Source organism: Marmota flaviventris, chromosome 16 (assembly GCF_047511675.1).
Source record: "Marmota flaviventris isolate mMarFla1 chromosome 16, mMarFla1.hap1, whole genome shotgun sequence".
Taxonomy (NCBI): domain Eukaryota; kingdom Metazoa; phylum Chordata; class Mammalia; order Rodentia; family Sciuridae; genus Marmota; species Marmota flaviventris.
In genome coordinates, this window is record NC_092513.1 from 71,152,896 (window position 1) to 71,413,557 (window position 260,662).

At 45.2% G+C, this 260,662-nt stretch overlaps 4 protein-coding genes and 2 non-coding genes across 16 annotated transcripts; 3 read left to right on the plus strand and 3 right to left on the minus strand.

The window, feature by feature from the left end:
- Positions 1 to 32,625: 32,625 nt before the first annotated feature.
- Positions 32,626 to 62,097, plus strand: Habp4 (hyaluronan binding protein 4). The gene is made up of 8 exons (XM_027955839.2): positions 32,626 to 33,049; positions 37,720 to 37,882; positions 44,635 to 44,796; positions 45,016 to 45,084; positions 48,833 to 48,916; positions 56,530 to 56,701; positions 59,551 to 59,733; positions 60,997 to 62,097. Exons 1-8 carry the CDS (start codon positions 32,707 to 32,709, stop codon positions 61,051 to 61,053), a joined length of 1,233 nt encoding a protein of 410 aa, XP_027811640.2. The 5' UTR covers positions 32,626 to 32,706; the 3' UTR covers positions 61,054 to 62,097.
- Positions 62,098 to 64,678: 2,581 nt separating this feature from the next.
- On the minus strand, positions 64,679 to 166,758 carry Cdc14b (cell division cycle 14B). Of its 10 annotated transcripts, none has more exons than XM_071602526.1 (15): positions 166,599 to 166,758; positions 118,870 to 118,960; positions 118,097 to 118,172; positions 115,446 to 115,538; positions 103,459 to 103,535; positions 99,046 to 99,112; positions 95,937 to 95,999; positions 93,141 to 93,228; positions 92,603 to 92,833; positions 86,836 to 86,974; positions 86,521 to 86,686; positions 85,744 to 85,841; positions 76,265 to 76,381; positions 66,138 to 66,197; positions 64,679 to 65,300 (listed from the first exon to the last, which is right to left on the minus strand). In XM_071602526.1, the coding sequence occupies exons 1-15, from the start codon at positions 166,756 to 166,758 to the stop codon at positions 65,228 to 65,230; spliced, it is 1,599 nt and encodes a 532-aa protein (XP_071458627.1). In that variant the 3' UTR covers positions 64,679 to 65,227. The 10 variants fall into 10 exon arrangements, with proteins under 10 accessions (XP_071458627.1, XP_071458629.1, XP_071458628.1 ...); XM_071602528.1 differs by lacking the exon at positions 166,599 to 166,758 and adding an exon at positions 120,282 to 120,433 and having other exon boundaries at positions 118,870 to 118,932; XM_071602527.1 differs by lacking the exon at positions 166,599 to 166,758 and adding an exon at positions 120,282 to 120,416.
- Trnaa-cgc (transfer RNA alanine (anticodon CGC)) lies at positions 140,674 to 140,746 on the plus strand. The gene has a single exon. It is a non-coding gene; the product is annotated as a tRNA-Ala (tRNA).
- Trnav-cac (transfer RNA valine (anticodon CAC)) lies at positions 147,072 to 147,144 on the plus strand. Its single transcript has one exon. It is a non-coding gene; the product is annotated as a tRNA-Val (tRNA).
- Positions 166,759 to 190,125: 23,367 nt separating the features above from the next.
- Prxl2c (peroxiredoxin like 2C) lies at positions 190,126 to 203,031 on the minus strand. Of its 2 annotated transcripts, XM_027955845.2 has the most exons (6): positions 202,723 to 203,031; positions 202,428 to 202,496; positions 200,472 to 200,525; positions 199,999 to 200,104; positions 194,088 to 194,219; positions 190,126 to 192,478 (listed from the first exon to the last, which is right to left on the minus strand). In XM_027955845.2, the coding sequence occupies exons 1-6, from the start codon at positions 202,912 to 202,914 to the stop codon at positions 192,351 to 192,353; spliced, it is 681 nt and encodes a 226-aa protein (XP_027811646.1). In that variant the 5' UTR covers positions 202,915 to 203,031; the 3' UTR covers positions 190,126 to 192,350. The 2 variants fall into 2 exon arrangements, with proteins under 2 accessions (XP_027811646.1, XP_027811645.1); XM_027955844.3 differs by lacking the exon at positions 194,088 to 194,219 and having other exon boundaries at positions 202,723 to 203,016.
- Positions 203,032 to 223,391: 20,360 nt separating this feature from the next.
- Znf510 (zinc finger protein 510) lies at positions 223,392 to 244,995 on the minus strand. The gene is made up of 6 exons (XM_071602611.1): positions 244,945 to 244,995; positions 239,881 to 240,007; positions 239,496 to 239,591; positions 235,293 to 236,945; positions 233,089 to 233,165; positions 223,392 to 223,541 (listed from the first exon to the last, which is right to left on the minus strand). The coding sequence occupies exons 1-6, from the start codon at positions 244,957 to 244,959 to the stop codon at positions 223,392 to 223,394; spliced, it is 2,118 nt and encodes a 705-aa protein (XP_071458712.1). The 5' UTR covers positions 244,960 to 244,995.
- Between the last annotated feature and the right edge of the window lie 15,667 nt (positions 244,996 to 260,662).

Consider the following 260,662-nt stretch of genomic DNA (forward strand, 5'->3'; position numbering starts at 1 on the left):
TGATGAGATTATAATGAGTAAAGTTTATTCTAAGTCACCTACAAAGAGGGGCTGGGAGGCCTTGACTGGTTTTAACTGGTTCCTTGTGGTTTTCTCTGGAGGGTCTTATCTGAAACAGAACAACTTGAGAGATTATCCATCATTTAAAGGGACAGCAGCTTTTCCCTGTTAATTATAGGAGCTTACCCCTAAAAGTACCTCTCTGGCAGCTAATACTGCCACAAACGCCAGAATAATATCTCCTAATGAGCAAGGATTGTATTGCTACTTTTCATAGAAATAGCTCTTTGGGTTTCAAATGGGAGCTCTAACTTGGGTCAGATCAAGGAAGTGTGAACCTGCTAGGCCAGGTTAGAGACAAAGGTGGGATTATTAAAAGGAAATAGGTTTCTCATGGATTCTAAAATCAAGTTTAGAACTGGGCACCACATTGTCATGGATGGTTTCTGGCTTTCGACTGTCTATGTTGGTGTTCTTCATTCTTTTTTCTTTGTAAGCACATTTCTTTGATTCTCCATATACATAGCTAAGCAGTACACAACCATCTGCTCAATCCCTTAATTATGTCACCAACAACAGACTGGTCTTTGCAAATCTCAATTTCAAATTACTAAAACACAGAATTTGACTGGTCCATCTTAAGTAGGATGGTTCAATCAGCAGACATTATCCAGTAATAAAAAGGTGGACTGAAATCTTCTTATATCCAAAGAATAGTTCTCAGAAAAGAGTAGATGGCTTGTAGACAGCACTGAGAATGCCAAAAGCCATGTATTTTCTACTTAACGACAAATGATGAACATGATTCACATGTCATTACTATTCTTTCTTGGTAGTTTAGGTGATCTGACTGTATTTGGTTGCATAAGAAAACAGTAACTTCTTGAATAAATCCTGTTTGAAATTTTAAAATACTGCTATTTGTTTTAGTTTGCTCTAATGAACACCCAAAGAGTTAAATCTTTTCATGAACCCTTGATAATTTTCTCAGATTGTATTTTTCTATGTAGAATTGATAGGTCAAAAAGTTTGCCGTCCTTAAGCTTTTCATGTGTATTAGAATATCATTTGACTTTATTTGTCCAATTTGATGGTCCCTGAACTCAATGGACTTAGGTCTTGTGTCTCTTCTTCATCCTCTCCAGCAGCTTTCAAATAGCAAAGAACCACATACAGGCTAAATTAACATGCGCTAGTTCACCGACTGACTTCATAAATGAATAGATGAGATGCAACTGGGAAAACATTAGACGGAAGCATGTGAAACTTGCCAAACACATAAACAGGGATGACAACTGGTGATCATTTAGACTGTTAGAAATTGGAAAAAGAAGCCAGGCGCAGTGGCGCACACCTGTAATCCCAGCAACTCAGGAAACTGTGGCAGTAGGATCTTTGAGTCCAAAGCCAGCCTCAGCAAAGGTGAGGCACTAAGCAACTCAGTGAGACCCTGTCTCTAAATAAAATACAAAAGCAGGCTGGGGAGGTGGCTCAGTGTTCCGGTACTCTTTGAGTTCAATCCCTGTTTGCCCCCCAAAAAAAAGAAATTGGAAAAAGAACGGACCCTAAAATTTTTGTAGTCTATTCATTTATGTAATCAATATGACTAATCAGAGGGAATAAATGTGCCATATCAAACCTTTACCACCTTGAAATGTGGTAGGAAGCAGTAGATTCCCCCTTTCCACACTCAGAGCGACCCTGTGGCCCTGTAGACTCCCCAAACATCCATTCGCCCCTTCTCTCCCCATGATAAAATTGTTCTGCTGTTGGTACGGCATTGCATCCAGCTAAAATTGTACTTCTACACTCCTCGCTTGACACTAGATGTGGTCACAATCAAGGAGTACCAGGTGACATGTTTAGGTGGAATTTCAGGGAAACTTTTCAAAAGAAAGCCCATTCATTAATCTTTTCTTCCCCCTTCTAGCCTGTAAGGTGAACATGGCTACAGATCTAGCAGTCATTTTGAAAGACAAAAGGAATCTAAGTCTTTGATAGCTTGATCTAACAGCACAACCTGCCCAACCACTCAGTTCTGGATAACGTTTATGTGAGAAATAAACTTTGATCTTGTTCAAGACACTCTTATTTCTGGAATACATTATTAAGAGTCAGCTTTCAACTGGATGGCTGTAATGATAGGGAGGTCTGATGTGGCACACACCCAGATGTCCATCAAGCTTCGTGCTTCCTTTCCACATGCGATGCTTTGCCACAAAGGGACCTCCCAGGTAGAGCCCCCTGCCTGTGTACTCTGCACATCTGGATATGGCCACGGGACTGGTTCTTAACAAGGAAATGTGAGCTTGCCCACTCCTCCCCTCCTTACTCCATACCTTAACATGACTTTTCCACTTGACGGTCTTGGTTACTTTTCTGGGATTTTCTTCATTACTTTATTGGGATGAGAGCAAAGATTGGAGAGTTCACCACAGGAACTTCCCAAAGACCCATTCCCACTTCGAAGGAAGGAAGACATCCATGGCTTGTGCCCGAGAGTCACTGAACCCAGGCCTCAATGCCCTCCCGTGTTTCCACCGTCCTGAACTGACCTGCCTGATGCTTACCCAATTCTCGTAGTGAGCCTGGACCCCCAGAGAATAAGCAGTGTGCTCCATCAACTCCCATGGAGAAACTTCAACAGAACCAAGTTTTGAGGACCTACAGCTGCTCTAAATTGCTTCTTGAAACTTGGAGCACCCAAGCCTGAGCCCATTCCCACCTCCAACTCTGCTGTGGAAGGGGAAAACCACACCAGAGCCCCTGTCCCTGGGGTCTCATGTTTCTGGCAGCCAGCACCCTGCCAGAGGAGTTTCCTGCTCAGAAGGTGTGACCACCTGAGAAAAAGAAAGTCTGAAATAACTAGTAAAGAATACGAGATAAGGGCTGGGGTCGAGTGCTCGCCTCACACGTGCAAGGCCCTGGGTTCCATCCTCAGCACCACATAAAAATAAATAAAATTATTTTTTAAAAAAGGATAAGAGATAGAGCCAGATCTTAGATCAAAGAGGAGCATCTGACAGATTGTCCAGTCCTGTTGGGAGCTAGAACTGAACAACCAGAAAACGGTTCGGTCCTTTAATTAAGGGGTAGTACATCAAAAGTAGGGACAAGGTTTCAGCGGGAGGAGTCTTGTTTCTGGGTGTGGCAGGGGAGCTGCTGTCCACAGGTTGATTGGCATCTTGGCAGACCACCATCTCTGAGCCGTGTGGCTGTGTGGCTCCCGTGGGTCACCCCATCTGCGGTGCTGCTGGACCTGTGACAGAGCTGGGTACCGGGGAGTCCCAAACCAGCAGGTTGCTGCTGGGAGTTCCCAGATACCAGATTTTCCTACCCAATGGCCTCCGTGTGGATCTGGTTCCTGCAGAGTTCACGGATGGCCCCAGCTGTCTTAGTCTAATGGGGACTGGTGAACTCAGACCTGAGGATTTACAGGAGAAGCACAGATCCTGGACAAACCCAATCCCCTTGTGTAGGGATCTTGGTCATGTGAGACACAGGACCCGTGAGATACTTCCACGGCGGGGTTTAGAAGGTGGGGCTTCCACAGGGATGAAAACATTGTGGGGCCTCCACAACAGAAAAAAAATGTATAAAATCACACTTTCACAAGTCTAGCAGTCATTTTTAAAGAAAAGGAATCTAAGTCTTTGACAGCTTGATCTAACAGTACAACCTGCCAGATCACTCAATTCTGGATTAATTGGAAAAAGAACAGACCCTAAAATTTTTGTAGTCTTTTCATTTATGCAATCAACATGACTAATCATAGGGAAAAATGTGCCACATCAAATCATTATCACCTTGAAATGTGGTAGGAAGCAGTAGATTCCTCCTTTCCACACTCAGAGCGACCCTGAGCGACCCTTTCCTATAGAGAGGAAAACAAATGAGTGGCCGCCTTGGGCTACAGGTCGAAAGAACACTGAACTATGATTGGGCAGAGGTATCTTTTGGGGGTGAAGGAAAAGCTCAAAACCTGCATTGAGTGGTGGTATACAATTGTGTAAGTTTATTAAACTGAATTTTATACTTGAAACAGAAGTCTGTGTGATATACATCATGCCTCAATAAAGCTGTTCTTAATAAAACCCCAAATTACCCTTTTTCGTTTAAAAAAAAATTTTAAATGCACATATCATTGATGGAACCCTCATATGAACAAGCATCCCAAGGTACTGCCTCTGCCCCTGTGTTAGTCAGTTTTCTGTTACTAAAACCAAATACCTGAGGCCATCAATTTATAGAACAGTTTTGGAAGTTCCAGTCCATGATTAGTTGAGCCTGTTGCTTTGGGCCTGTGGTGAGGCAGCACTCGTGGTGGAGAGCATGTGGTGGAGCAAACTGTTTACCTCATTACCAGATATGAAAGAGAAGGAAAGAGACCCAGGTCCCCCAGTCCCCTTCAAAGGCACACACCAATGACCTAAGCTCTCCTGCTAGACCCCACCCCTTAAAGGTTCTACCATCTCCCAGTAGCACCGAGGACTGGGGACCAAGCCCTCAACACATGGGACTCAGGGGGACCCCTATGCAAACCACAGCAGCTTCTTTTAGAGAAGAAACAGAAAAAAAAAATCATTCTAGAGCATTTCATTTGAAGTGCCAAATAGGTGACTGAATTGAGGACATGATCATATGGTACAGTTGGGATGCTGAATGTCCCCGAAGGCCCACGTATTAAAAGACTTGAGCCTTATGGGCTTTCTCATCTTTTAATATTATAGTTGATTCCTTCCTTTCCTCTCCTTACTCTTTGGTTTCATTTGTTTTTGTTTGGTTTGGATTTTTGGTTTTTTATGTAGTTTTTTACGTAATCCTGGACCTGAGGTTATACAGGTCCAGGACCCAAATATAGAATTTTAAAACCTAGTATTTGATAATCAGACGAGTTCTCTTGTTAACAACATGGTGTGTGTGCACATGTGTGTGTGTCTGTGTGGGGGTGGGCATGTGCCAAGTGATCACACCCCTTGCTCACCTCCCTTCTTTTCATTTATGCAATCAACATGACTAATCATAGGGAATAATGTGCCACGTCAAATTATTATCACCTTGAAATGGAGGTATTTTGGAAAGCGGAGTAATGTGCTTCCCTGCCAGTCTGCCTCTGTGACACGAGGTCTTGATAGGAGATTCATGCTGACTCTCCGTCACACGGCAGGCATTTGGGTAGTTTCTTCTTTGGGGCTGCCATCAACACTCACATCCGAGTGTTTGTGTGAGCATATGTCTCCAGCTCTCTTGGATGTGTGCCTCGGGGAAGAATCATGGGTTATGTGGTAGCCCCATGTTTCAGTTTCTGAGGTCCTGCCAAGCTGCTTTCCACAGAGGCTACACCCCCTTACATCCCCACCAGCAGCGTGTGAACATTCTAGTTTATCTGTTCTCACCAACACATGTCAAGTTCCTTTTTTAAAATGACAGCCGTCCCAGTGGGGGTGATGTGCTATCTCACTATGGTTTCGGTTTGCCTTTCCGGGAGTCTCCTGCTGATGGACATCTTTCCCTGTGTTCATCGGCCACGGCTGGATCCTCTGGGTGTGCCACAGTCATCCGGAAGACTGGGTCTCACCCTTGGAATGCCTCAAGTAAGAAACATCTAGGGATGAAAAGACCCTTACCATGACCTCAGATCCCCCCAAAAATATTTTTGCTGAGCTGGAAGTAAGAAGAAGCTGCATGGTAAACATCTTAGTTGGCATACAGACCCGTTACAAAGTGAAAAATGATCATATCAGAGTCGGAAGCTTCTTGCAAATCAATTCCGTCTGGTTCCAGCAAGAGTCTCCAGAGGGCAAAGGTGAGCACACAGGTGAGAGGAGCTCACTGGGAGGCCTGGGCCCTACAGGGACCCCAGTGAACTTGCTCGAGCCGAGCAGATCAGCTCAGCAGAGGAGGGCCCGCTGTGGGGCAGGAGTGAGAGCGCAGCGGGCTGCACCAGGCCAGCTACTCCTCGGAGGGGAACTAGCTGCAGATCTAGGATGCCCTTGTCACCTGCGTGTGCACCGACTTGTTTATTCATCCCTCACCAAAAGGAGTCATCTCACGTTGGCTACCAAAGTCGGTGGGTAAGGACACAAGCTTCCTAAACCAGACGCCATCACAGGGGCTTGTAACTATTTTATTCCTTCCAAATCTGGGGACTCAGGTGGGTGACATTTGCCATGGAGACTCCCCGGCTTTCTCCTGGGCATTCACCCTAACAGTAGAAGACGGAGTCAGCCCCGGACCCCCACTCCAGCCCCTCTGCCAGCAGCACAGCCGACTTCAGAGCCAAAGGCGCTTCCGACCTCACCCCGAATCCTGACGCGGACCCCATTCAGGATTCCCTTTATCTCACATGTCACCGAGGGCTCTGCTCACCATGCCACGAGCCCTCCCGCTCGGCCTCGTGTCCCTTGCACATTTCTGTTCCCTTTTGAGACGTGGCATCTGGGTCTTTCTTCCCCTCCTGTGTCACTCGTTCATTTCCTCAGTTTTACTTGAGTCCCACACACTCATGAGATCCCCTCCTCAGACTCAACACTGATGTTCCAACAGCAAAAACCAATGGCTTCTTTTAAATCCATTTCCCATAGCCCTCCCCAGACATGGCCTTAGAAGGTCTAGCAGGGTCTTTCAGGCCTTTCTAAATGCTCTTTAGGCCTTTCTAAATGAGTGTACACAAACGCATGACATATACTGTGGCTTTTTTCTGTTTCACCTTTAAATTTTTTTATTTTGTGGCTTTAAAATACACATCATAAATAACATCAAACTAATTCTCTTGCTCCGTAACTTGCTTTTTTATTTAGGGAAAAAAAAAATGTCCTGGGGCTCTTTCCATGTTGTGTGCTGAACTTTACCTCGTCCTTTTTATTCGCTGCCTAGTATTCTATAGTGTGTACTGAACAGCATGGTCCACTTAACAATATTATTCCCATGTTGTTTTGGTGGACATTTATATTGCCTAGATTTTTCTATATTTTAAACAACAATTCAATGAATAGTCTTAGTTATTCCACCTCTTATACATGTGGAAAATCTTTCTAGATTGAGGGTTGGGGATTTAGCTCCGTGGTAGAGTGCTTGTCTACAGCACAAGGTCCTGGGTGCCATGCCCAGCACAAAACAAATTGCTAGGTTGAAAAATTACCGTGTGGAAAGCTACAGAAAAAAATTTAACTGACAGAGTCAAATTGCCCTGCTAAAGTGCTGTGACGACTTACATTCCTACCAGGATAATAAAAAGAGTGCCTATTTCCTTACTTTCACTTTAATACTGAACATTAAAAATATTTTCTATTATTGCCAAATGGATAGGCAAAAAATATTGAAGTTTCTTTTATTGTTCAGATATTTTGAAATTATACGTAGTTAAATCTGTCAGTCTTTTCTAGTTCCTGGGTTCTGTGACATTTTTAGTCTTTCTAAACCCAAAATTTTTTTAAAAATGTTTTATTTTTGATCTAATGCTTTATGATGAAGTTTGGTGTTAGCTTACTAATTTATTATTATTATTATTATTATTATTTTAGTTGTAGTCAGACACAATACATTTATTTATTTACTTTTATGTGGTGCTGAGGATCAAACCCAGGGCCTTGCACATGCTCGGCAAGCGCACTACTGCTGAACCACACCCCAGCCCTAGCTTACTAGTTTATATTAAATTTTTATATAATTTGTCATTATGAATTTAATATGAAGTTCAATTCTAGCTTTTTTTCCCCCAGTCCGAATGGATAGCTATGGCAGAAAATGCTAAATACCCACAAAACCATTTCTTCTTCTCTCCCCCACCCGTACCCCTGGAGCTGGGATTGAACCCAGGCCTTGCAAACGCTAGGCAAGCGCTCTACCTCCGAGGACCTTCCCAGCCTGGAGCCATTTCTTCCTCCCCGGCCACCACGGCCCCAAAACTCAGGTATTCGCACTCTCAGCCTCCTTTGTGTGTGACCGTGTGAGTCAGTTCATGCCAATGAAATGTGGACACAAACGTTAGCCCTGATCTAGAACCGGTGCACCCCAACTTCCCACCCTCATCCCCCTGCTCTCTTCCCTCCTGCCCGGTGCAGATGAACTTATATTCTGAGAAGTTTGGAAACGGAAGTGTCCTAAGGCAGAAGTCTCCATGCCTCACTCACTGCTGCCAGGAGGTCGCCTGACAACCAGGAATGCACATTTTACAATCTGGAGGAGAGAGAAGCGGTCTTTTATGGTGTTGAACTCCCGCAGCTAGTGTAGCTAGCAACTGCCAGCACTGTTTATGGAAAGGTTCATTCCTTCCCCTCTGACTTGAAGGCTGTTCCCTCTATCAGAGAGCAGCACAGCATTCTGTGTGAGCTTTGGCACGGGGCTCACACTCCCTGAATCTTAGTTTCCCTGTAAGTAAAACAGAGTCCATGAGAACGTATTGGTCAGCTTTTCGTCCCTGTGACAAAATGCCCAAAGATAATCAATTTAAAGAGGAAAGATTTATTTGACTCGCAGTTTCAGGAGTTTCAGCAGATGGTAGCTTGGTCCTGCTGCCTTTGAGCCTGTGGCAAGACCGAACATTGTGGCAGAAAAATAGGCAAGAGAAGCTCTTCAAGAATCAAAGAAAGCCAGGTGCCCGCCTGTAATCCCAGCAACTTGGGAGACTGAGCCTGGAGGACTGAAAGTTCAAAGCTCAGCAAAAGTGAGGCTCTAAGCAACTCAGTGAGACTCTGTCTCAAACACAAAATCGGGCTGGGGATCTCCCTCAGTGGTTGAGTACACCTGAGTTCAATCCCTAGTACCTCCCCCCCCCAAAAAAAAGAACCATAGAGAGAGGACCAGGGTCCCAATATTTCCTTCAACCGCGTACTTGACCTTATTTCCTCCCATTCAGTCCCACCCCCTAGAGATTCCACCACCTCCCAGAAGCACCACAGGCTGGTGATCAAGCCCTAGACACCTGGACCCTTGGGAATACCATGTAAGACCCTGGAGCAGGGAACATGGTGCAAAGTTAGTCTTCAGCAAATGTGAGCTTTGTCGATGTCATTCTAATTATTACATGCTGAAGCCCATGAGCACCAGTCCACTCTATTCCACAGTACATCTCTCTATTCCTGGTTGGTTTATTTTAGCCTATGACTTCTTTGGGATTCAATTCCCGTTTGTTGGACTTAGTGTTGCCCCTACCCCTGGGCAGATGGGTCTCTGCTGTGGGCCCCTTCTACTCTTGAAGCCAAGCGCCTCCCCGGAGAGTGGAAGTTACCAGAGGCCTACCCAGGCCCATGACCCTGCCTTCCAGCACACACTCTGAGAACCTGGAATTCCAGATCCCCTTTCCATGTGTCCCAAGGCCACTTCCAGGGTGTCTGCAGCCCTCTTCTCTCGGCCTTACCTCTCAAGAGCGGACCATACTTCCCGCTAGACCTGAGGCCCGCTGGTGAGAGGCTGCTCCAGGTGGGGGTGGGGGTCTTGGACTTCTGGGATTCCTGTCCGCATGATGAGCTGGGAGATGGAGCCCAGGGTAGGAGGGAAGGTGGGAAAGAGTCACCATTCAGAAATCTTCATTTGTATTCACATCTGAGCTCTATGAAGGTCGAGGAAGCCCCTGGTTGGACTATAACCTCTGGGGTTATTTTTTCAGTGAGGATTGTGTCAGGAGGTACCAGGGTGACTTGAGAGAACTCGCACTCAACAAGACTTGATTTTGTCATCGAATCTGAGAGCAAGCTGAGCTGGGACTAGAGTTTTATTTTCAATGTAGCTTTGCACTAGTGATTTCCAGCATGTGGCTTTTCTGATGAGAGGTATGAAGCCACCTAATTCTTATCCCTCCTGCTCCCGAGGCCTTTAGGATTCCTTCCGAGGCCTTTAGGATTCCTTCCAAATCCTTGGTGTTTTGAAATTTCACGATAATAAACCCGAACATACCTTTTTTCATTTATCTTGTTAGGCACTTGTGGACGTGCTTTTTTGTTTGTTTTTAGTTGTTGAGAGCCACAGCCGAAGGGGCCCCAGCAAACTTCCAGCTGCCAGTTGATGATTGGCTCACAGCGGCCCAGCAAACTTCTAGCTGCCAACTGATTGGCTCCTCTGCGGTGATGCTCATTGGGCTGTTTCCCCACCCTTACAGACCACGGAGCTGCTCATTGGGGGACTTTTTTGGCTCCGCCCATGCAACCCAGCCAATCAGCCTCAAGAGCAGGAGGAGTGGGGGAGGTAGAGAGGCTTGTGGGAAGCCGGTGGTGGCAGTTGGGCTCTGAAGGTTTTCCTGAGGAGCTGTGTGGTTTGGTGTGTGTGTTCTAAAAATAAAGTTCGTTTCTTTTGACAAGTGGCTCCTGAATTGTGCCCAGCCAGACTGCGGCATTTAGTGATGCTGGGGACTGGACCAGGGCCTTGTGCATTCCAGGTAAGCACGGTACCAACTGAGCTACATCCCAGCCCCTTGTGGACGTGTTTAATCTGCAGACTCCTACCTGGATTCAAGGATAGAAGTGTTCAAATTTTGCTCCAGATCCTGAAGTTCTGTCTCTGGCATGCCAGTTGCTACAGGTTCAATGTGGAATGTCCCCCAAAGGTGCTGAAGGCTTGGTCCCCAGCTTGAGCACCATTGGAAGGGGTGGAGCCTCTAGGAGGTGGGGCCTAGTGGGAGGAAGTGAGGTCCTTGGGGGTGTGTCCTTGAAGCAGATACTGGCAGCCCTGCCCCTTCCTGTCTCCCTCTTCCCTGCTCCACAGGCTCATTACCTGGTGTGCAGCCTTGCCACAGGTCCAACGGGCTCATTGCATGGACTGAAACCTCTGAAACTTTTCTTAAGTTGATAAACGTGGGTATTTTGTCACAGTAATGTAACCACACACCAGTTTTAAGAATTTGGACCTTCTAGACAGTTCTTCCAGCCATTCCCCTTCTCTCTGTTGTTGGTGAGTGCCCTGAAGGGTGAGTGTCCTGGCCAGTGTCCACTACGAAGTTCTTATACATTCTTGCAGTTACTTGGTATGTGTATCAATTAGCTAGTATCAAATAGCAGTGTCATAACCCCCAAACCTCAGGACGTTAAACAACAGTAAGCTTAAAACCTACTGCCTCTGCAGCTGCCTGGGAGCTCTTCTCTAACCGGGCTTTGCTGGGGCAATTCGGTTCCACCAACTTCTCATCCCCTGGGAGGAGCGCTCTCCCGGGGTTAGGGAGACCCAGGAATGCACAGGCCTGATGGTGCTCACCCCACATCTGCTGACGACCCATCAGCCAGAGCAGGACATGTGACTGGACCCCAGGTGGGAGAATCACACCTGACGTGGGAGGGCACGGCAGAATAACATGGCTGAGGACGGGGACAGGGATGGGGACAAACAGGCTCTGACGTCAGCACAGGCTGGCTGTGGGGCCTTCCTGTGGTACCTGGTGTCAACTCCAGCTCCACAGTGGAAACAGCATTGAAGTAATGCCTCCCCTGGTGCAGTGGCCCACGCCTGGAATCCCAGTGGCTCATGAGGCTGAGGCAGGAGGATCCTGAGTTCAAGGACAGCCTCAACTTAGTAAGACCCTGAGCAATTTTGTGAGATCCTGTCTCAAAATAAGATTAAAAAATGTGGTTTGGTGGTTGGTCCCTGGGTTCAATCTTGGTACCAAATAAATAAAATAAATAAGAAGTGTTCTCCAACTGCTGAGGCTGACCTTGAATCTGCCATCCTCCTGCCTCAGCCTCCAGTGGCTGGGACTCCAGGTCAGCACCAGGCGCAACTATGACAGATAAGTTCAAGGGCTTATCCTCGCAGTCAAGGGGCCCTGCGTGGAAACTCCGTGGACTCAGCCACATTCAGAGTAAGTGGGGCGGAGCGTGAGCTGCACGTTGATCTAAACTAGGAAGGAAGTTCACACGATGATCACCAGGTTGACAAAGTCTCAGTTACTCCTGCAAATGAATTCCCCAGACGTCTAGAGGGCTCCCTGAGACGCAGGGGGCCACTCGGGACGTCCACTGTCAGAGAGACTCAGCTGTCCCTCTAAACGTGCTAATCTGATTAGAATAAAATCCAAAATAGATTTAGATGAAGTAGTCTAATTAGGGTGGCTGATGAGCAGAACTTTCAAGAATCACCTAAATCCTGTAAGAGGTCACTGAACTGACTCTTGGGACAGTTTCCCTTTTTATCATACCTAGGCTCTACGGGTACCCTGAGTGCCCTAGTTGTAAGCATGCGCGAGGTAGTGAGTACACTTTGCATCTTTGGAGACTTTCCAGTGTGACACCCATCATGATTGTGGTCATTTAATGAAGGTAAGTAAGAATGGACAGATTTTTAATTTTGAATTCTATTTCTCTTCCTGTGTCAGAGAATAACTTTATGATTTGGGGTTGACAGAAAAATTGCAAAGGTAGTTCAGTTTCATTTATATCCTTCACTCGTCTTCCCCTAATTCCATTTTAATATTACCATAGCCAACTACCCAAACCAAGAAATTATCTGAGCATGGTGGTGCATGCCTGTGATCCCAGCAGCTCTGGAGGCTGAGAGGGGAGGATTGTGAGTTCCAAGCCAGCCTCAGCAATTTAGCAAGAAGCCCTAAGCAATAATCGAGACTCTTTCTCTAAATAAATATAAAAAGGGCTGGGGATGTGGCTCAGTAGTGTACTATATTATTTGCCAAGCTACCATGCTTATTGTAATTCCACTAAGTTTTTCACACATGTCCTTTCAGTGTTCTGAAACCCTACACAGAATGTCACATAGCATTCTGTTACTATTTGTCCTTTGTTGCTTTCAGTGAGCACCAGTGTTTCTCTATTTTTCATAATTCTGACAGGTTTTTTTGGGGGGGTAATCAGGGATTAAACTCAGGGTCACTCAACCACTGAGCCACCTCAGTGGGTCTCACTGAGTTGCTTTTTTGCTAAGGCTGGCTTTGAACTCTCAATCCTCCTGCCTCAGCCTACAAGCTGCAGGGATTACAGGCAAGTGCCACTGTGCCCGGCAATTCTGACATTCTGAGGACAATCTATCAGTTACCTTGTGGAAATGTCCTAAGCTTGAATTTGTGACTGACTTTCCTTTCCCTTAGCACGTTTTCTGGGTTTCCCTGTGTCATTGTGTAATCCAAGATTCCATTCCTTTTTATGAATGATATTCCATTGTGTACCATGTTTGTTTGTCCCTTCACCTGTTGATGAATGTTTAAGCCTCCACTTTGGGGCTGTGTTGACAGCAGGTGCTATGAGCATCCACATGAGCTCTTACGTGGCCATCTTTTCTATTTTCCTTCAGTTATGTGTAGGAGTAGAATTCCAGCTGTGTTCACCATTTTCAGGATCTGCCTGTTTTCCCGGGAAGCTGTGCTATTTTGAATTCCCACCAGCACTGTCCCAATTTCTTCATATTCCTGCCAACGCCTGTCCCCTCTCTGGTTGTGGTCATGGTCATCTGGTGATTGTGATGTCCCTTAACTTGTAAGCTCTTTATATCTTGGAATCTTGACTTTTTGTCTGTGGTGAACCTGCTGATGTCTCCCCTCCAGCTGTTGATGGAACTGTCGTCAAAATTTATTAATTATGCCATCTTTACGCTTGTGATTTGAGGGGCCACCCTGTCGTGTACTGTATTCACATGGATTTGGGTCTAATTCTTTATAACTTTATATTCTCTTCCACTGATCTGTTTGCCTGTTGGTTCACCAGCACCACACAGCTCTAACCGGAGTGAGAAATGGTTCAATTATAGTGGCTCACAGGTATTAATATCTCAGAGAGCCAGTGGTCTCACACAGTTTCCCTTTTTTGGTATTTCTTTGTCATCTCTGCAGGATTTGTTTTTCTGTGTGACCTCAGTACCCATTTAGTTAACTCTACAAAGTCCCTTGTTGGAATTTGGGGATGCATTTACAAATGATCAGGGAGCTCACATCTTTATAGAATTCAGTCATCCTCTCAAAGAACAGGGCGTGTCTTCCCATTTGTCCTCTTCCTGTCTTACAGTATTTTAACATTTCCCTCATACAGCTCTTGCACTGTTCAAAAATCTTATTTACTTCTTTATTTAGGTAGGGGGCTGAACCTGGGCTGCTTAACCACTAAGCCACACCCCCAGCCCCCCTTGGAGACAGGGTGCCACTGAGCTGCTCCGGGGAGGCCGTTACTTCACGGAGGCTGTTCCCACTGTGGAGCTGGAGTTGACACCAGGTACCACAGGAAGGCCCCACAGCCAGCCTGCGCTGATGTCAGAGCCTGTTTGTCCCCATCCCTGTCCCCGTCCTCAGCTGTGTCATTCTGCCGTGCCCTCCCACTTCAGGTGTGATTCTCCCACCTGGGGCCCAGGCACGTGTCCTGCTCTGGCTGAAGGGTCGTCAGCAGATGTGGGGTGAGCACCATCAGGCCTGTGCACTCCTGGGTCTCCCTAACCCCGGGAGAGAGCGCTCCTCCCAGGGGATGAGAAGTTGGTGGGACCGAATTGCCCCAGCCAAGGCCACATTGTGTCACATTGTACATATACCACACACACGCATTTCTTCTTGTTGTTGATCTTAGTCCTAAATACTTAATTTTGTTTGCTATTAGAGCAAATGGGATTGTCAGTAACAGCACGCCTTCTGGGTTTGCTTGTCTGTGGAAGGGCTATTGATTTTTGTTTGTTAATTTCATATCCTGTTACTGTCCTTAATTTTTTAAAATATTTTTTTGTAGTTGTACACAATGACTTTTATTTATTTTTTATGTGTGTGCTGAGGATCAAACCCAGGACCTTGCATGTGCGAGGCAAGTGCTCTACCGCTAAGCCGTAACCCCAGCCCCTGTCCTTAATTTTTTATTGTTTAAATTAACTTTATTTTTGACTTTCTGGGGGTTCCTAGGTGCACTATCATGTCATCTGCAATCTTTAATTGTTCTGTATCCTCTTCATCCATTGTTAACCCTATACGTGATTTCCCCCATCTGACTGTACTGGCTGACACCTTAATATTATGCTCAACAGTAGCCCCATGCTTGTACTCCTAGATACCTAGGAGGCTGAGGCAGGAGGATGACAAGTTCAAGTCCAGCCTGGGCTATGTAGTGAGCACCTTACCTCAAAATAAAAATAAAAGTGGGGGGGGGGGGGCTGGGATATAGCTCAGTTGATAAAGAGTGTTGGCTTCACATGCACAAGGCCCTGGGTTCAATCCCCAGCACCAATTAAAAAAAAAAATGAGTGTACTTTAAGAGATGCTTAATATGAGGAATAAAGACAAGGAAAGGACTTTCTTCATTTTGGGTTTTTTTTTTTTTCTTTTTTGTATTTTGGGGTTTTTTGTTTTGGTGGTATTTTTTTTTGCTATGTTTTCATATTATTTGAATATTGTAAGATGGAAATATTCATTACGACAGGGATTGAACCCAGAGGTCTTTAACCACTGAGCCACATCCCCAGCCCTTTTTTATATTTCATTTAGAGACAGGTCTCACTGAGTTGCTTAGCATCTCACTAAGTAAATGAGGCTGGCTTTGAACTTGTGATCCTCCTGCCTCAGCCTCCTGAGCTGCTGGGATCACAGCTTGCATCACCACCTCTGGTGATAGACTTTTTCAAAAAGCAATATGAGCAAAAGAATAAGGCCCCCAAAGGGACACAGACACAGGCAGGGTGCTTCCTAACCTCCAGGTGGCAATTCTGTGGAGTTGGTGGCCCATCAGCCTGTCAAGATGCAACTGGAGCCAGCGATTTTTTTTCGAAGCTTCCATGGGCATCTGAGGTACAGTGTAGAGACGTGCATCCCCGGGTGAGCAGTGTCTTCATGCACCCGCTGTCCCCTACCCCTGGACTGCCGAGGTCGCTCTAGCAGCTCAGATGTAGGCTTCGAAGGTCGCACCAGGTCTCCAGAGCAGACGGGCAACGACTGCTTCACGTGCTCCCAACTCCTAACACTTTCACGAGGCTCTTTAGGCGTTTAAGCACTTCTATTTTCTATCCAGCCTCTCACCATCCCTGACAAGCAGACTTGGTGCTGTGTTTGCACTTTATAACTAAAGAAAAAGATTTTTTCAAAGAGATGAAACGGCTTCGCTGCAGCTGTGTGGCCCGTATGAGGTGAGTCTAGCACTGGATCCAAGTTCCTTCCTCTTCGTTTTGTGCCACAGAACTGGCCCGAGCCTGAACCTTCCCTGTGAGAGGTTTTGGCAGCATGCCTCATCGGAGTGTGCGATGTTGGACACAGACGTTATGCGAGTGAAAACAATCCAGTGTTGGGTTTGTTTGTACTGGAGACTTAACCCCAAGGCACTGGACCACTGAGCTCCATCCTCGAACTTTTTTATTTACTTTGAGATGGGGTCTCACTAAGTTGCTGAATACATCCCTAATTTGCTGAGGCTGGTGTCTACTTGTAATCCTCCTGGCCCAGCCTCCAGAGTCACCAGGATAACAGGCATGCACCACCACACCCAGCAAACCTAGCCACTTTTAAAGACTTAGCCCTAACAACAGAAATGATCTGTGATGCTGAGGACACTGTATTACTTAACATTTCCATTTCATAAAGATTTCCACCCACGCCTCCACTCATCCAACAAATATTGATTAAGCACCAAGTATGGACCAGTCTGCTGTCAGCCCTGAGAATGTAGCAGTGAACCAAGTGGCCTCTGCTCTCAGAGAGCTCCCTCTAGTGGAGGGGAAGAGACAACAAGCACAAATACGCACAGTGGACAATGGACATAGAGGAAGAATGGGACATGGGGGGTCTTTAAATAGGATGGACAGGGTAAGTCTCTCTGATAAGGAGATGTCTGAGAAGAATCTAGAAGAATCTAAGAGAATTTAGAGATTGAGCCATATTATGGAAGCTTTGGCTCCAAGTAGAGCAAAGAGTAAGTAGAAAGGCCCTGGGGCAGGAAAGAGAATCCTTTGTCATTCTTGAAAGTGTAGAAGAGAAAACAAATCCCCTCATCCTCAAATGATCCACAGGATGGCTGATAGATCTCAGCATTTCCCCCAGATCTGGTAGCTAGTAAAAAGGGTGTTTTGTATTTCTAAAACTAATTTTAATTAAATTTAATTAAAATTAACTAACAAATAGTTAAGTCTGCTATGTCTCCCTTGCCTAACCAAGGTCAAATATTGTTTAAAAATAAAATATTATTTTATTTATTCATCCTATTACATATTCCTCACATAGATGCTTTCATTTTTGTTATTTAATAAATTGGATTTTTACCTCTAGGGCTTATTAAACTACACATCATGAGAGCCTTGAGAATTTTAATTGGCAAGAGAACAACAATCAGCAGAGATGTCTTTTCAGCTGAACATTTGTTTTAGTCAGCTTATTTGCTAATGGGACCCAAAGACCTGACTAGAACAGTGGAGGAAAAGTTCATTTTAGGGCTCACGGTTTCAGAGGTCTCAGTCCACAGATGGCCGACTCCATTCCTCGGGGCCTGAGATGAGGCAGAACATCATGGCGGAAGGGTGTGATAAAACAGCTGGAGACATGGCCCCAGGAAGCAGAGGGAGAAATAACTCTGTCACCCCAAAAGCACAGCCCCAGGGACCACCTCCCCCAGCCATACCCCACCTGCCTCCAGTTACCAACCAGCTCACCCTATCAGGGGATTCATGCACTGATTAGGTTAGGGCTCTCCTAACCCAATCATTTCACCCCTGAACTTCCTTGCGTGGTCTCACACCTGAGCTTTTGGAAGACAACTCATAGCAAAACCATAACAGCATTTGTTGAGCTGAGATGCCATTTGTGATAAGGAGAGCATATTTCTTGTTCACAATGTTCATCTACTTTCCTCTTGTATTATTGTCTGTGCTATGGGAATAGAATAGCCAAGCAATGAGGATCTTTGTGTGGGTGGGTGGGGGGTATTGTGGATTGAATCCAGGGGTGCTCTACTGCTGGGCCACATTCCAACCCCCTTTTATTTTTTGATACAAGGTCTCACTAAGTTGCTAAGGCTGGTCTGGAACTTGTGATACTCCTGCCTCAGCTTCCTGAGTCACTGGGTTTACAAGTGTGTGCCACCATACCCAGAAATACCGACTATTTTTATGTGGATGACTTACCCACCTAATGGGCTCCAAACCCATACCTCAGTGGCTTAAAACAACAACCATGTCATTATCCTGTGATCCTCAGGGTTGATTTGCTGGTCTTGTGTGTCACAGGCAGTTGCAGACAGATGGCAGGAGGGGCTGACATCATCTGGAAGCTTTCCAGTGAGGCAGGAAGGAACCTCTAAACCTTTCTCCCTCCCAGAGAGCCTGGGCTCTCTCTCTCCACATGGTCTCTCCACATGGCTGCCTGGGCTTCCTTACAGCATGGCAGCTGGGTGCCAAGGACAAGTCCAAGAAAATGAAGCAGAGGCTGGCATCCCTCTTAATTGGTGGCCCTAGAATTGGCACATTATTTCCACTATGTTCTATTGGTTAACACAAGTCATGGCAGTCCCTCAGTGACGGTGGGGACTGCACATACACAGATGGCCCCCGTCTTATGATGGTCTGAGAGGATTGTTTGACTTCATGGTGATGCAGAGCATATCCATACAACCATTCTGCTTTTCTCTCTCAGTACAATATTCAACAAATTGCATGAACTATTCAATACTTTCTTGTAAAATGGGCTTTGTGTTACATGATTCTGTCCAACTGTAGGCTGTTGTAAGCATTCTGAGCACATTTGATGTAGGCTTGGCTATGGTTGTAGAAGGCTGGGTGTATTCAATGCATTTGTATTTTTCAACTTACAATGACTTTATTGGGGCATAAAGACATTACAAGTCAAGGAGCACCTGTTCATGGGTTCAGTGGGACATGGTCATTGTGAGCCACCTTTACGATCCCTTGAACACCTTCTCACTCTGCATTGATAGGGAGTATTTGCTCCTGTTAGATAAATGCTCTAGTCAGGTTTTCATCACTGTGACCAAAATCTCTGTCAAGAACAACTTAGAGGAAGAAGATTTCTTTTGGCTCATGATTTCAGAGGATACAATCCATGGTTGCCAGCTCTGTGTCTGGTCAGAACATCATGGCAGAAAACTCTCAACTCATGGCAGTCAGGAATCAGAGGAGGAGATAGAAAGGGCAGATATGGTCCCCAAGGCCACATGCCCCCCATGTCCCACTTCCTGCCATGTCCCACCTGCCTATCCTTTTTACCACCACCATTCAAAATTGCTAAACCATCAGGTGGATTAATCCACTGCTGAGGCTGAGCCCTCGTGACCTAATCCTCTCATCTCTGAACAGGGCTGCACTGCCTAACACGTGGGCTGTAGGGGATACTCCAGATCCAAACAGTAACAGTAACCAAACAGAAAGGCCACAACACAAGCTGGTACAAAGCACTACGCAGTCGCAGGTGGAAGGGAGGAACTAAGGAACGCCGAGCGAGCGGTGGAGGAAAGAGCAACCTTGGGTGAAGGAAACTTCCGAGATAATCAGGAATGATGAGTAGTCACCTTGAGCAGCCCAGGAAAACCAAGTTACACAAAAGAAATGGCATGTGTGAGGTCGCTGAGCCGTGAAGGAGCCAGGGGCGTCCAAGAGACACAGTACTTTAGGGAGCATCTGATGGGGGTAAGAGTGAGCGGGAAAAACCAGAGAGTAAAGCTGGAGACCCCGCAGGAAATGTGAGTTGGGCCAGCTCAAGGTTAAGGGCACAGTCCCCCAGACAGCCTGGCGTACCAAGACTTCTGACACCAAGCACAATGAGTTTGCAAGATTTCAAGGTCAAAGGTACCAAGACCATCTTTATTTCAGATATCAGCCATATTGCGGGGATTTTCAGGGGCCCCTTCAATACCAGTGACTACAGACCGGGGGTTCCTGACAACCGCCCTCAGGTTTGACTATTCACTAGAGTGACTCCCAGGAAGGTGTTGTGCGCATAATGATTGTTTTCTTATAGTGGCAGGACACCAGTGAGCACCAGGTAGGGGAAGAGATGCATAAAGAAGAATCTAGAATGAGCATCGGTGTGAACCTCACCTACCCACGTCCCTCCTCTGCCCTGTGTGGTGCCATGTGCTGTTCACGATGGCATGTCCCAGTCCTCTTCCTCTGGGTAGATGGCAGGCTGTGCTTCAACATGCCTTCATGAGACGTGGGGCCTTATGACCTGCGGTCATGGGGGTGACTAAGTGGAGTGATGGGCAGGCCAATGCGAGGTCCTCCGCCTGGGGACATGGAAGCTGTTGGTGTGGCGCTCCCTCAGCCTGCGCCGGAGGGACTCTGAAGAACACATGCCCTAGCCCAGCCCGCTGCACTGCGAGGACCAGAACTGTGACTTAGTCTCTCCTGCTGTGATAGCATGGGAGACCTTGGGACGTTCTCTAGTCTCTCGTGCCTGGCTCCTCCCTGGTAACAGGGACCAGAGTTCCTACCTGTTGAAGCTGAGCTGAGAACACGGGTTACACATTTATATTCATCTTCTGGAGACTCCAGAGCCAAGTCAAGACTGGGAGGTTTGAACATCAGAACTGATTTCCTCCCAGTTTGGAGGCTGGCGGTCTCCATGGGGGTGGGCAGGGATGTTTCTCCTGAGGTGGTGGCTTGCACAGTCACCTTCTCCCGGTCTTCACATGACCTTTGCTCTGTGTATGTCTCTGTCCTACGCTCCCGTCCTCTCACGAGAACGCCGGTCACATTGATTACCGGTCACCATACTGACATCATCACCTCTTCAAGGCTCCCTCTCCCCCTGCACTCTGAAACCCTGGGGGTTAGGGCCTCAGCATATGAAGTTTAGGGGGACCCAGCTCAGCCCACATCACACATGGAGAACACTTACAGCAGAAAGTACAAGGCACATAGTACATGTTCAATGGTTAGCTGTTACTGCTATTACCATTATTATCTCTTATATACACTGACAAGAAAACACCAAGATTTACACAGCGTCAGCTTAAGAAAACTACTGAACAGTCTGGGTATGGTGAGGCACGCCTGTAATCCCAGCAACTCAGCAGGAAGTTCAAGGCTAACTGGGCAGCTTAAAGGCCCTGTCTCAAATTAAACAACAAAAAGGGCTGGGGATGTGGCTCAGTGGTTGAGCACTCCTGAGCACCCCAGCACACCAAAATGAACAAGCCTGCTAAACAATATGTTTGCTATTTTCCTTATCTAATTAATTAATACTCATCAAATAACAGTGTGTACTTAGGGACAAAAACTTCTAAGAATGATAAAAATAATGTCAATCTGAAAAGGCTGCATTGTGTATGAGCTCAACTGTATGACAAACTGGGAAAGGTCACACTACAGTGACAGTGAGAAGGCGGTTGCCGGGGCAGACAGGGATGCACAGGGCAGCACAGAGGGTTTTTAGGGCAGCGAAGCTCCTGTGCGTGACATTGTGATGGTGGATGGGTGTTACCACACATCTGTCCAAACCCAAACACCAAGTGCGAGTACTAAAGGAGACCACGGCCATGTGTGAGTGTAGGTGCCCCCGGGACAACACGCACCACCCTGGGGGTGCGGAGCTGTTGGTGGTGTGGAGGCTCCTGTCTGGGTGGGAGTGCATGGGAACTCCACTTTCTGCTTACTTTTGCTGTGAATTAGAAACTGCTCTAAAAAAAAAAGTCCATTAGTTATTTTTGTTTGTTTTTGGTACCGGGGATTGAACCCAGGGGCGCTAAACCACTGAGCCACATCCTCAGGACTTTTTTTTATATTTTATGTTGAGACAAGGTCTTGCTAAGTTGCTTAGGGCCTTGCTAACTTGCTGACCCTGGATTGGAGCTAGCTGTCCTCGCACCTCGGCCTCCTAAGCCACTGGGATTACAGGCATGTGCCACTGCACCCAGCACCATTAGTTTTGTTTTAATAACAAAATAATATGTCAGGGGCTGGGGCTGAGGCTCAGTGGTAAAGCACTTGCCTTGCATGCGTGAGGCCCTGGGTTCAATTCTCAGCAGCACATAAAAATAAAATAAAGGTATTGTGTCCACCTACAGCTAAAAAAAAAATACAAAAAAAGGAGTAAAATGATATAACAGAAAACGCATTATTCTCTGCCCTCTGTCTGAAGAGTTGAATTGTAAATAAAATAAATAAAAATAAACATATTGGGTCCATCTACAACTAAAATAAATAAATAAAGTGTCCAACTGTTAGTGATCATTGGGGGTGCATTCTATGAGGATTTTCTTGTTACATATTTTGATGATGTTTGAGGTTCTTCATAAGTATGTACACACACGTGTGTGTGTCTTTCTGTAAATCTGTAATAATAATAATAAAAAACATGTAAGCAAGCAAAAGTGTAGGCAGCTCCTGCTGGGGACCCATAGTCAGAGGGAAGGTGGGCCGTCCACATCCTGCGCCTCTATGTCACATCTGCAGCTGGTGCCCGGGAAGGTGGAATCTCCTGTCTTGAGAGATGCTCTGGGAAGAGCGGCTCCATCCCTTCAGAGCACCCGCTGCCCTGCCCTGGTTACCTCCAACAGGGGAGCAATGCCTTCAGGAGACAGGGCTTAGGAGGGAGCCTCGGGTGAGGGAGAGAGGAGTCAGGTGTCCAGGACAAGGGCCCCAGCAAGGCCAGCCAGCAGGGCCTGAACACACAGGGACTTCCACAGGGGCCTTCGGAGATGACGGGGCATGTTGAGGCCCTCTCAGCCAACACAGATCAGCAAGCCTACTGGGCCCTTCTCCTCTTAAGTTATATATTTTTCTATAACATGGTGGTTCCTGCAGATTGGATTTGAGGAACCTGGTCTCAAATTCCAGTGTACTACTTGTTACCTCTGTGACCTCAGACAAAGCTGGCAGGCTTTTAGCCATAGATTCCTTGTATATAAATGGTCATAAGGTTATCCTTTAGAATTCTTGTGAGGTTTGCATGGCATAATGTTCGTGCCCAGTTAATTAATGGATTGAGGTATATCTTCAATATACTTCAGGGTACAGGGCGAATGTGAAAGATTCCTAGATCAGAACTAGGAATGGGGAAGGGGAAGACAAACTTTCTGTGCAGAAAACAGGGCCCCCTAGAGGTTTTTGTTGTTGTTGTTTATAAACATTTACCTATACTGGGTCATTTTTTTGATACCAGGGATTGAATCCAGGGGTGCTTAACCACTGAGCCACATCTCTAGCCCTTCTTGTATTTTATTTTGAGACAAGGTCTCACTGAGTTGCTTAGGGCCTCACTGAGTTGCTGAGTCTAGCCTCAGCCTCCTGAGCCACTGTGATTACAGGTGTGCGCCACCACACCTGGCTGAATACTGGGTCTTATCTAGCAATACAAATTTTAAAATATTCCCAAGGGAAATAAGTTAATCTCCCAAGGAGAAAGACAGGATCCTCAGGTGCCAAATAAAGAAGTTCAAAAAGCAAGGATGGTCCCCCGGGTGAGAGGGGAGGGGAGGTTACACTGGCGGAGGCCTGAATGGCAGGAGTTTGGGCTTCAATGACATTCACATGGGAGATGAAGCTTCAGGCCTCTGAAGACTTCTTAAACAGAAGTTGTCCTTGTTCTGCAGATTATTAAGGAAGCAGCAGAGTCCACGTAAAAATAAAGCCCTTGGCCCTCTCCGAGTAATCCAGGCAGCCACTAACGTCCACATTTTCCCCAGACGACTTCAGCCCAAGATTTACTTTGATTAACCCAAGAATGGAATACAGATCTCTTCATGTTTTTTTCCTCAACTGAAAATTCTCTTGAGATAATCCTTCAAGTGTGACAATAATGTGCTTAGGGCTGTTCTAAGAAGTTTTGTTGAGAAAGGTGAAAAATGGGACATGCCATGATGTCCATTACTAGGAAACTGGTAAAATACACTGTGATGTGCCCTTATTGAGATATCAGTGGCACACTCCTGTGATTCCAGCCACTCAGAGGCTGAGGCAGGAGGACCACAAGTTCAAAGACCAGCCTGCGCAACTTAGCAAGACCCTGTCTCAAATAAAATTCACAAACAGGAGGCACTGGGATGTAGCTCAGTAGTAGAGCACTTAACCATGCTTAAGACCCTAGGATCAATCCGTAGCCCATCCCCAAAGTTCCAAAAGAGAAAAAGATATCCCCTGACAATCCACCCTTCATTGCCTGCTCTGTGAAAAGGATCTGAACCTTTTAAATAGTTTCCTTTGCCAGTAGAGGGAGGTGAAGCCCTGCCAGTAGAGGGAGCTAGGGAAAGAGCTGCTCCCTCCTGGTTCTGGGGAGGCTTGCTTTTCCCTCCACTGTCTTAGCTCCAGGTCTTCTTTCTGTTTTGTTTACCTTACTGGCTGCTAGGCTTTGGCTTTCTCTAGCTCTCAACTTGAGAAGTGGCAGCATAGTCAGGAGCCCCAGAACACATGGGCCTGTGCTCCAGCCAAAGACTCTCTGTCCCTCTTGGTTGGCTGGACTCTTTTTAGTCATGTGCTACTCCCCTGGCTGAACACCTCAAATGTTCCAGGTACCAGATAAGGTAACCTGCCTCAGCCATGGATGAGCAAGCTTCCGTCGCATGGCACCCACAGACGCAATGGCTGACTCTGTTTTCACATTAGTTCAGAGTTTCTCAACTTTTCCTCTGCACAGGCATCTCCTAGGAATGTTGTAAGGTGCAAATGTTGATCGTGTAGCTCTAACATGGGCCTGAAATTCTGCATTTCTAACAAGCTCTGGGTGGGAGGGACCTGCTGGCCCACAGAACTTACTTAGGGGAAAAAAATGTTAGCTTACTTTGGAACACATTTCTGAAATATAAGTAGAAGAACAGCCTTATTTTGACATCTGAGTCCAGTCTTAGCATGGACGCAATTTAGTTTTCACCCTGCAGAACGGTATTTTGGGACATCTAAGTATACCGCCTGCCCCAACTAGGGCCTAAGTGATCCCTCATGTGATTTTGATTAGTGATATAATTATGGATCCTCACATAACCCCCACCCCTTAGGGCTTTTCTGTGAACTAATGTCAAAAGTGCACAAAATTGTTTGTCCCTGGCTTATATTGGTCTTTAAGGAGAGTGATTATTGCCTATGCAAATCCCAGTGCTTAGCACAGTGAATATTAGCAGCGAAGCATTATGAGAGCTGACTCAAGGCAGGACGCCTACGTCCCTGAGCCCGCTCTCCCACTTAAAGAGATACTCATCCCCCTATGTCATCAGGTTGGTGTGAGGACTAAACAGAGAGCAAATGTGTGGGAGGCCATCCTCGCATGTGATTTGAGTTACCTCCCTGGCTGGGTGAGAGGCGCTTAGATACAGCTGTGTCAGAGCTTTCCCCACCCTTCTCCAGGTCTGAGGGCTTGTCCCTGCAGAGGCGTGTCTGGCCACTGCCACAAAGACCCAATCATCGCCCCTGACCTTGGGATGGTGCCCCCTTTAACCTTCATTGGATGGGATTTTCCCCAGCATTTTTTGTTTCCCAATAAAAGCCCACTCCGTGGAGTGTTCTCTCTCACTAGCCTCTTCAGTAAACCTCTCGATACCACTTTTGGTGGCTTGAGGCTGGAGCTGGGAGGAGCCGTCCTGGAGCTGGTTTTAAAGGTAATTAGAGTCTTGTCTCTTTAATTTAAAACTCCCTAGCGTTTTCTCACAATTCAAACCTTCTTTCATGAAGCCAGCGCTGGTCATGGGCTAGACAAATGCTTAGAATGACGGCTGGCACCTAGTAAATGATAATATTCCGCTGTGATTACTAGCAAATGTAATCAGAAAAATTAAATAGTATCACATCCATTTGATCCGGTGACTTGTATTTCTCATCAATTCATCTGTTGCACTTTGACTTCATTTTTTAAAATGTTTTTTTAGTTGTTGAAACAGCTTTATTTATTTATTTATATGTGGTGCTGAGAATCAAACCCAGTGCCTCACACATGCCAGGCCAGCATGCTACAGCTGAGCCCCAGCCCCAGCCCTTGACTTCATTTTTAACACACGCAAAATTATTTACTGTGAATACACGTATACAAACAAGAAACTCGTTCATCCAAGCAACAGATAGTTACTGAATGAAAGGTGTCTGTCCTAGAACTGCAGATGAAGCTAGGAAGAAGGGAAGCAAGGGATTCAGAAATGAGCTAGTGATTTCTGACCTTAGGGAAGAGAAAGGAGGAGGAAGAATTATAACAGGGTCATGCCGTCCAAGGCCGCAAGGGGCACACCAGCGACATGTCTGTGCAGATCACGGCCTGTGGGGAGTTCTGGTCACCTGCCCAGCATCTCTTCCTACCTGTTGTTATTAGAAAGCTTATTTTCCCCAGGGAAACTCCACCGGCCCCCACATCAGCTACCAGTCGCAGTGGATCATGGGAGGCTGATTCCAATCAGATTCCTGCCTGGATGGGACCTGGGCCTGCCTGACCAAGGAATCAGATGCCCTTTGCTACCGCGATGGCTCCATGGTGAACCTGTCACCCAAGATAGGTCAGAGTCAGCAAGCTTTGAAAGGAAAGCCCTCTCTCTTTTCCTACTGGGGTTCAGACTAAGGCTTCCTCATGGCACAACAGGGCTTATCAGAGGAGAGAAACTGGTAAAAGTGAAGCAAACACCTATGAAAATAAAGCAGAGTAACGAGGAGGCAGAGAGATGGGTCAGGTCTCCCTGTGATTCATCCCTGATCTACTCGCACCAATTTCACCCTTGGACTTTCTTCTTGAGCCAACGGTCTTTGCTTTCCCTCTTCCAGATGGGTCTTCTGTTCTTCATTCAGAAAGATATCCAGGATAAATGAGAAAATAAGAAGTGCTTGTCATGGTTTTGACCTGGAATGTTCCCAAAGGCTCATGTGTTGAAGATCTGGTCCCCAATGCAGCCATGTCCAGAAGTGGGGCTTTGGGGAAGTGGTGGAGTCGGGAGGGCTCTGGCCTCGTCCATGGATTAATTCACTGACAGCTGAAAGGACTCTTGGGAATTGGTGGAAACTGTCCACAGTGAGAAATGGTTGGTGCAAGTAGGTCACTGGGGGTGTGCCTGGAGAGGGTATTTTCCTTTCTTTCTTTTTTTTGGCACTTGGGGTTGAACTGGGGTTGGGGTAGGTACCACTGAGTGACATCCCCAGTCCATTTTATCTATAATTTTAATACAGGGCCTCACTAAGTTGCTTAGGACCTTGCTAAGTTACTGAGGCTAACCTTGAACTTGAGATCCTCCTGCCTCAGCCTCTTGAGTGGCTGAGATCACAGGCGTGTACCACCATGCCTGGCAGGGAAGGGCATTTCTTAACCTGACCCCTTCTCCTCTCTTTCACTTTGTTTCTTGCTGCCATGAGTTAAATACTTTTCCTCAGCCAGGCCCTCTGCCATGATATGCTGCCTCACCTGGGCCCAGAGCAATGGAGCTGGTCAACCGGGGAAACCCAGAGCCAAAATAAATCTTTCCTCCTCTAAGTTGTTTTTTTTGTTACTTGTCAAAATAATGAATAGTTGACTAACATGTTCTAAATCCCAAATTATTTTATTTAGTCTCAATTGAAGTTACAACTGAAGATCAACCTTTTAATAGAAGGAATTTGAAAGAATAAAAACTTCTAATGTTGTCATTGCTTTGAGCACTTTGCTAGTACAAAGCACTATGCTAGACAGTGACACTCTGTCATAAGAAAGTTTGAGAGAACCTCAACCACACAGGAGGGAGGCAGTGCCAGGTGGGGGTAGAGGCCCTTTCCTGATTCTGACCTTCTGTGTCTGGTCATGATAAATGGATTCCAGCTTGCTGGGAGTTCGCCTGCAGCATCCCAATTGTGAACTAATGGTTCATGGTCCCCAGTGCCTGCCCTTGGGACTATGTACTTGCTTTATTCACCTGTTGTGACAAACTGAACTTGAATTCATTGATCAACCTTGGAATAGCTAAACTGGGACCTATAACTTCATCGATCTTGTCCTCATCAACTCAATTGGCATAAAAGACAGACCAGGCAAGGTATGCTGCTGGGCACCTGAAGTCTTATCTACTTGGGACACTGAGGCAAGAATATTATTTAAATTCGAAAGTGTGAGGTCAGTCTGGGCAACAGAGCCAGACGCCTTAAGAGTTAGGAAAAATATTTTTGTTCTTGCATATATCATATAATTAGAAACAATTATTCAATAAAACATTTTTTGAACTTTTTCAATTCACTTCTTTGTTTTCGTCTTCTCTTCAACCACATAAGATGAACTATAATCATCCTGATTTGGAGGATTGGGGAGGGGTACCAGGAATTGAACCCAGGGACACTCGACTCCTGAGCCACATCCCCATCCTTATTTTGTATTTTATTTAGAGACAGGGTCTCACTGAGTTGCTTAGCACCTCACCATGGCTAAGGCTGGCTTTGAACCCATGATCCTCCTGCCCCAGCCTCCCAAGTCACTGTGATAATAGGCATGCACCACCACGCCCAGACTAATCAGTCTAATTTTATAGAGGAAAAAGGATCAACAGCAGTAATTTAGTGGCAAAACAGAATAGGTGGTGTGCAGTTCTTTGGCAATTAACAAAAAACTTGCATTCAGTGCAGTCTGGCCCAGCCACTCCTGCTTGGCCTTTACCTAGGTGTTGCTCCCTGCATGCTATTGAAAGCAATCAAACTTTGGAACTCTAAATTGATTTGTTCTGTGAATTTTAAGAGAGTGTGGAAGACTTTAGTGCATTTTAAATTATTTCTAATGTAATTACTCTATTGAGTAACTCAGATTAATTTACAGTTGGTATGTGGTTAAGCTTCACTGCATTTCCTCTGGTGGTAATAAATAACCACTGTTGTACACACAAAGACATCCCATAAGCACACAAGGGCTGCTAGTATTGTGCAGCATCCACCTTTCATTGCTTTTCTTGGTGTGCTTCATTTTTCTTCACTAAATACTATTTTCTTACCTTGGATTTTTAGAAAGTGGTGTTGTGAACAACTCGTGCTAGTATGGTAGAGTTGTATTTCAGAAATGCACTGAAGGATGCAATCTTTCAGTAGGAAAATGGTTGATGAAAAATGTGAGGGTGCTTAATACATTACCCTAGATGTGCTGTAAAAAGCTCCTTCAGAAATCTATGGACAGGCCTGGGGTTGTAGCTCGGTTTTACGGTGCTTGTCTAACACATGTGAAGTACTGGGTTTGATCCTCAGCATGACATAAAAATAAATAAAGAAGCCAGGCATGGTGGTGCATGCCTATAATCCCAGCAGCTCTGGAGGCTGAGTCAGGAGGATCAAGAATTCAAAGGCAGCCTTAACAAAGGCAAGGCGCTTAGCAACTCAGTGAAACTCTGACTCTAAAAAAAAGTACAAAATAGGGCTGGAGATGTGGCCCAGTGGTTGAGTGACCCTGAGTTCAATCCCTGGTATCAAAAAACAAACCAAAAAAGTATACTATATCCATCTACAACTAACATAAAAAATCTTTAAAAATAAAGAAAAAAATACCTTTGGCCAGCTAATACCAGCTAGCAACCACTCATCTGTATGTTAGTGGCTCTAAGCACTTTAAAGTGTTTGGGACATCCATGATTTGGAAATCAGGATGGAGGGTCATAGGACACATCTTGAAAACTACAGTGGTTGGCTCTGCTGGAAAGAAAGCTGAAAGTCAGGAGTGGGCTGGTCCAGAGGCCCAGCGGGAAGACGTATGCCCTCCTCTCAAGTGGAATGGTTTCATGGTGCTTGTCATTTGGTGACAGACTGCTTATAGATGTCAGAGACAACACTGGCTTGAAGCAATGTTTTTCAAACTGTGATCTTGCATACATGCAATGATGCTGGTGCACTAAGAATATTTGGAAATTTCTAGAGATGGCTCTACTTGCTATTGAACCTGATACAAGATGATGACGACGATGATGATGATACTAATAATGATGATGATAACAATGACTGACTGAGGACTTGGTCTGTTCTAGGCACTGTGCTGAATGACATGCATTATCCCACTCAGTCTTTACAACAACCTGCAGAGGTAGAGACCATGATGTCTCCATTTTACAGATGAGAAAACTGAGGCACAGAAATGAGCATGTCCAAGGTCACAGAGTTAATTAATGGTACAATTGGGACTGATCTAATTCCAAAGTACACACTTTTTGTTTTCATTTTTCTTAAATTGGGGTAAACAGATAAAATCCATTATTTTTACAATTTTAAAGTATATAATTCAGTGGCATATAGTACAGTCACAATTTTGTTAACTATTACCACTATTTTCAGAACACTTTCATTGCCCTAAAAGAAACCCTGTATTTAACCCTGTGTTATTCTCCAACATCTCCTAGACGGTATCTCGCCCCTGGTATATGCCCATTCCGGACAGTTCTTACAAATGAAACCATATGCAGCCGTTTGCTTCTGGCTTCTTTCACTTACTGTTTTCAAGGTCTGCTTCTCTTGTAGCATGTTATGTTGTAGCATCAATGCTTCATTCCTTTTGATGGCCAAATAATCATCTGCTGTACCATATTTTATATATCCATTCGTCGGCTGATGTACTTTTGAGTTGTTTCCATTCACTGCCTATTGTGAACACTGTCTTTGTATACTAGTACAAGTTTTTGTTTGAATAACTGCTTTCAATTCTTTTGGGTAGAAATCTGTTGATTCAAAGAAAGAAATGACTACATATCTTGAAATCTTCAGTCATTCATCATATATTACTGAGAACCCACTGTATAGGTGCCAGAGTGCCAAGCCCTGAGAATACAAATTGCAACAAATGAGACAAGAAATCATCCTTGACCTCCTCAAGAATGACAGTTGAATAAGTGAATAAAACATAGAGTTTTGCAATATTTAGGATTAAAAATTCATTTGCTGTTGAAGGTATGTCAAAAGTGGTCAAGAAGCACCTAAGCAAGATGCTCTAACAGGCTGTTTTTGGATACAAGAAAAAAAAAACCACAACTCAGAATAGCTTCAACAATTCATGCACTGATCATCTTATATAGTGATGTCTGAGGCAGAGGGGTTCCTAAATGAGCCAAGTCAGTGGCTTAACAATGTCAAGGACCTAGGGCTTATCCATCCTATTGTCACAACAAGAAGCAGCAACTAACTCCAAGCACTTGTCCTCCCTATTCAGTAAGGACCAAAGTGCAAAAGTGGGGAAGCTGTGGGAAAGATTTTGTTTTGTTTTGTTGGTACTTGGGATTGAACCAGAGCCACTTTACCACTGAGCTACATCCCTAGTCCTTTTTATTTTATTTTTTTATTGTTTTGCAACAGGGTCTCAGTAAATTACTTAGAGACTTGCTAAACTGCTGGGGCTGGCCTCGAACTTGTCATCCTCCTGCCTCTGCCTCTTGCACTGCTGGGATTACAGGTGTGCACCACCTAGGGATTCTTTCTTAATTCCTGTTTAGGTGCAAGACAAAGTTTACCAGAATACTTCCCCTCTACTATGTTCTGCCAGATCTGTGACACAGACTATTCCTCAGCAATCACTGGCAAGGGAATGAAATTACAATAAATGATTTAAGGTTAATCAAGATTGAAGCTGGAAGGAGCCCCACTTCCCCTGGGGCCTACAGCCACCTGATACCCGAACAGATTAGAAAATGTAAGAGGGAGAGAATGACTATAGCATGGGCAGCCAAGAGTACCTGTGCCTGGGCAAGATTTCCTGGAGGAAATCCAATTCAGCATTCTGAGCTCCAGGACTTAACTGAATATTTCAAAACACACACACACACACACACACACACACACACAAACCTCAACATGGCCAGGACTGAACTCACGATTTTCTCTTCCAGTGTTCGCTTTCTTTGTGACTAGTACTCCTATTCCAAGGCCCAAGTCAGAAAAATAGCCCTCCTTCCCGGTTCCTTCTTCTCCATCGCCCATACACGTAGGCGCGACGCCAGGGCCGGCTGATAGAACCTCCCGGACAGCTCTTGAGTCCACTCACTCTCTTCACTTACGCTGCCATCACCCTAGTCCGAGTTGTTATCGTCACTTCTTCCCCGGACTTCAGCAACCATCTTCTGCTGGCCTCCCTGCATCCATTTGACCCCTTCCTCCAGTGGGATTCCTTCACATTAGAGGCCTTTTCAAACGCAAATGGGCTCCTGCTTCCCACTAGCTTCCCACGCTCCGACAAGGGAGCAGGTAAGGCCCTGTCCAAACACTGGGCCAGCGCGGCCGCGCTCCGCCGCCGTCCGCACTGGCCTCCCTCCGGCCCCTAACTGTCACTCTCAGCTTAACCGTCACTTCCTAGGGGAAGGCCTCCTGCAGGCCAGGTCCTTGCGCCGTGAAGAACCGTGCCTCCTCTCCAGCGCACCTTCTTTCCCTCTCCAGCCTGAGGTCCGGGAAAACACGGAGTGGGATCCCCCCCGACACAATACCTGGCGCACAGTACGAGTTCAATACCTAGCCCCCAAACGGCTAAAGGAATAGCCACCTTCAACGACGTGTGGCTGGTAATGAGCGCGGAGCCAGTCCCGGAGGCAACGCGTAGCGGTGACCGCTCGACGTCCGAACCGCCGGCACCGCGGCCCCGGGTCTCCCTAGTAGCTCCGCCCCTGGCCCCGCCCCCTTCCGAGTCTGAGGGGGCGGGACATAGAGGTCGCGTGACGCGACAGCCGCCGGCCGGTGATTGGGCGTCAGGGCTCACTGGATAGGGAAGGGGGCGTGTCTTCGCGCGCTGATTGGTTGTCGGAGGGCGGTGGGGCGGGGCGGGCCGCGGCAACGCCGGGCGGGGGCCCGGAGGGCCGGGCCGGGCCGGGCCGGGTAGGTTAGGGCAGGGCAGGGCAGGGCAGGGAGGGCGGTGGCAGCAGCGGGATGGGTCCTCGCCGCAAGCTTCGCTGAGACTCGCGCGCGTGGGCTGCCCGCGGCGGGCCGCAGTGCCGCGGCGGCATGAAGGGCGCCCTGGGGAGTCCTGTGGCTGCGGCCGCCGGCTGCGCCGCGATGCAAGAGAGCTTCGGCTGCGTAGTAGCCAACCGCTTCCATCAGCTGCTGGACGACGAGTCGGACCCGTTCGACATCCTGCGCGAGGCCGAGCGCCGGCGCCAGCAGCAGCTGCAGCGCAGGAAGCGCGACGAGGCGGCGGCGGCGGCCGCCGGTGGCCGCGGGGGAAAGAGCCCGGCTGGGGCCTCGGGTCACAGGCCCGGCGCGGGCGGTCGCAGGGAGTCGCAGAAGGAGCGCAAGAGCCTCGCTGGAGCGCCGCCGGACAGTCCCGGAGGTGGCCCGCAGCAGCCCGGTAGGCGTCCGCCCGGCCCGGCGCTCGAGGGAGGAAGGAGAGTGAGGGGTCATCGCCTCGCTGTGAGACGGGTTCCCTGGGGAAGGGGCTCGGGCGGAGCTGGGCAGGAGTGAGGGTCGCGGGGCCGGCAGGCTGGGCGAGGGGTCGGGCTCACGTCCCTCCTGCGCTCTCCGGACCCTGAGCGGAGAGGGTCTGCGGATCCTGCAGCTGGGCCTGCGCAACTCCGGCCAAGTTGCTGGGGCGCGTTGGGCGAGCACCGGGCGCTCCGCGGGCTGGAGCCGACAGGACCTCCGCCGCCCTCCGCCCAGCCGCTGCGGGTTGCGGGTCGGGAGCGGCGGAGAAGCCTGATGGGAAGGAGGGGGCGCCGCCGGCCTCGCGGATGGAACGGGAGCCGCGCGGTGGCGGGGCTCGGCTCTGTGACGGAGGGGGCCCGGCCTCCGCGCGCTCTGCGCCTCTGCCGGTGCTCTTGTGGTGGTCCAGGTGCCGCCGGTGCCGTCTTCCAGTGCCGCCTGGAGTGTTGGTGGGATGTGTAACTCGTGGTGGACGCGAGGCTGCTCTAAGGAAAGCGCATTTAACCTTCGGATCAGAAGGAGCAAGTGCGCTCCCTGGGCGACCGGAGCGGCCACGCGCGGCTTGCGTGGTGCTGTCCGCAGCCCGAGGTCTCACCTGGACTGCGTCAGGGCCTGGGTTGGCGGGCCTCCACCTGTGTCCTCCGTGCTCCTGAAATAAGGTAGTGGGCCTGCGGAAAGAGTGTTTGGAAGTGAGTTAGAGTCAGCTTTATTGGCATATTCCTGATAACAATTGTGCATCCAGCCCAGGAGAACGCTCCTGGTCTAATTACTGGCTTTGAGCTTGCAACTAGGTGATGTTTACCTTTGTGAGAAGTTAAGTTCAGAAACGTGCTTGAGCATCATCAAGTCAGTACAATAAAGATGTTGAAAGTTGTAAAAAAAAAAAAAATGCTGTTGGATACCGCAGTGTCTGACCGTATCAAAACAGTGAAACCAAATATACTGCACGTTTTGTATTATGCTCTGTGTTTTTCTCAAATTCATTTAGATTCATAGGAGTAACAGAATTGAGGAAGATCATGCTTTTTAAATGTATTTTTTAACAAATGAAAATATGCTAAAAGAAGTGTGAAACTGCAGTTAGTGCTTTTAATATATTGATTTTTAGCCCTTTTAAAGTTCAAAATGTATTTTTATTATGAAAAATTCAAAGTCTCAAAATGTATGAGGTTAAGTGAAACCCCAATTTTTCCTACTGTTAGCGCTGTGCATTTATATGCATAAATTTATATGCAAAAAATGTACCGTGTTTTCTATATTTTTCTAAACTTAAATGATAGAAACTGGGTTGCAACCTACTTCTTTCGCTTGACATTGTAATCTAGTACACACGCTTATAGCTCTTTTTCCTGTCAGTTGTTCACAGTCTAGGCAGTCTGGCTTTTGAGCTCTTTATTAAAGATCTTTGTGGTTAGAATGGAATTTTATCATTGTAGGTATTTTTCAAGAATATGTAATTTCAGGAGCAGACATCTCATTAATTTCATTTATGTAGTTACTGTACTAAATTTGTAGTGGGTGTTAGCCACTCTCAAGTGTTGGTTATTAATAGGAACTGAGCTTTTCTACCCTCAACATTTTAATTTTGTTTGAATGTTACAGGTGGAATGCTTAGTGTAAATATCAAACAGGTTTGACATGTAATAGAAACATTTATTAATCTCAAAAAATTGTGAAAGTTGTAAGATTTGTCCTAGAGAAACATTGGGTTTTTGTATCCTGGACTGTCTAGTGATGTGCATAACCCCTTGGGCTATACCTTGCCCAGTAGATTTGTTCTTGAATTGCAAGAGGCTGTTTAAGCTTTGCTTTTTCCTAGCCTTTCAAAATGGTCTTTGAGCCAAAGCTCAACTTTATTTTATAGTAAATCTTAATGTAAATTTCACTGTGGTCTGTTTCTCCTGTGGGCTTGGGTTTACATAAGTAATCAAAGTGCATGTGCCAGCCTTTTATTGGAAAGGGCTGGTGAATTGCAGTGTTTGCAGTACCTACTTGAAGCTGCTGATCCAGCACAGAAAGACAAGCGAGGTGCAGTTGCACTCTTGATCCCTTAGAACGAAGTGGTAGGGAAAAAATGTTTGCTGGTTATCTTTTCCTCTTTGCATTTTGGAGGGAGAATGGAATGTTTTCAGGGTATTGGTAAATTATCCTATCTTATTAAGTAACCAATTGTATTGAACAGTTTCAATTTATATCCAGAAATGTTGGAAGAGACTATCATAAAATGTGTAATAAATGTAATATTTTAAGTTTTAGATGGTGGAGTCCAAATTTTATTGATATAGTTAAAAAATAACTTAGAGAAAGTGGAAAGTAGGTGGAATAAACACCCACATGCTTCTGTAGTTGGATGGGAGATGTTTTTCTTCCTTTCTTTCTTTTATAAAATTTATTTCAGCTGTAAATGGACCATTATTTTATATTTATGGGGTGCTGAGACTTGAACCCAGGGCCTCACATACACCAGGCAAGTGCTCTACCACTGAGCCACAACCCCAGCCCCTTTTTTTATTTTAAACTACAGGTTACAAATAGGGAATCTGAAGCTGAACTAAAACAAATTAGGGGAAAGTATTGCTGTTGACAAATGTGCTGAGGTCTGTCAGGTCCTGGGTAGACCTTTTACATTTCGATTTGTTAGTTGATATTCATAATGACAATTTCTCCCTTAAATTTCAAAAGGTTGTTCTAATTTTGATCTCTTGATAATGTATGTTCCTGCAATAAAAGCTTAATGCTCTGTTTATGATAGCGTCTTTCCCATATCCTAACCATGTCACAAGCTTAGATTGTGACCTCACTACAGAATGCAAATTGGATTCATTATTTCTAGTAATAGGATATTGAAACCATAGCTGATTAGACTTAGATCTGTCATGCAACTTTTTACACTTAAGAAAAATAAAGTAGTAAGATGTGCTGGGTGTGGTGGCACTTCTGGGAGGCTGAGACAGGAGGATCATGAGTTCAAAGCCAGCCCCAGCAACTTAGCGAGGCCCTAAGCAACTCAGCAAGACCCTGTCTCTAAATAAAATACCAAAAGTTGGGGGGGGGGCGGTGGCTAGATGTGGCTCATTGGTTAAATGCTCCTGGGTTCAATCCTTGGTACCAAAAAAGTAGTAAGTGGCACAGTTTTGTGTTACTGATGTCACAGACATGATTTTTGCTTTAAATAAGATCTGATAATATTTACTTGTGTCTAGACCATAAAATTTAGGTAGGGAATGTTAGTGGAAAATGCAATATGTGTATGCATATATTTCTCAAGAATTATAGTGTGTATCTAAGTGGGATGAGAATTCAGTTAAAATACACCCATTAATTTGAATAATATTTAATGGCTATAGAATCAATGTGAAGAGTAATTTCTACCAAGAAAAATCGAAGTCACCATAATACAAATTGTACATCGTGTTTGAGAGAAGACCTTTTGTTTTTTTTTTGTTTTTTAAGTGTTTTTTTTTTTTCCCCCCTGTGGTGGTGCTGGGGATCGAACCCAGGGCCTTGTATATGCAAGGCAAGCACTCTACCAACTGAGCTACATCCCCAGCCCGAGAGAAGATCTTTTGAATGCATGCCACAGCAGATAATCATTCTGGAAAGTGGTCTACGATGTGACAAAGTTCTCCACAACGTGTTTACCAAGTATTAGGTGGCTTCAAATACAGACTTTGGTTAAAAATTTTAAAGTATCAAAACCAGAGGAGGGTAAGAAAGGGAGAGGAAAGAGAGGAAAAGATAAGAGCTGCCCCAGTATCCTGTCCCTGCCCCAGGGCCAGCTGGACTTTGAGTGCACAGAAGGGATGCCCTCTGAGAACTCTCTGGCTCCTGAGTGATAAAATACCAGATGGGCTCATACTTGAGAGCTGTGGTGGCAACTGTATAAATCCTGTCAGCAGAAAAATCTGTTTTCATTTTGAAAACACTCCAAAGTATGCAAAAATGAAAATCTTAGTAGCCTGTGATTAACCGTAGTTGCCCTTGGCTATGTGCAGTTGGAAATCTGAAAGTACAATCTGGAATGTAGTATATTTCCCCTATAATATTTTGGATGGGGCTTATGATCATGTTTTGGTAAAGCTGATTTTATGAAATATAGTTTATTTAGTGAAGCAAAGCAGTAGCTGTGTCAGAGTTGCTGTGAGATGCCTATTATTATAAGGAGGCTTGTGTGGTTTATTTATCTAATACTTTCTAGAATACAAGGGGAAGCATGATTCATAGCAGTAGTAAAGTTTTATCAAACAGTAGTAGCGTCTCCAGGTGCAGAGGTGCTCATCTGTAATCCCACCCCCTTGGGAGGCTGAGGCAGGAGAATCACCAGCATAACGTGGGCAACTTAGCAAGAACCTATCTCCAAATAAAGAACCAAAGGGCTGGTGGTGTGGCTCAGTGGTGAAGTTGCCCTGGGTTCAACCCCTAATGGGCTCCACTCTAGGCGGTGGTTATCAGCACCTTTTGTTCATAGAAATTTCCCAGGCTTGCAGGACTTTGGGGTGACTTTGATTTCTAGGAAAATGAGAAGTACCTGTTGCACTTCCCGCGCAGGCGCTGTGGTGGGCGCTGTGTTCAACTGTGCACCTTGATTTTCTGCTGCAGGCCAGAAGCGAGCTCCGAGGAGAGGGGAGCAGCAAGGATGGAACGACAGCCGGGGGACAGAGGTGACACTTGATAGAGCAGAGCGGAGGCCCTACAGAGAATATCGACCCTATGAGACCGAGAGGCAGGCGGACTTCACAGCCGAGAAGTTTACAGATGAAAAGTACGTACTGCAGCCCTCCCAGAGTGGGGACTGGAAGGGCCTTCAGGAAACGTCCAGCCTTGGCCTTTCTGTGGTGGCGATCCTGGGGTTATTTTGTCAATGCAACTGAATCCGATCAGGTGACACGTGGGGGATCTCCCATGGGTCTCACAGATGACCTTATATCATTGTTCAGGAAATGATGGGCCAGTTACTGGAAAGGGAATGGCTGGCTGGGGAGGTGGCTCAGTGGTAGAATAATGGCCTAGCATGAACGACGTCCTGGGGTCAATCCCAGCATAACCCCCACCCCCAGAAACTGGTTTTGGTAACTATGAAAAACACTCTTATGAAATTACATGGGAGTGTGTTGAACTGGTTAAAATTTCTTTTACAGTTCTAGGCTCGGGAGCTGATTTGGAGCTAGGGGTATAATTACGATTTTGATTTATCATTGCTAAACAGATTTAAGCAAATTCCTAGCTCCCTGGGCAGTCAACAGGCTTTCGTGATGAAGTTTGAAGGAAAACCTGATATGACATGTAATACTGATCTCTGACCCCGTATCTTCTCTTGGGAGCACTCTGAGGTAGAAGGTGGTCACAGGCTGGTGCACTCTTGGGTCATTCCTGAGGATGGCAGCACACAGGCGTCCGAGCCCCACCTGTACAGAGTGGCAGTTATGTAAGTCTTGCTCTTGGTCCTGGTAAGGTGGATGCTTGCTGCCTAAAGTGCCTAACAGAGTTTAGGTTAAAACAGAGAAAACCAGTGAATCACATTTAAAGGGAAATATACTCATCTGTCAGTATCTCCCAGAGATTGGCTCCTGGATCCCCAAGGACACCAAAATCTCTAGACAGTAAGGTTGCTTTTATTAAAGTATATGCAGAGAATCTACACACATCCCCTTGTATACTTTAAATCAGCTCTAGATTACCCATAATGTCCAATAAAATGTAAATAGTTATGCTGTATTTTTTAGAGAATAATGTCAAGGAAAAAAGCCCGTATCTATTCAGTTCAGATGCAGTCTTTTTCCCTAAATTTTTAATTATTTTTTGTACTGAGGTTTGAACCCAAGAGTGTTTTACTACTGACCACATCCCCAACCCTTTTTATTTTTTATATAGAGATAGGGTCTTGCTGAGTTGCTTAAGGCCTTGCTAAGTTGCTGAGGCTGGCTCTGAATTCAAGATCCTCCTGCCTCAGCCTTCCCAACCGCTGGGATTACAGGTGTGGCCACTGCGAGACAGTGGAGGCCACCAGGCTGGAGAGAGTGACAGAAAGGCTTGATTTGAGACCTTTTTTATTTTTGCTGATAACTCAAATTTGCTGTGTAATGGCCACAGTCTTCTTGTCTATGAAAAACCTCTTGGGCTACTTAATTTTTGAAACATTTATTGTTTTCCCCCTCACGTCAGAGATTTATTCTGTGGAAATAAGGAAATTATAGTTCAAATGCACAAACCTGTTTGCTGCCTCCTTTTCGGTGGTAAGAGCATGCAGCCTTTAAAAAGGATAAAGTAAATCTCTATGTATGACCTGAAAAGATGCCTAAGTGAGCTAGTAAAGTGGGACATGGGAGCGTGGATTCTTTCTTTTAAAATATTTTCAGATTTACAGAAAAGTTGCAAGAATTATACGAACAGTTCCCATATGCCCTTCATCTAGATTTCCAAATATTAACTTTTTACCACATTCATTCTTTCTCTGCCCATTGATATGCGCACGCATACACACAGACACACACACTTTTTTCCTTTGTCATTTGAGAGAAAGGCATATTATTGACCCTTTGTCCCTAAATTATGTATATTTCCTAAAAAATGTCATAGAGGCTGAAGATGTGGCTCAGTGGTAGAGCACTTGCCTAGCATGCATGGGACCCTGGGCTCTAGACTCAGCACTGCAAAAACAAACCAAAACACATGGTACAGTTATCAAACTCATTAGCATTGATACATGAGTACTGTTATCTAATGCCCTAAATCATGTAATCTACAGACTTTGCTCAAATTTCCCCAATTCTCCTAGCAAGGTACTTTTAGCCAAAGAGAACATATTTCTGGTTCAGGGTCTAGTCCAGGAGTGTACATTGTGTGTCATTGACTTTAATCTGGAATAGTTCCTAGTCTTCCTTTATCTTTTATGAACTTTGTATTTTCAAAGATTGTGGGCCAGTTCTTCGTGTAGCACATCCCCAAACTTCAGTTGTCTGATGCTTCTCAGGGAACAAGGTTGTGCACTTTTGGCAGGAACTTGGAAATAGCGTGTTCTTCTTCTCGTGTGTCCTATTAGGAATATGTAGGGCATTTTACTTTCAAGGAAATTTGAATTTTTTCATAAGTCCTGTGATATCAGAAAAGATGTTCCCTGGTTTCTTAAAATATACTCTTCTGCTTAATAAAAGTCCATAAGATCTTTAACAAAAATAGTCACTTTAGACAATTCAGGAAAAAAAAAAAAGAAAATTATAAAGAGAATTAAAACCACCTATTTTGCCACCTAATATGATTACTCCTAGCACTTTAGCCCATTTTCCTGCCACCGTGGTGCTGGGGGTCGAATCCAGGGCCTGGCACATGCCAGGCGAGTGCTTTACCACTGAGCCACATCCCCAGCTCACTTCCTCTCTTATGTACTGATCTACTTTGATGTTACGATGATAATCATGTACGTTGAGTATTCCATATTTTTTCTTTTCCTCTTGACACATCGGCCTTCTCTTCTTGGTCAGTACTTTTCCCTGCTCTGTGCTTGCTGTGTAATATAACCCTTCCATAGCCTTAGACCTTTGCTCAGTGTCCGGGCCTCTGCCTTATAATCCATCGACCCAGCGAGCAGCTGAGGGTCTACGTCAGGAGGTCCCTAGATGGAGTCCTGGAGGTCGGGCCCCGTGGGGACTGTAGCAGAGGCTGTCAGGTCGCGTCATGTGTCCAGGTCAGGACCCACCTCATGCTTCAGTGCAAGGTGGACAAGGTGGGACAGTTGTGTCATGTGACGGCAAATAAAATGTGTGTGCGGTGGAAGAGCTGTTGAAAGTGACAAATCACCATCCTCTAGCCTGTCAGTGTATTTCGTCACCAGTCATGTGAGAGCATTCACAGCATTTTCTCCAAACATGAACGTAATAAAGTTGGATTTCTTAATTTAATATCGAAAGCTAGTATTACCTGGAATTTCTATGATACATGTTTATTGGACAGAATTATGGAACCTTGGGACTGGAGTTGTGGCTCAGTGGCACAGTGTTTGCCTAGCACGTGTGAGGCACTGGGTTCAATTCTCAGCACCACATATAAATAAACAAAATAAAGGTCCATCAACAACGAAAAAATATTAAAACAAAACAAACAAACAAAAAAAGAATTTTTGAAAGTCTATCTAAAGTCAGCCCTCTCGATTTGTAGATGAGGAAACAGGACCCAGATTTTCAGCAGTGCGTGTGCCGGAGGCAGGTGGCACGGGTTTTATTCTGCCGAGACAGCGCATTTCCCCTGGGGAGTCACACCCTGAGCAGTTCTGGGACTGACTCCCAGTGTGTCTGAGCGCCTGAGCTGAGCTCCATCACATGGCACACGAAATATCTGGGAGTACAACTGTGGTTTCAGTGCAGTAGGAATTCTTCCTTAGGCTCCAAATAAACTTAATTGAACTCTTGGAATATAGACTATTAAGAAATGTGTCTGCCACTGTCTGGATATATTTTCACTTTTCCTTTACTGCTAGTCATTTGAAGTCAGTTCCAATTGTGAAAGAGCCACTACTCAGATGTTTAACTACCTTTCCTCCCCTAAATAAGCTTAAGAAAAAAAGATGTGGTACAGTATACCCATAAAATTCACCCCGACGTCCCATTCTGTTGCATTAAGTACATTCCAGACCTTTTCCACCTTCCATACTGAACCCCTGTGCCCATTAAACACTAACTGATCATTCACCCTCCATGAACTTCAGTCTCTTTATCTGTAAAACTGGTACTCATGTCTCATTAGGTGTGTTAGCCAGCCTTCCCTTACTGTAACAAAATAACTGAGATAATCCAGGTTTTTTTTTTAACATATTCCCCAGCCCTTTTCCATATTTTTATTTAGAGATGTGATCTCGCTAAATTGCTTAGTCTGCTTTGAACTTGTGATTCTCCTGCCTTAGCCTCCCGAGCAGTTTGGATTATAGGCGTGCGCACTGCACCTGGCTCGATCACTCTTATTTTAAAGGGTTTGGGGTGCTGGTATGGTATGTGGATGTCTGTGAGTCAGACCCGATTCCACCATATGCTCTCCATATATGCTTTTGCTCTTCGTCTCCTCTTAATTTGGGGGTAGACTTTTTTCTTTTTATTGGCTTGTTGAACTTCCTGGCTAAGGATTCACTTTTACTTTCTTTTGTTACTGTTTTAGAACCCTTCTTGAGACACTGACTGTAGTTTAGAATCAGGTTTTATAAAGATTTCTATTTAAGATTCGGCTTGGGGTGAGGGAGGTGCAGATCCAAAAGCCAACGTAGAGAGTTAGATGCAGGATCCTGTTTCTTGTGAGAGATTGGCATAAAAGTAACAGTTGATACTTCTGTGTTTCTTCTTCTTTTTGAGTAAGGAAAATTGTGAGTTTTGTTTATTTTACCCACTACCATATAGTGACTTTTATTTTATTTTTTTTGGTATGGGGATTGAACCCAGGGTTGCTTAACCACTGAGCCACATCCCCAGCTCTTTTTATTTATTTGTTTTTTATTCTAGTTGTTTTTTTGAGACAGGATCTTGCTAAGTTGCTGTGGCTGGCTTTGAACTTGCGATCCTACCGCTTCAGCTTCCTGAGGTGTGGGCCACTGCACCTGGCTCTAATGGCTTTTTTTATTTTAATTTTTTAGTTATAGATGAACACAATATCTTTATTTTGTTTATTCATTTTTATGTGGTGCTGAGGATGGAACCCAGGGCCGAGGTAAGCTCTCTACCACTGAGCTTCAGCCTTTCTAGTGGCTTTTTAATGTAATATTTTATCCATGAAAGTAGGCTGCTAGTGCAGGTATTTAGGTTACTAACACCAACAGGTTGCTTAATGCCAGGACAAGTAGTTCGTTGTTGCTTTAAATGTTTTAAAAATTCTAATTAAAAATTTAAAACTTGGGGGGATGGGAACCGGAAAGACAGGGGAATGAATCGGACACCACTCTCCTGTGTTCATCTGTGCGTACAGGACATGAAACTCTACTCATGTCCAACCACAAGAATGGTGAGTCTGGGCTGGGCTGGGGCTCAGTGGCAGAGAGCTTGCCTCACACGTTTGAGGTTCTGGGTTCCATCCTCAGCACCATATAAAAATAAGTAAATAAATAAAGATATTGTGTCCATCTATAACTAAAAGAATATTTTAAAAAAAGAATGGGAAGTTGTACTCCATGCAAGTATGATATGTCAAAACATACTCTACTGTCACGTGTAACTAAAAAGAACAGATAAAAAAATTGTATAAAAATGTTAAAAATAGGGGCTGGGGTTATAGCTCAGCAGTAGAGCGCTTTCCTCGCACATGTGAGGCACTGGGTGTGTGAGGCACTGGGTTCAATCCTCAGCATCACATAAAAATAAATAAATATATTTAAAAATTAAAAATAAAGACACCACATTTAATAATAAAAAACAAAATTAAAAAAAACATATTAATCTTTATAACAACAAAAAAGATGTGGTCCTTTCCTGCGGGAGCCTCAGGTCTGGCAGAGGAGGGCGGGTGTTGGCGGGTGGCAGGAGGGAGTGGAGGAGTGGCATGGGTTCTCTTACCTGTGCGTTAGGGACCGTGGCAGGAGCCAGGGTCAGCACAGGTCATGTCTCTGCCGGGCGGGAGATGTCCAGCTGGAGATATCCAGGAGGCAGCTGGCCTTGTGGCCTGGAATCGGGGAGGCCCACGTGAGACAGGCCGGTGGCATCGGTGAAGTCACGGAGGCTGTGAGCGGGAAGGGAGTGGCACGCGGTGGCTAAGCCAAAGAGTGCCGGGGGCGAGGAGGTGGCTCTCTGGAGCTTCTATGCTCACAGTGGGGTGTGACCTGGAAGTGGCTGCACTGAGAAGTGGAGGGGGACCAAGAAACGCAGGACTTGGTGCCACATTTGGGTGACTAATGTTAAAGAAACAATGTTTTCAAGGACAGGTTGGGAGAGGGAATCCAGAAAGGTCAGAGGGAAATGACACAGGGAGGTTAAACCAGACCGAGACGATCGGGTTTAACACACAGGTCTCCGCTGACCTTGGAAGTTCAAGAAGCATGAAGGGTTATGGCAGGTCAGTGTTCTCAATGCCAAGTGTCACCCACTGGCTGTGGGCGAGGGAGATCTGGGAGGGCATGATGTAAAGTCGGCCATTTGTCTTACTGGATGAAATCAGTAAGCAGAGATCGGCACTGGGACGGGACGGAGCCTTAGAGTCTCCTTAGGGATCAGGACGCCCTGCGCAGGTGAGTTCAAGACCTGTCTGGGGTCTGGACTGACCCCCCACTCAGCAGCTCTGCGTGACCTTGACCTTGAGCCAGTCACCTGCCTGCTTGGCGTCACCCTCTTCAGGTGTATATCTTAGATTTGCTTGTGAAATTCCACATGTGAGGTCTTCAGAAGGACCCCAGGTGTGGTGGGCACACAGTGAAGACAGGGTGACATTTTATGCCAGCCACCGACCTTTCCAGCGTACTAGAGCCAGGATGTCCTTCTGGGATTGTTTTCTCAAACAGGTTTTAGACCTTCAGTCCAGTTCTCCAGGTTTTATTGAACCCATGTCTTCCAGACCAGTTGACAGGTTTGACCGAGACAGACCTCTGAGAGGACGCGGCGGCCCAAGAGGGGGCATGCGGAGCAGGGGCAGAGGTGGTTCTGGGAACCGAGCTGTCGACACCCTTGACCAGAGAGGGAAACGGGATTTTGAAAGATATGCTGGGAGTGACAAAACGTGAGTCTCCCTAAATGCCCTGTCCCCTGCACGTCGCTGGCAGCATAGAGCATGAGTGTGTGCGCTGTGTGGTAGCACTCAATTGGCTTCTGTTCGTGTTCTGTGAGCTCTCTCTTGTGGGAAACTGACTCTGGAACATCTTTTACAATCAGCTTTCTATGACTTAGGCCTTGACTGGAGACCAGCTTCCAGCTTAGGGGATATTCTTTCTTCCTCCAGGGCTCTCAGAACTGAAGACAGCACAGGTGGGTGTGGAGTTCGCACCTGGGGATCCGGTAGAGACACCAGGTAAGTTGCAGCCGTGTGCCCTCAGGGAGCCTCCATTTAGATGGGGATTTATGGATCTTTATTTGCTTTTTAAATTTTTCTTTGAGAATGAAGTCCTCTTGTGCTTCATACTACATGTCTTTAAGTAGAGATTGATTCTAGGCTTTGTTTTAGTGAGACAGCTTGTGTGTGTGTGTGCGCGCACGTGCACCAAATCCTGAAATTAAACCAAGGTAACTTTTTTTTTGGAACTGGGGATTGAATCCAGGGGAACTTAACCACTGAGCCACATCCCCAGCCCTTTTTAAAATATTTTATTTAGAGACAGGGTCTCGCTGAGTTCTTAGGGCCTTATTAAGTTGCTGAGGCTGGCTTTGAACTAGTGATCCTCCTGCCTCAGCCCCCTGAGCTGCTGGGATTATAAGTGAGCACCATTAAGCCCACAGGAGATAACTTTTAAAACATGTTTGCCAGGGCTGGGGATGTGGCTCAAGTGGTAGTGCGATCGCCTGGCATGCGCGGGGCGCTGGGTTCGATCCTCAGCAGCACATACAAATAAAATAAAGATGTTGTGTCTACTGAAAACTAAAAAATAAATATTAAAAAAAACATGTTTGCTGTTTCGTATTTAGGTGTGAAATTGCTCTTAAAGATCTGTTATTTTATCATAGTTTAGCCAGACAACTTCATGACAGATGACCCTGTGTTTGCTGGTGCACATGTAGCGGTACATGTGCATGTCTCACCAGCTTTTGAAATTCCTGCATATTCTGTGTTTTTCTGTGACCTTCCAGAGTCCCTGTAGATCCTTGATATCGTATTTTCATTTGTAAAATCATTTGCAGGTTGAAGCTCAATCACAGGTTTCTCCTGAGGCTCATATTGCCTTGGATCTGTGCCAGTTTTACTGGGTAGGGTGGGTGCTTGGTTTTGCCATCCTGGTGCCAGCAGAGGAGGAAAAGGAGGGAGGTGCTGTGTCGCAGGATAGTGTTGTTGGCTAGCTTTCCAGATGCCTGCAGGCTCGGGGGCACCTGTTCTGCTTTTCTTCCTTTTGCCTGAACTCATTTTTCTTGAATCACTGTCCTGTGTTTTTAAAAATGTGTTTTAAAGCTAAATAAACCAAAATTAAAAGATTTGTCACTGAGGTTCTATGGAACCCAAGCACCTTCCAAGTCATCTAATTTACCTACCACCTTAATTCATCTGGGTCCCCAAGTAGTTACTTACGCTGGCCAGTGGTAGCCTTGTCAGCAGCAGTGAGTAAAATTAAAGACAAGATGCTTTCAAACTGCAGTAACTGAGCCATTTCCAATGTTACTGGTTCTCTTTGATAGTTTAATAGGGTGAAAATGGATTTGCTGAAAATGTTTTTTTTTTCCATATGTAGCAATTAAAAAGTATAACAATTGTTAATTGTCTATAATGCTGCCTTCCAACTTTTTTTTTTTTGAGGGGGGGATACCAGGGATTGAACTCAGGGGCACTGAGCCACATCCCCAGCCCTATTTTGTATTTTATTTAGAGACAGGGTCTCACTGAGTTGCTTAGGGCCTCACTTTTGGCTGAGGCTGGCTTTGAACTCGCCATCCTCCTGCCTCAGCCTCTTGAGCTGCTGGGATTACAGGAGTGCACTAACGAACCTGGCTGCTTTACAAAGACTGCATTACATGGCTGTCAAGTAACATTTGTCTAAGTGTGGAGTCGGACTGAATTTGAGCTAGGTCGGTTCCGTCCTTCTGTGAAACACTATGCACAAACAGGCATTCCTGCCTAGTGTAACGAAGTTCCAGTGCAGGTGTGGGCCCTGGGCTGTATCTTTCTTGTACTGAATTCAACATTGGTGATTTTTTGGTTTTGTTTTGGTACCAGGGATCGAATCCTGGGGCACTTAACCACTAGTCCACATCCCTAGTCCTTTTTATGTTTTACTTTGAGACAGGGTCTTGGTAAATTGCTGAGGCTGGCTTTGAACTTGTGACCCTCCTGCCTCCGTTTCCTGAGTCACTGGGATTACAGGCATGTGCCACCACACCCAGCTTGGCAATTTACTTTTTAAGAAAAAAATATTATTTGTCAAAATAAATTATAGCTGATTTTGAAACCTGTTTTGTAGTTTTGGTAAGATGGTTCCATAAGAGCTATAGGCACATTAGGTTTGTTTATTCATAAAATAATTTAGGTCAACACAAGGGGGAGACCTGTGATTTTTCTTTTCCACAAAATTATAATTGCTTAAGTTGAAGAAATACTGATTTTTACAGAGTCTGGTTTTGGTATTATTTCTACTTTTTCTTCCCTTTATCTTTGTAACCTTTTTATGATCTTTAATTTTATAAACTGCCAGTAAACCTGTTTTTTTTTATCCCCTTGGTTTGTTCTGTGGCCAAGGGAATAAAGAGAAAGTTGTCCTTGATCCCTGCAGCTGCTGGTGGGCCTTAGGGCTACTGGATGCTTAAGTCAGGGGACCCCCGGGTTGTGATATGCAGCTATGGGTTCCTGAAGCAGCCTCTACGAGCAGACCACTGCTGTGCCCCTCCCCAGCATTTCATTTAGGATCCTTTTTTGTTTTTTAAAAGTAAAAGATAATCAAATTTTAAAAAACAGGTTTTAAAACTTGATCATAATTGCTTGGAGCTTAGAATTTAAAAATTATTTAAATTGAAGTGATCTATTATTACAATTCAACTTATGTAACTTATTTATTTTTATACTTATTTGATTGGTATATATTTAGTTGTAAATGGACAATACTTCTATTTATTCATTTATTCATATGTGGTGCTGAGGATGGAACCCACTGCCTCACACATGCCAGACAAGCGCTCCACCACTGACCTGCAGCCCCAGCCCCTTAACTTAAACTTTTAAAGCCTCCATGAAACTTTTTTACCTGAGGTAGGATTAAAAAAAAAAAAAAGAAACCTGGGTTCTGTCTGTAGACTGTAAAATACTTCTAATGGACATGTAGTTATAGCAGTTTACTGAAAGCGAAATTTCTTTTGCTGGGACTTTTAAAAATAATGCTCAGATAGGATTAATAAAAATTTCAGATAAAAATAAAAACCAAGATGTGAATTGAAACCCAAGCTATTTTCCCTCACGGGTGCGTCTGGAGGGGACGGTGTAGAAAGCCAGGTTGCACAGTGCTGTGTTTCCGGAGCAGTTGTCACGGTCTGTCTGTAGTCACACCTGCTCAGTTTGTGGGATCTGTCTCACCTTGTTAGCATTTTCAAATAGTTTGGTATGGAATAATCTTATGTTTAATAAATCATTTAATACTTACAGTTTCAGAATTCTTATGGCTCCATTTAATAAATGGAAAATAAGAGTTTTGTGTGGGTGTAGTGGTGCAGCAGCCGAGGATTGCGAGTTCCAAGCCAGCCTCAGCAACTTAGGGAGGCCCTGCCTCTAAATAAAGAATAAAAAGGTCTGGGGAGGTGGCTCAGTGGTTAAGCAAACCTAGGTTCAATCCCCGGTTCAAGAAAAAAAGAGTTCTGAATATTTTTTCCTAATAATTTATGTTTTTTAAATTTTAGATCATTCATAGAATCATTTTTGCCAAAGAACTTTAACCATTTTGCAAGTCATTTATGTGAATAAGCAATTCAGACCGTTCCTTCTTTGGTTTGGACGTGGAGACCTGTGTGTGTAGCTTCTTGAAGAGTGCGCCCTCGAGTAAAAGGACATGAGCATGTGTGTCTCTGTCTCAGATGCAGAGAGTGATGTGTGCCTGTACCCTGTGAACAGAGGGGCTCTTGCTGTTTTTCAGTGACGCGGAGCTGGCTGCCCCGATGGAGGAGACGGCGGCGATGCAGGAGTCCCAGGGCCTCCCAGAAGAGGAGTCTCCAGCCAAGTAGGGGCTTCTTCCCCCTCCCTTTGGGCCACAGGCTGATTTCCTCGAGAGTCTGGCCTCGTCCCATCACAGAGGGCTGGCCTTGTTCATTTACTGAAGGGAACGCGTGTCACAGAATGTCGTCACACGTATTTTAGGGCACAAGGCTGAGTGTCCTTGGTGACCTTGCCGTACATGGCATGGCTTGTGGACCTGCAAGTCATCAGGAGAAGGTGCCAAGAACACCTACCGCTGTGTCCTCCAGTGCGGGCCTGGCTGGTTCTCTGTAGAGGGCGTCACCTGGCACAGGCTCTGAGTCCCACCTGCTTTGCTTGAGGTGCCTGGGTCACTTCAAGGTTGCATTTATGTGCCTTGTACTGCTTGGATCCAGTTCTTTAGATATGAACTAAATCTCAAACAAAAATCTGTTAATACTAAGTGTTTCCTGTGTTGTCTCAATACAAAATCTGTTCTTACTGAACCTTCTGGAATTTATTAACTTTTATTAGGTTTTCTTAGTTATGAAAGAATCCCCAAATTTATAACATCCAGTTCTGATTTCTTAGGTCTGTCACAAGCTGCCTAATGAAGATTTATGACCCTTAATATTTCTTTACTTTTAGCTCTGCATAAAAAATGATGGGAAAATTTATATAAAGCAAGTAAGGAAGGTCCCTGTAATTTGTTCTGCTTAAAGCCTTGTTAGATCACAGCCATTCCAGGGCGTGCCTACCTCCTCCCCCTGCTGAGAGCCACGGCTGAGTCTGTATGGCCCATGGCATTTTGCCAACAGTATTGATTGACAGGCGAGGCATTACTATCCGCCTCTGCCGCAACTTTTTTCCTGATAATCCTTCCTCCTCTGATAATCTTTCTTCTTCTGAACTTTCTGTTTCTTTCTGACTAGAGTTCCTGGGCTTCTATCAACACATGCCCTAACTATTCTTGGTTCCACTGGGGTGCCTTCTTCCCTTAGTAATTTACTTCTCACCCCTTCCATATTTTCATCATAAAGACAATACAATACACTGAGACAAAACAAGACACAAACATACTGTATCAATCTTCTCCATTTTCTCGAAATGGCCATTTTTCCTCTCGCCCTATCTGCCTAGGGACGAGCAGATTTGCTCCCGTCCTATCTAGGGACGGGCAGCTTTTTTTCGTCACTTACCCCCGAGTGTCCCGGGGGCTTCCCGGACGGGCCACCATCTGCCACAGTCCGGCTGCAGCAAACTAACGGGGGGTGACGAATAACTTGTGTATGTTGATACAGCAGGAGTGGAAGCCGTTTATTGCAGGACAGGAGCAGTATTTATACATTCCACACAGCTTATCTAATTAACATAAACTAGATACATCAGTCAACCAATCAGGAATCTCCACACTTAATGGCTTGCTTTTGTTACTTCTCAAACCACGCCCTCTGGCATTTTGCCAGGCACCATCCAGACTTGTTTACGAACTCTAACATTCCCCTGGCAAAATGCCAGGTGTTATTTTGACTTGTTTACAGACTCCAACATCCCCCTCCACTCAGACCCCCAAGATGCCACTTGTCATTCATGACTGCTCGGGACGTGATGTCGGGGGAGGGGGGGGGGCCCTCACACCATCCAGAAGTTCCGATGCTTCCTTAACACCGTTAATAGCAGGGCAGCGCATCAGTCTCCCTGATTATCTCAAAACTTTTTTAAAACTACTTGGTTGAATCAACACCAAAGTATACATCCTCCCGGAGTGTCCTGTGTTCCCGTCACTTCTCTCCCGCCCTCCACTCTCTGTCGCTATGTATTAGTTTGCAGTTGTCATGATTCTGCTTCAGTGCGTCTGGACAGCTTGGACTCTGAGACTTGTCTGCGCTGCTGCACTCTCAGTGTCTCTCCCTGTGGCCAGCCTGTGCCTCAGTGTCCCCGTGGCCGAGCCTGTGCTGTCACTCAGACACACCTGTCCCTGTGTGATCAGATGGTGGTGGTTTGTGTTGCTTCCAGTCTTTGTTATAAAAGCTACTGCAGACATTGGTGTAGACAAGTCCCTTGTGACGTCTGCCTTCATTCCTTTTTTTGTTTTTATTGTTTAGCTGTAGATGGACACGATACCTTTGTTGTCTTTATTTATTTTTATGTGGTGCTGAGGATGGAACCCAGGGCCTCTCAGTGCCAGGCAGGGGCTCCACCCTGAGCCCAGCCCCAGCCCCGCCTTAGTTTCTTCTGGATGAATACCTGGGGATGCAGCGGGGGACTCTAGGTGGCAGGTGGATGTTGACTTTTGTAGGAAACTGCCAAACTCTTCCCAGCATGGTTGCATCTTTATTATTTTCCCACCGACAGTAAATGAGAGTTTAGTTCTTTTGTGTCCTTGCCAATACGTGGCAGGGTCAGCTTTTATAACTTTTGACCATTGTGGTTTTAATTTGCCTGTCCCTGATGACTGACCATGTTGAGCATCCTTTCAGTGGTCATTTGCCATCAGTGTGTCATTTTTAGGAAGGCAGCCTTAATTAGGAGCCACTCCTAGGCTTTTGATGATCCTTAGGGCACTCAATGGACAGAGCTGGAATAGACAGATACATAAACATCGTGAGATGAAACAAGTTCCTTCAGTACTTGCTGATTAGATCGAGTATGGAGGGTCTTTACCTGACCTTTCTTACGTGCTTCTCCTTTCTTTGAATACTGGGGATCTTGGCGCTCTGTGGTGTCACCCCATCAGGCATCCGCTCCATACATAGCAGTCACTGTATATAATTCAATGTTCCAGCCCAAACTGCCTTCAGTAACACAGCTGCTAAAAAGTCACTCAGGACAAGACAGCCATCAAATTTGTATTTAAAGCCATTTGAAATAGCCTGTCAATGGCTGTATCACCAGCTTGACAAACATTTAGGTTAATTTTGATTCATTTTGCTTTCAAATTATAGAGATTGATTTTCATTTGGTAATCATGTAAAAGATTTACATATTTCCAAAATTCAGTCTGAAAAACGTGGTATTTTCAATCCCTATTCTTTCCTAGCTTATATTCCAATTTCGAGTGTGTGTGAGTGTGCATGTGTCGCACACGCTCTTGCCTGCCTTTGCACTTCCGCAGTGGTCACACACTGTCCCCCCCTCCTTCCTTGCCGGGTCTGGGAGATGCTCCAGTGTATAGACAGCCCTGTGTCCTTGTTGGCTGGTTAGTGTCTGCACGTGATTAACCATAATTTTTCCATCAAGTTCCTCTCTAAGTGGGCTGAGCTATTCCCATAGAGTCTTTTCTTAAGAGCTTTTCATATTGTTGACAATATATGTTTGAGGTCTATTTTAATCCGTACTTTCCTGCATTTTGTTAGGAAACTTCTCGAACAGCACACTTTAAGGCATTTTACAGGAACCGTCTATTCCTACGACCCAAGCTTTGCAGCTTGGCTCTCTCGTTCCTCTCATCTGTCATCATCAGTATGTTGTGTGGGGCACACTTCACCGTGAACCGAAGGTGTCCGTCCACCTCCCCGTAGCTCAAGGTGCACATCATTGACGTGTGGAAGTCAGTATGTTTGGTCTATTTGGATGTAAGGTCTTCACACCATGAAATGTGCAGAGCCCAAGTGCACGTCCCCTGTTGGACAAGGGCGTGTGCTTGTGGGGCCTGGACATCTGTGAATGCAGAAGCCTGCCAGGCACCGGACAGTTCCTCCTGTCACCCTTACAGGCAGCCGCGGCCGCAGAGGTTTTCCACCGCCACTGAAGGCCCTGCAGATGCGCGTCTGGGGCCTGTGGTCAGGGTCCTTCCTGATGACAGCTGCATGTCTCATGTCGTCACCCAGTAGTGGCTGTAGGACCCTGAGCATGCCAGCCCTTTGGTGAAGGTGCAGATGGACCCTCCCCCACTCCCTGTCTTCTTTTTTTACTTTTAAACAATTTTAATGAGAGAGAATTATCCGACTGTACAACTCAGTCACTGTATATAATTCAATGTTCCAGTATTTTTTAAACTGCGATAAAATATAATTAACATGAATGGCCATTTTGCATACCTGATTTAGTGCTTCCTCACAGCTGTGAGTGTGCAGCCGTCCCCGCCATCTCCAGAACTTTCTCCTCATCCTGGGCATCCACCCAGCCAGCTCTGGTCACCCCTGGCCCCGGGCATCCTGTGTCTCACCGTTTGGGAGTTCGCTGGTTCTGTGCCTCTTGAGATCGGAGTCGCCTGTAGCCTGAGTGACCCCCACGTGGCATGGCGCTGTCAGGCTCTGCATGTCATAGGGCATCACGCCTCGCTCCTTCCACTTCTGCGTATTATCTTTAAAAAAATGGTTTTTGTTGTTCTTGGTGCTAAAATACATACAAAATTTACTATTTTAACCTTTTGAAGTGCATAGTCCCCATGACATGTACTGCCACAGTATGACACACCTGTTACCCCATCTCGTTCCAAAACATTTCACTGTCCCAGGAGGAAACCCCCATACCCACTGAGAGTCGGCCCGACGTGCTTGGTGTCCTTGTTTGTCCCCTGTGGACATTTCAGGTCACTGTGATCCTGCCCAGAAGACACACCTGCCTGTCCAGCCTGACTCCTTTGATCCCCCTAATTCCTTGAGGGCATCAGGCTCCCTTGCCCTGGTGACATGTGTTAGTATTTTGTTTCTTTTACTTGCCAAATAATACCTTTACAAATGTACTGTATTTTGTTTATCTGTTCCTCACTTGTTAGACGTCGAGGTCTTCTCTGTCTTTTGGCTATAATGACCAATGCTGCTGTCCACACTCAGGATGTCTTGACGTGGACATGTTTTGATTTTTCTTGGTATACATTCAAGAGTAAAATTTCTGGCTCAGCTGCTTCACTCTACGTTTCAATTTCTGTTTCCCAAAGTGACCACGTCATTCCTCAGCCCCTGCCATGCGCCTGAGCTCCGATCTTTGCATGTTCCCACCAGCACTTGGGTGTCTCTGATTCTGGCCATCCTAGTGGGTCGCCCTGGTCTGACTCATTGGCATTTCTCTGATGGCTAATGATGTGGCACATCTTATTGGCTATTTGTGTATCTTCTTTGTAAAAATATCTATTCAGATCCTCGCCTGGTTTTTAGTTGGGTCTTATGTTAGAATTCATAATCCTTTGTCAGATAATCTTAGATCAAATCCCTTATCAGATAAACGATCTGTAAACTTCCTCCCCCATTCCATGGGTTTTCTTTTCACTTTCTGATGGTGTCCTTTGCAGCACAAAATTTTAAAATGTTAATGATGATGTCTTAATTGTTTCTTTGCCTGTGCTTTTGGTGACACAGGAAGAAGCCACTGCTCACTCCAGGTCAGGAAGGCCCGGGCCTGGACTGCGGAGTTTCACATGCTCTCTCTACGGCGTGCGGCAGGGCTCCAGCTCCCTCTCTTGCGTGTGGCGTCCAGTTGTCCTGGCACCGCTGTTGGACAGATTTTTCCTCCTTTGAATTGTCTTTGGCACCTTGGTCTTAAAAATATAAAAGATCAGTTGACCAAAATATGAGGCTTTTTCCTGAACTCTGAATTGTTTTCTGTTGACCTATATGTCTTTTATTTAGTTTTTGCTAGCACGTTTTTAAAAATGATTTTTGCATACCAACTTTGTATCCTACAGGCTTAACTCCTTATTAATTCTCTCCACTAATCTGCAGCTTCTTCTGGATTTTCTGTGTAGATGATTGTATTGTCTGCACACACCGTGTTAATATTCTTTCTGATTTTATGCCTTTTGCTTCCTCCTCTTGTCTTATTGACTCCCACTGGAATGTTGAGAGGAGACATCTTTGCCTGTGAGTGAGCTTAGGAGAAAAGCATTCATTATCGCTACTATTAAAAAATTACATTTTAGCTGGGCACGGTGGTGCACGCCTGCAATCCTAATGTCTCAGGAGCCTGAGACAGGAGGATCGTGAGTTCAAAGCCAGCCTCAGCATCAGTGAGGTGCTAAGCAACTTTTATTTAGAGACTCTGTCTCTAAGTAAAATACAAAATAGGGCTGGGGATGTGGCTCAGTGGTCGAGTGACCCTGAGTTCAATCCCTGGTACCAAAAAACAAACAAAGATTAAGAAGATTTCATAGTACTTAGTTTACTGGAAGTTTTTGTTAGGAATAAATGTTGAATTTTTAAAGTGTTTTTTTTTCTGTATCTGTTGAGATTATTAAATGGTTTTCTTTTTCAACTTGCTAATTTGAGGGGCTGGGGCTATAGCTCAGTTGGTAGAGTGCTTGCCTTACATGCATAATACCCTGAGTTCAATCCCCAGCACCACAAAAAACAAAAACAAAAAAGAAAAAAACTTGCTGATTTGATCCATTAGTGGGGCTTTTTTTTTTTTTTTTTGAGACGGTCTCGCTGTGTTGCCCAGGCCGGCCTTGAACTCCTGGCTCAAGTGGTTCTCCCACCTCAGCTCCCTAGTTGCTGGACTCCTAGGCGGGCACTGCCACACCCGACCTGTGATGTCAGAGTGTCACATCAGCCCTGCATTCCTGAGTGAGCCCTGTCGTTCTCTTTCCCATGTTTCCTTGGGTTTGGTTACCTAAAATTTGGCTGAAACGTTGTGAAGCACACTGTCTATATAGAGTTTTTCTTTCTAATAGTGTGTTTTCCTGATTTTGGTATCTAGTTAATGCTAGCTTCTTACAGTGAGTTGAAGAGTGCCCAGAAGTTTCTGTTCTTCTGGGTTTCTATGGAATTTGCATTTCTTAGTGTTTATTGGAATTCACAAGTGAAGCCATCTGAAGTTTTTTATTTGTTTGTTTGTTTTTTGACCACTGAGCTATATCTCCAGTTCTTTTTTATTTAATTTTTTAAAATTTTGAGTCAGGTCTCACTAAGTTGCTTAGAGCCTCCTAGGCTGGTCTTGAACTTGTGATTCTCCTGTTTCCGCCTTCTAAACTGCTGGGATTACAGGTGTGCACCAACATGCCCAGCTGAAGTTTTCTTTATGGGAAGGTTTTGTCTGTGTTTTTTGCTGTAGATTGAAATTTCTCCAGTAGATATGGGGCTGATGAGCTTGGATGCTGAATAGGCTTTGGTATGTCGTGCCTACTTCATCTCACTGGTTTGACTTACTGGCACAACGCTGTTTACATATGCAGCCATTTACCTTTTGACACCTGCCGAGTCTCTATAATGATGTCACCTTTCCTATTTCCTGATAGTGGCAATTTGTGTAGAAAAAACTGGAAGGAGGGTTGCACTTCTCTGTCCTCTCCCAGGACAGACTACTAGATATGCGTACTAGAGACGCGACCAGAATGAGGAGTAGACTGGAAGGCCTGTGTTTGTGGAGAACATTCTCAGATGTGTGCATTCGCGGCTTCCCGTTGCTCTTCCCGTTGCTCTTCCCGGGCTTCTTGCATTTTCTTCCCTGTGGTCTCATTTTGTCTGTCCGCCATCGGGAGGGAAAGTGTGGGTGGTGAGGTGCGATGATCGTAGTATCGGGACGCTACCGTCCCCACATCCCGAGATGCTCTGCAGCCACACGTGAAAAGATGGGACTGAAACAGGGAAGCCCGCGATGCAGAGGTGTTTCTTAATTACACCTGAGATCCACAAAAGTGCACTAAACCGAGCTATTTCTTTGCTAGAATAGACATTTCAGTCCCAGCGGCAGTGATTTTTCCACGATTGTCCCTCTTCACAGAGTTCCTGAGTTGGAGGTGGAGGAAGAAACTCAAGTTCAGGAGATGACCTTAGACGAGTGGAAAAACCTGCAGGAGCAGACCAGGCCGAAGCCCGAGTTCAACATTCGGAAGCCAGAATCGTCGGTTCCTTCCAAGGCCGTGGTCATCCACAAGTCACGGTACCGAGATGACGTAAGCAGGCGCTGGGCTTCCTCCTGCTGTGACGGGCGTTATGGCCAGGCGTCATCAGGTGGTGGTGGGAACTCAACCTGGTGGCCTGGGGTACCCGGCAGTCAGGTGGCGGCGCAGGCTCTGCTCACCTGGAAGTGTTGGCACTCACCTCTGACGACTGACCTTTCCTCTCCCAGGCGGTGCAGCTCCTGGACACGCCACTGCAAAGCGTGGCCGCCTGTGTTGTCTTAGACCACGCTGGCCCCACCCTCCCCATGAGCATTGTGCGTCACTGCCATTGGGACCCACATGGGGAGCCTGGGGTCTTGGTGTCAGCAGCTCTGTTCCCACCACCACACTGCAGGAGTTTTCCTGGGTGGCAGTGGCCACCGTGGCCTGGAGGGTGGCCAGGGAGGCTCTGGGTTCCGAGCCCCAGTTTGCATGGTTGACACTGAGCTGTTTGTCAGACGCTGGAAGTTGTACGGGTGTTTAGGGATGTTTACAGATGTTGATCGAGAGATAAGCTGGTCATCGCGTCACTAATTACATTCTCTTTAAGTTACTGACCTTCAGGGTACACTGAAGCATTCCAGTGGTAGAATTTAGAATCTGTCACCTGGTCCCTGTGTGGATGACGGCGAGGAGCAGACTCTTCCTCTGCTGGATAGCATTCACCGATTTTCGGTAGAAGCTCCAGATGCTGTGGGTCTGTCTGTTCGTGTTAGCTTGCCGTCGCTGTGACCGGAGCTGACAAGCTTGGCCCAGGTTCCAGAGTTCCAGTCCGTGGTTGCTTGGCCTGGTTCAGCCCATCCCTCTGGTCTCTGGTGAAACAGAACATCATGGTAGAAACAGAGGGCCAGGGGACAGAGACAGGAAGGGCCAGGATCCCAGGGTCCCCTCCCACCGGGCCCCACCCCTTGGGTCCCACCCCCTCCCAGCAGCACCACAGGTGGGTTTCCGAGCCTGTGCGGGTCATTTGAGATCTGGACCATCACAGTTCCCGTTTCCTTGGGTTGTGTTCTTGGAGGGACCACTTTCTGTAGAGGCCCTTCATGATGCAGTGTCCCCACTGCCCGCGTTGGTCAGCCCCAGGTCTTCCACCAGAAATGGCTTTTCCAGCAGGAGGCCAGAGCAGCTTCTCTCCTGGAGACCTCTGGACACGTCCAGGGGGTGCCGTGCAGGCCCCGAGCTGGCCAGATGCCTTTTCGCCTGCTTTCGTGGTCCTTTTTGTCCTGAGCATGTAAATAAAACTTGGAACAAGGATGCCATGGGGCTGGGAGACAGGCAGCTGCCGGGTCAGGTGACCAGAGACCTCCTCCGCCGACCCCCGATCTGCCTGGCTCCGGAGGCCGCTGGGGTATCGGGGCAGTGGGTCGGCTTGGCCTCAGTGAAGCCCTCGACCCTCTGGTCCTTGCTCATCGTGTGGCCTTGTAGATTCCAGCCAGATACTGTTCTCGAAGCAGCCCAAGCCCAGCCATGGGCCGCTAGTTTACCTCGCTCTGGGTGCCCTGAGAGGTAGGAAGCCTGGGACAAGACCTCGTGTGTGTGTGTGTGTGTGTGTGTGTGTGTGTGTGTAACTCTGTGGTCTGTGAAGGAAGCCCCTGGAGGAGGCTCGGCCAGGGCCAGACAGCTGGGAGCCGGCCCGGGCCCTAGGCGGAGCTGGCCTCGCTCCGTGGCGAGGACCCTCACACCAGCCAGCCCCTGAGTGGCCGTGGCGCTGATGGGGAATGTCTTCCAGGAGGGCAGGACTTGACTCTTTCGTTTGACTCCTTCCCGGTGTGCAGAACGCCCACCCAGTTGTTCCTGCCTTCTCCTTTTTAAAAGGTGTCCATTCACCCAAAGCCTCTACACTGTTTTAATCTGAAACCTTGAAGGAGATACCGTTTCAAAACCTGAAGTCTGTCATGCACATGTGGCCCAAAGGAACCAGAGCTCTTGCGGAAACCCCAGTGCATTCTGGGGCAAGCTGCAGGAACACCGGGCATCGGGGGCTCTGGAGAGTCCCTCCAGGTCCAGGGCACGTTCTTCTTCCTGGAGGGTTAGACTTATGAATTGAGGCCAAGTCAGATTTGGAGGAGATTTACTGTAGTTTCTTTTAACAAAAGACAGAAACGTAGAGCGTGTTAACAAAGCAGTTCCTAAACGCAGGTTTTGTGCAGCACCAGTAGCGATGCTCGGGTAACCATACTTGGTTGTTTACAAAATTCCCACACATCTGGAGTCAGAATTTCTCAATGTAAGTTGTGTGGTTCTTAACTGTGTCCAGTCAGTGCCCATGTTGAAGGGACTTTGTTTTTTTTTTTTTTAATATTTCTTTTTTAGTTGTAGTTGGACACAATACCTTTGTTTTATTTATTTTTATGTGGTGCTGAGGATGGAACCCAGGGCCTTGCATGTGCTAGGGGAGCACTCTACCACTGAGCCCCAACCCCAGCCCCTGAAGGGACTTTCTTTATCAAGTTCTATTCGTGGAATAGATATTTTCCTTATTTATCAAAGTAATATTTGTGAACAAATAAAACAAACAGTAGGCAGAAATTAAAACCTTGACCTCAGCCAAGTACACTTAAACCACTCCTACTGATTGCTGTTGGTCACGTCAGACCTCACATCTTCACCACACTCAGAGGTTCAAAGACTGAGACTCCTGAGACTGTGGCGCGCACAGGACTCACCAAGCAGGAGCCGGAGCAGTGCCACTTTTGTCCAGTTCTGCAGCCCAGGGACAGGGACACACTGCAGGGATGGCTCTTCCCAGCCACAGTGGCACCTTAGCTCCCAGGGCACACTCGGGAGGTGCGCTGTCCCTTGGACACCAGCCAGGGGACCCCGGGGACGCTGTGCATGTGAGATGCTGGCGTGTGTTTCAGATGGTGAAGGCCGACGAGGACGAGGCCCACGTGTTCCGGAAAGCCGCCAATGACATCACGTCCCAGCTGGAGATCAACTTTGGGAACCTGCCTCGTCCTGGGCGCGGAGCCAGAGGTAGCACCCGGGGAGGCCGGGGAAGGATCAGAAGGGTGGAGAACTATGGACCCAGAGCAGAGATGGTGGTGAGTGTCTGGCTGTGTTGCAGCCCTGGGTGGCCTTCTGAGGGAGGCGAGGGGACCGGGACGCGCTGAGCCCGCAGTGGTGACTTTGGAGGGTGTCAGTTCTGCAGCTGCCTCTCCTCTAGGCAGCATGGCTGGCGTGAGGGCGTCTGGGAGGGTGATGGAGCCTTCCAGAGGTCAGTCAGGAGCAGAGCCTCTGTAGCCCTGGCCCTGGCTACTGCAGGGAACTCCAGTGTCCTCTGTGACCCGTAGGAACCTTCCCTCCAGCGAGTGTAGGCCGAGATCTCCGGGCCTGACTCCAGACCACTGGACAGTGCTGTCCGGCCGGGCAGAAGCCCCCGGAAGCTCCAGGGCCCTCTGGGGGGGGGGGGCTCTGTCCCCACTTCCTCCCCGCTTGCTCGGAGAGCCTCCCTCTGCATGTCCTCACCGGGCCTGAGCGTGCTGATCCGCCTGCTGACCTCAGGGAGGTCCAGCCTCCCTTCCCCCAGTTTACGCCACATCTCCTCTTGGACCAGCCAGGGCCTGGGACCAAGGAGCTTCTTCCTTTGGGCGTTTTGTCCATTTGCAGTTGTGGCTCACTGGTGGCCACGGATCGGCATCGCCGATGGACAGAAACCACATCTGCTCATGATGGTTCCCCAGCACCACGCACACGCTCAGCATGTCCTAAATGTATTCTGAACACACACGGACACTCAGGGTTGGGGCTTGTGGCCGTCCTGGGCCATCCTGGGCCCCGCTGGTCTGGAGCGGTCCTTGGGCCCCCTGAATACCCTGCGGCTGCCAGGGGATCCGCCCTACAGAAGTGCCTGTGGTTTTGTTTTTTTCCTCTAAATGCAAAAACATGCCTTTTGTTTTGGGTGCACTTGAGGCCAGGTGCACCTTAAGGTCCATTCTTCGTTCCTGTCCAGTGGCAGAGTCTAGCCTCCACCCTGAGGCTTACCACAGGGAAACTTGCCCCACTGCTTTGTACTGGAGGTCCCTGATGGGGACATCTGACTGAAGGTCTCAGCCTTCTCAGTGTCTGTCCCTAAGGCTATGAGCTCCTGGGAACAGACGCTGCCCTCGCCCATCCTGTGTGGGCCAGCGGGTAGCAAATGTTTATTGGATGAAGTTCATACCAGATCCTCACTTGGCAGGAAATGGGAGGCACCCCCCACCCTGTGCAGGGGTGTCCAAGGGGAGCTCCTGTCACATGGGGCTCCTGGTGACAGCCACAGGGGATGGTAGGAGGGCACGCAGCCTGACCTTTCTTTTCTGCTCTAGACCCGAGATGTTGCCCCCAACCCCGACGACCCTGAAGACTTCCCTGCTCTGGCTTGAAGGAGCCGTCCCCTGGCAACCTGGGGCAGCACTGGAGGACCTATGAAGAGACTTTTGCTGTGGGAAGAGTCAGACTCTAAGAACAATAGATGTTGCTTTCCCGTGTCGTGTGACTGGCACTTTTCTGGTCTGGGGTGCGGGCCGAGGAGTCTCCCCGCACTTGAGCGCAAGTCCCCGCTCGAGTTGGGTTAGGCAGGCACTTTCCCAAGGTGAAGAAGGCTTTTTTTTATTTAAGGACTCCAAGTGAATTCGGGAATAATGTGTAAACCGTGTACATACTGTGTCCAGCTCCCCAGGGGTGCAGGGAGCAGACATGCTATAAACACCACCTGTCGCGTTCCTTAATGACCCCCGAGTCCCAGGGACACCCAGAACTTGAGCTACGGAAGAGTCCCAGCCTCCGCGTGGACTGTCCACTTGTAAATGTTCTACTCTCCTCAAACTCCTGAGTTCTGGTTTTCATTTGACCAGTGACTTAAACAGCTATTATGCAGCCAGTGGTCACCATCTGTGACAAATAGCGGTATTGGTTTTTTAATGGTCATTTAACTACCTCGTGGTTTCCGTGTGTCGCACACACAGTTAGTGTACCGGTACGTGGACCTTTAGCGTCTGGGCGGTTTTCAGGATGAACGTTGAGTATGCCACTTAAGTCCCGTTATTTAACCCACCAACGAAGTGACTTCCTGGCAAGAGAAGAGCGCAGCCTCCCCTCATAACCAGTGTCAGAAGCCCACAGCTGTGCGCCCAGCGCCCCCGGGCAGCCCTGAAACACTCCTGACCCCGTGCTGGCCTGTCACTCGGGTGAAGTTCGGAGCCTCTCAGAGGTTCGGCACTCGCTGGAGTCCCACCTGAATGTGGCCGAGACCCAAGGCCCGCCAGGCACCAGCGGGGCAGTGGTGACAGTGGCTGGAGTGGGGCGAGCCACTCCACAGAGGGGACGGCGTCCAGCCTTCTGTGCTTGGGATGAACTGGAGCGCTGGCCCCGGGTCTGGTGGCTCTGAACTGGACCAGGTGTGAATAAAGGTTGGTGTTGCCTCTGAAGCGTGTGCAGAAACAGTCCTTTGGTCGTTCCTGAGCCACAGAGGGGTCGTCCGCCCTGGGCACCGCCTGCTGTCTCTTACTGAGGTATCTTTTGACTGATCTTTCTCTGGGGAAGACGCTGCAGGCCTGACCTACATTAGGTCTGAGTGGACGTCAGGCCAGAATCCCCAGCTGGCGCCATGCGAGGGCGGTGTCATTACTCAGCAGGTCTGAGGTGGTCACGTTGTCACTTTAAAGATCCCTTCTGAGAAAATTCCCTTTGGTGCAGTGAATGACCTTGACAGGCCACAGCACTGGAGCTGACATTGGCGGCTGCATCCTCAAACCCTGGAGATTCCTATGCCTCAGTGCTGCCCTGTGGTCAGGGCCAGTGGACGCCTGGCCACTTCTGCACCTGTAATGGGCTTCTGCTTGCTCCCCAGGGCTGCCTTGCTGACCGGGTGGGACACAGGGACATGGCTTTGTGTGTGGCCTTTCTAGCTTGTGCTGGGTGTCCAGAGGACAGAAGCCAAGGGCAGAAGAGGTCACTGGCTGACAGTCCAGTGTGGACCCTGTGGCTGGAAGTCCCCAGCCAGGCTCCTTAGAGAGGCAGGTGTAGGGGTGTTGGCATGAGGCAGGGCACCCGGAGCAGTTTTCTAGCTGGTGACTTAAGCCTAGCGGGTCGACCCCACCGAGGAAAACCAGTCTGCCAGGCCCAAGGCGCTCTGGGAAAGTGGGTGTCGGGCAACTCTGAATTCTGTCCAGCCCCTGGACAATCTGATCCCTCTGAAGCCCCAGCCGCAGCAGGTGTGGGAGGGGAGTAGGGTGAGGTCCCAGGGCTGCCCCTAGTGACTGAGCTGGGGCCAGGCCCTGAGACACTCCTAACAGGAGTGTCTGGTCCCCCCACCCCCAGGAGGGTGTTCCACTAGACTGGCTGTGACTCTGACCCATTGGCTGGGAAGAGGTGGCCTTCACCTGGAGGCTGCTGCTGGCCAGGAGTGCCTCCAGGGAGATGCACACCCACCCCAGCTGCTCTGTCACCTTGGTGTCCCCCCTGCACCCAAGCCAGGCCCTCAGGCACTCTGGGCCCCTCCAGCATGGGTCTTCCACAGACCTGGGCATCTTTCCTGGAATCCATCCCTGTGGCACCGGCAAGGCCCGCTGAGGAGCTGGCCGTGGCTCAGACAGGGAAAGAACAGAGGTGTCCTCCGAGAGGAGCAGCCCACCCCACAGTGCTTCCCGTGCTCACCGCCTCTGCAGGGGCCCATCTGCCCTATTCCTCACCCACTGCGGAGTCCCCTGGGTCTTCTGCAAGGACCACACCTTCCAGGGCCTGCTCTGTCCCAAGTCCTCCCCAGCATGGCTGGAAGTGACCCGCTAGTGCTGTGGCTCGGGGACAGGGGTTGGTGTGGAAGAGGGAGTGGGAGAGAACCAGGACTGGGATTTTGGGGTTTGGGGGTTTTGTACCAGGGATTGAACCCGGGGTGCTTGGCCCGAGCCCCATGCCCGTCGGCCCCTCTTCTCAACACTATTTGGAGACGGGGTCTCACTGAGTGGCTTAGGGCCTTGCTAAGTTTCTGAGGCTGGACTTGAACCTGTGATCCTCCAAGCAGGAGTATTTGAATAATAAAATTAAATAAAACCCTGGTGAAAGTGGGGAGCTTCCTGGTGACCTCAACTTCATTCAGACACTTCCTTGGCGCCTGACCCCTAGGCTCCCACAGACCCTCTGTCCTGACCCAGCCGTGGTGGGGGCGCCCCCGGCACATAGCTGCGCCTGGAGCTCACGCCAGGTCTCAGGGCCACCGCCACCCGCCTGCTGCCCTGCATCCGTGGCAGTGGGACCGCTGGGGGACAAGCCTGTTAGGTAGCCAGGGAGGACACCATCTCCCCCACCCCTGCTGGGACCCGGGCTGGGGGGGGGGGCTGGAAAGGAGGCTGCCCCCGCCCAGTGACACACAGCAGGCACCAGGTGCAGCAGGGGCATTTGGCAGGCCCACCCTTGGGTTCTCCCTGCAGCCAGGGTGGCACCAGGCATGACCAGGAGTGGCACAGGACACTCCCTGGACTCCTGCACAGGTGACATGCGAGGCACCTGGGAGTCGGCTCAGACGCTCTGCCCTTCCAGGGCTTCAGGGAGGTGACTGCCTGTGCCATAGGCTCCCCGTGACTCTAGGTGTCAGGCACGTCCCTGATGAACACGAGTCCTGTGGGCACAGCAGGCCCCTGCGGGATGAGCGGGTCCAGTCAGTGAAGCAGATGGCAGCCTCCTCAGTATCGTTTCTTTGCAAACATGTCCCCAGTTCAGAAGGATGACTCCAGAGTTGTGACACACAAAGCCATTTGAGAATTGGGGGACGTCTGTCATGTGACAATGTGGTGACATCAACTTTACATAACCCCACCGAGTGCTCACATCCTGAGGCAGGGACAAATCTTTCCTCAAGAGCAGTCACCCTGCACACTGTCATGTCACGTCAACCTTGGTGTGCATGACACTCCCTGGACTTGTGTGATGAATAACCTATGCAACTGTGCTGGGCCCTCTCGGACACTGGCTGATGCCTGTGCAGCAGAGCACCAGGGAGGAGGTTGTGGAAGGCTCTGTGGTGAGGCCGGAACCCTCAGGATGCAAACTGGGCAGAACCTGTCGTCCTGGTGGTTCTGGGGAGTGGAAGTGAATGGGACACCAGAGAACCCGCCAGTAAGAGGGAAAGGTGGACAGAAGGCCTCAGAGGGGGAACACCCTGTGGTAAGGGGAAGGGGACTCTGTGACCGTTAGGACACACCCAGCTCTGAGTTGACAGAGGTTCCCCGGGAGGCACAGGCACCTCATGAACAGTGTCCCCAGGGCCGGCAGTGCCCAGCCAGGGACGCCACAGTGGGCCTGTGGAATGCGTCCTTCAGAGACTGGCACAGTGCTAAGGAGGCAGAGGGGCACCTCAAGTCAGCAGGTTCGAGAAGCGCAGCCGCTGGACAGGGGCCTCCCCACCCAGTCGTGCCACAGGCTACCTCCAGCAGGCGGGGCTGCGGTCCGACCCAGAGAAGGAGGAGGCAGAGACGTGGTGGAGGCTGAGGCTCAGGCCTGGGGCCCAGGCTTCAATTGCAGTGGGAACCGCAGCACGGGGTCCGGGAGACGGTCTCTAGAGGTCTAGTCCCTGCGGATACCCAGACACATTAAAAGCCGGTCCAGGAAGGTGATAGCCCGAGACAGCCAACTGTTGCTGGGAGGAGAGGGAGGGGACAATTAGAGCTGAAGGTCCATCGGAGCCCCGTCTCAGGGAGCGGCAGGTGGGGACGGGTCTAAGGCTGGCCACACTCCTGGCCACAGCAGAAGGCTCCAAGGGAAAGAGGGCCCGGGCGGCCACCAGTCAGCTCCCCTCCTGTCCTGCCCCACAATGCCAGGGGACACCGAATGGCTCCTGAGGACACGCAGCCACCCAGCCAGCACAGGGGTCCCGTGTGGGCTCCAGCTGGGTGACAGCAGACACCTCCCTCCGGGGATGAGACACACATGGGCTGCCCCACCCCGGGTGCAGGCTGTGGCAGGACAGGAAGGCAGGTGTCCCAGGGGCCCGGGGACCCTCAGTCTCCTCTGCCCTTCCTCTGCCCACCGGGCTTGGGCTGGACCAGAACGGGGCAGGAAAGTCCCTCCGGCAGGGCCCGAGCACGTCTGCTGTGGCCATCACGGCCTTGCACCGTGAATTCTCCACTTGAAGCCAACTGGCAGGTCCCAGGTGGGGACAGCGCAGCCCGTGAAGTTGGCTGGGAAGGGGTGGGGGTGTCACTCTCCACTGGCTGGGGATGTGCGGCGCCAGGTAGGCAGGGGTCCACGACTGCCACATTTTCCAGAGTCCCACGCAGGGAACCGTCCTGCGTGGGAAGTGGCCTGTTTCAGAGCCACTCGCCCAGGGTGGGACGGTGTTTTCAACACCATGCCACCTCCCTCTTTCCCACCCCAAACCTCTATTTTAAAAGATGGCATGTGGCCATTCTGAGACTCCGAGGGCCACAGCCAGCACCTTGGTGGCAGGCAGCCTGTCCCTACGGGGCCTCCTCACCTGGGGTTTCCACCGTGGTCAGAGCACTCGTCACCCAGGAACTCGTCACAGTCATGCAGACTTGCTGGCAAAGAGATGAGGCACAGTTACAGGGGTGGGGGCGAGGTGGCCGGTGAGCCGCAGGGTAGACCTCCTCCATGTCCACCCGGGCCAGTGTCCCCAGGGAGGGCGCTGGGGGAGGAGCTGGGAAGGGTTCACCCGTGAGGATCCACTTCCTCTAATAAGCTGGTGGAGATACCGAGAGGACGCCAGGGCCCTACCATGCCCGCCTCTTAGGTCACAAAGTGTCCCAAACCAGATCATGAAACAGCTGAGGGTCAGGACAGCGGCCCACCACCCTTCGGCTCTGGGGCCCATGTCCTGCTCTCTCCACATACAGCCTGGCAGAGTGACAATGTCACCCCACTTCAGACAAGAGGAAGCAAGGTCAGGGAGGGGAGTGACAGGGCCCAGCCACAAGGCTACCAAGTGGGCGGAGTGGGGCTTGGCCACGCCCCATGTTGACCACTGTGTCAAACTGCGCTCTGATGCCCGGCCTGTGACCCAGAAACCTCTCCTGTCACAATTCACCCCAGGAAAGAACCAGCCTGGCCCAGGAAACACGGACACAGGACAGATCCACACAGGGCTATCCCCAGGAAGGCGGGCAGCCACCACATGGCCAAAAGGCAGACAATGCTGTCGTAGGACACTATGGAAAAGGGTGAGAACTCCTTCCCATGACCCGCGAGTGCCCACAGGCGCCTGGGGAGGGGAAGACAGAGCCGAGGCCAGTCGCCCTGGGCAGGCCCTTCCTGTAATCCAAACCGGACACTCACTGGCCAGTTCCACAGGTGAGCAAGGTGAGGCTCAGAGGCAGACTACAGGTCCCCAAGGTGGCAGAATAGGTGGCACACCCAGGACTTGCCATCTCAATAACAGAGCCTCACCAAGGGGCGCGTCCACCTGCTGACAACCCCCGGCCTGGTCTGTGCACAAACCACTCACAAGAGACTTACCTCTGCTGAATGGACGTCCCCCTTCCAGTCAAAATATTTTGTTTCTTTTAAAATAACAGCATTATGGACACACAAGGGAAAAACAGATCCGGAGCCGCCACACCTGCTACAAAATCCATCTTTACCTGACGTCTAGAGACAATTCCCTAAAATTCACGGCAAATTTATTTGAAGCTATGTGCCACACAGTCAGTAGGACAGCCTGTCACCCGACACGCCCCAGGGGACACTGTAGGGGGACAAGCAGATGAGGAGCTCTGCACAGAGGACAGAGCCACTTGCTGCCCCACCCTGGAGAGCAAAGTGCGGGAGTCTGGGGGGGCAGGGAGACAGGTTTGCGTGATTTTCACTTTGAAAATCTGTGTCCCAGTGTGAAGCAAAGCCCAGGTCCTTGGGGAGCAGAACAGGACTCAGGAGTGTCCCACGTTCTGGACACAACCTCTATGAGGTGGGGGCTTTGGGTCTTAGGATCCTGCCCAGCGAGGGACCATGAGGAGGGAAGTGGGGAAATGGCATGGAGGCTGGCATCTCGGGTGACAGGTCAGGCGTAGGGGGCTCGGGACCACTCCTGCCCAGCCCTAGAAGCTCCTATGAGGGGGGCCTCCGCCTGTGACCCACACCCCTAATGTCCTGGTCTCCTGGAAGGGGAGGGTGTGTGCAGTGACTCTGTACGGGAGTCCCCACTTGTCTTACTCCCGTGTCCCCGGAAGTCTAAGTCCCCTCAAGCCCACCCCTCGGCACCTTAAGGTCTGATTGTGTCTGGGGCTAAGGAAACGGAGGCCACTGGGTAGGACCGAGTCCAGCCTGGCGAGGGCTTTTACAGATGAGGACAGAGAGGCACCAGGGACAGGGAGGCAGAGGAGGGCCGTGGGAGGGCCCAGCTAGGTGGTGGCCTCGGGACAGACCCAGCCTTACCACACCCTGATCTTGGGAGAGAGGACATTCTGGACTCCATCTCGGCTGTGGAGCTGTTTTGGTGGCCCTGACAAACCAACAAAGAAGGGTACACATGCATGCTTTATATTCCAACACCGGCTACCCTGACAGAATGCTCAGTAAGTGAAGAAACCGGAAGCCTCTTTGGTTAATACTTTTAATTACACGATTGTAATTGTACAATTTCCACTATTCAGTGTTTCGTATAAAACCATTTCCAATACACAAGATTTTCAAATGCAACAGTATGTATCAAACCACATATATATGCAAAGTCTGCAGGCCATTATGAAGCTGTATCTTAAAAATACCGTCAGGAAAATAAACATTCAACCAGTTCTCTCAGCTTTAAAAAATATGATTAGAAATATACATTTTAATAAAAAAATCAAAACAATGATTGCTCAAATACTGATTAATCAGTTATATTTTAAAACTTTTAATAATCTGTACATGAGTGCACATTAGGTAAAAGTCTGCAAATAATTAATATAAAACTGCAGTACTCTCTACGGGTGATAAGGAGGTAATGTCCTACACAGTATGGGCGAACTGTCCAGTCTTTTAGACACGTCCCTAGTATTTCCACTTAGAGGCGGGGGAAATGGAGGAGCAGCAGGGGCCTCACCAGGACATCTCAGTTGCTAAGAACTATTTGGAAAATTCCATGTTTTTAAGGTGGAAGTTTGATGAGCATTGCTTTTTAAATGCACTAAGGGAAGATAACAGGGAGAGAGAGCAGCAGCTGGGTCCTTCTAGAACATCAGGTAAGCACACTGCTCACCTGTCACAGACGGCCACTCTACAGAGGGGAGAAGGCTCCAGAACTCCTGGCACAGGGCACCCGCAGCCCCCGTGGCCTGCAGGCCCACACTGTGCCCCGCAGGCCCACACTGTGCCCCAGAGCAGGCACGAGGGCCTCAGGGGGACACTGGGAAGACCTCGGAGACAAGTCTGGGCCTGAACCAAGAGGTAGAAAACACCCCGGGACAGGGGCAGCGGGTGGGTGGGGCAGATGGGGGGAGGTGAAAGGCTCAAGCTCGTAACCAGAAAAGTCTAGAGACAAGTAAAGCTGCCACGCTGGGCAAGTAAGGCCACCTTTGAATGAGGCATGGCTCACCGTGACTCTGTCCCCTGTAGGGAGCAGGGTTCGAGTCTGTCTTGGTATTCCATGGGTCTGTCCACACTTCCAGGAGCCCAGTTTTGTAGACACTCCACCCCGGGTCTCTCCCTGACTCTTGATGATCTGAGTCAAGGGCACCTATCAATACTTGTTTCTGATTTCACTTTCCCTGGAAGCGGGATTGGTGTGCTCTCAAAGCTATCTAAGGCTCGCTCGTTGCTCAGCCTGATGAGCACTGCCTCATCTTCCACAGCAACAGGGTCTTCAGCAGGACCCCCAAGTTGGAGGCCCAGAAGATGTGGGTGTTTTGTGGTTTCAGGTGGGACGGGGTTTGCTCTTATTCACAGCAGGTCAGACCCAGAGCCTTCTGGATCCTACACATGTCCCCATAAGCTTAGTAATGTTGCTATGAGCTCCTTCTTGGGCCCTGGCCCTGCTTACCTGGCACCCCAAGGAATGTGTCTTCCAAAGCAGCCTCAGACTCATTTCAGTGAGCTAGTGACACAGGGATGTTTGGCAAGAGCCACAGTGATAGCGATTTTAGCTGGAGAGCTGAGAGGCCGACACAAAAAGGCGACTTAGAGGAAAGCGCTGTGGTCACCAAAGGCTTTGGCCCAAACCCAGCTGGCTTGCCCACACGAGGGGCCAGCTTGGTAGGAGCATGTGGGTAGATGCATGCTCATTCTGCTGCAGGAGAGAGCCTGATTCAGATGGGCATGTGGCTAGTTGGGGAGGAGGTGGCCCTGGCAAGGTGTCCCTGAGACACTGCAGCCCACTCCTGGCGTGCTCAGCCTGGCCTCAGCCCACGAGTGCTCCTCCTCCCAGCCAGCTCCTGGGCCTGTCTGCCTCCAGGCACAGAAAACCACTGCTTTCCTGTGACCTAGTCCCTAAGGTTTAGAAGCTGGCCTGACAGGACTGGGTGTGGAAATACTGGCACCCTACCTTTGCCCTCAGTGCCTGTACATGCCACGCTTCTCTCCAAGGCAGAAACCCTGCAACAGGCGCAGCCACCTCTCGATGACTTCATCCTGTCCCACGTCCCACTCATGGGCAAGGCTGCTCTGTGCGTGGGATCCCGCCTCCATACATTCATCTGGTCTTTGGAGGAAGATGGTGCTCGGAGCCGCCTTCCGATAGCGCCCTTTCTAGACTAGCCAGGAAAGTGTGGTCACCACAGAGGAAAAGCGCTCGCTCCTCAGGGAAGGTGCTTGCAAAATGTTCTTCATGGGCCCCGTTTTTTTAAGCAGCAGATAAACTGTGTGACTGCTGCGGTCACAGCCCCCGTGGTGGTGCTCCAGGAGGTGAGGGGACAAGGCACAGTTACTGTTGGACTCCCTGACCAAAGGCAGCGGTAGGGGCTCACTGCCAACTACTGAAGCCCCAAACAACATCGGCCTCGGCCCGATGGCTCAGGAGGAAAACCCACGGCGGTTCAGAAAGACTCTGAAAACCTGTTGATAGTTTTCTTTTTAAAGCCACCACGATGTGAGATGGCGGTTTCCTGGGGCAAAGCCCCACTATGTGTGTGTGCATGTGTGTGTGTGTGCGTGTGCATGCGTGCGTGTGTGTGCAAGTGTGCGTGTGCGTGCGTGTGTGCATGCGGGCTTGTTTCTTCATGTCTAGAGGAAAACACTACTTTACTCTGCCTGGCTGGGCCACGCAGGAGCGCAGAGCCTTCCACTTCTTCAGTCCCTAAATGACATCGGAAAGGAAGGACCCGCCATCGCCTTCCAACTCGGACACCAGCTTCTCCTCCTGAGTCGTCTAAAGCTTCCATTCAAATTCTCTGGCAAGTCTGAGGTGGCCCAAGTACCTCGGGGTGGGACAGCGTGCGACAGTGTGCAGGTGTGGCTTTCACAGGTTCTGGTAATAAAGCACTCTTTGGTGGAAGACAAGCAGCTTGGGTACTTCACAGAGGGAATGTCACAACAGTATGTCAAAAAGAAAAGGGAGGACGGGGAACTGAACAGTATCCCGTGTGGAAAGGACCACGAAGGCGTCTGCGGGGCCGCGGGGCAGGAGAAGACCAAGGCATCAAGGTGCACCCTCAGATGCTCCGCTCTCCTGAAGGCCAGCAGCCAAGGGGACTGCGGTCATGGGGACACAGGCCACACACACCGGGCAGCTCTCTGGACGGCAGAGGCGGCGACTGACACCTGAGCTGGGGTTACAAGAGTGTTCTGTGGTTTAACTCGAGACAATGCTAGAGAAAGGAGAGCCAAGCCGTTCGCGCCACCGCCGCACCCCGGGCTCAGTGGCACCAGACGCCGGTGGGTCTTTCCTTCTCCGAATGAGCTTCTTAGGTGGAAAGCGGCTAAGGCGTCTGCAGTTTGTTTTGTTCTCAAAGAAATTGTGCTACATCTTGTCGGAGTTTTGTGTTCCCAGAGTCTCCGGCACTTCTGGTCACAGGTTTTTAACTTAACGCAAGACTGTTTTAGTCCTTGACAGAGAGGGACTGGGGAGAAAGAAGAAAAAGAAGAAGAAAAGGGTTTTACCGTGAGGTTTTAAGTGTCCCAGAGGCAGTTACCAAGGATGAGGGAGGCAACGCGATGAAAGGATCGACATGCGGAGGAGAGCAGGCTTCAGGTGCATTTGAATGACAGATGCTTTGGAAGAGACAGCACCCCACAATGACAAAGTACAGACAGAGAGGAGGAGGGACGAGCAGAAAAGGGCTCAATTCTGGAAAAAAAAAATTTAGAAATAAAAACAATAAATAAAAATGAACGGAGATGGGAGGGCAGGGGTGGCAGAGCGAGGTGAGTACCATACTGCCACCAAGGGCACTGGCTGCAGAGCTCTCCTTGTCCTTCCTTCCCTCTGGGGAACCCGGCTGCGAGGAAGGCGGAAAGAAGGAAAGACGAGGAGGTTACTGCAGAGGCTCCGCAGGGCCCATTGGGCACATCTGTGATGGGACGGCCCAGCAGGGCAGTGGACACACCCAAGGACCCTGTCCTGCTTGATGATGACCTGGATCCTCACCCCCCTCTCTCCCAGCCCCACCCATGTGCGCTCGTCACTCTTCCAACTCGGTCACAACTTGCAGAGAAAAGCAAAAGCGAGAGTCACAAGAAGGCTCCCTGTCTGGAGGAGGCCTCACTCGGATGCCCCTGCTGTGTCCCCTTCCGACAGCCCAGAGTAAAAAGGTCCTGGTCACCTGGTGGAGGCAAGTGGGAAAGAGCTGGAATTTTAAAGGGTCGTGAATTGACGTTTGGAAAGATCGGAAGAAAACCAGCATTTAAAACATGCAAAGAGAGAACTTCCTGGGACCCTGCAGGGATGGGTCAACCCCAGTGGCCACAGGCAATCAGACAGGCACCCCCATCGGCGACTTCTGAATCCAGATCAGCCACAGGCAGGACAGAGGGGACTTTGCAAAAGGACTCAGGAAGTCGAAGAAGCCAAGGTCACAGCCTCCAGCCGTGGGCTGGGGGCTAGAGAAGGATCCCCAGCATCCCTCCCCCCACCATGGGAACCACAGGGGAACAAAGCAGCCCAAGGCCACGGGCAGCAAAAAGGGGGTTCCCAAAGACGCCACTCGCAATGAGAGTCACTTGTACAAGAGATTCCTTAGAACATGGGATGGAGAGTTAAGAAATAAGACTGCCCAAAAGAACCGGCAGGGGCTTCCAGAAACGGGCGCTCAGTGGGAGAGCTGGGTGAAGACAGGACCGGAGCACAGGCCAGCAGGCCCCAGAGGGACACGGTACACGACAGGTCTCCAGACAGCGCGTGGGGGACCCAAGAACGGGAGGAGCAGGCCGATTTTCCACTGCACTTTCTAGTTCTTAAGAGAGAAGTGTCAGATGGTCCCCTGGCTCAGCCGGAAGTGGGAGGAGAGCCCACGGATTCGGCTTTTGAACTTGAGAAAGGGAATGAGGCGTCACAGAGTCTCACTGGCACTGAGGGCCGCTGCTCTCAGTCACCAGGCCACACGCCCTCTGTGTCTGCTGTGCCTGGGCCACTGCACTGCACGTGGCTCAGGTTTAGCATGGTGTGTCCAAAGGGACACGTGACAGAATGATCATCTGCCAGGACAAACATGGTGGCATCTCTTTCCCAATAACACTTAGCACAACATTCCCGTCCCCACCCGCTACCCAGTAAGCTCGCTGAACAGGTTTGGAAAAAAGTTCTCCAAGGCTGAAGACCCCCTCAGCCAACCGCCCAAATGAGGAGAGCCAATTCAGCGAGAAATGACATCTGACAGGCCCCCCCCCGTCCTGAAGCCTGGAGGAACAGATGTGTAAAGGATCCCCGGAGCTCCTGCGCCCCAAGATAGGGCAGAGGGAGGAGGCAGGACCTGCAAGACAGAGGACCTGCACACAGGAGGGATAGCACGGCAGCCTGCCTGTGCCCGGAGGGGACAAGGGACGCATGTGGAAAGGGTCCTGATTTTAAGCTACTCTGCTGAAAGAAAAGACTTCAGCCCCATCCCAGGACGACTTGCCAGTCTCGCCCACACTTCTCCTCCCCGAGTCAGGCCACACAGCAGGGCCATCGTTCCCGCTCTGTCCCTGTGCCACCCTCTAACCAAAAACAAGGATGACCCTGGCCGGCAGCCCTGGATCCCAGTGCCCCCAGAAGCAGTGTGGACTCTGCACATGGTCTCTTTGTCTTTCTTCTGAAAACAGGTGAGGTGAACAGAGGTGAAACCGCCCCCCCCCCCCCAGAGGAGGTGGCTGAACAGAACCTGAAAACCCAACTCACTCGCTGTCTTACTCCTTTGCTTCTCTAAACCGCCCCCTCTGAAAGTGCATCTCAAAATTTAAAAGAAGTCTTTCTTGGTTTTTGGCACTGCCCCAAATTCCCGGAGCCTGCTCTGGGCCAGTTCACCGCTGAGCCTGGATTACTGGGTCTGAACTCGCCACGAGGACCCCCAAGCACCCTCTGCGGAGGCTCCCTGCATCAGAAGCCCTCCCTCCTGAGCAACATGAGCACAGGCCACCCAAGTGACATCAAAAAATCTTGACACTGGTGCACGGCCCACCCTCCTTAAAGGAACACGGCAGCGCTTGGGCACGTGCAGCTCTGTGACTGGACTCTGTTCCTCCACAACCTAAAAAGGCACAACCCAGAAAAAGCAGAATTAAGTACCCAAGAAACGCAACACAGTGATGGAAGCCCGGTGCTTACACCTAAGGAGGATGGTGTCCATTCAGAGCATGTTGAGATTTACCATTTTAACTTCTGACGGTTTGCCTCACCTAAAAAGTGTCAGAATCAAAATACTCCCATTTCCCACCATTTAGCATAGAAAAGTTGGAAAATAAGAAAATGAGCCGGCCTGGTGGCACACGTCCGTGATCCTGGTGGCTCTGGAGGCTGAGGCAGGAGGATCATGAGTTCAAAGCCAGCCTCAGCAGGCCCCTGATTCTAAACAAGATATTAAGAAGGGCTGGAGATGTGGTTCAGTGGCTGAGTGCACCTGGTTCAATCTCTGGTACCAAAAAAAAGATAAAGAAGAAAAACACAGTCCCCAGCTGTTGTGTCAATCATACGTAAGAACGTTAGTGTCATGACAGATCTTTCCTCTGGTCTTATTTCTCTAGACACAGAAATCGTTACATCTGCCAGTGTGGCTGTAGCTGTGCACCTCTCTTCCTACAGTATAACGTGCATACACAAAATCAGGGCAATATCTCAGGTTTTTTGTGTGTGGCCCTTTTCTTTTGCTTCTGGATCATTTACTCAGGTCACTGGATTTTCTTCAAAAACATGTCCGAAGCTTTGCCCAGCATGGATCAGGCCCTAGGTTGATCCCCAGCATCACCAAAACCAAAAATAAGTAAAAACACTACTCTCAACTCCTTTGACCTGATGGGACAGCTTGGGTCATCTCCTCTTCCCTGCTGTTATAAATGACACTCTGACATCATGCTAAGGATGGAGTACCCAAATATGACCTTCTGTCAGCAATTCTCTAAGCCTCCTGTCAAGTGGAATTGGTCAGTGAAAACAGTGTGAATATTTGATACATTTCTCATGAAAAATTAAAAGCCCCAAAAATCATGAGTCAGTGCCTGACAATTCTCAAACACTCAAGCAGGGGCACTGTCACCTTCCCGTGTACATCGAGTAAGGAGTGGACATTTATAAAGGAGTCGGCTATGAGGAAAGGCGTCAGAACTGAGCCACTTCTTAGGTCACTAGCGCACACAAGTCCCAGACCAGGTCTGCTGCTCCTGGCACACACCAGGGACCGACCAGCGCCACCAGGGAGCAGCGAAGAGATGCAGGGAGACCGTGCGGACGCGTGACCTGGACACGTGAGTGCCTGGTTCTGCTTCTCCACAGGCCACCAATGGTTTCCGGTAAGAGACCTGTGTGACCACAGCACAAAACCAGAGCCGCGCAAGCTGCAGCTCCGGACAGTGGCAAAGGGGCCCCACCTCGCATGCCCGAGACAGCTGTGACCACATTACTGACGCGTCCCTCAAAGAGAAGGTGTTTTCAGAATCCTTTCAGAATTCAACGTCCGCCTTTGGTCCATGATAAGTAAACAGGGACAGTGGCAAGTGGCTGGTGTGGTCCTAGGACAGGTCCATGTCCCAGTCAGGGCCTATATTTAAAGGAAGAGGTGATGAAAACTGGATCACAAATGGAGGACGCAGGAGCAGCACTGGATGTGGACCGTGGCCACGAGGACCCGCGGGCCTCGGGTCAGGAAGGGCCTCTGCACGGGCAGACACTGGCCACCAGCTGAACTGCAGCCAGTGCTCCAACAGACATGCTAGCAGACAGAAAGATGGTCAGTGTTCTGGCAGACGGACAGCAAGACGCCTCGGAGCTGTGACAGCACTTTGGAAACTCCATTTAAAAACTCTTCAGAACAACCACATTCTCAACTCTCCGCAGCCCACATTCCAGGGGTAAGAATTTCCTGAGCCACAAAAGGAAACAAAAGCCTGCATTCAACCGCCCAGAATCTCACACGCCCCCGGGTGAGTCCTCTCCCACTGCAGGGACCCTGCCCTCTGTGGTCTTCTGCCCAACGAGAGCTAGGGCCTAAAAGAGCAATCTGGAAAACCTTGCTGGAGCTGTTCCCAAGAACAAGATTCTTTTCTCACCTTTTAAAACTGCCTTTCCTCGCAGCAGATCGGGTGGTTCTTTTAGTAATGCCTGCACTGCCAGAAATGTCAGGTTCAGGTGTTCTACAGCTCTGAACACTGGACTGGAGAATTACTCTGAAAACAGTTGGAAAAAAATGAGATTATATTCACCGCAACAACTTTCAGACACTTTGACAGAGGAAGGCATTCGCGCCTTTAATGCAAATTATTTTCTAGAGAATGATGAGATTGTCTATCAATATGCTTGCCAAAAAATACCCCAAAACACATTTTAACACCAAGCCTTTTTGAGAAGAAGCACCTCATTTCCCTTTGAAGGTTAAACAAAGATAACCAGAGTGCTCTGCTTTTGGAGAACAAATGCCGGGCATGATAACCGATTCCCACACCAAAGAACCCATCAAACGAATCTGTGAAGACAGACTCAGATTTCTAGTCATGGAAACAAGTCATAAACCCCAAATTCTGAAATATTTGAATATGAATTTAGGAATAGCTACACAATACTCACTGATAACAGCTCAAAGTATATGTGATGAACACAAATCAATAATTTCCTGTAACATTTCAAAGTTTTAAGACACTTTCAAGAAAAATTTGAGTTTTGTCTGGATTGCAACTGCTTACTAAATTTTTAAGTACCATAAAATGAGAGTGAAATCATTTAAATGTCGTGAAACTTGCCTTAACTCTAAAAGACAAAACCTTCCCGCCATAGCAGACTGCCCAGGAGGCAAAGGCAAGAATCGGAAAGAAGAGCCGAGGTGACAGCCACCCAGAGCCCTGCTCACAGGGTGTTTTCATCTCCCTGAACTGTCACTGTGAAGATGCCCAAGACTGCATAGGCACGTCCTCACTTCTGAGTTAACCACTGGAAAACTAAACAGCACACACGCACTGATGCGTATCAACGTTTACTCCTCTGAAAGAGAAAACACTGACTTGGAAAAGCTTTCTCCTCTCACGTTTGAGCCTCAGGGTGAGAACTGGTCAGGACCCAGCTTGCAAAGCGAAACAGCCACTAGGACCCACCGGAGCCTCCTGGGCCTCTGCCACCACCTCAGTAGCTAACACCCAAAGCCAGGGCCTGACTGTGGCAGGATCAGCCAAACCAAAGCACAAGCGACGTTCAGTAAGATGGGAACACCTCGTCGCTCAAAACAGCAGGTCTTCCTGAACACGGGCACAGTCTGGGACTGGTCTCTGCCAGTGGCCCCAAGCCCCCAGGGAAGAGGAGGTGGTCCTCCTGTGGCGGCTGCTGCCCTCGTCCACGCAAGATGTCTCAGTCCCCTGAAGCAAGCCCTCCACCTCACAGAGAAATCAAACCCTGGATAAATCAGCCAACGCTTGGTCCAGCTTCTCCTAAGGTCTCGTCACTGGGAATACAGAATGATCTGACAAGACAGAAATGCCGCATGCAGGATCACATGTGGTCAAGTTCATGATGCACGGACTGCCTGGATTCTGAGCTCCGCTCCCGAGGACAGGGACAAGCTCATGACATTTATGGGGTACACCGTGACACTTTGACACACGTTTGTGACACGTTGCAATCGGGTCAGGGCCGTGGCCTCACCCTTGCCTCGCACACATGTCAAAACCCTTGCTCCAAGCTATTCTGAAACAATTACCAACCACTGTTACCACACACTGGGCTACGAACGCTACTCCTCCTGGCCAACTGCTAAAACTTCTCTCTGGTGATATAAAGTGAGGAAGAGACTCTTACTCGTCTCTGTGAAGGATCTGACTCGGGATTCTGCATAAGGAAAAACAGCACAAGCCAGATGCAGTTCTGCACACCTGCGATCCCAGCTATTTGGGCAGCTGAGGCAGGAGGATTGCAAGTTTGAGGCCAAAACTGAAAAAGAAAAAACGAAATTCAACTGCCACCTCCTAACTCCTTCTGAGGTCCAGGCCCAGCGGGGTGGCCGCTCACCAGTCCCCCAAGCCACTTGTTAGGTGAAGAAAATGGGGGTCCTGCTGGCTTCTCTGAAATACCACACCTCATTGTTCCCAAATCTCAGGGATACTGATAATCAAAGGCCTAGACAATTTCCATACTGCATACTGTACATTGCCTGCTGAGGAAACCTGAGCTGACTCCTTCATCTTCACTGAAATGTTAAAATACTACTGAAAACAAAGCTCGGGCTTCGCTGGGAATATTTCTTAGGATTAGAAAATGCCTTTAAAAAGTACTTATTTCCCTGTAAAATGTGCATAAATTGATGTGAAATACTAGTAGATAATGATTTCTGTGGAATTCTGAAACTAAGAAGAGCAGGGCAGACACTCAGGGTGCAGTCGCTGCACCGGGGAGACCCACCATCTGTGCTCGTACCGCGTGCTCAGCGCACCTGCAGGCAGGCACCAAAGAGGGAAAGCCCCCACCGCGCGCTGAAGTCTTCCAGAGGTGGCCCAGAGGTGACACCCAGGCCAGCCGAAGGCTTTGGAGCAACATTCAGCACAGATCTTCCACCTTCCCATCCTCCCTGAGGAGTTCCTCAGCCTCACTCCCCTCTGCCTCAGGCCACGTCCACTCTTCACTTGGCAGCATTTCTGGGCCCGCAGGACCCTCAGATGTGGACACAGGGACACCCGCACCACAAGGCACAGAGCAAAGCAAAATGCCGAAAAGCTGCGCGTCTTGCCTGTCAGGCCAGCGAGGGCCTGGACCTCCACGGCCAGGGAAGGCCATTGAGGGCGCCACGCACCTGTCCCTGGGCAGCCCTGAGGTGGGGGTCTGGAACGAGGACACCTTTCCCAGGACCCGAGGCTGCCACAGGAACGGGACATGCTGCTCCGGACAGTGCTTCTCAGCTTGGCCAACCCCAGGCCAGGCTCCTTCACCTGCCCACAGATGATGACCATAATGGGCCTGGAGTGGTCGCCTTCCAGAGCAAAGACCCTCTGAAACAAGCAAGGGGGAGGCAGTGACCACGTGGGTAAGACCTGCTCAGTCCACTGGCACTATGGACAGCTCCTGGCTTCTGTGCACTCCCAGTTAAAAGGCCAACCTGGACACTGAGCTTGGGTGTGGGGCGCAATGGGCAGACGTCAACGACGACCACGGGGTCAGGTGTCTCAGAGCCAGCTGGGAAAAGCCAACAGCAATGGACCCTGGGAGTGAAGTGCCCAAGCACCAACTCCCCCATTGGAACACCGTGGCCACCTGGACAGTCTGAAGTCAGTAAGTCAAGGAAGCACCCAGGCTCCTGAATACGTGGAACTGAGAGCTCACTGAAAGAAGGTGAAGAGAAGCACCTAAAAGACCAGGGATGTCAGAAACCGCCAGGGAGAAGAGACGCCAGGAGCTAAGGACACTCAAGAAAGTGCCTAAGAAAGGACACGCAGAGGGGTTTCCTTCTCATGATGCAAAGAGCATAATCTGCTTCATTTTTAAATCTTTCTGTCCATGTGAAAACACTCACTGAAACCACAAAGCACCCGAGTTGGCGGCCATGGAATTTGACTTTGGAAGAGATCCTAGAAGGAACTCTTTGTAATTTCCAACTCCAAGTTGGGACCAGAAAGACATTTCTGAAAGATGAGGGAACAAAAAAATTTTAGAAAATAAAGAATGTAGGGTGACCAGCCTCAGAGTCACAGGACTTGATTCAGTGGGGGGGTCTTCACTGTGGCGTCCCACCGACACACTCCTGCAGAGAGCAAGTGTCTCCACTCATTTCAAGGATGAAAGGTCTCAGGAGAATGAAGACATTCTGGTTATTTTTGAGAAAGGAGAAGAACGGAGCCCAGAGACGGGAGGGGATGCAGACACAAGCACCCAGCCCCTTGCCTTCTATGTCCTTTAAGTCAAGGTCAACAGCTCTGCCCACTGCGCTCCCTACAGACGAGAAGGAAGGAGATGGAAGACTCTGGAGAGCCACTGTGTGATGGCAGGGGCCAGGTCACAGGCTCCACAAGCCCACAAAACCACTCTGCTGCTGGAAGCAGACCAGAGGGAGAGAATTCTTTTTTGCCACGTCAGTGAGGACATGCTCTAGGTACAGAGAACGAGAGGGGGGCAGCAGAGGCGACCGACTGGAACCCCCGTTATGCTCAGCGAGACGCTCCTGACAGGAAGCAGGAACAGGTGAAAATGCCTGCGTTAACAAGTGGCCATTCAGAATATCAGGTGAGAGTTAAGTGCGACTTAGAAACAGGGCGTGTTATTTTTCAGATCCTGCGTGAAAGGAGCAGCGAAGCCCTCCCTCCTTGCCAGCAGCCCCGGCACTGGGAAGAACCTGTGAATGGGGCAGCCCCGCCAAGCAGCAGAGCCGGCATGGAGGACAGCATGCATGGCAGAACCACGCCGCAGGCCAGCAGAGAGCCAGAGAAGGGGCGGGACTTACAGCAGCCACCTGTCAAAGGGTCCCGCTGGCTACTGGGCTCTGAGACCCTCGAGACAGAAGAGGAGGACGGGAAGAATGTAGTCACACACAATCCACCAGACGGCCACACCACACAGTGCCGAGGTCAGCACAGCTAGGGGGCATCTGGAAAGGGGCGAAGGGAAAGACAGGTGTTCACTTGGGGATGCCACAGTCGTCACGTAGTAAATAAACAAATTAATCCATCGAGCCTCGTGGGAACCGCAGACACCCTGACCGGGCAGGAGCAGCAAATGGGATGAAAAGGGCCAAACGGATTTTAACCTTCTGCATGGAGGAAGACACACCATCTTCAGCAAAACAGGTTCGACACCTGGAAACTGTTGGAGAAAACGAGGGGCTGCGGGGAACCCGGCTCTGCGGGCAGGGCATGCTCCCCAACCGGCTGGTGAGCTCAGGGCGGGCGCCCTGCCCGCTGTCCACCTGATGCAGAGCTGCCCTCGGCCCTGACCGGAGGACTCGGGCAAATCTACGCTCATTTTAGAATCAGGGTGGGTAAAAGGGACTGGCTACTGCAACTGGATCCAGTGAAGGCTGAATACTGCGTTTTGAAAATGGATCACCAGACTTTCTACCTCTCACAGAACGAAAGGTCAAACTCAGTCTCTAGTTAAGTAACTGCCCACACTGACGTAACTTCATGATCCTAGACCGCTCACAGTTAAAGGCACAATAAAGCGGACCACAGCGGTGGAGCTGGGCCTAGACTACCTGACCAGCTCACAGGAGACACAGCTGCCGATGGACACAGCTCTGACACCCACTCAGGAGTTCAGGCAAACTGCACAGGGGCGGCTGGGCTCTGAGCCACACCCCACCCCACCCAGGGCAGCAGACAGCACACTGTATGCTCTGGCTGTCTCCCCATGCAGGCCAGGCTGGCTTGCACTGGCTGCTTCCTCGTCCACAGGTCCTGGGAACCTCCTCACACCTAGAAGGGCAGTAGCTCCCTCCAATACAGCACTTGCAAAGGGTCCCCTGGACACACATGTGACCAGACACAAAGGGTTCTATGGAGTATGTGCTGTGTGCAGAGAACTGGGCTGAGCGAGTCAGAAGTGCCTGGCTGGCCTCACTGGCCACCTCTTCTCTTGACCTTGTCATCGTGGTCATTAAAAGCTCTGTGCCAAGGAAGGGGACCATAGTAAATGGAGAACCTAAAATAAAACCTAACTTGTCCCAAGTCATACTTACGTCATCTTGTTGGCGCTTCCTGCAAAACAGTGAATCTAATAATCAAGGGTTAAGATGACATAAGACCACATTAGCATACAGACAGAACACCTGGGAACACTGGAGACCCCACCCATCCCCACCTGCACCTGCAGCTGTTACCCTGAAACCCTGGCAAACCCCGCGGCACACGGAAAGCCAAGCAGCCTGGCTGAGTTTTAAAAGCCAACCCCCTCAATCACCACAGAGAACCTACTGGCCAGCAGATCAATGTCCTGCTGCGTGATTTCTATCTCCAAAGAAGTCATGTCTGAGACAGGCTCTGAGGCAGGGGCCCGTTTACCATTTCTAGTAACCTCGCTGCTCCCCAGATATGGACCACTCTTAAGGAAACATCAGAGGAATAGTATTTGACATGCTTTCTCCTAGAGTCCCTAGGACTCGTCTATTTCTCACCAAGCATTCCTTCCTGCAGGTATTTCCACATGACTAAGGACCAGTACCCAGGCAAAGGGACTCATTGGCAGGAATAGTTGAGTCAAGCCCAAACCGGTGGACAGAGTTTGAATTTAGATTTTTCTACCCAGGCTTCAACTCAACACTGGGGTGGGGTGGGGCATTTCTAAAATACCAACAAAGACCCGGCAGGGAAAAAAGGTAAGAAAGGTAACCTCTCCCAGGGCCGGAAGGGTCACAAACATAGCAAAAGATGTTGACGAGAAATGCAAAAGGGTCTGAGAAGTGGAGGAGGGCAAACCAAAAGGCAGTAAAGGGCCAGGAAGGTGATTCGCTGTGTCATTTAAAAGCCCCCAGGGACTTTAGACTTTAGACTAATTAAGAGATTAAAAGGAAAAAGCAAAATGCTTGTGGACTACAAATTTGTGAACTCCTAAGCTGGGAGGGGAGGAGTGAGTCTGGTCTGGTCTGCAGGTCCCAGTTACAAGGCAGACCCCCAGCAGCACCAGCTCTGCTCGGGTTGGTTTGCTCTTACCATTGCACCAGTGAAGGCCGGCCGAGCCACACATCCTGAGGGTGCGGAGCAGGGGAGAAGGCGGACCGCCATCCAGGCCTGCTCTCAGTGGCTAACGTGGCTCTGCTGCCCTGGCCCGACCCTGCAGCCTCTCCTGTGAGAGCTTCCCTGGCTCTCAGAGCCTCCAGAGATGCAGGAAGTTTCTTCCTTCAAGTGGGCTTTGAATAGAACCTATTTTCCTACCACCTTCACTCTGGATATCCGCAGCCAGCAAGTGGGGAGTCCAGGTAACATACGATCATTCGCCAAAACATTCCAGCTGACTTTCCATCCCGTTCCTCGAAGGTCGGGTGAAAAGAATGACATCCAGGGTCACCTGCAGGTTCCCCGGGTAGTTAAAATTTGAACACCAGTTACAGCTGGGCACAGTGGTCCACGCCTGCAATCCCAGCAGCTCGGGAAGCTGAGGCAGGAGGACCTCAAGTCCACAACCAGCCTCTGCAACTTAGCGGGCCCTGTCTCAAAATTAAAGAATAAAAAGGGCTGGGGACGTGGCTCAGTGGTAACGCACCCTGGGTTCCATCTCCAGTACTGAAGGGGGAAAAAAAAAAAAACTACCATTTACAAATTTTACAATCTCAACTTTCCTAGAACTGAGCACCAAGTGATTGGAACTCTAGAAAACATACCCTGAAGGTCGTGGAGAGGGCGACCAAAGGACATCTCCTACAGGGCCCTACTTAATGGAAACTTTACCAAGAATCTAAGCCGGGTGCAGTGGTGTATACTTGTAATCCCAGCGGCTCGGGAGGTCGAGACAGGAGGATCATGAGTTCAAAGCCAGTCTCAGCAAAAACTAGGCCCTAAGCAACTCAGGGAGACCCTAACTTTAAATAAAATACAAAATAGGATGTGGCTCAGTGGTCCACTGCCCCTGAGTTCAATCCCTGGTATCCAATCAAACTAATCAATAAAAATTAAACCATGTTAAAAAAGAAAAAGAAGAATCTAAATTCCAATCCTAACCCTGAATAGAGGACAGTGACCTATTAAGAAATAAAGGGCTAGTGCAAATTCTTTGTTTTGTTTTGTTACCAAGGATTAAACCCAGGGGTGCTTAACCACTGAGCCACAAGTTGCTTAGGGCCTCACTATGTTGCTGAGCCTGTGATCCTATTGCCTCAGCCTCCAGAGTCAAGGCTCGCCACTGAGATTACAGGCATGTGCCACCACACCTGGCATGATGCAGATTCTCAAAGAACAAAACAGAAACTTTGGACACAGCCAAAAGCATCAGTTTTCTAGAGCCTGCAATTCACAGGACAGTCAGCAGCCGAAGCAGCATCTGCCACAGGGGAGCCTGCTGGGTGGGCAGATTCTCTAAAGCTACATACAGCCCGCCGCTCCCCCTTAAATACAGTCGCATTATGAGGAGCTCCCCAGGAACTCAAGGGCACTGAAGAGTCTCAGAGGCTGCTCGGGCCTCCTCCCTACCCTCCCCCATCACGTCTAGTTCCAGGACGATGATTTTCTAAATAAAAACAAGTACTAAGGCCTCAGATAAAAAAAGTTTATGAATCCCAGCAGCTTGGGAGGTTGAGGTAGGAGGATCATGAGTCAAAGCCAGTCTCAGCAATGGCAAGGCGCTAAGCAACTCAGTAAGACCCTGTCTCTAAATAAAATAGAAAAAAGGCTGGGGACGTGGCTCAGTGGTCGAGTGCCCCTGAGTTCAATCCCCGGTACCCCTCCCCCCCCAAAAAAAAGTTTAATGAGTTGGGCATGTGGAGGCATGTAGGAGGACGGCTTGAGACCAGGAGTTCAAGGCCCACCTCACCACACAGCAAAACCCCGTTCCAAAAAAATAAAGAAAATAAAATTAATAAAATCAAAACAAAGGCCTTGACTCTGAAGTGTATCACACAGTGCACTCCACGTATCTACTCACACGACACGCACCCCATGAAAGGCACGGCTGTGCAGGGGCCTACCTGACCGAAGAGACCACTCTGCGGGGAGGGTCGTTAATCAACGCCTGACGTCAGCACCACTCATAAGGCACTTTGGATGGAAGACCTGATTCTCCGCTTTGGGTTGTGTAAGACCTTCCTGGGGAGCCTGGTGTGTAATGTGACCTCAGAACCTGAAACTACGGGGTGGCACCACTGAGAACCACTTTTAATTAAAAAGAAGCCTGTCCCGGCTCACGTCAATGATTTGTCAGCTCCTCGCCACGTTACAGGATGTTTCCTAAATAAATGACTCGCTCCTCATGACAAAAGCCAGAAACCTGTTGGCCCACAGTGAAGGGAGGTCACCAGGAGGAAGGGACCCAAGTCAGGGGGACACTCTCGGAGAAAACCTAGGAAAAGCACGATGGCCATGGAATCTGACCCTCCACACCATCCAACAGCCCAGGATGGCCGTGAGCTTGACTCCAAGCCAGCGACGTGCGGAGAAGACACCCGGGGACACACCCTCCACGGTGGCACCTCCTAGTCTCATGTGCTGTATCTGCAGCAATCTGAAAATAACTCCCCAACAGGAAATCTACCCAAGTATCATCTAGACCAGTTCACTGCAGTCCCCACACCACGTGATGACTCTACGGTTCCACTGGAGCAGAACAGGGAACCTGTGGTGGGTAGTGGACATCAAGAGTCGTCATCACAACTCTGCGGCGACCCCCGAGGGCAGCACCGTGGTCCACCAAGCACAGGCTGGCCTGGCCAAGCACAGCTCCCAGGGTTATGACAAAGACGTGGGCGGGCAGGCGGCTGAGGGCTTCCCAGGCGAGCAGCCCTGGATGTTGACCACCATCAGCACCCACGACAGAGGGCAGCCAGGGGCACGCGGCTGGAAGGGAGTGCAGGGGACTCTGCCGCGTCGACCCACCCACACTAAGCAGGACCAACCACAGCAAAGGAAACCAGACTCACGTGAGCGGGATAGTGTTAGTTTTTGATTGTCTTCTGCTTTTCAGGGCCCGGAGTCTGTCACCTTGTGTCACTCCACTGACTTCCTCGTCATCGCTGTACTGTGTAAGTACAAAGACACCAAGCTAATGATGCAGGTCACATTTATTAATTCAGAAAAGCATAGCGGCCTCTCTCTCTCACACACACACACACACACACACACACACACACACACACGAGTTTCTGCTCAACTTTAAAACATTTTTCTCTTTCCAAAATCAAACGAGTCACATATCAAGTTCACAGGCACCAACCCCGATGGCCCTCTGGTGACAGAGCTTACGGACAGTGGAGCAGCAACATGGGTTTTCAGTTTGGGAATCATTCTTTATAGAATGTCACCATGCCACTTACGACAGGTGGTACCGCGGCCCAGAGACACTGTTCTCTATGAGTCCTCTCCCAGTTCCCGAATCAGCAGGCGGGAGAGGAGGGAGCGGGTGGGCCAGGTCAGGGAACAACCAGATCATCTAGAGAGCTAAAACCAATTTTTAATTCTGGGTACGACACACAAATTTGTTTTAGCTCTTGTGTGGACCATGTTCCTAGGGAGGGTTATACGTATAAAGAACTATGTGACCATGGCCCCTCGATTGAGAATATGTAATAATAATATGTGCTTTCTTATTTCTGACTAGTTTTCTCCATCGCCCTACAAGGTGCTCAACAGCACATAAAGCACCGACAATAGCACGCTGAGGATGGTGCTGGGGACAGTGCTGGGCACCACTCAATTACCGGTTCAGGTTCCTGCTTGTCCTGATTCTCCACACCATTTATTGAAATGTCATCAACACCCGAGAGGAGTCTGGAGAAGGCAGCCGCTGTCCGATGTGCTCCATTCTTCTGCCCCCTTAACTTTTGCCGAAAGTAGTCCCCTTCTATCCAGAGGCTGGCTTGTTTCCTAGAGCATGCAAGCAACGATAAAACACAGCTTTCCAGAAGGATCCATGAGTGACACTTTCCGACCAGACTTCCCCTACTAGAAACTAACTCCCCAGTCTCCAGACGTGTGTGTCCCCGAGCAATGACAAGAGCTTCCCATCTACTTACATGACCAAGAACTGCTGCTGGGGCCCGATCACAGAGCCGGGTCTACAGATGCGGACCCACGCGATGGTCTCGGCGGCTGTCATCCTGTAGTGCTTCATGATGTAGCAGGCTATCAGAGTGCCTGTGCGACCGAGGCCGGCTAGGAAAACAAACCAGTGGATGAAACCTCGTCTTGCAAACTCTAAAATTTTCTGGGCAGGTGAAAAATAAAATTTTAAGACTTCCCATGATCCTGCTTATCTCAACACTGGGTCTCAGGGCTGGTTATACACTGGAACCTCGGGAGGCTTTAAACCGACTTTCTAAAATCCCCCCCATAACTTGAGGTGTAGCTGAGACTGAGAGTCGCTGGATTCTCAAGCAGAGCCCTGAATCTTGCCCAAGTCTTGCCCTTACAATCGCATCCAATTAGGACCTGCAAGCACTCTCCCCAGCCCCAGCCCCAGCCCCAGCCCCACTACAGCTGCCCTCCTTTCCTCGTGTCCAGACAATTGACATTACACCCTGAGATGGCTAATGTCGTGTGCCGTGTCTGCTGGGAAGGAGTGCTTGGGTGAATTTAACATCTAAATGCAGAATTTTCAGGGAGCACACTTCGCTGCGTAATGCGGGTGGGCTTCATCCAATCAGCTGAAGGAATGAACGGAACAAAAAGACCCGCATCCCAGAGAAGTCTCCTGCCAGCTGCATCTGCACTTCACCCAAGGGCCCCATCACAGTGGCTGCCAGTCCACGCTGCAGATTTGGGATTCACCAGACTCCATGTTCACGTGAGCCAATTCCTTCTCACACACATACACACACCCCTATTGCTTCTGTTCCCTAGAAGATCCTAATACTTATGTGGATCAGAAAAGGTATGCTGCTGTAACAAATACACTAGCATGCAGAAGTGGCTTTAAGGTCAGAATTACAGGGGCCTTTAGAGTTCTGAGGCATGTTAGAAAAAGCTGTGGACTGGGGTATGGCTGTGCGGAAGATGCTTCCCTAGTACGGGCAAGGCCTTTAGCTCATTTGCCAATACTGCTAAGAGGAGGGGGAAACAAAAGCAGCCCAGGTGGCCCTGAAAGGACTGTTGCTAGGAACAGGGATGCTGAGGGTGATGCCGGATTGCCTCAGGTGGAACGCCGGATGCACTACTGGAAACTGGAGGGAAGTCGTAATTAAGTGGCAAACCATCAGCACACAACCCCGTGTTTTGCGGAAGGCAGTGTTTGTTGAATGAGAACCCTGGAGATTTAGTAGAAATCTGTGAAAGAAGTGAGAAGGTGCAGCCTGGCTTCTCCTTGATGGCTAGTTAAGTGCAAAAAGATGGGTGAAGAGGACTTGGTAAGCAACAAGGAACTAGAAACTAAAGGTTCAGAAATTCTCAGGCTAGCCACATTGAGGGGAGAGGAAAAAAAGAGAAAAACCACCCTAATAAGTTCTAGAGAGAGCATGGTGGGGCTGGGGCTGGGCCTGGGGCTGGGCCTGGGGCTGAGTGGTAGAGCACTTGCCTAGCATGTGTGAGGCACTGGGTTCGATTCTCAGCACCACATGTAAATAAATGAATGAAAAAAAGGTTCATCAACATCTAAAAAATATTAATAAAAAAAAAATCCAGGGGCTGGGGAGGTGGCTCAAGCAGTAGCGCGCTCGCCTGGCATGCGTGCGGCCCGGGTTCGATCCTCAGCACCACATACAAACAAAGATACTGTGTCCGCCGAGAACTAAAAATAAATAAATAAATATTTAAAAAATTCTCTCTCTCTCTCACTCTTTCTTTAAAAAAAAAAAATCCAATGGTGTTTGCTTTGCTAGTTTTGGACTTGCTTGGGGGCCTCTCCTGACCTCTCCCTTCTGCAAGAGGAATGTCCACCCTACACTTCCTCGGCCACTGTGTCGTGGAAGCACACGGCTTGCCTGATTTCACAGGCTCACAGCTGGAGAGGAGACCTGCCACAGGGAGGATCTCATCTCCAGGGTCTCTTGAACCTAATTTAGATGATGGGCTAAGCGGTGGCTCTACGACCAAGCTCCCTCCCAGCCCCAGATGACATTGTGGACTTGGAGTGGGTGTTCAAATGGACGAAGACATCGGGCTGCTGTGACTCAGTGAGTGAAGGCCACAAAGACATGGATTTTGAGGGGCTAGAAAGCAGAATCACAGGACCTGAACTCACCACTACCTCAGTGTACGTGGCCTTAACTGCTCAAGTGATTATATTTGGAGAGAAATAAGGTTCAGCGAGGTTGGAAGGGAGGGGCCTTTCCTTGCAAGAAAAGGAAGAGACCCAAGAAGCCCTGAGAAAGCTCAGGGAAGACAGTGCTCGGCAAGTCAAGGACAGAAACTGTGCCAGAGCCCAATCCTTGAGCACCACCACCTGAGGCTGCCTGGGGTCACCCGCCTCCAACACTGGGGGGGGGGGGGGGGATAAGGTCTGTTACTTAAGACACCCAGGGTGTGGCGCTCTGTCCCGGCAGCCCACAAGACAGACATGCTTCTTAATGCATCTCTGCTTCCCGCCTCATAGGGTCTTCATCCAGCGCTCCTGCGTCAAATCCTCTTGGGGTTCTAACTAGACCTCAGCCAGGGCCCTCCACCGTGTCAGGAATGGCCCTGTGGGGTGGCTGATCCTGTGCCTTGTGGGAAGTCTAGCAACTCCCTGATGTCTACCCACGAGATAGAACAAGCACCTCTTGCCAACTTGTGAACACTAAGAAACAGATGTCTCTGTACCATTGCCAAATGTTCCCTGGGGGAAGCAAAAGTGCCCTGGCTGAGAATAAGCTCGACTGCACAGTATAATTTAAAAATGAAATGACCAGTGTTGGATTGTGTCTGCTTGAGTGGCTTTTTAAGGTACAGCTAAAACACTTACCATAAAATTTACCAATCTTTTTTTCCATGTATCATTTTCCTGATTTCATTTAATTATCTATATTCTCCTTGAATTTATTGACCATTTTTAAGACGATTGCTTGAGTCTGACAGGTAATTCACCAATATTTCCTTAGAATTTTTTTTTTTCTTTTTTATACCAGGGATTGGACTGAGGAGCACTTACCTACTGAGCCACACCCCGGCTCTTTTTGTATTTTATTTAGAAACAAGGTCTCACTAAATTGCTTAGGGCCTTGCTAAGTTGCTGAAGCTTGCTTTGAACTCATGATCCTCGTCCCTCAGCCTCGTGAGCTACTGGGATGACAGGCACGCACCACCCATGCCCAGCCCAAGATGTCGTTTCTGCACTGATGGACATTCATGTGGGCCTGTCCTTCCTTGTGTTAACGTGGAGTACTGCGCTGGTCTTTGTACGCTGGCCTACCTTTGTAACCCTGGGATAAACACCACTTCATGGTGGATGATCCCCTCAGTACACTGCTGACTCAGTTTGCTGGCACTTCATTCTGAATTTCTCCATCAATGTTTGCAAGGGCTACTGGTCCAGTCAACTTTCCTCACGTCGGCTCTGTCTGCTCTGGTCTTAGGGCGACTCTGGCCTCACATGAAGACTTACCAAGCGCTGCCCTGTGGGCCAATTGGCTCGCTGACTCTATCTCATGATCTAGTGGCGGTGTTCAGATTTTCTTTCTCATTATGATTCAAGGTTGGTAGGTTCTGTTTCTAGGAACGGGTCCATTTCATTTAGATTACCCAGCTTGTCCTAGAATTGTTCAGGGGACTCTCTTATTGTCCTGTTATTCCTGTAGAGACCGCAGTAGTGTCTCCACTTCCATTCCTGACGTTCGTGATCTCTGTCCATCAAGCAGCTTAGCAACGTAGCTAAGTTTTAAAGAACCACTCCTGAGTTTGGTTGCATTTTATTTTGTTTTTCCACTGCTTATTTTGCAAACTCTAATGTTTATATTACAATAATTATAGTAATAAGCTGGGCACGGTGGCGCACACCTGTAATCCCAGTGACTCAAGAGGCTAAGGCAGGAGGATTGCAAGTTCAAGGTCAGCCTGTGCAACCTAGCAAAACCCTGTATCAACGTAAAAAATAAAAAGGGCTGGGGATAAGGTAGAGCACTTCTGGGTTCAATCCCAGGTACAACCCCCTCCCCCCCCAAAAAAAAACAGATGCAGTAAAAGCAATTTTACAAGTTATCATACGTTGCAGTGAGACTAGGCTTTATAACTGTTCGTTATTTACCTTAACCAAAGACATTTATTTTTCCCGTGCCTTCAGGTTACTGCCTAGTGTCCTTTCATTTCTGCTTTCTGAAGGATGCTCTCGGGCACTTCTCATAGTACAAGTCTAGCAGTAACGACTCCCCCCAGCACTTGATTACCTGGGGATGTCTCAGTGTCTCCCTCATTTTTTAGGGACTTTTGCAGACTACAGGGAAGCTCTAGGGTGCTGGGCTGACTGGATCTATCAACCCCCTGCCTCTGGCTTCCACGGTTCTGTTGAGATGGTGAATAACCTGCTGACTCTCTGGCTGCTTTCAAGATACTTTGTCTCCAGCTTTAGGCAAATTGATTACAGTGTGTCTTCACGTGAGCAGCTGAGTCTGTCCTCTCGGAGTGGCTGAGCTCCTTGGATGTCCATATTCATACAGCGGGCAGCCGGACTGTGTCCCAAGGTCCGCAGACTCTGCTCAGGGCTCTTCCCTGTTTCCTTTCTCTTCCTCGGAACTGATTCTCTCTTTACAGTTCTATTTTCTTCCCACATTTTTAAATTCCTGTGTCACAGCTGTATGTGCTGCTGGGACTTGCTGCTCCACGTTCACACACGCACACAACACAGACACAACAAATCACTCCTCGGCAGTCCCTTCCCTCCCCTCGGTCCCTTTCCTCTATCGATCTCCTTGGATTCTGGTGAGATACCCCCCACCGTTCTTTTCCTTTTCCTCTTTAGCTTCCGCATGACAGAAAACACACTACCCTTGACCTCCTGAGCCCGTCCATCATGCTTCTGTTTTTATAATCACTAACTCTTTACCTGCTTCCCCAAATCTGCTCTGGAATCCCTCCAATAACATTTTCATACATTTCATTTCCAGAATTTCTTCCTGGTTTCCTCCTGCTTTCTATATTTTTTTAAGTTGATATGTCCATTTTGTTCATGCATCATTTTATTGACATGTTCCACGTTCTCTTTTTACTCTTTGGCATCATCTAAAAAAGTGGTTTTAAAATATCTGTCTAGCAGGCCCACGGCTTGTCTTTCTCGGGGTCAGTTTCGGTTCACTCATTTTTCCTTTTGAATTGATTACCCTTTTCTGCTTTCTTTGAATGCATGAGAATTCTTCACCGGAAATTGAACATCTGGATATTATCACATTATGGCTATAGTTGTAACTATAAATACAGTGGTTAACTCTGGAGTTCAGAGTTTGCTGGGTTTTTCCCTAATGTTGGATTTTTCTTAACAATAATATATCCCTTGTCTTATTAATAACTAATATGAGAAGACTTCAGTACATCCTAGCATATTTATATGATTCATTATCCCACAGCCATTCATTTGGAAAACATTATGTACCAGGCACTGTTGTAAGTGCGGAAAACACAGAGGCCTGCGTAGTCTCCATGAAGACCACCTCTCCTGAGAATCTGCCGTACTCACTGGCGTTCCCAGAACTGGCCATACCACAGGCACACAATGGGTATCTGACAAATAGATGAATGCCTTTCATTGTAAACTCACTTATAAAAATACTTTACTAGACTTTTCACATGGATCCAGGGTTTTGAAAGCCTTGCTTTAAAAATATAGGCCGCTCCATGTATCCTGGCATGGAACCGAGCATTCAACCACCCCCAGGAACCTACCTTTACAGTGCACGGCAATGGCACCCTCGGCATTCTCACAAATATCCAGAAACTCTTTGACAATGGCATCGGTTGGGGTGCTGCCGTCCGCAAAGAAAAGATCGTGGTGATCAAACCCAGCATCCGTGAAGCGCTTGGCGTCATACATCCTTTTATTCAGACGGATAATGGTAGTGACATTGTGAGTCTTAAAATATGGAATGTAATTCTCAGGAGAATGTTGATGGTAACCTACATAAAGAAATTCACCAGATCTTGTGAAAGGCAGGAAGAAAACCATGAACAGTAGTTTCACCTGTAACATTCACACACGCACACTGGGAACAGTACCTAGACTGGGGAGTGAATACCAACTGGATTCTAACTGTAAAAAACAGAATAAATTAACGAGTTAAAATCCAGGTGGAATGATGAATTCAAATGACCAAGTGTGTTTAGATAATAAAAACTCAGTCAAGCTGAGTTTAACTCTCTGGTCTTCTTCAAAGGAAAACACAGAAAGGACATTTATATCCACTGGCCCCACAGGACGGCATACCACTTTCAAGTCTGGATCTTGCGTGAGGTCCACAGAAGGCAACGAAGCGGTCTGGTATTATCCAGTTTAAATCTCCATTTTCTGCTCTCTGCAAAGGGAAGAGCAGCACAGTTCACTTGTGGGCTCTCTCTCCTCCCACCTCCCTTCTCACTAGGGTGACATCCAGGGAGGACACCAGCTGGTGTTCCAGCGTTTGGCTTACCTAGATAGAGAAAACATGTTTTATTGTAAATGTTCGATTTTATATGGACAGGCACAGAAAGGAAGTGCATGACTCCAATACACTCTACAGAGTCTCAGGTGAGTTATTGTTATAGAGACGTAAAGATAAGTTAAACTAGGTGAGTCCTAAAATGTGCTTTTTACATCTTTGGTACACCACTGCAAGAACTATCATTATTAACCTAATTCATCAATTGCAAATCTCTTATTCTTAAGGATTCCATATGACCGCATGAAATGCTGCCAGAGGAACCACCTCTCCATTATCTGAGGGTTTGAGGCTCAAAATAACCATGGTAGGAGTAACCCCAGCAGCTGGGGAGGCTGAGACAGGAGGAGCGAGAGTCCAAAGCCAGCCTCAGCAACCTAGTGAGGCCCTAAGCAACTCTGTGAGACCACATCTCTAAATATAAGGTATGAAAAGGGCTGGGGTGTGGGTCGGGGTTAGACACCCCTGGGTTCCACCGGGTACCAAAAACATGAACCAGAATCTCTAAGTGCTTCCACCTGAAGGAGGCCTCAGCACACACCTTTCCCATTACCCACAAGGAGAAAGGAGCCTTAAAAACCAAACTACTTATTTATTCCCTCCCCGCCCCAGTACTAGGGATTGAACCTAGGGATGCTTACCACTGAGCCATGTCCTGTTTAGAGCCACAGCCAAGGGGCCCCAGCAAACTTCCAGCTGATTGTCTCACAGCTGCCCCTGCAAACTTCCAGCTGATTGGCTCCTCTGCGGTGATGCTCATTGGGCTGTTTCCCCACCCTTTCAGACCACGGAGCTGCTCATTGGGGGACTCTTTTGGCTCCGCCCACACAACCCAACCAATGGAACTCAAGAGCGGAAGGAGTGGTGCGTTGAGAGGCTCACCGGAAGCCGGTGGTGGCAGTTGGGCTCTGAGGGAATTCCTGGAGAGATCGTGTGGTGCAGAGGTGTGTGTTCAAGGCTCGTGAATTGTGCCCAGCCAGACTGCGGCATTTTGCTGGGGCCGCTGTGAGCCAATCAGCTGGAAGTTTGCTGGAGCCCCTTGGGCTGTGGCTCTCAACAATGTCCCTAGCCCTTATGTTTTGAGACAGGGTCTCACTAAGTTGCTGAGGCTGGCCTCAAACTCGTGGTCCTCCTGCCTTAGTCTCCCGAGTCACTGGAATTGTAGGCGTGTGCCAATACACGAGGCTCAACATTTTTAAATGTTTTAGAAATAAAAATACTATTTTTAAAAATGTAGATGGTACCTGTGGGGTTTCTGCCTACCTGACACACACCCCCCCAACTTTCTTCATTTTTGTTTGGACTGTCTGATAAGGCTGACCCCAGTACCCCAGCTTCTGGGCAGGCCAGAGAATTAAATCTGGCCAGAAGATTCCACACCCGTCTGCGGAGCACAGGCTGGTGCTGGGCCAGGCCGACGGGGGCATTCCCGGGTCTGTGCTGGAGCTCAGCACTCTTCTCTCCTGAGCGTGCTGACCTGGGGGTGGAGGCTGCTGCAGTCACCCTGACGGCTCTCAAGGGCTGGTCTGGGAACAGCGCCTGCTTTAGTCCAGCTTCTCTAAGTGTCTGAGCACTACACAGGTTCATGCTTGAGCATCAGGAATTTCTGCTCCTGGATTTTTTTTTTTTTTTTTGGGGGGGGGGTTGTACCAGTGATTGAACTCAGAAGCGCTCAACCATTGAGTCACACCCCCAGCCCTATTTTGTATTTTATTTAGAGATAGAGTCTCACTAAGTTGCTTAGCACCTCACTAAGTTGCTGAGGCTGGCTTTGAACTTGCAGTCCTCTTGCCTCAGCCTCCTGAGCTGCTGGAATTACAGGAAAGTACCACAGCGCCCGGCCTTACTCCTGTGTTTTTAATTGATGGGATCCAGTAAAATATCTCTGCTCTCTTAAGCCACTTCTGTTTGCTTCCTATGATTTCAAGACAAGTGTCCTGACTTAATACAAACAAAAGTGACATTTCTCAGAGGTCATTAGATGGGAAGTGACCACTCACCTCCTCACACCCTATGCCAAGGGCTTCATGAACTTTGTCTCGCTCTATCAAGTCTATGGGAGTAGACAATGCCAACATTTTTTTAACTTAATATTACAAAAAAAGCACAGGCGCACTCTCCTCCACGCTGCAACCACTAACCCCCGCCCGCCATACCCCTGTGAACTAGGGCTGGAGAGACGGGTAAGGGGGAAGGCATGAAGGGCTAGTCTACACAACATACAAACCATTCTGAATTTTTTTTCAAAATGTAAGATTTTTACTTACTTCTACAAATACCACAGGTGAATAGAGTTGAAAACAGTGGGGGAAATGGGGTTTTTCGTCAGAGCATGGGCTTTGGGTAGTGAGACGAGTAAGTTCTGCAGATCTGGCGAAGCAGGTACTATATGATGGGAGAATGTGCCAAGCACAGCCCGGAGTGTTCTCACCAACACACAAGAAGCCAACTGGGAGTGATGGCTGTGCTGATTACCTTGTGGTAATCATCTGCTGTGCAAACATTATGCACCTTAAATATCTACGTTTGTCATTTATAGCACCCTAGAGCGAAGGGGGCTGAAAACATTATTCTTGAAAACTTACTTCATAGTGTTCGTACTCCTCAAGGTCAAATGTGTTGAAATTTAAGAAGCCATACTGCATTGCCTAAAATCCAAAATAAAGCTTTTAAGAACAAAGATACAAATAAGGAAACAATTTCCTAATAACAAAGAGGTATCCCAGAAAAGCATTATTACATTTGGATTACTGTCCACTGAACAGTTTTCAAACAAAGTGGGGACATGCCTTTCAAATGCTTCCACTATCTGGAAATGACTCATGACAACGTTTAAGGAAATTTTGTGTCTATATTTCCATTCACCAAAGATCCTATCCATACATAGTGAAATAATCATACCTGTAAAGTAATCCTAACCAACTTATTAGCTCAACCCCACCATGGTGGAAGATTAGGACGTTGAGAGCAAAAACACAATGCTCGACTTAAAGGTCTCTAAGTAGCTACTAAAGAGGAAAGAAACCATGGGCCACTCCACCCCAAACAGAGCCCACACATTCCATCAACACCTTCACTTGCAAATTCTTAAAGTCTTATTAGAGACCAATGTTCCTTATACTTAAAACAGCCCAGAAGTAACACGAAAATTCAAAGTTTTAAGGAAAAAAAAAGTATTATTTTCATAAGAAAATTTTCTGTCCTATCCTGTGACCCTGCTGAGTCACAGCAGGAGAGGACATTAAGCAAGATACGCAGAGCATGTTCGCCCAGCTCATTGATGGCTGAGCCACACAGGACAGGAGCTAGAATTCTTGAACACCACGGCAACCGGTTCAAAAGGGATGACTCCTGTAAACCCCGTCTTCAGAAATATCAATGTAAAATAAGGAGGCTAGAATAACAACCAAAAAGTCCTTGTTTTATAAAACAGAGTTATAGTACTCCCTCCTCGTAATCTGCAGGAACTATGTCCCCCCAAGACTCCCAGTGGGTGCTTAAAATCAATGAGCCCTAAGTATGCTGTGCTTTTTCTTATACAAACGTACCTATGATGAAGTTTCATTTATAAATCAGGCACAATAAAAGTTTAGCAATAACCCAGAATAAAATAGAGCAATTATAATATACTGTACTAAAATTATTTGAAATTTAGGCATTATTTATTTCTGGAATTTTCCATTTAATATTTTCAGATTGCTACTGATCATGGAAAATGAAATCAAGGGTAAGTGGTACAAGACCAAATCCATGATGAATTTTCCTTCCTTGAATTTAAGACATTTATATATTTAATGTACTTCATGATATTTGGAGATTTTCCTACAGAATGACACAGTCAAATGTGGTTTACGGGCTGGGGGGGGGGGGAAGCTCAGTGGTTGGTACATACAAGGCCCTGGTTCGACCCCCAGCACAGCCCTCTCCTAATGTAGTTTACTTGCAATTCTTATTTGTCTTTGAATTTTTCTTTTTTGGTGCTGCTAGGGATCAAACCCAGGGTTCCACATGGGCTAGGCAGGCACTCTACCACGAGGCCCTTCCCCAGTCCCTTCCTTTAAATTTTATAAGTTCATCCTACAAGAAGCTGCACTAAAATCAAAGCACAATCACAATGATATTTCATATATACAGTAACCCTCAAAACCAGTCACACACAAAAAATGTTTAAATTGAAACTCAGACCTGTGAGCCCTCGAATAAAACCAAATATTGTGTAAAAAGGGAATCTTCGACCTAGCACAGAGCTAACTGGGCTCAGGTGTAACACAGACCAAACAAGGAACACAACCCCCAAGTCAGTAAACAACAATGAACTGCGACGGTGTCGGTGTCAGAGTGGACGTGTCCCAGGCCCTCGACCGTTCCCTTCCTTCCTCTTGAAGGTGATGTGGCTGCTACGTTAGCCATTTCTGGGCCCAGCTGGCAGGGACCACACCAGAGCGAGAAGTTGTCATCTGCAGCTGTCGTCCCTCAACCTCCATGTCCCCTTCCCCTGGGCCAACACCTGCCTAGGCTGAGGTCCTGGGTCCCGTGAGCTGTCTCAGGGCTGGTGGCACCTACACAAAGAACTTCACCTGCCCAGTCACTGGACTGAAATCCAAGATCACACCCACGTGTCACTGCCCAGTCCAGGAAAAGGAGCCCCCGGTCAGGCTCTGGGTTTTAGGCCAGTTAGCCTCCTTTAAAGACACAATTTCTGCCCAGATTCCCAGAAAGTCTGTTTCACTACACCAGGAAGCAAACCCTGGCTCCTCCAGCCTCGGAAAAGCTGCCACAGAACTTGAACTTCTGGTGGAAGCTTCTTCTGTCTGCAGCTACTGATCCAGTGCCTGTGCTGCCCCAGCCAATAAGCAGGCCTGAGGCGTTGTGTGACGGCCCTGCTGATCTGCACTGTGATCTGACCTTGTCCCCTGGACAGACACCCAGGGCCTAATACACAAGTTATCTGAAACAGTTTGGGCGAGCGGTTGTCTTTTGTTTGGGCTTTGGGGTGCTGAGGACTGAACCCAGGGCCTCCCACACGCTGAGTGCATGCTCTTCCACTGAACTCCCTATCCCCGCCTTGAAAACCATTTTGATGAAGTAACACTGACCCACTTAGTTTCACATAGTCTTTAACTAGTTGAGTAACCAAATTCCTATGCTGAACTGAAAATTGAACACCTGGAAAAATAAAATCTGTGTTTCAGTTACTGTATTATAGACGTACATTTATAAAGTAGTATTAGAATCAGACACATAAAACACATAAATAAAAGAGAATTTGGAACTGGTCATCTATTTACTTAATGTTTCTTTCAAATTACAAAATGCTCAAAATGAATTCTGTATCTAGGACCTAATTCTTAAACTGTCTCTTTATATCCTTTCCACCCCCTGCCGCCCCCCCCGTGCTCTGTTGTTCTGGGGCTGCTGGGGATCAAACCCAGGGCCTACATTGTACCTGCCTGGCAAATGCTCTAATGCTGAGCTACACCCCTGCCCTTGAACCTAAATCGTGCATAGCAGCACTCAGAACAAACTCTCCTGGTTTGGTGTCATTCTGATGTGAGCTGGAAAATGGAATGCCTCTGACCTGGTACACATCCTGCAAAAAATTCCAGCAGATGGATCTTTGGGGAAGAAAGCTGGGTGACCCTTGAGCTGTCCTCACTTCTAGCACAGCCCTGGGAGCACTTCCGAGTCACTTACCTTCTTCACTGCATGAAAACAGTCGAGAAGAGTAATGTAGAAATTGCAGCTTCCGTAGGCAGCATCTCTGAAATTCCGAAAGTATGGAAATATATTAACTCAGTGGACTTTCCGCAGCAAACTTACCCAAAACAAAGCTGACCAGGATTTAAAATCAAATACGTTTGACTGTTCTAGTGAGCTCTCTGGGTGGTTTTTGTTTTAAGACCTGGGTTCATTCTTGAATTTAGACAAGAAACATCTACTCCTCCTCACAAAAGGGCAGGGCATCTAAATATTTTTTCTTAGAACTGGAAAATACCTTATCAAATTATTATCAGAAAAGATCGCCTTTGAATGCCAAATCATATGTGTATGTGTGTCCAAATACGCACCTGTGTCTGTGCATGTGTCTCCAAGTAGAAAGACACACTGAGAAGTCAAGGTATTATCTGAAAAATCAGTGGAAACTCGCAAGCACTTTGTTGCCATCATTGTGTTCAGACTTTTAACGACTTAACTGGAAAGCTTCTTCTGACTCTGAAGGGACAATAAGACCACAGGGACAAAGGCACCCACTCCCTTGGGTGGAAACACTCCACTCTTGGAAAAGTGCTCACAACAGCTGACAAGACAACTCCATCCGATCACCACACAGACACACGGCTGTGATCTGACCACAAATCTCTTCACATAAGCTAAGATTTTACCCAAGAAAATAAGCTACCCTCCTATTTGCTTGCTTTTTAGTTACCCTGAGCTGCTGAAGGATAAAATCTTTTGAAATTAGGCAAGGTAAGGATTTAATTGTGATCATTCTAGGTATGCCAAACACCAGGCCTACTGGAATAGCTCTAACCTGGGCCCCAGGTGGAACCAGGCTGCCCACAGGGCATCATTAATTGCTCACCTTGGCTGAGTTTTCATACAAATACCTGAAAAATTAAACTGAATCCTTCCCACCCCCCACAATATTGGGGATTGAACCCAGGCTCTCTTTAGCACGGAGCTACATTCCAAGCCCTTTTTCTATTGAGACAGGATCTTGCTAAGTTGCTGAGGCTGGCCTCAAACTTGTGATCTCCTGTCTCAGCCTCTAGAGTAGCTGGAATTACAGAGGGTGTAATTCACCCAGCCTACACATTAACTCTTAGTTCTTATCCAAACCTTAAGGGACTGTTGATTGAAGCAATATTAAACTAACAGTGAGGGAAAGAAAGCACATCTTTTTCAGTTAAAATATTCTATTATTGAACTGGTTATTATTGAACTGGCGCCTCCCTCGTCTCCTCCCACCCAAGCAAGCGGCCTTCTTCAAACAGGCAGAAGAGCAGCTCTGAACCTGGACTTGAGCCTGGCGGGCAGCTCTTGTCAACATCATCTATCAAACTCGGGAAAACAGATGCGATCCACAAAGGGGGACTGCTCAGAAATGGCAAAGCAACACCAAATACTAGCTTAAAAAAATACCAGCTTTCAAATCAGGACTAAAAACGGCAAATGACCCCCAAACCATCCAAGAATAACAGGAGACAGGGCTGGGGGTGCAGGGCTGTGGTAGAGCACTTGCCTCGGCCCTGGGTCGATCCCCACAACCACACACACAAGAAGGAACAAAAGACAAACCACGGCACACGAGGCTATGGCAGCCCCCTCCATAGCCTCGCGGGGACAGACCTGTGACACCTCTGACAGGATGCCTTTGAAAGGCCAGCCTCCAGCTTCCCAGGAGACAGACCAAGGATTCCAGATACTGAAGTTCAAGGGAAGCAAAGCTGGTGGTGACAGAAGGAACAGCCAAGGCTATTTGGGAGGTGACAGGGGCAGCAGGAGGGCATCTTGGGGAGGGTGGCGGCCTTCTGCACCCTGTGGTTGTTCAAGACCACACAGAACTGGGCTGTGCTGAGCACTCAGGATGAGTGTTTTTAAAAGCTGTACATAGACCAAGTAGCAGCAGAGCAGAGCCCAAGCCCATCTGCCTGATGTCCCCAGGAGAGCTCCCGACAGACAGCCTCCTACACATCTCTCCAGAAAAGAAGGCGGAGCCCAAGAAGAGAAAGGAAACCCTGGCCCGTGGCTCAGTGGTAGAGCACTTGCCCAGGGGGCACAGGCCCTGGGTGCCAGCCCCACCACACACACACCAGCTCAGGAGCCCAGAGGGGTACCGAGGACACCAAGGAACAGGAGCACCTGAGGGAACCAGAAAACACAATGGTGCCCACTATTTTCTTACTTAGATAAATATTTAATGCAATAGAAATCACATAAGGAAGCACACTTTAAACTCAGTGCTTAAAGAGACAGGTTCAATTAAATTTAAATATTGCTTCTGAACATTAAATTTATTTGCTGTAAAAGAATGCTACTCTTGCAAAAGCTGTTGTTATCCATACTTTGTTACACTGATTCTTTACCCTACAAGTGGCAAAGATAAAAATGATCTAATCTCTTTCAAAGTATTGTCAGGCTTAATCCAAAATGGCCTACTTTCTAATTAGAAAGTCCTACAGAACAGTAAAATGGGGTGAAGCACCACATTTTAATATTTTAAGTCCATTATGGGCTGCTCCTTTTGCAAAGTACAATAAATGTAAAATATAAATAACCTATTGCATACCCACAATGATGCAGTGATCTTAGTTTATCAAAATGAATTACTAGGGTTGTGGCTCAGTGGTAGAGCACTTGCCTAGCATGTGTGAGGCACTGGGTTTGATTCCCAGCACCACATAGAAAATAAAATAAAGGTCCATCAACAACTAAACATATATACATGTATATGTATAAACACAAATTATTAGAAAAATGGAAGGGTTAAAAAAAACCTAATTTATATGTATGTATAAACTTCCATTACTTATTTTCACAAATCTAAAATTACTGGATTACTACAAATGTCTCTAAAATCTAACTCTCAATTTATTTATCTCAGCACAGGGTGGTGACAGAAAGTTCACATACTGGGGTCACTACTCAGACCACACTTTGAGAAAGTGCATCAAGTTTCTGGCTATCTTTGTCTAAAGAGATTCCAACTTCACAAAGCTGAATGGCTTCCAGCTAAGTCTGGTTGTTTAGAGAATTTCTGGCTGGTGATCCTACACCAGAAACGACTGATTTCATTTCTCAGTGCCAAATTTCAATGATTTTACACACAGAAATAGCAGTGGACAACATTTATTGTTCTCAGGGGTTGTATGAACACAGACCCTTCCTCACATCAACAGTGTGTCACAAATCCTTGCTTAAGATTATGTAAACCTGTGTTTATTCAAATACATGCCCTCATGATGTAAACTGGGAAAAAGTATCAACAGGGTGACCCAAGGCCCTGTGACTCAGGAACCACAAATAGAGCATTTCTTTCTTTCTTTTCTTTTTTTTTGAAACACATGGCTGCTGATTTATTATGGGCTGAGAAGATGAATGGCACACTCTGGGGACAGAGGGTTCAAACCATGTCTTCTAACTTGCTCAATTACTAATACAGTCTTCCATCCAATGCACTACTGGATTCTGAAGACTGTCCCTAAAGTCTCCCTCACGGAGTCAAGTCCATGGGCCATCCACAGAGTTCCTGGAGGAAACTGCCTGTGGCTAGAGAGACCCAATCCAAGGCTCAGCCACAAGAACACCAGATTCATAACCTTAGATTTTTTTTAAAGGCCTTCAAGGCTGCATCATAACCCACAACAACCGACTAATCTGTGGATGGAAGAACAAGGCGACCATGGGCCCAATCAAGTGTGCAACAAGCAAAGTTATTTCACACATTTACTACTCATTAAGAACCATACAGGGCTTTAGATTATCTAGCTAAATCAAGCAACTTGATAAATGAGTAGAGAAACATACAATTCAATTTTATTTATTTAAAGAAAAAGAACAACTTTTCTTTAAAATACCTTTAGGACAAGCTCATGGTAAGTTTGAGGTGAGGATGTCACTGCTTTATGAAAAGACCCTGCCATCATCCGCCTGAGCCCCACAGAGTCGACTCCTGGTCACGCGGGAGTCTCATCGCCTTGCTCAACTCCTCAGGAGCCACCTGCCAGTGTTAATGCTGAGCACTGTCACCTCAGGGCCTCAGCTGATCACAAAGCCTCCTTCCATCAAGGCAAGAGGAGACCTGGCTCCTCCTCCACCCAAGCACTTCCAGGCACACCCAGCAGTGACTGGAAACCTTGAAACCTTTGGGTTTTGATCACTGGGTGGGGATGTCACTGAGATCTCCTGAGCAGAAGGCAAGGACACTGCTCAATACCCTACAATGTATAAAATGTCAACAGTGTCACTGCAGAGACCCTGGGTGGGCTGTGTCTCCTGCACCCACCCTACGATGCTACCCACCAGGTCTTCTGCTTTCAGAAACAACCACCCAGAGATTCCTGAAGGGTCTGAGTGACCAAATCCACCCATCATTCTTATATTTACCTGAAAGGGATATAGGATGTATCGCCAAAGATTAATATTCTATAGGCATCTTCAGGAGTTCTCCCCAAATATATAACCTACATTTGAAAAGAGAAGAAAAAGGCAATTTACTTCTCAGCAAAGACACACGGCGGCAAAGCTGTGCACAAGTCCTGGCCACAGGCTGAGCTGGGTTCTCAGACTTCCCGGGGAACCTGAGCCACCAGCTCGTCTGGGAATTCCTCATCTGTTTCAATCTGCGCCCTAGAGGGCTTGGAACTTTGAGAACTCTTCATATGGACCTTGGGTGCCAGTGAGTGTGCCATTTTAATAACAGAATGAGGGTTTCACTGCACCCCCATCCACAGAAGGGACCCATGGAGAGAGGGGAGGGGCAGGTGCCAAAGGAGGAGCCACCAAAGCAGGCCACGCCTTTACTTATTTTTGCAGGGCTGGGGACTGAGCAGGCAAGGCTCTACCACTGAACCTCCGCCCAGGACAAAGATTTTTGATGGGCCCTTTCCATTTAGATGCTGATCCAGTATTATACAAACTCCCATTTGCCTCTTTTGTCTTTGGAACTATGTCACGGGTCGGTTTTCATGTGACAGAGCACTCCAGTGTATGCCTTAGCATTTGACCTTTGTGGTGTTCCTTGCATTTCCTACAGTCCCAATTTTTCGGCTTTGACATTTATTGCTGGACCATGTACAGGATTTCTGGTCTGTAGTGCTTTTCTCTCAGTATTTTACATTGTTCCAATGTCTTTTTGTTTCTAGTGTTGCTAAAGGATTTTACTATTCTAATTCTCTCCTACTGCTCCCTCTTACAAGTTATATATTTGTTCTAGAAACCCCGCCATCTGAATGTCATCTCCAGGACCCCACTGAGCCTTCCTGGGACATCACAACCTTACTGAAGGGCATTTTCAAGTCACATGTGGGGGACAAAGACACATATGCATTAGATTTGGCACTATATCATTATCAAAATTAGATTAAATTCCAGATGACTTGGAAGATGCGGTTTACATTTCACTAATCAAAAAAAAAAAAAGGTCACGAGGTTGGGGCTGTGACTCACAGAGCTTGTGCTTGGCATTCCCAGGCCCTGGTGTTCATCACCAGCACCAAAAAAAAAAAGTAAAAAAGAAACCACTAAAAAAGCCAATTTAAACCTTTTTTATCTCTCCTGCTTACCCTACACATGTCAACTGTTTCTACAAACAAATTATAAGCATTCCATATCTGCTGGTTTCTTTTTAGCTTCCAATTTAGACATTATATACAACCTCTGAGGTACTGTTCACGTAGGTGAACTGAAATTCACTTATAATAGGTAGAAAGTCTAAACTATTTCATAAAATGTTGAAATAAAATACGAAAATACTGTTTGATTAGAAGAATTATTATTTTAGAAATCTAAGAGCTGGCAAGATCTAGGGAAATCATATCTTAAAACCACTCACAGGAGTTGACAGATTACAGAGGGCATTTCATCAGTGGGGCTGTGGCTACAGACTCGGTGGAGCACTGGCCCACATGCACGAGGCCCTGGGTTTGCCACCCTAATGCCTGACACACACTCACACACTCACACACACACACACACACACACACACACACTCATAAAAGAAACGTTTTCCCAATCATTAGAGAATGGACAGGATATTCTAATATCTATCTAGAGCAGCACACGAACCCACAAAATGACTAACAGAAGATCGATTCCAAGAATAAAGGAGTGCTTTATTCAATCTTATGTAATATCAAACAAATTTCCAAGTTACAACACTGACTCAGCAGATTGTCATTTATCATGAACCAACCTCAAGGACATCACCGATGATCCCGTGAACCTATCTGTACATCCATTACTTACTCTCCACTTTTCAGCAATCCATTGACTGACTATTTTATCATTATTCATTCAGAAAAATGGCTTACAATTATTTCTTGAAAACGATCTAAATTAAATCTCCTCCAAAAACACACCCCAAAAAAGCCAGTGGCAGCTGGACAGAGGAAAGTCACTAAAGCAGGTCTCCAGAGACAGAGAGCTTTGGCTAATGACAGAGGGTTCTAAACACACAGCGCCAAACTGCACTGCAAGGCAAACTCACTGTCCACTCAACACCAAAGGACAGAACCTGGGACATGCCCTCCTCAGTGAACTTGCACAAAAAAGGACTTTACATTAAAGTCTGGTTATCATCAAGCTGCCGCCAAACACAGCTGTTGTCACTGCCCTGGTACCTGCCCTCGAGGTGGCGATACTGAAGGAGATGAGAGCTGGCACGTTAGTATTAGTGCTGGGTTTTACGTGAATGTCACCGATGATCCTCAGGAAACTACAGAATGTGCTCTCCTGTGATGGAGGGGCTCTTCACAAATGCCAACTTCCTGTGGACCCCCCAGGGATGTCTATTTTGGGCCATCGCAGGAGAGGCCATGGAGCTCTCATTTGTTCCTGGAAAATAGATCTGTCAGCGTTTGTTCCAACTGCAACTGTGCTAGTCAGCTTTCTATCACTGTGAGAAAACGCAGGAGCTAATCAACTTATAAATCAGAAAGGTTTTCTTTGGCTCAGAGTCCTAGAGGTTTCAGTCCATGGTTGCTTGTCCCTGTTGCTCTAGCCTGTAGCAGGCAGATGTCAAGGGGGAAGCAACTGGTACAAGAAGCCTGTTCACCTCATGGTGGCCAGGAAGCAAAATGAGAGGAAAGGGAAGGAAGGACTGGTCCCATCAGGCACCACAGGGATTTCAAGGATGTGCCCCCTGTGACTTAACTTTCTCCTAGTATACCCTGCCTCCTAACAGCACCACAGGCTGGGACCAAGACTTCAACACATGGCCTCTTGGGGACACTCCAGGTCCAAACTATAGTAGCGACCCAGCATTCTTGTCCTTGGTGCAAAATGACCCTCACTGGATACGTGGGAGCAGATCTGAGTGATGGGGAGGCTTCTGATGCCAGCAGCATCTTGGGAAGCCCCGTCCAGGCTCTCAGCTGGACAATTAATCAAGGATGGAGAGTCATTCCCTGATAACTTCACAGCTGCCTGGACAGAAAAGAAACCCCCCCTGTTTCTAGACACAGGAGAGTGCTGTTCACAGCTACTCATCACCACGATCACACCAACATGCAAATGCCTGAATGGAGGACCTCGAGAGGGTCTTAAAACTGGTGATAAACAATCACAGAAAAAAAATCAAAACACTGGATTTCATCGTGCTAAAAACGCTTTTCATTCTACAGTGGAATTACCTGAACAAATACATAAAACTCTAGAAAACACACACATACCTTGAAGCCCATCACGGTGAAAACAGGGTTAGGTACATGATGTATACATACCTAAATATACCCAATGGGATCCAGAGAAACCCTTCAGAATTTTCCTATGTTTCTAAGACCTTCTCTCAAATTATGTAAGTTTACATTAAGCACCAATTTAACATAATCCTTCCTACTCAAAACTGTGGTTCTTGGCTTTAATTACCAAAACTGCAATGGGATACAATCTCCTTGTAACTTTCAAAACAAAAATCATCTCTAATATATTAACTAACTGTGAGCTAGTCTTAGAACACAAATTCAAAGAACACAAGGACAATGTAATATTTTTTCCCGTGATGGGAACCTAAATTCTCACTGATGAACTTTGAAAAACTATAATTTTCAAATCCACTTGGGGTCGGGCATGGTGGTGCATGTCTGTAATCCCAACCATTGGGAGGCAGAGGCAAGAGAATCACAAGTCTTCAAGGCCACTCTTAAGCAACTTAGCAAGATTCCATCTCAAAATAAAATAAAAAGGGTCAGGGATGTAGCTCAGCAGGTAGGCAAAGCACACCTGAGTCAAACACCAGTAAACACCTCCCCCCAAAATAAAACCCATGTTGGGGAATGACACACATAAGGTACAATGAGATAAACTAAAAGAAACCTGCAGATTTAGACTAAATCCACTTACAGAACTAGCAAAGGAGTATTTGTTAACAAAATTTCTGCTTTTCTGCTTGCCTACTCATCTTCCTGATTCAAAAGGCTTTCCCAAGCGAAATTATTCTAAATGCATATGTTAAAAGAACCCTACTAAACGCTTCCTAGAGTAACACAAAACCTCAGATTAGGAAACTGTCCTAGCAGTTTGGACACCAGGCCTTTTTCTAATTCTTTTGGCGTGTCTCATCAGAAGCTATGTATGCAGAGTGCACACCCCAATCCCACAGCACTGCTGGGCACCAGGGAGCAACAAAGGGTGACCAAGAGAGTGACAGCTGTGGCAGTGGCTTCCAGGACAGCCAGGAAGACCCCAGTGCTTCTACCTCGTGCAGTCCCCTCCCCCAGTGGGCCCTGGGTGGACGGGGGCAATACGCAGCCTCCTGCAGAACCACAGCCTGACGTATGCCTTTCGCTCACTTGGATCCCTCACTGGGCAGGAGTGTCACTCTGGGAGGACACTCCTGTGCCCAACACTTGGCACTACCTTGCCTGGCTTGTGAATGAGCCACCTTAGAAGTGGACCCTCCAGGTAACTGCAGCCCGGGAGAGATCCAGAATCAGATCCAGGCAGGCGAAGCCATTCCTGGGAACCTTGACCAGAGGAAGCGCAAGGGAACTGTACTGCTGTCTGACACTGCTGTGTGCGCTGTGTGCGGGGAGTCGGCTGGCGGCAGGTGACAGAGCAGCTCACCCCTGTCAGCCTGCAGGGGTGACAGGCACAGAGACGCGGCTACATGGGCCTATAACGAGGAGCTCTGTGAGGTGCAAACAGCAATCCTACAGGAAGAACCAAATGCTGTGCAGAAAGTACTTTAGAAGCCAGCAGTGTTCTTCCAAGTCATGGAACAAGGTTCCTTTTTGCTGAATAAAACCACAGCTGGATGTGGTGGCGCACGCCTAGAGCCCCAGCTGCTGAGAGGCTGAGCCCAGGAGTTTAAGGCCAGCCTGGGCCACAGAGTGAGACCCTAACTCTTCACCAAAAAAGTGGGGGAAGCATTTCTAGAACTTTCTATCACCTCCATTTTTAAAACCATGGTCTGCATGCCCCAGAGCTCCTGAGAGAACCTCTGGCCAGTGTTTCAAAGCCCTGCTCACTTGACATTGGACAGACGCAATCACTGGCTTGAGGAGAAGGACCACAACTCCATCCTTCATCAGTTCACCTTGGACGAGCAAGGCCTCAAGTAATAAAAACCCAGTCGGGCCTGGGCTTCTTATCTCTATTCCTGTAGATGACATTTAAAGCTCTATCTACATTCCGGGAGTTCCTCTGGTACAGTTTAAAACCAAAACATCACACAGCTCACACCCAGAATTAAAGACAAAAGACATGAAACCCCAACACCAAACGCAGCCTGAGAAGCCAGTGAGCTACTTCCAAATATCTCTGTGGATAAATGTCACAATGTTTGCAGCATTTAAAATCCTTAAAACTGTTTTCACGTCAGCCAAATGACACAGTCTTTCCTATGCCAAGAATTTGATTGATCTTAAAAAAAAAAAAAAAGACACTTTCCATGTCATCACAGAATGTTGGTGAGTCAGTGGAAGTCCACACTGAATGGCTGGAAGAAAAAAAGTGAGTGGGGAAAGAGCACTTGAGAAACCATAGCTCCTGCACAAATACGGGCAAGGGAAACACCCTAAACCACAGTTTAAAGTAATCAGATAGAGGGGCTGGGGTTGCATCTCAGTGGAGGGCGTTTGCCTCACACATTGAGGCACTGGTTTCAATCCTCAGAGGGAGGGAGGGAGGGAGGGAGGGAGGGAGGGAGGAAGGAAGGAAGGAATTGTGTCCATCTACATTTAAAAAATATATTGTAAAAAATCAGATGGAGCTGGGCATGGTGAGGCACGTCTGTAATCCTAAGGAGGCAGGAGGCTAGAAAGTTCAAGGCTAGCCTCAGCAACTTAGTAAGACCCTGTCCCAAAATAAAAAGGGCTGGGGATGTGACTCAGTGGTTAAGCGTCCCTAGGTTCAAGAATTTCTAGCCACACCCCCAAAGTTAATCAGATGACCTTACCTTTCAAATTTTTTTAACTTTTCAAATTACTTTTTAAAAATTTTTTATTAGTTGTTGCTGGATCTTTATTTTATTTGTTTATTTATATACGGTGCTGAGAATCAAACCTAGTGCCTCCCACACGCTAGGCAAGCGCTCTACCACCAAGCCCCAGCCCCAGCCCTCAAACTACTTTTATTTATACAGGCATACGATGGGTTGGTGGGTTGGTGTAATGATCCTCAAAGTACGAAAAAGGAAACTGCAAGTCTGAAGTGGCAGGCGCAGGTCCACAGAGGCAGGACACAGCTAATAAAGTAAGTGCACTGCCCCTGGGTACAAGAGCACATGGGATACACTGTTTTGAGGAATGGGGACATTTTTTTAAAACAAAGTAAAAATCTTGATTTTCTTTTTTATGAGCTCTCCTGATTTTCAAACTTGGGCGGGTGGGAATCCCCATGAGTCAGGCGCAGAGGGCAGGCTGTGGCCTTCCTGTCAAGGGCTGCTCAGGGCTGTTCCTCATGGGCATTTTGCCGCTGCCTTATTACAGACAAGAAACCCCACTGAAACAAGCAGGAATCCTGAAGTCCAGAGCCTTGTCACACCTGCAGCCAAGGATCAAAATGCCTAGAGCCACCTCTCAGAGCTGCCCAGCACGCACAGGGCAGCTGGAGGTGAGAAGGGACAGTAAGGTAACAGTGCGGCTGCCGCTGCCTACACCCGGGGCCTCTTCCGGGGCAGCCTCTGCCTCTCAGTGGCAGCTGTGTCCAGTGGCCCGGTGGAGACCTTCCCTGCCTGCCTTTCACCATCACCAGGAAGGACGTCTGCAGAGATGACATCTGCCAAGCCCTGGGTGCCCCACCCAATCAACCCTCTGGTCTCAGCTGCCCAGATGGGTGTGGGGGACCTATTTGCTGAACTGAATTTTGACCCCAGGCTTCCTGAGCTCCCCTCCTCCCCCTGGGCTCCCCACGCCCCCTGCAGCCACCTTAACCCCAGCACCCACAATTTTAAGTCCAAAGTAATTAAATCACTTAAAAATCGGACCATAGGTTCAAACAATGATCAATGAATAATGATGAGGTCCCTGAGCGCCTGTCTGCTGAGGTGATCTCAAAGTCAATGCAATCTGGGATTCCACCTGCAGACTGCGGAGTTAACATCCTCTTAGAATTTAATTAGTATCATCATTATCCCTATAAATGTTTACACGGCAAGTCATTCCAAAGCTATAAAAACTACTGGAAACTTAAAAAATACATATAGTGATAAAGCTTGACCAGGGAAACATACACATTGCTACCATGATTACCTCTGCCAAAGTTATCTCTCAAATACGAGACAACAGCAAATTTGCAAGCTATATGCCCATAGTTTGCTTATGTCGTATATTTTTTACTCAGAATGTTTTGCATTTACTTTACACACAGAAAAATGTTAGAAATGCTGGTTAATTTTCCAGACTAGCCCTCAAATGTACATTTAATCTGTAGAAGAGCTCAGTAATGTTGTACAGCAGGAAAACATGAATTCTCTGAAGTCAGTTCAGTCTGAACCTAAATCACTAAACGCCATCTACCAATCCTCGGTCTCTTTCAAATCATTCAACCCCTCTCCCCCCCCTCCATACACACACACACACACACACTCTTTCTTCCCAGTGCTGGGGACTGAACCGAGGGCCCTGGACATGGTAGGTAGCACATGCTCTACCACTGAGCTACACCACCAGCCCCTCAAATGTTTTTTTGCAACTAGAAATCGTTGTTTCTACATACTACTAGACCCAGCACACCACCTCCATTAAAAAGTACACATCTAAAACGTTGTGATAAAGTAACAATTATCTATAATGCACCAATTTAAAAAAAGAAAAAAATTAACAATTTAAAGTTAATGTAACTGATATATGCTTCGTTTTTTAAAAAATAGTTCTTGAATGGCTGCCGAAACAACAACAACAAAATTTTGATTCCTAAATACACGTGTTAAGTATATCATTAGCTTAGCCAACCAAAAGATCATGCAGCTCTCCCTTGATCCTTAGGACTGGTCCTAGAACTTCCCTCAACTAACAAAATAAAATAAATAACCTTATATCAAAAGGCATGGTATTTGCATACAGCCCATGCACATCCTCTGGTGTGGTTTAAATTTTCTTTCAGCACCTAAAACAACACAAATGCTACCTAAATAGTTACTGCAGTCTATGATCCAGGGAATAGGGAAAAGAAGAGCTTCTGTGTGCTCCGCACACCTCTCGATGGGCTGGAACCCAGGGCCTCCTTCTGGCCAGGCAAGCACTCTCCCACTTAGCCACATCCTCAGCCCTTTCAGATGCAATTTTAAAATAGGTATTTTCTGATGTGCAGTTGGCTGAACTCATGGACATGAAACTCACTGTTTAATCCCACCCAGCAAAGATGCACATTCATTTAGAAAATTCCCAACTCCCCAAAAGCTAATGAGATGTTTTCTTGCACATCTTTTTAAAATATATATAAGTTGTTGATCGACCTTTATTTATTTATTTGTTTATTTATTTATATGCGGTGCTGAGACTCAAACCCAGTGCCTCATGCATGCCAGGCAAGTGCGCTACAGCTGAGCCACAGCCCCAGCCCCTTCTTGTGCATTTTAAAAAATGTTTAGCAGATGTGTTCAAAACCCATCGAGCCTTTGTTTAGATTATTTTAAAACAGGTCATAAAATTCTTGTTCTGCAGCAATCAAAATACCTTCCTTTGAAAACTGGCAATTAGAGGGGAATGACCGTTCACTCGGCCTGTTCATTTGGACACTTGGTAGGGGGACCAACAGTCCAACTGGAGGAAGGAAAGCTTGACTCCCTTAAAAGAAAGCCAGGGAGTCAACAAAGGACGAGAGGAACACACACCGAGCCCCGGGGGAGCCTGGTGTGGGCAAGCGCAGGGGGCACAGCTCACCCCCGGGATGAGGTCTGAGGATCACCTTCAGGTGATTGCACCACTGTACAAACATCACAGGGTGTGCTGACACACTCGTCCAAGACATCACTGAGCCCTGCAACCTGTGGCCACGGCCCGTCGCTGGCCAAAGCATCACTGTTTTATAAACTGCTGCTTAAAACACTAGACTGAGAGCTGATATGACGATGCCCAAACCCACCTGTAGGGGTCTGTGAGTCACAGGAGAAAGGCACACACTGAGGGGCTGGATGGTTACCCACAACGCAGTGGTCATTTTCAGCGTTGTTAATAGTGATGCAAGTATTTCATGTTTTCTGATGTTGTGCAACTTTTACTATTAATGGATAAGCCTCTGTTTTAACTTCCAGTACACAAGAAATACACAGAATGGAGTAGCTTTGTGGAGTTAAAAGAAACCACAAGGAAAAAAACAGTGAAACTCAAAAAGCAAAGAGACCATTCTACCAGATGCCAGGGCTGGCCCCGTCGATAAGTCAGTGCCATCAAGAAGTGATTGTGCCAGGCGTGGTGGCACACGTCTGTAACAGCAGCAGCTCAGGAGGCTGAGGCAGGAGGATCTCAAATTCAAGGTGAGCCTCAGCAACTTAGCAGGACTCTAAGGAACCTAGCAAGACCCTGTCTCAACATAAAAAAATAAAGGGGGCAGGGCTGGGTTGTAGCTCAGTGGTGGAGTGCTTGACTGGCACGGGTGAGGCACTGGGTTCCATCCTCAGCACCACATAAAAACAAATGAAGAAAAAGTAAAGTTTAAATTCTTTTAAAAATTAAAATGAAAGGGGCTTGGAATGTGGCTTAAATGCCCCTGGATTCAATCCCTGGTATTTAAAAAAGAAAAAAAAAAAAAAGGATCCTATCAAGAAGAGGCGGCAAAGGCACTGAGCCTCATGCTTGTGGTTGCAGATTAGATCATTTGGACGTTTGAGGCCAATATGGAAAACACCAATACAATCTGGGCATAAAGATGATAAAATATGAACTAATACAAAAGAACAGATCACTGACTAAAAAAGAAGCAGGCAATAAAACTGCTTATAAACACAAAACCTATAACATGCATGTACATGACTGCATACATATGTCCTGCTTCTATAAAATATAAAGGCTCTTCCTAAAATTCTCAAGGGTGCAAATATAGGTTTCTGTGCATGATATTACTTTTTACAAAAATAGAATTTCAAAATTTACAAACTGTTTTAATCATGAATTTGCTTTACAAAGCATTTCCATTTCCACTTACAATCTCACCTTTAGTTTGGCATGAGAAGGCTAAGCACTGGGACCCCAAAATCTAGCTAGGAAGCAGTCAGTGGCATATCCATAGAATAGAAGCAAGTTCCCCATTTCACGAAACAATAGGGCACACTTATTCTTTTGCAGAGGAAAAAACCTCTCTGAGTTCCTACTCTTTTCACAGAGGTGCAGAAGAATTTTGGCTTCATTCTGCTTTCAATTACCAAAGATTCCCCCACCAGATGGGTGAACTGGGAAAGCCACTTAGCAGGCCACGAAAAGGGCAGAACATTGAAATGCACTTAAGACAAAGGAATCTAATACACAGCGCACCCGACCGTCCAAGCGACAGAAGGGCTAACGGAGGCCGGGCATGACTGTCCGTATTTAAAGCTTCGTGAAGCCCAACCTCTTTTGTTTTAAGATAAATAATAAAGTATGAATGCTTTATGCCCAAAAGGAGTGGGACATCCTCTCGCCACTCCTTGTCAAGTCTTTTTACATATAAAATGATGAACAAACCATGATCCCTACAGAAGCCCGGAGTTTAGAGGAAGGATGAAGTGGACAGTCCATTTGGAGTATTATCTTCCTAATGATTCTTCCTCTGGGTTTTTGGTCTTAACATCACCAGACAAGCTGACTGTGAAAAATCTTTACCATCTGTAAAATTCCTCCACGACTCCAGCAAAGGCTATCAGAGCTGCAGGTGAATTTATAGGGATCGTCACTCGTCTCTACCAGGCTTCAATAGAGAACTCACTGGACTTTGACCAGTCAAAGCTTCATTGATGGCTTGGGTGCTTTACCTTCTGGGCCAGCCACCTCATACCTGACACTCCTCCTCCACTACAATAAATCTCCTTTTCTCGGGAGCTTCTCTCCTGCTCCTAGGAGATCATCATGGCTGCTCCAACCTCCTCCTTTCTTTCTCCAGCCGGGGAGGGCTTCAGAGGCTTGTCACAGCCAAACCGTAATCCTCTGGCTGGGATCTGAGCAGAGCCGGGGCGAACAAACTAGAGTGCATGTCCTAATCAGCTTACCTGGCGCTGTCCTAACCAATCACCCCAGAACCAACCAAAAGTGCAGAATCCTGAAGGACTTCTAAACACGAACACATTAATCATTAAAAAAAAAAAAAAGCTTCTGTGTGCCAAGACACAACCATGAACAGTCAAAGTCACACCAAGCTGGGAACAAACATGACAAGAAATTGTCCATAACTATGCCAAGAGGTTATTTTTTTCCCCACTAGTAGTTTAAAAAAAGCAACAGCAGAGGGCTGGAAGCGCAGTTGAGTGGTGGATGGATTGGTGGGTGCCTGCTTGGGATGCCTGGGGCCTGGGCTCAGTCCCTAGCACCCCGGAGGCAGGGAGAAGAGCAGTAAGATTCGAAAAGCAGTTACTCATTTCCAACATTTATCCAGTGTTCTGTTTTATTTTTAAGAAAACTCTCCATAGGCTCCCCACCCCCACCTAAGCACTGTCTCCTTCAGCTGGTCAGGTTTTTTGTTTTTTTTTTTTTACCTTTGTTTTGTTTATTTAGGGTTTTTTTGTTTGTTTTTAATGTGATGCTGGTGATTGAACAGTGCCTCACACGTGCCAGGCAAGCGCTCTACCACTGAGCCACAACCCTGGCCCAGCTGGTTGGTTTATAAAAAGCAAAATATGTTCCCTTTAGAAACAAACCAAGACAGAACCTTAGAAAAAGTGACTTCGAAATTCCACCCCCAAGATTTAAAGAACCACTCAAGTATACGTTTCTACAAATAGGTCAGGAAACTAGTGAAGTACTTACCATATAACATCCAACAAGGAAAGCAGCATTAGCTTGTTTTCTCTGATCAGAGCCAGTAAAATGAATAATTTTCTTCCTTATCATTGTAATGGACTGCGTGAAAATAAATAGTTGTTAGCATTTCCTTTTTGAGTTTTCTAAAACTTCACTTCGTGATAACACAAATTCACAATCTCACCAGAGAAGCACACACGTTAGCAAGGCTGTGGGAAAGACCAACACTGGTACCCAAAGATACCAGGTACCTTCCCACAAAGGGCATGTTCTGAAGCATGGATGAACATGAGGCTAAAGGGACAGAGACGCGTCCTGATCCAGGCTGACAGACCACCGCTGGCTCATTTCCAAGGGGACCTGCAGGGCCGTAAAACCAAGGACCCTCAGGACCGTGCTCAATGCTGAATGCCACAGCCACTCACAGTGCTGGGCGTTCCCAAGCTGTAATGTTCAGCCACTGGTCTCCACATTGTCCACAACTGGTCATGTGTGTGAGTGTGTAAGCAAACCTCTCAAAGTCTAAAAAGCAACAACAAAGGAGACGGCACCTCTGCAACACAACTTCTCTTTCCTGTTCGCTTTTTCAAGTAATCCAAGCACCACTATGTTAAAACACAAGGGTAGAGGCTGGGGCTGTAGCTCAGTTGGCAGAGTGCTTGCCTCCCATGCACAAGGTCCTGGGTTCAATCCCCAGCACCACACACAAAAAAAAATACAAGAGTTTACAGAACAATGCAAAAATACTCTACGCCGCCTAGAACCCGGAGAGTGGAATCCTGGGAGGGGCCGTGGAGGAGGCTCCGGTGGGCTCTTCTGGGGCTTCTGGGGCTCTCCTGGATCTACTGCTCAAGATACTTGCCCAAAGAATTCAGTCCGCAAATGTGCAGAGCTGCACACCCACGGTCTGCATGCACTGCACCCCAACATGCACGTCATACTCTAACACAGAGTCTAATACAGACAGAAACAGAAGTCAGAGGTGAAAGGAGCACTTCCTAGCTGTACCTCACTGCTGCGAGGAAAATAAACTGGGGGAAGGAGGGAAAGGGACACATTCAGCTGAGTGTATCTGGCCTGGCTTCTCTAAGTCCATTTTCCAGTGTTTCAATATTCTGTGCTTTCTTGATGAATGCATACACAGTTTCCTTTACTGGTTTACATAGAGTAAGAGACACAAGTTGATTTAAAAAAATTATATATATATATATATATATATATATATATATATATATATATATATATATATAAAATTATATTATATATTATATATATATAAAATTAAAAAAAACAAAGCCCTGGCAGTGGCACATGCCTGCAATCCCAACCACTTGGGAGGCAAAGACAAGAGGATCAAAAGTTCAAGACCAGCCTCAGCAACATAGAAAGACTCTGTCTCAAAATTTAAAATAAGAGCTGGGAAGGTAGCTCAGTAGCAGAGCAGCCCAGGGTTCAATCCCCAGTGCCAAACCAACCAACCCAACCAACCATCAGCCATCTAGTAGCAAAACAGGACAATCTTCACATTATAAGCTGTTCTAGTAAATTATTTTTAAAAAGAATTGAGATTGGATTTGGTTGACTCAAACCAAAGGATAAGAGTCCAGAGACAGCTAAGCATAGTAGTAACTCTTTCAAAATTAAAGCAAAGAAATACAAGAAGGGGCAAATAAAAGGAATTATTTTTAGCTTCCCAGCCCTATGGGAAACAAAATATCTGCCACTGGCAAGTGAAAAGAGGGGAGGGGACACGTGCACACAAAGCCATTCATGTTCACATTCCTATTTAAGGGAGCCCAGGAGGAATACAAGGTGATGCTTGGGGGGAGGGGGTTCCTTACTCAAAAATTTTTAATTAAGGCAAATTAAAATTTGAAAGTGAAAAAATTTGCAAAGTTGCCTGGTAGACAATCCACTGTACAACCCTTTAAAAAGGACCTGCTTCCCAAATGCAGAATTTTCTATTTGACAATATACAGTAAACTAATGCGTTACTGCTTGCAAGTGGTACCATAGACCTTTCCAATTGTGCCTGACCAATAATTCAAAGTTTCTAAAAGAATGAGGTCAAAGTTTAAGCCAATCTTAATCTTCAGTGATATGCCATTTGTCTTTGCCCTCCTCAATCATGAAGTATACAAGGTCAAAGAGTCACAACTAGTACTATATAATGGGGATTCTAAGACAGGAGAGATAGCAGAGCCCGTTTTTCCTGTTAGTTTGCTAGCAATCCCTCATCACAATAAAGAAAAAACAATGACCAAAGCTCGGAAAGAATTTCTCATGCCATTAAGTCAGACAGTAGAGTCTTACTGAATTAACCAACCTCCACTTTGACTTTTCAAGTATTTGAGCATCAGCAACCCAAGTCAGAATCAGCTGGCCCAAATTTTAACTGTTGCAACAAAACTCTAGAAAATAAATATAAGCACTATGACTTTACAAGACAAACAAATGTTTGTCCTAAACACCACTACAGTGACATCCTAAAAAAAGTCATTTCAGTAAGAAATGGTATTCTTAAAGGGAAAGAATGCTTTCAAACCCTCTATGAATTTTTTTAAAACCTTAAAAAAAAAAAAGTTGTCCTTAATTTCTTCCCAAGACTAAATTAACAATGATTACTCAGGTCAAATCTTAAACAAAAAAGACTTTACCTTGAGTTTCTTATTTATCTTGCAACAATATCTGTAAACCATTGCCAGATTGAGTGGTCCGAAATCTGCGTAGAAGCTTTAAAAATAAAAAATAAAAGCATGTATGTATATTCTAAATACTCTGAATACAAATGTCTTTTTTTTTTTTGTGTGTGTGTGTGTGTGTGTGTATAAGATCAAATTAAGGACCAGAGCACATCCACCAAACCAACCAATCAGGTCACACAATTCAAAGCACCCCTACTAGTGGTAGGAAAGTTCCGATAAGCGATGCCTTCTGAAAATAAGCAACCAGGGGGCTGGGGGGGTAACTCAGTGCTGGAGCACCTGCCTGGCACACTTGAGGCCCTGATGCTCCATCCCCAACAAAGTAACACAACACACACACACACACACACACACACACACACACAACAGGTGTCACAGCCTCCATGAAACCTCAATTAACATGAAAATGCCTTCCAAAATAAGCAAGTTGTTCTTCTATTCGAATTTTCTACTGGAGAAATCCGTGTTTAACTTAGTATACACTATTGTCTCATTGCAGTGCAAACTATTAAATACTGAATCTACAGATTTAAATATAGGAGAGGCCTTTCATTTTCATTTCCCTCCTTATAGGTCTACTACTAGTTTTTTGTTTTTTTAAAAAGCATCTTGCAATGAGCAACCAACAGTTTTGTGAGTTTCCAGGGCTCTGCTCTTAATAAACATACCTTTATATTGTTCAAAAAAAAAAAAAAAGTTACAATCTTTTTAAAAGCAATACTTACTTCTCATATTCAAGTTCATTATCTATGCTGAAATAATGTTCATTTGATGCACTCTTTGGTCTGCTGTAGAGAATGGCAAAACAAAGGCGATCTGAAATGGAAAAATTGCAATGTTCCTTCCTTCAAGTTATTTAAAATAAAATTTTAAAAGTTTCCTATAGCATGGTGCAACTGTTCCTCAGATGAAGTCAAGAGTCTTATTTTTTTCCATGCATGTTTCAGATGGTAGTGGTGGCAAAAGATAATTTCAAAATATTCTGACTGTGGATGGATAAGAATAAGCACAATTTTTAAAGGAAAATTGCCTTTAAACCTAAGTTTCATCAGTAGGGACATCACATCTAGTGATAAGGTCTGACTTCTGAAGGAACCTCTCACACTAAAACTTTAGTTCCCCTGGACTAAGACATTTCAACAAAGACCACACAGCATACATTTGGTGCCTTACTACTAGCTTCAGCTCAAGCTTCCAGCCATCTGGAAAGTCATTTCGGTAAGAAACTATTTTGTAAGAATGCTTTCAAAATTACTGTTCGCAGCTAGCAGAAAACAACCAAACCAACCATATGTTTACCCAACTGTTGGCAGGGATTGCTTTTTTTTTTTTTTTTTTTAAATTTGGAATCACTACTTTGTGTTTTTTAAACAATAAGACAAATTAATATTAATTAAAACACAAGAAATGAGAGGTTTCTGCATAATGAGACAGATGAACTTGTGCTTCTTAACTGCAGACAAGCTGGTATGGGGCACGAATGTTCATGTTCAGAAGCTTCACCCTTCTCCCCCCACCCAAAAAAAAGGTGGCCTAAGTCCTCAAAGTCCTCTGCACACGGTAGTAACTCCAGTCGTGCTAGGGGATACTTACACTCAAAACGTGGCAAAAATGAAGGCAGCCTTCAAAGCGTGTGTTACTTTCAGACAAGAAACAGGGCGCCAGCTGGCATCCTTTCCCCCAGTGGTAAACTTTTTTTTTTTCTGGTCTGCGATTCAACTCACGCCAACTGCTACATTTATTTCCTCATAAACTCAACTCCACATTCCTGGCAGCCGCGGACACTGCAGCGGGTGACAGGCTCACTCCTTTCCAACCACCAGCGACCTCTGATCCCGCACAGCACCCAAGACTGCGCTCAGGACATGGGGGTGGCTGCGGGGCAGGGAGGACACGGGCCTGTCCACCCGGGCGGCTTTGCCAAGCGGGACCCTGGGGTCTGCCCTGGACGCCCACCTCTCCAAGCCTAAGGGTGCCCGCAAGTGCAGGGCTCGTGGGCACCGCCCGTGCCTCCCATGTAGGGGCGCCCTCCCGCCGGCCCTCTGTCACCTCGGCCACCAGCGAGCCCTGCGCCCAGATGCCTACCCTAGTGTCACTTCAGTCCCAGAGCGCACCCCCCCCCCCCCCCCCGCCTCACCTTGGATCACCTCGGCCACCAGAGTGGACCCTGCGCCCGGGCGGCTCATAACGCTGGGGCATCTGGAGGGCGGGGACAGAGGGACCCGAGGGTCGGGACAGCCAGCAGAGAGGAGAGGTGGAGCCGCGACCACACCCCCAAGTTTAAAAACAGAAAGTTTAAAGGGCCGCGCCCAGCACAGCACTGCGCCGCCCCAGGATGACAGACAGGCGCGGGCCAACCCGGAAGTGCAGAACTGGGTCCCCGAGGTCCCGGAGGGCGGGCGGCGAGGCGCGGGACAGACAGGGCAGCGACGAGGTGCGGGTGCCTGCTGTGCGCAGCAGAGTCAGAGGCCGCGGGCCAGAGCGCCACCGGGCAGGCCCAGGAGGACTCCCAGGGCACCAGGGCGCGGCGCGGGGACGGCCGACACCCTCGGCCGCCCGCCCCACAGCCAGGGGGCGCTGCAGCCGCAGGCGCTCGGGCAGGGAGGGCCCCGGGCGTGCACCAGGGTCGCAGCTACACGCTCCTGCGCACCTACGACCCCAAGCGCAGCCGCAAGGCCCCATGGCGCAGCCACAAGGAACCCCTGCGTGGCTACGATACCCCCTGACAGGGCCAAGGTCCCCCTGCAGGGCCACGAGGCCGCCTGAGTGGCCAAGGCCCTCCTGCACGGCCACGATGCCTCCTGCGCGCCCCAGGTCCCCTTGCGTGGCCACGACGCCTCCCCCTGCGCGGGCCAAGGTCCCCCTGCACGGCCACGACGACACCCCCTGTGCGGCCAAGGTCCCCCTGCACGGCCACGACTGCGCCCCCTGTGCGACCAAGGTCCCCCTGCACGGCCAGGACTGCGCTCCCTGCGCCACCAAGTCCACACTGCGCGGTCGCGACTGCGCCCCCTCTGCGACTAAGCCTACACTGAGCGGTCGCGACTGCGCCCCCTGTGCGACCAAGTGGTGCACCCAAGGCTCCACTGCGCACCCTGGACAACGCCCACTGCGCACCCTGGACAACGCCCGCTGCGCAGCCAGGATGACCCTCTCTGAACCGCCAGCACGCCCCCTGCGACGGCCAAGGCCCCACTGAAAGACCACGAGGCCCCCAGTGCGGCCACCACGACGCCCCCTTCGCTGGCCAAGTCCCCACTGCACGGCTATGACGATGCCCCCTGTGCGGCCAAGCCCCCACTGGGTGGCCAAGGACCCGCTGCGCAGCCATGAAGATGCCCCTGCAGCAGCCAAGGCCCCACTGCGCAGCCACAACGCCCCGGGCCCCTGAGAAACGCCCCCTGCTCAGGCCAAGGCCCCACTGCGCAGTTACCACAGCCCCGCCCCCGGGGTCCAGCAGGACGGAGGCACTGCCTCAAAATTGTGCAAGATCTAAAGATAAGCCTTACAGAGCAATAGTAACAAAAACAGCATGGTACTGGTACCAAAACAGACGGGTGGACCAATGGTACAGAATAGAGGACACAGAAACCAATCCACAAAACTACAACTTTCTTATATTTGATAAAGGGGCTAAAAACATGCAATGGAGGAAGGATAGCATCTTCAACAAATGGTGCTGGGAAAACTGGAAATCCATATGCAACAAAATGAAACTGAATCCCTTTCTCTCGCCATGCACAAAAGTGAATTCAAAATGGATCAAGGAGCTTGATATCAAATCAGAGACGCGCCGTCTGATAGAAGAAAAAGTTGGCTACGATCTACATTCGGTGGGGTCGGGCTCCAAATTCCTCAATAGGACACCTATAGCACAAAAGTTAATAACTAGAATCAACAAATGGGACTTAATCAAACTAAAAAGTTTTTTCTCAGCAAAAGATACAATAAGAGAGGTAAATAGGGAGCCTACACCCTGGGAACAAATCTTTACTCCTCACACTTCAGATAGAGCCCTAATATCCAGAGTATACAAAGAACTCAAAAAATTAGACAATAAGAGAACAAACAACCCAATCAACAAATGGGCCAAGGACCTGAACAGACACTTCTCAGAGGAGGACATACAGTCAATCAACAAGTACATGAAAAAATGCTCACCATCTCTAGCTGTCAGAGAAATGCAAATCAAAACCACCCTAAGATACCATCTCACTCCAGTAAGATTGGCAGCCATTAAGAAGTCAAACAACAACAAGTGCTGGCGAGGATGTGGGGAAAAGGGTACACTTGTACATTGCTGGTGGGACTGCAGATCGGTGCAGCCAATTTGGAAAGCAGTATGGAGATTTCTTGGAAAGTTGGGAATGGAGCCACCATTTGACCCAGCTATTCCCCTTCTTGGTCTATTCCCTAAAGACCTAAAAAGGGCATGCTACAGGGACACTGCTACATCGATGTTCATAGCAGCACCGTTCACAATAGCAAGACTGTGGAACCAACCTAGATGCCCTTCAATAGACGAATGGATTAAAAAAATGTGGCATTTATACACAATGGAGTATTACTCTGCATTAAAAAATGACAAAATCATAGAATTTACAGGGAAATGGATGGCATTAGAGCAGATTATGCTAAGTGAAGCTAGCCAGTCCCTAAAAAACAAATGCCAAATGTCTTCTTTGATATAAGGAGAGTAACTAAGAACAGAGTAGGGATGAAGAGCAGGAGAAGAAGATTAACATTTAACAGGGATGAGAGGTGGGAGGGAAAGGGAGAGAGAAGGGAAATTGCATGGAAATGGAAGGAGACCCTCAGGGTTATACAGTGGAGGGGGTAGAGAGAGAGGAGGGGAGGGGAGGGGAGAGGTGGGGAGGGGGTAGGGTGGAGGATGGGAAAGGCAGCGGAGCACAACAGACACTAGTATGGCAATATGTAAATCAATGGATGTGTAACTGATGTGATTCTGCAATCTGGGTATGGGGTGAAGGTGGGAGTTCATAACCCACTTGAATCAAAGTGTGGAATATGATATGTCAAGAAATTTGTAATGTTTTGAACAACCCACAGTAAAAAATTAAAAAAATAAAAATAAAAATAAATAAATATCAGATATTACAAATGGAAAAAAATAATAATAAAGATAAGCCTGCCCTTAGGAATTACCTGTTACCAAGATTTAAAAACAAAACCTCTGATATCCTTCCCAGCAGCCATTCAAGATACTCTCTAAACCTATGTCCACATTTTAATCTTAAGTGGAGGAAAAAAACCACACAGTATGCGTGTGATCCTGGCTGTTCTAAGACTTTTCTAAGTAATAGAATACCTACAAGCCACAGGAGATCAACTGCTAAATTAATGCACACTTTGACACACAATCTTAAATGGTATTCACGGCATTCAATACATAAACCTTAAGAGAAGAACTGGAAAGAATTTTTAAATTCACCTCAAAGATGCCCAATTTTATGTGATTGCAAATATGACAGAAGTGCACATTTAAACTATGAAGTACTATATTTTCCCTCAAAAAATCAAAGGCACTTGGACAGTGTTCTGTGCTAGGAAGGTTGTGGGTAAACAGGCATCCACACACACTGCCTGTGGGCAGGAACAGAAATCTGGCCAGCCTCTGTGAAGGACCACAAAAGGGCAGTTTAGCAGAAATGTTTATGAAAACTGGAAAGATTGCCAAAATAGACTGTTAATTACCATTTACACACGTTTCAGCATGTAGAGAACTGTATGTGAAACCTTTCCAGGAGACACAAGAAACTGGTACTCAAGGATGCCTTGTTGACAGGAAGCTGGTGTCTGAAATAGCATCCTTTTTACAGCTTCTGAATTCTGTGACATATGTTATTACCTAATGAAAATGACCACATTCTGAAAAGTTAAACATGCAAGCCAACGTTTTTCCGAAGCTGACTCTTCATCAGGATAAACACATTGGCCGGGTGTGGTGGCACAGCCTGTAATTCAGCAACTCCGGAGGCTGAGGCAGGAGGATGGCAAATTCAAAGCCAGCCTCAGCCACTTAAGGGAAGTCCTAAGCAACTCAGAGAGAACCTGTCTCTAAATAAGATACAAAATAGGGCTGGGGACGTGGGTCAGTGGTTGAGTACCCCTGAGTTCAATCCCCAGTACCCAATTAAAAAAAAAAAAAAGATACAAAGCATGGCATGAAGGAACCCAGAAAACATTCTTGGTGAGGTTGAGGTTTTCCCTGAGAGTCCAGTACTGGAGTTTGTACTTTGGTTCCTTCATCTCTACCTCATGCCAGTGTTCTCTGGTTACCAGCACTGCACTAACCCACCCCAGAGACTAGTGACTAGCGACTAGCGTGCTGGTGAAGGGGCAATTGTTAGGAACCTGGAGCTAAGACACAGGGCTCTGTACAAAGCTGTGCTTAAAGGTCCACAGCTGACACTATTATCCTGGTGTAAACCCTGTGTCCCCCTTAAATGGTGGGACACAGTGGATATAGGACTCAGTACCACTGCTGTTTCAGGCATCCATGGGGCGGGTGTGGGGTCCAAAAATATACCACACAGATCAGGGGGGACTACTTTATTTGCGTGTGAACGGAAAGAACTCTGCCTGGATCAAGAGACACTGGCTTGCCACACTCCATAGTCCCCCTGGATCTGGGCTGACTGCTCAGGCCCTGCTGAGCACCTGGGGGAGAGCAGGGCTTCCCTAGACGGTGGGACAGCTGGCTTGGTAGGCAGGCAAGGCAGGCGCAAAGGCGATTCCACACTGCAGGCAAAGAAAAACGAGGCCCAACATGCAGGGCAGTACTGTATGCCTGTAATCCCAGCAGCTTGGGAGGCTGAGGCAGGAGGACCTCGAGTTCAAAGCCAGCCTCAGCAAGAGCAACTCAGTGAGACCTTGTCTCTAAATAAAATACAGAATAGGGCTGGGGAAGTGGCTCAGTGGTCAAGTACCCCTGGGCTCAATACCCAGTACCAAAAACAGAGGCCCAACTGCAGGAGGCATCTGAACACTCAGGAGCAGGCACTGGGCATGGCTCTGGCTGTCCTTGAGAAGTGGCCAGGGGGCAGAAAGGAAGAAATGGCACAAAGGTACTGACTAAATAAAGAGGTTACCCATTAAAACAATAACAGCAGGTAACTACTCAGAGTGTGGAGCCAGGTGCTGTAGAGACCACCGACATTTTCCCAAGGCAAGTGTCAGCCTGTACCAGGTCGCGCAGCTTGCTGGGAAGTGGCTGGACGAGTCTGCACACAGGCTACTGACTGGAGTCCGCAGTGTCTGGTGTTCAGGTCTCAGCTACACAGACATGCCCTCATGCGAAGAGTAATCCAAACAACTTCATGAGACCTGGCTCCTGCCGGGCACGGTGGTGCACACCTATAATCCCAGTGGTTCAGGAGGCTGATGCAGGAGGATCACAAGTTCAAAGCCAGCCTCAGCAACTTAGCAAGATCCTGTCTCTAAATAAAATACAAAACAGGGCTGGGGATGTGGCTCAGTGGCTAAGCATACCTGGGTTCAATCCTCAGGGCCACAGGAATGCTCAGCATGTGAGAGAGCTGGTATTTCAGCCCTGTGACAAAGGCGGTCTTCTCTCATAAGGGGCAAGTGGCTAATTATCACAACCGATAAAAATGCCTACAATACAGCAACCCATTGGGGAAAAAACTCCATAAAGCTATTAACCATCAACTCAGAAAAGATAGACAAATGACCAACAGCATTTGAAAAGAAAATGAATCTCACCAGTGGCTTGTCATAAAAAGCAAAAAGTCTATCCACACGGACAGATTACAGGAGAAAGTCACATGATTATCACTGAGTACACACAAAAAAGGGAGTGCCTAAAGTCAGCACCTGGACGGGGGACATGGCTCAGTGGTAGAGTGTTGGTCCAGCACAGGAGAGACGCTGTTCACCCCCCAGGACTGCCAAGAGGAGAAAACCACTGCTCACTCACAATCCAGTGTGTCAGTGTGAAATTCAGCACCAACAGGGCAAAAAGACAACTCCTTCACCTGGTAAAGACCATGTTCCAACCACAGCAAGCACCACACCTCCCACCTAACTGGAGAAGCCACAAGAAGAAACAACAAGACAAAAATCCCTCTCATGACTTCTAGTTAATAACATGATTTCTGGAAGTGCTTTCTGATGCCAGCATAAGCAAAAGGGATAATTAGAAAGGAAGAAACGAACCTTGTTTTCAGACAGTGATTATGTACCTAGAAAATGCAAGAGATTCTGTAGGCAAACTTTTAAGGACAAATAAACTAAAAGTTTTACAAAGCTTCTAGATAACAATGAGTAACTCAGAAAACCAGGAGCTTTTCTACATCCCTGTATTAAACCAATCATGAAATGCAAAAAAAAATAAAAGATGTGCCTATTCTTCATGGCTAAGTGGAGAAAAAAATAAAGCAAGTATATCAATGGGAAGATTCAACAGCTCAAAGCTAAGGATCTTTCTCAAACTGATTCTGATCAAAATCAGGATCTGATCCGGGAACAAGTTCAATCTTCCACAGGCCTCTCCATGCAACCTGGCAAACATCTCCTAAAATTGTTCTAGAAGAAAAACAACATAAGCAGGACCTTGTCCTGCTGAAATATTAAAATGTAGAACCACTGGGGCAGTTCTGGCAGTGCTGCCGTGGTACAGGAGCTCAGAACCAGAGCCACACACCTGGAATCGCCCAGGGGGCTGACGCGTCCCCCCACCACTGGGTAAGAGTACTGGACATCTGGCGTGGACAGTCCCCTGCCCATACTGCAGGGTGGGGGAGGGAGGACCAGATCCAGGTCTCGTGCCATACCCTCCTGCCCCTCAGGAAGGGAAAAAAAAAATCTCAGGTTAAAAACCTGCATACAAGAAGACAGCTTTAAAGTTTTTAGAAGAAAAAATAGGTTTTAAAAGGCAACTCCCAGACTAAAAAGAAGATAGCAACATTTGTGTCTAAACCAACCAAGGATCGGTATTTAGAAATAACAGAGAATAGGAAGGGAGAGAGAAATGGCCGGCAGCACCCCAGGAACGGGCAGAGGACGGGGTAAGAAACACACAGGAGAAGCAGCCTCGTCCAACCGTCCTGGCTCCTCGCTGGACCTGCGGCTTTGCGGCTTGTGCTGGTGAGCGTGGTTCTGCCTGCTCTGCGCCCCAAGATGAAATAAGGTTATGAGTCAAAATAAAGAGTGCAGGGCTGGGCTGGGCTGGGCTGGGGCTCACGGCAGAGCGCTGGCCTGGCATGTGTGGGGCACTCGGTTCAGTCCTCAGCACAACAAAACATTAAACAAATAAAATAAAGCATGCTGTCCATCTGCAGCTACAAAACATTTTTGTTGTTGTTTTAATTGAAAAATAAATACGGGGCTGGGATTGTGGCTCAGCGATATAGTGCTTGTCTTGTATGTGTGAGGCACTGGGTTCCATCCTCAGCACCGCATAAAAATAAATCAATGAAATAAAGGTTTAAAAAAAGACATGGTCTTTTTAAAAATAAATAAGTAAGTATGTAAAGAGTGCAAGAAGCGACCCTCCGATCTTGGTGGTTTGGCTAGCAATACAGGCCGCTGCTGGCTGGTGCCACGTGTCCACTACGAACAAGAAGGCAGAGGGATCCGAGGAGGGTGGTTCTACTGTTTGCAGATGCACCATCTGGAACGTGTCCTGCGCTCCTCCAATATGCCAGGGACGGTTTGCATAAGTAATTCCAGGTGCCTGCAGATCTGAATGCACAGATACAAACCATGTCCACATTTACCTGTGCTCCTCAATCCATTGGCCTAGAACTAAGGGAAGGAAAAGGGGAATCGAGACATCCTCACAAGACGTTGGTCTACTTAGCCACACTTCTGAAATACTCTAGAAATGATTTTTAAACAGGAGATTGAACATTTTTTTACCAGTATGATTTTTTATACTACAAGAACTATAAGTTCTCATACTGTCCAAATTGTTAGAGTAAGATTAAAAAAAAAAAAAAAAAATGAAACTAAAAAAAATGTGACCAAGCCACTTAAAAGTAAGAAGAAATATCCTGACAAACAGAGTAAGACGGTGGGAATAAATTCAAACAGGTTACTCATAACAAAAAATGCAAAACATATCAACTCAACTGCTAAGACAAGATTTTCAAACTGAGGTTTAAAAACTCAAGCTGTATGTTGTTTAATAAAGTCACTGAAACAAAACCATACTGGGAAAATTTAAATGCAAGAATACAAAACAGTATGCTAATCAGTTGTCAGAAAAGAGGAAAGCAAGTGTGATAGTAACTTCAGCTCAAATAGAATTCTAAGCAGAAAGTAACATTCAACAAAAGACCAAGATGATGCACAATTAAAGATACAAGCTACCAAAAGATAATGATCACATCTTTTTATTGAATGTTTTCTTTTTTTAGTTACAGTTGAACACAATTTGCTTATTTATTTTATGTGGTGCTGAGGATAGAACCTAGTGTCTCACACATCCAAGCAAGTGCTCTACCGCGGAGCCCCAGCCCCAGCTCTACTGTATATTTTATTTAGAGACAGGGTCTCACTGATCCTCCTGCCTCGGCCTCCGGAGCCCGCTGAGATCACAGGTATGCGCTGCGCTGGCTGACTACATCTTTTAACAACAGATTTTAAATCTACAAAACAAAATTTAGTGAAAATAGGAGAAATTAATAAGTCTATCATCCTGAAAGGCAAAAACATCCCGAATAATTAAAAAAAAAAGAAAAAAAAAAAAAAACTATTAGAAGCCTATCTGGTGGATATAAACTGTCTTCAACAGAAAACACACAAACTTCTCAAACACCAGGACATTCACTGAGGCCATCATGGGTCAAGTCACGAAGAAACCAGAACAGATTCCAGGAAGCAGAAATCGTACACGCAGACCACGTTCAATGACCACGAGACAGTACCACCTGATGCAGAGATAATGAAATCCAACAACCTGAAATGTTAACAAAGGGATATTAAAAGAAAATTCAATACAAACTACTTTAAAAATTAACATCAATAAGAATTCTTCTTTAAATCTGTAGAATACACTTAAACAAAAATCTGAAGAAAAGCCAGGTGCGGTGGCACATGCCGTAATCCCAGCAGCTTGAGAGGCTGAGGCAGGGAGATCCCAAGTTCAAAGCCAGTCTCAGCTGCCGCAGTCCGGCTGCAGCAGAATAATCAGGGGGGTGACGAATAACTTCTGTAGCTTGATACAGCAGGAGTAGGAGCCGTTTATTGCAGGACAGGAGCAGTATTTATACATTCCACATAGCTTATCTAATTAGCATAAACTCGATACAGCACTGAACCAATAAGAAATCTCCACACTTAATGGCTCGCTTTTGTTACTTCTCAAACCACTCCCTCTGGCATTTTGCCAGGCACCATCCAGACTTGTTTACGAACTCTAACATTCCCCTGGCTAAATGCCAGGTGTTATTTTGACTTGTTTACAGACTCTAACACTCAGCAACTTAACAAGGCCCTAAGCAACTCACTGAGACCCTGTCTCTAAATAAATTACCAAAAGGGCTGGGGATATGGCTCAGTGGTCAAGTGTTCCTGGGTTTAATCTCTGGTCCCAAAAAAATCTGAAGAAAGCGATTTGCCTAAAAATCATGATTTGCCATCTCTGTCACACTACTCAAAAAGAGTAAATTCCACCTGGATTAAAAAGCTGAACACAAGTACCAGCTCCAGCTCTCCACATTCCAGCCCTAGGACACAAGCCCTGGCTCCTGCGGGGGCACACAGCAGCAAGAGGGGCCATCATTAATTGATGGTGCAAAACCCAAAACTCTTCCCCTGCCCAGCCAGCAGCAACCAAGATTATAGCCGAGTGCCTCATTTTAGAAAACAGACAATATTTGTTAAAAGAAAGAGTACAGACAATAGAAAATTATACACATTTTCACCAAGAAAGGTATAAACAAGTTCACAGAATCATTATTTCTAGCAGCCAAAAACTAAAAACAATCCACATTTCCAGAAACAGAGTGAAAACATGCTTTCTCACAGTGGAATATTATTCAACAATGACAATGGAAGAACTGTGACTCATACATGGTGGGTGAATTCACAAAGGAAGCCCAAAACAAGAAGATGCTCAGATGCCTCCATTCACACAGTTTCTGAAACTGGAAAGAACAAGTCTATGGCAATAAAAACCAGAGTGATGTTTATCCTTGGGGGGGTGGTGATCAGGAAAAGGCACCAAGGATGGCTTCTGGGGGTTATATTAGTCCATTTTCTGTTGCTATGATAAAATGCTTGAGGCAGAGTGCTTAACAAAAAAAAAAAAAAAGTTTATCTAGTTCAAAGTTTCAGAGGCTTAAGTCTAAGATGCGGGGTGGGGGAATCTATTCTGCCTCTGGTGTGGGACTCCCTGGCTGTATCACATTATTATAGAGAAAGAAAGGAAATTGGCTGCATGCACAAAGGGCCAAATGCATGGGGAAGCCTTGTTTCCTGACAACTGAGTCCCACAAGAACCAGCCAGCAGAACTGCACTAATCCCTTCCATGGGTGGCACTGCAATGACCTCATCACCTTCCATTGGGCCCCACTGTTTGAAGGTTCCACTGCTTCTGAGCACTGCCGCACCAGGACCAAATCTCTAGGCTTTGAACCTTCAGGGACACCCTCGAGCCCTGGCCAACCACAGCAGGTGAGCAGGGTGCCAGCTCAAGTTCCAAAAGTAACCGTTTCTACCTAGCCAGTGATGGACAGGTGTCAGAAGCAAAAAATAAACCTCTGCTTATTCCATTCCACCAAGATTTTTCTGAGGTGGCATCAGAGCATAACCTGCCTGTCCTGACAGACACCAAGTTGAAGACCTGGACAGCAGGGCTGGAGCTGCTGCTATGGCATGTGCGTGCTTCAGCATGCCTGAGGCCCGGGACTCATATCCAATGTGTGTGAGCTTACACGCGCGCATGTGCGCACACACATACACACACACACACAGACAAAAAGACTTGGACTCACAAACCCAGGAACAGAAGGGACTAACGAAGCAGGTGTGGCCTGTACCTGCAGCCCAATGACGTGGGAGGCTGAGGCGGGAGGATCACTTGAGCCCAGCTTGGTGAACATCTCAAAAACAAAAAAGATAAATTTACAAAAACCACCATAAAACTTCTTTTAGAAAAAGAGGGGAGCGGTAGGATAGACGGACCAGCCTGGAAAAACTGCCAGATGGCTCAAACTAGGACAGTTTGAACAACGAAGTGCTGCAATCCAAGGGCACGGCCCAGGACACCCTCCACCCTGAGGGCAGATGGGCAGAGACCGGCTGCCAAAGAACACACCAAGGAGCTCCGACCGCGGGGTGGCCACGGGCCAGAGAGGCCGCCGGGTCCTGCACCCCACAGCCATGTGGTGGGACGCGCTCACCCCGCGGCGCTCACGCCCCACGAGGGAAATCACAGGCAGCCCCAGTGCAAAGGGCCTTCTCCAGGACACCTGGCCACGCTCTCAGAACTGTCCACGTAGGGGAGAAGGAGAGGCCCACAGTGACAAAGGTGATGACAACCACACGCCATGGGACATCCTGGACCGAATCTGGAAATGGAGAAAGGAGGTCTGAGAAACGGGGTCTGGAGTCACTTCAGAGTGAGGGGCAACACGGTGACACAGGGCAGAGCACACACTGCCGCGGGCTCCACGCGGGATGTCAGGAGTCGGGCCTTCCAGGAGGGGACTAGGGTTAAATGAGGTCACAGGGTAGGGCGCTAATCCCAGGGGACTGCTGGCCCTAAAAGAAGAGAAAGAGACACCAGGGAGCTCCTCCTCGCAGGCCCTGGGGAAAGGTCACGTGGGGACCGTGAGAGGGCCGCGTCTGCCAGCCAAGGTGAGCGGCCCAGGAGAGGCCGGCCCTGCTGCCCCTTGACCGTGGACTTCCAGTGTCCACAACCACGAGCAACCAACCACCCAGTCCTGGATCATGGAGTCATGGCGTGGACCAAGGGGACATCACTAGAGAAAACTGAAACAGGGTGAGGAACACACAGGACTCTATGCAGTCTTTGCAACTTTCTGGAAATCAAACTTTTTTTTTTTTTTTTTTTAAAGCAACCAAGCCTGGCACGCTGGCACACACCTGTAATCCCAGTGACTCAGGAGGCTGAGGCAGGAGGATCACAAGTTTGAGGTCAGCCTCAGCAACTTAGTGAGGCCCTCAACAACTTAGCAAGACCCTGTCTTCTCAAAATAAACAAAAATTAAATGAGCTGGGGATGTAGCCGGTGGTAAAGCATTCCTGGGTTCTATCCCAGCACCAAAAACATAAAAAAATGAACAAAAAGCTTAAAAAGCAATTGGGAGAACATATCTGTAGCTTAACAAAGCATAAGCATGAATAAAAATACTATAAAATATCTCAAAATTACAAACAGAGAAAAAAGAAAAATACAAATGACCCCCAAACAAGATGTTTGACCAAATAATTAGAAAATCATAAAGCAATGAAATTTTATTTCATAGTATCAAACTGGAAAAATTATAACACTGGTAGCAGGGGTGGGAGGTATAGTTCAAGGGCAGAAGTAGGCTCAGCATGCAGGAGGTCCTGCATCCAACCTTCAGCATTAAAAATGAATAAATTGCATGCTGATATCAACAGTCCCTGCGCTTCTCTTCCATACAGAAGGTGAGGCTGTAAGTTGCTGGGCGCTCTGGAGGGCAGTCCCAGGGTCGTGCCTGGGACCTCTGACCTGGTCAGGGCCCTCTTGACATCCACCTGGAGACATGCCTGGGTGCAGGGCCTGGAAGCAGGGCCAAGCAGCTGTGTTCACGACGGCCGTCTGCGACACAGCTACACAGCACAGCTGTCGACCAGGGCTTACAATGAACACAGTGAATCGGGGTGCAGTGGTGCACACCTATGATCCCAGCTTCTGGGGACAGGCGGAGGGGCCGGAGGACCACTTGAGCCCAGGAGTTCAAGGCCAGCCTGGGCAGTCCAACAGAGCCCACTCTGTAGGGAGACGGAGGGGCCTCTCCCCCCAGCCTCCCCCCCAGCCTGTGTGCCCGCTCCTCCTCCGGGTGGTGCAACTGCAGCTATTTCCAGCCAGGACAGGATCTACTGTCCCAGCGCAGGCCTGGGGTGAAGTCCGGCTTGGAAGCTCACACTCCAGTGGCGCCTTTTCTCTCTCCTGGGCTCACCCTCCCTTCAGCCAGGGCTGGAGATGCTCGGCGGTGACTCCAGTGGCCCTCAGGCCCAGCCACTGAGGGACACTCTATCTGCTCTGGCTTCTCCTCCTTTAAAAGCAAACCAAGGGCTGGGGAGGTGGCTCAAGCGGTAGTGCGCTCGCCTGGCATGCGCGGGGCGCTGGGTTCGATCCTCAGCACCACACACAAATAAAATAAGGATGTTGTGTCCACCGAAAACTGAAAAATAAATAAAAAATTCTCTCTCTCTCAAAAATAAAATAAAAAAAGGTCTTAAAAAAAAAAGCAAACCAAGGGTCCCTGACACATCAAGGACTGGGGGAGGGGACACCACTGCTTTTATCTGGAGCCTTTAAGGCATCTGCTAACTGACAGGAGGCTGACTGGCCTCTCCACATGCCTCCACTCCTCCACCATCTCAGGTGACGGCCAGGTTACGGGGACTTACTTCCAACTGCAGAGACAGAGACCAAGTGCGCAGCTGGTCTGAGCCACATCCTGGATCCGGTTGTGCATCTGGGGGCAGCTGCTCCCATGAGAAGCTCCCGCTCCAGGGACCACAGCCATTACTTAGGCAGGAAGCCACCAGGGGCGGAGCAGCAGCTTTTCTGTCACTCAGACCTCTAGAGAATTTATAACTGAAACCCTGAACGCCCAGCCTTATTGCTTCCTTGGTAAAACAGCGGCCTGTTAGTGCACACAATGGCTGTCAGAAAGGGGCTCCGGCTGGGTGCAGCCCGGAGTCCCAGCTGCTTGGGAGGCTGAGGCAGGAGCATGTCTCCGGCAAGATTGAGTCCAGCCTGGGCAGTGCAGTGCGCGCTCATGGCAGGGCGCTTGCCCAGGATGCCCGGGTCCTGTGCTGTCCCTAGCAGTGCTCCGTCCCCAGCAGCACACGGGAGTGCACACACATCTGCTGAGACTCACTCACGGGTGTACCTGAGACCTCAGTCTAGTTGTCCCCCTCCAGCAACTGGCTGAGAGCTCTGTGACTGCTCCACCCTCTGCAGTCCCAGGACCTGGACCTGAAATACAGGGTCAGCTTTCTCAAGAGGAGTGGCCACAAGGCCAGGAAAAGAGGCGAGCTAAGCTAGACAATTAGCTGTTTTGTACCTGCTTGCTGATGAACATTTAGTAAGTGACAGCCGTGTGACCTGAGACTGGCTTTGCAGGTTACTGTTACCCATCAAACAAATCCGCTGCGTGTGGTGGCGCACGCCTGTGATCCCATCCACTCAGGAAACTGAGGCGGGAGGATTGCAAGCTCAAGGCCAGCCTCAGCAACTTAGCAAGACTGTGCCTCAAAATAAAAATAAAAAGGGCTGGGGATGGGGCTGAGTGGTAGGGCACCCTGGGTTCAATCCCTGTTACCAAAAACAAAGTCCTTAGGAGCAGAGCGTGACCGAGGGACTGCAGTAAGAGGTGTGCGTTCACCTAAGGGGAACAGTGAGATCAGACCCGGCCGACTTCACTCACTCAACCAGGAGCATCGGGTGGCCACCATCACGGTGGTGCAGTCAGACTCCTGACTCGGCAGTCACGTGAGAAATGAAGCAGCCACTTCAGCAAGATGCTCTTCCCACACTGTCAGCCCAGAACTTTGATAGATTCCAGTTTTTCTATGAAAGCGTTGCCAAGGTGGATGGCGCTGCCCGCGGCCTCAGCCTTCTTGGCAGTGAAGACAGCGAGACGGGCCTTCAGGTAACTCACCTGCAGCGGGATCTGCAGCCTCTCCTAAGGTACTCAGGACTCGTCCCAATTCTAGGCCACTAGTCGATTAATAAATGATTTTTCTTGGAAAAAACTAAAGGAAACTTAAAAAGCATGATCGTGACTTTTTTTTTTAAATGGCAAAGAGTGGATCAACATGTTTATACTAAATACTCTTAACAGGAAACCAGGGCAAAGGATGTGAAGGTGTTTCACAAAAGATGATGCAGAACAGCCTAGGAGCTCATCAGGAAAAGGCAAACTAAAAACAATGAAAGGGCCCTCCCCACCCACCAGAACGGCTAGAATCAGAACACACACCAATCGCTGGGGAGGACGCAGAGCAATGAGAATGTCCCTGCACTGCTAAGGGGGGACCTAAAACAGTACTGAGATGGGAGGGGGGTCCTCCTGTACCACTGTCGGGTGTCAACTAGCAAACCCATGACAGAAAACAGTAGGGAAGTGCCTAAAAAAAAAAACGGGAAACAGAACTACTGTGTGATCCAGCAGCCAAGATACAGAAGCAACCTAGGTGTCCACTGAAGAAAAGGTGGTACCTGCACACCACGGAGTATTACTCAGCCATAAAAAAAAGAGGGAGATTTTGTCCCCTACAGCAACATGGATGGAACTGGTGAAAACGTGAGAAGTGAAAAGGCACAGAAAGGAAAGGTGCTGGACAGGGGATCGTGGAGGTGCAGGTGCAGCTCCACAGAAAGAGCAGCTAGGCCGCCCAGCAGCGCAGGGGTGGGCATGGTGGACAGCAACCCATCGAAACTGCAGAGGAGCTAGTGGAAGCTGACACGCAAAGATGATGTCTGCCATGACACATGCTATCGCAGTGACCCCATCCACTCATGACACGATACCCATCTGAACTGAATTGTCACACTGTGCACACAAATATGTACACTGTGTGGATTACAGACAGAAATGGAGCCTGGGTTGTGGCTTAGCTGGTAGAGCGCTCACCTCGTACGTGTGAGGCCCTGGGTTGATCCTTAGCATCACGTAAAAATAACATATATATAAAAATAAAGATTGTGTGTTGGGAGGGGCCACGAAGGAGCTTAGTGCCCTGAGCTGTGAGCGAGGGGACCATGGAGATGTGGGCCATGGGCCACAAGGGACATGTGAGCACCTTGAGTGCAGAGTGGACTGACGCAGTTGTCTGGGCTGTGCACAGGTGTCCCTTTGGCTGGCTCGGCCTTCGATCATCTCACAGCGTGGCCTCTCTAGGTGTCAATCAATCTGCTGACAGCAGACATCAGGAGCTGGACTCAACCCCTGACACCAGGACCTCTTGCCTGTTTGAGGTGCTCCTGGCTCTCTCTCTTGCCTGCCTTGACCCCCCTGTGGGAGCTGGGTCAGGGAAGCCATCTCAGGACCCCAAGAAAAAGGTATTCTCTGTCTCTGTGTGGTTACTTCAAGCAGCCAGTTCACCTGGAGAGACCCTGGGTTCCATCCATTTACAACTAAAAAGATGTTTTTAAAAAACCAGAAATGGAGTCTGGCGGGGTGGCAGGTGCCTGCAGTCCCAGCTCCGGGGAAGGGGGGAGAATCACTGGGTCCACGGCTTCAAGACCACCCTGGGAGCAGAGCGAGAGCCCTGTGTGTGCGGAACTAGAAATGCAACTTTAAAAGACAGGAGGGCTGGGGCTCAGCTGGTAGAGCTCTGGCCTCACTGCACAGGCCTGAGGTCAACCCCAGCATCATGAATAAACAAACAAACAGAAAACCACAGACAGAGGAGCCTTCGGTGGTCTCTTACATACGCGTTCCTGTGACCCAGCCACCGTGCCTCCCAGGTAGACCCAAGGGAAATCAAAACATGTCTGTGAAACGACTGGTACACAAACATCTGTAGCCCCAAACTGGACTCGACTCCAAAGACCACCTGGAAGAGAAGGGGACACCACCCAGCAGTACCAAGAGGACAAGGGGCTGAGGCACAGGAGGCTGGCCTTTAGGGATGGACATGAATCACTGCTGGGGGGAGGGGGGCCTCGGAAAGGGACACAGCAGGGACTCTGAGCCCTACTTCACAGTGCACACACCTGCTACAACGTGAACTGGGATCCCATACATAACTACACCACAAGTGATTCACGCTTGAGAATCTTAAATCCCCAGGCAGGAGCTGGTGACTAAAGAGAACAGAACATTCCCACAGAATGGGACTGCCACACCTGGGGCCCTGGTGCAGGAGGCCGGGGCAGAAGGACTGCATGTGAGGCCAGCCTCAGCAACTGAGTGAGACCCTGCCTCCAAATAAAAAATAGGAAGGGCTGGGGATGCAGCTCTGTGGGTTTGGCACCCCAGGGCTCAGTGTCTGGTACCAAAAGAAGAAAGAATTACCTACAATAGACCATGAATAATAAATAACATTGAAGCTTGGGGGGCGGGGGGGGGGGGAGGCCTACCAGAAAAGGTGGTAGGGCTGGGAGAAAAATAAACAATTCTTGGAATTAACATTTTTTATCCTTCCTTAGTCTATAAAACTGTATTCAGAAATAAGAAAAATTCACAGCAATGGTGTCTAAGTGACTTTTTTTAAGGAATTTTGAAAAATTTTTTGTATTGTGGGTGGACAGCTTGCCTTTATTTTATTATTTTTTATGTGGTGCTGAGGATCGAACCCCGTGCCTCACACGTGCTAGGCCAGCACTCTGCCACAGAGCCCCAGCCCAGCCCTAAGTGACCTTTTAATTGGATGACATACCTTCCTTCTATCTGTAAACCACCATTCAAAAAGTAAACTGGATTAATAAGGAGAACACAGCTACTCGGCCACAACCACACCACGTGGCCCCCGAGGGCTGGTGTCCTTCCACCCCCAGACATGGCCGGCCAGCAGCACCTCCTGCAGGGGTGGCCTGTCAGCAAGGAGCCCAGCCACACGTGCTCAGTGTGCTCGAGGGGACACCACAGGCGTGGAGAACACAGGTCCCAAGTTCCTCATCCACAGCTGAGACCCCAGGGACAGTGGTCACTCATCTTGTACCAGTGTGTCAGAAGGAAGCTGAGTGTCCATAACGGATGTGAATTCTTAGTTAGGAGCCTGGGTACCAGTAAAGGCCCAGGGCATTCCAACCATCAGCAGCTCCCACCGAGTCACCCGTCACCGAGTCCCTTCAAGGAAGACCCATGGAACAGTAAGGAGCCGCTCAGGATGTGACCTCCTGCACCACCTATTTCCCCTGGGACAGCCTGCAAGGTCCCCCCCTCCCAGGACAGAGCAACCCTCCAAACCCTCCCCACACACGCACGCTTTCTGTGAGCTTTGCCCAGAGCTGTGCCTCCTGTGGGGCTGTGGGGGACACTCCTGGGGGACCCTGGAGTGGAGCCAGGGAGCAGAGATCAGGCAGGGAGCAGAATGGGGAGGTGCACAGGAAGCCCCCCGTCCCCGCCCAGGGGCGCTGGGCAGAGGCCGTGGCCTGTGCGTGGCCTGTACTCAGGCCATTTTTGAGCACAACAGGTTTCCACAGTGGACCTCGGGGCTGCGGCCAGCAGCCAAGGTCGCCAAAAGTGACGTGTGCGCTTGCACCGGAGGGGGAAAGCCCTTGCTCAGTTTCCCAAGTCGAGATAAAAATTCTGATTTAGTCTTTAGAATGGGAAATGTACTCAAAAATGTACTTAAAAGTTGAAGGTTTTTAAATATTGCTTTTCTTACATGAAAAGGGCAGTTTTCAGAGAAGTCATTGAAAACCCAGGAACATTAATGTCAAGTCTGAATTATATTTAGTATCTATTTCACAACAGTGAAATCTAGCTCCTGACTATGGAGGAGTTTTACACTGTCAGTATTATTTGGAGAATTATAACAGAAAAACAATGCCTGGAAGCAGGGTTCATCTTTCTGTTGAAAAAAAATCATTCAAGTACTAAAAACTCCCAGTAAAGTTTACGCCTGGCTAAGCACATTTTCTCTCCGTTGAACCTGAACCTGCAGGCATCCCGTCCACGCGGACCCACACATCCTCGACCTTCCAAAGTAATTCGGATTCCAAATGTTCTGTTTGAGGCTGGGGCCGGGGCTCCAGGGCACAGCACTGGCCAACAAGCCCAGGTTCTGGGTTCCAACCCCAGCCCCGCAAAGAAAAGAATCAGTCTGCAAAGAGAGATGCCTGTGAAACCGGACTTTCTTAACCCACGCCTCACACGATGCCCGTGGCTGCACAGCTCATCTCCACGTGTCCATCTCACTAAGCCAAACGACAGTCTCCATCAGGAAGCCCCCACTTCTCCTTCAACCCCAGGCTACCTTCCCTTTCTCTTCCTGAGGCTTCATGCAAACAGGATCATGAAGTTATTGTCTCAGCTTTTTTAAAAAATATATTTAGTCATACATGGACACAACGTCTTTATTTTGTTTATTCATTTTTATGTGGTGCTGGGGATGGAACCCAGTGCCTCCCATGGGAGGGGCAAGCGCTCTGCCGCTGAGCCCCAGCCCCAGCCCCACTGTCTCATCCTAACTGGGTTTTTCCTTTAACCTGTCCTCAAGGTTCAACCGTGTTCTACAATAGGACAGGATTTCCTTTTTTTGAGGGAACGGGGACTAAACCCAGGGGAGCTGAACCACTGAGCAACAGCCCCAGCCCTTTTTATTGAGAGACAGTATTTCAATAAGCTGCCTAGGGCCTCACTAAATTACTGAGGCTGGCCTCAAACTTGTGATCCTCCTGCCCCAGGCTTCCAAGTTCCTGGGATGACAGGCCTACACCACAGTGCTTGGCAGATTTCCTTCTTTAAGGCTGAATAATATTCCATTTATACACACATCCTTTTTTATATATTTTTAATCCATTCATCTCTTGATGGACACTTATATTTGCTCCCACCTCTTAGCTATTGTGCAAGGAATGTTGTAGAGGATGTGGGTATGAGAATCTTTGAGATCCTGTTTCAATATACATTCAGACGTATAATTGCTGGCGCATGTACTAATCAGACTTTTAAATTTTCTGAGACTCCTCCACACTGTTTTCCGTAGTAACCGCACCACTTTACACTCTCACCCACAGTGTGCCAGGGTCCTTACCGACACTTAGCTCCTGAGGTTTTGGAGAGTGGCCATCCCAGTGGGTGGGGGTATGATTTGCATCTCCCACATTCCCAGTGATGTGATATTGATCATCTCCTCATGGGCTTGTTGGCCCTTTGTATTCCTTCTTTGGAAAAAACGCCTATTCACATGCTCATAAGGTAAGGCTCTGACTTCATCTTGTATGGGGCTATCTCCGGTTCTTCCAGCCCTGTTGGCTGAAGAAGCTCTTCCCCCCACTCTACAGACTTGGCATCCTCCTCAAAGATGGCTGGGCCAGGGCTGGGGCTGGGGCTCAGTGGCAGAGCCTGGCATGTGTGAGGCACGGGGTTGGATTCTCAGCACCACATATAAATAAACAAAATAAGGTCCATGACAACTGAAAGATGGCTGGGCCATTGTCATGAGGGTCTGTTTCTGAGCTTTGCTCTCTGCCCTTGGTCTGTATGTCTGCCTCATACTGAGGTCACACTGATCTGAGGACTGCAGCTCTGTCATATGTTTTGAAATTAGGAAATGAAGCCTCCAGCTTATTTATTTATTTATTTTTGCTTTCATAATATTTTTGTCTGTTTAGTGTCCTTTAAGATTTTATATCGGGGCTGGGGCTATAGCTCAGCTGGTAGAGCGTTTGCCCCGCATGCAGAAGGCCCTGGGTTCAATCCCCAGCACCACCGCCAAAAAAAAAAAGAGTCTATATCAATTGAGTATCTTTATTAACACACACTAATCATACATACTGACAGGTAACAGCACACACTGACCAGATCTGGCTTTGGTTCCCCCTCCCCCACACACCCTTGCTAATCTCTAGTCATCATTTCTCCACATTCAATTCCACTTTTTTTTTTTTTTTACTTCCACAGAGGAGGGAGAACACACAGTGCTTGTCCTTCTGTGTCTGGCTTATTGCACTTAACATAACGTCCTCTGGTTCGATCCACTTTGCTGCAAATGACAGGGTTTCCTTCTTCTTTATGGTTGAATAATACTCCACTGTGTATATCTACCATATTTTCTTTACCTAGCCATCTGTTCAGCATCTGGGCTGATTCCATACCTTGGCTATTGTGAACAGTGCCACATAAATATGAAATTTAAGTGGATTTTTCTGTTTCAGCAAAATACGTCATTAGGATTTTGACAAGGACCGCATTCAATCTGTAGGTCACTCTGGGTAGTAGAGACATTTTGACAATATTAAATTTCCAATCCATTTATTTGTCTTTAATTTCTTTCAGCAACATAAAACTAAGATTTTAAAAGGTTGTTTTGCTTCCCAAGCAACTTCCTATTCACTTTTCAAAGGAAGAAGTCTATTCACTGAAATATGACCTCCATTAGTCCTGCTAGCTTTACACACTTCAAAAACACAGCTATGTTAAATAAGATTAAGGACTCTACATTAGGCCTGTCTTAAGAGAAAATACCTAAAATCACCAAAACAACAATCCCTAAACTTTAACAAACAAAACACGAAGCCCCGGGTGATCATCTAAGATCTGTAGGTGTGGCATGGAGGGGGGCCTGTCAGTCACTCACTTCTCCACACTGAACAGACCCTGCGGGGGAGCGCTGGTGCGGGGAGCTGAAGATGAACGAGATTAAAACGCTTTCCTAAAGAGTCCAGCTCACTGTCCAGAAAATGCTTAATCTGTGAAGTAAAATGGGGGGGGGGGTGATCCCACCGAAAACAGTGCTGACCAAGACCAAGTTGCTAGGACAGAGGGAGTTCAACAGGCAATGTGACCAGACAAGAAGAGACCTCGCTTGTGTGTAGCGGATTTGGTGTCACCGGATTCAGTGTCACCGTTAAGATGTTTTCCTCCCTGAGTTCACATGATCATGCAAGTAACTACCAGGCTCTTGTTTGTGCATTATGGAACGGGCACGTTGATCCCCAAGTTTGTCTAGAAACATAAGCAAGAATAAAACAACAAGAACCCCTGGGGACCTGGGGGAGCTCAGTGGTCAAGCGCTTCCTTACATCGGACCCTGGTTCCCTGAAAAAGCAGCAGCAGCTGAGAAAAAAGCTCCCACCAGCCACACACCAGGTGACACGAAGAGGCTGGGGGGGGGGGGGGCGGGCAGAGCCCTGCCTGGCACTCAGGAGCCCCTGCTGCAGCCCAAGAAAGTCATAAACTGCAGTGTCACTGGTACCTGGTACCACACACAGCAGGAGAGGTACCCACAGCAGACCAGACACTCAGAAATGCAAATGTGACCAGGATGATAGACTGAGCCAGCCAGTAAGTACATGCCATTAGGTCGCCGTCTGAAGGCGCGGATCAAAGTGGCCCCATGACTCATAAGGGAGTAAATCTCAGACAGAAGACACAAACAAAACAGGAGAGCCATCGCAAGCCAGTGGGATTCATGTCAAACTAAATGGCCACGACTCTGAAGAACGATTCTTTAAAAATACATTTAAAGGGGCTGGGGCTGGGGCTCAGTGGTAGAGTGCTCGCCTAGCACATGCAAGGCACTGGGTTCGATCCTCAGCACCACATAAAAAATAAATGAATAAATAAAATAAAGATGTCGTGTCCAAATACAACTAAAAAATATTTTTGGGGGAGTATATAATTTTTATTTTTTTTATTAGTTGTTCAAAACATTACAAAGCTCTTGACATATCATATTTCATACATTTGATTCAAGTGGGTTATGAACTCCCATTTTTCCCCCACATACAGATTGCAGAATCACATCGGTTACACATCCATTGATTTACATGTTGCCATACTAGTGTCTGTTGTATTCTGCTGCCTTTCCTATCCTCCACTATCCCCCCTCCCCTCCCCTCTTCTCTCTCTACCCCATCTACTGTACTTCAATTCTCTCCCTTTTTTTTTTTTTTTTTAAATACACTTAAAATGTTTTCCACCGGCTCAGTTAGCAGAGTGCTTGCCTTGCATGCACAAGGCCCTGGGTTCAATCCCCAGCACCACCAAAAAAAAAAACAATATATATATATATATACACATACACACATGCAAATATATACATATATATTTTTTTTTTTTCCAGCTAAGCAACTCAGCAAGACCCTTTCTCTAAATAAAATATAAAATAGGGGCTGGGGATGTGGCTCTGTGGTTAAGTGCCCCTGGGCTCAATCCCTAGTACCAAAAAAAAAAAAAAAAAAAAAACCTGCCAGGCATGTGAAGCAAAAAAGCATGACTCATGAAGAGTTTGATCCACTAAACTAGACCCAGAACTAACACATGTGTTAGAATTAGCAGAGAAAAGACATTAATATTATTGTAATTACACTCCCACGCTCAGTAGCTCAGTACGACAGGTGGATGAGAATCTGTGTCCACCTAAAGACCTGTATGTAGGTCCACAGCGGCATTATTCATAACAAGCTAAAAGTGGCAATGTCAGTCACCCGGCAGGTACTGCTGGGGACAGCCACAGTGGACAGCAGGCCGTGCCCTGCTCTGGGTCACTCCACCAAATACAGAACAGCAGCTCTCAGGCTGCTACCCCTAGTTACTGCATTTTGGTTTTTTGGTTTTTAGGGTAACTGCAGGTTGAACCTGGGGTGCTTAACACTGGGCCAATCCCCAACACTCTATTTTGAAACAGGGTCTTGCCAAGTTGCTGAGGCTGGCTTTGAACCTGTGATCCTCCTGCCTTGGCCTCCCCAGCTGCTGGCAGGCTACGCAGCGCCACAGCGCCCTGTGAGCGAGTCCAGTTGGGCACGAGTGACTCATGTCAAGTGCAGGTGCCAAGGCAGAATGCCTCCACCCCTTGGCTGGACAAGTAAACAGCCACCTCGACTGGACAAGGAAACGGCACAACCTAAGGGCACAACCTCATGAATGACTTATTTGTCCCAATTATTAAACTAAACAGCAGTGCCTGGCCAGGGGTCACCCCTCTCCACACAGAGCCTACCCTCTTAAGTTGTAACCCCGCCTCTACGACCACAGGAGGAGCCCCCAAGACTGAGCAGCACCTCCACTTCCCCTGGATGAACCCCCCATTGTGCCCCAGCGCAGGGGCTTTCCGCTGCCCATGGCGATGACACTCTGACCACCTACAGGACCCTGCCCTTCACCTGCTCCTGCCTGTGCTCCAGGCACAGCATCCTGTCACCTGAGGCCTGACCCCTCCCTCAGTCTTTCTGTGACCTATGGGGACAAACACACCTGTCACTGTGTGCGGTAGCCGTGTGACTGAGTGGTGGATGTGGAAATGCAGACTGCACTGGAATAAAGGAACACAGGATGGCCCGGCGCACGCTCTGAGGTGACCACGGCTCCGAGGTGACCATGGGCACTCAGTGAACTGCAACTGATGACAGTAGGCGAGCCCGAGAATTTCTTGTCTTTCAGTGAATCGTGACACTGGGGACAGGCAGAGATGGATCCTGTGCATGTTCATAGTGTGGATGGCTGAGACAGTCACCTAAGCTTGCAGGAAAGCTGCCACCCCTTTGGACGACAGAAAGTGCCGGGAGTTGTGTTCTGTCTCAAGGGCCTTGAGGGGAAGCTTGGGGAGAGGCCAGCAGTGCAGCCATTCTGACCCGCCCCGCGTCAGGCCGGGAGCCTTCCTAGCCACTGTCATTAAGAGGTGGCCTGTGAAGGCCATGACCTGCCCCATGCAGCTCAGATGTGCCCGCCCTGCACGTGATGCGTCCCCTCAGGGGTCCCCACTTGGGGAATCATCCCCCCTGTGCTCCTGACTGGCTGCAGCTGTCCTCACTGCTCTGCTCTCCAGGAGGTAGACCCACGGCTTTGGGTCACAGGAAGAATCCAAGTGCCCAGCAGCTGATGGAGAAACCGACTGAGACAGAGCCAGGCCGTGGAATACTATTTAGCCATAAAAAGCACCAGCCACATGCTGGGATATGGTTAAACCCCATAAATATCACACTGCATGAAAGGAACCGCTCACAAAAAAGTCACAAACATCAAGAATCAACAAATGGGACGTATTCAAACTAAAAAGTTTTTTCTCAGCAAGAGAAATAATATGTGAGGTGAATAGAGAGCCTACATCCTGGGAACAAACATTTACCCTCACACTTCAGATAAAGCTCTAATCTCCAGAGTATACAAAGAACTCAAAAAATTAAACAACAAGAAAACAAATAACCCAATCAACAAATGGGCCAAGCACCTGACAGACACTTCTCAGAGAAGGATATACAATTAATCAACAAATACAAGAAAAAATGCTCACCATCTCTAGCAGTCAGAGAAATGCAAATTAAAACCACACTAAGATACCATTTCACTCCAGTAAGATTGGCAGCCATTATGAAGTCAAACAACAACAAGTGCTGGCGAGGATGTGGGGAAAAGGGTACACTTGTACATTGCTGGTGGGACTGCAAATTGGTGCAGCCAATTTGGAAAGCAGTATGGAGATTCCTGGGAAAGCTGGGAATGGAACCACCATTTGACCCAGCTATTCCCCATCTTGGACTATACCCAAAAGACCTTAAAAGAGCATACAACAGGGACACAGCGACATCAATGTTCATAGCAGCACAATTCACAATAGGTAGACTGTGGAACCAACCCAGATGCCCTTCAATAGATGAATGGATAAAAAAAAACGTGGAATTTATACAAAATGGAATATTACTCAGCACTAAAAAATTAAAAAAACATGGCATTTGCAGGGAACTGGATGGCATTAGAGCAGATTATGCTAAGTGAAGCTAGCCATCCCTAAAAAACAAATACAGAATGTTTTCTTTGATATAAGAGGGGCGACTCAAAACAGAGCGGGGAGGAAGAGCATGAGAAGAAGATTACCATTAAACAGGGACGAGAAGTGAGAGGGAATGGGAGAGAGAAAGGGAATTGCAGGAAGATGGTAGGAGACCCTCATTGTTATGCAAAATCACATATAAGATGTGAGCCAGGGAGAAAAAAGAGAGAGAAATGTGTCACAGTAGATTGGGTAGAAAGAGGTGATGGGAGGGGAGGGGAGGGGGGATAGGAAGGGGATAGGAAGGGCAGCAGGATACAACAGACACTAGTGTGGCCCTATGCATAAATGTGGCTGTATAACCAACGTGATCCTGCAATCTGTTCACGTGGGAAAAACAAGATTACGTACCCCTTTTGAATCAAATGTATGATATGTCAAGATCATTGTAATGTTTTGAGCAACTAATAAAAAATTTAAAAAAAAAGAGCAAAGGAATAACAACATGTCAGGTCAAAAGAGAGAGACACAAAAATAAAGTTTATATTTTATTATTCTTAAAAAAAAAAAAAGTCACAAACAGTATGCTCCCACTTGGAGCATACTGTTGGTCAACTACCCAAGATACGAGACCCCTGGGGACAGGGAGGCGGGTTGTTGCCTAAGGCTGCGATAGAGCCAGGGAAACTTAGAATTCCTGCTGTGGGTTCAAAGTGCTGGTGCTGGTGGTGTTTGAATCTAAAATTACATTGTGGTGACAGGCACATAGTTCTGTAAAAACTGTCAAAAATATTTAACATTTAATATAAAATATGCTACTAAAAAAAATCAACCATCAAAACACACACTTTGATTTGTATAGTATGTGAATTGCACTTCGACACAAAAATAACAGCAAGAGACACCGGAGGTTTAAAAAGGCCCCAAACTCTGCTTCTATGAAGATGGAAACCCGCAAGCTAGAGGGAAAACTCAGCGGAAGGGCGGACGATGGGCAGGACATGGCATGGGAAAAGACCAGGGAAACCGCGGGCACAGCAAGAGACCCCCAACAAAGAGGAGAGACACGGAGAAGAACGCAGAGAATCCCAGGGCAGCTTCACATGGCCCAGGAAACAGGGCAGACTCTGCGTCAAGGAAGGCAGCACAGATTAGGGAAATGACCAAAGAAGTCCCCAAACTCTGAATCACAGATCCAAGGAAACCCGAGAACAGGAATAAGAAAACGACGCCCCAGCACCCGGGAATCTAGCTGCTCAAACCCAGTGATAAAAAGGTTAAAATCAGCCAAAGAAAAAGTACACGTTACCTAGCAAGAAAACGGGGGCTGGGGATGTGGCTCAGTGGGCAGAGTGCTGGCCTCACATGCTCAAGGCCCTGGGTTCAACCCCCAGCACCCCCAAAAACCAAAAACAAACAAAAAACACAGCAAGAAAACAAAGAGAAGGGGGTCAGATTTCTCATGGGGACCCATGCGAGTGTGACAGTACAGCCACATCTCTAAAGTACTGAAAGAAACAGGAAAATGAACTGGAATTCCACACCACGCGAAACCTTTCTAAAGGGGGAGGCATGCCGGGTGCGGGTTGTGCACCCCAGGGGAAGGAGGATCGTGAGTTCAGAGCCAGCCTCAGCAACATAGCGAGGGCCTGTCTAAATAAAATATAAAAAGGGGCTGGAGTTATGGCTGAGTGGTTAAGTACCCCTTGGTTTAATCCCTGGTAACCAAAAAAAGGGGGGGGGGGGGCTGGGGAGGCATGATAAAGGCATTTTAGACACTGGAAAGATGAAAACATCTGGGAGATCCCAGGTGGACATCTGGACCCACACAAAGAACAAGGAGTGAGGAGCGATAGAGAGGTCCACTGGGTGGAGACTGTAGGATTTACTGTTCTTACTTAAGTCTTTAAAAGATGATTGTTTTAAATACGTTGGGAGTGGACAAGGAAAACTTAGGAAAATAACAACAGAAAGGCTGGGACAGGAAAAATGGAAGAAAATGACAATTCCTTAATAATTTTGTTGAGTTCAACGATGACTTAAAATCCAGCAGCCATTAATATAAAAAAAAAAAAAAAAAAACCCAAAAAACTGATTCCTGTTTTTGAAAAATAGGGCTAGGTTTGTGGCTCAGCCGCAGAGCGCCTGCCTAGCATGTGTGAGGCACTGGGTTGGATTCTCAGCATCACATATCAATAAAGAAAAAAAAAATAAAGGTCCACTAACAATTAAAAAAATATTTAAAAAAAAAAAAAGATTGATTACTGTTAAAAAAAAAAAAAAATCCAGAAGCCATAGGATAAAGGATTACTGAGCATAGTTGTCAACTTTGTGGCAACAGGACAGAGTACCACCACCACAAGTATGAGCAAATCAGAAAGCCAGCAATGAATGGGAAAAAATGCCTTTGTCATTCAAACGGGAGGCCCAGGGTTCAATCCCAAGCACAGAAAAGAAAAAGAAAGTTTGGAAATGGCCAATAGTCCATTAGAAAAAGGATGTTCATAGCCAACTTCAGCATGATTTTCTATCTATGGACTGTTAAAAACCTCAGTTTGGCAGCCCACACTGTTGGTACAGATAGAGAGAAATAGTGCTGTTATGCATTGCTAGTGGGATTGTAAACTGGCATACCCTCCATCAAAATTACAAATGTACACTTTGCATACCTCCTATTCAGTGACTGCCTTTTGAAAAAGCATCCTCCCTACACATCCATACACACTGGAATGACACAGACGGATTAGTAGACATAATGCTGTAAAATAATGCTCCAACTAAAAACCAAAGACAATCCAAATGAGAATCTGCAAAGGCTTGATGAAGATCTCATATATACTATAAAATGAAATTCTATGTAGCTGTAAAAAAAGAACAAGGAAACTCTCAACGAAATCAAGTAGAAAGCTCTCTAAGATATATTCCATCAATTCCAAAATGTACATTTTTTCCACATTTAAACATATCTGAAACTATGCCATATCTCATAAATCAGTGACTTGTAATTATAACTGGCAGTGTATTTCTTTCTTAGAAGTCCTTAAAATAATAGTGACATATTCTATTGCATTTTAGAATCAATGAAATCCGGGCCGGGGGCGTAGCTCAATGGTAAAACCCTTGCCCAGCACACAAAAGGCCCTGGGTTCAACCCCCAGCACTGAATATAAATAGCAATTAAAAAGTAATTTTAAAATAAAATAACAGGAGGGGTAACTACGTCAGTTCTTTTCTGTATTATTAGTGCACCTTTTCTGTAAAATCTATAATTATTCCAAAATAAAAAAAAATTGTTAAAAGAACAGTTTCAAAAGAATCTGTTTTTGCAGATGAACTCTTTGGAGACCTCTGGAGGGACGCTTGAGGAACTAAAGTCCGTGGGGTGGGGGAGTGGACAAGACCAGGAAGGGCCAGTGGGAGGCTGTTCACTTAATACTTGTTGTTCTCAGAACCACGGGACTGAACTATCTAAAATGTCAAGTGTAAAAAATCATGAAAAGGAACCTTATGCGGGACACAAAGGGGTTCCATAAGCAGGAGGCTCTCTAAACAGACCTCCTGTTGACAGCCCAGAGGCCCTATTAGGGGAGGTGTCCAGGACCACTGAACTTCTCTGCCCAGTTTGATGCAAATGAATTTATAGATATTTTTCTCAGAAAAAATCCCCAGGAGACGTTTTATCCATCTGGACAAGACAGAACCCTGCATCCACTGACAGAAACATCTGTGTTTACACTACACATTTATGGCCACGAAAGATCTCACTGCCATGTATGAAGGAGACAGGGAATCACGTGTTTTCCCCTGTACAGCCGACCTCTCCAGGGCAGGGTCTGTGTGTCCAAGCCTGCGCTGGGTCATCTGAAAGGCTAATGGGCTGCCATCAGCGCTGCTCACCAACTACTGCTGGCTCCTTGCCCGACAGGCACATTCCAGCCCCTGCACTGCTGGGTGGACCTCTGACTGATCCTGGCCAGGGAGTAAGAAGTGGGGAAAGCACTGAGCTGGTGATCCAACCCCTCCACAGCATTCTCCTCTGGCTAGGAGAACAACATTAAGAGGCTGCTCATCACCCCAGGCCCCCGGCATCCCAACAGGCAGAACCCCGTGCTGACCACAGCACCTGTGAAGGGAATTCCGCTGCTCAGATATGGGGGGATTCATTTATTGGGGGGGGGGATACCGGGGATTGAACTCACGGCCACTCAACAACTGAGCCACGTCCCCAGCCCTATTTTGTCTTTTATTTAGAGACAGGGTCTCCCTGAGTTGCTCAGCACCTCACTATTGCTGAGGCTGGCTTTGAACTCTCTATTCCCCTGCCTCAGCCTCCATGGCCACTGGGATTAGCATCACCACCCTGGCTGGGGGGATTCTTATTACTATAGATTAGCCAAATCTAAACCAAACTGATAGGGTTGACAACCTAGCTAGTAGGATCACTGATCAACCTCCTGTGGTTCTGTTTGTTTATTTTAATAATGAGCACCTCTCCAGGTCAGGTGCTTTAATCCCAAACAGCTGGGGGGCAGAGACAGGAGGACCACACAAGCTGGAGGTCAGCCTGGGCAGTTTAGCTGGACCCTGTCTCAAAAGATTAAAAAAAAAAAAAAAAACCTGGGCACAGTGGCACATACCTGTCATCCCAGCAGCTAGGGAGGCTAAGGCAGGAGGATTACAAATTCAAAGCCAGCCTCAGCCACTTAGTGAGGCTCTAAGCAACTTAGTGAGACCCTATCTCTTAAAAAGAAAAAGGACTGGGGTATGGATGCACTCAGAGGTGGGGATACAGTCAGTGTACAGTGCTTACCTAGCATGGGGAACATCAACTCCCCATACTACAGTCACCACCACCACCACCTCCATCACAGAAACTGTACACAACTTGACACTGGCCTTAGGGTCCATCTCCCTTTGTTCCAGTTCTGTGCTCACTGAGCCCCCAGAGTAAAGCAGGCGCAGAACTGTGGGAATAACGTGCTTTAATTTGTAAGAGGGCCCTGGACACATGCACTCCTGTTACTATGGAGTGGACGTGTCCCAACATTCATATGCTGGAAGCTTCACCTCCAAATTTGTAGGCTCATGGTTTGGAGGTGGGCCTTTGGGAGGTAATTGGGATTAGATATGTTCTCACAGCTCAAGGGTAGGGTCCCCACAATGGCACTAATGACATCATAAGAGCAAAAAAAGAGATCTGAGACAGCGCTTGCTGTCCTGAGTGTGGCCCCCTCCGCCAGGGTGTGAGGCAAGAAGGCACCCACCCCCTAGCCCCACCCAGTGGCTGTGGCCGACAATCCCAGCAACCAAGGAGGTGGAGGCAGGAGGACGGAGTTACACACCCACCCCCCCACCCCCCCCCCACACACACACCTATTTCTAAAGCTTCCAAAGTCAAGGCTTCCATGACAGAACCTCGCAGGTGACAGCATCGCTGCTGAAGTCCCCCTTTCACCTGGTCAGCAAGACAACATGTTCATCCCCTGCGCTCAGAACAGCAGACTAAATTACTCTTTCCAAAGGAAAACTGCATCCGGGCCATCGAGGCCTGAGGGATGTGGGGAATGACCACAGGTCTAAGGGCGCAGACTGGCCACGCTGCAGCTGGGGACAACGGGCAGTGTCACACGGGCACAGCACATGGGGGATAAACCCCTGCGCAGCTACACCAGAGGGTGGAAGTACCCTGAAACTGCTCCAAGGGTGCCTATGGCTTGTCACTGAGCCTTGTCAGAAATTAAACACTTGAAGGTGATCACACAGGCGGGGTTCCTGGAAGTGCCGCATGCACAGGTCCCAAGGGCTTCCTGGAGGCCCACTGTGGGCACTTTGCACCTGCTACTACCCACCCCCCTTCCAGCACTTCACATCTACCCCAAGTCAGAGTGGCACAGTTCTTGGGGGTGCTAATCACACGACTGCTCATCAAACCCCCCAGCTACGGTGATGTTCACAAAGCCTTTCATAGAAACTAACCTCCAAGCTGCTGGGGCTGTGGCTCAGTGCTGGAGCGCTCACCTAGCAAGTGTGAGGCACGGGGTTCGATCCTCAGCACCACACAGAAATAAAGGCATAGCCAGGCACGGTCGTGCACGTCTGTAACCCCAGCAGCTCAGGAGGCTGAGGCAGGAGGATCAGAGTTCAAAGCCAGCCTCAGCAACAGTGAGGCCCTAAGCAACTCAGTGAGACCCTGTCTCTAAATAAAACACAAATTAGAGCTGGGTATGGGGCTCAGTGGTCGAGTGCCCCTGAGGTCAATCCCTGGCACCAAAAGAAAGAAAAAGGGAAGGTATAGAAAAATGGAGGTGATTTTTAAAAAATCAACTGCCAAACTCTTAACTGCACACTGGTCTTCACCTCTTCTCCTAGAGGAGCCTCACTGAGCCTGAACTCTCCCTTCCCACCCAGTGTTCCAGCACAGGCTCTAACAAATGGCCCTGCAACTGCCTTTGCTCAGCACCAGCTATCAGAACTGTCATCGCCCCCAAGGCTGGGGTATAGCTCAGTGGCACAGTGTCATTGCCCCCAAGGCTGGGGTATAGTTCAGTGGCACAGTGCCTGTGCAGCACACTCCAGGCCTTAGGTTCAATCCCCGGCCTGAGTGTGAGTGTGTGTGTGTGTGTGTGTGTGCGCGTGCGTGCACACATACAGTCCTACCAGGACACAACACAGAGACAATGACCCACTTAACTGAGGGTAACGCTTGAGAACTAGCTAAGAACTCACAATGTCAACACTCTGCACCAGAAAAGAAATGGCAGAGACAGAATTAGCTGCAGCAGGCCCTGTAAAAAGCCCACCCACAGCCCCTCCCCACTTGAGCAAAATTTCAAATTGCTCCACAACTTTTTTCAGACTTCCCCTGGCCTACAGAGACCATTTCCCTCCAGTCCTCATAAAGGTCCTCACTTACCCTCCCCAGCAGGCCTGGAGCAATGACCCAGCCGCCGGGGGTAAAAGACTCAAGCGTGAGTTCTGCATGGACTACCAGGTTTTCCCCATGGGATCCAATTCCAGGTACCAGAGCAGCACCTGCTAGATAGGACCGTGGCTGCAGTTTACATAAGCCTGTTTATTTTTAGTAGGATAGTTCAAAGACAATGTAACCCTAACACAGCAGCACTACCTAGGTTATGTTAAAGGGTGTACACAGAAAACTCACATTATTAAAAAAATTATGGACAAAACATACTACGTGCCCGCTTCCCAGCACATATGCCAAAGTTGGAATGACAGAGACTTCCCATAGCCACTATGCAAAAATGATGGATCAGGGCAGAAGGCACTCCACTCAAAAAGAAAAAAAAAATCCAAAAGTAAATCCCTATGCTAAATAATACTTGTTTCTCTGAAATCTTTTGTTTTTTTGGTGCTGAGGATTGAACCCAGAGTCGCACACATGCTAGACAAGCGCTCTACCACTAAGTTACACCTCCAGCCCCTGAAATCATTTTTATTCCAAAGCTTAGATTAAAAAAAAAAAAAACTGTATTGGTTAGCTTTCAGAATATCTCATGTTTATTTTGGAAGTGATCAAACCTGTTTCATTAAGAACAAAATTCCTGGGCTGGATGTAGCTCAGCGGCAAAGCACTTGCCTTGAATATGCAAAGCCATGGGTTTGTTCCCCATTTCCAAAAAAAGAAAAGAACAAAATTCCTCAAGGGTTGTAAGACAGCTCAGTGGTAGAGCACACGTTTATGAGTGTGCAAGAGGCCCTGGGCTCAGTCCCCAACAGAAGGAAAGACACAGAGACAGACAGAAAAGACATTCCAGCAGCACCGTGGCTGGAAATGGTTGTCAGTTTAAACTCTAAAAGTTTATTTGATAAAACAACCAGATTATGCCCAAGTAAATAAAAGATACTTTGAGGAATATCTTCATTTTCTTCACCTCTTTGGTGAGAGAGATTTCATTGATTTTTTTTTTTTTTTCGTTTTGAGGCAAAGTTGTTTTTTAATTCAGTTTAAATGTCACATTGCAATTCTTGCTCATGACAGAATAGGAGCACCGAGGAGCTGGTCTGGAGAAGCACAAGGAGGCTCTCAAGAGAGGCCATCCCCAATCCAGCAGCCACCAACCACCTGCCAGCTGCCACCACACAGGGGCAAGGGCGCTGCAGAGAGGAGAAGCAGAGGCCCAAGGGCACGCAGGGGGCCCTGGGTCTGATGCCAGCACAATGTGGGCGGGGGGACGGTGTCCCTCAAAGCCAGTCTCAGCAACTTAGGGGGGCCCTGAGTAATTTCGCAAGATCCTGACAGCTGGGGATGTGGCTCAGTGGTTCGGCACCCCTGGGTTCAGTCCCAGTGTGCACGCGCACATACAAGTTCAAACTCCTTCCTGGAGACCCACACAGACATCACTCTTTGAGGATCTGTGACACAAGTGAGCTCCTCCGTGCGATCCTGCCAGCACCAGAGCACCCTCGAGTCACCCACCCCTGCACTGGTGCCACTAAGAGATGGGCCCTGTGTCTGCCACCTCCTCTGCAGCTTGTACAGCAGCCACTGCTTGCAGGAGACTATAACATGCACGCAGATGTGCCTTCATTGAATCTGTGCTTTAAGCCCTTTCAGTCACAATAGTTTAAAATTAGAACCTATTAACAGTGGAGTCAAAATCCCAGCCGCCTTGTGTTTTGGTAGCTAAACTCAAAGCTTTTTTGACACTTCACTGTCAAAAGGGAAAGACATGAATGCTAAGATGCTTCGGCTTCACATACAGGCTGCTTTCAACGAGCTACCTAATGACAGTATTATAATAATGAATTCCAAGAGCAATTTGCGAACAGCTCCCAAAAAGTCAAGACCATAATTTGAATCCTGTTATACACTCATGTCAAAGCAGTTCTTTCTCGGCACCCACAAAAGAAGGTGAAAACCAGAAAGCATTCACTTCAAGTCACACATACCACATCTAGTCCCTGAAATACTGAGCAATCTTAATCTACACTGCCTTCAATTTAAGAAGCAATATTCTGTTTAAAAGAATATTGCTTTTAAATAATCTTTTAAAAATTGCTTTTCTTTTTTAGAAAAGAAAAGAAAAAGCACTGTAATTACTTCTTACCAAGAATAAACAAGAAATGTTATTTTAAATTATATCCTTTGGGATCATTTAAGATTCAGATTCAAGTCAGAGATACAGAATTAATTGAAATGGAGACCTTTCACTTTGATTCTGTCTCAGTAGACATAGCGTTTTCGGTAAATTCTTAGCTATGTTGACATGCCCGCTTGTTAATAAAAACTTAGCTTTTCCCTCATTTTTTTAAAGGTTAAAATGTGCACACATATGGGATCCTAATTAGAATAAGATATACTCCGTGTTTCTACAAATATGCCAAAACATACTCTACTGTCAGGTATTAAAGAACAAATAAAATTTTTTAAAAATGTTCGCACGCAAACACACACAAGACAGATCATTTTCACCAGACACTGGCAAAAATAATTCACTTTGTCTAGAATGATAAATGACATTTCCAACACAAGGTTCTCTCAAACTGATGCCTGGAAGAAGAGAGCAAAACTACCAACCACATCTCTCTTCATTACCTGTCTCCATTGGATACTGATGCAGCCTGTGCCTCCCCAGGCTTCAGGGGAAAGGAGCCCGCTGAGGTAACTCTTTCCTTCCTCTCTGGGCTTCCTCAAAAACAACTGGCCCAATTCCTTGCTCAAAGTAGTGGCTCAATAAACACTTGTTGAACGGGTCCATTAATTCCACAGCACAATTCATACAAATGAGTACAGACGAACAAAATACAGAGAATGATTCAGCTAAGATGGTCCTAAAATAGAGGGCTCTGCAGAATTCAGAATGTGTGATGATATATATCATTATGGATTGGGTATAAAAAGATCGATGCCATCAACTGCACAGCAGTGCCAAGAAAGTAATTTCACTTTCAAATGAGAACTTGAGGGAACAACAACTATCATCGACATCAGGAACAAGATGTTTCTCTCTTGTGAAAAGTACACTGCCAACCACACTTTAAAGGTATAAAAGTGAACTGCCTGAGAAGTCGGAACGTGATCCGTAGCTAGAATTAATTTACCCAGCTCACTCCTCAGCTTTTCAGACTTAAAGACAATAGAACCAAAATCTTTGAACTGACTGGAGCCTAAAGCACTAAGAAAACTGCTCCCCTAGAGTAGAAATAATATTAGCCAACACATGCCTGTAATCCCAGTGGCTCAGGAGGCTGAGGCAGGAGGATCATGAGCTCAAAGCCAGCCTCAGTGAGACCTTTCTCTAAATAAAATACAAAATAGGGCTGAGGATGTGGCTTAATGTTGAGTGCCCCTGAGTTCAAGCCCCGGTATCAAAAAAAAAAAGGAATGAAGGGAGCTGGGGCTGTAGCTCAGAGGCAGAGCGCTTGGCTAGCATGTGTGAGGCCCTGAGTTTGATCCTTAGCACTACATAAAAATAAATAAAATACAGGACTTCTGTCCATCTATAACTACCAAAAAAAAAAAAAAAAAAAAAAAAACTTAAGGAGAATAAAGATTGATATATTTTAAATTTTAAAAAAATAGATAGGTGGAGCCATTCAAATTTGTTCTTTTGCTAACTGACTTTACTTGAGGAATTTGAAAATCAAAGTGAATCAATTTTTTTTAATTTTTAAATAAAATATAGAGGCTGAGGATGTAGCTCAGTGGTAGAGTGCCTGATGTCATGCTCAAGGCCCTAGGTTTGATCCTCAGCTACCCCCACTCCACAAAAAAAAAAAGACATAAGCCCTTCCCTGTTCCCCAAGTTCAAGGTAGCCTGCAGGCTGGGGATGTAGCTCAGTTAATAGAGAGCTTGCCTCACATGCACAAGGCCCTGGGTTCAATCCCCAGCACCACAAAAACAACAACAACAAAAAAGAAATTTCCCTCTTGCCTCACTGATATGAATACCAGAAATGTTACAGACTGTTGAGTATATTAATTAGTGAATGTGTATAGTGAATGGTTATAAGCATCTTAGTGATGTAACAGTCTATACCCTGGGTACCCACCCCGGGCCTTACCCAGTTATCAGCTGCAAGCACAACCAAGCTAAAGTCTGACTTAAAACCTAGACTTTTGTGGGCTAGCAGGACCAACAGGACCTGGACGGAATGACCAAGAACTCCACCGCTGTTCATCTCCCCTGGGCCAGATTCCTCCAGCCCAGATGGAGTCCCAGGGACCAGGTCTTAAGACTCATCACAGGTGAGCGTCTGGGACCCTTGGGTGTAGATCAGTTAGGACTTAGAATTAGGATGCCCATCTGAAGCATGATGAGCATTGATAAAATAGATTTGATTAAATCTAACTGTGCTTCAGACTGAGTCTGTGGAAACCTGATACTCCTGATACTTAGTATAAATAAGATATAAACTTGTCTATTCAGCACAAAAATGCCTAGAAAGAGCTAATAAACAGGAATAAATTAAAAAATAGCTGTTATATAACAACTCATTGTCAGTATTCTTTCGGCGAAAGACTACAAATTGGTTCAATTAAAGACAAAGTTTAGTGTATACCAAAAATATCCAGCACCCAAAACTTGTGATTCCTAATTAACCCAACAAAATACCACAGGAACTACTTCTTGTCTTATCTATAAAAACCAATACTTTTCATAGAAAGACAAATTTCAACTCCAGTTCATAAACATATCAAAGGTCCTCCATAGTTAGAAAAAGCCAGATCTGCTCATCTAAGACCCAACTGAAGACAAGGAAACGGGACAGACAGAACCGAGAATCCCAACTAACAGATCAAATTCTACCTTTTAAAATCATCAGAAAGAACTGCAAAGTGGTCAAGGATCTGAATACCTCTGCTGGAGCAGTATCCGTGCAAAGCTACAGAAGAAAGAGAGACAAGAGGGCGTAAAACCAGAGTCCAGATGAGATGTGCACATTCCAGCTCAACATGCTTGAGCTTGGGAAAGTTAAGGTCAGTTTTGTTTTGGGAATGTTTTCTAGGGTAATCCCTGCCTAGTAGTGAAAGTCAGTGCTTCTTATAAAACTAGAAGTTCAATGACTAACTTTGGAAAAACCAGTGAATAATGTAAAGAAACAGTGCTGAAGATTGGTTAGCTCCGTGGAACCAAATTCTCTGTCATTAATACAATTTCTTCACTTTTTCTTTCTTTTCCTGTTTTTTTTTTTTTTTAATTGTTGTTGTTGTTGTTGTTCTTTGGCTTGGCTGGGGAATTCAGCCCAGGGCCTTGCTCATGCTGGGCACCTGCTGTTCCTCTGAGCAACATCCCCAGCCCTAATCCTCCACTTTTGTCCACAAGAATCCCTGCACCTACTCACCTCACTCTTACAGGGGCCCCTCCCAAGTGAGAAGTGGCTGGCAGATGTTCAGATAAACAGTCTCTCCGTGCTTTTCATTTCAACTTATAGATCATTATAAGAAAAAAAAAAAAAAAAAAGCTAACTACTAAAACTAATTTTTCCAGTGCAATAAAAACTAGACTCAAAGACATCATTTCTTACCTACATCTGACTCCCCACCCTTCCCAACAGCTCCAGTCTGTGCTACACACCAGCACAGAGAGGTCAAGGCAGCAGCCTTCCAAAAACAAAGTACAAAGGCCCAGGACAGAGGTACTGGCGTTACACACCGCTCTATCAGATCTTGGGATAATAGCCTGGGAAGGAAATGCTATTTTAAAACAGGTGTGCTAGGACACGGTCATCCTGTCCCCACTCTGCGACATGCCTGCCCTCAGTGAGGACTGGTTTTGATGACTTCCCACCTGCGCACCCCACCTGCCCTTGCCATCTCCAAGGCACTGGGTCCCCTAAACCCAGCTGCTGCTCGGCGGGCGCGAGGCAGCCTGCAAACCCTCGGTGCCACACGCATGGCAGTGGCCCAAGGATGAAGTCACAGCCTTGGTTTGTCCTTCCCCTCACACAGCTTTTAAAGAAGGCCAACCTCCCCAGGCGGAGCTGGAGCCCACGCTGCGCTCCCATCACACCTTAGGCCACGGAGACCTGTGCCAAGCCGGGGAGACCTGCCACCTCTGCCACCCTGTCACCCCTGCAGTCTCGCCACCAACTCCTGGGCACCGGGCCAGGAACGCAGCTGCTTCCCCCTCACTTGATTCTCAGGGCTCATCTGTGAGGCGCCAAAGGTTCCAAGGACCACCTGCAATCAAGCTCCAGGGCAGGCCAGCTTCTCCCCATCCTCCCCACTGGTGTAGTCCCCTGGAGGAATCCACCGCTTCACCTTCCACCCGCAGGGCCACCACAGGGCAAGAGGGTCCAAGTTCAAGGCTAGCCTCAGGAAGTTAGCAAGACCCTGTCCCAAAACTGAACAATACCAAGGGCTGGGGATGCAGCACAGTGGTACAGTGACCCAGTGGAGTGCTTGCCTGGCATGTATGAGACCCTGGGTTTCATCCTCTGCACCACCAAAAAAAAAAAAAAAAAACACTTTTCCATCAATGATTTTCTGACCCAAAGATTTTAACCAAATTATGATCCCTCCATTCTCTAGTTCTCCCTCCGATAATCCAGATTCTAGGTTCTCAATTAACACAGAAAGCAAACCTCAGGAGAGCAAGACTATCCCCAGCAGTCCTCTATTTTTAGCATGGAGAGTAATATTTCATTATGCATTTGCTGAATAGATGATGCATCTGGAAAATTTGGGCTGCAATGATGGTCCATTTGGAAAACAGCATGACCTCCAGAGGACCTGAATTATGTATTGGCTTTGTTTGCTCAAATTCACTAGGCAATTCTTCATGGCTCTACATTTAATATGAGGAATGCTATTTGAGAATCACCTGCTATAGGAGGTCTGCTTGTCCAGGGAGCAGAGATAGGACTAACCAGCAGATGGTCAGCACCTACAACTCTGTGAAGCAGCTTCATCTGCTGGAAAAAAATAAAACCAGGTAGTTTTGGCTTTGTCAAAAAGGAAGTCATCAATTGGTGGGGGGGGGGGTTGTGGCTCAGCGGTAGAGCACTCACCTAACGCATGCCTAGGCCCTGGGTTCAATCCTCAGCACCACATAAAAGTAAATAAATAAAGGTATTGTGTCCAACTAGAAGTAAAAATAAATAAATAAATATTAGGAAAAAAAAGGTCATCAATTTGGCCAAATCACTTCTCTGGCCCTTGGCATCCTCAGGAGAAAGAGCAAATGACTGCATTACCTCTAGATGATCTTCTGAAATCTTTAAAACCACACACACAAAAACACCTGTCCACTAGGCAGAGTGACACATGCCTGTAATCCCAGTGACTCTAAGGCAATTTAGCAAGACCCTACTTCAAAATAAAAAGGGTAGTTGGGGACGTACTCAGTGGTAAAGACCCCTGGATTCAAAAAAGAAAAAAAAAACTTTTCTGTAAATATAGATACAGAGACAATCAGAATTTTCCAAGAAATATCCTGTCCTCTTTGCCTCCTAAAATCCACTGTGTGGTTGGAGATGTGGCTCAGTTGGCAGAGTGCTTGCCTTGCATGCACAAGGCCCTGGGTTCAATCCCCAGCACCACAAAAAAAAAAAAAAAAAAAAATCCACTGTGTGGTCTCAGACCAGCTCTCCCTAACCCCAGAGGACGGGGGAAATGTGTCCCCAATCAAAAGCACAAAGCAGCTACATCTGCACCTACTGGGGACTGCCTGGCATTGGAACCTCTCTGCAATACAATGTATTCTACTTTCCTCCATCACCCAACTACCCTTCATGTCCCTTTAAGGATTAACATTTGAAACTTAAAATTTTTGCCTCTCTGGGTACTGGAATACCCAAAGAATAATATTTAAAGCAGGATACTGACATGAACCATCAGAAGTGAAGATGCTGAAGAATTAAGCAAGCATATAAACCAAGACAACAAATTCACATGACCTACACTAAGAGTAAATATAGAGACAAATCATACACAAGAAGACAAATTAACACTGATGAGCTTCGGGTCCTGAAACTCAATAATCTACAACGTGAAACTTTAAAAAAAAAATTTTTTTTTAGTTGTAGATGTAATTTTTTTTTTAGTTGTAGTTTTGATGTGGTGCTGAGGATTGAACCCGTGCATCACCCACGTCGGATGAGCACTCTACCATTGAGCCACAGCCACAGCCCTAACAGGAAACTCTTGACTAAAAATGAGTTGATTTCCTTCTTGACTCCATGTAACAGCACTCCTTCTCTATCACTGCAAACATGCATGAGTATTGTACATAGTACACTTTCAATAAGCACTTCTTAGATTAAAAAATGACCCCTGATGATGTCTGTTATGAATTTTAAAGATCCTAGAAAGAAAGAGAACATTGCCGTTACCTGTTTCATTTCATTTGCTGAGTATCCAGCACACACTATTAATGAGTGCTTTAAAATGAGAATCCTAGCCCAGTGTGTGGCACACACCTGTAATCCCAGCAATCTCAGGAGGCTGAGGCAAAAGGATCTAAGTTTGAAACCAGGCTCAGCAACTTGGCAAGGTCCTAAGCAACTAAATGAGATCCTGTTGCAAAACTTGGGAAATGTTGATCAGTGGGGTTAAGCACCTCTGGGTTCAATCCCTGGTACCAAAAAATCCTCCTCCTCCTCCTCCTCCTCCTCCTCCTCCTCCTCCTCCTCCTCCTCCTCCTAGGGGCTGGGGATGTACCTCAGTGGCAGAACGCAGAACACCCTCAGTTTGATGGTAAGCACTAGAAAAAATAAAAATCCTGACCTCGACTAGAGTTTTCTCCAATAAAATTATTTGCTGGTAAGTAATATAGAAATTCTTTAAAGGTTCAATGAAAGCAGACACTGGAAAACCTTTAAAACATAAATTTACAACAAACTATGTAGAACCTTTTAGCCAATAGTTATTACCAATTTAATTTTATTAATCCAATTTGTGAGGGGTGGGGAAGGTGTGCACATGTGTGGTACTGGGGATTGAACCCAGGGTTTCCACAACTGAACGACATCCACAGTCCTTTTATTTACACACACACACACACACACACACACACATTATACACACACACACATATGTTATAGGTGAACACAACACCTTTATTTATCTATTTTTATGTGGTGCTGAGGATCGAACCCAGTGACTCACACATGCAAGGCAAGCACTCTATACCACTGAGCTACAACCCCAGCCCCAGTTCTTTTATTTTTGAGAGAGGGTCTCACTAAATTACTGAGGCTGAATTGGAACTTCGAAATCCTCCTGCCTCAGCCTCCCCCAGGTAAGTAGGACTGGCTCCACACAAATTTTAAAAATAAAACAGTTAAATAAATCAAAGTCTACACCAACTATTAAGTCCTACAAATGTCCAAAATAAACATTATGCAGTCATATTAAGGGTCTTTAAAATATTTTTCCTCTTATTAATAAAGAGTAAAAGAGGATATGTGCTGTAATTTAATGGAGGACCCTATTTAAAGGATAAAAAAGGGGCTGGGGTTGTGGCTCAGTGGTAGAGCGCCTGCCTACCATGTGCAGGGCCCTGGGTTCGATCCTCAGCACCATATAAAAAAACAAGTGAATGGAATAAAGGTATTGTGTCCAACTACAACAAATAAATAAATAAATAAATAAAGGATAAAAAAAGATTCAGTCCTTGACATGAAAGAAAGTCATATGAAAATTAAATACCTGACAAAGTCCAACATTTTTCCTTTAGTTTTTCTCCCATCTTGAGTTACCAAGTTTCAAATCCAAGTAAAAACTCTCCTCCTTCTTCCTTTGCCCCAGGCTTCCTTGATGAATACCAGCTTATCCTAAAATCTTACATCATGTCCCTACAGTATTAATGCATTCAGTTTACACTGTCTTCATCATTTGTTCTCATGGTGTACTGCCCAGAGATGTAGCTTTAAAAAAAACAAATGTCACTGCACAAGGCAAGGAATAAATGAGTGGCGAGATGAGAGGATAATCAAGTCAAAGTGGGAATTAAATCCCTATTATAGTCTGTTCCTGGTATAGTAATGTGGCTGGTGAGATACCAAACAATAGTGATCAGATAACTCATGAAATACTCTGGGATCCACAGGACTTCAATTTACACATTAAATACACTGCCATAAAGATGTCAAGTAGTGAGGGGTGTGGTGATGTATGCTGGTAATCCCAGCAGCTACAAGGATACCAAGTTCAAGGCCAGCCTCAGGAATTTAGCAAGGCCCTAGGCAACTTAATGAACCCTATCTCAAAATAAAAAACAAAAAGGGCTGGTGACTGGCTCCCTGGTTAAGTGTCCCTGGGTTCAATATGTGGTAACAAACTTTTTTTTATAACAAACTCCCCCCACACTTTTTTTTATAACAAACTCCACTGTGAAACAATCTTTGCCACCCGATAACAAGTGTTGGCAAGGATGGCATAATTGGTGCATGCCAGTGGGAACGCGGTGGCACTGCTACTGTGGAAGAGTCTGGCAGTTCCTCAAAGCCCCTGCACAGGTATGACATCAGCTACTCCGTAATCCAGCTGCTAGGGAAGGTGAGGGAGGGTGGTCACAAATCCAAGGCCAGCCTTAGCAATTCAGAGAGGCCCTAAGCAACTTGGTGAGACACTGTCTCTAAATAAAATAGAAAAAAGGGCCGGGATGTGGCTGGGTTTAATCCTTAGTACCAAAAATAAATAAATGAATAAATAAGCGGGGATGGGGATGTATCTCAATGTCTCTGGGTTCAACTACCAGTACCAAAACAAAACAAAAATGTAAAACATGGAGTTACCACATGACCCAACAACTACACTCCTCGGTAAGTACCCAAAGGAACTGAAAACATGTCCATGCAGAAACTTGTACATGGCCAGACACGAAGGCCCACGCCTGTAATCCCAGTAGTTTAGGAGGCTAAGGTAGGAGGATAGTAAATTCAAAGCCAGCCTCAGCAACGGGGAGGCATTAAGCAACTCAGTGAGACCCTGTCTCTAAATAAACTACAAAACAGGGCTGGAAATGTGGCTCAGTGGTCAGTGCCCCAGAGTCCGATCCCCAGTATCCCCTCCCCGAAAAAAACCTTGTAAATGAATGTTCGTAGCAGCATTATTCATAACAGCCCAAAAGCTCACTAAATTTTAGAAACTTACAAATACTGTGACAAATGTAGGCAGAATGGTACACGGATGCTACTGAAGCCATCTGCAATAGCGACATGCAATACCTCAATCCCATCTATCACCACTGAATAAACCTCAGCACCACATAGAAACAAATGAACAAAATAAAGGAATTGTGGCCAATTACAACTAAAGAAAAAAATTTTAAAAAAGAGAAAGAACTGTGGGCTGAGGTTGTGGCTCAGTGGTAGAGCACTCATCTAGCACGTGTGAGGCACTGGGTTCAATCCTCAGCACCACATAAATAAATAAATAAAGGCATTGTGTCCTTCTGCAACTAAAAAATATTTTTTAAAGATTTTTTTCCCTCAATACCTTTATTTTATTTATTTTTATGTGGTGCTGAGGATCGAACTCAGGGTTTCGCACATCCTAGGTGAGCGGTCTCTACCGCTGAGTCATATCCCCAGCCCCTAAAAAATATTAAAAAAAAAAAAAAAAAGAACTGTTCTTACAGGTTCATTAGGATTTTCTATATGCACAGAAAACTGAAGGGGGAAATGACCAGGGGAGGGGAACGAGGTTTATCTATCTCATTTGATAATGCCTGGCTTTTTAGAATTGTGAATGTGAATTAAAGTAAAAGATCAATCTGAACTCAGCACCCAAAGTGACCATAATTTGTCTTGTATATCACACTGTTGATTTTCTAAGACCAAGATCTTCACTGAAGGACACCTGGTGACATTCCAGGAAAAGTTGACCTTTACTCCTCAACAGCTATCTTACATTGGAGCTGGACCCTTCCATTATCAAGGCTTGTAATCTAACAGTGTTTTCATTTTTTATAATGTACAAAGTCACCTCACTACTCCACTTGCTGACATTTTCTGAAGTTAACTCCTCAACCACTGCCTCACAACAGCTACCCACTCCACATCTTATCTCCGAAGGACGAAGATTTACTCCAGTGACTTTGCTGTCAAAAATGTTTTGCTGGGATGTAAATCAGCGTTGGAGAACTTGCCCAGAACATGCAGGGGTCAGATCCCCAGCACAATAAAAAGCGAGCAAGACAAAAAAAAAAAAAACCCTGATTGAAAACCACCAAAACGTTCATCAACAGGGTACTGTGGAAATATGTTATAAGTCATTTAAATCTACATATGCATTTAAGTTCACACACTTTTTATAGTTTTATTCTTTAAAACCATATACACTTTGACCTAAGAAGCAATTAAAATCGAATGAGGCAGCTTTGTATGCCCCAATACAAACTATTGTTCAGCTAAGAAATACCGTGCAAGAGAGCAATGTGCAGAACACATTGTAGTCTCTGCTGCGTGGGTAAGGTACAGAATATACACATATGTATGCCTGTCTGGTCTATTTTTGGAAAGATTCACAAGAAACTAGCAACAGTAGTTGCTTTTAGAGGACATCCGACCCCCTGATGTGAGGCCAACTTTTCTCTATACTCTCCTGAGGACCTTTAGAATTAAGTGTTCTGTGCCATATAAATGCATAGTTTGCCCTAAAAATAAACAACAAGGCCATCAAAGAAAGATCCTTTTAAGAGGTATAGATAACAAAAGGCGGAGGAATGCAAAAAACGTCCCTGGCTCCACCCGCTCTTGGCAGGGCCCCCAGGAGTGCACACCAAGGAGACCTGGTTTCTCAGCCTGGGCGAGCTGGCTTCAGAACTGCAGTGCACCCTTATATCAAGGACCCGGGCAGGTGCCAGTTCAAAACAAGTAGGGGAACCCTCTTCCTCTTCCTTCCTCATTTCCACCAAACGCTGAAAAACTCGACCCTCTGAACTCTCAGCTTTGTTTAAAATGGATCTTACTTTCCAGACTGTCCACCTACTAGAATATACTTTCAATTAAATACCTGTGAACGTCTAAATACTTACTAAATTCATGTTATCACCACCCCCACCCACCTGGTTTATCAAAGGCTAAGGGCGGGAAAGTTTATAGAAACCCGCAAGCCGAGGCTGGCACTGTCCGAGCCGCAGAAAACAAGCCTTGAGAATTCCCTCGGCACAGCTGCGCGGCCGCCACAGCACTTCAGAACCCGGCACCGCACGGAATGCCTGGCAGGCTTGGGGTCAGTCCTGGCAAACCTAAGAGCTGCCGGGTTGACTTCATTTAGTCCTCCACAACTGCAGAACCAGAACATGCAACCTCCACGAAGGCTGCTCTTCTACCTGCTGGGGCTGGCTGGGATTTCTCCGGAGTGACAACCTGGGCATTCAGCCTGCTGACTGGCTCAAATGCATCAACGTGACACCTTCCTCCTGGAGGCCCAGCAGCGCGGGCCGACACCCCTGGGAGGTGTGAGGAGCGCTCGAGTGCGCGCTGGGGGAGGGAGCGCGGACGGGGCAGGGACTCTGCTTGCGTGCCTGGCGGGGACGCTGCCCAGCTCCCGGCCATTGCTGGCGGAGGCAGCCCGGCGCCAGGAGTCCTCGGGCTGGTCAGCGAGTTCAGACTGCTCTCGCAGCCCGGGACGCGGGATCAGCAAGAAGTCAGGAAAAGCCCGAGGGCAGCACTGCACAGTACAGGCGCCGAGCTGACGCCCGCAAATTGGAAAGGTGACCCTCGGTCCCTCGTGCAGGAGGAGGAGGGTGCGAAGCGGATAAAGTTACAGCCCGCGGCACACGCAGTTCGAAACTCGGGGTGGTGGGGCGCTCCCCGGAGACTGGACCCGAAGGGGGTGTGGCGGCCGCGGCTCCGACAGCGCACGGTGGAGGCGCCCCCGCAGCCGGCGCGGGAGGGCCGGGAAGCCGCGGGGGCCCGCCACGCGCTCGCGCACCGGCTCACCAGTGATGTCCAGGTACAGGTCATCCTGGAGGTCCAGGCGGTGCAGGTCCTGCGACGTGGAGCTCCGGCTCTTCTTCACGCTCGGCGAGGTCGACGAGCAGCGCCGTGAACAGGGGGGCGCGGCGGCCCAGGTCGGCCGCCGCTCGCTCTTCCGCTTCATGGAGGCGGCCGCGGCCCGTCAGGGGGCCACGACCATGGCCCCGCGCGCGCGCGCGCGCGCCGCGGAGGCCCCCGCCGGCCCGGAGCGGGCGCTCGGCGGGCGGGCGCGCAGCGGCGCAGCGGGGACGCGGAGCGCCGGCCGAGCCCGCGAGAGGCGGCCGCCCAGCAACCAGCGCGCGCTCCCCCGCGGCCGCCGCGGGACCCGCGCCGCAGCCCTCCCGCAGCGCCTCGGCCGCCGGCCCCCGCCCGCCCCCCGGTGTCCGCAGCCCGCGGGCGTACCGAGGCGACCGCGCTGCCGCCGGCGTCTGGGGCTGCCCGGGTCACCGCGCGCCCACCGCGGCCGCGGACGCTGCTGCCGAGGCGCCCGAGCACAGCGGGCCGCGGCTCCCGGGGACCCCAGGAGGGCTGCTCCGTGCAGCTTCATTCACAAAAAAGGGCCCACAACCCTCCTCGGGGCCCGCAACCGAGGCCTCTCATTGGCCAGGGCGGCGTGACGTCACGGAGACGGGGCCTTTCTACAGGCAGGTACCCGGTGACGCCATAAAGAAAAGTCTGAGCGGTTTCACCAATCAGAGAGAAGGTGTGCCCACGACCCCTCGGGCTGCCCACTAACTTTTGTCCATGTGTCCTGCGGGTGCCCGCATCCCGGCTCCTGGCTTCCTGCTGTGAGTCCCCAAGCCCTGCGCAGCCCTGCCCTGGTGACTCACGCCAGGTCTTTGACATGTATATGTTTGAAATATTTCTTGGTTTTCCTTGTAATTCGCGCCAAGCGAAAGAGGCTCTTGCCATGGCTGCCGGAGGGAAGAGTGTGGACTGCCCCAACTGTCCGCAGTTGAGTGGCCTTAAGGTGGAGTCCATCTCAGAACTTAACCACTTCCACCAGCCACGAGCTGTGGACCTGCGTACGCCCAGCGTTCAAAAGACCCCCGGGGCCGCGGCGCTGACGGAACCGGGTGGGAACACGACGGACCTCAGGGTTTGCACCTCCAGCGCCTCATCCCGGGACCGCCTTAACTCGGTGGTTGTCTACACGGTTGCTGTGGACGTCTGAGGTGTCCACAGGCCCGGTTGTACTGTGAAGCATTGCAGCAAGTTGCAAACTCAGCTCTTCAACTTTTTCTTGAAAATTGTAGGGTCGCATCCCCTTCTTTTCCTTCTGGGTTAAAACACTGGCTGATCTTTGGAACTTAACCGCGGTTCTCATTTTGGAGGGCCTTAAAACGAATGTCCGCGACAGCGTCCAACAGGGCGAGACTTTGGAAGGCAATCTTCCTAGAATCCGCGGCCCCAAGTTCTACATCCACAAGCTGTTCCTATTTTTCACCCGCATTTTAACAGCTTTTCCGGCAGCTCAGCGATTACTGCCTGGCTTTGGAAGAGAATAAGGTTTTCAGTGCGTCCTCCCGGGAAGCCTCTCAGAAATGTAGATTTCCCCAGTGCCTCAGGGAGGGGCTACTTGACTTCTATTGTTGTGGATTTTCCCTTAAGTCCTGCTAAATAAGGAAGGAGGGGACTGAGCGACGGTTTCCGCTGCCTGGAACTAGAGATCACGACTGCTTAATTTGTGTTTGTTAAGCTTAATGCTCGGGTGCTTTCTTCCCCTGTTTCCCCAAAGGAAATAGTGAAGGCCTTAGATCTAAAATGGCCTAAGCGGTTTGCCTAAGGGGCCTGTGGAGTGCTGGGTTCGTGAGCCCTGGTGGGCTGAAACCTTGGGGTCACAGGCCTCTGTTTTGGAGACCTTTCATACTGTTCTAGGACTCGGTGGTAGAAAAGGCCAAGTGTCCCAGACAACCAGAAATTTTCAAAGAATAAGTCTTGGTTTGAATAGATAATACCTAGGAGTTATCCCGATGTAGAAATACAGCATCCCACAGTGATCTGGTTTTTGAGAGTGGCTTACCTAAATGTCAAGCTAACACGGAGTGCTAACAAGTTCCCTTAATGCCAGTTCATTTTCTCTCACTTTCAAACAATGTTTGGGCTAGACAGAATGCATGTGATTTAAATAAAAGGAAAAGGTCATTAATTCAGTTAGTTATATCATTTAAATATTTTCACATTTTGCAAATATATAATTTTAAGTTTTTTCCATATAATAAGTATCATCAAAAAACAAGGAATATTAGGTGCTGGGGTCTAGCTTAGTAGTAAGCATTCTCCAGCATGTAGGAGGCCCTGGGTTACATCCCCAGTACTGGTCATAGTGGATAAACAAGATATATCAATTACATTTTGTGATTATGCAGCCATATATTCTAGGAATAAAAGTCCAATGCAGGGTGTATTTGGGGCTAGGATTGTGGCTCAGTGGTAGAGCACTTGCCTAGCACCTGTGAGGCCCTGGACACCAAATAAAGATAAACAAAGATATTGTGTCCATCTTTTTAAATATTTTTAAAAATATTTTTTAAAAAAACGTTTTGTTTTGGTACCAGGAATTGAACCCAGGGGCAATTTACCACTGAGCCACATCCGCAGCTCTTTTTATTTTTTATTTTGAGACAGGGTCTCACTAAATTGCTGAGGCTGAATTGAACCTACAATCCTCCTGCCTCAGCCTCCCAAGCAGCTGGAATTACAGGCATGGGCCACCAGGCCAGCTATTTATGAAAGTTTTAAGTCCTCTTTATATTTGTTCTTAGGTCATGTTTAGATTCTGTCAGAAAAAGTGCTATTTCTTAGCTATTTTGTGCGTGAGGACTTCCTTGGAACAATTTAACTCCCCTCTTCAATAAGTTGACCTCTAGGCTGAGATTTTTTTTTTTTTAAAGAGAGAGAGAGAGAAAATTTTTTAATATTTATTTTTTAGTTCTCGGCGGACACAACATCTTTGTTTTGTATGTGGTGCTGAGGATCGAACCCGGACCGCACGCATGCCAGGCAAGCGCGCCACCACTTGAGCCACATCCCCAGCCCTAGGCTGAGAATTTGATCACAGGAAATTTGAGTTTGTACTTTAGTAATAGAATTTCAGAGCCTGAAAGCACCCAGGACAATATGTGGTCCAAGGCTGCCCTTTCACAGTGAGCACCAGGGGACACAGATGCCAGGCCCAGAGGAGGCCCTAATGCCCTCTCCCAGTCTCTCTCCAGGAGTCCTCTTTCCAGGAGTTGTCTGAGCTTCGAGAACTGGCATCTGGTTGTGCTTCTCAGATTCTCAACAGTATGGGCAACCAGCACCCTGAAAAGCAAGAGGACGAGGAGGAGGAAGAGGGGGAGGGGGCTAGGGGGAGGGGGAAAGGGAATTCTTTCAAATAACCCTATCCCAGCACTACACCAACAATACAAAAATTCCCCGTCTCTTCTAGGTAAGTTCACTCTGAGAGCAATTATGGAACATCCTTCTTTATGTTTATTTCAGATAAATCAAATTCAGAATTATTTATTTTTTATTTTTTTGTTACTAGGAGTTCAACCCAGGGATGCTTAACCACTTAGCCACATCCCCAGCCCTATTTTAAGTATTTTATTAGTGACAGGGTCTTGATGAGTTGCTAAGTGCCTCACTAAATTGCTGACACTGGCTTTGAACTCACAATCCTCCTGCCCCAGCCTCCCAAGCCTCTGGGATTACAGGCATGTTCAGAAAATTTGAAATCAAACATTAAAATTAGTAGAAAGTGGTTGATAGGTGATTTCAAATAATAGTCTAAATTTCAGAATCAGTGAGTTACACTTTAGTTATGTAAAGATAAATAATTTGTGTAAGGTGGACAGGTCCAGAGGCAGGCACAGGGGAAAGGGAGTAGAACATCTTCACTAGTGTATCTAAGAAGACTTTGGGGCTGGGGCTGAGCTCAGCAGAAGAGTGCCTACCTGGCATGCGCTGGGATTCAGTCCCCAGGGTAGAGGAACACTTTACATGACTTCTAAGGAAACAATCTGACGAATCTTGCATGTGGAAGTTTCTACAAACTCAGTCTCCTCAACAAGTAAACATCATGGGGGGGAAAATGAGGCCAGTGGGCGGGGAGACCTTGTGGTAGATTAAAAGAGCCTGCGGGGCCTACCATCCAAACCAGCACCTTGGCCCATGTCTGAACAGACCAGCTATGAAGGGCAAGCCCAGGGCTGCGGATGCGGCCCTGCTAGAGCAAATAGCATGCCTGAGGCCCTGGGTTCCATCCTGAGCACACAGGAGCATGCAGGGCCCGGGCACACAACTGGAAAGGTTTGGATGTGGACCAGTGTTTGGTGGTGTTAGGGGACTGCTGCAGTCTGTCTGGGCACAAAATAACCGAGCCGCCACAAAGCCTTGTAGGTTCACGCAGCAACTCTATTCCCGAACTCTCACCAGCACTGCACACACACTTCCCGGGAATACACTCCCTCCACTGGGCTCTGCGTGCCAATTCTCCTAAGAGCTGCCCTATTCCCAGCAGGATCCGCCCTAATCTCGGAGCCGCCCTATTCCGGGAGCAGGGTCACCTTTCAACCATTCCCTCTAGCAAAATGCCAGGCGTCACTCTGACTTGGCTCTCAACAGGGGACTGTTGTCAAATGCTTGGGGCATGATGGTGATCATGTCAGTGTATAGGTCAATGACCTTAGTGTTAGCGTGGACTGGACTGTGTCCTCCCTGGGTTCCTGTGTGGAAGGCCTAACCCTCACTGTGACAGCCCCTGGAGATGGAGCCCGTGGAGATAATTAGGGTAAGAGTCCGTGCCCCTGTGAGATTAGTGCCCTCAGGAGAAGAGGAAGCCAGAGGGCACGTGTGCTCTGCTACCTGAGGGCACATGCCAAGCCAGGAAGAGAACCCCCCAGGAACCTGGTCAGCTGCCACCTTGATCTGGTTCCCCAGCCTCAGAGCTGCCTGGAGAGCAAATGTAAATAAATAGTCAAATGTTGAAGCCACCCTGGGTAGAGTGTTTTATTATAGCAGCCCGAATATCTTGGACCGTACACGTGCATAAAGTATCAGGGCCTAGCACTCTTATTTATTTACTCACTTACTTATTGGTACTGGGGGGCTTTACCACCGAGCCACATCCCCAGCCCTTTTTATTTATTTATTTGTTTTGTGCTGGGGATTGAACCTAGGGGCACATTATTACTAAACCACACCCCCAGCCACATGAAGGGGTTGGACCCAGGACCTCGCAGGGTCTCACACGTGCCCTACTACTGAACTACATCCGGCCCTTCTTAAATTTTGTTTTGAGACAGGGGCTTTTTTAATTGTCCAGGCTGATCTGGAACTTATGATCCTCCTGCTTCAGGCACCAGCTAGCTAGGATTACAGGTGAGGGCCACCTCCTGTGGCTTTATCTACCTATGGTCCAACTGTGGCGAAGTGTCAACAATTGTTGGATCCAAATAATGGTCACTTTTTCCTATTGTGCGTCTATATTTGTCTTTTTGAAAACTCATAATTAAGGTTTTTTTTTCTATGTTCTTATGTACTTTAAAATCCTTACTGTGATTTTGCTTGGGGTAGCCTTAAATTTTCTAGACTAGTTAGTATATTCACAATCTTGAATTTCTTTAGTAGGATTTTTTTAATGAAATGCTTTTTAAAAAATATTTTTTAGTTGTTGATAGACCTTTATTTTATTTATTTATATGTGGTGCTGAGAATCAAACCCAGTGCCTCACACATGCCAGGCAAGTGCGCTACCGCTGAGCCACAGCCCCAGCCAGCCCTAGTAGGATATTTTTAAATATTGAATTTATTTCTTTGTGTGTGGGGAACCTGGGTATTGAATAGGGGTGGTCTACCACTGAACTAATGCCAGCCCCTTTTATTTTTATTTTGAGACAGGCTCTCACTAAATTGCTAAGGCTGGTCTTGAACTTGCACTCCTCCTGCATCAGCCTCCAGAGTCAGTGGGCTTACAGGCCTGCCCCACCACCCCCAGTTTAAATATTGAGTTCCTTTAAAGCCAAAGGTATATCTTTCCACTTAAGTCCTCTTTATGTCCCTCAGTAAGTAAACCATCATAGATTTATTGTGACACATTGCATAATTCTGGCTACAATTGTAAATAGACATTTTTTCCCCCAAGACAGGTTCTAACAGGACATTGCTGGTAGACAGGGAAGCTTCTGATTTTGTGTGTTATTTGCAGTGCTGGGGATGAGCCCAGAGCCTGATGCACACTCGGCAGTGCTCTTCCACTGATCTACACCCAGCCCTGGGTATTGGTCTTGCATTCTACTCCCATCACAACAGGGTGCAGTCTATATCCATTTTTTTAAAAAATGCAAATTGTGTGTGTGTGTGTATGTGTGTGTGTGTGTGTGTGTGTGTTAGTGGGGATTGAACCCAGGAGTGTGCTACCTCAAGGGTACATCTCTACCCCCCACACACACACCTGGCTTTTATTTTGAGCCAGAGTCTCACTAAGGTGCCCAGGTGGGCCCCAAACATGCAATCCTCATGCCTCAGCCCCCTGAATCGCTGGGATTACAGGTGGGCACCACCATGCCCAGGACAAACATTTTTTTCTCATTAAATACAAACTTCTCAGTTTATTTTGTTTACAAAGGGGGTAGTATTTTAAATTATTATGCAGAATGATTTCAGTTCCCTCTTCTGGCTTCTCATGATGCCCAAAGACCAAATGATACAAAACAAATTGGACGTACTGCAGTCTGAGCACAACACAGACTTGACCACATCTATGGTATTTTGATTTTCACCAAGGCCCACAAAACTTTGAAGTTAAAGTCTCTATTTGAATACATATTTTTGGGCAGTGAATTCGCCCAATTCCTCATTCTTGTAAGTGAACAGGAGGCATTCTAAGGATTTATTGACCTTTGGTGTAAACTCTGGGGGCACAGCAAGATTATGCTTCCAGAAACAGAAATTTCCTGCTGTGTCTACCTGGAATGAGCATGCACGCGCGCACACACACACACCAAAATAAAAACAAAAACACCAAGGTATAATTAACATTGTAATGAAAACAAATACTGCAGGTGCTGCAGTTTGGATCTTGCGCATCCCCAAGGCCCACAAGTTAAAAGCTTGGTCTCTAGCTTGGTGCTATTAGGTGGTGGTGGAAACTCAGAGGTGGGGCCTACGGGGACTTTTAGGTCATTGAGGGCCCACCCTGGAAGGGGATTGGAGATTCAGGGCTCTCTCTTTCTCTCTTTCACTCCCCAGCTACCCTGAGGAGAGCAGCTTTACTCCACCACATGATACCCACCATGATGTGTTGCCTCACCACTGGTCCAAAAGCAATGGGCCAACTATGAACTGAAGCCTCAGAAACCTTGAGCTAAAATAAACCTTTACTCTTTTTAAGTTTTCTCAGGTATTTTATTACAGTAGCAGAAAGCTGACTAACTTAGTTGGCACTAATTCGATGAGTTTTCAAGTTATATACCTCGATGTAATTTCAGCCTCAAACAAGATATGAATCATTGAGCCTTTTAAAAATACCACCTACTATGGTTTGTATATGGTTTGAATGTGTCTCCCAAAGTTTCCTATGCTGGAGGCTTGTTGTCTCTGTGGGTGTGGTGAGGTCTAAGAGGCATCATCGAAAGTGATTAGGTCATGGGACTACACCCCTGGAAGGGCCCTTGGAAGGGATGAAAGCAGGTGTCCTGGAACTGGATTATTTTCCAAGAGATAGGTTATTATAAGGGAGCCTGGCACCTCCTCTGAAGCTCTCCTCTGCATGAACCACTTGCCACTCACACTTGATGCTACCACTGTAATGCCATCCACCATGAGGTCCCCACCAGAGTTGAGTAGATATTAGTTCATGTTCTTTAATCTCTAAAACTATGAACTAATAAAATTGTAATGCTTTTAAACTGTCCAGTAAATGTGTACTGTATATCACCTGCTACGACAGTTGTAGTACTTTCTAATACTCCTCTTTATAAAGGACCGAGCCTCAGGTATTTTGCCATGCAAGAGAAATGGACTAAGAACCATATACCGCAGTTCCTGTGTCAGACCATCCCTTGTGGCCACTCTCCTGCAACCTCCTCCCCTCCCTTGGTCTGCACCCTAAATGTCCCCAAAAGTCACGTGTCCCCAAAGGTCTGGTTGCCAGCCTGTGGCACTGCGGGAACCTTTAAGAGGTGGGGCCTGGAACTGTCCGCCACACTGCTGTCACTCCCTGAAGCCAGTGCAACCTCTAGCTAACCAGCTTCAGTGGAAGGAGAAGAGGCCAGCTAGGAGGGCTTCCAGGTGCGGCTCCTACGCGGCCCACCGCCTGCAAGTCCATCGGTGAAGCGCCCAGGAAACCACCCGAGAAAAGCCTCTCACAAGAGTGTGCCCTCTCCTGGAGGGGCGGAGAAACGTCACCATGACAGCCTGGTCCCGACCCTGAAGGGAAACTGTGGGAGGCCAACCTTACACGTGACTGAGTCACACTCCCCGGCCTCCACTGAACCCCGGATCTGCAACTCCCCTTGCCGCTCCTGGAGCGAGAAAGTGCTCCGGATCTCAGATCTGCACTTCCAGAGGCAGCTCTCGGTGCAGTGAGGCCTCCCTGGTGGGGCTTTCTGAAGATGCCAACCTGTGAACTACCCAAGCCAGACGAGTAGCAAGCCAAAGACACCCAGGACAGGGCTGCAGAAACGTTCGGTCCCTTCCTGTTACGGGTGGTTCTGAATGTTAGATGTTTATTTTCCATGGGGTCAAAAGGTACCTAAGCATATAATTGCAAGCGGAAAACTAGGGAACAGAAATCAGGTATTGGCAGTTTCACTATTTTCATTTGTTTGTGAATTTTTACTATAAATGCAGGAATGTAAAACATTAATATGAGTCAAAATGTTTCAGTGAACAAGTTCCAGCAGATAACTTTATAACAACTATAAATAGCAGGGCCTGGGGACCCATACCTATAATCCTAGCCACTGGGGAGGCTGAGGCAGGAAGATCACGAGTTCAAAGCCAGATTCAGCAACTTAGAGAGGCCCTAAGCAACTAAGTGAAACCCTGTCTCACAATAAAAATTAAAAAGGGCTGGAGATGTGGCTCAGTGATAAAGTGCCCCTGGCTTCAATTCAATTCCCAGACACTCTCTCTCTCTCTCTCTCTCTCTCTCTCTCTATATATATATATATATATATATATATATATCCTGTTAAGTTTTTTTCTGGACAATGACAGCATTTGGATTTTTAAAAAACAAGAAATGTCTTACTGGCAGCAACTCAATGGTGTTTGTAGCATTTTTATGCTGTATGGTCCATCCATTCCCTATAGTTAGAAAATTCTGAGTTGTCCTACATGTAAGCAGTGTTTTTAATTTTGTCTTTTGTGCTGTTTCTGTAAGTTTGCTATATTAAAATACATTAACCTAGGGGGTGGGGATGTGGCTCAAGCGGTAGCGCGCTCGCTTGGCATGCGTGCGGCCCGGGTCGATCCTCAGCACCACATACAAAGATGTGTCCGCCAAGAACTAAAAAATAAATATTAAAAAAAAAAAAAATACATTAACCTAAAAAGAAATTAAAGAGATGTGGGGCCAGGTGGGAGGAAGTTAGGCCACTGGGGGTGTGCTCTTGAGGGGGATACTGGGACCCCTGTGTCTTCCTCTTTCTGCATCTTGGCCACCATGAAGTGAGTAGCATACCCACCATGTTCTTCTCACCATGATGTACTATCTTGCCAGAGCCCCCAAAATGACAGAGCTAATTGGCCATCGGCTGTCCAGGAGCCAAAACTAATCCTGTCCTCCTTGTAAGTCGATTATCTCAGGTATTATTTTGTCACAGCAATGGAGAGCTAACACATCTTACTTTTTTTTTTTTTTTTTTAGTTGTAGGTGGACACAATATCTTTCTTTATTTTTATGTGGTGCTGAGTATCAAACCCAGGGCCTCAGGCGTAGGAGGCAGGTACTCTACCGCTGACCCCAGCCCCAGCCCCACACCTTACTCTTGTTTGCTCTTCTGTCTCACACACTGCTTTGGCACCACATCTTGGCTTCTGAAATCACCTCTGGCTTTCTAACCCTGACCCAGTTGGACCAGCTCTTCTGGCTGGAGCCTTGGTTCTGTCATTCAGACAGAACTTGGCTCTTCTCTCTTGGACCCTGCAAAATTCACTACAGATCCAAGCTCTCTGCCCAGCTGCCAGGTCAACCAACCCCAGCAGGCCTCCTCCCCAGGGGCAGGGAGGTGGCCCAGGAGCCTGTTCACAGTCACAATCAGCTGAGACAATCAGGGAATTCGAGGTAGCTAACAGCCTCCTTTACCCTCACTACACAATTTTTCTTACCAATTGTAGCAGGACAAGAAAGACACCCTTGTCTAATTCTCCCCTTATCCTCACAGAAGGAAATGAAAAGCATCGATTTCGATTATCTTCTATAGTTATAGAAGGCAATAGCATTTTTTTTTTCTTATCTCCTGTTGTGGCTGGGGAGAAAATTCCTTGCAAAGACTTTTCTGGTTTTGGAAGAGAGCTAGCTACCCATTCACATATATGGGGCTCATTTTTTTTTTCTTGTTCTGCGGGGCTGGGGATGGATCTGAGTGCCCAGTGCATGCTAGGCGAGTGCTTGCCCTGTGCTGCTCTCTTATCAACCTTTCCAAATATGAGGGAAACTTGGCCCCCCCTGGCCCCTCCTGGCCCCTCCTGGTTCCCCACTTCCAGCCATTATTCTCCCCAGGAAGAGACAGCAGGACAGCTGACACACACAGAGCACAGATGTGCATCAGGCTGATTCTCTTTTAATTTCCTCTCTTCACTTTTTTTCTTTTTCTTTTTTTTATTAGCTACACATGACAGTACAATGATCTTGACAATTCATACATTTAAGTGCAACTTCAATTGAGCAGTGAATTATTTTATCCAAAGTTAGGGGCTATGTAGAGTCAAAAAACAGAAGGCTAAGATAGCCTGCAGTATAGGCAGAACTGTCAGTAAAAGTGACAGTTGAGTTGTCCTTTAACAATATTTATCTAAAGAAAAGCAAGTACATCCTCATATTTAATATATTAACTTAGTTTGTGAGCTATTGAATATTGTGTTTAAAAAACTAGCTGGGTGACACATGTCTATAATCCCAGCTACTTGGGAGGCTAAGGCAGGAGGATCCCAAGTTCAAAACCAGCCTCAGCGTCTTAGGGAGGACCTGTTTCAGAATAAAAAATAAAAAGGGCTGGGGATGTAGCTCAGTGTAACTCAGCCCCAGGGTTCAATCCCCAGTAACAAAAACAAAAAGAAAACCTGGGGGCTGGGGTTGCAGCTCAGTGCTATAGTGCTTGCCTGGTATGTGTGAGGCTCTGGGTTCCATTCTCAGCACTGCATATAAACACATAAATAAAAAAAGGTCCATTGACCACAACAAAAAATTAACAACAACAAAAATTTTTTAAAAATATTTATTTATTTATTAGTTTTTGGTGGACACAACATCTTTATTTTATTTGTATGTGGTGCTGAGGATCGAACCCAGCGCCTCGCGCATGTCAGGCGAGTGCGCTACCGCTTGAACCACACCCCCAGCCCAACAAAAATTTTTTAAAACCCAAAAACTTCAGAGTTTGGGCTGGGTTGTAGCTCAGTGGTAGAGTGCTGTCCTAGCATGTGTGAGGCACTGGGTTTGATCCTCAGTACCACATAAAAATAAATAAACAAAAATATTATGTTCATCTATAACTAAAAAAGGAGTTCAAAAAATAAATGAATAAAATAAAAGTATTGTATCCATCTACAACTCGAAAAAAAAATTAAAAAATGAAAAGACACACACCAAAAAAACCCCAGAATACCAAAACTTCAGAGATTGGGATGTAGCTCAGTGGTGGAGCGCTCGCATAGCATGTGAGAGGTCCAAGATTTGATCCTCAGAACTATGAAAACACAAAAACTATGCTTGTGTCTAAATCTAGCTGCTGAGATAATATTAAACTACATTTAGAAAAATCAGAGTGCAGAATTGAAAAAAATACTTGGCTGTTCTTTGGCCCCTCCAGTGATTTTTTTTCTGTTTTTTGGTGGTGGGGGGATTGAACTCAAGGGTGCTTACCCACTGAGTCACATCCCCAGCCCTTTCTATTTTTTATTTAGAGACAGGGCCTCACTAGGTTGCTGACAGCCTTGTTAAGTTGCTGAGGCTGGCTCTGTAAACCTGTGATCCTCCTGCCTCAGCCTCCTGAGCCCAGCGGCTGGGGTTACAGGCGTGCACCACCAAGCCCAGCTCCCCCAGGGAACTTTCAAGATGACAGGTCTAATTTCATTATTTTATCAATGAAGATGCCCCACCCAGTGTAGGGACAGTCTCTTGCTTTCTCTTCTGCCATGGTACCCGTTTGTATGAGGGCAACATTTGCTTTCCGTTGCTGTTTGGAAATTTTCAAGCCCCTGGGGAAGTGGATGGAGCTGTGCACCACCCAGCAGTTGCTGGAGACACCAAGACCTGCTTCTCCTAAGAACAGGGACCGTCTCTCATCTAGCCATGCAGCAGTCGTCAAAATCAGAAAATTGGACGTTACAATCATTAAGGTGATGTGGTCCATCTTCTCCTTTCACCATTGTCCTAAAAATGTCCTTTATAGCCCCCCCATGCACACACACACTGACTGAGGAAGCAATCCTAAGCTTCCTAAGGATGGCCCCAAGGTCATCTCTGCAGTTCTCTGGGGGTGGCCTTCTTAGGACGAGAAGGCCCTTGGGCAGTTTGTCCTGTCCTGGGCCATTCATGAACCTTGACCTCTGGGCTCATTCATGTGTATCTGTGGTGGGGTCCTCTGTAAAGCTATCACTTTTCCTTTGAAATGAATCATTTGTGGGGAGAGACTTTAAAACCATAGGCTTCTGGACTTTGATTTACGACTCAGTGATGATTCTGGATTGGTTGTTGGTGTGATGCTGTAATAGTTGTAGAATTTCCTAATCGTTGTACATTTATTAACTGTCATTCTTTAGAAAGAAGAGCCTCTCTCTTTTGTAAAAATATTCATTTATTTAATTTACTTTTTTTCATTAGCTACACATGATATTACAATGATCTTGACAATTCATACATTTATTTATTTATATTTAGTTGTAGTTGGGCACTATACCTTTCTTTCTTTCTTTCTTTCTTTTTATGTGGTGCTGAGAATCAAATCCAGGGCCTCACACATGCTAGGTGAGTGCTCTATCGCTGAGCCATACCCTCAGCCCTCTCTCTTTCTGAATATATGGATATAGTCAGGTATGTATTGGGAGGATGGATGAATGGATTCTGGCTTTTTAATTTTTTTTCTTATTTTTGGTACCAGGGATTGAACCCAGGGGTTCTTACCCACTGAGCCACATCCCCAGCTCTCTTTATATTGTATTTTGCAACCAGGGTCTCAATAAATTGCTTAGGACCTTGCTAAATTGCTGAGGCTGGCCTTGAATTTGAGATCCTCCTGCCTTGGCCTCCAGAGCTGCTGGGATTACAGGTGTGTGCCACTGCACCTGCTTGGATTCTTGTTTTATATGATAGGCTGTGATCCCTTACTGGTCGTTATTTATTCGATGCTCAAATTGCTCCAGATTGGCCTAGTGGGTGCCAGGTCACACGGCTTTTGTCTCCTCCTGACACGTCCCCAGTCCCCAATTGTTTCTTTGCAGTGCTTTCTTACTTCCTGGTCCAAGAGGTTCCTGGTGTTTGGAGGTTTGCTTTGATGCTGGCGTTGGAACCCAGGCCTAGGTGTGCTAAGCCCAGCTAAGCCACAGCTGCTCCCCAGCCCCTGACCCAGGTTCACCCTCCTGTCCTTGTCCTGACTCTCTGGTTCCTCTCAGGGTCGTGGTGTTCAGGAAGCGTCCCGGGGCTCCCTGACCTGGCTCTGGTCTATCCACCAGCAGCTCCTCCTGAGAACCCTTCATCTGCTCGGTGGCTTCAGTCACCTACCTGCCAGTCAGCGTCCCCAGCAGGGCCATGCTCCTTCACACACTGTGGCCTCTGTAGGTGGCCCTGGTGCTCTTCCTGGGCCCCTTTTTCCAGGATCCTGCAGGTACTGGCCCCTGGGGTGCTTCTCCTCCCCCAGCCCCTCCTTGGACCGCTCAGGTGTGGGAGAACACGAGAGACTGCATCACAAACACACAAGTTTGCATTTTAATTAAATCTTTCTTCCGTGCTTCCTCTCTCTTTGGCAATACTGGGGACTGAACCCAGAGGTGCTCCATCACTGAGCTGCATCTCTATTTTATTTTGAGACAGGGTGTCGATAAATTGCCCAGACTGGTCTCCAACTTGCCATCCTCCTGTCTCTGCCTCCTGTGCAGCTGGGATTACAGGTGTGTGCCACCATGCCCACCTTAGTTGAATCTCCTATAAACAATTAGTACCAAATAATGTAGGGAAGATTGTTGTGCAATGATAATTTAGGATTTTTATTACTTTTTAAAGTAACTATATTTTTCCAGAGGCTTGGGAGGCTGAGGCAGGAGGATCGTAAGTTCAAAGCCAGCCTCAACAAAAGCAAGGTGTTATGCAACTCAGTGAGACCTTGTCTCTAAATAAAATACAAAAAATAGGGCTCAGTGGTTGAGTGCCCCTGGGTTCAATCCCTGATACCAGGAAAAAAAAAAAAGAATCTCATCTGTTTAGTGTCCCCAAACTACCAGGTGCCTTCCTTATAGGTAAGCAGTTTGCAGTTTTTCCATATACAGATATAGCTTATGCATCTACAAGCACTTATATGCATATATGTGTATATGCATACCTTCTGTGTGGTCTAGTGTAGATGTGTATGTGTGTGTGTACACATTCCCTGTATGTGGTCTATTTTTCTATCTGAAAATAAAATGACTTATGAAAATGTGAAAACAGAATTATTTTTATAATCTTTAATAGGGATACATGATTACCTTGCATTTTATGGATTATAAATTAATATTAGAATGTTTCATTTCTCAACATTACAGAAGTGGAGACATTTTTTTTTCTTTTGAAAGTAATATAAAAATGCTTGAGTTGTTTATCTCTGGTCATAGGTCTTTCTACAGGAAGTTCTCTGGGGCTATATTTAATTTTCTTAAGGACAAAACATACATAGATCATCTCTCCCTGTCCTGGTCTCTCCCTAGTGTAGGTATGTGTAAACAGAATTAATTCACAGGAGACTCTCATCCTTGCCAATAGGGACACGAACAACCAGATATCAAAATCTGGGCATTTAGTCTAGAAAAATGGAGTGGAAAGCCAAGTGGTCTAAGCAGAAAGGAGGAGGACTATCTGTCTTCTACCATGCGGATGCGTGTTCCTTGGAAATCTGAAGCTGCTCTCATTTACACACACTCAGGTGGCACCTGAAGTCCTTACAGATCAGTCTGCAGATGTCAGCGACTGCAGGCTGGCTGCACCTAGGTGAAGCTAAGTGACCGTGTGCTCCCAGGAGTTCCAAAGAAACTTTGAAAGGATTCTGACTGCTTACCTATTTTTAAAAACGGTGTTGCAGGAAGACTGGCATGATGTTTAGAATGGTTTTCTAGAGACAAGTTTTACTTCCATAAGAGCTTTGATCAAATACCGCATCTCGTTGAATAAGGCTAATTACACTGGTGGTCTCCAGCTGCTTTTAGCAATTCATAAGGAAACCTTTGAGCACTTCAAATGACCACGATCCTCTGTGACCTTCTTCAAACTACAGAGGGATTGACTGCATCTCGCAAAGGGCTGTTGGCTGCCCTGTTTTGCTAGTTCCTTTGCTGTTCCTCCAGTTCATGCCAAATATGTTCAGAATGATTCAAGAGGCAGACCTTCAGCTGAATCTGTTCTTTAACTGTCCCATGAGACCTAAGGCACACCAGGCGCTAGGACCATCCTGTCCTTGATCATCAGACCACAACATCCACCAGGGAGCACACAGCACGCAGAGGTGTCAAGCAAGAAAGCTGCCACCTGCTATTCTGGTGGGGACCGAGACCACAGCTCAGTAAAGCCGTGTATTCCTCAGATCACTTTTCCCTTCACTATGTAAAAATATGGAACTGCTGATGCCCAACCTTTCAGCATTTAGACTGATTCCTATGGAATCAGGTGAAGTGCAAGCCATCCCCACAGCGCGAACACACGCTAGGGCATGGACACATGTGTTTGCAGACACAAGCACATGTGGACATATATGTACAAACACTTCTTTTTTGTTACTGGGGATTGAACCCAGGGCACTTGATCACTGAGCTACCTCCCCAGCCCTTTTTATTTTTTTTATTTTGAGATAGGGTCTCACTAAATTGCTTAGGGTCTCACTAAATTGTTGAGGCTGGTTTGAACTTGTGATCCTCCTGCTTCAGCCTCCTGAGCTGCTAGTATTACAGGTGTGGGCCACTGAGTCGGGCTTAATTTTCAAAACACACCATTTAAAAATAGAAATGTGTGACGATGACCTTACAGATGCCCACGTACCCATCACCCTCACTTAATGAAATGTTGCCAAGTCAGTCACAGCCCCTGGATGTGCGCCACCTCATCACCTCCACCTTCATCCCAAAAGGAATCACCCTTCATTTGTTGCCTATAATTCCCTTTAAACCATAACATACATGTAGGAATTCCTGTGTAATATACTTTCTAAACCCTTACACGAACTGGGTGTGGTGGTGCACACCTGTAATCCCAGCAGCTCAGGAAGCTGAGGCAGGAGGATTATGAGTTCAAAGCCAGCTTCAGCAACTTAGTGAGACCCTAGGCAATTCAGTGAGACTCAGTCTCAAAATAAAAAATAAATCAGGCTGGGGATGTGTCTCAGGGGCAAAGTGCCCCTCGGTTCAATCCCAGGTACCAAAAAAGCCAAACCAAAACAAAAAACTATAAACAGATAATTTTTACTATATGATTTTTCTGTTTCTTTGAAATTTTTATTTCAGGGGTGAACCCTACATTGTAATGGTAAATTAAATATTTTATATATTTTTTGAATTGGTTTGCTAATATTTAAGAATTTTGCATGTAATCATGGCAGAATCTAATTTACAGTTTTCCTTATACTACTTTATCCTGATTTATGTAACAAGGTAAATAATGCCTCATTTTCTATTTTTGGAAAGCTTGTAGAAGTTGGAAGTATTTATTCCTTGAAAATTTGGTGGAATTTACTTGTAAAACCCTGGATCTGGGGGGGGGGGGGGTTTGTGCTAAGATTTCCAGAGCTGATTCATTTTTTGAAATGTTTATACATTTTATAGGTATTCCATTTCTTAACTCTTCTGAAAGTTAATTTTACCCCACTTTGTCCCATTATCCCAGATATGGAACACCTATAAAAACTTAAATATAGAATATGATATATAAACATAGTTAAATATAGAGTATGATATATAAACATAGTAAACTTAGAAATATTAATATAATGATAAATATAAACTCCAGATTATTATTTCTAACCTATTTAATTAATTTATTTATTTGGTACTGGGGATTGAACCTAGGGATATTTACCACTGAGCTACATCCCCAGCCCTTTTTATTTTTAAATAAATTTATATATTTATTTTAATTAAGTATATATGACAGCAGAATGCATTTTGATTCATTGTACACAATTGCAGCACAACATTTCATTTTTCTGTACACGACTTAACATCGCACCATATATACAGCCATACATGTATCTAGGGTAATAATGTCCATCGCACTCCATCATCTTTCCTGCCCCCATTCTGCCCCCCTCCCCACCCTCCCCTTTGCCAAAGTTCCTCCATTTTCCCATGCCCCACCCCCCGCAATTATGGATCAGCATCCACTTATCAGAGAGAACATTCAGCCTTTGGTTTTTGGGGATTGGCTTACTTCGCTTAGCATAATATTCTCCAACTCTGTCCACTTACCTGTAAATGCCATAATTTTATTCTCTTTTAATGCTGAATAATATTCCATTATGTGTATCAGTTTCTTTATCTATTCATCTATTGAAGGGCACCTAGGTTGCTTCCACAGTTTAGTTATTGTGAATTGAGCTGCTGTAAACATTGATGTGGCTGCGTTACTATAGTAAGCTGATTTTAAGTCCTTTGGATATAGACTGAGGAGTGGGATAGCTGGATTAAATGGTGGTTCCATTCCAAGTTTTCTAAGGAATTTCCATACTGCTTTCCAGAATGATTGCACCAATTTGCAGTCCCATCAGCAATGTATGAGTGTGCCTTTTCCCCACATCCTCACTAACACCTATTGTTGTTTGCATTCTTTAAAAAAAATATTTATTTAGTTAGTTTTAGGTGGACACAATATCTTTATTTCATTTTTATCTGTGGCTGAGGATAAAAGCCAGTGCCTCATGTATGCTAGGTGAGCACTCTACCACCGAGCCACAACCCCAGCCCTTTCTTTTAAAATATATTCATGTATGTATGTATGTATTTTAGTTGTCAATGGACCTTTATTTTATTTATATATATATGTGGTGCTAGAATCGAACCCAGGGCCTCACACATGCTAGGCAAGCACTCTACCCCTGAGCTACAATCCCAGCCCCATTGTTGCTTGTACTCTTGATGACTGCCATTCTGACTGGCATGAGATGAAATTTTAGAGTAGTTTTGATTTGAATTTCTCTGATTACTAGAGATGTTGAACACTTTTTCATGTATTTGTTGATTGCATGTATATCTTCTGAGAAGTGTCTGTTCAGCTCCTTAGCTCATTTATTGGTGGGGTTGTTTGTTTGTTTTTTTTTTTTTTTTTTTTTGGTGTTAAGTTTTTTGAGTTCTTTATATATCCTGGAGGTTAGTGCTCCATCTGATGTGCGTGTGGTAAAAATTTGCTCCTATACTGTAGGTTCTCTCTTCACCTGATTGTTTCTTTTGTTGAGAAGAAGCTTTTTAGTTTGAATCCATCCCATTTATTGATTCTTAATTTTATGTCCTGTGCTTTAGGAGTCTTGTTAAGGAAGTTGGGGCCTAATCCAACATGATGAAGATTTGGGCCTACATTTTCCTCTCTTAGGTGCAGGTCTCTGGTAATTCCCAGGTCCTTGATCCACTTTGAGTTGAGTTTTATGCATGGTGAGAGACAGGGGCTTAGTTTCATTTTGCTGCATATGGACCTTTTTATTTTTTGAGGCAGGATCTTGCTAAGTTTCCCAGGCTGGCCTTGAACTTTTGATCCTCCTGCCTCAGCCTCCTGAGTCACTGGAATTACAGACATGCACCACTGTGCTCTATTCCAATCTATTTTAATGCACCTGTGTCAATTTTGTTGAAATACTTGCAGAATTGAAAACCTAGGCGTATTATTTTCAATTTATTGGTGTAAGGTTGTTTGTAATATGCTCAGCACCTCAAAATAAAGTTGAAATTAAATAGGTGGCTATGAAGGGTTTTGAGTGTGATGTTTTATGGATTTTAATATAGTTATATTGTGACAACATATCATGGTCTGTATGAATTCAAATCTCTGAAGTTTGTTGAGATTTCCTGTAGGGGACAATACACGGTTAATTTTTGTTAATGTTTCACCTGTGCTGGAGAAGAAACTGGAGTTTTCAAATTACACTTGTTCCTTAATCAAGCTCACCGTGTCTGGTTCTAACATTTATGCTTCATGACTTTCCTTTGCTTCATCCATCAATGAGGATGAGCAATGAAGTGACCATGTAATCTGTGAGGCAAACCAGAACATTCAAGTGTTAAAACTGACACCACAAAAATAAGATTATGTAATTTCTTGAAATATTTATTGACTGACAATTGTTTTCATGTTGGGAGTAATAAAATCATTCTATCTACAAACTTTATTTATTTTTTTTAGTTGTAGTTGGACACAATACCTTTATTTATTTATTTTTATGTGATGCTGAGGATCGAACCCAGGACCTAGTATGTTGCAGGCGAGCACTCTACCACTGAGCCCCAGCTCCAGCCTATAAATAATTTTTATATTGAGTATCTGAACTGTAAATACAACCAACAGAATAATTATGCCAAGCACATATCTATATTCTCTAGTCTACTTAGCTCACTAATGCCACTGTTATTGGTACTCTTCTGAAAACATTTTCACATGGTTTTATTATTTTTGCAGTGCTGGGGATTGAGCCCAGGACCTCACATGTGCTAGGCAAGCTGTCACCACTGCACCACATCCCCACCCTTTTTTTTTTTTCTTAAGTTATATGGATCTTTATTTTATTATTTTTATGTGGTGCTGAGAATCAAGCCCAGGGCCTCATACATGCTAGGCAAGCACTCTCTACCACTGAGCTACAAAACCCAGGCCCCCACCCTTCATTTTTAATACTTAAATAAATTAAATTGCCTGCAACCTCCAAAGTTGCATTTTACAGTCAAATGACTTGAAACAGCTGACCTTTTCATTTGGCTTTTCTCTGGACCATGTTTCAAATTGAGAATTTTCTCTCTCTACAAGTACTGAAGGAAGTACCTGGAAAATTCGGGCAGATTGTGTTAAATTAAGGACACCTTCAGATCCATTCTCTTCGCACTAAAAGCATGACTCAGCTCTGACATTTCCAAACACTGTCATTTGCCTCTATTCAGAGTACCTTTCTTTAGCCCTGATTTTTACAAAATGATACTTGTCAAATACATTCTCCATTTATGTAATTCTCCTGAACGTTCCACCCAATTTAGATGCTGCGAAATCATAGGCTGGTTTAGTCTTGTTTTTCCATTTCATTCCTTTCGGGTGCAGAATTTATATTTACCCAATTAAAATCAGAGAACGTGATGAGTTACAGAATTTTAAAAACAATCTTATGTTCTATTTGAGCTTTCAGTAAGCAGCTATTGCTTCATGGGGACAGTCTCAGCACAGGATGGGGACCAAGACCTGGAGATGGCTGGTGGGACGCTCACCAGGTGTGTGTGCTTTATGCCACACAACTGCACCACAGAATCATGGTGAAAGGGCAAATTTTATATTTATCTCCATTATATAACCCTTGTTTTTTTGCGGGGGTACTGAGATTGAACCCAGGGACATTCAACCAGTGGGCCACGTGCCCAGCCCTATTTTGTATTTTATTTAGAGACAGGGTCTCACCGACTTGCTTTAGTGCCTCGCTTTTTGCTGAGGGTGGTTTTGAACTCGTGATCCTTCTGTCTCAGCCTCCCAAGCTGCTGAGATTACAGGCGTGCGATAGAGCACTCAGGTCCATTTTATATATTTATATTTATTTTTAAAAAATGTTTATTTACTTATTTTTTTAGGTACTGGGGATTGAACTCAGGGGCACTCAACCAACTGAGCCACATCCCAGCCTTATTTTTGTATTTTATTTAGAAACAGGGTCTCACCGAGTTGCTTAGCGCCTCACTTTTGTTGAGGCTGGTTTGAACTCATGATCATCCTGCCTCATCCTCCCGAGCTGCTGTCCATTATATTTTAATTGGTAAACTTTAACAACTATGATCTCTGTTGATTGATACCTTATTGAGACTTAATTATGAATTATGTGTGTACCATAACAAACTCCAAGTACATCTGGTGTAGTGGTACACACCTATAATCCCAGCAACCTGGGAAACTGATGCAGGAGGATGGCAAGTATGAGGCCAGCCTCAGCAATTTAGTGAGACCCTATCTTAAAATTAAAAAAAAAACAAACAAAAAGGACTGGGATATAGGGGCTAGCACTGTGGCTTGGAGGTTGAGCAGATGCCTAGCATTCGTGAGACACTGGGTTCGATTCTTAGCACCACGTAAAGTAAAATAAAGACATTGTGTCCACCTATAACTAAAAAATAAAATATTTAAGAAAAAAAGTACTGGGATATAGCTCAGTGGTTCAATTCCAAGTACCACTAAATAAATTAATTAAAGAAAATCCAAGTACATTTCTGCTCCACAGGTTTAAGTATTAACATTATATCTATTTTAATATTTATTTTTAGTTTTCGGCAGACACAACATCTTTGTTTGTATGTGGTGCTGAGGATCGAACCCGGGCCGCACGCATGCCAGGCAAGCGCGCTACCGCTTGAGCCACATCCCCAGCCCCCATTATATTTTTTAAAAAAAAATGCATTAATTCAAATTTGTATTCATCACCACAAAAACAAATCCTGTTTTTTTCCATGTTGAATTGTTAAGAATTTAGAGCAGCATTCCTCTGTCAGATATTTTGCCTTTGAAAGTATGAATTTGCAAGGGTTTTGTTTAGACTCTGAAAACTAGATGGAAAAACATGCCACTGTTAGGTCCTCTGTTAGGAATTAATTTATCTGGGCTGGGGATGTGGCTCAAGTGGTAGCGCGTTCGCCTGGCATGCGTGTGGCCCGGGTTCGATCCTCAGCACCACATACAAACAAAGATGTTGTGTCCGCCGAAAACTAAAAATAAATATTAAAAAAATTCTCTCTCTCCCTCTCTTAAAAAAAAAGGAATTAATTTATCTGATTATCTATTTAAAGCATCTGATAATACAATCTAAGCCTGGCATCCTTGAACTGTTCCCAGTGTTTCTGCTAACAGGGCCACCACATGAACAGCACTACTTCATTTTAAATACCTGCATGAGGAAGTGGAAGTTGAAAAGTGAATGAAATTATCTTAACACTTTAAATGAAAGTCATCCTTTAGAGGATGATGAGTACTGTTCGCAGCTGACCTGCATGAGGAAGTGGAAGTTGAAAAGTGAATGAAATTATCTTAACACTTTAAATGAAAGTCATCCTTTAGAGGATGATGAGTACTGTTCGCAGCTGACCTGCATGAGGAAGTGGAAGTTGAAAAGTGAATGAAATTATCTTAACACTTTAAATGAAAGTCATCCTTTAGAGGATGATGAGTACTGTTCGCAGCTGTGTCTTAAATTATCTTCTGGAACACTGTTTTTTCAGCTCTGGGGACAGAACAGGGCCTCAGACCTGCATCTGCTCTGTCACTGAGCTACACCCCAGACCAATTCTTTTGTTTTGTTTTGCTTTCTGAGATGGGGGTCTGAATGGTTGTTGCCCAGGGCTGCTTTCAAATTTGTGGGCTTACTGACTCTCAGCTTCAGCCTCCAAAGTTAGCTGGAATTACAGGCATCACGATTTTTAAAAATTAAACTTACACTCTCATTTCACTGAGTCTTGTTTCCCTAGAAGTTCATCATAGATTCTTTACAACAAATTTCCTCACTGGGTTCCTCGGCCTAGGGATGGATTTGATGGTATTCTTACAAGGCTGCAGCCCTTGTCTCAGGTCTCAGGCACAGTTGTAGGCTGTCCTTGAATCAGGAGTCATAGTTTTAACTCTGCTGTGCCAGGCACTGGAGAAGGCCAAGGAACAGCCTGCTCGGTTTCTTGGACGAATCCCAGCTCCTCAGGGCAGTCCACGGTGTCAAACGTGGTCATCAGTCTCATTTCTGAGAATGTTTTTGGCCTCGGTGGAAGCTTCCTCACTTTATTGTAAGCTCAACTTAAAAAAGGATGTTTCTTTGTAAAATGGGAATACTGATGATAATGCTACCCAGTGTACACAAAACACCTGGATTTGACCTGGCAAAGAATCAACACCACAAAATGTTATGGTATTATCCTCTTATCCAGTATATCTATGCACATATCACAGGGAGATTGTTCAGAGTTTTGAGTCCAGTATTATGACTAGATGTGGAGGATCCTTATATAGTTCACAGCATGTGTTATATGTAGTTTTGTTAATATAAACCTGCGTGCGCGTGCGCACGCACACACACACACACACACACACATTTTTAAGAGGTGGGGAGTTGCTCTGTTGCTTAGGCTGGTCTCCACCTCCTGGGCTCAAGTGGTCCTCATGCCTCAAACTCCCAAGTATATGTGAACATGGCACCACACCCAGTGGTGATTTTACATAAAACACATTTGTTTGGGTGGGCAATTTACCCCTGAACTCTATTAATGTAACTACCTGCCTGAAGCCACATAAAGGATACTTATTTACCTTAGAAAGATGTGGTGTACATGTATGACTACATAGATTTTCCTGTAAGCTTATGATCCAGCATTTTTAAGTTTGATATTGGCAAAGGGCTCTGAATTACCACTCTTCAGTATTAAAAATAGCATGAAAAAGTCTATTTTCAAATTTTATGAGAAACTTCATTTTAATTGATTAAAACATGACCACTCAAGTATACAGATGTGAAAATACAAATATTTGGGTTCATTAAATATAGATTTTTTTGTAATTTCATGTTATATAAAAGTATTATAAGTTCAAAGTGGTTTTATACTTGCTAATTACCATTATTTTTATGTAACTATTTTTCATCAGTATTTCTCGGTTGCTTCCCCTCAAAAATATTAAGATTCTAGAAAAATAAAAGATGACATAGTTCTCTAAATAAGAGCAATCTGGGGGTAAGAAATAGTAGTTGTCTAGGAATGTACAACCAAACCATGGTGTACATTTGTTATAAAGTTTTAAAAATTCACACATTCTTAAAATTTCAAAAAGCATACTTTTACATATATATATATAAACACATGTATATAATACATATAATATATGTGTGTGTATATATATCTCTCTATATATGTATTTTAGTGTAGTCCCAGGGATTGAACCCAGAGCCTCATGCCTGCAAGGCCAGTGCCTACCACAGAGCTATGTCACCAGCCCTGACCATATTTTAAATACATGAATTAAATATCTTAAACGGGCTGCGGGTATATAGCTCAGTGGCAGAGCACTTGCCTCTCATGTGTGAGGCCCTGGGCTTGATCCCCAGCTCCATGTTAAAAACGAACAAACAAAAAATCCAAAGACCCTAAAATATTTTTCTCCTTCACTTCTTTTTTCCCACCAAAAAACCCTAGTGTAACAGGCAGCTGATGTGGCTGGGTGTCAGGGGCGTGGTCTGTGCCTGGGCAGAGCACTAACAGGATGGAAGCCAGCGGGCCTCAGCCTCGTAATCTGCACCTCTGAGGAGGTATTTGTCCTCCGGTGTTTAAAGATCTTTGCCTAGTCAAAAAAAATAAGAAAAAAAAAAAAAAAAAAAGAAAGGAAAAAAGAAAAGGAAAAGAAAAAGGTCAATCATGCTCTTTAGAGAACAGTTGGAAAATAAAGAGAAGTTTGAAAAAGACAAAAATAACTGTAATCTTACAATACTGGCAATTCTCCTCTGTTTTTCTCCCTAAGCATACCAAAATATAAACATACACATATAAAAAAAGTGGTTATATTGCTTACAGAATTTGATATCCTGCTTTTTTTATTGAATAAAATGGTGGAGTTATTTTCCATTTCCTTTATATGTTTTAATTGCTGAAACCATCTTTTATTGAACAACTGACCACGTTATTTAATTTTAGCAAATGTGTTCCTAATTTTACGATTTTTTTTTGGGGGGGGGGCGGTGTGTGTGGTGCCAGGAATTGAACCCAGGGCCTTGTGCATGAGAGTTCTATAACTTTTAAAGTTTTCTCCTGTATACTTACAAGTATGTGTGCATGTATTTTTATTTTTATTTTCGCAGTGCTGGGTAAACCCTGGGCCTTGTTCCTGGGAAGCAAGTGCTCTGCTGCTGAGCTGCTCTCCACAGCCCAAAGTAGACTAACTCCGTTATTTTTTAAAAAGCTATAAAAAGCTACAAAATTTAAAATATGTATCACATTTTTGACAACTGAAGCCTCAACCTGGATCCAAATGGAAGGAATCTGCTCTCATCCTCCCTCAGAGGCTGGGAGGGGCCAGCCCCAGAAAGCACAAGGTGCTGCATGCTGGCACTGAAGGTCAGGTTCCCAAGGACCACTGGCAAGTCACACGTGGATGATGGAAGGTCTGCTTGTGAAGTTCACATGCGGAACTCCTACAAGCTGTAAGACAGAGTTTATGGGTTTATGATCCAACCTATTCCTATCACGGTGCATAAAATGGATGTTGTTACCTAGAAGAAAATAAGAACAAAAGCTGAGGTTTGCATGTTAACTATTATTTATTTTATTTCTTACTAGAATCAAGAAAGGGCTTCAACTTTTAATTAGTCCAAAGGGGAAAATTAATCACCTAGAGTACATTATATTCTCTGTACAATGCCATAATACTTTTTAATTATAGCAATAAAGCAGGACAATAATTATGGTTAAATAAGAGTGGTTTTATGAGATCCAAGGAGAAAGATTCTTTAATTATAACCTATTAGGTTTTATTGAATATAATTAAATAAAATGTCCTGTCACACAGGCAGAATACTGAACATAGATACCAAGCTGGAAAATCACATCTGTTTCTTAAATATATGTAATAATGAAACAAATCACTTCTAAAAATCCATGCCCAAATAATGATTAATAGGCTATCTGTTTTATAAACAAAGCCCAAAACAGGTTTAAAAATAAGGCATTAAGGCCATCTGTTACAAGCTGGGTGCACTGGTACATGCCTGACATCCCATCAACTCGGGAGGCTAAGGCAGGAGGATCTTAAGTTCAAAGCCAGCTCAGCAACTTAAGGAGGTCCTAAGCAACTTAACAAGACCCTGTCTCAGAATAAAAAATAAAGGGGCTAAGGATGTGGCTCAGTGGTAAAGTGCTCCTGGATTCAATCCCTGGTACCGAAAAAAAAAAAAAGACCTTGTGTTAATAATCTGCTCAAGTAAGCTGCAAGTTATAGTCTAGGTTCTGTTCATTTTGATTCTTGGACTCAAAACTCAGCACCGCATATAAATAAATAAAATAAAGGTCCATTGACAACTAAAAAGTATTTAAAAAAATAAAGTCATTAAAAGTCTGTGACTTATGATGGCTATGTTATTTATCTATTTATGGTACTGGGGACTGAACCCAGGGGCAATTAACCACTGAGCCACATCCCCAGCCCCGTTTATTTTGAGATAGGGTCTCACTAAGTTGCTTAGGGCCTTCCTACGTTGCTAAGGCTGGCTTTGAACTTGTGATTCTCCTGCTCAGCCTCCCAGGCCGCTGGGATTATTAGGCGTGCACACCAGGTGCCACCATGCCCGGCTTATGGTAGCTCTTACTGAATGAGCTGCCCTGCACAGACTTGCTTTCGAACACTGCAAGTCCTGCAGTTTCGTTAGCTATAAATGACTAGACAGAGTTTTTCACTGACAGAAAGTGTTAAGGATTTCCTCCTGTTCAGAAACGTTCACCTCCAATGAGCTATTTCTTTTCTTTTGTGGTGGGTGCTGAACACACGCTAAGCACATGCTCTCATTGAGCTACACTCCTGGCCTCTGCTGAGCTTTTTAAAGCGTGAAATAGCCATAAACAAATCAGCATCTCACAGCTGGCTTCCCCTGTCCCGAGCCCTGCAGTCCCTGGGGCATGGAATGACAGGCACACTCATCAAACACACAGATGCCAAAGAACAGAAGCCTCTGAAAACAAAAGATGCCCCGCGAGAGTACGGCATCCTGAGTGAGGTCCAGGTGCCCGCTTTTATATGCTGTCTGCTTTACAGAGAAAACAGGTGGCCTTGGGACATGTAAGAGGCACAGGAAGTGCACACGGCTGGATCTGGGCTTTCATGCTCACCTGGACCTACAATGAGGGTCCCGCCTTGCTGGGCTGGGTCTCCTTGGAAGTCAAAAAGAGGGCCAGTCACTGCCCGCCACAGGCTCTGAAGGCTTCCTGAGAGCAGATTTGACTTGACGTGGGGGCTCTGTCCTGGAACGTTAAGAGTGTCTTTAGATGCAGTCATTACACACGCCATTAAATGTTAAGGAGACGATGCTGGCATTTCTACAAGACATTCGCTTTCTTATGTCACATCTCACTTCGTATTTCATTTGTCCTTTTTCCTTTTCTTCAAAGAACGGTTTCAGTATTGACATTCTGGCCCAGATGATCCTTTGTCCGCGTGGGGCTGGGTGCTCAGCAGCTTTTGACACCCGGCACGCGCGCTCTCGGCACTGTTTGCCAAGCTGCAACAACCAACTGTGTCTCCAGAAAATGCCAAATGCCCCCTTAGCAAGGGGATAATGTCCTTGGTGAGAACATCTGCTCTCAAAGAAGTGATGACAGACAGACCCAGGTCCCTTTCTGCCACAGAAGCCTGTCAGCCTCAGGCTGGACTGCGCTCAGGGGAGAGCCCGGAGCAGTGTCTGACCCCAGCAGGCAACAGGGAGGAGTTCTCAGCGGCAGCACTGCCACCGACTCCCACTCTGCTCTTCAGTCTCACCCACTAGTGGCTGCTCCGGCCCTGTTCTGGGCACGCTGTGGCCCGGTGGTTAAATGTCGGTCAAAGAGCCGTTTCCTCTCACTGGGCTGTAGCTGACCTACACTGTCCAGCGTCCTCACAGCTGGGTGCGTGCGGCGTGGGACTCTGTTCTAACCAGTGAGTGAGAAGCTCGCCAGGGGCCCCGGGCTCCAGAGAAGGCCAGAGGCGGCTTCCACGTCCTCTCCCTGGGGTGAGGCTTGGGGGCAAGGACAGAGCAGGACCTGGGAAGGGCTGGCCCCAGGGCCTGGATGGGAATGCCCTGCCTCAGAGTTCAAACAGGGGACAGCCTGCAGCGTCAGGCCTAGAGAGGCCCAGAGAGGCAGAGGCAGCTGCCCTCCGCTCTTCCTCCCCCGTCGGGGGTCTGCTTCTGCTCCCACTGACGTCCCTCTCCCCACAGAGCCCCTCTCCCCACAGAGCCCCTGTACTACTCCCACAACTGATTTTCCTGGTGTCTCTTTTACGTCTCGCCTTTAGCTTTTCACTGACAACTGAGTAGGAAAAACGAACTCAGACTTGACCTCAGCTCTGCTCGCTCTGGCCTCTCACAGCTCAGACCACTTCTGCTGCCCACTGGCGGAGCTTCTCCCACACGCCAGGGGAGCCATCCTGCACCAACGACGGGGGTGTCCTCCAATGCAATGCAACCCTGTCACTGTCCGAAGGAGACAGCATCAGGTCCCCCAGGCCGAGGGTGCAAGTCCCGAGACAGGCGCCAATTCAGATGCCAGTCAGTCCCCGACGTTTGCCCTGAGCTGTGACTGCCTGGCTACAAACCAAGGTTCCCCGGGCCTCCTCAGGTTCCTTCAGGAGCTTGCGTGGCTCACACAAGAGTCGGGATGCGTCCTGACTCTTGCCAGTTTATCATAAAAGATGCCACAGGGGACACAGATGAAGAGATGGCCAGGGCGGGTACAGGGGAGGGTGCACAGAGCCTCCTGGGCCTCTGCACACCCTACCCTCTAGAAACCTGCACGTGTGTGGCCACGTGAAGCTCCCGAGTTTTTATGGAGACTTCACTGCATGGACACGCCTGAAGCAGGCAACTCTGTAGAGGGCTGGATCTGGTGCTGACAGGCGGTGGGGGAAGCCAGCACGGCCTGTCCAGATTCTTCCAGGACTCTGTGCAGCCTTCCTTCCGGGCAGGACCCCTTCCCAAATGGGGTCTCATGATCTACTATCAGGTCAGGTAGAAAAGAGAACTTCTTTATGGCCAGCTCCAACACAGCACGGGCGGGGAGGTTAGAGTATATTTTTGGTTCCTATGACCTGCCTTAAGGCAGCTATGAGCCAGGAACTGTGGATGAAAACCAAAATATATGCAGAATAATATCACATTGATGATGCAGCTCTTGACCCACTGGCTTCCTGATAGTTCCAGATTCATATTATTTCCCTGCTTCTTCCAGCTCTTTGATTTCTTCCATGTTTACATTGTGACTGTGACATTCATCTTACCACGAAACAAGAACAGGCGAGCTGACTCAGAGACATGAGTAAAACATCAAATTTGTTTTACAGGATTCTATATCTAAAATAAATGTTCAGAAATCCAGATCTTATGTCAATAGAAATTCAGTTAAAGGAGATGCCAAAGCCTAGAGCTGAACAATCGTTCCCATTAGGCATGATCTAATTTTGCTAGTTTGAATTTAGTTCTTATGTGTAAAACTCCTGTTTTTTGACTTTAAAACAATTTAAAACAATTTAATGGTCTTATTTTCTTATTCTTTGTCTTTATAAAGTGGGTACTGTTAACTCTAAATTATAACTGTATAATGTATTTTAAGTGCCTTAATTTTCAAATAAGACTACTGTGAGGACAATTCTGATATTTATGCTTTATACTTTATACAGGTTCAAGCTTTTAAAAAAGTATTTTGTGAAAATCTAATATTTTCTGCTTGTCAAGACAGTACTTTAACACTATAAAGCAAAACATGTGCCAGGCACAGTGGTGCACCCCTGCAATCCCAGTAGCTCCCCAGGCTGAGGCAGGAGAATGGCCAAATTCAAGGCCAGTGTGGGCAACTAATTTAGCAAGACCCAGCTACCCCGAAAAAAGGCTGTAGATCAGTGGTAGGGCACCCTTAGATTTGATCCCTAGTACCCCCCAAATGCATATTATACAATATAATTTCATAAAATCTATAATATAATGGTTTATATAATATTTACAGTGTAAGCTTTATACCTATACATATTATATAAAGTATATTTAAGTTAAAGCACATTAAAAGATTTGAACATACCTTCTCATAATTAGAAGCATGCATTTGGTTTAGAATTCACCTATTTTCTTTGCAACTCCATACCTTTATTGTGGCAATGGATGAGGTGCTACTAAAGTGAAACTCACAGTTTATATCTAAAGTGCTAAATGATAAGCAGACCTTACACATGCTGAGACTCTGTCACAGCACCTGAAAATAGTGTGCCAGGAGGAAAGGGCCACAGTCTGCCCTTTCTGGCAGATCTACTGCCATCTCCTCCACTGCAGGGCTGGGGGTGGGGGCAGGACAGAGGGAGGGAGGTAGAGGCAGGGGGAAGGTCAGATCAAGCGCTCAAGCTTAAACTAGCTCATCATCAGTTTTAATAAAGTCTGTGTTTCTTCCCTTCTTACTTCTGTCCTCTTCTTCTTTTTGCAGCACTGGGGATTGAACCCAGGGTTCTCTATCCCCAGACCTTTTAATTTTTTTTATTTTGAGATAGGATCTCCTCAAGTTGCTGAGACTAGTCTTAAACTTTGACCCTCCTGCCTTAGCTTCCTCAGCGACTGGGACCACAGGTGTGCACCGCCACGCCCAGCTTAGGTTGCTTTCTTTAAAATCACTAGTGAGCTGGGTATGGTGGTGCACACCTGTAATTCCAGCTACTGGGGAGGCTGAGGCAGAAGGATCAAAAATTCAAGGCCAGCCTGGGCTTAAGGAGACCCTGTCTCAAAATAAAATACAGAAAAGGGCTAGGGACATAGCTCAGTGATAGAGTGCCCCTGGGCTAGTCCCCAGTACCACAAGTAGAAATAAAAATACAAAATAACGGCTCGGGAGGCTTAAGACAGGAGGATTGTGAGCCTCAGCAACTTAGTGAGGTCCTAAGCAACTCAGTGAGATCCTGTCTGTAATAAAATATAAATAAGGTGTGGGGATGTGGCTCAGTGGTTTAGGGCCTCTGGGTTCAATCCCCAGTACTAAATAAATAAATAAATAAACAAAAGAATAAATACATAAATAAAATTAAGAAAAAATAAAAAATAAAAGTAAAATATCAGCAAAGGGATCAGGGCAATTCTACCTCGTGAATGGCTCTCAAGTCCATCATACCTCTCCATCTCCTCTGGAGGCCTCCCATTTCTCTCTAGTTAATTACCAGAACCTTCTCACTGACATCACTGGATCTGGTTGGGCTGGTTCCAGTTCCTCCCCCACACTGGGATGTGTCTGTCTCACTTTGCTGTTTCGACACTTGATCGACTCCCCCAGTTCTTTCAGAACAGATCCACAATCCTTGGAATGTCACTCCATATCACTGTGCATCAGCCCGACCCACCTCTTGGCTCACACCAATTCTCCAGCTGGCTCTGAGAGTCTGGCCAGAGGCAGGGACCTGCACTTCTCCAGTCCTGCCTCTGTGTACCTGCACATGTATCTGTGTCCTGAGCACCCTGCTCGCCCTCCCTCCACCAGCCAGCTCCTTCAGGGGACACTGAGACATCCCTCCTGGGAGAAGCCATCTAGATCCCTTTCCTCTCGTGATGCTGAGGCAGGCCCCCAGCACACACTTCTCTACCACAAGCCCTTATGCAGTATGGAAATCTCTGGAAGGCAGGGCTCATTCATCTCTGTTCTCCAGGGAGCATCCACCACAGTGGGTGTCAGAGACAAGAGCTCAAAATAGTATTGGTGGCGCATGATTCTGAGTATGAGTTGCCTTATTCTGCATTTCAGAAACTGAGTTATTCCTACCCAAAGCACACACACTGGTTTTGACTGCAATTACTAAGCTCCATTAATCACCAGGAATCGTGGTCAGGTGGGGAATGTGGAGCTATGACAATCTTCAACTAGCTGCACAGTGCCACCTGGCTCCTCAGCGCAGTAAGAGCAGTTGTGGAGACAGGGGCTGTTGCACCCAAGAAAGCAATTCCTCCACCTGGAGAGCTATGAAGAACCTCTCTGTGCTGGGTCTCAAAGGATCCGCAGTTCTCTTCAGTTCAAGGACATGGAGTGTCCCAGGTGTGGTGCTGAGATATGAAAATATGTAAGCTTCATGCTGTTTTCTTTTAATTACAAAAGTAAAACACACTTGTAAAAATTACAAAAGTCAATTTTCTCTGGGCTGGGGCTCAGGGGTAGAGCGCTCGCCTAGCACATGTGAGGCACTGGATTCAATCCTTAGCACCACATAAAAATAAATAAAGGTTATTATGTCCATCTCCAACTAAAAAATATTTTTTAAAAAGTCAATTTTTTCACTTCCATTTTTGGGGCAAAAATGCTGTAATCTTTCTTATAACCTTTTTCATCATGCACACATACACACGCATGCTTTCACACCCAAATCTTTATGTTTGTGAAAATTATTTTTGCTTTTACAAAAATGCAGTCATATTGAAAATACTGTTCTGCAACTGCCTTTTCTTTCAAAAGTACATTGCCAATATCCTTCCATGCCATTTGCCAAGGTTTGTAAGGGACCCCCAAAGACCCATGTACTGAAGGCTTGGTTGCCAGCCTGTGGTGTTGGGAGGTGGTAGAAAGTAGAAGGTGGGTCTTCATGGAAGGAAGTTACATCATTAGCAAGGGGAAGGGTGGGCGGTGCCCTTGAAGGGACATGGGGATCCTGGCCCTTTCCTCTATTTTGCTTCCTGGCTGCCATGAGATGAAGAGGTTTCCTCCAGTGCATGCTCTCTTCCATGATGTGCCACCTCAACACAGGTCCAAAAGCAATGAAGCCAAACAACCATGGACTAAAACCTCTGAAACCACGAGCCAATGTAGACCATTCTTCCTGATAAGTTGATTATCTCAGGAATTTTGTCATAGCAACAGAAAGCTAAAACATCATTACGTTCAGAGAACAAGTCTTTCCGTGTGGGATAGCTGGATCATTTACCAGAATCATAAGCAGTAGCCTGACTTAGGAATTTACCATTTGCTTCCCTATGCACATATACACAGATGTGAAAACACACCACTGCCTTATTCTATTTGAAACATGCTGTCTTACCTGAGGAGGCAATTTCTTCACCTCTTTTCATTCCCAGTCTTTTATAAATTTCTCTCTCAGGATCAACATAGATTTCATGGGAATACCCAGTCAGTTTGCAGAAAGGCTGAAGAGAGAATAGTTGGAATTTTTATAAGAAAAAATGAGGAAAAAAAAGTAATGATAATCTAACTTCAGCCAATTTAGCCTATACTCACTGTTCTATTAACATAATTTTTACAACTGAAACTTTATTTTATTTGGTACTGGGGACTAAACCCAGGAGTGCTTAACCACTGAGTCATAGCCTTAGCCCTTTTAAATATTTTATTTAGAGACAGGGTTTTGCTGAGTTTCTCAGGGCCTCACTAAATTGCAGAGGCTGGCTTTGAACTTATGATCCTCCTGCCTCCTAAGCCACTAGGTACAGATGTATAGCACTTAAACCTGAAACAAATTTAGTCTCTGAGTTTCCCAATTTGGTAGATATTTACCTCAATATGATGGTAGGATGACTGTCCAATCACTATAAGGGTGACATTTGCTTCCTTTAGGAGAAAAAAAATGTGCATGTTAACAGAATTGTTTCCTAGTCTTCCCCTAATCCCACTTTTGTTTCATTCTAATGCCACCTATAGGCTTCTAGCAGAATGGAACAGCAAGATTGTGTGCAACATAAAGAAACTTGTTCTAAAATGTCTGATCAACTTAGATGATTCATTTGCTAAGTAAAAATTCCAAGACTTAAATGGAAGACTAAAGTTGTAAAAGTATTAGAAGAAAACAGGGAAAAGCTCAATGACATTAGATTGGGCAATGATTTCTTGGATATGACCCCAAAACACAAGCAACAAAAGCAAACATAGGCAGGTTGTATTATAAAGCTTCTGCACAGCAAAGGAAATAATTAGAGTGAAGAGAAAGCCCAGGGTTTGGGAGAAACAATAAACTCTGTATCTAATAGGGAACCCAAATCCAAAAAATATAAGAAGCTCAAACAATTAAATAGCAAGAAAACAAAGTATCCAATTAAAAAAAGGACAAAGGTGAGTTGGGGATGTGGCTCAGTGGCAGAGTACTGACTAGCATGGGTGAGGCCTGGGTTGGATCCCCAGCTCTTGGGAAACACACACACACACACACACACACACACAGAGAGAGAGAGAGAGAGAGAGAATAAAAGGGCATGCAGAGGAAAAATTAAAAAAAAAAATTTCAAAATGATGTATTCCTCAGGCATGGGTGACACATGCCTATAATCCCAGCTACTCAGGTAGAGGAAGCAGGAGGACTGTAATTTTGAGGACAGCCTGGAAAACTTAAGAATACTAGTCTCAAAATTTGCTGAGTTGCTCAGGGCCTCACTAAATTGCAGAGGCTGGCTATGAACTTGTGATCCTCCTGCCTCCCAAGCCACTAGATACAATGGGGATGTAGATTAATCCCAAGTACTGCAAAAACAAAGATAATTAAAAAATTAAAAACCACAACACACAAGCAGGCTTATTTAATGAGCAATTTTATTTATTTTTTCATTCCAATAGATAAGGTCTACTGAAAACAGACCTTAGTTTTACAAAGCCTATCTAATATCTTCACTTAAAAAGCTTACCTGGGACCAAACCTATGTAATACCTGAAGAAAAACAGAGTAGTGAAACTTGCAGTCTATTAACAAATACAAATTGGCATCTGTAAGATACATTACAGGGGCTGGACATGTGGCTCGCCTGGCATGCGCAGGGCGCTGGGTTTGACCCTCAGCACCACATAAAAATAAAATAAAGATGTTGTGTCCACCAAAAACTAAAAAATAAATATTAAAAAATTCTCTCTCCCTCTCTCTCTTAAAAAAAAAAAAGATACATTACAATTTTCCTACAAGTAACAACTATTTGGCGGCATAACACAAATAAAGGGACAACAATATCAATTTCCAGCTGGGCACAGTGGCACACGCCTGTAATCCCAGTGGTTTAGGAGGCAGAGGCAGGAGGATCATGAGTTCAAAGCCAGCCTCAGCAACTTAGCGAGGCACTTAACAACTCAGCGAAACCTTGCCTCTAAATAAAATACAAAAAAAAAAAAGGCTGAGGATGAGGCTCAATGGTTAAGCACCCCTGGGTTCAATCCTCAGTACCAAAAACAAAAAACAAACAAACAACCAATTTCCAGCACTTGATTTGGAGCATTATCACTCAACATTTACTAGGCACATTACTAGGTAATTACTAGGTAGCACTGTTTACAAGCAAGTTGCAATAAGTTAGGATAAAACGTCTCTAACTTCTTTCCTCCCTTTTTGAGGGGTTGGAGAAATGGGAGGAAATGGAAGATTTGGGAATGCAGGTCATGCACCCTCCACACTTCACTCCGGCGGTTATAAACGACAGGCGCCACTCACTCCGTCCTGAGGCAGGACACTCTGCCACCCACTGTCGGAAAACTTACTTGTAGGAGTCGCTCGGGGACTTTAGCCAGGTCCTCCACGTATTCCTTGCAGATGTAACACAGGAAATGCTGAAACCCAACACAGCAACAGGGCGAGTTAGCAAGGCGGCGCCGCGGCCAGGAGGGCCCGTAGGAAATGCCGCGCTCGAGGGGGGCAGGATGTCCTTGCTGCGCCGCCGCTGGCTGGGAAGTGGCCTCGCTGCGGAGCGGCGGACACCGGAAGGCCAGGCCCGGCCGGCCCGTTCGCAGGCGCCAGGTCCTGCGGAAGCCACCCCCTCTTGGTCGCCGCGCTCACCCGCACGAAGACCACCACGGCGCGTCGCTCCCGGAACAGTGCGCCGAAGGGCAGCCTCTTCCCCGTGGCGTCCAGCACGGGCAGCTCGGCCACGGAGGGCGCCAGGGGCTGCCCGCTCTCAGGGCCGGCCAGCGCCGGGCTCGGGGACGGGGCGGCGCCGCCGCTGACCTGCTGAGTAACGGGCGCGGCCATCAGGACCTGCGTCCGAGAGCCCGGGGTCCGCTCTAGCCCGATGCGGGGCCACAGCGCACCGGGGGGGAAGGGACCCGGAGAGCGCCGCACTCTGGGCTGAACCCGCGGGGAAGGACGCACGGGGCGGGGCAGGGCTGAGGGGCGAGGCACGGGGCGGAGCCTGACAGGGACCGAGCGAGACGGAACGCGGCCCTCGGGACTGAAGTAGCGTAAGGGAGGGCGCACGGGGTGGAGGGGGCGGGGCGAGAGGCGGGCCAGTGCCTGAGAGACGGGGGCAGTGTCCGAGAGGGGCGGGGCGAGACACGGGGCGGAGCCTAATAGGGGCGGAGCGAGGCGGAGCGCGGCTCACTGGGATGAGGTCGCGTAGTGGAGGGCGCACTGAGCGGGGCCTTGCCTGAGCCGGGCGGGGGCGGGGAGCGGGGGCGGGGCCATGCCCGAGTAGGGCGGGGCTGGGCAGGGCGGGGGCCGTGCCTGGGGCGGGGCGGAGGGCGGGGCCGTGCCTGGGGCGGGGCGGAGGGCGGGGCCGTGCCCGAGCCTGACCTGCACGCGGGATTCGGGCGAGCTGATGCGGTCTCTTTCCTCCGAGTGCCGCAGCCAGCGCGTTTTCAGGCTGAGCTCTTCCTGGTAGGACCGCCCCGCGTGCATAGCTGTGTGAATCCGTTTTAGTTTTATTCAGGAAAACTCGTTACCGAGCAAGTGAAGAGGGATTTCCTATGCAGGACCATCGTGTCTATTGCCAAGTAAATTGTCCTGTTCCGTTTTTAACCCACCCCTCCTAAATGCAGGTGCTTTTTTTTGGTGGCGGGGCGCATTAACATATGGTGTGACTCAGACACGACGTCTTACGTGAACGGCTCAATTAAAAATTTCCATTATGAAAAAATGTCACAGTGAAGACTCTGTTACCCACCCGCTAGATTATGCCATTAGTGTCTCCTCCATCACGGTATGTCTCCTATCCACAGTTTGGGCGATTTTGACTCCTTATTCATCTGTCATCCACAGCTCTTGAAATATGAAACATTTTGGTCACTTTAGAAAAACTCTGCTTTCAAACAGTGGGCACGATAAATCTATTTTAGAAACATATTTCAGGAGTCCATGTGTTCTATTCAAAAGGTTGCTAAGACTAGTTACCTACCATACACTCAGGTGAGATGATCCACTGAGGTGAAGGGTGGTGATGGATGGCAATGGAGTTTGATGGTTGAGCATCAGACTTTTGCTTTTTGTGGTACTGGGGATGAAACCGGGCCTCCTGCACACCGGGCAAGTGCTCTAGCAGTGAGCTGCACACCCCACCCTCAGCATCTGTTTTGTATTAACCTCTGTGAGAAACGCACTCTCCTGTCCAAACTCAGAGAATGGCCTAAGAGACACAAAGTATAGCAAAAAGGGAGGATTTACTTTAATAACAATCTTGCAAGATCAGGTACCTGGTGGTCAGGGACACCCAGATTGGGTACAACCAGCATTTTATCCCCTAGAGCACAAGGATTGTCTCCCTCCTCCCCCAGTTCCTCAGTGACTAAGTACTATGGGTGTACAGTCTTCCCAGGGGTCACTTATGGTCTCTCATTTGAAGAAATATACCTTTAGTTGTCCCCACTTCCATTTGTTCTCTTGTGGTGGGCAAGTCCCCTGGGACTGAGTGCCAGTTCATCTCTGTGGGTCAGGTTGGGGTCCTTCTTTCTCACCTCCTGTTTTTCAAGAGACTGTGGATTTTTACACTCCAGTGATAACTTTTCATCCTGCTCTCCCCTCCAGCTGCCTTTCTTACATCCCAGGTCATTTTACATTTAAAGCTAAACACTGGATTCTGATGGCACTTCCTGTGTCTGGCAGGTGGCCACAGCATCTGTAGCCTATATGAAGTCCAGTTGGCCCTGGATGAGGAAGTTGGTTGATCACTGGGGTGTCTCATTGTTGGACCTTTTGCCCAAGATTTCCAGGACTGGACCAGAGAACATTTAAGTTCTTTTGTCTTCATAACTTCCTTAGTCCTTGTTTTTATTATTAGTTTTCATGTATAAAGGCTAGAAATGAAAGCACAGTTAGTAGGAGATACATGATACACATTGGTCTCAATGTCTTTAAAAATTGAGCTGTCATCATGTCGTCTTCTCAGTAGGGCCTTCTGGGATCATCAATTTTAAAGGGCACTCTTCACTTCAAGCAACCCCTTTCTCCCCTTGCTTTATTTTTCTCCTAAGCACTTCCCCACTCTTCTTACTCCTGAAATCATATTTCAGAGTCTCCACTTATCTGTGATAACTGAAAACTTCAGAAGCACTGCTTCCTTCTCCAGTCCATTTTCTCCCTCCCTTGAACTAAACGTGGTTCCTGAAATCCCTTCCACCTTGGATGTGATCAGAATTCCCTCTTGTCGTTTCCCTATAGACTTCACATTCTGTTGGCCTACTTTAAATTTGTGGATCTGCAACCTAAACGTGGCACATAATCAGTCTACAATGAATACTTGTGAATGACTTTTATTTCCAAGTCTTCCCGCCTTCCTGGCTTGTCTCTGAACACTGTCCCCTGTCTGTTCTTTCCACCCAGTTCTACCCTCAGTGTCTCCCTCATCCCCACCACATAAGCCCTGTTCCTTTATCCCGCAGCCTTGTTCCTCTTTCAGGGTGTCTCCACTGCAGGTCTATGGTCTGTTTGTTCACAAAATGGCCAAATGAAACCTCAATTTTTCTCTTACAACTCAAAAATCTTATGTTTTTCTACTTCTTCCATAACTGTCCTGCGGTCCTACTCCTATAGAAGGCAACCAAAAGTCGCTTTTAAGCTCTGACTCTCTTCATCTCAGTCATCTCCATACTGCTCTCTCCCTGACTCTTGTTGTTTTTCTTTGCACACAGTCGTTTCTTATTTTCACTGTCTAAAGACATTACCCAAAGTTAGAACCCTGCTTCTTCATGCCCCAGTTATTCTTACTCCAAACTAGACTTGCTTTTTACATAAAGCATCCGATTTATCTCTGGGCTGACAAAAATGATGTCCGGCTTAGAAACCTAGTATTTCCATAGACCTTATATGAAATTTAAATTCTTTAATATTTCAGCAACTGTCATGCTGTGACCTTGCACCATCAGGTCATTTCTTTCTTGTTGTTTGCACTAGTGCCAGAGCTTGCACGTGGCAGTCTCCTGAGTGTCACTCCTACTTGTGATACATTTTCCCAGATGACACTTTTCATCATTGTATTATGCTCTCTTTACATGAATTTTTAAATAAATTCATTAAATTCCTTACTGTTCCTGACACATGGGGGCATAAATTTGTTTAAGCCATTTTTAGACCTGATGTTAGTTACTGGAAATGCAGTCATCTCCTGTCACCTACGGTCTAGTTAACTTCCCCTCTCTGTGTGGCTGTTTGTGATTAAAGCCCACCTGCTCTTCATCCCATGGATCCCAAGCCCAGCATGCTTAACACCAGGGTCATCTAATATGTCCGTGTCCCTTCTCATGTTTTATTTAAACTAGCCAATGTGCAGCCCCCAGGAGACGGCCTCCAGGATGACACCCTAATAAAGGCTGTTCCCACTGTCCCTCCCCAACTTCTATCTCCACCCACTGCTGGAGATTGACCAACAAGCAGCCCAGTTTACGGCTGCAGGCCTGGAAGCTGCTGGGAGAGCCGCTGGTGTGAACCCACTTATAGAGACTGGAATAGCTGAAGTGCAGGGCCCACAGGTAATGGCAGCAGCAAAACGTGCAGCCCCTCAGGGAGAATTGAGGTTGCACCCACAGACAGCTCCCCTTCGATTCTGTTCCATCTGGACCCTGAGTCTAATGACCACTGCAGCCCAGATTCAGGACGGGTCTTCCCCCTCATTTTGCCCACACACATGCCTACTGTCTTTGGAAACACTCCCACAGACACACCCAGAAGTGTGCTTTACCAGTGTTCTCAGTGTCTTTCTATCAAGTCCAGTTGAGAGCTAGGAATCATCTCAATCCTGTGTTTACTGGATGCTATTGTCTGGTCCCTGCCCACAGTGTGAGCTCCGTGGTCCTCAGGGCTCAGCGAGGTTGCCATCACTGCCTGCCAAGCACCTGAACAGTGCTGGAGATATCAGAGAAGCTTATTAGGTACACGTTAAATGACTGGATGGGAACAAATGCCACAGAACTTTTGATTTGAGTCAAGTGATTCATATCAAATAAAAAATGACTACATTTTTCCAATTGTTTCTATGCCCCCTCCCATCCTAATCTTGCCAGGAGCTGACTCCACGGATCCTCACAGCTCAGACTCAGTGGCTGATGGTGGTTTTGTGGTTTCATGTTGGAATCCCATCTCATACTCAGGCAATTCTTCATTTGTGGTAAACAATTTAGGACTCTTTGGGATATATACAAAGCAAGTGCACACAATATTTTTCCTTCTTTTATATTTTAAACATTATGAAATTTAAATCTGTGTGTGTTTACAATCAAGGGAAAAATTTTACATGCACAAAATTTAGAAATATTAAAATAGCAAACAATGCTGAAAAACACACTTGACTGGGTCTTGACTTAAATAAAGCAATAAATATTTTAAGTTATAAATCAATAAACCATGGTTGTAAAAGGCCAACTCTAAATTAATCTATGGTGTAAGCAAGTAAAAATTATAATGTTTTGATAGTGTATGTTGTGGGTTGGATATGAAATGTCCCCAAAGCTCGTGCACTGAAGGTTTGACCCACAGTCGTGTTCAGAGCTGGGGCCTTTGGAAGGTGATTGCATAAAGGGGGATCTGACATCATCCTTGGATTAATCAATGGGTGGATTCATAATTTGGGAGGTGGGGTCTAGCTGGAGGAAGTATGTCCTTGGGAAAATTCCCTAGAAGGCTATATTTGGTTCCTGAACCCTTCATATTCTCTCTCTCTAGGTCAAGTTACTATGGACTGACACCTCTGAAACCATGAGCCAGAGTAAAGCTTCATTCCTTTAAGGGTTTTTATTTTGTTTTGTTTTCCTACAGCAACAAAAAGCTGATCGATACCTTGTAGTGGCAATTAGATTTCCTTTTCCCATTGTCTTTTAAAACTAATTAGCATTGCTGGGCGTGGTGGTACATGCCTGTAATCCCAGCTCCTCAGGAGGCTGAGACAGGAGGATCTTGAGTTCAAAGCCAGCCTCATCAATGGCAAGTCAGTAAGCAACTTGTTGAGACCCTGTCTCTAAATAAAATACAAAATAGGGCTGGGGATGTGGTTCAGAGGTCAAGAGAATGCCCCTGAATTCAATCCCTGGTAAACTAATTAGTATTTACTCTGTTAAACTCACTTTTAGAGATTTCCAATAACAGCTCATAGCATACAGAAATAGTGTACCACTTTAATTATCCCTATGGATAGGGACCTTTTATTTAAACCAAAACAATAATTATACTCTAGGGGGTTCAAAGATATGCAAATAGTGTATTCATACAAAATACTAATCTCTACCTGAAAAATACTTCGTCATAACTATGTTACATCAAACTTCAATGACAGTCTCAAGAGCATCAATTAAAGCATACTAATTAAATTACAAAGAGATCAATCAAAAGGGCTTTCAAAGGCAGAACATACAGGCCGGCGTTTTGCTTGCTTGTAGGTCTTCAAGCCCGCTGCTCTGAAAGCAGTCAGAGCACCCGTGACTCTGGGTCCCTGAACCCTCCAGCGTGATTCTCTTCCTTGTGTGGGGCAGCAGGGGCAACGAGGCCGCTGGGACAGGCTGGAAGCTGGTCTTCAGTTAGCCAGGCTTCCCGGTGCTCCTTTTCTCCTCTCTGCTCACTGAGCTGCTCCTCGGGTGACAGAGCTGCCACCCCGCTTTCTTGAGCTTTCCCCAGAGGAGAGGATCTCGTTCAGAGAGAAGGAAGTGGTGCCCTCCGAGTCTTTGCCCGTGTCTGTGGCCATCCTGTTGGGTCTGCAGACCTGGCATGGGTAGGTCACGTCTCTGTCCATGTGGGGAAGTTGCTTCTGGGTTTCTGAGCGGTCTTTCCTCCTTCTGATGTCCTCTCAAGTCACATCAGCTGCTCTTGGTGGAGCTCAGGCTGCACTTGAACTTCAGCTGGGAGCTTCACATGACAGACTCTTGCTCAGCTGGAGACCTGATTGTGTCAGGAGCTCTTTAGACCTTGAACTTTCTTCCCACTATTTTCTGGCTAGTTCTTGATTCTCCCCCTCAGGTCTTCAAAGGACACGGTGACATTCTCATTTTCAAGGGCCCCTTCAGATGGGACTGGCTGTTCAGCTGGGTGATTGCTGATTTCTGCTTCCCTCTCTCTCTGCTTCCAGGTTCCCATCCTCAGGGGGTTCTCTAAGGAGGGGAGCAGAGGTGGGGAGCTCAGTGTGCTTTGGCCAGGCCTTGTCCCGGGCTCACTTTCTGGGTCTCAGCTGGTGGCATCTGTGTGCTGGGGTGCTCCAGCCTTCTTTCTCCTCCTTTTCTGCACAGTTGGCGTCCACCTCACAGTGTTCTGGTCATGCAGGTCTGACCTGGTTGCATCAGTCTTGCTTTGCTTTCTCCTGAAAATCTTCCTCCTTGTTCTCGGATCCTTGTAAGAGGTGTTTTGCATCCATCATGCGGAGACTTTAAAAGAATTGCTTTTCTGTCTTTGTAAGGGGTTCACCTCTATCCTAAAGGGAACATCTGCTCAGGGTTCTATTTAGAGCCCCCAAGGATAAGGCTTGTAGCATGGGAGGACTGGCCACCACAGATGACCTATGTGTTGGTCCAGCCTCAGCCTGGGCTTTGGCATGGACTGCTCCCCTGGCTGAGCACCATCTGGCCAGCTTTTTCCTTCTTGTTGTGAGGGCTCTGTTCACTCCAAGGACCAGCCCAGTAGAACTCACAGGATCTCCCAGGGGAAGCCAAGGCTCCTGGCCCTTGTCTCAGCCTCTCCTGATGTCACTGGCGGAGCATTGCACGATGGCTCAGGGGCAGCAGGAGGGCACCTCAGGTGGGAATAGGCCCTCTGTGGCTGGGAAGGGCTCTGCAGCTCTGCTTCTGCTCACCAATGACTGTAGCACAAGTGAGCCCACAAACCCTGTGGAGTGTCCCATCTGCAGTGCCAGTAAGTTCCTGGGACCCAGAGAAGACTATTAGTTGAAGTGGGGGAGGGGAGGCTAACAGGATTCTAGAAAATACTGCCCTCTCACTATGCTCTAGAAGAGGAAAATTATATTACTTCTGCAGGGCACTGGGTGAGCAGGAAGATCTGATGGCTGGCTGCAGTGGGGCACTCCTTGCTCTACCTGGCCTTATGGCAAACCCAGAGTTCAATGCAGATCTGTGCCACATGCCCATAATGGCGGACCCACCCCGATGAAGTCCATTCTCCTGATTTCCAGTTTCTTTCTGGTGCCAGGAAGCCTGGATGGCCTACCAACGTCCCTGGGTTCATCGTCCCAAGGATCTCTCTCTCCTTTGTGTTTGGTCAATGCCAGGAAACAGGGCCACAAGACTGAAAGAACTCCCCAAAGTTACTAAGAAACCTGGATTTTGATCCTAAGAGTGAGAAAAATCAACTGGAAGTGGCAGACTTACAGTGTTATGGGCTTTCTGTGAATTTGGTGTGCCTCAGTTCAATCCAAGTGTCCTGGGTGGACCAAGGTGACTAATGCTGTCCAGGGTGACTAACCCTGGCTCCTTATCTCATGTGGACCTGCCGTCCTCAGTATCCTCAGGTGCCATCCTTTTGTGACCCTTGGAAATTCATTTTCAGGAATTGGCTCCTGTGAAGGTCGTAGGGCCTTGCACAGTCTCGATTTACAACCTTGTCCTACCTTAAACTGCCTCTCACTCCTGTATCTCTACAGCATATTGAGGCTCAGGGCCCATTGTTGGTCCTGAGAGAGTTGTGAACAGTCTATGTCCAGAATCTTGTTGGAAAGCAGAATAATTGATATGGTAAGAGAAGGCAAAATGGAATAATATAAAATGCTCATCGAAAAGGAGAGAAGGCAGAATAAGGGTGGAAGACAAACAAGAAAAAAAGACAAAGGTAAACAATAAGACAGTAACAAATATGGTAGATATTTAAATTTATCGATAATCAATTTAAATATCAATGATGTAAATATACACATTAAAAGACAGAGATTGTTTGAGTGGGTCAAAAAACAAGCCCCAACTATGTACTATCTATAAGAAACCCACTTTAAATATAACAATGCAGATTAACAATAATTGGATGAAGAAAGATATTACCACTCCAATACTTATCAAAAGAAAGTTATAATACCTATATTAATACAGAGCAGACTAGAGCAAGGGAAGTTATCAGGGTCAAAGCAATGGGAGACAGGGATGAATAGTGGGAATGGGGGATTGTCTGGGTAGTGAAGCGTTCTGTATGACATTCTAATGGCGCACACATAATATTATGCATTTGTCAAAACTCCCAGAACTCACAAGGAGTGAACCCTGATGCAAACTATGGATTTTTATTGATGGTAATGTATCATTATTGGTTCTTCAGTTATGAGAAATGTACCACTTTAATCCAGGATGTTAATCATAGAAGATACTGCAAGGAGGAAGAGTAAGTGGGTATATGTGAACTCTCCTACTTTAAATTTTTCTTTAATTTGAAATCACTTTATATCTATAAGGTCTAATGAAAAAGCATAGAAAGAATCAATTTTTACTGAGGGCCTTTGGCCACCTCCCCCCCCCCCCACAACTCAAGCCTGATCAGACCCTCAGTTCTCTATATCCATGAGACTGTTGTGTCGCACACCCCATAGGAGACAATGTCCAGTACCTCTTGAGTCACGCTGGGCAGCCCTATCAGTGGATGGAAAATGGGGACACCAGGTGGCAGGGCATCCTGTCCTAGTTCACTGCTCAGCTCAGGAGACAGGAGTGACCTACTGGAGCCAGACAGCCTCCAGGCATGGGTGTGGCTTGCCAAAATGCTAATCAACTTGTTTACTGCAAGAACGTGCCAAGCAGAGAAGCAAGCTCCAAAACAAGACTCCTCCCGCTGAAACTCATCCCTGCCTTTGGTATCCTCCCCCTTAAATAAAAAGGGCCTCTTTCAGTTGTTCAGTTCCAGTTCCCATCAGGACAGGCAGGCCCATCAGGCGCTCCGCTTTCTGTATCTAATTTCTGGCTTAGTCTTTATTTCCAATTTTTTTAGACTTTTTATTTTCCCAGGTGGTTCACACCTCCTGATCAGGAACCTGCTCTGTCGGGTTGCTGTCACCCCAAAGGCCTGTCTGAAAGATGCCTTACCCTGTGAGGATTTGGGCTTGTCTAGTTGACTCGTTGCTCTGAGGTGGAAACCTATATTCTTTACTCAGTCCTCTGAGCAAAAGAAAACATGCCTACATGCTTTTGCCAATAAGCTATTTTTGGCTCTTAAGGATAGAAAAGGGAGACTAAGGGGACTGGGAGGAGACCAAGAGAATGAAGGTGAGAAGCCAAAGTTTAACCACACTGGTCTGTGCTGAAATAAATAGTTGCTTTTCCTCCTTGGATGAAAGAGGGGAGGATTTATGGAGGAATGTAGAGAGGTTCTTGGTCAGAGTCAAAACTCAGGGCTAGAACTGGTGACTTGTCTGAAATATACCTCCAAATGGCTCTTGCAACACAACATCAAGGCAGACAGACAGAACTAGGCTCACATACCCACCTGGGTTAGTGGCCAGCCTCCATGACCACTCACGGGGACAGTCGTTTAACATCTCAAGGAGAATCTACTTTCGGCTGTCAAAATATTGTCTGTCTTCTGGGGCTGCGATTGTGGCTCAGCAGTAGAGCGCTCGCCTAGCATGGGCGGGACCCAGGTTTGATCCTCAGCACCACATAAAAATAAAGGCATTGTGTTGTGTCCATCTACCCCTAAAAAAATAAATATTAAAAAAATATTGTCTGTTTTCTAACAAATGGAAAAGTGAGATCCTCTCCATTCACCTTCTGGGATGAAATGTGTTCAGAGTCATCTTTCCCCAGTTAACAACCTGAACCTTCTGCTAGACTCTGACCCAAGACCACCACACCTGCCAGTAAGTACAGCAAGCCATGAAAACCACGGAGGAGAGCTCATTCGAAGTCTATGATTAAGTAACTTGTGTCCTTTTCTCAGTTATGCTAAAGTTTTATCAATTTCATTGAAGTTTACAAAGGATCACCTTAGGTTTCATGGGTTTTCTCTAATTTTTAAGTTTTCCATATCATTGAAGCTTCCTCTGAAGTTAACTATTTATTACCTTCTGTTGACTTTGCATTTATTTTGCTGTTTCCTAAAGTGAGAACTTAGGTTACTGATTTACTAACTTTCTTTTCCATATGTAAACATTTGGTGGTATAGATTTCCCTCAGTACTGCTCTTGCTCTCTGACACACATTTTGACAAGCTGGTTTTCCCTTTGCATTCAGTTTGAAATACTTTTTCATTACTGTAAAACTTCCTTTGCCCTATGGTATATTTAGTAGTATGATGTTTTAATTCTCAAGTGTTAGATTTTCTTGTTATCATTTTGATACTAATTTCTAGTTTGATTGCATTGTAGTCAGACCACTGAGGTGGCATGCCACCAATTTTTAAAAACTTACAATTTGTTTTATGACAAAGTACTAACTTGTGAAATGGTCAATGTATACTTGAATATATATTCTGTTGTTGGTTGGAGTGTTCTACAAATGTTCATCAAATTCAGTTGGTTATTGGTGCTATTTAATTCTTTTATATCTTTGGTGATTTTTCTGTCTAGTGGTTCTATCAACTGTTGAAAGGGGGATGTTGCATTCACCAACTATAAGAGATTTTCCTATTTCTCCTTTCAATTCCTTAAGTTTTGGTTTCATGTATATTGAAGATCTGCTGCTTTGTGTGCATAGGGTTAGTGTTTTCTTGATCAATGGGACCTTTTATAATCATGTAATGTCATTCTCTACCATGGGAATATTATTTTTTATTTAAACAATCTTTAGTATTTGATTTCTTTCATTTACAGGCTTTAAGGTTCATCTCTGTTTTCTCAGCATGTTATTTTATGGTGGAATACTTCTATGCTTTATGAATACATCACATTTTGCTTATTCATTTATCTTTCGAACATTTGGGTTCTTTCTACCATCTGCCTATTATGAAAATATTGCTGCCATGACATTCATGCACATTTTTCAGTGCTTTTGGATATACACCCAGGAGTGGAATTCTTGGTTCTCATGGCAATTCTTTAAATATTGAGGAAACAGCTAAACTGTTTTCCACAGTGACTCACCATCTTATATTCTCATCAGAAATGTATGAGGTTTTCAAATTCTCCATGTTCTTTCCCAGTACTTTTTTAAAAAATAGATTACAGCCTTCCTAGTGGGCTGGGAAGTGATATGATGCTGTGAATTTCATTTGCATCTCCCTGATGACCAATGTCCTTGAGCATCTTCTGATGTGCTTATAGGTCATTTGTATACTTCTTTAGAGAAATGCCTCTTCAAGTCTCTATTCATATTTCATTAGATTTTAGCTCTTTATTGTAGTTGAGATGTGGAAATTCCTAAAATATTTTGGATACTTGCTCCTCATTAGATTTATGAATTGCAATTCCCTATCCCCACATTCTTTAGGGTTTCTTCTTTCTTGATTGTGTCCTCCACTGTATAAGTTTTAATTTTGATGAAGTCCAATTTGTCATTTTTTTGTAGTCCTTTCCTTTTTCATTCTGCGGTACTGAGAATTGAACCCAGAGGTGCTCTACCCCTGAGTTACATACCTAGCCCTTTAAATTTTTTAAGACAGGGCCTCACCAAGCTGCGGAAGCTGGTCCCCCACTTGTAATCCACCTGCCTCAGTGTTCCCAGTCTCAGAGATTACATATTTGCATCATCATGCCTGGGTACCATTTCCAAGAAATGATTGCCAAACCCAAAGTCAAATATGTACCTGTTTTCCTCTAAGAATTTTATAATTTTAGGTCTTACATTTGGGTCTTTGCTCCATTTTGAAGTAAACTTTGTAAATAGTGTGAAGTGGGGGTCTGATTTCCTCTTGTGCATGTGGATATCCAATTGTTTGTCCTAGCTTCATTTGTTAGTCTTCCTTTCCCATTGGATGGTTTTGTTTTTGTGGTGCTGGGGATTGAAGCTCTACCACTGAGCCACACCTGAGTGCTTCCATTAGATGGTTTGGTACTTTTGTCACGAATCAGCTGAACACAGATGTATAATTTCTAGGTTTTCCATTCTATATCATGGATAATCTTAGGCCAGACTGCAGTTCTGATTACTGTAGCTTTATAAGTCTTGAAATTGAGAAATTGAGAAGTATGTCCTCTAACATTTTACTTATATGACTTTTATTTCGGCAAGATTGTTCCCATTTTCAGTTCTGATTTTTAAAATATATTTAAATATTTTTTTTAGTTATAGATGGCATAATATCTTTATTTTGTTTAATTATTTTTATGTGATGCTGAGGATTGAACCCAGTGCCTCATACATGTGAAGCGCTCTGCCAGAGTCACAACCCCAGCCCTTTAGTTCTGATTTTAATAACATTTTTCTCTTGATCAGGTTACCTAACGGTTTGTCAGTTCTGTTGATGTTTTCAAAGAACAAACTTTCTGTTTTGTTGATTCTATTTGGCATTTTGCTTATCTCCATTCCAAGATCTATTATTTCCTTCCTTCTATAAGTTTTGGTTTTAGTTCACACTCATTTTTCTAGTTCCTTAGGAGTGTACAGCTAGGTTATATATTTATTTATTTGGTACCAGGGATTGAACTCGGGGGCACCCAACCACTGAGCCACATCCCCAACCCTATTTTGTATTTTTTAAAATATTTATTTTTTAGTTATAGGTGGACACAATATCTTTATTTTTATGTGGTGCTGAGAATAGAACCCAGTGCCTCATGTGTGGTACGCGAGTGCTCTACCTCTGAGCCACAACCCAGCCCCCTAATTTGTATTTTATTTAGAGACAGGGTCTCACTGAGTTGCTTAGCACCTCGTTGTTGCTGAGGCTGGCTTTGAACTCATGATCCTCCTGCCTCAACCTCCTGAGCCGCTGGGATTACAGATGTGTGCCACTGTGCCCACCATGGCAAGGTTATTGATCTGAGCTCCATATAAAAAAAAAAATGTTTTCATTTATAAATTTCCTTCCAAGCACTGCTTTAGCTACATTCTTTTTATTCACCTAAAAAGTGTTTTCCAATTTCCCTTATGATTTCCTTTGAACTTTTGGGTTTAAAAGAACATTTCATTTTCACATGTGTGTGAATCTTCTCATTTATTTCCTTATTAACTTCCAGTTATAGAAGATACTTTGAATGACTTTAATCCTTATTTATTTAGACTTCTTGGTGTGGTCTAACATATGTTCTCCCAGAGAATGTTTCATGTGCACGTTTTACACTGGTGTTGCTGTGTGTTTCTGCACAGATGTCAGGTTTAACTGTTTAATAGTGCATTTCAAATCTTCTGTTTCTTTTTTGGTCTCCTAATTGTTTTAAATTATAAATTATATATTTATAATTGAATGTTTAAGTCTCCACTAAGCAATCAATGTACCTTACTATTGCTATTTTTATCCTTTCAAATGTGATTGCTGGGGGCTGGGGATGTGGCACAAGCGGTAGCGTGCTCGCCTGGTATGCGTGTGGCCCAGGTTCGATCCTCAGCACCACATACAAAAAAAGATGCTGTGTCTGCCAAAAACTAAAAAATAAATATTAAATGTGATTGCTGTAATCCTCCCTGTTCCTTTATTCCCATACATGTCATGAATATAACTTTCCTTGAAACCCACAGTGTCCAGAGGGAAGACAGTAAGATACTATTGTTGGTAAAGCTGAACAAGAAGATGGAGACCTTAGGAAACTGGTAAAACGTAAAATCAGGATTGGCAAGAGAGGAAATAAAAGCCCTTGGGAGGAAGGATTGTTACTGTTAATGGAAGCATTAGAAAGATTACTTCTTTTTTTTATGTTAAATATTTTATTTTTTAAAATTTTTATTGTTGGTTGTTCAAAACATTACATAGTTCTTGACATATCATATTTCACACTTTGATTCAAGTGGGTTATGAACTCCCATTTTTACCCCGTATACAGATTGCAGAATCACATCGGTTACACATCCACTGATTAACATATTGCCATACTAGTGTGTTGTATTCTGCTGCCTTTCCTCTACTATCCCCCCTCTCCTCCCATCTTCTCTCTCTACCCCATCTACTGTAATTCATTTCTCCCCCTTGTTTTTTTTCCCTTTCCCCTCACTTCCTCTTGTATGTAATTTTGTATAACCCTGAGGGTCTCCTTCCATTTCCATGCAATTTCCCTTCTCTTTCCCTTTCCCTCCCACCTCTCATCCCTGTTAAATGTTAGTCGTCTTCTCATGCTCTTCCTCCCTACTCTGTTCTTAGTTACTCTCCTTATATCAAAGAAGACATTTGGCATTTGTTTTTTAGGGATTGGCTAGCTTCACTTAGCATAATCTGCTCTAATGCCATCCATTTCCCTGCAAATTCCATGATTTTGTCATTTTTTAATGCAGAGTAATACTCCATTGTGTATAAATGCCACATTTCTTTTTATCCAATCATCTATTGAAGGGCATCTAAGTTGGTTCCACAGTCTTGCTATTGTGAATTGTGCTGCTATGAACATCGATGTAGCAGTATCCCTGTAGTATGCTCTTTTTAGGTCTTTAGGGAATAGACCAAGAAGGGGAATAGCTGGGTCAAATGGTGGTTCCATTCCCAGCTTTCCAAGAAATCTCCATACTGCTTTCCAAATTGGCCGCACCAATTTGCAGTCCCACCAGCAATGTACAAGTGTACCCTTTCCCCCACATCCTCGCCAGCACTTGTTGTTGTTTGACTTCATAATGGCTGCCAATCTTACTGGAGTGAGATGGTATCTTAGGGTGGTTTTGATTTGCATTTCTCTAACTGCTAGAGATGGTGAGCATTTTTTCATGTACTTGTTGATTGATTGTATGTCCTCCTCTGAGAAGTGTCTGTTCAGGTCCTTGGCCCATTTGTTGATTGGGTTATTTGTTTTCTTATTGTTTAATTTTTTGAGTTCTTTGTATACTCTGGATATTAGGGCTCTATCTGAAGTATGAAGAGTAAGGATTTGTTCCCAGGATGTAGGTTCCCTATTTACCTCTTATTGTTTCTCTTGCTGAGAAAAAACTTTTTAGTTTGAGTAAGTCCCATTTGTTGACTCTAGTTATTAACTCTTGTGCTATGGGTGTCCTATTGAGGAATTTGGAGCCCGACCCTATAGTATGTAGATCGTAGCCAACTTTTTCTTCTATCAGACGCAGTGTCTCTGATTTGATATCAAGCTCCTTGATCCATTTTGAGTTAACTTTTGTGCATGGCGAGAGAAAGGGATTCAGTTTCATTTTGTTGCATATGGATTTCCAGTTTTCCCAGCACCATTTATTGAAGATGCTATCCTTCCTCCATTGCATGCTTTTAGCCCCTTTATCAAATATAAGATAGTTGTAATTTTGTGGATTGGTCTCTGTGTCCTCTATTCTGTACCATTGGTCCATCCGCCTGTTTTGGTACCAGTACCATGCTGTTTTTGTTACTATTGCTCTGTAGTATAGTTTGAAGTCTGGTATCGCTATACCGCCTGATTCACATTTCCTGCTTAGAGTTGTTTTTGCTATTCTGGGTCTTTTACTTTTCCATATGAATTTCATGATTGCTTTATCTATTTCTACAAGAAATGCCGTTGGGATTTTGATTGGCATTGCATTAAACCTATAGAGAACTTTTGGTAATATCGCCATTTTGATGATGTTAGTTCTTCCTATCCATGAACAGGGTATATTTCTCCATCTTCTAAGATCTTCTTCTATTTCTCTCTTTAGGGTTCTGTAGTTTTCATTGTATAAATCTTCCACCTCTTTTGTTAGGTTGATTCCCAAGTATTTTTTTTTTTTTTTTTGAGGATATTGTGAATGGAGTGGTTGTCCTCATTTCCATTTCAGAAGATTTGTCACTGATATACGGGAATGCCTTGGATTTATGCGTGTTGATTTTATATCCTGCCACTTTGCTGAATTCATTTATTAGCTCTAATAGTTTCATTGTAGACCCTTTTGGGTCTGCTAGGTATAGAATCATGTCACCTGCAAATAGTGATAATTTAAGTTCTTCTTTTCCTATTTTTATGCCTTTAATTTCTTTCATCTGTCTAATTGCTCTGGCCAGTGTTTCGAGAACTATGTTGAACAGAAGTGGTGAGAGATGGCATCCCTGTCTTGTTCTAGATTTTAGAGGGAATGCCTTCAATTTTTCTCCGTTCAGAATGATGCTAGCCTGAGGCTTAGCATAGATAGCTTTTACAATATTGAGGTATGTTCCTGTTATCCCTAGTTTTTCTAGAGCTTTGAACATAAAGGGATGCTGTACTTTGTCGAATGCTTTTTCCGCATCTATCGAGATGATCATATGGTTCTTATTTTTAAGTCTATTGATGTGGTGAATAACATTTATTGATTTCCGTATATTGAACCAGCCTTGCGTCCCAGGGATGAATCCTACTTGATCATGGTGCACAATTTTTTTGATATGTTTTTGTATCCGATTCGCCAGAATTTTATTGAGGATTTTTGCATCTAGGTTCATTAGAGATATTGGTCTGTAGTTTTCTTTCTCTGAAGTGTCTTTGTCTGGTTTAGGAATCAGGGTGATGTTGGCCTCGTAGAATGAATTTGGAAGTTCTCCCTCTTTTTCTATTTCCTGAAATAGCTTGAAAAGTATTGGTATTAGTTCTTCTTTAAAGGTTTTATAAAACTCTGCTGTATACCCATCAGGTTCTGGGCTTTTCTTAGATGGTAGTCTTTTGATGGCTTCTTCTATTTCCTCAATTGATATTGGTCTGTTTAGGTTGTCTATATCCTCCTGACTCAATCTGGGCAGATCATGACTTAAGAAATTTATCGATGCCTTCACTATCTTCTATTTTATTGGAGTATAAGGATTCAAAATAATTTCTAATTATCATCTGTATTTCTGAAGTGTCTGTTGTGATATTGCCTTTTTTCATCCCGTATGCTAGTAATTTGAGTTCTCTCTTCTTCTCTTCGTTAGCGTGGCTAAGGGTCTGTCAATCTTATTTATTTTTTCAAAGAACCAACTTTTAGTTTTGTCAATTTTTTTCAATTGTTTCTTTTGTTTCGATTTCATTAATTTCAGCTCTGATTTTAATTATTTCTTGCCTTCTACTTCTTTTGCTGTTGTTTTGCTCTTCTTTTTCTAGGATTTTGAGATGAAGTGTGAGATCATTTATTTGTTGTTTTTTTTCTTTTTTTAAGGAATGAACTCCAAGCAATGAATTTTCCTCTTAGAACTGCTTTCATTGTGTCCCATAGATTCCGAAATGTTGTGTCTGTGTTTTCATTTATCTCTAAGAATTTTTAAATTTCCTCCTTGATGTCTTCTATAACCCATTGATCATTCAGTAACCTATTGTTCATTCTCCAAGTGATGCATGATTTTTCCTTCCTTCTTTTATCGTTGATTTCCAGTTTTATTCCATTATGATCAGATAAGATGCATGGTATTATCTCTACTCCTTTATATTGTCTAAGAGTTGCCCTGTGACATAATATATGATCTATTTTTGAGAAGGATCCATGTCCTGCTGAGAAAAAAGTGTAACTGCTTGATGTTGGGTGGTATATTCTATATATGTCAATTAAGTCTAGGTTATTAATTGTATTATTGAGTTCTATAGTTTCTTTATTCAACTTTTGTTTGGAAGATCTGTCCAGTGGTGAGAGAGGTGTGTTGAAGTCTCCCATGATTATTGTATGGTGGTCTATTAGACTCTTGAACTTGAGAAGAGTTTGTTTGATGAACATAGCTGCACCATTGTTTGGGGCATATATATTTATGATTGTTATGTCTTGTTGGTGTATGGTTCCCTTGAGCAGTATGTAGTGTCCCTCTTTATCCCTTTTGATTAACTTTGGCTTGAAATCTATTTTATTTGATATGAGTATGGACACTCCTGCTTGTTTCCGAAGTCCGTATGAGTGATATGATTTTTCCCAACCTTTCACCTTCAGTCTATGTATGTCTTTTCCTATCAAATGCGTCTCCTGTAGGCAGCATATTGTTGGTTCTTTTTTTTTGATCCATTCTACTAGCCTGTGTCTCTTAATTGGTGAGTTTAAGCCATTAACATTTAGGGTTATTATTGAGATATGGATTGTTCTTCCAGCCATATTTGTTTATTTATGTTACTTAACATGGTTTGTTTTTCCTCTTAGATTAGTTTTTCCCTTTACTGTACTACCTCCCACTGTTGGTTTTCATTGTTATTTTCCATTTCCTCTTCCTGTAATGTTTTGCCGAGGATGTTTTGAAGAGATGGTTTTCTAGCTGCAAATTCTTTTAACTTTTGTTTATCGTGGAAGGTTTTAATTTCATCTTCCATCCTGAAGCTTAATTTCTCTGGATACACGATTCTTGGTTGGAACCCATTTTCTTTCAGTGTTTGAAATATGTTGTTCCAGGATCTTCTAGCTTTCAGAGTCTGTGTTGAAAGATCAGCTGTTATCCTGATTGGTTTACCCCTAAATGTGATCTGCTTCCTTTCTCTTGTAGCTTTTAAAATTCTCTCCTTAATCTGTATGTTGGGCATCTTCATTATAATGTGTCTAGGTGTGGATCTCTTATGATTTTGCACATTCAGCGTCCTGTAGGCTTCTAGGATTTGGGATTCTGTCTCATTCTTCAAGTCTGGGAAGTTTTCTCGTATTATTTCATTGAACAGATTGCTCATTCCTTTGGTTTGGACCTCTATACCTTCCTGTATCCCAATGACTCTTAAGTTTGGTCTCTTTATGTAATCCCATATTTCTTGGATGTTCTGCTCATGGTTTCTTAACAGTCTCGCTGAGCTGTCTATGTTCTTTTCAAGTTGAAATACTTTTTGTCTTCATTGTCTGATGTTCTACCTTCTAAGTGTTCTACTCTGCTGGTAGTATTCTCAATTGAGTTTTTAAGTTGGTTTATTGCTTCCTGCATTTCTAGGATTTCTGTTTGTTTGTTTTTTATAACCTCTATCTCCCTGTATAGTTGATCTTTTGCTTCTTGTATTTGTTTATGTAATTCATTGTCGAAGTGATCTTTCATTGTCTGATTTTGCTGTCTAATGTCTTCCTTGAGACTGGAGATCATCTGAAGCATGAATATCCTGAATTCTTTATCTGACATTCCATCTGCTGCAGATATTACCTCTTCTAACATTGAGTTGACCTGCATTGTTTGTGGACCTTTCTTTCCTTGTCTTTTCATACTGCTTGCATTTCTTTCTGATGGTGAAACTGTTGTGTTATTGAATTTTCCCCCTATATATTTATATTGCTCTTGTGTAGTTGCAACATCTCCCTTTTGTGGAGAAAGACAATGTTAACAGTTCTCAATATCAATAGTACATCAACTAAGCACACATTTTCCTTATTACTACATTTATAACTAGACTCTATGTCTACAAATGTTGGTTACGATTATCGTTTACAAATATAGTCATTAGTTTCATGAAAGGCATACCATTTCTGGTAGCTTGAAGAAAACTGGATTTCAAGTGTAGGATGTTATGTTTATGGGGAAAGGAGTGAGAGTATGGGGTTAATCTAACTTAGTAACTTTGGAGAGCTCTAACCAATAGATGGGTAATTTATGGAAGAATGTATTGATTCAAATTCCTATCTGTATTTATAAGATTATCCTACTTATGAATAGTAAAATTTAGGGGGTTGCAAGTGGGAGAGAGGGAGTAGGAGGGAGGAAAACAGATAACAAGGAAAGGGAGAGAAAAAAGAGAGCGGGAAAAAGAAAATAGAAGAAAAAAGAAAAGAAATAAAAAGGGGGAAGGGGAGGTGGGGCATATGCAATTCCTCTATAGTATATTATTCTGGTGATTCAGTTGTTAAAGACCTTTTTCGTGTACAATTTTTGGTTTCACATATTTTGAGGTTGTGAAGACCCGAGGGGGAAGGGTAGAGAAGACTGGGTGAATGGCTGAAAAGAGAGAGAGAAGAGAGAAAAAGAAAGAAAAAAAGAAAAAAAAAATCTCTCTCAGAATTCTGTTTTCATTTCTTCCAGTTGGTGGCGTTGTTTATTCCTAGCTTGAGTCTCTGGGTTCAGGATGGTGGTGGTAGTCAGTGTGAGAAGACTTGAGCTTCCACCTGTGGCCTCTCTACTCTTATTCTCTGAGATGTAAACGAGGTGCCTGATCCGCTGCAGAACCTCACTGGTAGCCACGCCAGTCAACCGGTTGGTGGGTTTTAAGGGTTGGTGGGATTTTCCAAGATGAGTTCTATCAGTTTTTCTCATAAGGTGTTTGATGAGGTGGGGGTGTTGGGGAAACCTTATGTTTGTCAAGAGCTCGGTCAGGTGACCGCACGGGCAGGCGGCAGGGCCCCTCCTCCAGTTGGAGTGGTCTGTCTACCTCACCGGCGGGAGGCTGGGCTCCTCCAACTGGGGAGGTCTGTCTACCGCTCAGGTGAGTCACTAGGCTTGTTCTCCAGGTCGCAGGTCTGCCTACCGTGCAGGCGCAGGCGGCGGCTGGGCCCCTCCTCCAATTGGGGTGATCTGTCTACCACGCCAGGCTGCTGGGCCTGTTCTCCAGTTCGCAGGTCTGCCTACTGTGCAGGTGTGGGTGGCGGCTGGGCTCTTCCTCCAATTGGGGTGATCTGTCTACCACGCCGGCGGGCCACTGGGCCCCTTCTCCAGGACGCGCGGTCTGCCTACCTTGCAGGCGGCGTCTGGGCCCCTCGTCCAATAGGAGTGATCTGTCTAGTGCGTGGGTGGGGGGACTGCTGGGCCTGTTCTCCAGGTCGCAGGTCTGCCTACCTTGCAGGTGCGGGCAGTGGCTGGGCCCCTCCTCCAATTGGGGTGATCTTTCAACTAGGCCCGCGGGCCGCTGGGCCCCTTCTCCGGGACGCGTGGTCTGCCTACCTTGCGGGTGGCGTCTGGGCCCTTCCTCCAATTGGGGTGATGTGTCTACCACGCCGGCTGGCCGCTGGGCCTGTTCTCCCGGTTGGTCGCAGGTCTGCCTAGATTATTTCTTTTTTAAAAACATGTTGCCTACTTGGCTGTAGCTTAGTGGCAGAACACTTGCCTAGCATGTGTGAGGCACTGGGTTCAATCCTTCGCACCACATAAAAATAAATAAATAAATAAGGGGTTGGGGTTGTGGCTCAGTGGTGGAGCGCTTGCCTACCACTTGTGAAGTGCTGGGTTCAATTCTCAGCACCACATAAAAATAAATAAAATAAAGGTATTATGTCCATCTCCAACTAAAAAAAAAATGTGTTGCCTCTTTTCAATTGCCCACTTAAGTGAGCCATGAAGAATTTGTGCATTTGAGACTAACATTTGGTGAATAAGGAATCGAATGACAGAAAGAGCATGAGTGCAGACATTGCCCATCTTAACCCTGTCCTTTGGCCCTGGCAGATCTGATCAGTCAAGTTTACTGAGTTGCAATACTGTTGTTTTCACGTCTGTTTTGCCAGGTCACATGAATCAGTTTCTCAGCTATTGGTAAAGCCATTTGTTCCGTGTTCCTGAGAATACCAGGTCATTAGAACAGCTGGCTGGCCAGGACAAGAGTACTTGGAGACTGTGCAGCCTGACAAGAAACAAATTGGTTTCTCTTTTAAGAGTCTAAAGCTCAGACCGGAGAAGGAAGCCTGCCCTGCGCGCTAGCCTGGAGGACCCCATCAACCCTTAAAACCCATCAAAGGGGGTGTGGCTTCCAGCAGGGTTCTGCGACTGATCCAGGTACCCGGTTTCCAACTCCTCCACCCTTAGCTGTGATAACTCAAAATATTTCCCACAAGCTTTTGGGGGGTGTAGCTACCAACGCAAAACAACAAGTGTACAGGCACCTGGTTTCCATCTCAGAGACTAGAGTAGGGAGGATACAGGTGGAAGCTCATGTCCTTTCACACTGGCTACATCCACCATCCTGAACACAGAGGCTCAAGCTAAGAATAGACAACGCCACCTACTGGAAGAAAGGAAAACAGAGTTCTGAGAGACTTTTTTTTTTTTGCTCTCTTTTCTTCTCTCTCTTTTACAACCTCAACATATGTGAAACCAAGAACTGTGCATGAACAACTGAATTACCAAAATAATATAATATAGAGGAACTGCATATGCCCCACCTCCTCCCATTTTTTTCTTTTTTATTCCTTACTTTCTTTTTCCTCTTTTCTTCCTTGTTATTTTTTTCTTTTCTTCATTCTTATTCCCTCTATCACACTTTCAACCCCCTAACTTTTACTATCTATACGTAGGGTAACTTTCTAAATACAGATAGGAGGTTGAATCTATACATTCTTCCCTAAATTACCAGTCTATTGGTTAGAGAGCTCCAAAGTTGCTAAGTTAGATTAACCTCATACCCTCACTCCTTTCCCCCTAAGTATAACATCCTTCATCTGAAATTCAGTTTTCTATATTCCACCAGATATGGTATGTCTTTTATGAAACTAATGACTATATTCTAAAATAATAATTGAAAACAATCTCTGTAGACTTAGATTCTAACTATAAATGTATTAATAATGAAAACTTGTGCTGAGATGATGTATTGTTGATATTGGGAACTGTTAACATCGTCTTTCTCCACAAAAGAGGGATTTTGGAGCTATACAAGAACAATACAAATATATAAGGGGAAAACCATTAACACAACAGTTTCACAAAGCTAGAAAGAAACATGAGCAGTATGAAAAGAGAAGGAAAGGAAGGACCACAAATAATGCAGGTCAATTCAAGATTAGAAGAGGTAATATCTGTAACAGATAGAATGTCAGATAAAGAGTTCAGGATATACATGCTTCAGATGATCTGGAGTCTGAAGGAAGACATTAGACAGCAAAATCAGACAATGAAAGATCACTTTGACAATGAATTACATAAACAAATCCAGGAAGCAAAAGATCAACTATACAGGGAGATAGAGGATATATTAAAAAAACAAAAACAAAAACCAGAAATCCTGGAAATGAAGGAAACAATAAACCAAATTAAAATCTCAAATGAGAGTATTACCACCAGAGTAGAACACTTAGAAGATAGAACATCAGACACGAAGACAAAGTATTTCAACTTGAAGAGAACATACACAGCTCAGTGAGAATGTTAAGAAATCATGAGCAAAACATCCAAGAAATACGGGATAACATAAAGAGACCAAACTTAAGAGTTATTGGGATACAAGAGGGTATAGAGGTCCAAACCAAGGGAATGAGCAATCTGTTCAACGAAATGATACTAGAAAACTTCCCAGACATAAAGAATGAAACAGAAATCCAAATCCTAGAAGCCTACAGGACGCCGAATGTACAAAATCATAAGAGAGCCACACCAAGACACATTATAATGAAGATGCCCAACATACAGAATAAGGAGAGAATCTTTAAAGCCACAAGAAAGAGGAAGCAGATTACATTTAGGAGTAAACCAATCAGGATAACAGCTGATCTTTCAACACAGACTGTGAAAACTAGAAGATCCTGGAACAACATATTTCAAACGCTAAAAGAAAATGGATTCCAACCAAGAATCGTGTATCCAGAGAAATTAAGCTTCAGGATTGAAGATGAAATAAAAATATTCCACAATAAACAAAAGTTAAAAGAATTTGCAGCTAGAAAACCATCTCTTCAAAACATTACATGAAGAGGAAATGAAAAATAACAATGAATACCAACAGCATGAGGTAGTACAGTAAAGGAAAAACTAATCTAAGAGGAAAAACAAACCATGTTAAGTAACATAAATAAACAAATATGGCTGGAAGTACAAACCATATCTCAATAGTAACCCTAAATGTTAATGGCTTAAATGCACCAATCAAAAGACAGAGGCTAGTAGACTGGATATAAAAAAAAGATCCAACAATATGCTGCCTACAGGAGACTCATCTGATAGGAAAGGACATACACAGACTGAAGGTGAAAGGTTGAGAAAAATCATACCACTCATATGGACCTCAGAAGCAAGCAGGGGTGTCCATACTTGTATCAAATAAAATAGACTTCAAGCCAATGTTAATCAAAAGGGATAAACAAGGATACTACATACTGCTCAAGGGAACCATAAACAAACAAGACTTAATGATCATTAATATATATGCCCCAAACAACAGTGCTGCTACGTTCATCAAACAAACTCTTCTCAAGTTCAAGAGTCAAATAGACCACAACACAATAATCATGGGAGATTTGGATATCACCTGGATAGATCTTCCAAACAAAAGTTGAATAAAGAAACTATAGAGCTCAATAATACAATTAATAACTTAGACTTAATTGACATATACAGAATATACCACCCAACATAAAGCAGATACACTTTTTTCTCAGCAACACGTGGATCCTTCTCAAAATAGACCATATATTATGTCACAGAGCAAATCTTAGCAAATACAAAGGAGTAGAGATACTACCATGCATTTTATCTAATCATAATTGGAAATCAATAATAAAATAAGAAAGAAAAATTCCTACATCACATGGAGAATAAACAATATGCTACTGAATGAACAAAGGGTTACAGAAGACATCAAAGAGGAAATTAAAAAATTCATAGAAGTAAATGAAAAGTCAGACACAACATATCGAAATCTTTGGGACACTATGAAAGCAGTACTAAGAGGAAAATTCATTTCATGGAGTTTATTCCTTAAAAGAAGGAAAAGCCAACAAATAAATGACCTCACACTACCCCTCAAAGCCCTAGAAAAAGAACAACAAATCAGCAGCAAATACAGTAGAAGGCAAGAAATAATTAAAATCAGAGCTGAAATCAATGTAATCGAAACAAAAGAAACAATTGAAAAAATTGACAAAACTAAAAGTTGGTACCTTGAAAAAAATAAATAAGATTGATAGACCACTAGCCATACTAACAAAGAGAAAAAGAGAGAGAACCCAAATTACTAGCTTACGGGATGAAAAAGGCAACATCACAACAGACACTTCAGAAATACAGAAGATAATTAGAAATTATTTTGAAACCCTATACTCTAATAAAATAGAAGATAGTGAAGGCATCGATAAATTCCTTAAGGCATATGAGCTACCCAGATTGAGTCAGGAGGATATAAACAACCTAAACAGACCAATATCAAGTGAAGAAATAGAAGAAGCCATCAAAAAACTACCAACCAAGAAAAGCCCAGGACTGGATGGATATACAGCAGAGTTTTACAAGAACTTTAAAGAAGGACTAATACCAATACTCTTCAATCTATTTCAGGAGATAGAAAAAGAGGGAGTACTTCCAAATTCATTCTATGAGGCCAACATCACCCTGATTCCAAAACCAGATAAAGACTTCAAAGAAAGAAAACTTCAGACCACTTTCCCTAATGAATATAGATGCAAAAATCCTCAATAAAATTTTGGCAAATCAGATACAAAAACATATCAAAAAGATTGTGCACCATGACCAAGTGGGATTCATCCCTGGGATACAAGGCTGGTTCAATATATGGAAATCAATAAATGTAATTCACTACATCAATATACTTAAAGATAAGAACCATATGATCATCTCGATAGATGCTGAAAAAGCATTTGACAAAATTCAGCATCCCTTTATGTTCAAAACACTACAGAAATTAGGGATAACAGGAAATTACCTCAACATGGTGAAAGCTATATATGCTAAGCCTCAGGCCAGCATCATTCTAAATGGATAAAAACTGAAGGCATTCCCTCTAAAATCTGGAACAAGACAGGATGCCCTCTCTCACCACTTCTATTCAACATAGTTCTTGAAACACTAGCCAGAGCAATTAGATGAAAGAAATTAAAGACATAAACATACGAAAAGAAGAACTTAAATTAGCACTATTTGCCGATGACATGATCCTATACCTAGCAGACCCAAAAAGTTCAACCAAGAAACTTCTAGAACTAGTAAATGAATTCAGCAAAGTGGCAGGATATAAAATCAATACCAATAAATCAAAGGCATTCCTGTATATCAGTGACAAATTCTCTGAAATGTAAATGAGGACAACTACTCCATTCACAATATCCTCAAAAAAACAAAACAAAACAAAACAAAAAAAAACCTGGGAATCAACCTAACAAAAGAGATGAAAGATCTATACAATGAAAACTGCAGAACCCTGAAAAAAGAAATAGAAGAAGACCTTAGAAGATGGAAGGATTTACCTTGCTCATGGATTGGTAGAATTAATATTATTAAAATGGCCATATTACCAAAAGCACTTTACAGATTCAATGCAATTCCCATCAGAATCCCAATGACATTCCTTGCAGAAATACAAAAATCAAGCATGAAATTCATCTGGAAAAATAAGAGACCCAGAATAGCTAAAGTAATTCTAAGCAGGATGAGTGAAACTGGTGGTATTGTGATTCCATATTTTAAACTATACTACAGAGCAATAGTAACAAAAATAGCATGGTGCTGGCACCAAAACAGGCTGGTAGACCAATGGTACAGTACAGAGAACACAGAGACAAATCCACAAAATTACAACTATCTTATATTAGACAAAGGTGCTAAAAACATGCACTGGAGAAAGGATAGCATCTTCAACAAATGGTGCTGGGAGAACTGGAAATCTATATGCAACAAAATGAAATTGAATCCCTTTCTCTCACCATGCACAAAAATCAACTCAAAATGGATCAAGGAGCTAGAAATCAAACCAGAGACTCTGTGTCTAATAGAAGATAAAGTTGGCCCTAATCTTCATCATGTGGGGGCAGGCCTCAACTTCCTTAATAAGACATCTATAGCACAAGAGTTAAAACCAAGAATCAACAAATGGGACAAATTCAAACTAAAAAGTTTTTTCTCAGCAAGAGAAATAATATGTGAGGTGAATAGGGAGCCTACTTCCTGGGAACAAATTTTTACCCCTCAAACATCAGATAGAGCTCTAATCTCTAGAGTATACAAAGAACTCAAAAAGTTAAACATCAAAAAACAAACAAACAAACAAACAAAAACCAAAAAACAAATAACCCAATAAACAAATGGGCCAAAGACTTGAACAGACACTTCTCAGAAGAGGATATACAATCAACAAATACATGAAAAAATGCTCACCATCTCTAGCAATCAGAGACATGCAAACTAAAACTACTCTAAGATACCATCTCACTTCAATAAGAATGGCAGCCATTATGAATTCAGACAACAATACGAGCTGGCGAGGTTGTGGGGGAAAAAGATACACTCATACACTGCTGTTGGGACTGCAAATTGGTGCAGCCAATTTGGAAAGCAGTATCGAGATTCCTTGGAAAGCTGGGAATGGAACCACTTTGACCCAGCTATTCCCCTTCTCTTACTATACCCAAAAGACCTAAAAAGAGCATACTACAGGGACACAGCCACATCAATGTTTATAGCAGCACAATTCACAATAGCTAGAATGTAGAACCAACCTAGATGCCCTTCAATATATGAATGGATTAAAAAATGTGACATTTATACACAATGGAACATTACTCAGCACTAGAAAATAACAAGATCATGGCATTTGCAGGGAAATGGATGGCATTAGAGCAGATTATGCTAAGTGAAGTTAGCCAATCCCTAAAAAACAAATGCCAAATGTCTTCTCTGATATAAGGGGGGGGGGTGACTCAAAATGGGATAGGGAGGAAGAACATGAGAAGAAGACAACTACTAAATAGGGAAGAGAGGAGGGAGGGACAAGGAGGGAGAAGGGGAGTTGCACGGAAGATGGAAGGAGACCCTCATCATTATACAGAATACATGTATGAATTTGTGAGGAGAAAAAGAAAAAAAAAGTATGTCACATTAGATTGAGAGAAATGATGGGAGGGGAGGGGAGGAGTAGGGGGACAGGAAGGGCAGCAGAATAGACATCATGATTGCTATATGTATATAGGTGACTCTATGACCAGTGTGATTCTGCAATCTGTACTATTAGAAAAATGAGAAATTATACCCCAATGATTCAATTGTATGAATTGCCAAGATCATTGTAATGTCATGTGTCGCTAATAAAAAAAAAGTCTAAAGCTGCTGTGGTGGGTGGAGAGAAAAAAATTCCTTCTGGTCTACAGGAGACATTCAATATGAGAAACTATAGGAGATAAAAAGGAAAGCAGGCCAAATGTTATGGCCCTTCTTCTGGTCAGACTTCTCTCTGAAGAGTTAATCTCCAACTTGAGAAAATTGAAAAATAAAAACTTTTCACCATTTAGGGCAATGATTTGAGAAGTAAAAATGAGGGAACTACTGTTAAAATGGACTAACGGGATAATTTCCAGCAGGTTTTTTTTTTCCCCCTAATCGATTTGGTTGACCTTAGAAAGTATGATTTTGCCTTTATAATTGTTTTGCAAAATTGCTTGTATACCTCTCTAAAATATTTGTGTGAAAGCGAACTAAATAAAGAAGACTGTAGTCTATTCTGCTAATAATAATTGTAATAATAATAATAAACTGATTGATATAGAGAAAAAAACCTTTGAATTGGGAATCTTTAAGTTCACTAAAAAGTTTTGTGCAACAAAGATCAGAATAGTACTCTTAGTTCTGAATACTAAAACCAATTTTAATTTAGTAAATGCAGAAAATATCTAAAACAGAAGTTGTTGAATGCAGACCTTATTGTAACACTTTTTAAAAAAATAATTAATGAAAAAGAATTTACAGTATCAAAGAGGTTCATATTTCCCTTTGGCAACTATCTTCAAGAAAGATTTCCAAGTGTCTCATATATCAAGGGACTGTTTCATGTGCATAAGACATCATAACCCGCCCCCCCCCCAATTTCCTGTCCTCATGGAGGTTTTTTAAAATCATAAGGTGGGCAAAGAAATAAACATCTCTAGGTTTACTAGGTGAGGTCCTACCCATCTTATGGGATAACACTACAACTTGTTAAGATCAGCCAGGAAGGGAGAGGAAAGGAAGAGTCAAGATGAGAACACAGACCATGATCTCTAATTGGTGGTGTGTTATGTGTAAAAGGGACATCAGATAAGGCCTAAGTGCCCAGTCATGGGACTTTCATTACCTGGCCACTTGGATGACTTAGTTCCACCTAGGGGTTGGGGAGTACATAATTCTGAACAGCAAACCCAATCATGATCTTAAAATATTCTATTTAAAAGGGAGCAGAGAAGGAGATGATTTTAAATATCTTTTTAAAGAAAATGTCTAAGCAAAACCCAACAGTTTAAAGAATGAAAGACCTTATTTCTAGCACTCTTATAAAAGAGCAAACATGGTATTTTGCTTCTCGGGGACTATAGCTCTACCTACCAATCTCCCTGTCCTGTCTGCTTCTCTTCATGTGTAACCTTATCTTATTTTGCAGATGCATTTCCTTGGCAAGGCTGCTGGCCACTCCGTCACAATATCACAGGTCAATGATGTCCATTTCTAAAGTCCTAGAATTCTCATTTTTCAAACTTGATTCAAATATCCTTCAGTATCAGACCAGAAATATTGGTTATTCTGGCTCATGAGGTATGTGCCATCCCAGTTCGAACAAGATATCTTACTGAAATAACAGAATACAGGGAATGATAAACCAAATGTAAGGGTGATAAACATGCAATATCTTTACAACTAACAATTTCATATGTGAAGACATAAAAAATCATGGCATTTCACAGGTAAATGGAGGAAGTTGGAGGAGATAATGCTAAGTGAAGTCAGCCAATCCCAAGAAACCAAATGCTGAGTGTTTTCTTTGATATAAGAAGACTGATTCATAGTGGGGTAGGGAGGGGGAGTATAGGAGGAATAGATGAACTCTAGATAGGGCAGAGGGGTGGGAGGGGAAGGGAGGAGGCAGGGGGTTAGAAATCATGGTGGAATGTGATGGTCATTATTATCCAAAGTACATGTATGAAGACACGAATTGGTGTGAATATACTTTGTATAGAGATATGAAAAATTGTGCTCTATATGTGTAATAAGAACTGTAATGCATTCTGCTGTCATATATAAATAAAAATAAATTTTTTTGAAAAAGAAAAAAATCAGTGAGAAAGATGTTATCTAACCAAATGGTATACGGAATATTGTCTATTCATTCAGAAGGAAAAAATGGGTAAATCCTTACATCAAATGACACCTATAGAGATGTGGGATATATACAGACTTTTGTGCCCAGTGGAGACACAGAATGTTTTCACATACCAGCACAATGATGGACACAGGTGGCAACATCTGAAGAGAGAGCACTGGATCGGCAGCTTGCTTCCACTTGAGCGTCACTAGAGAACAGTTTAATCATGGGCATCTAGTGAAGCACACTGTGGGTGCTCGGCAGCTGTTTTCTCCCACAGTTCAGAACACCACAGAGGGCCTTTAATCTGTATATAGTTTCTAATTGGAATTTATAATAGCTAGGCCACAGCAAGAGCTCAAGGGTCAATCAGAATGCACTGTGTAAAAAAGCCCAAGAGTAAGGCCACGGTTTATGAAATGAAATACTGGATAGTGTTGAGAAATCCTTGTGATCTGTTCACTGAGGAGTGACCACTTTCATTTTGGAGTATATGAAGACAAATTTAAGCAGATACAGCATTCTAGTGCTTTCAAGTTAGCCAACAAGGCCCAGTTAGATTGACCTCCACAAACTGAGGGTCCTACTAAGCCACAAATTTTGTTTCAGGTAACAAAGTAGGAGATAAATTTCTCTTTTAACAAAAGCCTGCTATTGTTTCATGTACAGCTAAGACACTGTGGACCTATGAATCTGCAGTTTCAACAGTTTTCATTCTGCTAGTTGAGGCTTGCTGGGCTATCTTCATTTTGTTAGTTGTTGAATCCAAGATGACATACCCCAAAACTGGAATTTAAGGCAGAGGCCTCTACTGAAGCCAAAGGTTTCCACTGTGTAAAAGAGCCCAAGAGTAAGCTAAGAGCTGATTTTCTTCTTCACATTCCATTCTTCCTGACTGGGAGAATTCCTTGTATGACTTGTGGGAAATAGAGCATATACCATATTGATTCTTACTGTTTTTTGTTTTTTGGCAATGGGGATTGAACCAAGGGCCTCACACATGCTAGGCAAGCACCTTATCACTGTGCTACATCCCCAGCACTACTACACTTTGAGATATAGAAGTAACCACAGTATATTGATTGCACTGACCTAAACAGTTCCATCCACCAAGTTACTTTTGTTTCCCTTCCGAACCACATTAGCTAAATCTAGGAGCCCCTACCTCCATCAGAATTGGCAAGTTGTTGACTTGGGCACTTGTATCCAATAAAGCCATAAACATTTGAGTCTTTTCCCTTCCCAGACATCACCCTAGCATACTCAAGTTTCCAGCCCTGATAAGGAAACCTTACTCTTTAAAGAAGCTGTGGCTGTGGTATAGGACTGAAGGAAGTAGTTTTATGTCATTCAACAAGAAATAGTTCCTTTGAGCTGTATGGTGGCTGCTCACCATTCAACCCAAATCAACCAACAAAAATTCCTCTCCCAACACTTTAGGTTCATCTAAAACACTGTACCAAGTGATACCATCTACTTCATTATATGGAAAGGATGACTTTTGTATGAATTCTCTCATCATCCTTGAGAGACTCCTCAACCCAGTAGTCTTCTGATGATGCTGGTGTCCTCTGGCTGACTTAGACTTGGTTTACATACCCATATTCTGCCTTCCTAACAGGGTGAGAGCTAAACTAGATGTAGAAACAAATACATCAAGACATGCAAAAGTTCAATAGAATAAAGTCTAATTTTTGCTCAAAATATTTTTCACCAGCAAAGATATGGAAGACAACTTCTCTCTTATCAATTTATTCAGGCATGCTGGACTTTCTAACCTTGGGCTATGCCACATTAAGGCATGACAACCCAGAAATCATTCATTTTATTCTTACAGGTCCCTGGAAGCTTCTCAGGAAGACCTCTGATTTGTAAGATCTGGTTACAGCATACATCACAGGCATTCACATTCCAGCAGCCTATCACAAATCCCTCTTAGGTGAAAGGGAAGTTCAGAAAATTTGGACTAGCTGTGTTCCTTAAAGAAAAATGAAACTTATTGTTGAACAGATTAACAGACTGATGCATGAATTATCTAAAAGGGTATGACTTCATTCAAAAGGACTTTGTATTGTCCTCTGAAAAAACAGAAGTCTGTGTGAATTCTTTGATATATCTTAGCGTTGCCTTCTAGACAGAACTCTTCCTATGCTGACATCCATATGGTTTTTTCCTTATGTAAACAGTTGTACTGTAGGGGTTAATTTCTGGAACTATTAGCGTGTGTGTATTTCCAATTGAATTTCCTGGATATCTTCTGTTGTCATATCCGTCTTTGTCAGAAATATTTTCCATAGTTATCAATAGAGTTTCCTTCCTCCCTGAGTTCTCTGACATAGAGTTGACTTATACACTTTCCCATACTCACTGCACTCATAAGCTTTCTCCCCACTGTGAATTCTCTGATGTATTCTGAGGTTTGATTTCTGCCCAAACGTCTTCCCACATTTATTACACTGAAAGGGTTTCTCCCCTGTATGAATTCTCTGATGATCACAAAGGATTGCTTTCCGTACAAACTTTTTCCCACACTCATTACATTTAAATGGTTTCTCCCCAGTATGAATTCTCTGATGCACTCTGAGGGTTGATGTCCGGGCAAAGGTTTTCCCACACTCATTACACTGAAATGGTTTCTCTCCTGTGTGAGTTTTCTGATGTTGAATGAGATGATCTTTGCGCCAGAAGGATTTTTCACATTCATTACACTGGTATGTCTTCTCCCCACTATGAGTTCTTTGATGTATTCTAAGGTTAGATTTCTGGCCAAAAGTTTTTCCACATTCATTACAATGAAAGGATTTCTCCCCTGTGTGAATTCTGTGATGATCTCTGAGGGTCGACTTCTGAACAAAAGTTTTCCCACACTCAATACATTCATAGGGTTTCTCTCCTGTGTGGATTCTCAGATGTCCCCTGAGGGTTGACTTTTGGACAAATGTCTTCCCACATTCATTACACTTATAGGGTTTCTCTGCTGTGTGAATTCTTTGATGTGTATTGAGGTGGGACTTTTGGGAGAAAGTTTTTCCACATTCATTACATTCAAATGGTTTCTCTCCTGTGTGAGTTCTCTGGTGCTGAATGAGATGGCCTTTCTGACAAAAGGATTTCCCACATTCACTACATCTATAGGGTTTCATGTCAGAGTGAGTTCTCTGCTTTACTTTGCAGGTTAGTGTCTGATAAGACCTCTTATTTTCATATTCAAAGGATTTATCCCCAGTGTGTATTCTGTCGATACATACTGATGGATTCTCTCCTGCGACAGTTCTCTGAGGCTGAATGAGGTTTGACTGCTTGCTGAAATAATGTCTAAGGGCATTAGGTTCATGATACTTCATAGCAGTGTTAAATTTACTGTGTTCCTCCAGGGCTGACTTCTCAAAGGAAGACTTTCCACACTGGTGAAGACATAGGGGTTTCTCCCTGGTGTTAATTTGTCTATGGTCAAAAAGAGTTATCTTATGAAGGTTTTTCCTACATTCACCACCACCTTTACAGGAATTTTCTTCTTTGTGAAAACTCTTATGTGTAACAAAGTCAGCTTTCTCACAGGTTTTTCCCATCTTATTACCTTCAAGATCTTGCTCCAATGTTTGAAACTTCTTATGATCAAGAGTTTCCTTATAACTGAGGGCTTGCATGTTTTTATTGTATTCATAAAAGTTCTCTCCAGTATGAGTTCTGCCAAACTTAATTTTGAAAGGCAAATTCTCACATACATTATGGCAATCTGTTTTCTTTGTTGAACAGTTTTTATTATTTTGGACAAATTCAGAAATATTTTGAAAATTCACTCCCCATGATTTACATCTGCAGGACAGTTTTGCTGAACAAACTGGAGCTGTATGCTGGGTAAATGGTTTCTCCCAAATTTCCTCTCTCTCTCTAGTCAATGTTTTACTTTTGATGAATATTATCTGTTTTAAGTGTTTGTCTTTGATTTTCTTGTTCCTCTTGATCAAGTCATCAACTTTGTAATTTTCTAAAACAAGAAAAATTGAACACATGAAGTAAATACTTCTTATGAGTAGGATTTATGCACATAGTCTGTTTTATTGAGTTCTCAAAACCTAATAATTCAAATATATGTGTATGTGCAACCAACTCTCCTTTTAACAATAATATTAATATAGAGCAAACGGGAGAGGAAACTGTTTACGAATACTATTTGTAGTAAATGAGTATTTCCTAAGTACATAAAAGAAAGGAAAGGAAATAGAAAATAGTCTCACAGGGGTGGTTACTAGGCTTCAGAAAAAGTGGAGAATAGAATGAATACAACAAAGACTATAAACTTCAGTAGAGTATTAAAAATTGGGAAAATATACATGAAATAGACTCAATATGGAAAAAGTTTGGTTTGGGAAGTAAATTGCAGGCTAGGTGCAGATATTACCTAGACTACAATGAACTATATTGTTTAAATTCTTCCAATTGGATATCACTCATTTCCATCAACTTTTCAATAGTAAATGTATAACAGCACCAATTTCCATACGATTATGAAAAAGTTTTTAGCTATCTTACAGTTATGATTCACAGAAATACAAGCAATATATGAATTATATATGTGTGTGTGTATATATGTAATTTTTTAAAATTATAGATAGACACAAGACCTTTATTTATTTTTATGTGGTGCTGAGGTTCAAATATGCTAGGCAGACCCTCTACCACTGAGCTACAGCCCTAGCCCTGCAATATATAAATTGATTAAAAGAAAATCCATTCTTGCAACTTAATTAGATTCACAGTTCCATTTTGGTTCTCATCTTTTATTAATTTTGTCATAACACAACAATAAGCGAAGTTGACTCCATCCTGAGTTTCCACATTTCAATGTGACACACGAGTTCAATTTTAAATGAGAAATCATGAAAGAGAAATCATAAGAAAGGTCCAGATTTTTTATGTATTCTAAATGATTGTCTTGATAATTTATATTGCAAAATATGTAACTTGTCACTTATGTTCCACCCATTAAAACTAAGTATCATAGGTTAGACTGGAATTTCCCCCAAGGCTCATATGTTGAAGGCTTGCTTCCCAACAGAGAAATGTTCAAAGGTAGGGGCTTTGGGGGAGTGATCAGATCATAAATGCTCTGATCTCATCAGGGGATTAACTCACTGGTAGCTGAATGGACTACTGAGAGGTGGTGGAAACCATAGGCAGTAAGTCACTGGGCTAAGCCCTAGAGGGGTATTTCTTAAAACTTAGCTCATTCCACTCTCTGATTTCCTTCCCAGCTGCCATGAGGTGAACAGCTTTGCTTCTGCCAGACCCTTCCACCCTGATGTTCTGCTTCACCTCAGGCCCACAGCAATGCAGTCTGTCAACCTCTGAAACTGAGCCAAAATAAATCTGTCCTTAGGTTGTTCATATCAGATATTTTGGTCAAAGCAAAAAAAGCTAACATGGCATGGAATAATACATAAGTGCATGAAACTTTCATGTGTAACATTACAGTGATATGTATGTATTGATAATTTGTTGGGTTAATCTTTATAATCATTGCACAGAATTTCATGTGGCTACATAATTTTTCCTTAAAAAATACAGCTATTTCTCCACCTGGTGGCTAATGAGCCAAATTTCAGCAAATATAAACAATACTCCCATTAATATTATTACATATACTAGAGAATACAATTATACATTTGGTAGGGTATACAGAGATCAAAGGGCTTGCTTGCTTATAATGTAAGCAAAACATAACCAGACTAGGTGGCATGTTCCTGACTTCACAATAATTTTACAAGTTTACACTTCCAATCTATGAATACTGGTCTCTCATAATTCATATCCCCACCAGGACTTGGTATAGCCAGATTTGGCAATCTTATCTTACATCTCTTATTTCACTTTGCAGTCTATAAAAAATAATGTGATAAATTTTCAGATTTACTGACCCTTTAAAAATTTCCTGTTCTGAGCTGGGGATGTAGCTCAGTTGGTAGAGTACTTGCCGCTAATGCACAAGGCCCTGGGTTCAATCCCCAGCACCACCATAAATAAATAAATAAATAAATAAATCTAAAATAAATATTTTCTGTTAAAAGTCTTATGCCCATTTTTCTTAATATATATATATTTTTAATTGTTGATAGACCTTTTATATTATTTATTTATATGAGGTGCTGAGAATTGAACCCAATGCCTAAATATGTCAGGCAAGTGTGCTACCGCTGAGCCCCTGCCCTAGTCCTTATGCCCATTTTTCAATTGTGTTGTCTCCCTCTTCTCACATTGATTTATGGAAATCCTTTACATTTTCAGGAAGCTTACTCTGTCTAGGTTACTTTCACTATATTCCAATTCTGCTATTCTGTGGTCTTTTACCCTTTTAAAAGATATATTTTAAAACGAAGTTTTAAACTTTAATGGAGTCAGATTTATTAATCATTTCCTTTTGATTAATTGTTTTTACAACTTTGATCTTTTAATAAAAGTTTCATGATACAAAGGTGTTCACTTGTAAACTGACCGTCTGGAGTATAACTACTGCAAACAGATCTGTTCAGTAACTCACCTGGGTCATTTTGGTTTGAACTTTCCTCCTCTGAGAACCAAGGTACTTCTCCTTGCTCCAACTTGAGGACCACCTCTGGTTTGAAAATGCAGTACCCTATGAATATGGAACAATTGAGGGCTTAGGCCAGATACATGAGCATTCTGTTTTCCAAAAGTGGAAGAAGGTATAGCTTCAGGAGCAGAATCCTCAAAGTGACATTTGAATTTATCACTGAAAGCTGACAACACATTCTCTGTGGTACTCTTAAAAGTTCAGTTACTTTGGATTCTTGAATGAAAATCCTAAATAACATGAAACTTGCTAGGTGTTCATACATGATGGTAAGTAAAAAGGAAGTGCCTTCTCCCGGCATTGCGAGGGTAAGTTAGGCTTATATGCTCACCCAGAGAGACAAGGTGGCTGTAGTTCTCCAGCATCACCTCTCTGTACAGGGTCCTCTGAGCAGGACCCATGTGCTGCCACTCCTCCTGGGTGAGTTCCACAGTCACGTCGCGGAATGACACTGAGGCCTGGAACAACACATTTTGTTTCATCTGTAAGGTCCAGAATTAGAAACAGACATAGAAAATACTCATAAAAATGATTCTTATTATATTTACTATAAAGAGGTTAAAATGACTATAAACAAAGTCTATTCTGAATTTGATATTATCTCATTCTTTGAAGTTACTCGATTAGTAAAAACATAATAATTCATGTGTATATATTTTTAAGTCATAAACATGAACTACCAATAGATGTTAGTAATATTTTGGCATTTTAAATTATTTTTTATAGTCAGAAGATGTAAAATACCATCAGAGACTTGCAATTGTTGATAGTGAAAATATTTACTACCTGATAATTTATAGGAAAATTTGCTAATCTCTACACCAAAAAATCTGATTTAAGGAAAAATAATCAGCACAAAAGCAACAACAAAGAAAACATTTTATATAAAAAGAAATAGGGGGCTGAGGCTGTGGCTCAGCGGTAGAGCGCTCGCCTAGCATGTGTGATGAGGCCCTGGGTTCGGTCCTCAACGCCACATAAAAATAAATAAACAAACAAAATAAAGGTATTGTGTTTAAAAAAAAGCTTTAAAAAAAAAGAAATAGGTAGATTGAAATTAAAAGGATAAAAAAACTGTCATTTAATCATTTTCCAAAAGAAAGTTGATGTGGTTATATTAGTATAGAGAAAAGTAGATTATAAGGTAAGAAAGCATGATAAAAGTTGACAAGTAACAACCTAGAATGATAAAATGATCCTTTCAACAGGATATATATAACAAACATAAACAGGTATGCACTAGAAAATAGAGCTTTCAAATACAAAAAATTGTTATTATTCACAAATTATGTAATTGTGAACTCAATCCTTCACTTAGGTTTATTAGTAACCTCAAAATGAATATTCATAGTTATCTGTGGTCACTCTTGGTCATCTGTAGAATAACACAAAATTTGAGTTTCCCCAGGTGAGGTTGAATAAAATGATGTTTTTTGGCCTTTTATTTTAGTTCTGATGAAGTGGGACAGAAGAAGCTAGATAATGAGGAATTTTCAGGAATCAGGTTTATTGACCACAGGATTCAGAGGTGGCTCGTCTAAGAATTCTTCCTTTGAACAAAGATTTTGTAAGACTTTTGAACTTTATACTCAGCTGGAGGGGAGTAGGGGGGTGTTGGAGGTTCACATGACAAATGCTCTCTATTCCATCCCCTAGACCAGACACAGGTTTCACAAGTTTTTAATTAAGAAAATAGAAATATATTTTTTTTTTACATGTTTGCAAACTAACTCTGTCACACCTTTTGTGTACAAACCTGGCATTTACAAGAAAGAGGTAACTACCAACCACAATAACCTCTGCAGACATCCTGCTGACATGACAAGAGGAGAAGCTTAGTCATGGCAAGGGTGGAGGTACTTCATCTGCTTCACTGAAACTGTAAACAAGTATCACTTTCTTAGTTTATTTAGTTCCACATTATTTGCATTTTTGTGCTTTTTCTCAATGATTTCACTTTTTTAAAATGGCCTCTGCTATGGTTTGGAGATAAGGTGTCCCCCGAAACTCCTGTGTTAATATAAGAATATTGAGGTGAAATGATGAGATTATGAAAGCCATAAACCTACTCAGTTCATCCTAGTTTGAATGGACTGACTAGGTGTAGAGGTAGACAGGGAATGGCTGGAGGAAATGGTCACTGGGGACATGCCCTGGAAGGGTACCTCTCTCCCGTGGACTCTACTTCAACCTCTCTGCTTCCTGGCTGCCATGAATGGAAGTGCTCCTCCACCACATCCTTCCATCACGACGTTCAGCCTCACTTGGGCCCAGAGCAATGGGGTTGGTAGACCACGGACTAAACCTCTGGAACTGTGAGTCAAACTTTTTTGCCTCTGAGATGTTCTTATTGGATATTTTGGTTACAGAGACAAAAAGCTGCCTAATATAGCCTACTTGTGTGATATTGATGGACTGTCTAGTGTTCTTAAGATAGGAAGGATTGGATATGCTCCATGGAGAAAACATTTGAGCTAGGTAAGCTTTGTTCAGGCCTTAGCTATGGTGTGCTGTTGGCTGTTAGCCCAATGTTTATAAATCAACAATATTATTAAATAAAATGTCTTTAAACAGAAACATGACAAGATTACATATTGACTGGCTTAAGAAAATGTGACCAGAGATTTGCAGGAACCAAACCCTGTATATCCCTCCTTAGTCATGGTTCAGTATTTTACTAATTCAGTATTTATGGTGACTTTAATAGAACATTACAACTGAGGATAACAGGGAATTGCTTATATATATATAAAAAAAGGCTAAAAAATGATAAAAAGGCAATTAGTGATATTAATAGAACTCTTCCAGTAATACAGAAAAGCAGATCGAAAGAACTAACAAGGACATAGAATAGGAATCATCAACTTACAATTCAAAAGCCAAATCTAGCTCATCATCTGTTTCTTTTTATAAATGAAGAAAAACATCATCACCACTACCAGTACTTTTTTTTGTAAATAAAGTTTTATTGGAACACAGACATAATCACATATTTTGCTTACTCAAAAAACAAAATAGAAAACATGTCTCAGTGATACAGAAAAAGACAAATAAATAAATCTGGAGAGACCTTTCAGTAATTAAAATTCTCCCAAACAGAAAGCCCCAAACCAAATGGCTTCACTGGTAAATCTACCAAATTATTTAAAGAATGGATTATAACACTTCTCTAATTCTCCCCAAAATAAAAGGGAAACACATCCTAATTCAATCTATTCAGTTACCTTGAACTAAAGCCAGACATAAGAAAACTATAGATCAACATCACTTATGTATATAGGTGTAAAAGACTTCAACATAATACCAGCATAATAAAAAGGATGACAAATGTTCCTCTATATACAGTGGCCTGACTTGTCTGTTTTAACTTCATGATGGGAAAGTGATTTACATGCTGTAGAAATTGTATTTTAGTATATAACACAGACTTTGTGTTAGATGATTTTTGTCCAAGGTGTGAATGTTCTGAGCATGCTTAAGGTAGCCTAGGCTAAGCTTTGATGTTCACTAAATTAGTGTATTACGGGCAATTTGGACTTATGATATCACATTTTCAATGTATAATGGGTTTATTGGGACACAACATACAGTAAGTATAATTTGCTGCATAACTGCAATGTGACTTGCCATAAGAAAATCAATGTAATACATCACATTGATAGAATAAAGGAAATATACCACATGATAATCTTTGCAAACAACACAGTAGGAACAGAAGGGAACTTCCTCAACATAATAAGAAACATTTATGAGAAACTGATGTTAACACCAAACATGGGGCCAAAAGACAGAATGTTTCCCCTAAAGATGAGGAACAAGACAAAGAAGGCAAGCTTTAATCATTTCTATTCAGTGCACTAGAAGACCTAGCCATCTTAAATAGGCAAGAAAGGAAGAAAAAAGTCATTCAAATTGGAAAGAAAAAATCTCTCTATTCATATACCAAATGATTTAATATAGATAATATTGAAGAATCCACAAAAATTGTTAATGTTGCTTATTAAATTCAGAGGAATTGTAGGATACTAAAGAATACACAAAAATAATTTGCATCTCTATACAGACAATGAACAATTTAAGAAAATACTTCTATTTACAATAGAATAAAATATAATCAAACATTTAGGAATAAATTAAGAATTTATTCTAGTGCATGAACACTAGAAAACATTTTTGAAAGAATTAAAAACCTAATAAATGAAAGGGCATTCTATGTGCATAATTGGAAGATTTATATTAAGATGGCAATTTTCCTATGAGTGATTTACAATTCAATGAAATCTGTATCCATATTCCAAAGGCATTTTGGCAGAATGTCAATCCTCAAATTCACAGAATTTTCAAGGAACCCTAAATAGTCAAAACAATCTTGAAAAAAAAAAAAAAAAAGCTGGAAGACTTGTATTTTCTTAGTAATTTAGATAGTGTGATAGTAGCATAAATACAGTCACGTGGATCCATCTGGTAGAACTGAAAACCAAGAAGTAAACCCAGATATCAATCATTTAATAGGGAGAAATAGCCTCATGAAGAATTAATATAGTTCCTGAAGAGGGTGATATTGTAGGAGAAGCCTGACATCCTCTTCTCTCTGTCACAGCCCACTGCCCTTCTACCAAGAGACCCAAGAACAGAGCCAAGTGGATGCAGTATCCATGACCTTGGGCTTATAGCGCTGAGAGCCCAAAGACCTCTTTATAAATTACCCAATTTCAGGTATTTTGTTATAGCAACAAAAACAATAGATTAGGACATACCTTCCTTAGCCTGCTCTTAAAAGGTTAAGAACCTCCACGCTTTGTAACAGCTATAGTACCACCCATTCTTTAGGGCTGACATCATCCTCTTCACCTCTCCCCCTTTGATCAACTGAGCCTACATCATGCATCTTATCTCCCTTCGTTGACAAACTGTCAACCTCAACTTGTTTTAGTCATCTGAAAAATTGTTTTAACAAAATCCCAACTTGGTCCAAGATATTCTACTAACAGTGAGGGAAAAGGAGAAGCAATACACTGCATTACCTCAGGGCTGTTATTGGGAAGATTTTTTACTATCACTTACATGAAGACCAACAAAGACACTTTTCTCAATTTTATGAAGTTTAGATTCCGCAAGGGTTCAGTCTGGCTTAAGTCTCTCCTAAAGACAAATCTTTAAACAAATACTGTCAGCTATGGATATGAGAAAGGTCAGAATGAAAATGGCAGCAGCACTTTGCAAAATCTCAATCAGAGGATCTGCACTTTCTACACACAAACTCTGCTGTGTTTTCATGAGTTTTTCTATATCCTATCTGAAAGGTTCTGGTCCATTCTCATTTTTACTTTTCCACATTGACAGACCCTTAAATACTATAAATCCACGATACAAAGGTTGTTGATTAAAAACTCACCTGAGATAGGTTCATTTTCTGTCGCTCTTGGAAGAGAGTTGAGAACTGAGAAGGATGACCTGGGGGTAAGGACATAGTCGTTAGGGGTCTGGTCAGGTTCGTACTGCCCTCCCGAAGTGTGTCATTAGGCCAGCAGGCGAAGCCCACCCAGGACACGGGTCTGGAACCCGGAGAGCGCAGAACGCAAGGGCAGACAGCACCTCCCGAGTCTGTGCGGCCACGACCGCCACGTGCGAATATCCCCTCTTCCACTGGGTGACTGTGAGTCCTTTTTCCTATTAATTCATCCTAAATGTGTCTTCTTTTATCGAGGGCTGAAAAAGTTAAAGTTCATGTGACCATTTTACTAACATTACTCATATCGATTGAAAACTAATAGAAAACTGGAAAAAAAAAATAGCTGCTTAAGGGTGGAACGCTCCACGTTTTCCGTTCCAGTTCCGTGCACTTCTTCCAACCGGCCCGGGCAGGCGCGGGGTGCCGTCGGAGGGCGCGGCCCAGGGCTGGCCCCAGGCGGTCTCCGGCCGGCACCGCGGGCTCGCGGTGGAGGGCAGAGCGCCCCGCGCACTCACCGTCCCCGCAGCGGCCCGCAGCGCCTGCCGCCCCGCAATCCGGGAGGGCTTCTGGATGCGGCGACATCCCCGGGCCGGCCCAGGGCAAGGGTAGGAGGCCGGGCCTGGCTCGCACCGCGAGGGCGCGCCGGACACGAGCACGTGGCCCCACGCGGCTCCGGAGGCCTCGCCGAGGCGCGCGCCCGACGCTTGGCCGCGCGAAGAGACGCGGCGGCTGTGGGCCAGCCCGTGCTTCTGCGCACGCGCGGAGGCAGCCCACACCCAGAAGGCTGCTCGGCACCATGCGGACTACACTTCCCATAAGGCCACAATCCAGGTGTCATGCTTAGGATTTTTATTTTCCTTTGGAAGGTTTAGTTGGGGACAACCTGTTACAGACAGCCTATCCTGATACCAGAAATCCAGGTTCTGCCACAGCCCCAGAGGTTATAAGGAATTGTTGTCCTAGTGGCACATACAGTGTGTAGTCCTTGATCTCATTTAGTTGCAGAAAAGAGGAGCTAGAAACTCTAGTTGGGAACAATTGGGGAAATTAGCAAATGGCCTGGACATTAGAAATATCGAGGAAAGTTGCCATGACTTTCGTTTATTGGGATCACGTAGGTAATTTTACACATTATTAAAGAACTGCATGTTTAAGTGCTTTGTGTTGTACTATACAATTGTGACTTTTAATAAAATAACAACTGGAAAAGGCAAGACATGACTTTCTACCTCTAGCGCTGAGAATATAACTTGGTGGTAATGTGTATGTTTAGCAAGTCTGAGGTCCTGGGTTTAATATCAGACACTTCCAAAGAAGAGGGAGAAAAAAATCCACCTTTAGAATATGGGTATTCTCATTTTACTATTACTTTTAAAATTGATTTTATTTTTTAAAGTACATGACAGCGGAATACATTACAATTCTTATAACACATATAGAACACAATTTTTCATATCTCTGTATATAAAGCTTATTCACACCAATTCATGTCTTCATATGTGTACTTTTGATAATGATGTCCATCACATTCCACCATTATTGCGGATCCCCTGTGCCCTCCCTTCCCCTCCCACCCCTCTGCCCTATCTAGAGTTTGTCTATTCCTCCCATGCTCCCCCTCCCTACCCTACTATGAGTCAGTCACCTTATATCAGGGAAAACATTCGGCATTTGTCTTTTTGGAATTGGCTCTCATTTTACTATTTTCTGTGTTTGAAAAAAAATTATTATAAAGTTTATAAAACGTGGACTATCATGTTACAAGTGTGCCTTTGAACTCGAGCTGCCAAGAGAAAACAAATATAAATAGCTTTTTTGAGTAAAGAAAGCTATAATATGATATGTCAAGAGCTTTGTAATGTTTTGAACAACCAATAATAATAATAATAATAAAAAGAAAGCTGTAAAATGTAACAAATCCTAGAAAATGGAGTCCATTGTTTTAAATACAGGAATAGTACCTATGATCCTTAAGTAACCCCATTGATATTACATCATACCTGAAAGTATACAAAATCCTACAAAAGAAAACAGTATACAATTATGCACATCTTGGGGGAAAAACTTGCCTAAATCTTATATATGCACACTTCTGAAATTAGGAATCATGTTAGAAACCTCTGGATATATTTTATGACATCCTTTTTACTAATACACATGTGTGTGTGCAGTTTTCATCATTGATACTTCATGACAGGTGATTTTATTTGGCAATGATAAACATGAATGAGTTTTGATTAGCAAGAAAAAGACAATTATTTTTACCAGTTCGTGTAATTTATATGAATCAAGGTACAAAATTTTAGTGTTGACATTAATAAAACTTCAATAAATATCAGATGAAATAGTATATTTAAAAAATTCCAATCAGCATTCTAAGACTTCTATGTGTTAATTTTTCTTTGTTGACATCTTTTGTTTAACCTAATGAATGATTCCAACTTTCACTTGAATTAAAAACTTGCAATGACCAGAAAAGTCCTGAAAATGACTCAATATTTATCTTGCCTGCCGCTGTTGCAGTAAAACTCAGGACCAGGAAGAGAAAGAATATAGCATGTATCAGAGCCAGCTCTATCCTCCTTACAACAGGTAGGCACTGGAAGAACGTAAGGACATGTCCATGGCACTACCATTATAATAAATTATTTTTACAAAGGTTAAAGCTGTAACCAATTAAAAGCAATTTCTAAGGTAAACATTTTAAAATTCTAAATACGTGTGTGTGTGTGTGTGTGTGTGTGTGTGTGTGTGTGTGTATGTACTGGGTACTGAATCCAGGAGTGTTCTCTTTCTGAACTACATCACTGGCCCTTTTTAAAAATTTGAGATACAGTATCACTAAGCTTCCCTGGCTGGTCTTAAGCTTGTGAGCCCCTTCTGTCTAAATTTCCAGAGTAGCTGAAGTTATAAGGCATGCACCACTGTGCCCAAGTTAAATGTTAGAATTTTGTAAGTTTTTAAAGTAAACAAATGCTTCTAAATAATAAAACTACACCCCTCCTTTCCAGGCAGTTGCCCCTGATGCCACTGACTTTGCCAATGCCCACAAAGCTCTGCTCCAAAATGGGGGCTGCCAGTGCAGGTGCAGTGCCGCCAAGGTAATAGATATTTGCAGTGAGACATTCTAAGGCCATTAAACACCCTGTTTCTTCTTAAACTGTCACTCACTAATTTCCTAGTGTTCATCCATCCAGGATAGCTGGTAGTTCGCAATTTTTGACAATTATAAAAAGCCAGTGTAATGTGGCGTTCACATATGTTTCTTGAAAATTTCAATTTACAGGGCTGGAGTTATAGCTCAGTGGTAAAGCATTTGCCTCACACATGTGAGGCACTGGGTTCGATTCCAACACCACATAAAAATAAATAAATAAATAAAATAGATATAAAGAAAAATAAAATTTCAATTCACTTAAAAATCATGCCTTTAAATTGCCTTATATGCCTATTCTTCTGCAGGTATACTGTTCAGATTTTATAGAAAGATGTGGAATATGGTATCATAAATCCTCCAATTTTGCTCCTTTTTCTTTAGAATTGTTTTCAATTTCTATTTCCTTTGCCTTTGAATGCATACTGATATCTGCAAGGACAGCTGCTGAAATTTGGGAGAATTGGCATCTTAATATTTAATATTTCAGTTCATGAAAACTGTGTAGTGTATCTGTGAGTGTATCTCATGTCCATCTTTGATTTCTTTCACCTGAGCTTTATAATTTTCAGTACACATTTCCCACACTTATTTTGATAGGTTTGTGCATAAGTCTTTTCTTCTTTTTTCTCCCTCCTTTCTCCTTTTTTTTTGTGATTATAGATTTTTTAAAAGTGTCAAATTCCATTTGTTCATTTCGGGTATATAGGAATAGAAGTGGCTTTTGTGTATTGGCCATATCCTGCTAATTTATACTCACTAAAGTTTTCTTTCTTTTCTAGGTTGGACATTTTCTTTTTTTTGGGGGGGGGGTATCAGGGATTGAACTCGGGGCACTCGACTACTGAGCTACACCCCAGTCCTATTTTGTATTTTATTTAGAGACAGGGTCTCATCGACTTGCTTAGCTCCTGCTTTTTCTGAGGCTGGCTTTGAACTCATGATCCTCCTGCCTCAGCCTCCTGAGCCACTGGGATTACAGGCATGTGCTACTGCATCCGGCTTAGGTTGGACATTTTCTACAAACAAAAAAAATTTTTTCCTGAAAACAAAAGTCCATTTTGTTTATTCCTGTATGACTGTAGAATGTTATATCTTTCTTTTTACCTTAGTCCAGTGGCTAAGATTTGCAGAATGATGTTGAATAGAGTATGGATGGATCACTACTGTCTTAGCCTGAGTTGTGCTGCTGCAACAGAATAGCTGAGACTAAATTATAAAGAATAGAAATTTATTTCTGGAGTTCTAGACCCTGAGAAGTTCCAGATGAAAGTACCAGCAGGTCTGATGTCTGGTGAGGGTAGTGCTGTGAATGCTGCATACTGTAGGAGAGGCAGTGGGACCCGAGTTTTTCACAGGGCAAAAGAGTCAGAAAGGGAAAGAGGCTGGAGAGGCCCAAACTCACTGTTTATGTGCACCAATCTCACTCATGAGTTTCAGAGGGGAGAAGCATTCAGACCTTAGCAATTGCCTTATCCGGCAATTCAGATATGCCAAAGGAAAGCCATCAAGCGCTTCCTTAAGTAACAAGGTGGAAGTTCTCAATAAGGAACACAGTTTTATGTATTCTATCCATGATAAGAACAAATACCCTACCTGTATCTATGGTAAGAATAAATACCCTACCTATGAAATTGCAAAGAAGGAAAAAAGTCATTCATGCTAGTTTTATTTTCACAAGTTCTGTGACAGTGCACCCTACTTCTGTGAGCTTGGTACTGTGGCATCCCACCATCCTGGAGTATGCATCAGTGCTGAGCCCTGGGCCTGAGCTGCCCAACAGCCCCCATAGCCATGTGAACTGAATTGCTATCATGCTGTGTTCTGCAAGCCTCCACAGCACCTCTTCAAACCCATGTGCTTCTATGCCCTGTCCTTCTGAGTCACAGCAGGTACATTTCTCCTCGGACCTCACTTCCTAGGGTGCACCCCAGAATCTCAGATCTTAGTCCTGAAAACAATGGCAAAGAGGGAGGGGAATGAATGAAGGAGACTGAGAATGAATGGGAGAACAGACCTGTGGGCCTAGGCTTTACTGGGCCCAGGAAATCACCCACGCAGATTTCCCATGGAGAGTGCTAACCGCTGTGTTAAACAGGAGGCAGTCATTTCTATGCAGGGTGTCAGGTCAGTGGGAGGAGTCAAGTAGGCTGCATCCAGTGTACCACAGGAAGGTGGTCACCAGGGGCAGCTGTACAAGGCAGAGTACAGGGTGACCACACTGAGGAACTGAGAGGGTGGACAGCTGGAAACTGTCAAGAGTGACCAAGTACTGCTTCTTGTAGGAAGAAGTCCAGGCTGGATTCAGAACAGGTGCCAAGGAAATAAAAATGACTAAGAACACAGTACAGGATATACATAGCCTGAAAGTGAGGAGACAGCAAAAGATCTCCATGCAAACAGTAATCAAAGCACAGGGGCAGCTATACTTACATCAGACGAAACAGACTTTAAGCAAAAGTCTGTCACAGGGGTTAAAGAAATCATTATAAAATGATAAGGGGACCAACTGAATAAGACCACATAACAATTGTAAATACACATGAACCCAACATTGGTGCACCTAAATACATAAAGTAAGTACTCATGAATATGGAGAAATGGCAGTACAATGATAGTAGGGGTCTTCAACACGTTACTTTCTTTTTTTAAAAAATATTTTTAGTTGTAGTTGGATATAATACCTTCATTTATTTATTTATTTTTATGTGGTGCTAAGGGTCGAACCCAGCCCCTCATGCTGTGAGCACTCTACTGCTGAGCCATAACCCCAGCCCTACTCTCACCAATGGGTAGATGGTTCTCTCTTTCAGTCAGACAGAAAATTAATATGGAAACATTGGGTTTGAACTACATTTTAAAGAGGACCTACGAGACAAACACAGAACATTCCAACTATTAGCAGCAAAATACATATTCCCCTCAAGGGCATGTGGAACATCCCCCAGGATAGAGCATGCTAGGACTTGAAACATGTCTCAACAAAATTTTTAAAAGATTTAAGTCATATCAAGTATCATTTCTGACCAGAATGGTATAAAAATACTAATTAACAATAGGAATTTTGGAAAGTTCAAGTATGTGGAAATTAACTACCTACTCCTTCCTGAACAAGTGATAGATCAATCAAAAGGGAAATTAAAAAACATCTTGAGGCAAACTAAAATGGAATCAACATATCAAAACCTATGAGATACAATAAAAGCAATACTAAGGGAGATGTAAATAAATACCTACATTTTAAAAAAGCAACATTTAAAATAAATAGCCTAACATTACACTTCAAAGAACTAGAAAAAGAACAACCTAAATCCAAAGTTGGCAGAAGGAAGATTATAAAGATCAGAGTGAAATAAGTGAAACTAAGAAAAAATATAAAAGTAAAAAGCAACTAAGAGTTGGCTCTTTTGAAAGAATAAATAAAACTGACAAAACATTTAGGAAAAATAGAAAAATACAGAGAAGACTCAAATATAAAATCAGAAATGAAAGTGGAGATATTCAAACGGATGCCTCAGAAATAAAAAGAACTGAAGGGACTATTATTAACAATTATGTGCTCATTAAATTGGAAAACCTAGAAGAGATGAATAAATTCCTAGAAAAATAGAACATGCCAAGATTTAATCAGGAAGATATGGAAGCATGAACTGGACATTAATAAAGAGACTAAAGTAATCATCAACAACTTCCTAATAACTTGAGAGCATTATGTGAAGGGAAGCAAGCCAAACTCAAAAAGTCAAGAGGAAAACAAAAATTTGGGGTGGTGAGGACGTCATGAGAACTGAAGGGAGATGAACAGAGTGGAGGAAAGGCTGCCCTGGGGTGGGAAGAGAGAAGGGAAAGGGGAAACACTGGGGAATGATACTGGTCAAATTATAATGTCATATAGGAGCTGGGCTGTGGCTCAGTGGTAGAGCACTTTTGTGAGGCACTGGGTTTGATCCTCAGCATCACATAATAAATAAATAAAGGTATTGTGTCCATCTACAACTAAATAAATTTTTTTTTAACTTATGGTGTTATATTGTGTGCATGAATGAATATGTAACAATGAATCTCACCATTATGTATAATTAAAATGCAGCAATAAAAAATGTGGGAAAAAGTCCAGGACCAGGTGGTTTAATGGCTGCACTGTACCAAAGACTCAAAGAATATGAATACTTTTCTCTCTTTCTTAGTGCTGGGGATGGAGCATACTAGGCAAACACTCTACCACTGAACTTAACCTTCACCCTGTCTTCCTCCCCTTTCTATTCCAGTTCAAACTCATTTCCTTTTAATTAAAGTCCAAGTTACCATTACATGATTTAACAGTCAATGAAGAAAAACTTGTTCAAATAAGGTAGTATGTTATCAACATTTGGAGGTGGTGGTTTGCAATCAAGTAGCAATACCAATAAAGCCATTTCCTCTAGAGTAGAGATTCCCAGTTCATTTACAGTTAGTCTCAGTTCCTGGATAGGAGAGGGGTAGATTTCCCCATGAGGTCCTGTTTTATCCTTAACAAGCTCTAAGATACGAGCAGCACTAGGAAAAATCATTTAACTGACTAAATGCCCACAATGATTTTGGGTTCTGGAACCAGATCACAGCCAAGAAGTGAGTTCATCCTTTTACACAATTCCCAGGCATTTGTGTCTGGTACCTCTGTTTGTTGAAGTACGTCATCCAGCAAGCATCAAACTACCTCCTCTGTCTCTTGTGGTCCATAGGAACATGGGTGAGTTGAAGGATAGCAGCTTTAGGGCCAGAGGGGTACGCTGTATGCACGAAGTCTTGGGGTTGGCCAGGGCTGCTGTGCTACCACCAGGCAGTGGAGCGTGGCCTGCCCAGCATTTGAGCAACTGCGTGGGTGGAGGCTGAAGACTGGGTGTCAGTCTACCCTGGAACACCCAAGGTCCTAACATCAATACTTCTTTTTTCGCTGGGTGAGGGGGTACCAGGGATTGAACTCAGGGGCATTCAACCACTGAACCACATCCCCACCCTATTTTGTATTTTATTTAGAGACAGGGTCCCACTGAGTTGCTTAGCACCTTGCCATTGCTGAGGCTGGCTTTGAACTCATGATTCTCTTATCTCAGCCTCCTGAGCCCCAGGGATTATAGGTGTGAGCCACTGCACCTGGCCCTAACATCAATACTTCTTAAATTCCTCCAAAAATAAAGTAAGAGAGCATACTTGCAAACACATTTGATGAGGCCAGCATCACCTTGATATAAGGCAAAGGCAATATAAGAAAACCATATGCCAATATCTTTGATGAACACTGATGTAAAAATTCTTAATGAAATACTGGAAAATCAAATTCAACCATACATTGACAAGATTATTCATTAGGACCAACTAGGATTTACTCCTAATATGCAAGTCTAATTTAATATATGCAAATCAGTGCAACATATCTAACAGAATGAAAGATTAAAAGCCACATGATTATTTCAATTGACATGACAGCACTGGGCAAAATTCAATATCCTTTCTTGATAAAATCTTTTAAAAAATTAGTTTTAGAAGGAAATTTCCACAACATAATAATTTCCACAAGTGGCCATTCATAAAAAGCCCAGAGCTGACACAATCAATGGGAAAATCTGAAATCTTTTTCCTCTAAGATCTGGTACATGGCAGGGGATACCCACTATCACCACTTCTATTCAACATAGCATTGGAAGTACTTGCAAGAGCAATCAGACAAGACAACAACGTAAAAGTCCTTCAAATTTAAAAGGAAAAATTAAATTTTTCCTCTTTGCAGATGACATGATCCTGTATGTAGAAAATGGAAATCCCCCAACTCCATAAAAATGTTGAAATTTAAAAATTCAGTAAAATGACAGAATATGTAATCAACATAGAAAAAGTTCCTTTTTTCTGCTGCTTCTTCTTGTACTAGGGATTGAACTCAGAGGTACTTTACTACTGAGCTACATGCCCAGTCTTTTTTTATTTTGAGACAATATCTTGCTAAGTTGCCAAGGCTGGCCTCAACCTTGATATCCTGTTTTAGTCTTCCGTAAAAGTTGCTTTTCTGTACATCAAGAGCAAACTGTCTCAAAAAATATTTATTTATGATAACATCATTTATCCCATTTATAATAATATAAAAGAAAATCATAATAATCATCATAATCCCATTTATGGTAACATCAAAGAAAATAAAATACTTAGGAATAAGTTTAACATAGGAAGTGAAGGATCTGTGCACTGAAAATTATAAAACATTAATGAAAGAAAAACCAAGTGGAAAGATACGCTATACTCATGGTTGGAGGAATTAATATTGTTAAAATGTCTAAACTGCTGAAAGCAATATACAAATTCAAAATATTCCCTGCCAAAATTCCAACAGCATTCTTCACAGAAGAAGAAACAAAATTCTACAATTTGTAAAGAAACGCAGGAGACCCTGAAACAGCCAAAGCAATTTTAAGAAAGAGAAAGAAGGTCAGAGGCATCTCACATCCTGATTTCAAATTACATTGCAAAGCTATTGTAATAAAACTAGTATATGAACAGCTTAAAAACAGACACATAGACTAACAGAGAAGAATGGCAAACCCAGAAATAAACTGAAACATACACAGTCAAATGATTTTTGACAAACACACCAAGAACAATCAATCGGGGGAAAGAGCAATCTCTTCAATAAATGGCAGGGGGAAGACTGAATATCCACATGCAACAGAATAACTGGATGCTTATCTTACACCAGACACAAAAATCAACTCAAAATGGACAAAAGACCTAAATACAAGACCGGAAACAATGAAATTCATAGCCAAAGACACGGGAAATATTCTTGACACTGGTCTGCATATTGATTTTTTGAATATTATACAAAAATTTCAGACTATGAAATAAATAGAACTATATTAAACCCATAAGCTTCTGCACAGCAAAGAAAGTAATCAACAAAATGAAAAAGTAGTCTATAGATGTGGAGAATACTTGCAAACTGTGTATCTGGAAATGGATTAATATTCAAACTATATGAAGAACTCACATGTCTCAAAACAAAAGCAAAGGCAAACAAGCAAAAGACCTAAACCTGATTTAAAAAAAATGAATTAAGGACTTGAATAGATGTTTCTTAAATGAAGACATAAAAATGGCCAACAGGTATATAAAAGGATGCTCAACATCACTATGCATCAGGAAAAAACAAATCAAAACCATAATATCACCATATGCCTATTCAGATGGTTATGATTTAAAAAGGTAAGTATTCATAAGGGTATGGAGACAAGGGAGCCCTTCTGCACAGTTGGTGGGAATGGAAATTGATGTAGCCAGTATGGAACACAACAGTTTACATAAAAAATTAAAAACAGTACTGTCATATAAACCAGCAAACCCTTTGCTAGTTATGTCTCCAATGCAAACAAAACCAGCAGGTCACAGAGATAATTAGCATTCCCATGATCACTGCAAACCAGTAGCCACAAAACAGAAACAACCTAGGCTAGATGAACAGACAAATTGTGTGTGTGTATACAGAACACTGTTCAGGCTTAATAAAAGAGAGCCTGCCATTTGCCACAACACAGGTGAACCTGGAGGCCATGTTGCCGAGTGAAATAAGCCAGATAAACAAAGAAAAATACTGCAAGATCTCACTTATGGTGTGAAATAAAAAGTCAACTACAGAGAAATAAAAAATAAAACAGTGGCTACCAGGGGTGGGGTGGAACTGGGGAGAGGTAGTGAAAGGACATAAAGTGGAGATACATTGGATGAAAAAGTCTAGAGGTCTAGCATACAACAGGAGGACAAAGTCAATAAGACTGTATTTGTATTTGGGATTTATGCAGAGTAGATTTTGGATGCTGTTACTACATGCATGAAAAAATATGTTAACTTGCTTGACTATAGTAGTAGTCACACTGTATGTAAGTATAGGTGGTCCTCTACTTACAATGGTTCAACTAAGGATTTTTTTTTTGCTTCATGACAGTGCAAAATGATACATATTTAGTAGAAATTATACATCAAATTTGAATTTTGGTCTTTTCCCTGGCTAGGGACACATAATATGATACTTTCTGCAATGCTAGACAGACAGGAGCAGCAAACTGCAGCTCTTGGCCAGCCACATAATCATGAGGGAGAAGAGACCTTCAATAAGGAAATTCACTTTATAACAAACACAGAAATCAGTACAGACAACAACAATGAAAGAGGTTCCATGCAGGGCTGGGATGTAGCTCAGTGGCAAAGCGTCTGCCTTGTATTCGCAAAGCCCTGGGTTCGACCCCCAGTTCCAAAAAGGACAAAAAAAGGAAAAGGTTCCATGTAAACAGGAACCAAGAGAGAGAGAGAGAGAGAGCAGAAGAAGTTATTCTATCTGACAAAACAGAATTTAAATACAACAGGTTAGCAAAACATCCAACAAAGCAAGAAGAAAGAACAATTATAAACATTTACAGACCTAGTAACAGGCCATCAAAATACAAGAACCAAACATGGGAGAAATACAGTCCATGATCACAGTTGGAAACTTCAGTTCTAATTGTTGGATTGTACAGCCAGACAGAAGACAAGCAAAACTTGAACACAGTAAACCAGTTGCTCTGACATGTGTAAGCTACCCAACAACAGAATACACATTCCTTTCAAGTGCATGGGGCATTCTGCAGGAGAGACTATGTCAGTCCAGAAAATCAGTCTTGGGTAGTTTCAAAGATAGATATTACACAGTGTCTTCTACAATCATGGTGGGATGAAGTTAGAAATCTGGAATATTAATAAATTTCTGGACATTATGCTCTGAATCAAAGAATGAAGATGAAATCACAAGGAAAATTACAAAGTACTTAGAGACAAATGCAAAGGAAAACATAAAATACCAAGGAACATGGGACAATGGCCAAAGCAGCACTAAGCGGGGACCTTACAGCTAAATAATATAATAAGTTTGGGAAAATATGCCAAGGAGTCAGGCTAAGCAAATTTTACTTTTACAGTTTGTGTTCATTCACCCCCTCCCCAAAATTAATAATGTGAAAAAAAATTGCCAGTGTTTGCTGGAAATGTCACTTGAGCACTCTGCAACCCCACTGGGCAAGAGTCACATATCCCATCTTAACACGCAGCAGGACTTGATGTGGTGCAGCACTAAGTCATACTTTGTGTCCACAGATGCAGCTTTTGTCCTCATCCAGGGGCTGAGGCCACTCCTGACCTCAGAGACCACTTGAAAGAGCAGGCAGGTGCATGGGAAGCACTGTTCAGAGGCAAAAGCATCTCTATAATTGCAGGCCACAGAATGCCCACCTATCATGGTCACCTGCTGGGGGGGGCACCTAGATGGTGGTTTCCCCAACTCATAATCCCTCTCCCTGAAATTAGCAGATACCGGAAATCCCAGGAGCTTTTGATTGACAGCCCTTTCTGGGCCCTGGTCCCAGAAGCTGCTCAAACCCTGTGTTTTCAGAGCCTGGCCACCAGGTTCTGCAGGAGGCCTGCACATCCTGCCTGACCAACCTGTCATCCATGCCAGGTGGCCATTCTTCTCAGGACATGCAGGTGATATGGCTCTTTTGGGAGACAAGCACTTGGCCTGTTGACCCAGGATAGGAGTTTCATCTTTGGATTGAGTTTTTTCCAAAGATGTTACCTACTCATCTAATGCAAGTGGGAAGGTAGGAATAAAACCTTCATCTCCACCATTTTAAATATAAGTTGACATTAAAGCATTAATGAAGAATTAAGGGTTTGTAATTTATTATTTATTTTTTTTTGGTGCTGGGCATAGAACCCAGAGGCACTAACAAGACAGGCAACCACTCTACCACTGAATCATATCCCCAACAAAAGCAATTTATTTATTTGCTATTTTACCATATGTTATTTTTTATGCTTTAGAAATTGTTATATCCTAGCACAGCAATTTAAACTGATGGCAACTTAGTGGTGACTATTGCATACTTCTACACAACAGACTCCTTCTGTAGTCTTCAATACTTGTTTTCCTATGTTGTGACTACTGGCTTCTATCCTGTTCTGGCAATTTCAACATGAAAATAAATTACACTATCAAATAAAAGACGACTTTTCCCTCACCACTTGGTTCAATTTTACCTAACCTCCTGCTGAAGCATTTTTAAGTACAGTCATGCCCATCCTCCTAGTGAGCTCCTCAAGATATGGAAGACCTCTGAGCATTGAGTTCAGTCATTTTTCAAAGTCCTTATTAAAATTCTCCACTGACCTACAGGATGAGTTTTCAAACTATGACCTATGTCACCACCTCATGACGACTTTAAACTTGGCAGGGACCCTTTACTATTTGAAATGATGGCATTTTTCTCAGGTTAGGACATACCTATGGCAAAGAAAGTGAAACCTCATCCTTTGGACACAGTAAGAGCCAAAACAACGGCTGATCTGAGCCCTTGTTTCTCTTGGGGGCCACTTATGGTGTGATTCTACTGCCCAAAAGAAGTCAGGATGCAGTTTCTGTGTTAAAAGACATTATGGGGGGCTGGGATCGTGGCTCAGCGGTAGAGTGCTCGCCTAGCACGGGCGGGGCCCGGGTTCGATCCTCAGCACCACATAAAAATAAAGGCATTGTGTTGGGTCCATCTACACCTAAAAATAAATATTCAAATAAATAAAAACTTTTAAAAAAGACATTATGGGGCACTTCTGTGATTTTTAAAATCAACTGTACTGGGGTATGATTTATAGAATGTAAAATATACACATTTTCAATACATTTTGAGGAGCTATGAAAACTCATACAGCTTTGTAAACACTATCACATTAGACAAAAACATTTTTTTTTAAACTGGACTCAGTAAATTCTCACCAAGGCAAACCACCTTTCCGTTGCTCTAAATTAGATATGTCTTTCCTAGATTTCACATAAATAGAATGACATATGGTTCTACCCACTTGTGCCTGGCTCAGCATTATCTTATTGAGATGTATCCATGTTGTTATCTGCATTAGTAGATCCTTCTTTTGTTGGTGAGTGGAATTCCATTATAAGGTAATATTGCTGTGTGTGTATTTTTCTGTTGACAGACCCTGCATTTCTTTCCACTTTGGGGTTACTGTGAGTACAGACTACATGGACATTTTTGAACAATTCTCTGCTTTTAGAATAGAAACTGCTGGTTGTAGGTATCATTACCTTCTTGAGGAGCTAACAAATGGATCATAGTATCACATTATAATTTTATCTTTCCTTGTACTTGTGGGCCTCCTACATAACTTTCGGGAAATGCTTATTTTGACCTTTTCCTTTAATTGCTAGTTTTATCTGACTTTTTGTTATTATATCAAACTTTTTTTTCCAAAATTTCACATATTACCAAACCAATCAAAACCACCTTCATGACTATATGATTACATGACTTCATGATTGTAGCACCTTCATGACTAACCAAAAGATCACATTCCCAGTTATATATTCTCAGCTGTCCCAATAAGGGCACCTATTCAGCTTGATGTGACAAGGAGATCATAACCTTGATATGGCATAAATACATGTATCATTTAATGTGTAATTCCTTCCAGACTCAGCTTGGTTCTCCTCCAACGTCTCCTCTTGGAATTGCACCTGATTTTATTGTCAGTATTCATTGGAACTCACTGGGGAAGGCAAAGATTCTGCTGTGTCTCTTGGCTAGAACCCCTTGATTCAAAAGTCTTGTGAGAAGACAGGGTGAGGAACTGAATTAAGTGCACACACCACAGTCCATATTGTGAACATTCTTTAACACAGATGTGAGAACTTGGTCAGATACACCCACTAGAGTGTCTCTCAGTCTGTGGTTCCCTTATTCATTTTCATGTTAAAATTTAAAAGGCTAAAGTTTTAAATTTTAATTCATCCCCAATTTTTTTTACTCTTATGTTTCAAGCTTTTTAAAATTCTACCTTAAAATTTCTGCACACCTCAAATGCAATTTCTTCAGTTTTCTAAAAAAATGTTGTACTTTTAGTTATGTTTGCATATATGATTCTAAATACATTTCAAATTACAGTGTAAGAGATATAAATGAATATACAGTTATTTTAGCACCGTTTTTGGGGAAAAATCATCATTCTTCATCAAACTACCATGAAACATTTCTTAAAGATTAACGAATGATTTTCCATTATACCTCAGGGAAGAAGGGAGCAGGACAGAGCATTCTTCCTATCTGTACAGAAAGAAAACAGACTGGAAAGATTACAACTTTTCTTGAACATACAGATACGTGAGGTCACGTAGCAAAAAAAAAACTAACCCCAAATCTGGAGAGCTCAGTGGCTTCAGAGAAAAACAGGACCCAAACCGTTGCTTACCTCAGAGGATGCCAACCACCACATAAAACGACTATAATGGAAAAGAGGACACCATGCAGGATCAGACAGGTAATTCCAGCAGAGATGGAATTAAACAATAATAAAATTAAAATCCTAGAAATAAAATTGAAATCCTGGGAATAAAATTAAAATCCTAGAAATAAAAAAGTACAATAAAAGGGCCCACTGATGTATTTA

Excerpts from the sequence above, each read along its gene's own strand:
- Znf510 (XM_071602611.1), bottom strand. Across the intron at positions 233,166-235,292 it reads AGTGTATAAGTCAACTCTAT|TGACGCTCAAGTGGAAGCAA; the intron begins GTCAGAGAACTC and ends ACTGTTCTCTAG. Across the intron at positions 223,542-233,088 it reads CTGTGTCCATCATTGTGCTG|GCAGACCTGCGAACTGGAGA; the intron begins GTATGTGAAAAC and ends CCTGCACAGTAG.
- Habp4 (XM_027955839.2), top strand. The coding sequence starts at position 32,707 with ATGAAGGGCGCCCTGGGGAGTCCTGTGGCTGCGGCCGCCGGCTGCGCC. Across the intron at positions 33,050-37,719 it reads AGGTGGCCCGCAGCAGCCCG|GCCAGAAGCGAGCTCCGAGG; the intron begins GTAGGCGTCCGC and ends TTTCTGCTGCAG. Across the intron at positions 56,702-59,550 it reads AGTCACGGTACCGAGATGAC|ATGGTGAAGGCCGACGAGGA; the intron begins GTAAGCAGGCGC and ends CGTGTGTTTCAG.
- Cdc14b (XM_071602526.1), bottom strand. The coding sequence starts at position 166,758 with ATGAAGCGGAAGAGCGAGCGGCGGCCGACCTGGGCCGCCGCGCCCCCC. Across the intron at positions 99,113-103,458 it reads ACATCCTATATCCCTTTCAG|AGATGCTGCCTACGGAAGCT; the intron begins GTAAATATAAGA and ends TCGGAATTTCAG. Across the intron at positions 85,842-86,520 it reads ACAAGCAGGAACCTGAACCG|TACAGCGATGACGAGGAAGT; the intron begins GTAATTGAGTGG and ends GTACTTACACAG.
- Prxl2c (XM_027955845.2), bottom strand. The coding sequence starts at position 202,914 with ATGGCCGCGCCCGTTACTCAGCAGGTCAGCGGCGGCGCCGCCCCGTCC. Across the intron at positions 200,526-202,427 it reads TCCCCGAGCGACTCCTACAA|GAAGCAAATGTCACCCTTAT; the intron begins GTAAGTTTTCCG and ends TTTCTCCTAAAG. Across the intron at positions 200,105-200,471 it reads CATCCTACCATCATATTGAG|CCTTTCTGCAAACTGACTGG; the intron begins GTAAATATCTAC and ends TTCTCTCTTCAG.